Source organism: Mustela putorius, unplaced genomic scaffold (genome assembly GCF_011764305.1).
Source record: "Mustela putorius furo isolate JIRA1106 unplaced genomic scaffold, ASM1176430v1.1 tig00537350_pilon_pilon_pilon, whole genome shotgun sequence".
NCBI classification, from domain to species: domain Eukaryota; kingdom Metazoa; phylum Chordata; class Mammalia; order Carnivora; family Mustelidae; genus Mustela; species Mustela putorius.
This window is the reverse complement of record NW_025422471.1, coordinates 15,782,447-16,038,884: the sequence shown is the minus strand read 5'-3', so window position 1 is coordinate 16,038,884 and position 256,438 is coordinate 15,782,447. Positions and strand designations below refer to the sequence as shown.

Below are 256,438 nucleotides of genomic sequence, written 5' to 3'. Positions count from 1 at the left end.
CATGTACTCAAACACATCTGTGACTTGGCTATTTTTCTTTTACTTTTCCCTCCTTTTTCTCCACCTGTTAAAATCTTAGGCATCCTTCAACACCTGATTTAATACCACCTCCTCCGTGAAGCCTTGGCCTATCTGCAAATGCATTATTAGTGACTACTTCCCGTAGCACTTTTGCTGTACTTCTTAGAGAAATGAATCTAGTCTACCTTGTTCTAAAGACCATGTAACTGTCTTCCCTGATGGATTTAGATCTACTTGAGACCTAGGGAAAAACTTATCTTTATATGTGCTGGGGACATGGTAAGTACCAGGGATTCCAGAGTAAACATGGAAAAAGCCCTTAGCTTCAAGAAACTATCTAAAATCTAGCATGCAAATATAATTGAGGTTATATTCCCCTGTCGGAAAGCAGATCTTGACATAAGGATTTGAGTGCAAGTAGTATGTCTAAGTAGTGAGAGTGAGGAAATGAGATCGTAGAGGGAAGAATGGAAAAAAAAAAAAAAGAAGCATATTAATAATGAGAAGGTTTCCACAGAAATTAAAAAAAAAAAAAAAAATAGAGTGGTGGTTGCCAGGGCCTGAGGTGTGGGGGAAACTGGAGATGGAAGTCAAAAGGTACAAACTTTCCAGTGATCAGATGCATAATTATGGGGCAGCAAATGGACAATAGGGTAGCTACAGTAATGTTTGTACACTTGAAATTTGCTAAGAGTTGATCTTAAGCATTCTCATCACAACAACAATAAAAATGTAACTATATTCATCTGTTGATGGACATCTAGGTTCTTTCCATAGTTTGGCTATTGTGGACATTGCTGCTATAAACATTCGGGTGCATGTGTCCCTTTGGATCACTACATTTGTATCTTTAGGGTAAATACCCAATAGTGCAATTGCTGGGTCATAGGGCAGTTCTATTTTCAACATTTTGAGGAACCTCCATGCTGTTTTCCAGAGTGGCTGCACCAGCTTGCATTCCCACCAACAGTGTAGGAGGGTTCCCCTTTCTCCGCATCCTCGCCAGCATCTGTCATTTCCTGACTTGTTGATTTTAGCCATTCTGACTGGTGTGAGGTGATATCTCATTGTGGTTTTGATTTGTATTTCCCTGATGACGAGTGATATGGAGCACTTTTTCATGTGTCTGTTGGCCATCAACAGATGAATGGATCAAGAAGATGTGGTATATATACACAATGGAATACTATGCAGCCATCAAAAGAAATGAAATCTTGCCATTTGCAACAACATGGATGGAACTAGAGCGTATCATGCTTAGCGAAATAAGTCAAGCAGAGAAAGACAACTATCATATGATCTCCCTGATATGAGGAAGTGGTGATGCAACATGGAGGCTTAAGTGGGTAGAAGAATAAATGAAACAAGATGGGATTGGGAGGGAGACAAACCATAAGTGACTCTTAATCTCACAACAAACTGAGGGTTGCCGGGGGGAGGGGGTTTGGGAGAAGGGGGTGGGATTATGGACATTGGGGAGGGTATGTGATTTGGTGAGTGCTGTGAAGTGTGTAAACCTGGTGATTCACAGACCTGTACCCCTGGGGATAAAAATATATGTTTATAAAAAATAAAAAATTTAAAAAAAAAATAAATAAATAAATAAAAAAAAATGTAACTATATGAGGTTCTGAATGTGTTAATTAACTTGACTGTGGTAATCATTTCACAATGTATACATATATAAAATCACCACATTGTCCACTTCAGATATATACAGTTTTATATGTCAATTAGCCTCAATAAAACTGGAAGGGGAAAACATGAAAGGTTTCTACTGTGGGGCCCACCCTTGCTGAAGGCCCTCTGAGAAATATGTAGAAGGTGCCTCTGATCATGCTGAGCTAAGGGCACTGGGGTATAAATCCCTCAATTCCACTCTCCTTGTTTCAGGGTGGCTAATGAAAGGTTCATTCAAAGTCACTGCCAGCCAGTTCTCTTCTCTAAGTAGCCAGAAAAGGCCCTAATGCAGAGATAGAAGTACTTGGGGAAGGAAGCTGTTGGCAGGTCCAACAAGTGTCCACCATGGTTGGAGGTGACCTTCAGGAGGGCCAGGAGGATGTAGGCAGAGCAGGAACCCTTTCAGCTACAGGGTTATAAACGGTTACTGCTGGGTTTACTTAAACTCTTGAGTTTAAATAAGTCTAGTTGCTATCCTTAACAACATGTAAATGCTGAGAAAGGACTGACTTTATTCTTTTCTAAGGAAGCTGAGGGTGTTTTTTAAGTATGATTTCCTTACCAAACCAAAATGTATATTAGATTTGAATTCCTGTGAATTACTGAGTTACAAAAAAGAAAAAAAAAAACTTAACTTTATTAGAATAAATTAGAATTAGATTGTGCCTGATAGAGGCTACTCTCTGAGAGTAGGTTAGGAAGCTGCTTCTTGTCAGAAGTATACTCTTTATTTTCCTTGACATCTTTCTCATTTTTAAGAGTAATACAGCTAATTATAGAAACATTATAAAATATACAAGAGTAAAAGAAAAAGAAAATCGTACATTGTTTCCACCAAATACTTGCACAGAAAAACAACATGGAACCATCCTGACTACAGTGCCCGAGCTTTTCCGTTAATGAGATTACCTATCAATGTTCCCTCACCTATGTTAGATTACTGATAAACTGGTTATATTATGAAAGGATACACTTATTACCTACCATTATTAAAAGACTTAAATTCCTTAAGCAGAATCAGTAACCTGGAGAGAATCCTGCTGCTTATAATATGGACTTGCACAATTTTCAAAGGTATTTATTTGTTATTGATTTTTAATTATCCCACACTTTGGTAAGAGAATGTAGTCTACCGGATATTAATATTTGGAAACTGTGGAAGCTTCATCCCTGGCCTAGTACGTGACAATTTTTTGTGAATATGCTGTAGATTCTCAAAAAGGTTATGTAGTCTCAGCTTTTTGAAGGATGTGCCTGGTTTTCCCTTCTTCACACTGAAATCATGAGGATTTCTTAGGTGACCATGTTTCATGCCATTGTATATATACAGGTATTAATTAAACACATCAGTTGTGTCCTACAAGTACATTAGTTTGGCCAGCTGTAATGCCCAGAAGTCATAGGTAGACTCTGTTCTCCTGTTCATTATAAACTTGAAGGAATCAACTTCTCCAAATGTCACCTAAAGCATGTTCAGAGAGATTTTGCCAGGAGGACAATGGAAAAGAGGAAACGTCTGTACAGAGGGTATGTGTAGAAAACCTGTCCTCTGATCCTAGTGCAAACTATAAAGGACACAGAGAACACACCCAATCCATTAAAAAGTTGCATTACTGATAGTTTTCAGTAGGTTTTCTGTTGCATTCTCTGAAGAACCAAGAACTTACAAATCAAGAAATGTCCCTGTTACTGTAAGAAAAGAATACTAAAGAAGAATTTTTAAATGAAATAAACTTGGATCCTAGTGAAACACATCTTCTATGATACTAGTAGTGAGGTGAAACAGAGAGACCATGAATAGAATATGAACATGACCCTTTAAGGAGCAATGAAATTTAGCTCCCACAGTCAACTACTTTCTGTTCTTTCTAGGAGGAAAGTCTTTGTAAAACTTCACCTTGGTGGGGCTCTGTGAATTCAGCACTGAAGTCTTTGCTCAGGGCTTATAACCACACAATTGTCTTTTTTTTTTTTTTTTTAAGATTTTATTTACTTATTTAAAAGACAGAGATCACAAGTAGGCAGAAAGGCAGGCAGAGAGAGGAAGGGAATCAGGCTCCCTGCTGAGCAGAGAGCCCAATGCAGGACTCGATCCCAGGACTCTGGGATCATGACCTGAGCCGAAGGCAGAGGCGTTAACCCACTGAGCCACCCAGGCATCCCTGCATAATTGTCTTTGTGACAGAAAGTCCTGTAGGTAATGTTATTCTCTTGAATGCTTTAGCTTTCTGTCATTAAAGATCTCCAGTTTCACAGCACATACTCTACCGGTCTTAACATTAGAAAATTGTTTCTCTGAGAATATATGTTTGCTCCATGCTCAGACAGGAAACACAAACAAATTTTTGGATAGTAACCTATGGCTAAATTGAGAACTAACTACATTAATTTCGCCAGACAAATTTTTTCATTCAAGATAATGAGGAGTCATCAGATGACATTGCTTCATGGTTTAGGAAACTGGTACCCTGTCCTGAAAGAGTTTATTATTACACTCTACAAAAAAAATCCAAATTCCAAGGAAGAAGTTTATAGATTAGAATAGTCCTACCATTTTCTAATGTAAACTCTAAGATATACTGTCCAAGAGCTATGGAAGTTAGTGTCTATGGGTTTCAGTGGTATGAGGAATCATACTCACTAATTTCCTACATATATATGGAAATGCACAGTACACACACACACATACACACACACGTGCACACACATTGTCACAATGGAAAAATAATTTTTTTCTACTCAAGAAGAGCAGCTAAACTTTTTTTAATATCATGAGAGGCAGACAGAGAGACAGAGAGAACTGGTTATAACAACTTCCCCTCTTTTCCATAACATTTTACTATTAGCATGAATTTACAGAGACTATGCAGTTCTCTTACTTCAACAGCTGGTATTCCAAGCAATGTCACATTTAGGGAATAATTTCCTACACCTAGTTACCCAGAATATCCAAAGTTAATAGTTTGATTTAGATCTAAGGTATTTAAGGTTTAGAGTTGCAGAGGGAAAAAAAGCAAACAATCAAAAAAAAAGTGATTAATGCTGTCATTTACTTCAATCCAACTAGATAAATTAAGAACATCCTGAATGCCTTCACTTGTTCTAGCTAAGCTTTCAAGGGTTCTAGAATGCTATTCTTATAACAAAACAAACATACAAACAAATAAGAAATTTTATGTGAAAAGTATCTAAGTTTGTTCCCAAAAGCCAAGGTGAAAGAATGGTTAGGAGTATTTTCACTCATGAGGGGAAAATATGACTAAAAATAAGATGTATCAACAATTAAATCTTGCTATTAGTTATATTTCATAGTTTAGAATGACTAAATTGCTAATGGCTTTTAAAAATGATACCACTGAGTTGCTAGAGTAACATTTTTTAATTACTTATTTCGTCCTTAAAAATAAACTTATGAACCTACATTTCAGATCCTAGAAGCTAAAAATCAAGTGATTAGTAAATTATCCTAATATATCTATATTCCGGAATATTCTGCTGCAATTTGTCCTGTAATAATATCTGAGCTATGGTGTATTACCAGAATACATAAAATAATTCATATGCATTATAAACAAGCATATTAGAAATAATGTGTACACACGTGTAAGACATTTGATTAAATCAGGTTTTTAAGTCCAGAAATATTCATCAAGCATCTACCATATACCAGGCATAGTGACAGATTATCTTCAAAAAGAACACTTTGAAATTACTTATATTTTATTATTTTTCTGGAGAAAATCTATGTTGTTTTAATTTATTTCAGGTAGATAACGTTTTATTTTAAGAAATACTCAGTTTTCAATGATTTTTAAGTAATATCAAATTCACATATGTTGGTGGTGGTTTTTTTTTTTATTTTTTTAAAGATTTTTATTCATTTATTTGACAGACAGAGATCACAAGTAGACAGAGAGGCAGGCAGAGAGAGAGGAGGAAGCAGGCTCCCTGCTGAGCAGAGAGCCCAATGCCAGGCTCGGTCCCAGGACCCTGGGATCATGACCTGAGCCAAAGGCGGAGGCTTTAACCCACTGAGCCACCCAGGCACCCCGCTGGTGTTGTTTTAAGACACAAAAATTTAAAAGCAAAACATAAAAGAACTGCTTATTAATAGCATAGTAAATCAAAGCTCAGTTATTCAACAAGTATTTATTTGGTGCTTATTCTGTTCCAGGAATTGTTTTAAGGCCTGAGAATACAATTTTAACAGAACAGAGATCCTGCCTTCATGGGGCTTAGATGACACTGTTAGGCAATGCATATGAATCCATTTGCAGCTTTCCTTACTGTTTTTGTCATAAGCTCTTAAAATTTGATTATCACATTCTGCAGTCAGACCACATCCCATACTTCATGAGCTTTTAATAAATATCAGTCAAGGGACTAACATTTCCTAAATAGAGAAAGCCTGCTATTCTGCTTTTGCTTAACCATAGATGGTAATGCAGATGAACAACTGTGAGTCAGATGCATTATTAGAAGTTGTTAGTTGATCTTTATAGAAATAAAATTACATTATGGACCTTAAGAGTAAAAGAATGTGACCAGTGTAAGAAAATAGTTTTTGAAGGTGTTCCTATGTGGCTGATTTATTTTAGAAATAGATTTGTAATCTTTATAAATAACCATTACTAATTGTTCTACTTGCATAACATATAATTAAGAGAAAGGTTTATGCCTCCAACACTATTATGGTTGCAGAAAAAAAATGTCCAGCCATAGGGCTAGGAACTGGGAATTGGCTTTGGTATATTTACACAATGGCAATTATGCTACTAACATCTCGAAATAATACAGACCATACTCGTAACTTTCTCTTACTTAAGAGGAATCATTATAATGAATAACATTTTTTTAAAGACTTCATTTATTTATTTGACAGAGAGAGATCACAAGTAGGTAGAGAGGCAGGCAGAGGGAGAAGAGGAAGCAGGCTCCCTGCAGAGCAGAGAGCCTGATGTTGGCCTCAATCCCAGGACCCTGGGATCATGACCTGAGCTGAAGGCAGGGGCTTTAACCCACTGAGCCACCCAGGCCCCCCACGAATAACATTTTTAAACACCAACATTGCCATACACTATTTCAAAGACATCATCTTTAATCTTCACAGCAAGGCCATTATTCTTCCATTTTACTTGTGGCAACTGAGGCCAAGGGAGGTGAAAGTGACCTGTCCAAAACCGAGAGCAAAAACAGCATTCAGGATGAGCATCTTGAATCACTGCATTATTTGTCCCCAGGAGTACCCAACTCACTGGTCACTATTTAGCCTACCAGCCTCAGGCCTAGAGAGCAAAGTGTAATGTTTGTAGTACAGTATGTAATTCAGCTGATTAAAGAATCATAAGTAATTTGGTGGGAAAATTCAAGTATATTAGGGTCTGAGATATTTAGAGATTAGTTATTTCCTTGGCTTTCTACTTAATTTAACTTTTCTTCACATTCGTCCAAAGAAGGAATGAGATCGAAAGCACAGATAATAACAACTCTTAGTCATTGTTATTTTATTTTATATATATATACTGGAAGAAAACCTTCTCTTGAATTCTCTGAGTTAGGATTCTCAGACAATCCTTTGCTGTGACCAATGGGCTGAAATAAAGAATAATAATAAGAAGAATAACCATAAGCCAGACTTAAGAGTATCTTTTTTTTTTTTTAAGATTTTATTTATTTATTTGACAGAGAGAAATTACAAGTACACTGAGAGGCAGGCAGAGAGAGAGAGAGAAGGAAGCAGGCTCCATGCTGAGCAGAGAGCCCGATGCGGGACTCAATCCCAGGACCCTGAGATCATGACCTGAGCCGAAGGCAGTGGCTTAACCCACTGAGCCACCCAGGCGCCCCAGACTTAACAGTATCTTAAACAACAACTGAGTAAGAGTAACTAGTTCCATAAATTCCACTCTCGTCCCCCTGTAGTATCACACTTGCTCCCCTAGCCCAGCTGTATATGAAGAATAATTTACCCCGGAAGTGAAAATTTGCTCTTCAGAATGCATAAAAGGGAAAGAGACCACTTTTTCCATTGCCAGTGCTTTTTGGGGTGATCCTAATACAAAATGTTTGTTTTGGGTGGTTTATACTTATACTTTTTTTCTTAATTGTGAATGAAAATGCTCACACAAATAATGGAGAGTGCAGAAGTAGTTCTCAGTGAAGTCTTACAGTCTAGATTTTAGTAAATGGTGAACAGGCGGAATTTAGACTTACAAATAGACACTTAAGGTAATAAAAAATTTGGCAGTAGACTTTGCCATGGTATATATTCAAGACAGCAATTTCAAAATCCATTTGCCTTATTTTGTAAGCAGCCTTTGATGGAGCTGTTTCAAAATCAGTGAGATTCATTTAAATTATTTCCTCCACCCAAGGAACCTGACCTTGACAGACATGGACTAAACGAATCTAACCTGTTTTTCAGTCTCAGGATCTAGTGGGAAGCCAGCCAACCAAGAAGAAATAGCAAGTGTCTAGTGTAAGAGAAGCAAAATCACACATAGCAGAGCCAAGAGAAAGTATAGGTAAGGAGTCATGGGGATCTTAGTTGTAAGGAGGCTGAATTTGTAGGAATACTACGTCTAAAAGCAACCTTTGACTAAGGCTACAGAGAAGAGGACAGTGAAATATGTATCTGGAAAGAAAAAAAATGATCTTTCTTTAAGTTTTTTAGTAAGTCTTTTAGAGGTGTGGCCTGGCTGAATGCCAAAAGCAACAGGGAGAATTTCTGACAAATATTTTGCCATCCTGTACCTGAAGGCTGGTATGTCTGTGTGATGGGATTGCGTTGGGGTGACCTTGAGGAAGAAAGAATTCCTTCAAAAAGAAAAAAAAAAAAAAAAGGCTGAGACAGAGATAATGCCAGTCCTAGAAATTTGAGGCAAGAAGTAAGGCAAGAAGAAAAATTGTACTCTCATTTCCACTTTCTAATAAATACTCACTTATGGATCTTGATAATACACTTAAATGGAATCTTGCCATAAGCGTCCATGAGCCTCTGGAAAAAATAACTTTATATAAACTCTAAAACCATGAGAATAGAGCAGTTAACAAAAGAAAGATTCTCTGCCTTCACCTTGAAAAAGAAAAGCATTGTCTGAAGGAAAAGAGGATATATGTTCTACTATTCAGAACCCAAAATCTTTCTTCTCTTTAGAACCCGAGATCTTTTAGACTCTATTATTGATTTTCTCCTTGTCTTGCAATAAAATTAATTTGGATTTGTTATATGTAAACGACAGACTGTTGTCTAAATTTTTATTTAAGACGCATTAGAAAAGCCCCCCAGGGAGCCTGGGTAGATGAGTCGGTTAAGCGTCCAACTCTTGATTTCCGCTCAGGTTATGATCTCAGGGAGTGAGATCTGCTCCAGCATTGTCTGGCTCTCAGCTGGGCGTTGAACCTGTTTAAGATTCTCTCTTTCCCTCTACTCCTCCCCCAACGCTTATGCACAGGAGTTCTCCTACTCTTAGGAAAGGAAAGGAATGGAAAAGGGAAAGGGAAAGGAAAAGAAAAAACAAAAGCCTCTCAAAATTTCTCACATGGGCCTGGAATTCCATGGTTTATTGGACTGTTATTCCTAAGGGTGCACAAATTAAGACAACTAATATTCCAGAGGGGATAATTCATTACACTATTATGTAGCATAGCCTTTCATTGATAATGTATACTCAAGATTGCTTTCCAGAGTCGCAGCTTTCTGAGAGGAAATCCAATTGGTCATAAGGTACAGATGAATTTTTAGAAAGAAACGTAAGGAAGACAGAAGATGGACTTCAGTGATTTTATTGACAGGAGAGACTCCAAAATCAGAGATAAAAATACATATGCACAAAATCAAATAGGCCTGAAAATATATTACCAGCCAAAATACTTTTCTGAACTTTACCCTTAGCTTTACTAAAATTATAATTATGTTGCAAATTTTTATTGCTAAAAAAGGCCTCAGAGATTATCTAGCTCACACTGTTCAAAGACAGGATTTGGAAACTAAGACCCAGTCATGTTAAGTGATGTGCCCAATGTTACTAACAAGTTAGTAGCAGAATCCCCTCCAAACAGCCAGGTCGGCTTTCTTTTGTTCTCTACCAGTGTTTGCCAGTCTTCAGTCCTTTCCATTTCCTCTTCACCTTTTGCTTCATTGTAGTATCACCAGCATTATTGTACTTTTTTCCTGAAATGTATTTGCTGTTTTTATTTAATACATTTACATGAAAATGAAACTTTATATCATGTCTACAAATAGAAAACCAGAATCATTTGCCATAAATAGAAAGGAACAGTGAATAATATAATATAGTAAAAATAACAATATGTGGTAGATCATGTAGGCAGTTTCTTACTTGATGAAAACTCTCAGAAATGTGCTGTGCCTTGTCAAGTTGGAGGATTGGAGAAGTCTAGACATAGATTAACACTGAACTACAACTTCTTCCTTGATAAAATCACAAGGATTGAAAGGTACTTGCAAAAATAATAAAACAATCCCTTTTTGTGATTCAGTGTTAATTTGTGCCCTATTCATGAACCTCGTGTCATGTCTAGTGCCTCTTAGTATCACCTTGCATATTATCATTGTTAGATGTTGCATACTTCCAGAAAACACCCCTTAGTATTATTTTGGATTGATAAACTGAGTTATATAATACTTACATTCCATTGGATAATGCTGACTAAATTTCAGTTTCAAAAAACAGATTAATTACCTGATGTGGTGCTGACTTTTAACAAGTGATGACTTAAATACCACCAGAGAAAGACTTAGGAAATCAGAGCAGTCTGGCTTGGATGGACGATCAGCATCTTTTGGAATTGATTTGTGGCCCTCAAAATACCTAGCACGGGGGGTCCTGTTCCAGGGACCTCATCCTAGCATGGGGTCTTGGCTACCAACCAGGCTGTAGACTAATACAGAAACATGTTCACACCCACACTTTCAGGCCTCCATTTTCTATAGCTAGGAGAAGAGCAAGTTGGTAAGTGGATGAAATGGAGTAAAAACATATTTTGACAACTGAAACACCTAAATACCCAGAAAGATTTCATATGGAAAGTAGTTACTAAATCTAAAGGACGTTTGACTCCAGTGACTTATGGGATACTGAACTACTTGACATTATGGAGTACATACCCTAATACCAACTCTTGACTAATTACTAAGTTCTGGAAATCAGTTATTTGGTTCAGCAGTAAGAGCCAGCCCTAGAAGACATCACCCCCAACTTCAGGGCCAAACACTGGCCAGCCTTTCTTCCCTGAGAGTCAGCCTTCTACCCTTGTAGAGTGAGTACACACTTGGTTACAAATAAAGTGAAACTTTGTCTCCCCACCAAATAATGATGATGAGGATGATGATGATGATAATAACTGGCATAGTGAATGAAGGATATAGCAGCCTGATTATATTAATAAGGGCATTTACCCTCGAAATCAGAGATCCAAGTTTGAATAGTTACTTAGTTCTACTACTTAATAGCTATGAGAGCTGGGAGAAATCACTCAACATAGAATGTTTCCTCATTAAAAAATGACAGATAATTATACTTGACTCATAGATTGTTGAGAATTAACACTTTAGGTGAGTAGAAATTGACTAAATATTAGTTTAATTAATTCACATGCTCATTTACTAAAACTTCATAGTTCACTAAAGTTCTCTATTCTCCCACATAGTAGTGTGGATAGTTTTCCATACTTGAGCTCTAAAAAGTACTTTGCATTAGAAAAATTAAGCACGTAACAGATTTAAATATTTTGTATTTTAAATAGGGGAACTAAACTGATGAAACTACTCTTCAAAAATCTTACACTTAGGGGCGCCTGGGTGGCTCAGTGGGTTAAGGCCTCTGGCTCAGGTCATGATCCCAGGATCCTGGGATCGAGTCCCGCATCGGGCTCTCTGCTCAACAGGGAGCCTGCTTCCTCCTCTCTCTCTGCCTGCCTCTCTGCCTACTTGTGATCTCTGTCTGTCAAACAAATAAATAAAATCTTTTTTTAAAAATCTTATGCTTATTGTCAACATTCATCTCTTACTAAGTCTCATGGCCACTTCAAAAATTTTTAAAGTAATTTTTCTTGAGCTTTGATAAAATATGACCTGTGAGTAGCAGACCAATAAACAGTCTATGCAAAAAGTAGACAATGTTTCAAAATACTACTAAAATAGAATAAATTACACAACAAAAAAGCTGAATTCATCCTTATAAATAATATAACTCTCAATAAATCTGCTCTTCTCAATAATATACATTAAGGGATTAGAGACTCTTCCTAGCATAGTTACAGGTTTTAGGAGATAGGAAGAAATACTTCAGGAGGTCTCATATATGTCATATATATGGGGGATGTGGGAGTGTAAATAATGTGTATGTGGAAATAAGTTTGACCAATCAAAGCATAAATAACATTTAGTCAAATATAGTATTACACCTCAGTAAAGATTTCTTTTCACATCTTACATTATATTCTAGTTGTTTTCCTGGTATTTGATACCCAGGCTGTAAAATAATTTTTAAAGTTAATTCTACCCTGTAGCACCTTGGAATATAACCCCTACAAAAACCAAGTAATCTACCAACACCTCTGCCCCTTTTGTGAACAGTTCTTGCTGGATAACTATATGCTTATTCAGTCTGATTTAAATTTTCTCTTTGCATCTAATCTCTTGTTTAAACCAACTCTACTGCGTTTGTTTGAGTTTCAGAACTGGACAAATATACATGTTGTGCTTAAATATCTAGAGGAGTATTTCTCAGAGTGTGTTTTGACTGTTTTTATTAGAATCGGCTGGACTGATTGTTCAAAAGCCAGCCTCACCCCCAATCTGGGGCTTTCCCACCCCAACCTGTTGTGTTAGGCAGAATAATGGTCTCCTGAAGATGTTCACATGCTAATCCCCAGAACCTTGGACTATATTATGTTAACGTGGCAAGAGAGAATGAAAATTTTGGGTGGAACTAAGTTTGCTTGTCAACTGACCTTAAAATAGGAAGATTATCCTGGATTATCCAGGAGGCCCAAAATTACAAGGGCCCTTCAAAGTAGAGTAGGAGGCAGAAGAGAAGAATCAGCAGAGGAATACGTAACTATGGGAGAAAAGCAGAGAGATGCAGTGTTACTGGCTTTGAAAATGGATGAGGGAGCCATGAGCCAAAGAATGTGGACAGCCTCTAGATCCTAGAGAGGGTACGGAATAGATTTTCCTTTAGAGCAGCCAGAAAGAAATATAGCCTTGCTGACACCTCGATTTTAATCCAGTGAGACCAGTGTTAGACTTCTAACCTACAGAACTGTAAGATAAGTTTACATTGTTCAAGCCACTAAGTTTGTGGTAATTTGTTATAAAAGCAATAGGGAAATAATATATGTGCCCAATCAAAATTTCTGGAAGCGAGGTCCAGAGGAATTTGCTGCTGCTTCTTTTTTTTTTTAATCAGTCTCCCTTTGTACTCCAACATTCAAAAACCTAACACTAGCTTTGAGTTCTTTTTTTTTTTTTTAATTAAAGATTTTTTTAAAGGGTTCATTTGCTTCCTTAATCTTTTTTTTAAAAAGATTTTATTTATTTATTTATTTGTCAGAGAGAGAGAGAGAGAGCGCGCGCAAGGGCACACAAGCAGGCAGAGTGACAGGCAGAGAGAGAAGCAGGCTCCCTGCCAAGCAAGGAGCCCTAAGCAGGACTTGATCCCACGAACCTGGGATCATGACCTGAGCTGAAGGCAGTGGCTTAACCAGCTGTGCCACCCAGGCGTCTCCCTTCCTTTATCTTAAAGGCAAAAAAGAAAAAAAAAAGATTGATCAGATTTTTTTGGTCTACAAACTTGGAGAAGTTAAGAAATAATAAGCTAATCAGTGTGCTTCGTGTAAGATACTGAGCACTTCTTAGCAGGATTATTAAATATTTTTTTAAAAGATGAGACATTATGGATTCTCTCATCAAGTGCTCTAGGATTTAAAGAAGAGAGTTATTGATATTAGTTGGAATACATGTGAAGGATTAAAAGGATTTTCAGTAAGTGGGAATATGGACTGAACATATATGAAGTGTTAGGGATGAGAGTATTTAGAAATGCAAAGATGTAATGGTAAAGACTGAGGTGGTGCATATTGAGGGACCATGAAACTAGCTTGGTTAACATGTGTCGGGGGTTCTGGTGGAGCTGTGAGGAGACAGTGGCTCTACAGGGAATTCTGGAAAATAAACTCGGGTGGTTAGTGTGGATGCTGACTAAACAAAGCTTTTAGAGAGGCACCTGGGTGGCTCAGTCAGTTAAGCGTCTGTCTTTAGCTCTGGTCATGATCTCAGTGTCCTAGGGTTGAGCCTCACGTCTGGCTCCCTGCTCAGCAGGGAAGTCTGCTTCTCCCTCTGCCCACTGTTCTCCCTGCTTGTGCACGCGGAATCTCTCTGTGTCAAATAAATAAATAAAACCTTAAAAAAAAAAAAAAAGCTTTGTAGATTTTTGCCTAAATTGTGGACAAATTGTTCTTAGATGGAGTACTATTGGGTGTTTCTAAGCATGGTTCCTTGATAAAAGTGGTCCTTAAGGAAAATTGATCTGCTAGTGCTTTGTACAATAAATTAGACAAAGAGCCAAGGCAACCACCCAGTCAGGATGCTCTAGAGTAACTTATGTTTACAGTGTCTAAAGCTAGATTAAAAAAAAATGGCAGATGCTAGATTAGAATTGGATACATTGCTATGAACTCATGTTTCATTTAATATAGATGCAGAGGGACACACATAAAAATATTTATAGATACAAATATACATGAAAAAGCATGTATATACATATTTCCTTACTCTGTCAGCTGAGAGGGCCTAAAAGCAAAATACTCCAGCAGCAATGGGCGCATCCAGTGTCCAAATCCTGGTTTGGACCTAGGGATCCTTGGAGAAGTAGGGGTCCTTGGAGAAATGGTTGATTCTATAGGAAGAATAATAACTCCACCACCCAAAGATGTCCACATCCTAGAATTTCCAGAATCTGTGAATATGTTATTTTATTTATTTTTTAAAGATTTATTTATTTATTTTAGAAAGACAGAACACAAGCAGGGAGAAGGACAGAACTAGAGAGAGAGAGAGCATGTGACAAGAGAATTTTTAGCAGGCTCCCTGCTCCAGGGGAGCCTGACACAGGGTTTAGTTTCACAACTGAGATCATGACCTGAACCAAAATAAAGAGCAGATGTTTAACGGACTGAGCCACCCAGATGCCCCTGAATATGTTATTTTATTTTATTTATTTATTTTTTAAGATTTTATTTATTCATTTGACAGACAGATCACAAGTGGGCAGAGAGGCAGGCAGAGAGAAAGGGGGAAGCAGGTTCCCTGCTGAGCAGAGCGCCCGATGCAGGGCTCGATGCAGGGCTCGATCCCAGGACTCCAGAGTCATGACCTGAGCCAAAGGCAGAGGCTTTAACCCACTGAGCCACCCAGGAGCCCCTGAATATGTTATTTTAAATGACAAAAAGGGAATTAATGTAGGAGATGGGTTTAAGGCTGCTAATCAATTGACTCTAGTATAGGAAGATTATCACAGATTCTCCATGCAGGCCAAATCAATGTAATTAGAAGGATTCTTAAATGTGAAGGCGGGGGCAGAAGAGGAGAAGCAGAGAAATACAGCATGAAAAGGAACCAAGTTGCCATTGCTGGCTTTCAGGATGAAGGAATGGAGCTGTGAGTCAAGGATGCCCAGCAGACTCCAGAAGATGGAAAGAGGAAAATAAAAAAAATCTCCCCTAGATTCTCTAGAAGGAATGCAGGGCTGCCCATATCCCAATATTAGCTCTTGGAATTTTGACCTCCAAACTTATAAGGTGTTATAAGGTAATACATTTGTGTTGTTTAAAGCTACCAAGGTTGTGTTAAACTCTTGGAATTCTGATCTCCAGAATCATAAGGAACTATAAGCTAACAAATTTGTGTTGTTTAAAGCCACTCAGTTTGTATTAAGTTTTTAAGTAGTAATAGAAAACTATACAGACAGGAAATATACAAGATGACCCTAGGGCATCCTACAGTGCCAGAAATTAAGAAAGTGTTTATAAGACATACACAGGGGTGCCTGGGTGGCTCAGTGGGTTGGGTCTCCACCTTTGGCTCAGGTTGTGATTGGGGTCCTGGGATCAAGCCCTGCATCAAGCTCTCTGCTCAATAGGGAGACTGCCTACCACTCTCTCTCTCCCTGCCTGCCTCTCTGCCTGCTTTTGATCTCTGTCAAATAAATAATAAAAAATTAAAAAATAAAAATAAAAGACACACACACACGAAAGACGTATGCCAAAGGGACATGGGACCTAAGTGAAAGATTTCTCAGTGGTTAAAGCTGGAACATTTGAGCAACCAAATGACTAGCACAGTATTGGTATAGCCCTAAGTATAAAATAAATATCCATGGGTCTGTGTTGACTTAAATAAATATATACATATATACAAATCTCCATGCAAAATTCCAAATAATTCTATAGGTACTCTACCCAAGGAGAAGGAATATGACTACCCATGGGCTGCGTATAGTGACTTTCTTCCAAAGAATATAGCATGGAAAGGGGGAAAAGAGAGTAACTTCACAGCAGAGAAATTTGACAAACACAACCTCGGCCAGATGATCAAGGTTAACAATAACAGTGATAAGTCATTCTGACAGCATCCACTCTTGGTATGATGTGATGAGAATGGTACCTTCCCTCTGAATTCTTCCTCTTCAAAATTCAGTATCTTAATCTAATTATGAGAAAAACTTCAGACAAACCCCAGCTGAGGGGAATTCTACAGGATACCTGAATAATACTTCTTAAAACTGTCAAGGTCATCAACAATATGTAAATTCTGAGAAACTGTCAAAGCCAAAAGGAGCCTAATGAGATATGATTAAATGTAATATGGTACCCTGAATGAGATTTTGACACAGAAAAGACATTAGGCAAAACATTTAGAAGTCTGAATCAAGTATGGACTTCAGTTAATAATAATGCTTCAGTTTTGTTTCATTCCCTATGCCATATGTACATACCAATGTAAGATGCTAATAGTAGGCGAAGTGGGTATAGAGTACAATGGAATTCTCTACTATTTTGTAACTCTTCTGTAAATCTAAGGCTATCCTAAAATAAAAAGGTTATTTCTTAAATGACAGGAAGGGCGCCTGGGTGGCTCAGTGGGTTAAAGCCTCTGCCTTCGGCTCAGGTCATGATCCCAGGATCCTGGGATCGAGCCCCACTTCGGCCTCTCTGCTTAGAGGGGACCTTGCTTCCCTTCCTCTCTCTCTGTCTGCCTCTCTGCCTACTGGTGATCTCTGTCTGTCGAATAAATAAATAAAATCTTTTTAAAAAAATAAATGACAGGAAGATTTCAGAGGGAGAAATGCTTTATGCAAGATGTTAAAGGAGATATAATTGGTTTGGTGGCTAATTGGATAAAGTAGATGAAAACATAATGAATGAGTCATAGAGTGTAGTCAGAGTTTTAGGCTTGAGTGGTCAGGGCAATGTAATGCTGGTGACAAAGATGAGAAGAGGAAAAGTATAAAGAGAAAGCTTGCTGAATAGTTGAGCAAATGGTCAGTTTGGGACACAACAAATTTGAGACCAAAGTGGATAATTCAAGTATAAGTATAATGAGTAGCTAGAGATTAAAAAAAAAAAATGGTTTTAAGTGAAAGTTCATGAATGGGAATAGGTTTGTATTTTATCAGCTAAGCCACAAATATACATGGAATAAGTGTTGATAAGGTCATGGATGGAGAAGGGGAAGGGAATATATACCAAAATGGAATCACTGGAGAGTCAAGGTTTATGTCTAAATAGTGAAAACAACAGAAAACAACTGAACAGTGTTGAAAAACATTTAGCAAAAACATGAAGTGTAGTTCAGTACAGTGACCTGAGCATGCATTTTGTCAGTATAAATGAGATTGTCGAGGAAAGTGTTGTAAACCGAATGTTTGTGACCCCCTAAAATTCATCCGCTGCTGCCCTAATCTCCAGTGTGGCTGTATTTGGGGCCACTAAGCAAGTACCCGGAGTTAAGTGAAGTCGTAAGAGTGGAAACCTGATCCAATGGATCAGTGTCCTTATGAGAAACACCAGAGAACTTCTCTTCCTCCCCTTCTCTGACCATGCACTGAGGAAAGCCAGGGAAGGACATAATGAGAAATGAGCCATCTACAAGCAGGGAACAGAGCTCTCACCAGAAATCAAATCACCTGAAAACTTGATCTTAGACTTTGAGCCTCTGGAACTGTAAGAAAATAGATTTGTTGTTCAAGCCTGTAGATATTTTGTTATGGCAGCCTGAGCAGACTAATGCAGATGGTCCTAAGAAGGTAAATGAGGAAATGGGAATGGAAGAGTAATAAGATGAAAACCAAGGCAATGTAGCACCCAGGAAGCCAAGGAAAAAGAAGTCTTCATTTATTTTTTCATAAATATCGATTGAGAACTTATCTTGTGCCAGACATTGTATTAGATCCCAAAGGTACATAATAAATAAGACACACTCCATCTAAATAGAATGTACACTTGCAAACAAGAAATAATCAGACAGACAAGGAAGCCATACAGAGATCATGTTAAGTACTGTGAGAGGGGAGGTAGTCAAGAGTAACCACGTACAATGTAGGGATGTCTTGAACGGTCAAGGAAGAACTCTCTAGGGAGATGACATTTAAGCCGAGACCTACAGAATGAGAATGAGCTAGCTGTGCAAAATGTTGAGGTAAGAGTTTTGTGGGCAAAGAGAACAGGAAGTGCGAAAGCAGTGGTGTCAGAAAACACATAGGGCTTTTGAGAAACGGCAGTGAGGCTGCTGGGAAGGCTGAACATGACGTAGCAACTTTATAAAGGTAGGAAGAAGCCACGTGTGCAGTCTTGTACAGCCTAAGAAGTAGGAATCTATTTCTAAGACAGTGAGAAACTGTTGAATGAGTCTGAAAAACACATGACATGGCCTGATTCATGTTTTTAAATAACTCTGATTGCTATGTGAAAAAAATATTTTTGAATACAAACAAGGAGCAGGGCACAAAGACCAGTTGGGGAGCTATTTCAAATAGTACAGAAAAGAGATGATGGTGGTTTAATTTAGGACAGCCGTGTATAGATGGAGGGAAGTGACAAAATCAGATATTTTTTGGTGATAGAAACAGAAGTGGATGATGGGTTGGAGGTGGGGAACTGCAGAAAGAGAAGTGAAGTTTTATTTAAGAAAATGGATGAATGTTGGTGCCAAATACCGAGATGAGGAGGAGTAGCGGAAAACCAGATTTGTGAAGAATGTCAAAAGCTCTGTTTGGACAGTGGGCTAGAAATTTAATTTTGAGAACCATTAGCATATAGAAGGCTTTTAAATCTATGCCACTAAATGAGATCTCTTAAGGAGAAAGTTCTGGTAGAATTAAAAAGAGGACTAGCTCTGAGCCTTGGTGAGCAGCAGTGAGGTAAGAGGAAAACCAAGAGAGTGTGATGTCCCAAAGCCAAGAGAAAAAGGGAAGGTTTCAAAGAGCGTGTGTTTGAAACACGGTCAGGCAACAAGTGAGAGGACAGAGAAGATAGTTCTGGTAATGAAGAAACTGAGGGAGACTTGGCAAAAGGAGTTTCAGTACAGGAGTAGAAACGGGCTCTAGATTAGAATCTGGTGAAGAATTAATTGGAAGTAATTAAGAGCACTGACACTGTGTTCAACATGTTTAAGAGAAAGATGTGGAGAAATTGGGCAATATCTGCAAGAGAATGTGGGATCAACAGCCCTGTGGTTGCTTTTGTTAACAAGGTACCTGTTGGATATGCTGATTGGTGTGGTCCAACATAAAGGGTGAGAGGTAGAGGAGCTGTAGACCCAGGTCTGTGAGAAGGCAAGAGGGCAGTAAACCTAGAGAAAAGTGGAAGGATTTGCATTTGAGAAGAACAGGGTAGGGCCTTCCCTGTAGCCCCAGGGCACGAGTTAGGCATTCACTTTTGATGCCTTCTGTTTCTCAGTTAAGCCAAGGGAAGGGCTGTTAAGGATGAAGAGAGTATTTGCAACAGTCATCTAAGAAAGTGGAAAGCAAATTTACTAGAAGACATGTATGAGTTCTAGACAGCATTGAATTGGGCATCTGAAGTTTTGTCATGAATTTCAAGTATTATCAGTCTGCCTAGTTTTTTCCACCCATGGTCAGCTACTAAAGTGCAGACAAGGAGAGGGATAGGTATGCAGATTGCAGATTGGAGGTTACTATGTGGTTAAAGATCTGTAGCAGTGAAAGACCAGGATGAGTAAAATAGAATAGGAGGTGATGGTCGTAAAGTAGGATACTTTAAATAAAGGCTGGCTGCTTTCCCAGTGATAACACATTCCAGTGCTGTTGGGAGTGGGTGGCAAAGATGGAGCTGAAGAAGAGAGGGAAGAAGGAGAGAGGTCGAGGAACAGAGAAGCTTGAGTTTCGTGTATTTCATTCACATGGTTCTTGCAATCACTAAGAACAATGACAGGAATTAAGATGTACAGGAAGGCAGTGAGTCAGTGGTTAAGTCTTAAGTGAAAAAGGAAAAATGATCAGGAAGATAGCTAGGAATTACCACCAAGAAGGGGTCACAGATAGTAAAACTAGATGGGAACCCATATGAGGATATTGTCATAAAGAGAGGGCAGCATAGCTCTGTAAAGAATAATATATATATTATTATTTAATCAATGATATTTTCAATAATAACTGTCTTCATTTTTTAATCACATATTCCTATCAATCAAGAATTTTGAGCATATCCATATTTATTTATAAATTACATATATGCTACTCTAAAAATATTGTTACAAAAGAAATTTTAAAGGGTGAAAATTTAAATGAAATAAACTATGTTTATTTTAAACTATTTCATTTTATTGTTAATAATATAAAATCTTTTTTCTCACTAGAAAATTATTATTAAACACTTTACAATGGAAAACACTTTATTTTTTTAAAATCCTGGTTTAAATTTTGTAACTGAGTGATCTGAAGGTCTGGTACTAAGTTGAGTATATTTCAGTACATAATTTTAATGACTTCCTAACTGAATAAGAGACCTCATAAAAACAATTATATCTGAATGAAAGAAGTATATTGTTGACTATATTTACCAAATTCTGATTTCTAATTCCATCTACAAGTATACAAAGGTTTTCAGTAACTTATATATGGTAAAATTTAATTTACCCTCATGTCAATCAGCTTTCCTAAGCCAGTTGAAAGGTGTAATATTTTTATGTCTGTAACAAAATAATTTAAAACTCACTGAAATTCTTTATTTGGATAAGTTTGAATAAGTTGGAAAATTATCATTTTAAGTGCGCAGGTAAGGGAGTATTTATAGGTGCTGTACCTAATCACTTCCAGCGATGACATTGCAAAAAGCTGAAAAATTTGTAAATGTTTATATTCAAAATGTTTCCCCCATAACATAAATTGTGACTTTTTTTTTTAAGATTTTGCTTATTTACTTATTTATTTATTTAGAGCGCTTACAAGTGTGCTAGCCAGTAGAGGGACAGATGGAGAGGAGAGATCAGACTCCAAGCTGAGCACAGAGCCCCATGTGGGACTTGATCTCCCAATCCTGAGATCATGCTCTGAGCCAAACCAAGAGACTGAGTCACCCAGGCGCCCCCAAAAATGTTACTTTCTTACTACTAAAGTACCCTATTCTTTCTTTAAGGAATTGACTAAATATAAGCCTTCCCCCAAACTCCCCCCCCCCAAAAAAATGTGGCTAGGTAAAATACATAATGAAAACAACTGTTCTTTGTAATGGAAAATGGTTCACTTAGCTAGGCTTCACCAGCCTCTGGGGTCTCTATGCATTTTTTCTAGCAGCAACATACCCTATGGACTTCAAACAAATTCCTATGGGTACAATTTAACAGCCCTCTCCTCCAGCCCTGGGAATTCACTTTGGATGTTGAAGCATAAAATGCCACAGGACACACATGCACAAGTCGGAGCTCAAGAGAAAAGCCCCACAGGGTGAACCTTTATTTTAGAACAGGTTCTTCAGAGAAACAGAAAAATAATGTGTGTGTGTGTGTGTGTGTGTGTATGTACACGTATATATGTGTATATATGTATATATATAGAGAGAGAGATAGATATGTGTGTCAGTGTGTGTGTATAAAATTAGATTTACTGTAAGATAGTGGCTTACATGATGTGGAGGCTAGGAGTTTCCATAATCTGGCGTTCGCAAGATGAACACCCAGGAAAGCCAATAGTGTTGTTTGAAATCCTAAAAGCTGGAGAGACAAGGGTGTAGATGGCAGGCCAAGTCTGAAGGCCTAAGAACCAGGAGCACCAACAGCGGTAGATCCACGCCTCCGCTCAAGCACTCAGGGAACTCTCTGCCTTTTCCTCACCTTCAAGCCCTGCAGATTGCTCAGTGATCATCCAAGATGTGATTAATCGCTTTAATCATTCTACCCGTTCAAATGCTAATTTCTTCCAGAAACACCCACACCCAGATAATGTTTAACTAGATACCTGCGCATCTGGTGGCTCACTTGAGTTGACAGGTAAAATTGGCCAGCACAATCTTTGATTAACAGCTGGGGTCCAGAAGATTATTACTTCTCCATTTCTCTTCCCAACAGACAATCAAAGCAAGTTAAAATCCTTTATACATTCTCAGGGGAGAGGAGCCCATGAGACTAAGTTGAGGCATTTGATCCTTGTGGTGGCAAACTTGATAATGCAACTTGTATTTGCTCTCTCCCATTCCCTGCCATGGTCCCCTTTTCTATCACTTGCAGGCCCCGAAGTTTGCTTTGCCAGATGCTGCTGATGTAGCCCACAAGCCTTCCCTGCAGGCTCTAAACCCAAGATGAGAGAAGTATTTTTTCCTGATATGAAGTATAAACCCTCTTACTATATAAAATCTGTTCATAGTAATCCCTCCTCTAATTACATAATATTTAAGATAATGTAGGAGATGTAATCATACAACTTATTCAAGAACATGTGAACTGCATTGTGTGGTAATATGATTTTACACAAATGTGAGTGCCAATATAAAATCTTCCAACTCTGGGACACTTTCTCCAGTCATATATAGTATACTGTGTATGAAGTATGACTATCTGACAAAAGATCTGATTTTTGTCAGATCCATATATATAGATTTCTAATCAATCCATATTTCATTTATTTATTTTTTTTGTCAATCCATATTTTAAACATAATTAAAGTTTAATATCCTCATTTATCTGTTGAATTGAATTGATTGTATGCACCCCTTCTTGGGGACATACACCTAACTAACGAGACAAGTGTTCTAGAAGCTACAGTCAATGCCTACCTATATTGCAAGAATTCCCTCCAGGGTAGTAGTGAAGTTTTCAGATGTCTCTGCTCCACAAAGAAGGGGACAGTTATAGCTCAATAGATGGGAAAATAATCATAAATCATGAAAATTTTATTTGCCTCCTGAAAAGATAGAAGGCAATGCTTTAAGGCAGAGGATCCTTTGCGCAGAGTATTTAATTTCTTATTCAGCATTTAAAGATAAATTAATTGTTCATTTTGAGAAAAAGTATTCTATTAAGTGTTTGTGTATCATCTATCACTAATTTCACATTTTAAGTATAGGTATTAATTTAAACCTCAATTTAAAATATTTGCCATTACACACGTATTTCTTAGGGATTTACTTAAATTATATTTTGTCTATCAGATATGAGTTATCACCAGCAACTTTACATTTTAGCATTTAAAACTGCTATTTTTCTATTCTATGAGAAGTAATGTTATTCTGCAAATTTTAGTATTTATAATTATATATACAAATGTGTTTTTCTGTAAAACAGTAAAATTAATATAAATTGATATATATTTAATTCATAATAAGTTTCTCAAATATTTGGGGAAAGTTTACCTCAGAAAATGGGCAAAATTCTAATAGCAGCATATTGGCTAAAGGTCAGAAAAAAACACAGATTATGTAAAAATTGTTAGTTGAAGTTATAACTTAAATACCTGTTATAAGTAAGTACATTAAAAAGTTTGACGGGGGCACCTGGGTGGCTCAGTTGGGCCTCTGCCCTCAGCTCAGGTCATGATCCTCGGATCATGGGATCCAGCCCTGTATCAGGCTCTCTGCTCAGCAGAACTTTGCTTCTCCCTCTGCCCCTCCCGCTGCTCATACTCTTTCTCTCAAATAAATAAAATCTTTATTTATTTATTTATTAAGATTTTTATTTTTATTTATTTGACAGACAGATCACAAGTAGGCAGAGAGGCAGGCAGAGAGAGAGGAGGAAGCAGGCTCCCCACTGAGCAGAGAGCCCGAATGCAGGGCTTGATCCCAGGACTCTGGGATCTTGAACTGAGCCGAAGGCAGAGGCTTTAACCCACTGAGCCACCCAGGTGCCCCAATAAATAAAATCTTTAAAAATAAAGAAGTTTGAGGGACGCCTGGGTGGCTCAGTTGGTTAAGGGTGTGATTCTTGATTTCTGCTCAGGTCGTGATCTCAGGGGTGGGAGATAGAGCCCCATGTAGGTCTCTGCTCTCTGTGCTGGGCGCCCAGCCTGCTTGGGATTCTCCCTCTCCCTCTGCTCCTTCCTGACTCAACATGTGCTCGCTCTCTCTCTCAAAAAAATAAATAAATAAGTAAATAAAATAAAAAAGTTTCTGTCTAACTTGAAAATAATTGTATATGAACAGATATTTCACTCATAACCTTCAATTAGCAGGATTAGTGTAGTTCTTTAAAAAAAAAAAAGATTTTGTTCATTTTACATCCTTCCAGTCTAATATGACTCCCCTAATGCAGCCCGTTGTAGTAGTGTTTTGACTAGTAATATACTGTAACATTTATATTAACTCTTCAGGAAAGACGGTTCTAAATTAGGCCACTCTCTTGGCATGGGATCCCAAGAAAGCATAGCCTGGCAACATCTTATATGCCATTATTTCATCATAGATTCGAATTCCAGGAAAGCAAGAATGAGAAAGAAAGGGTATGAGGCAGAGGTGTATTAGGAAGAGAGCATAATCCAGTTGTCACTGTTTACTATCAAGCCAAACTGATTAATTGTCAAAGGACTGTTTTCTCAGAGGCTATATAAATTACCATTTCTCCAGACCGTCCATACAAGAAGAAGGGAGAATTTACGTGCCAGCTCTTACTTCCCATTGAAAAAAATTCTCTCCTATCACTCCCAGTTGGACATGGTTGGGTTCTGAGTGGGTTCTATAGCCTTTCATGATTCAGCTGCAACAAGGAAGCCCTGGGGAAGTTGAGAAGCAAATGACACAGCCGTGAGGAAATGTGCTGTTGCATTATAGCCCTAAGAAAATTGGTTACCTAGAGGTAGCAGAGCATAGCCTATGCAGTGTTAATTACAATAGTGGTGGGTGGGTTAAAATAAGAATGTCTGAGGAAGTACCTAAAAGTTGTCTGATATAGTCACCAATCATATATAATTTTTCCCCTCACCTAAAATTAATTGCAAAATTGACACAGACTTATTATAGAAAAGTTGAGTATTTTATAAAGGAAAATATAACCAAAAATTACTGTTTCTATTTTGTTGAATTCTTTTTGCAAAATTGTTGTTTGTTTCATTACTCACATAATGGATGTCTGATTTTTCCTAAAATTATTTACTTAATGTATATAAACACACAATCTCATTGTAAAATTTAAAAAAAAAGAAGAAGAAGAAATATATAGAATTATAGGTGAAGAATCAACCTTTACATCGCAAGCCTTCCTGACCCTGACCCAAACCCTTATCCTTGTCAGGAATAAGAGTTTGGTGTAAAATTCAACCAGATCATTTTCTGTATATACATGTGCAGTTTTATATATATGCATGTATAAATGTAAATATATATAGCATATAATTTATATATTTTTATTTTTACATTAGTAGGATTGCGTGTACAGTATTGTACTATGACCTGCATTACACACTTAATTAAGTCTTGGATCTATTTCCATGTGAGAATATACTGAAATATGCCAATCTTTTCAAGTTTTAAAGTATCTCATCATATGGATACACATGAGTTTCAGTCCCTTTTTAATGAATGTTTCAGTAGTTTTCATTTTCTCACCATTGTAAACAAATTTGAATAAACTTATACATGTATTTATATATAGTATTATTTAACTGTATGGGTTCTGGAGACAAATCTCCGGTGTTCTAATTCCAGCTGGGTCACTTCCTTATTGTGTGACCTTGGACAAGTAGAAAAACCTCTCTAATCATCAGTTTCTTCATTTGTAAAGTAATAATAGTATTCCCTTCATAGATTCTTGTTGTGAGGATTCAGTGTTGAGGATTCAGAAAATTCCCACATGCAGCAAGCAAACAATTCATGTTAGCCACTATTTATGTGCAGTATTTCTATAGATACATTTCTTAAACGGGATAAAGAGTTAAAGGGTATATGCATAATACATTCTGTATGGATACTGACAAGTTACCCTAAAAGAAGGCAATTTAACTGCCATTAACAGTGTATGAGACTGTCCATGTCCATATCCATATATCTAATCCACATTGGACTTTAGCAAACTTTAAATTTCTGTCAAATATAATCGGCAAAAAGATTTTTTATTTGCGTATCCCTGGTTACTAGTAAATGTGCTCTTATTTTCATAGTTATCAGTTTTTCGTAAAGTCATTGCTATTTCTTCTATGAACTGCTTGTTTGTATCCTTTGCTCATTTTCAAGTTGGGTCATCTCATTTATTTGTGGTACTTTTTATATGATATAGATATTAAAATTTGTTACATATGTAGTCAGTGCTTAAAGCTTTTTATGATTTCCTTTATTTTGAAAAAGTTTTAAATTTCATACACTCAGAATTACCAATATTTCCATTATCTGGTTTCTGTGAGCCTGACTTAGTAAGGATTTCCCTACATAAGGTTATGAAAAATATATTTTCTTCTAATATATTTAAATTCATTGGTTTCATTTAATGCTAGTTTGTCTTGAAATTTTACTGTGTATGGAGTAAAATAGCTTCAGGAGGTTTTTTTTTTTCCTGTTTCATTTATCTATTCATATATTCATGTAACAATTTCACATTCTGTTTTGTCTTCACTGTCTCTTTAATTTTTAAAATAATTCTTTTATTTTTTATTAAAATGACACATTCTCAATATAAAAAGTTTAAGTAATAAGGAAAGTAGAAATAAAAACATCACCCCAATTCCCACTGTTTAACAGATTTTCATTGACCACCTATTTTGTGCCAGGCACTGCTCTAGAAACTAAAGATCTAGCAGTGAACAAACCCAATAAATTTTCCTGCCCTAGTGCTTATATTTTAGAGGGTTATAAATCATATTTTACACTGGGGTAAATACCCACCCCAGACATCTCTTTACACAAATATACAGATGAAAAGATGGATACAGAAAATATATTACAATGGGATTACACAGGCTAATTCAAATAAAGTTAATTTTAGTGGCATTTAACAAAAATGAAAGGTCCTAATGTGGCAAAAAGAATAATCAATGTGTAAATGTTTCTTGATCCCCAAAGATATTAAAGGGTTTTTTTTTTAATTAACATATATGTATTATTAGCCCCAGGGGTACAGGTCTGTGAATTGCCAGGTTTACACACTTCACAGCACTCACCATAGAACATACCCTCCCTAATGTCCATAACCCCACTACCCTCTCCCTAACCACCTCCCCCCAGCAACCCTCAGTTTGTTTTGTGAGATTAAGTGTCTCTTATGGTTTGTGTCCCTCCTGATCCCATCTTGTTTCATTTATTCTTTTCTTACTCCCCAAACCCCCCACATTGCATCTCCAGTTCTAAATATGAGAAAGGGAGATCATATGATAATTATCTTTCTACAATTAACTTATTTTGCTGAGCCTAATACCCTCTAGTTGCATCCACATCATCGCAAATGGCAAGATTTCATTTCTTTTGATGGCTGCATAGTATTCTATTGTATATATATATATACTACCTCTTCTTGATCCATTCATCTGTTGATGGACATCTAGGTTCTTTCCATAAAGCTATGGAAAACTATGGCTATTGTGGACATTGCTGCTATAAACATTCAGGTGCATGTGCCCCTTCGGATCACTACATTTGTATCTTTAGGGTAAATACCCAGTAGTGCAATTGCTGGGTCATAGGGTAGCTCTATTTTCAACTTTTTGAGGAACCTCCATGCTGTTTTTCCAGAGTGGTTGCACCAGCTTCCATTCCCACCAACAGCATAGGAGGGTTCCTCTTTCTCCGCATCCTCGCCAACATCTGTCATTTCCTGACTTGTTAATTTTAGCCATTCTGACTGGCATGAGGTGGTATCTCATTGCAGTTTTGATTTGTATTTTCCTGATGCCAAGTGATGTGGAGCACTTTTTCATGTGTCTGTTGGCCATCTGGATGTCTTCTTTGCAGAAATGTCTGTTCATGTCTTCTGCCCATTTCTTGATTAGATTATTTGTTTTTTGGTTGTTGAGTTTGATAAGCTCTTTATAGATTTTGGATACTAGCCCTTTATCTGATAGGTCGTTTGCAAATATCTTCTCCCATTCTGTCAGTTGGTCTTTTGGTTTTGTTAACTGTTTCCTTTGCTGTGATCTTTTGATCTTGTTGCTTTTTATCTTGATGAAGTCCCAGTAGTTCATTTTTCCCCTTGCTTCTCTTGCTTGTGGCAATGTTCCTAGGAAGAAGTTGCTGTGGATGAGGTCGAAGAGGTTGTTGCCTGTGTTCTCCTCAAGGATTTTGATGGATTCCTGCCTCACATTGAGGTCCTTCATCCATTTTATGTCTATTTTCATGTATGGTGTAAGAAAATGGTCCAGTTTCATTTTACTGCATGTGGCTGTCCAATTTTCCCAACACCATTTGTTGAAGAGACTGTCTTTATTCCATTGGACATTCTTTCCTGCTTTGTTGAAGATTAGTTGACCATAGAGTTGAGGGTCTATTTCGTGGTTCTCTATTTTGTTCCATTGATCTATATGTCTGTTTTTGTGCCAGTACCATACTGTCGCAATGATGACAGCTTTGTAATAGAGCTTGAAGTCCGGAATTGTGATACCACCAACTTTGACTTTCTTTTTCAATATTCCTCTAGCTATTCCAGGTCTTTTCTGGTTCCATATAAATTTAAGGATTATTGTTCCATTTCTTTGAAAAAAAATGCATGGGACTTTGATAGGGATAGCATTAAATGTGTAGATTGCTTTAGGTAGCATAGACATTTTCACAATATTTGTTCTTCCAATCCATGAGCATGGAATTTTTCCATTTCTTTGTGTCTTTCTCAATTTCTTTCATGAGTACTTTATAGTTTTCTGAGTACAGATTCTTTGCGTCTTTGGTTAGGTTATTCCCAGGTTATCTTATGGTTTTGGGCTCAATTATAAATGGGATCAACTCCTTGATTTCTCGTTCTTCTGTCTTATTATTGGTGTAAAGAAATGCAACCTTTTTCTGTGCATTAATTTTATATCCTGACACTTTACCAAATTCCTGTACAAGTTCTAGCAGATTTGGAGTGGGGTCTTTTGGGTTTTCCACATATAGTATTGTATCATCTGCAAAGAGTGATAGTTTGACTTCTTCTTTGCCGGTTTGGATGTCTTTAATTTCTTTTTTGTTGTCTGATTGCTGAGGCTAGGACTTCTAGTACTATGTTGAATAGCAGTGGTGATAGTGGATAGCCCTGCCATGTTCCTGACCTTAGCGGAAAAGCTTTCAGTTTTTCTCCATTGGAAATGATATTTGTGGTGGGTTGTTCAAAGATGGCTTTGATAATATTGAGGTATGTGCCCTCTATCCCTACATTTTGAAGAGTTTTGATCAAGAAAGTATGGTGTACTTTGTCAAATGCTTTTTCAGCATCTATTGAGAGTGTCATATGGTTCTTGTTTTTTCTTTTATTAATGTGTTGTATCACATTGATTGATTTGCGGATGTTGAACCAAACTTGGTAGCCCTGGAATAAATCCCACTTGGTTGTGGTGAATAATCCTTTTAATGTACTGTTGGATCCTATTGGCTAGTATTTTGGTGAGAATTTTCACGTCGTGTTCATCAAGCATATTGGTCTATAATTCTCTTTTTTGATGGGATCCTTGTCTGGTTTTGGGATCAAAGTAATGCTGGCCTCTTAAAATGAGTTTGGGAGTTTTCCTTCCATTTCTATTTTTTGGAACAGTTTCAGGAGAATAGGAATTTGTTCTTCTTTAAATGTTTAGTAGAATTCTCCTGGGAAGCTGTCTGACCCTAGACTCTTGTTTGGAGATTTTTGATGACTGCTTCAGTCTCCTTACTGCTTATGGGTCTGTTCAGGTTTTCTATTTCTTCCTGGTTCAGTTGTGGTAGTTTATATGTCTCTTGGAATGCATCCATTTCTTCCAGATTGCCAAATTTGCTAGCGTGTAGTTGCTCATAATATGTTCTTATAATTGTTTGTATTTCTTTGGTGTTTGTTATTGATCTCTCCTCTTTCATTCATGATTTTATTTATTTGGGTCCTTTCTGTTTTCTTTTTGAGAAGTCTGGCCAGGGGTTTATCAATCTTATTAATTCTTTCAAAGAACCAGCTCCTAGTTTCATTGATTTGCTCTATATTTTTTTTGGTTTCTATTCCATTGATTTCTGCTATTATTTCTCTTCTGCTGGGTTCAGGTTTTCTTTGTTGTTCTTTCTCCAGCTCCTTTAGGTGTAGGGTTAGGTTGTATGTTTGAGACCTTTCTTGTTTCTTGAGAAAGGGTTGTATTGCTATATATTTTCCTCTCAGGACTGCCTTTGCTCTGTCCCACAGATTTTGAACCATTGTGTTTTCATTATCATTTGTTTCCATGAATTTTTTCAATTCTTCTTTAATTTCCTGGTTGACCCATTCATTTTTTAGAAGGATGCTCTTTAGTCTCCATGTATTTGGGTTCTTTCCAACTTTCCTCTTGTGATTGAGTTCTAGCTTTAGAGCATTGTGGTCTGAAAATAAGCAGGGAATGATCCAATCTTTTGATACCAGTTGAGAGTTGATTTATGAGTTAAGGCATTTTTTTTTAATCACTCTAGCTTGAGGAACTATTATTAAAATCATTGAGTTTGAGGTGACTGTGGGTTGTTTAAATTTCATGTGTCACTTTTAGACATTGTTGATTGACTCCCTAGTAATAAACAGAGGAAGCCAGCATGCTTAGAAGCTTCCTCCTTGTCTCCCTTTTATCACCTCCCAATTCCTATTGGTGTTTACTTCACTTCAGCAACTAAAATAATATCTATGATCTATCCTCAGACATAATATCCACAATGTTTAGTTTTCTCTCTGTGTTTAAATAGTTACTACATTCACTAGAGTTATTCAACCACAGTCTCCCCATCCCTGAGTTTTAGTTTTATTATTTTTGTTTGTTTATCTGTCTGGATTTAATTGAACTGCACATCTTTCCTGGATCTCCAGCTTACCAGCCTATCCTGCAGATCTGGACTTGCCAAGCCTTCTTACTAACATGAGCCAATTCCTTTCAAGTCTCGCTCTTTTATTCTACTGTAGAAATATACATAAATGTGTTATTCATTCACCCATTAAGGGCAATTAGATTGATTCCAGTGTTTCATGATTTATGGGACAGCAGGACCATGTGCATATCTCTCTGTGCACTTGGGCAAGATTTCCTACAGAACAGAGAAGTCGGTATGGAATTCCCAGTTTTTAGGATAAGAACATGTCCAGCTTTACTGTATATTGACAAATTGCTCACCAATGTGGTTTTGTCAAGGAGGATTGCATTCAGCAGCAAGTGTAAAAAGACCAGAACTACCATTGCTGATAACGTTTGCAATTCTTTTGTCTTCCCTCCATGGTAACAGGATAGCTGCTGCAGCTCCAGCTCAGCTCTTGAATATTCTGATTCTTTAGTGTATAAATCAGAAAGAAGGGTGGATGGGGAGAGAGACCGCAGAAGTTTTCACAGGAACACCGCTGGAGTATTTTGTGTCTCATTGGCCAGAAAAGTTTCATATGGAGCTCCTTTCTGCAAGCACAGCTGAGAGGGATGGAACGAGATAGCCATGTTTGAAGTAGAGTAATCATGAGCCATCATTTGGAACCCAGCTTTTGTTGTCCTGGACAGAATTGGACTTCTGTTCTTTAGGAAGAAAGCTGGATGGATATTGGAGAAGCAGCTAACAGTGTCTGCTGTAGCAGTTGTACACATTTATGATCCTATTAGCAAACTTTCTGTTTCTGTGCTTTGTGTTGTTGTCGTTGGTGTGTGCATGTCTCTGTGTGTGTGTTACATGTTAACATATTAAGAATTTGGTAGGTTTCTTTTTTCAATCATTTCGAATTTTATCTATCTGCTCTGTGTTATATGTAAACCCAGTTGTTCACATTGGCATTTTCCTGATAGTAAAATAGGCATTTTCACCTGTTTATTAACCATCTGGGTCTCCTCTTCTGTAAACTGTATTCATGTTTTGTCCTCTTTTGCTCTTTTCTATCTGTCTGAGGATCTCTTTATATGATCTAAATATGAAGCATTTTATTAGCTGTATGCATTGGTAAATATATTCTCCCCATCTGTGACTTCTCTTTTAATTTTATTTTGATGTCTTTTATAGAATATAAATTTTTAATATTAATGTTATCAAGTTGACAATATTTTTCTTTTGGGCCTGATTTATGAACCCCTCGCCTACCCTGAATTCCTAAATTCTTCTATATTGTTCTAAAAGTTTTAAAGTTTTTATCTTTTCATTTAAATTTCATTCATTTGGAATATATCCTTATAAATAGTCTGAGGCAGACATTTTGTTTTCCCATGTGCCTAACAATCGTTCCAGCATCAGTTTTTTGAGTTGTCTGGTCTTTTTGCACTGAATTGTAATGTCATGCCTGTCATATTCCAAGTTCTCACATATGTGTATTTGTTCCTGTCACTGCATTTTGTTTATTAGTCTATTAATTTATTCCTGAAATAACAGCATAGTCTTATTAATATATCTAGTATCAGTATCTAGAAGGGAAATATCAGTGACATTGATTAATGCATTGTTCGAATAATGTTAAGCACGTGTCAGTCTGATTAGCAGTGGCATACGATATTCTCTTGATATGGGTACTTGCTCTTCCATGCAGAAACTTAGCCTGACCCTCATATTAATTCCTGTTTTCTGGGTATAGACACTACTGGATTCCCTATGCAGATAATCTTCCAATAAGTATGTGAGTCTCCCTACTCTATACAACTGTTATTTCTTTCTTACTTTATTACATGGTTAGAAACTCCAGAGTAATGATGGTTATTGGTGGAATAAATGGGCAATATTTGCCTAATGCTAGTGAGAATTTTATAATGCTCAAATGTTATTCCTCAGATAAACCACCCTTGACCATTACATATATTTTTTTAAATGTTTGATTCAGATTGTCAACACTTTAAGACATTTGCGTGTAGATTGTCAACACTTTAAGACATTTGCGTGTATACTCAAAAGGGTGGTTAAACCAATAATTTTTCTTTCTCTTGGTTTTCTAGGTTTAGTATACAGAATATACTAACTTTATATCAGTGCTATGTAATTTCCTTTTTTCAATTTTTTAAATCATATTTTGTTGAAAAGAGGGATTTTTCTGTCATTTGAAATATTGGTAGAACCTGCTTCTAAGAGTGTATATGCTTGGTGTCTTTATTTTGGATAGCTTTTTGCCTGCTGATTCAATTTCTGTGATGACTGTATCCTCAGATACAGGTTTACTCTTCTCGAGTTAATTTAGGTCATTTAAATCTGTATAGAGAATTTTCCATTTGTGTTTTAAAATTTATTTTTATAAAATTTTAATAATTTTCTTATGATTTTTGATATTTTAATTTATACCATATCTAGAGTTATTTTATTTTCATTCCTGATACTATTTACCAGTGTCTTCTCCTTGCATTACTGATCAGCCTTTCAGAGGATTATCTATTTTATTATCAATCATCCTTCTTAGTGGCACTCAATCTTCTCCAAGATCACCTCAAGCTGGGAACAGAAAGTAGAGGATGGAACAAATAAGTGATTTATGTGTCCCAGGACTAGAGTGGCTTAGATCACTTTTGTCCACATGACTTCAACCCAACTGTAAGACTTCTGAGAAATGCATTTTACTGTTATTTCTACATGCAGACTATACTCATCTCCTCCCCAGAGAAGACAACTGAGAGTCCCTTCCAGTCAGTGCATTCAGCTCAAAGTTCAAGATATTCAATGAATGTGCAGTCTTCTCCAATATGTGAATAGTTGTCTTCTTCTGAAATGAGATCCTATGAACCGAAGACACAACTTATCTTTACCACCCATCACTGCCAAACATGCATACACACATCTAATGTACATTAATGGATCATGAACTGAATTAACTATAATAAAATGTCTGATCAGTAAGGGGGAAAATGGAAGGCATGTAGCAGTAGCTAGTTCATAACCATCTTCAGCAACAGGTTTCCAAAATCACTGCAGAATGGGTAGAAGGTCTAAAAAGTCACAAATCAAAAGATTTAACATACCAGACCTAGAAGTGGCAGATAGCTTTTGGACATATTCCAATGGCTAAAAGTCAACTCTGTGATACCAATAAAATTCTAAGAAGCCTATGAAAGTATTTTAGTTGTGTGTCCAAAAAGAAAAGGAGAAAATGGATATTGATCAGCTCTAGTAGTCCTAGTCATCATAGTGCACTGATCATTTTATTATTAAGTAATCACTTTTTTAATCCTAATAATGATCTTGCTATTACATGTTTTTTCTAATATCAGTATTACTTTGCCAGATTTATTTTGGTTAGGTATTTTGTGTAACTGTTTTTATCCCATTACTCTCATTCCATTACTTTCAATCTTTTGAGATTATTATATTTTAGGTGTGATTCTTTAAAAAAAGTATGGCTTAAACTTATATTCTAAATCCAATAAAATCCAATCTGAGAAGCTCTGTATTTTTCAGATTAACTTAATCCATTTTTATTTTTACAACTTTCATGCTGGGAAACAAGTATCTTCAAAAGATAAAACTATCATTCAAGATTTATTATGAAATAAAGACATTTTTTCAGAAAAAGAGAGAGGGTTTACTATTTGCAGATCTTCCTTAAGAGAACTGCCAAAGTATGTGGGATGCAAGAAGCAATGTCTGCGTGGAAAAAAAAAATTGGTAAATCTGATTAAACACTGTAAAAAAAATGACTAGTTTTGGGGTGCTTAAAAACAAGGAGGACCTAAACACAGTATAATTAAAGTATATCAAGCTTCAACTATTTCAAACTTGAATTTGGGGGGAGCTGAATAGAAATATTTGTGGAAAATATGGGCTGTGGACATAGATTTGGCAACTACTAATAAAGATGGAAGAAATCATAGGAGTATTATTGAATGAAGCACTTCCTCTAGTTGGACATGAATCTAACTCTGGTTAATACAACAAAGTAGAATACAGCTTTAATGAAAGGACTCAAAGTATACAATGGCTCAAACACAGTAACAGTTTATTTTTCTCACACATAAATAGCCCAAGAGAGCTGCAGGTTAGAGGCTAAAGGTGGAAAGGATTCTGCCTCCTGCAGTCATTCATGGACCCAGGCTGAAGAAATAACTTCTTCCACAAATAGCTTTCAGGGTCACCCTGATCACCAACATCTAGCCTGTGAAAAGGAAAGGACTATGTCTGAGTATGTTGTACTTTTTCAGTGCTTTATGGAGGCACATGTTGCTAATATGTCTCAACGTATCATCCATATGTATCGTCAATAATGAGGCATATCAACCTCATATGCATCGTGCCATGATTCACTGAGAAGGGCACACCACCACTTCTATGGCAATCTTGCCCAAAATGCCCAACCTCAATGTAATTATGAGAAACACAAAATGAGACTCATTCTTCAAAATACCCAACCAGCACTCTTCAAAAGTGCCAGGGTCATGAAAGATAAGGGAAGATTGAGGAATTCTCAGATTGAAGGAGACCAAGGAGACACGACAACTAAATGCAATGTGTGATCAGTTACTTTTGAGTAACATCTATAGGTTAGTAAATAGTATTTTCTCAACATAAATTTCCTGCTCTATAATGGTCTTGTGGTAAGATGTTAACATATGAATAGACAGGTGAAGTAAATACAAAAATTCTTTGTAACATTTAATAACTTTTATAATCTTGAATTTTTTTTTCAAAATACAAGATTTTAAAAAGAAATGAGTAAGTAAATAGTTTCATTTTGTTTCCATATAGATGGACAGCTGTTATCAGAGATAAAAAGGAAGGTGAAGACCAGGTAGGTACCACTACCCTTTTAGTTTTTTATCTTATACATTAAGTATCATTAGATTAGCTTCATCAGTGTAAATTTATTTATAACTAGAGTGTCCCCTACCCTTTTTGGAGGATGGTGAACATATACATTTGCTCTTGCATCAGATTACAGAGCCCCCTAAAGATGGTTCCTCTAAACCACCTTTTTCAAGTTTACCCTTCCTATCCTTCCCTAGCTAATTTACTCATTTGTGGAACTATCTTAAGCATCATGAAATCAATCAAAAGGACACTCCTTCTAAGGTCCATCAGATTCCCCTTGTTCCTTTTGATTTCCTTCATTTGAGACAAAGAAACTGATGCAAGGAAATTTCTGTGAGATAGTGCAAACCATTTGTAACTTTTGAAAAGAAAGTGAGTACAGGTTAGTGTTTCTTTCTTTCTTTTTTTTTTTAAATAATGATAATCCAAAAGCATTATCGTTATAAATATATCATGCTCTCCTAAGAATGCAGGCAAGCTATGGGCTGTCTGTATTATAATTAGGCTGCTACAGGGCATTTTCCTAACTCAGAGCCACTCTCTCCTGACTATTCCATTCATCAAAAGTGTATTGGATTTAAAAGACTGAGGTCTTGTTCCTGATCTGCCACTTAGTAACTAAGAATTTTAGAAAACTAATTTCTGTTTATATGTCTGTAAAATGTGGATAACAAGAACTGCTTTGCCCCACCAGCGTGTTATAAGGTAGAGATGAGATACAATATATAACAATTTCATAAAACCTTATATAGATTACATTTTTATGTGATCACTAATGGTCTTAGGGTCAGAATGATAAGGTCTGACCCAGGGTATTTTCTTATTTCTGACATTACCTCATGCTGTTGGCCATGGTTGTTGACCTTCAGGGCACTGTGCCAGAGATACCTTTCTGTGTTTTTATTCCGTTCCTGGTTTCCTGCTAGGATATATTTTTTTTTACTTTTGTTTTTTAGTAAAATTTCATTCTTTAGCAAATGCATTTCAGTTTATTGTGATTTTTTATTTTTTATGTAACAGATTTTGGTCATTTATAAATCTAAAAATTTGTAAGTCAATTCATTTCAAAATGATTGATTTAAAAGGCCTGTAGAAATGCTCAAAAGTTGCTTTTTCCTATGAAAAAAAAAACGAAGAAGAAGAAGAAAAAGAAAAGAAATTCATTGCTGCATCTCAGTTATTAAAAAGTGGCTTTTTTGGCAAAACTTTGTTAATATGAAGAGAAAACATTATAATGAAGGAAACAACCTAAATTTCAACATGTGATCCATGGTAATGAATAACAATATGTATAAAAGTCTAATGATTAAATGTAATGAAAAAATATATGAAAAACATTAAGTTTCCATGCTCACATATGTTCCTTTATTTTCAGATCACTACTGTAGAGTTACTGGTTTACTCAGACTTTCCCTAGGAAACAGTCACCATCTGCCTGATTAGTCTGTTTCCTTGGTATCCTGCCCATTCCAGCTATTTAAGTTTCTGCTCTATTTCAAGAAATGCACTCATTAGGATGGTCACATCTGTTATCATTTGAAAAGAAATACACGTATTCATAAGACATATAATAGAATCTTGATATTTTATTAGCTATAAACAGGAAAGCTCTCTTTTCAACTACCTTGACCTTAAATGCTAGTAAAGGATGGCATGTTCTTTAAGGTTCCTCCCTGAAATTCTACGAATCTAAAATAAAAAAGGAGTGCTGAAATGGCAAAACTATAACTTATACATTTTCATTATATACGTGTTAATGTGAAAAAATGCATCTGTTAAAAATAGTTAACTGAATACTAGAAGAGAATGATAAATATGAAACAGGTATATTAGCCTATTGTGGTAACTTTATATCTGGATATTTTCTAAAGCTCTTGAAACAATAGGATACTAATATCTTACATATTATTTTTTTCCCTAAACTTTCTAGAATTTTTGCTCTATATGGACTGGTATATATATATATAAAATATTCCCCCCCACACACTAATGTGTACAAGTAATGAGACACATAATAAATAGTTGACTCTTAAGTAGAATTCTAAGATGGTCCTCCAAGATTCCTGACCTTTGATGTAGGTATATCTTCTCTACTTATTCACTCAAATACTAATCTATGTATTACAATGAAGGGATTTTATGGATGCAATTAATGTCCCTAGTCTGTTGACCTTAAGATAGGGGGGCCATCCTGGTGGGCTTGACCTGATCATATGAGTCTTTAAAAACAGAGTTTTCTCTGCTGATCGTAGAAGAAGTCAGAGAGACATATCCTGACTGGTCTAGAAGAATGTAACATTCAGGTTGTGGATAAAGGCTGTGTGGCAAGGAACAATGGGCAGCCTCTAGGAGCTAAAAGGGCCCCCAGCTGAGGGCTAGCCAAAAACCAGGGACCTCAGGCTTGCAGTCACAAAGAACTGAATTCTTCCAACAACCCGGATGAGCTTGAATGAGAACCTGAGCCCTGTAAGAAGTGTATAACCAGCCAACACCTTGGTTTTAGCTCGATGACATTGAGCAGAGACTTCAATCATGTCGCGCCTGGACTCCTGACCTACAGAACTGTGAGTTAATAAGCTTGTATTATTTTAAGCTGCTACATTTGTGATAATTTGTGATACGGCCATAGAAAACTAATATATTGCTTTACAGTTGGAATTTAGTATTTGTGGAAGAAATGAATAAAATTTTGATATGCTACATAGTAAGAGTAAGATAATTTTATAAAAAGGGCAAAGCACAAGACTATGTAGGTAGTTAGTAGAGCGTGAAGCCAACTGAAGACTATGGAACAACTTCAGTGCCCTGCTCTGCTTTCATACTGCCACCTCTCTGTGTCACCCTTGCCCCTTAAGTTCTTTGTGCTATGGCAGCTGCTCACTCCAAGCAGTACCTAGGCTGGAGTCTGAGGAGATTGTAGCCAGAGCTGTAGCCAGCCAAGGCAGCATACTCGCCACAAAATTATTGTGCTTTTAGAACTAAGTTCTTGATATTTTTAATAACCACACATCTTGTCTTATTCCTATACACTTATGTGAAATGAATATGTCATCTTTAAATAGAAAATAAATCTAAAATTAAAATATTAATAACAATGCAGGAAAAAACATGTATAATAGTATCTCCATTAATATTTTAATTTTAAATGAAAGAAGCTTATAGTAAATAAGTCGAAAATCCCATCTCAAATTTATTTTGAATATAGTTCAACTAGAACTTTTATATATATTTGTAATATGTGAAACAAGATTTATTTCATTTAGAATAACTATACTATTAAATTGTTGAACTTGCAATCAGTATTCTGGAGGTTTACCCTACTTCCTTTTCAAATATGGCATGTCAAATTAGATAAGATTCAAGAAAATAGGCAATCCATGCTCTTAGAAATCAATAAAGTTTCAAAGAGCCATCAACAAAAGTTTGACCTTAAGTTGACAGAAAGAAACTAAATCAGTGTTGGCTGGCTTGATGTTACATATAAAATGAAGTTACATGATCAGAGTGGATTTTAAAAGATGATACATAGCAACTTTTTAAATATTCTTGGCTTCTGTAGTTATAGAAAGTTGATACCTGTTGGTCTGAACAGTATTTATTTATATACCACTGCTTTTCAAAAAAAGATTTGAGGGGAAAAGATAAGTCATTCATAAAGTAAAGGTGAATAAACATAAATAAAACCCATCATTAAGGATGACTAAAGAATAATTTTTATCTTGGTCTTCTCTGAATTTCTCTTTGTACATTTATACGTTAATTCACTTGTGGTTAATTCCTTAGCTTGATCTTATCTGTCATTATGCAAATATTCATACTGCTTTGATTTTATTAAAATAAGCTTAATAATTGAAAAAGAGTGTTTTGGCTGTAATCTGAGCTGTTATTCAGTCTAGATCTACCATTATGCCCTACTGAACAATATCTGTTTTGATTGGTTGTTACCCATGCGTCTCTAGTAGTCAAGTATATTGACTATAATCACCTAGATATTAGTATCTTCAAATAAGCCTAGCCTACAGAGACAGGTTATGAAAATAATATAGCAAATATGAAGGTGTTTTAAAATATCATTTAAAACAGGTATTATCAATATTGCATTTAAATGTATTTTGTTATCCCAAAGTACTGGAAAGCTTACCTTTTACGCTGAGGGAGGGAATCTAGCATTAAAGCAGCTTAAATCTAAGAGATCCTGAAAGGAAACCAAAACATTCTTAGGATAATATCAGAACAAAGTGAATATAAAAGCAAGAAGTATTGCTAGAGACAAAGAGGGAAATTTTATAACAATAAAGAGATTAACCCACCAGGAGAATATCATGATTCAAGATTTGAATTAACCTAATCATATAGCTTTAAAATATATAAAGGCAAAAAGTGGGGCACCTAAGTGGCTCAGTCCCTTAAGCACCTGACTCTTGATCTAGTTCAGCTCTTGATCTCAGGGTCATAAGTTCAAGTCCCACACTGGGCTCCGTGCTGGGTGTGGACCCTACTTGAAACAAAAATATATATAAAGCAAAAAGTCATTAATCTCAAAAGTGAAATATATAAAACCACAAGCATAATAGGGTACTTAAAAATCTTCTCTCAAAAACCAATAAAACTAGTAGACAAAATATCACTATGGGTGTAGAAAATTTAAACAAGACAATGAACAAACTTGAACCAACCAGCACTGATAGAACACCACATCTAATATTAGAATACAAATTCTTTTAAAGTGCCTGTGCAATAAAAATAAATAAAAGGCTCAAAGATCAGAAATAAAGCAATAAAACTGCTATTTGCAAGTAATATGATCATGTACATAGAATATCCAGAAGGCTACATATCAAAACAATCCCAGATGAATTGTAGAGCAAAATGTGAAAGGTAAATTATAAAGCTTCTAGAATAAAACATAGAAGAATATATTCATGTCTTTGGAGCAGGCAAAGTTTTCTTAAAAGGGACACAAAGAGCAATAAATGAAAAGGGAAAAAAAAGATATACTGACCTACGTTAAAGTTTACAATACCTATTTATCAGAAAACACCATTAAGAAAGTATAGGCAAGCTATAGGGTGAGAAAATATATTTGTTTATATATTTAATGAATAACTCATATCCATAATATATAAAGAGCTCAGACAAGTAAAAAAATAAATGATTGATAATCCTATGGATAAATGAACAGAAGACTTAAAAAGCCCTTCACAAAAGAAAGAGTATATCCAGGGGCACCTGGGTGGCTCAGTCATTAAGCAGCTGCCTTTGGCTCACGTCATGATCCCAGGGTCCTGGGATCGAGTCCCGCTTCGGACTCCTTGCTCAGAGGGAAGCCTGCTTCTCCCTCTTCTACTCCCCCTGCTTGTGTTCCCTCTCTCGCTCTGTCTCTCTCTGTCAAGTGAATAAATAAAATATTAATAAAAAAAAAAGAAAGAAAGATAGAGTATATCCAAATAGCCAGTAAATTATGAAGACAGTTATAACCAAATTATTTGTCAGGCTGATGTACATTAAAACCATAAAGCTATGGCACTCCTCTTCTCTAACACTGTTAAAGATTAAAAAGGGACAATATCAAGTGCTGGTGATGATGTGGAAGATCTGGAACATTTTCAGTTCACTGAGAGTGTAAATTGAAACAACCACTTCTCTAGGCATAAACCCAATGGAAATATGTGCATCTGCTCAACAAAAGACATGGGGAAAAATGTTCATAGCAGCACTGTTTGCTGTAGATGGAAACTGGAAACAAGCCAAATGTCCATCTACAGTGGAATAAATTATTCCATATTCATAGCAGAGAATACTGAATGGCAATAAAAATTAGTGAGCTATAATTGCCACAATGTAAATAAATCTCACAAACAAAGCTGAGTAAAAGAATCCAGATATTAAAGAGAAAACTGCATGAGTCCATTGACTTAGGTTGAAAACTGGTGAAATGAATCTGGGCTGTTGGAAGTCAGGTTAGTAGTTACTTCTGGGGACAGGAGTGTAGGAACTGGAAAGGGGCTTCTGAGATTCTGTTACTGTTCTATTTATCGATCTGGTTGCCGATCACTTGGGAGTGAAAAATCGACTGAGCAGTAGAGCTATGACTTATATATTTCTGTGCACCTATTATATGTCAGTATTACCTTGTTAAAAAACAAAACCTCACCAACAAAACCCTCAGAATAAGAGCACTTCACTGACCTGTTTCTGTACCTGAAAATGTAAATTGACTAAAAATTGACACTTAAAAAGATGGTTAAGGCTACTGCTAAAAGTTCAGATAAAACTACCTAAGCACCAAATATCCATTTGAAATTAAAAAGTATGCCAGTAATTTACAGATATCTCACTCACACCCACACATTAAGTGTCATTCCTTTTCTGCAGTACCAGAGATGATTATTTATAATTATTTAATATTTGCTGTCAGTTTGTATCTTAAACATAGGACTAAAAATATTGCTATTATTTTTTAAAGATTTTTAAATATTTTTAAAAATATTACTATTTTTTTTTAAAGATAAGATTTTTTTAAAGCTTATTTGTTATTTGAGAGAGAGTGAGAGCGTGAAGAGGGGAATGGAAAGAGGAAGAGGGAGAGCGAGAATCTCAAGCACTCCTCACTGACCACAGAGCCCAACCAAGGGGCTGGATCTCATGACCCTGAGATCATGACCTGAGCCAAAACCAAAAGTTGGATGCTTAACCATCTGAGCCATGCAGGCACCCTGTGAGTAAAAATATTACGAATCAAAGCTTATGATTAACAAATATTGAAGAGAAGGGTTATGATTTGTCAGTGATAATCTAATAAGATGTTCTAAAACAGTAAAATGATAATAATCTAGAAATGATTTAGCTACTGATCCATGACAGAGGCCATCAAAGTCTAATCTTCGGATAATTACAGACAAAGAAATATATAAACAAGGGTCATAGGTGTCTAAAAATTAAAAAATAAGATATGATACAAACATTTAATATTTAAGATAAAGAATCATGGTGGTTTATAATAAAGTTATAAGTGATGTGTTAGTTTTCCATTGCTGCATAAAAATTATAAATTGAGCAGCTTAAGAACAGCACAAATTTATTATGTCACAGTTTCCATGGGTTAGGAGTCCAGGTATAAGTTAACTGAGTCTTGAACTCAGGCTCTCTCAGGTTGGTAATTAAGGTGTCAGTTGGAGCTATAATCACTTCTGAAGATTTGGGGTCTTTCAAACTCACCGATTACTGGCAGAATTCATTTTCTTAACCTTTAAGACTGAATTCTTTGCTCTTTGCTGGCTGTCAACTGGGGACTGTTTGCAGCTTTCTAGAAGCTGCGCACCATTCTCTGACATGTGGCCCTCTCCACAATACAGCAATTCCGCAAGAACAGCAGAAGTATCTGTCCCTTAGTTGGCTTTGATGAAATTTTATATGACATAATCTAATCAAGGGAGTGACTATCCCATCATAATTATAGGTCCCACCCATATTCAAGGTGAGAAGATTCTACGGCTTGTACACAAAGGAATGGGGATTTGGGTGGTCATTTTTGAATCCCACTAACCCCCACATGTGTACGTTGGTCATATGTAAATTCCCAACATAAGGAACATATTTTGGTACTATAAAAATCCACTCTGCTATAATATGAAAATTAGAAAAAAATGTGAGAGAGAAATTATTTAAAGGAGAAAGAGGAAGAAAAATTGTGATGGCTCACTGTTAAAAATTACAGAGAGAAAACAATGTAAACAAAAACTACATACATTTAACATTATCATGTTAAAGTTCTGTGGGTGGCTCAGTCCCCCAGGGTCCGGGAATCAGTCCCCAGTCAGGCTCCCTGCTTGGTGGGGAACCTGCTTCTAGATCTCCCTCTTCTACTCCCCCTGCTTGCGCTCTCTTTGCCAAATAAAATAATAAAAATCTTAAAGAATTCATTAGAGATGGAGAAAAACCATGCGGGACCCTTAACTACAGGAAATAAACTGAGGGAGTTGGGGGGATGGGGTAATTGGGTGGCAGGCATTAAGAAGGGAACGTGACGTGGTGACCACTGGGTGCTACACACAACTGATGAATTAATTGAACTCTACATCTGAAGCTAATGATGTATAATATGTTGGCTAATTGAACTTTAGTAAAATAAAATATAATAAATAAAATATTTAAAATATAAAAATAGAAACTCATTTGGATTACCAACATTTTTATTTTTTACACTAAAATAGTTCATTTTAAGAGAACCCATGCAAGAATGTCACTGAATTTTTCTGGTATTTTAAAGAAAGGATAACTCTAGAAATCATTTGCCAGAAAATATGAAGAATTATATTATAGATAACTTACCTGCGAAACATAAGCTGTTATGGAACTTGTTGAGTAACTCTAAGCATGTGCATGTATCTTAGAGTTTAAACTGGATTCAACATTTCTAAAATAAAATGCAGCATTTTCTTCCCTGAAACAATTCTTCCTTCCTAGTTTGTCTATTTTTGTTCATGGCATCACCATCCTTCCAGTCACTAAGAATAAAAACTTCAAAGTCATCTTCCATGCCCTTCCCTACCGTATTCCTATAACAAATAGAGTCACAATGTTTAATATCATTCCCCTTGTTCATTAAATAAACATTTACCAGGGGGCCTGCTGTCTTTAGGCACTATGCCAGGCACCAAAACTGCCACAATGAGTAAGTCACCAGTGGTTTTACAATGTTTCCTGTAATTTCCATTCTCACTGCACCTGCTTTATCTCAAAAGCTTAACTTGTTGTCCTGTCTCAAAACTCTCCTTATACCTAGTTTGTTCTGCATACTACTGCCAGATGAATCATTCTTTCTTTCTTTCATGGGCACCCCTCTAAACTGTGATCTAAATGCTAGGATGACAGCAGTGAATAAGACAGCTGAAGCCCCTAGCTTCAGAAGTATATTTTCTGGGGCAAGAAGAAAGATACATATATAAAAAAAGCATTTTGTATAATATCTTGGAGTGGCAATTATCCTATAAAGTCTTTTTCCCCATGACACTGTCTCAATTTTCATTTGTTCTTAATAATTAAAATATAAGTCCTTGATGTTCAGAACCATCCTCAATGTGCTTTTTCCTCCTTTTGATGAAGGACCCTCTTGTTAGGCTAGCCTTCTTAGTTCTTCATTTTGCTGCTTCCATTCTCATGCCTATCTTTTTTCCCTCTCTTCTGGCTATCTTTTTCCCCCACTAACCGATTATACCTAGTTATTTTCACATTTGCTGTGAAGTCTTTCCTGACTAATTCAAACCAAAATGCTTGCCCTCTTCTGACCTTCCCATAATATTTCTTATCTGTAACCATTGCATTTTTTTAAACACATATTTTCTGGTAATACAGTCAGCTGCATTTTTGCAGGTATGTATGTGTATGTATTTCCACCAGATCCCCAGCTTTTTTAGGGCAAAACTATCTATTTTTTATCTCAGTATCTTCAATACTAGTTCAACAAAGATATGGATAAACTTTTCCTTCTCTAGAATTAATCTCTAACTAATTATTAGAACTAATTATTCAGTGTAGTTTTTTTTTTTTAAGATTTTATTTATTTATTTGACAGGCAGAGATCACAAGTAGGCAGAGAGGCAGGCAGAGAGGGAGGAGGAAGCAGGCTCCCCACTGAGTGGAGAACCTGATGTGGGTCTAGATACCAGGACCCTGGGATCATGACCTGAACTGAAGGCAGAGGCTTTAACCCACTGAGCCACCCAGGCACCCATGTAGTTTGTTTAGACAGTAGTTATTCTCAAATAATGAAACCATTTTGTATACTATTTTTTCCTCAGAAAGGGAAGAGTACTTCATGTAAAAAAATTATAATCATGAATACAAAAAAAAGTGAAAGGTTTTTGAAAAAAGTATTGATAAATTCCTACTGGAACTACAAAAATAACAAGACATCTGTCCAATCTATTTTTGTTCTCCAGAGCATACTCTTTCTAGAGTTTTGTAATCTTCAGAGCACCATGGCATTGACACCATGGTCTCTTACCCCATGATAACTATGTGTATCAAGCACTAACCATTCTCCAAGCCCTGTGTTGGGCATTTTATAAAAATATTAATCTTCAAATATTACCCTCATCCTGTGATAGACACTAATATCTCCATTTCACTTAGATGAAGACAGACTTTCATTACCAGCAATATGGCAACTTATCTCCAAAAAACCTCCAAAAAAGATACACAACAAATCCTGGTAAAATAAAACAAATATCCTTTACATGCATAGCTGAGCTTGCCAGAAAGGAAAGGAAATCCCCAGAGATAAAAAGTGAAGAAAAAACTAAAAATTAGAGCTAAAAGTGTGAACTGATGGTAGAGTTGTCTTAGGTTGGGGCATGGGAAGTATTCTTGTTTATTGTAAGCAGAGACGTACAGGGAGGCAAAGCTTGGATGAGGTAAAATGGGGGGTTAGACCTGAGACTCTTTGTAAACAGATGGACTCACACAAATCCAGCAAAAGGGAAGTAGAAAAAAACTAACCCTATAACACCAAAGACAGAAAAGCTCATAACACTGCATTCTGGGTCAGAAAATGAAGTCTCCTCAGAATTTGCCTTAGGACAACATTTAGATTTGAGATTAGTATGTCTCTCTAAGGTCTAGAAAACTTTAAGCCAAGAAATTCCCAGCTTTGGGAAAGCTTTTTTTTTTTTTTTTTTTTGCCAAATTCTTGCCTTTTATTTGGTTAAGGCCTACACTCTTCTCCCCATTGTCTGTTAATATCAAAGCCAATAATATTCATGGGAAGAAATGCAGAAGCAAACACCAAATCAGTCTAAAAAGTGATTCTCTTTATCCTTGGTAATATTCTTCTCCGTAAAGTCTATTTTGCCTGCAATTAATATAGCCCCACCAACATTCTTATGGTTAGCATTGGCATGGTATATATAATTTTCTGTACTTTATCTTTAGGTTTTATAATTTAAAGTGAGTGTTTTGATAGATAATGCATAGTTAGGTCTTACTTTTTGGTCCAACCTGTCCAATTTGCCTTTTAATTAGCACGTTAGATATGAGGAGACTGTCTACTGATCTCTGGAATTCTCTCTCTCTACAGCTCTCTTCCTGGATATTCTGATATGTAATCTTTTGCTTTCTTGGTCTTCCACATTACCAATTCCATTTTTTTCACGTCAAAAAAACGGCTGGGCCTTATCTGTGTGCCCTTTCCCTGGAAACCCTCCTAATCATGGATCTTACTTCATTATTTCTCATCTCTGAAAGAACATTGTCCTCATTGCTTACTGTGTGTTGTCTTTAAAAACTGTTGTTTCATATATTTTGTCCAGAATTTTAGTTGTTTCAGGCAGGAGGGTAAATATAGTCCCCATTACTCCATCTTGCCCAGATGTGAAAGCACGAAACATTCTAGAAGGACATCATGCAGCATTGCCACAAATAAAGCTCTGATTTAAATGCACTGACAATCCATGATTACAAATTACATGGGAAAATCATCCATCATCAGTTGTAATCAACAAACACAACAGCATGGTTAGAACCCAAGAACTTTAGAAAGTAGAATTATTAGATATTGACTTCAGCATAAGCATGTTCAAATGATTCAAGATTAAAACAATTTGGAAAAGCAAATGACATTCTCAAACAGTATGAGGCAATTTGGGGGGGAAAAAAAAACAAATGGAACTTCTGAACTAAAAAAAATGTAATCATTGAATTTACTATGAAGAAATAGAAGCTATTATGTTTGATTTGCCTAAAATCACCCGCCTTGTATGTGGTAGATCTGAAACACAAGTGTTCTAGGTAAAAACAACGTCTGTGATCTTTTTATCAATCCTGTGTCTGAATTTGGTGGAAAGATGAATGAGCAATGAAGGTTTCCACCACAGAGAGTCTTCTCCCAGTCTTTGATTTAACATCAGCTAATATTTGAGTCACTGATAATGAAATTAATTCAACTTCTTTTTAAATAGTGATCTTAAGAAGCAGCATCAACACACATAACTTTAGGCTAACATAAGTGAAGCTCATTTTATTAAACTGAAAGTTGAATAAAACTGGGTCTACTTTATTTCAACTTCAGATAGACTTATGTCAACTTAGAAACACATCCTAAATAAATACAGATATGACTCTAAAAGCATAGTATGCATATACCAATCACTCTTCAAAACTTCATAAAAACCTTCTTTATACATCTTCTTTTCCCCCAAAATTCCTTGTTCTCCCTGCCAGCCAAAACAATACAAATGAAAACAAAACACAATCCCCTTCCCCACCTTCTTACTGTTTTTTTTTCTCTTATCTATTCCTTCTGTTTGCCACTTCTTTGTTATTTAAAATGAGTCATTTTATTTTCCAGTTCTTTTCATTTACATCTTTGTGACATATTTGAAAATGATTTTGATTTTTTGATGTATCCTGGTCCCTCTCAGCCATTGTCTATTTTTACAAATTTTTTTCTTTTCTTTTCTTTCTTTTTTTGGGGTCTGGGGAGAGAAATGAAGACAATAAACATGATATAACATTTGGCTTCAATCACCTACCTACAAGAGGGATCTGGTTTGGGAAGAAACCATACCACATTCACCAACATTTTTCTCTTGTTCTTGTAATTACATTTTTGCAGAACTGAATATTGATTTAAAAAAATGAAGCTATAAGATTAGAACATTTTAAGTGAGAATTCAATACAAATGTAGCTTTAATGAAAATCAAGCTGTTTCATGTTTCATTCTTACTTCATTTCAAATCAAAGAATATTTGAATCTCAGATTTGAAATGGAAATCAAAGGATAGATATATGATATTGAATATTTTATATCCTTTATATAATATGGTATTTAATGTCTTTTATATTTGTTAATTACTTAATTTGGGTCCTTAATAATCTAAATGTCATACTGTTTATATTTTAGATTCTAAATTTGCCTGAACAGCTCAAAATATTAGTGAAGAGAAGGACCCTTTGTTCACAGAAGAAATAATAGCTACAAAACTATGACATAATGTCCTAAAAGTTGGGGTGTGATGTTGACTCATAACAACTAGTCAGCCACACTCATGGAGTGATGTAACACAACTTTAGTCTAATGGAAAGACATTGTTTTCAAGAACGTTTGATAGTTGTCTTCAGATTCATTCTCTATTACATTTTGAAGATTTTGTCCTGTTCTCTTTTCAGGCTTTTCATTCCTCTTGGGTAGACAAAGATTATTTCCAAATGCTTAGAAAATGATAACTTTATTTCCAGGTGTTAATTGATATGAATGCATCCTTCTGAAGTGAGCCCTCCTTATCTCTTGCTGGAAGCCTCTCTCCCATTGTTCTAAGAATCTTTGTACAAAGTAAGGCATAAATGACCAATAAATATTTAAAATTTCACTCTTTTTTGTTTTTTAAGATTTTATTTATTTATTTGTCAGAGAGACAGGCACAGCGGGAGAGGGAACACAAGCAAGGGGAGTGAGAGAGTTAGAGAAGCAGGCTTCCCACAGAACAAGCAGCCTGATGTGGGGCTGGATCCCAGGACGCTGGGACCATAACCTGAGCTGAAGGCAGACGCTTAACGACTGAGCCACCCAGGCGCCCCTAAAATTTCACTCTTTTCATTATGGAGCTTTTCAAATATACATAAAGAAGAATGAATTGGAGGATAAACCTCCAAGTACTATCATCACTCATCTTCAACAAGTATTCATGTTTGCCAGTTTTGTAAAAAATTATCTTTTCTCAAATCTATTAATAAGGGTTCATACTATTTTAAAGGGAGTCTCCCTGTAAACTTATGTTCCTAACCTAGATCATAACTATGAATGGTTGTATTCTATTTCTATCTGTAAAGAGAATCCATTCAGAGGGAAAGGGGATATATGAAGCATAGCTCCTCTCCAGAAAGCAAGAAGTGATTCCTTCCTTTGTTAAACACACAGAATTTAATTACAAGAGATCTCTGTGTAGCTTTTAAAAGTTGTAGTGCCAGAAGTCTCTTTGACACCCCAAAATTTTCGACAAAATTTTAGATAAATCATCATATTTCACATATATTTATGGAAGGTTCTTTTTTTTCTCTTTGGTATTTTCACTCTAAAGTGGATGTTTACATAAAGTGGAGGAAGGAAGAGGTATTTCTAGCAGGTTGTTCTTGATCTCCCATTATTCAAACTTTTAAGTATAATAGAAGCTTTCCCTGAATGCCAAAGATAATTAAAATATGAGAGTCCTAATGTTACTTCCTCCTTTTAATAATACCTCACCCTGAGAATCAAAAATGTTTTAAACCCGGGTAAGTGTGTAGTGGGAAAAAGAATGAAAACAATGACTAAGTGTATGAAAGGATGAAGTTATATTTAGAGAGAAAGAAAAAAAAAGGTGGATGACTATTTCACTCCTTATACCGAAATAAATTCCAAGTAAGTTAAAGATTTAAACAACCTAAAATTGGAAACCATAAAAACACCAGAAGATAATTGGAAGAATTTCTAAAATTGGTGCAATAACGAAGAAGGTCTTTTTAACTGACACGAATCCAGAAACCATAAAGGAACCCAAGTGGATCATAGGTCATGTTGAGTTGCACGGGTGTCTGGGAAAAAGGAGAACAGGATTGCTAAAGAGTGGCTTGGAGCGGGTGGGATTCATTGTTCAGGCTGGAATCATTGCCATCCTGAACAAAATCAAAATTCAGGTAGCAAGAAAGGAGGTAGGAGGAGGTTCATGGATAAACAAATACAAGCTCTGCCATAATCGTGGTGTTCTTTTCCTACAGCATCCATAAATCTTGTCCTAGCATTGCCTGGTTTTATCTTCTGATATATTTTTTTTAATTAAGGAGGTAAAAATAAATGCTGATATATCAAAAATTCTTTTACATAATTTATGAAATATTTTCTGTAACAGAACATAAGACTAATATAAAGTTTTTAGAAGTAAGTATTGTTGTTACAACATGTAACAACAGAACAGTTTTAAAGAAAATATTTATCTAGTCTATATTAAATGAAATAAAAGGGTAATTTTTTAAAGCAATTTAACAAAAAGAATATCTCAAATCAATTTTAAAAATAAAACTAATTACTAAAAGGGACAGCAAATTGTTTTAGATGAAAACGAATCACAAATTTTTAGCTCTTGAATAAATGTCAGAACTTTTCTTTACATCAGATGAATGATATAAAGCCTTTATAGTTATAGAATATAGAAAAAAAATAATACATACAATCACATAATCTTCCAAAACTCATTTAATTAGGTGAATTTATTCCTATAATATTATGATAATTGGTTTAGTAGAACATTTTAAAAAGCTGAACATACTATATCATCTAAGAATGAAGGTTATATAAGTAGCATATTGTCCATGATCTCAGTCAGAAAGCTCAGGAAATAAGATCATCAATACATAATGCATTTAAGAAACTTCAGGCCAAAATCATCTCATGCCTTGGTGAATGCCAAGTCTTAAAAGACTGAATATTTCACTTGAGTAAAGCACAATTTTAAATAAATCAAGCTATATGCGTTGGTCATAAATTTTTAACTGACCAGGAAAATAACATGGAACTGTATTTTTTTTAACCTACTATATTTGTTTTGGTTTTTCTAATTAAAAAAAGAAAATCCTTGATGTTGGTTCAAACATTTCCAAAGCATAGAAATTTAATGGATATCCTTTTTACTAGCCAAGATGTTAAAAAAAAAAAAAGTTTATACTAAATAATGAACTACAGATTCAGAAACCTGCATCAGCTTTAAGATTGTTAATAAGGCAATGAGGAATGTCAAAACTGAAAATAGAAAATCAATTCAAATACCTCAGTCCAAGAGAACAGAATCCCATCCCAAACTAAAACCTAGTTATCTATACTATTGTGATCGTCAAATTTTGTCTATCACTGAATGCATTTTGACCTAGCTATGGCTATGGAGACAGTTACTTAGATAATTCAAAATTTAAAGGCTTTTTTGTTCTTCAATAATCTTCATAAACTTATGGAAGATAGTTTTGGTTATTTCCAAATGGTAGCAAAAGTTTATTTATAATTCAGATTCTAGGCTATATAAACTTGTAGGATTTCTTTGATCTATTAATGTAATCCTAAATTACCATTACTTTTCATAGTATTTTATTTTGTTATAGACCCTTTGCCTTTATTAGTCAACTTTGCTTCAGTAACAAATGATCCCAGAAGTGTGTTACTTAAAATAACAATTCCTTGCTCACATTACATGTTTATCAACAAGTTTGCCTATGGTTTTGCTCCAGTGTATCTTCCTGTTCTGGGACCTTGACTGAAGGAATAGTCTTTGCATAGAACATTCTTTCCTTCCTTCCTTCCCCCTTCTCCTTTTCCTTTCTTCCTTCCTTCCTTCCCCCTTTCCTTCCTCTCTTTCTACCTTCCCTCCTTCCTTCAAGAGAGAGAGTACGTGCACACATATGAGCCTGGTGGGGGGTAGAGTGGGTGAGGAGCAGAGGCAGAAGGAGTATGACAAGCAGACTTTGCACTGAGTGCAGAGCCCAATGCAGGACCCTGAGATCAAGACCTGAATTGAAACCAAGAGTTGAGCACCCAACTGACTGAGCCACCCAGGCACCCCTACAACATTCTATTCTAACGGCAATGGGAAAGAGAAGATTATTGACAGAAATATCCAGTGGTGTAAGTCATTTCTGTTTATATATCATTGGGGAAAGCAAATCATGTAGCCAAACCCAACAATGGGGCTACAAAGTATACTCCATTGACAGATAGGCACTCCAAGTCACATGCTAATATGTAGGTATGTATAGTCTTACAGATAAGCAGAGAGCAACTCCTGATAAGTACAATCTACCAGTGCTATCTTAGGCTTACATATTGGAATCATTAAAAAGCAAAGAACCAAAAAAACCTCTGTCTTCTTTGCTTCTCATATCCAGTCAGTTACAAACCCCTTTCAGTTCCTAACTCTAGTTGACTCTGAGTATTGTTTGATCGGAAATCAATTTGAGAAGGACCTGTGATCCAAGATAAGTTAGGTTATACTAAAGGGGAACATGGTTGCTTTAAATGGGCTCCAATAAAAAGCTTCATAAAAATTTTGTCTTAGTCTTAGTCCCCTGAAAGAACTTACAGATGTGATAATGGATTCCCTGACAAGTCAGATGAATTATTGTAATAATTATAAGAGAAACCAGAAGGTAAATGTTGAATACATGTTCTGACTGGAAGAGTACTGTGATATGTAGTGTGACTTTGGCAAGTAGTTTAAACAGTCAGGGTTCTCCAGAGAAACACAGCCAATAGGCGATGATAGATAGATAGACCGACAGACCGACCTTTCTATCCATAATCTATCTATAGATCTCTCTCTCTCTCTCGATAGACAGACATAGGTACATATCTTGAGAGAGATTTTTATTTTAAGGAATTTGCTTATACAGTTGTAGAGCTGGCAAATCTGAAATCTGAAATCTGAAATGCAGGCCAGCAAACTGGAAATTTGGTAGGAAATTTGGTAGGAGTTGACACTGCAATCTTGAGGCAGAATGTCTTCTCCAGGAAATTTCAGTTTTTGCTCTTACAGCCTTTAACTGATTGGATGAGGCCTGTGCACTTTAGTGATGGTAATCCCCTTTACTTAGAGTTAACTATTAACCACATCTTCAAAATACCTTCACAGGCACACCTAGGAAGAATTTAATTAAATAACTGGCTAGTATAGCCTAGCCAAGCTGATACATAAAATTAACCATCACAAATACCAAAAAGGTAGAAGAGATAGTCAATATATTGTATTATATGATGTGGATTTTAAAAAAAAAAAGTCAAAACTTAAAGAATGGTTGTATAAATATGTTAGTGGGGAGACTTGACAAATATTCATAGGGAAATATTTCAGTGATAATTATTGTACATACAATGTTTTTCAACAGTGGGATATGAATTTCCAAAAATTCTAGCTCCTTCCTTCTTCCCTTTTTTATCTGTTCTTCTTTCCTTCCACAGAGATTTATTGAGCACTTAATATGTGGAAGATACTGCCCTAAGCAAGTAGAATACAGTAGTTAATACAGGCAGAAATCCTGTCCTCCTGACTTATAATCTACTTGTGGAGGAAGCTAATAAACAAGTAAACAAATAAAAGTATGCCATAACTTCAGGCACTGAAAAGCACTATGAAGAAAAATCAAACAGTGTAAGTGGAAGGATTTTGTTGTTGGAGTGGTTAGTGAAGAACTTTATGAGGACACGATATTTGAGCAGTTTTTGATGAGGGGAAAACATAAACCAGGCAAAACTCCATTGAAGAGTATTTCATACAGAGGGTATAATAAGTCTAAAGGTTCTGAGATATTGGGATTCTTGGTATATTCCGGAAACAGACAGACATTCAGTGTAACAAGACTAGAGTTGAGAGGTAGAAGTGTGAGGTAGGGTCTGAGGTTTAAGAGAGGCAGAGGCCAAGTCATGTGAGGCCTTATAGATTATGGGAAGAAGTTTGCATTTTATTGTGTGTGATGGGAGAATTTTAAAAAGCAATGTGAAGTGATTCGATTTGCATTTTAAAAAGGTAATTCTGGCTACTGTGTGTACGATAAAGAAGAGGAGGAAAAGTGGAAGCCAGAAGACCATTAGAGAAGTCGAGGTAAGAGATGATGGTGGCTTAGACTGGGATGGTCGCAATTAATATTGAAATGCAATGAAATAGAGGACATATTTTGAAGGCAGAGCTAGGAGGATGCACTGATAAAGTAAATGTGGGATGTGAGATAAAAAGGAATCCATATTATCTAGGTTTTGGACCACTAAGGGAATGTTGATACCATTTACTACTGGGAGAAGAAGTTTTATGTGTAGCAAATTCAAGACTTTTTTGTTGGAGATAAGATCTTCAGGTGGAGGGGCTCCTGGATGTCTCAGTCACTTAAGTGCCTGCCTTTGGCCCAGGTCATGATCTCAGGGTCCTGGGATCGAGCCCTACACTGGGCTCCCTGCTCAGTGGACAGTCTGCTTCTCTCTCTATCCCTCTCTTTCTCTGACCCTCCTTCTCGCTTGTCTGTTTTCCTAAAAAAAAAAAAAAAAAAAAAAAAAAAAAGACATTCAGATGGAGATGCCAAGGGACAGTTTGGGCTAAGAGGAGGGACTAGGGTTGGAGATATTAATTTTGGAGTCATCTTCATATATATGGTATTTAAAGTCATGAATCTGAATCAAATTATCTAGAAAGAGCAGTAGATAGGGAAGAAAGCCAAGGGTACTCCCAACATTTAAAGTTTAGGAAGATGGCTTGGAGGACTTATTAGTTATCTTCAAGTATTTTAAGGGCTCTGTGTTTAACATAAATATAGAAACATGAACTAGGACCATTTTGAGGATGTCACTAGGAGCACATTTCTGCTCAGTAAAGGGAACCACTTTCTAACACAGCTAATGCCATATCTTATGAACATCAAGTCACTGAAAATATTCACCTTTTACCAAGTCACAGACTGCTTTAGAAAGACCTTTTGTATTGGATAGGATGTATACTAGATGAACTCCAATGTCCCTTTCAAAATCTAAGACTTGATATTCATCCTTAGATTTTTGTTACCTTGATGGTATTTCTTATTCAGCTATCTTCATCAGCTGCCTATTTGCCTGAAGATGAAATCTAAATGCCTCTGATTAGCTTTTTAAAATTTCCATAACTTTGCCCTGACTTACAACTTAACCTTCATCTTGCTTTCTGGTTATGAATTTACCTCTCTAGTAAGGATGGTCACTTCCTTTTTTACCACAGGAAAAAATGTCCATCTTTTCTTCCCACCTTTCCTTATCTCCTTGAAATCCAGCCCTCTTTTATTACCAAAGGAGTTGATAAAGTTAAATAGAAGCTTAAAAAAAAAAAAAACTTTAACTTTTTTCTAGGGCACAAACTATTTGACTCTTCTGAACTACCACTGCAGTACTGTAACATGTTAACAATTATATTGAGTATATGTAATGTTAATATATGTTAACAATTATATATTGAATTTTACATTGTAATGTATTATTATGTTACGGTTTCATAAGTGCATATCTCATCCTCTCAACAAGAGTTTTATCTGTTGTAGTCCATACAATTTCTTGAGCTCCTATTTTGTTCCATTATCTCAGTATCTCAAATCCTCATATAAACCTCCTAAAGGTGGGTTTAAGAGCTGTCAGTACCCAAACCATGTTCCTTTGTCCCTTAGCATTCTAGTGCAAGGTCATGGAACTACCTGATGAGTAGGAACTCTCTCTCGCCTGTGAGCCTGGGACATCTCAGAAGTAGAGGGGGTTTAAAGAATCTCAGAGAAGCCTTCACTCGAGATGGAAGGGAGTTGAAGAATAAGTACTCCCAGTTTCTTGGGATCACCTTCCAAATAACTTACAATCCAGTTCTAATATTGGGATCAGCCTCTGGAGGAATCCACCTAAGCCAACAGATATTGCTATCCACACATATAATAGATGCAAAAACTGAGACTCAGAGAGGTTAAGTAACTTGACCAGGGTTGTAGCAGTGGCAGAGGAGAGATTTAAATCCAGTTTATCTGTCCCAGCATCCCAGTTTTGGGGCTGATATACTGTCTGCATTATTATACCGTAACTCTCTCTGAACACTCAACAAAGACTCTGTTGAATGACTGTAAGAACCATAAAGATTTCAAGCCATTTTAATTTTGCTTTCCCTAACAAAATTTATCTTACTGTTAGATGCTGCATTTATCTATGTGGCTAGTTGATGAAACGTCTGCCTCTCTCCTAAACATAGGCTCCATGAAAGCAAAGACCATGCCTATTTTGGCTCACCACTGTTTCCCTAGTGCTTAATAAATATTTTAAGTGGAAGCAAGGAAGTAGTGGAAGCCACAAATAAGTAGGAATTATGAGATAGTGAGGCATGAAGAAAGGTGACTGATATGGGAGGTATACTCAGAATCAGTAGAAGCAGTGGCTGTGTTGAACAGAGAAACAGAATACAGCAGTGACCATGACTGAGCACTTGAGTCATGGGAAAGATGCTGCCACTGAAGGTGATAATAACACGGTCCCCATTCTTCAGGCATTACTGCAAGCATTCCTGTTAGTTCCCTGGAGCTGCTGTTGGGTGCTGAACAATAAATATTACAGCTCCCTATGAGGCTAGACATGCTTTTTTTTTTTCTGAAGCTAGACATTTTTTTTTTTTTTAAGATTTCATCCATTTATTTGTCAGAGAGAGAGAGAGAGAGCAAGAGCAAGCACAGGCAGAGTGGCAGCAGAGTCAGAGGGAGAAGCAGGCTCCCCGCGGAGCAAGGAGCCCGATGCGGGACTCGATCCCAGGACGCTGGGATCATGACCTGAGCCGAAGGCAGCTGCCTAACCAACTGAGCCACCCAGGCGTCCCCGAAGCTAGACATTTTATTGTGGGACAGTTTTTTCATCCTACCATACTTCCCCAGGCATCCTTATAATAAATAGCCATTACTTGAGGTGAATTAACCATACTTTTGGAACTTAAAAGCTTACCGATCTGTCAACTGGGAATAACAGTATTACCATACTTTTTCAGAGTTGTGAAAAGGGCAATGCATGAGAAAGCACATGGATGACTTTAAAATTTTCTACAAATGCAAGGCCTGAATTTTGAACCACTTTTAATAAAGTAAAACGTATTAGGGGTGCCTGGGTGGCTCAGTCAGTTAAGCCTCTGCTCAGGTCATCATCCCAGGGTTCTGCAATCTAGCCCCGCATCGGGGTCCCTGCTCAGCAGAAGTGTGCTTCTCCCTCTCCCTCTTCTTCTCCTTCTTCCTGCAGCTTCACTTGCTTGTGCTCTATCAAATAAATAACTAAAATCTTAAAAAAAAAGTAAAACATACTATCAACTATCATATTATTTCCTCAAAAATGCTATTTTAATATGAATAATAGGATTTTTTTTTAGCTTTTTCCATTGGTTATCAAGAGACTATTTTATATCCAATGCATAATCACCTTTGCTTCTATTCTATAATCTAGATCAAAGTACATGTTTTAAAAAAGACAGGAAATAAGTTTGGTATCAAGCAATAAATGGTGAATCTTAGGAAACCACTCCCTCTGGGAGTGCTCCAGGGATAATACACATTACTGGGAAATGATGAGTTCTTGTTCCAGCTATACCATGATTAACACTGAAGAAGCCTCTTAGCCAGTTGTGCTAAATAAAGTTAGTAGGTCATAGAGTAGGATAAATTAAATAAAATGGCTTAAATGTAACAAATAACATCCCAGAATACCTTTATTTAACAGAAATAAGTTCTTCATCACAGAGGTTTTAAAACCCTGGGATAGTGGATACTGGCCTTACCAACTCCATACCCCTTTGACACTCACCTTTTCTGTGCATGTAATAGCGTTTCACTGCAAACACCAGTTAACTCTGTACTTGAGGGCTTTCTCTAGCCCTGGGAGACACTCAGCTTGCATAGAGGGCAGTGCAGAGGGATTGGAGAGGAGATACTCTAGAGTATCCCTCCATTGATGACAAATGGGATTTGATGAGTGAAAGCCAGTTTCTTTGTCCCTCAGGTATGACAACTCTCAGGTGCCTTCTGTGTTGTCTCCTAAGGCTCTCTAGTGGAATTTGAGCCCCAGTTCACAGCAGTAACCTCATTAACACATCTGGTATTAGCTTCCTTCCCTTCACTATTCTCTTTCTGAAATTTCCTGTGATCACCTCCCAAATAAATGATTTAGCACTCAAGTCTTGTTCAGATCTGCTTCTGGAAAAGAAGACTAAGATACTTGTCAGCAAACCAATGCCGATTTTTACTAAATCTGTGGGAAAATGAAAAAGGACATAATATTTGATGCACTTTTCATGAAGCTAAATTTATGTAATCAAAAGACTTATTGAAATTAATTCCAGCCCCTTTTTTTCTCTCTCCCTCCCCTCCTTTCTTTCTGCCTTGAAGTTTCCTTTCCTTTTATGAAATACAGTGGTAGGAAATAGTAGTTAATAACAATAAAACCATTAGTCAGCAACTTCATAACAATTTAATAGTCTTTCAATTTTTGTTAACCTTCACGGATCTGTAAAATTCAGAAATTTGGAAATCACTGCTATGTGTTTATATATGTGCTATATTTCATTGCTATCTTAACAATTAGATAAAGAATGAAGAGAAAATTAAAAAATAAAAAAGTGTTAATGGGTGTTGAAAATCTCTTTAAAGGCAATGAATTAAGAAATAATTATAGTCTATAATAATAAAAATAATAAAATAAAAATAAAAATAATCTATAGAAATATAGATATTTCTTATAGCTAAGAAAGATCATTTTAGTTTTGTAATGTTACATTACTCAAAACTTCTTCTAATGTACTTAAAATTCTCACCTTATTTTATCTATAATTAGATCAAGGCTGCACTTAACCCCTTCATTGTATAGTGAAGGAACTATGTGATTATAGGTATATAAGGTATAGTCAGGAAATACAGAAATGTTTCTGGTCAGAGGTAAATGGTAGACAAAGAAAAAAGGATTAAAAATAATAAAGGAGGAGAATTTCTGACAAAGAATAATGAAAAGTCAACAAAATAAGATAGTAGAATAAGAATAAACAATACAAAATAAAGACATTTGTCAACTCTTCTTTCAAGAGAAAGAACATTTAGATCCAACTGCTCTAAGCTCCTTTAGCCATCAGAAGAGAGCTTCTGGTAATTTGCTTTGAAGTTTATTTTACAGCTTCAGAGATCATAGTATTATTTAATTTCTTCACAGTGTTTATAATTTTTATAAATCTTATTTAGTTATTATATCACATATAGTAATCTCTGCAGAACCATTTACTTTTTCATTAAAATAATTTCCTTTAACCTGTATTTTCTCAACATTATTTTCTTAAAACCTCTCACTAATAAGAAAATGTGTACTCTTCAGGACTTCAAGATGAGGTCACCAAATGCAGTAGGAATATTATGGGTTAGGAGTAAAAGCTTCTTTTCAAGATTTTTTGGGTCACTGAAACCTTTTGATATTCTTTAGATGAACCTGGAAGCCCATTTGTATAGCTGAGTATGTACTAGCGCATGAAACATAATCTTGGGATTCTTCAAACACAGCTGTAAGCTCTTTATCACTTCTTGCTTAGTTTCCCCCTCAGAAACAACTCATATATTTACTCTAAGCCCCTTGAGATTCTCTAAAATTGTATTTTTTGCCTAAGAATTACTGTCTACCTTTTCATATACTGAGGTATCAAAACTGAAAAAATATGTTGGAATGTATTAAATTCATACTTAAGTTGCCAATAAAATCAGAATGAACCAAATTAATTTTTAAATTAAAAATGTTTAGATTCTTTTCACCCATAAGTCTTTGCCCAGAATTTTGATTATTTATTTTCATTAAATACTGTATTTAATTCAATATCTGGATAAATCCTCTAAAGTCATAGATATCAAGGATTGTTTTACTCAAGGTAAAGCCTATTTTGAATTTTTCTCTTTTTTTTGGTATATTGTTCTGTTTTTCAGTACCTCCTTGTTTAATATTATCTGTGAATTTAATTAACAGACTGTTTACTTCCCTTTGTTAACTGATGTTACATAACTCCACATCTTACACCAATTCCTGCAGAATCTCTGTAATGCCTCTCTCCACATAGATAGTTCATAGTTGTATTTTTTTTTAAACTGTTCTTCAGGTGTTTTTTTTTTCTTTTCAGTTTTTGACTCATGAAACTTTTTTTTTTTTTAAGATTTTATTTATTTGACACAGAGAGAGAGATTACAAGTAGGCAGAGAGGCAGGCAGAGTAGAGGGGGAAGCAGGCTCCCTGCCAAGCAGAGAGCCCAACGTGGGGCTTGATCCCAGGACCCTGAGATCATGACCTGAGCTGAAGGCAGAGGCTTTAAGCCACTGAGGCACCTAGGCGCCCCCTGACTCATGAAACTTTGAGAGTTTGACTCTTGAAAGTTCAAGGAGTCAGGAAATACAGGGCTTGGAAGAAGAGAAAAAGAAACATAGAAGTAAAAATTGAGAGAGAAAGTAGCAGGAGAAAAGAAACATGAGAATATAAATGAGAGAAAGCCAGAAGGTCAAGGTGAGTAGAAAAAGAAAAAAAAGGCAACAGACAAAAAATGAGGTATAAACATATAACCCTTTAAAAGAAAAAGTCACTGAAGAGAGAAGACGGACTTGAGATTCAGGAAGCACACAAGGAAGAGTAAAGATCAAAGTCTAGATCTGTCCAATAATAGGAGTATATAAGATATTTGGAAGTACCTCATGAAAGACTGTGGTAATCTCTTTGATATAAAGGACAGCACAACTCTAAGATTGAATATATGGTAAAGATATTGGTATTAGGTTGATACATAAACAGACATAGTAGGTTTTTTCCTACTAGTTGAGCAACTGATGTCCAAAGATGTGAGCTGATCTAATCCAGAATTTGTTAAAAGAATGAAGACCTGCTCAAAGCTGTTGGTATGGGTGCCTAACACTGGGCTAGGCAGTAGGATAGACCACACATTGTATATGCAGTGTAGGTTTGTAGATACATATACCTAAAAGGAATTAGAAAACAATATAACTTGGTACATAATTGGTGTTGGACTGCATTAAATATTGGCCTTTATTTGTAAAGAATTTTCAAGAGGGGAAAAAAGGCAATTCTGCATATTAGGCAGCATACAGATGATGTGTGAGCCCTCAGAGATCAGTGATAAGAGCTGGTGATAAGCTGCCAGGCCAGGATCCTACCAAGACTGATGGTCGTAATTGGGGTAGGGGTGTTGGAGGACTGGGATGCTAATGCAAAATTTTTTGGGAGTGGGGGGAATAGGTACTTTGAAGTTCTCTTCTTACTTTGAGGGTCTAAGTTTAAAAGAAAAACTGTTCCAGGCAGGCAACTGTAAGTAGGAGTGCATTATTCTCTTAAATATTATGAAATTACTTCATTATGTATTTTCTTATTTTCCAGCCTTTTCTCTAGAATAGTACAGGGCTTAGCAACACAATACTTCTCTTTTCCACATGCCTAATGAATGGCATTGAGTTGGCCTTCTCATTTCTTCTTTCTTTCAGAACCATTTTAGGTACTTCATACCTCCTTCTTGATTAGCATACTATAGCGTAGTGGTTCTTAAATGTGTAAACTTAGAGGGACTATTAAAAAAGATTCTGGTGATTCTGATTCAGAGGGTCTGGGATGGGGCCAAGAATTTGCACTCTTACAAGTTTGTAGGATAACATTGGTCTAAGACCATTCACATGAGTAATCCATCTTTGCTCTCTCAAGTGGTACAAGTAAGAGTAAGCACAATGGGGGTCCTGGGTGGGTTAGTGGGTTAAAGCCTCTGCCTTCCGCTCAGGTCATGATCCCACGGTCCTGGGATCAAGCCCCACATGGGGCTCTCTGCTTGGTGGGGAGCCTACTCCCCTTCCTCTCTCTCTCTGCCTGCCTCTCTGTCTACTTCTGATCTCTGTCGAATTAAAAAAATCTTAAAAAAAAAAAAAGAGTAAGCACAATGAAGGAGTCCTCAGGATTAATCAAGTTTGTCACTGATTTGGCAAATAGGTTTGTGCGAGCTTCTAAAGAAAAGGAAAATATCTTGTGTGCACCTCGCCACCTCTTTTAGTGTCCTTTTCATTTTTTCCCCCCGGGGCCTCTATTAGAGCTCCTACTCATCCCCTATGTGCTTCACTGTTGGTTTGATCATCCTTAGCAGAAAAAACGTTGATCTCAAAGACCAATATTTAAAGGTATTCAATGTGGGATTCCTCCTGGGAGAATTTAAAATAACAGTGTATGAATGCAAAGGGAAAATTACCCATACTATAATTTCAAACAATGAGAATGATTCCTCCACCTCTATGAATAGACACAATAGTTTATACATATTCTAGCATAAAAGACAAAACAAAACCCATCTCTCTGGCTATATTTAGTGTGAGATTTCAGTTTATTGGTCATTTTTGAAACTATGCACAATTTTATGTGGCACTTTGGAACCTTGACATTTGCCTTGTTCAAGGTTCTCTATGCTTCACATATGCATCCCCGAATATGACCCGCCTTCTGCTCACAAATGAGTGTTGCAACCCTCCTCTAGCCACCTTAGTAGTACCTAACAGACTTGCGATGACACTGGTTAAGTGTGTGTGTGGGGGGAGGGGAGGAAGAGACAGGACAGAGAGGAGGTAAGATGATGTGAATGAAGAAAACAATGTCTATACTCTTAGAAAACCGACTTTACAACCACTATTTCTACCAAAATTCTTAGCCCTCCCCTTAATGCTCCCCTATTTCGTTTACTTCTCTTGAGTTTCAGAACGTTGTTTAAAATCTCATTTTTTTTTTTTTACAAGTACGGTATAGTCATATAGTGATCGCTAGTACGCCACGAAAATAAAATAATAGTACTGCCTTTAAATTCGAAGCAATCTTCCTACCCCTGGGCCTTGGCCATCTGGGTTCTGCGCCACTGACTGAAGGTGTTTTTTCTACCAGTCAGGAAGCAGGAACTGGCTTCGCGGCATCTTCCTTTTTCCCTTTTTCCCTTTTTCTCCCCCTCCACCCCTCCGGGTCCCTCCCGTCTCTCCTGTTTCAGTGCCCAGCGGCCGCGTGCTCGGGGACCCACTCCTCCCAAAGCCCGTCAAACAAAACCCACGGAGGCAGACGCGCGCCACCGCCCGCGCCACCGACCGGAGAAGCGGCGACGCCACCACCAGCTCTAGCCCGACCGTAACAGTGAGCGCGGCCGCGCACAGCGCGCTCCCGCGGCTTCCTTCCCTCCTGACTCTTCCTTTTCCTCCCTCCAGGCCCAGCGTCCTCACCCCCGCGCTGGCAATGCGGCTGCGCACAGTTGCCCTCGCCCTCCTCCCCCGCCCTTCCTTTCCTCGGCTCCTCCTCTGGTGCCCCGCCTTCCTTTCTCTCTAGTCGGTTTTCAAGAGCGCTCCAGGTTGGAGCAGTTCAGTCGATTTCCCCACTACCCCGCCCCCCTTCCTCTTTTCTCCCCACCCCTCCCATCTCCAGTCCGGTGGAGAATGAAGCGGCTGCAGTGGCCCCAGCCCCAGCAGCGGCACCGGCGGTGGCTGCGGTGGGGGTGGCCGGAACTAGGGTGGTGAAGAAGCGGTGGCGGCGGCGGCGGTGGCTGAAGGAGCGGCAGCCGCCCCAGCCGCTTCCTCTGTGCTTCCCTTCCTCTTTAGTGCAGCCAGGAAGTTTTTTTACTTCTGTGCATGTGTGTGTGTGTGTGTGCGCGTGAGTGTGGGTGTGTAAGGTGAAGGTTTGGGGCGGTGTTTGTGCAAGCGTTGCAGGCGTTTTTTGCCCACTTCGCTTCCCGTAACCCGGGCAGCTCCGGAGCCTGGGCTGTGGCCCGAGGAGGGGGCGCGGCGGCGGGCTCTCTCCTTTTGTTGTTGTTTCCTCCGCCTGGGGAGCTGAAGGGGGGACGCGCCTGGGTGGGGCGGCTCGGAGCCCGGGCCTGGTGGCCCCCGGGGCTCCCGGGCGAGTAGGGTAGAGTAGAGTAGAGCGGGCTTCAACATGATGGCGGCCGAGGCCGGCAGTGAGGAGGGCGGCCCGGTGACCGCCGGGGCAGCTGGAGGCGGCGCAGCCGCGGGCTCGAGTGCCTATCAGGCAGTCTGTAGGGTGAAGATACCCCCGGCCCTGCCAGTGGCAGCCGTCCCCTATTCTGGGCTGACGGAGGCCGGAATGGCCGGGACTCTGGCTGGCGGAGCCGCTTTGGGGTCAGCGTTTCTAGGAGCCGGGTCTGTGTCGGGAGCAATGGGGGGAGCCGGACTGTCAGGGGGAGGTGCTGCTGCTGGCGTGGCTGGTGCTGCAGCTGCCGCCGGACCTGGAGGAGAGATGGTTCTCGCCAAGGGGACCACTTCGTTGCCTGCTGAGACCTTCGGGGCCGGCGGCGGATTCCCTCCTCTGCCGCCGCCGCCTCCTCAGCTGCCCCCTTTGGGCGCGGGCCTGGGAACAGTGGACGAAGGTGACTCTCTGGATGGACCAGAATACGAGGAAGAAGAGGTGGCCATCCCGCTGACTGCTCCTCCAACTAACCAGTAAGTCAGGACAGCTGTTCAGGAATTGGGGCAGCTGGCTCCTAGAAAGAAGTGGGAAAACTTGCCTCGTTCTTTCAGTTGAGATTTGTTCTGAAAAGTTTTGAAGCTTCGGGTTCCGCGCGTGGGGATTTAATTTGATCACTCATCCTCCCTACGGGCATACTCCCTGGCGTCTTAGTATATTTATTGTTACTCTGGGAAGATGTAAAGTTTTTGAGAGTGGGAAGCAAGTGAAAAATGTGTATCCATTGAGAACCGGATATAGTTCTGCCTCTTCCAAATTAAGGTTGCGTCCTGGGATTCAGCTGAGCTTGCAGCTACCAAGGCAGTCCTAGTCTCTTATAACCTCTGTGTACATTCCCTGTTGAAGCCAGGTTATTAGTAAGAAGCTTTGGAATATATAAGTGTTTGAATGAATATTGTATAGATACCATTTGAAACATGCACTCGTCAGAATGCTTTGTTTTTGTGGCACTGCAAATCCCAGCCCATGGCTTTGCAAGCATAGCGATGCTGAAGTCTTCGGATCACTTATGAAGATGTGGGTCAGCAAGAAAGGAAAGGAATTCTGTGAATTACAGGTGTGATTAAGGGCCCGTCCTCCAGTAGTATCTGTAATTTATGCTATAGAATTCCCATTTATTAATATCAGTGTAATCTTTTATGGTTGAGACTTTGTAAGTACAACACTCAAGTAAAACAAAATTAACACTAAAACACTCTGTTGGTGGCCAGTACAGTGTTCTATTTGACAATTAGTTTTGACAGCATATTACAGAATATATAGGGCAAATGGTTTTTTCATACGTACCTTCCCCGTATTTGTTCCCTTCATAAGTGAACATAGGTAATATATTTATAAAGGTGGACCTTGATGAGAGGAAAATTTTGATGGGGTGTGGTAATAGATTGCAAAACCGTTTTTGTAGATCCCTCACATCAGTATTATTTGACCTTTAGAATTTTGACAACCTTGGTGTGGTGTGTCAGAGGAAAAAATATTTGGTTCCTTTGTTGACAGTCACTCGGAACAATTGGAAGTTTTTGTTTGTTTGTTTTGGATAAGCTATGGAAGATTTAGAGAGGACTTACAAAATGAATTAGAAAAAGATTCTGTAATGATCCATTTTTGACTTAAGGCTACATCTTTTGATACTTAAGGTGGAAAAATAAAATTAACCTTATTTATGTCAGCCATGGTATAACAGTATTGCATTCCTTTGATATTGTTAATTAGGAGTTCAGTTTTTTTGTCTAATTTTATTCCAACTTACCATATTATGTTTTAGTGTTACAGACTTCTGAAGATGTTCTGGGAGTGTTAAAAATTTGCATTTTACAGCACTGTTTACATACCTTCAAGCCTTTTTGAAAGAATCAGTCAGTTAAATGTTTAAGTGCTCACTACATGCTCAGCACTGCAGTTATAATAAAGCGCAACTTTTTATACTGAAAGAAGATAGTCTTATGTCAGTGTTTGTGACTGAATTGTATTAGACATATTTGGCATATTGTGGTTCTAAATTTTTTTTAAGAAAAGTTTATTTCGTAGAATAGTTTTACGTTCACAGCAAAACTGGGCAGAATATATAGAGTGTTCCCATTAAATTTTCAATAATAAACATGAATGAGTACTCTGGAGAAATTGTGTTTGTGGGAAGTCCATCCTGTGAGATTTCCATCATTATTAATATGTATTTGGGAATAAAAATAATGTTGTATGACTGTATTTGAGAATTGTTCATGTTCTGAAAAGTACCCTCCGTTTCTAGTATATTCTTAAAATTTGTCACGAGAAGTACAAATTTCCCTCTTTTGTTTATCTTATATATCAACCCAGAGTCATTGGAGGCAATACAGTGTAGTGTTGAAGGGCAAATTCTGAAGTTAGACAAGATTTGGGCTGTAATTCTGACTCTGCCACTTATAGTTGTGTGATCTTGGAAAGGTCAGTTTCCCCATCTGTAAAATGGGGATAATAATGGTACCTCTGTCATAGGGTCGTTTTTGAAGGTTTAATGAGAGCCCGGAAGTACTCAGCACCGTACCTGGCACATAGTAAGTGTTCAGTACATGGTGTCCCAATGTAACAGTAATATAATCTTATTGTCAATAAATTGCCTACTGATTTTTTTGGTACAGGGACTCCCTCACTAGTAGTTATTTTAAAGAAATATTGGAACTCCAGAGGACTATCAGAAGTGATTAATTGTACTAAAAATTATGACTTAATAAAGGCTTCCAACCTGTTAAGTAGTGTAGAGATGAAGTTCAGATCTTTTCTGTAAATTCTTATTTTTAAAGGGCTTTAATGACTTGGTTAAATAATGTCAAATCTTTTGGGGTGCCTGGATGGCTCAGTGGGTTAAGCCTCTGCCTTCAGCTCAGGTCATAATCTCAGGGTCCTGAGATGGAGCCCTACATCCGGCTCTCTGCTCAGCGGGGAGCCTGCTCCCCCCCCCCTTTGCCTGCCTCTCTGTCTACTTGTGATCTCCCTCTCTGTCAAATAAACAGATAAAATCTTTTAAAAAAAACTCAAATCTTTTTAAAAGTATAGAAGAAATGTTCTTGGACTAACAGTATTTACTAGTGAATGGTTACCTTAGTTATTGGATAGCATATTAAGGAGGTTCGAGTCATAGGTTTGAGTCCACAGTGGTTTGTTACAGTAGAGTTCCCTTGTCATGGAGTTCAACCTTACATCCAGTGAGTTTGGTGCTGTTGGTCACAAGAGAGTCAAATGACAATATATAGACGAGAGCAAATACATTAATGCCATTAGTGTTTTGTACCTTGTTTTTCTGTGTGCATGGGGAGTCATTGTCTCATGTTTATTACTGAATGTTTTCATTAGTTTGGTTAAGGCCAGAAAAGTTTGTTTAATTTTAACTATTTATTTGAATATTTTCCTTTTCTCAAATTTTGAGGAAATACATTTAAAAAGCAAAAAATTCTCCCCTATGTACTTTTATGCTGTAGAAGATTCCGTATTTAAAACTAACAGATTTGATTTTCAAGAGAGAAAAAAGTTAAAGGAGTTTGTCACTGGTACACCTTCTAATTTTATGGACTTGCTTTTAGTGGTCCTGCTTTCTTTGCTTTAGAGGTGAGGCTAATAGTAAAGGAGCATGTTCACTTAGTCTACCTTCAGTTATATGTAGAGATTCTGAACTATCAGCCTGCAATAGCAGGATGCGCTTAGACTGGATCCACTCCACAGATACGTGTATTGCTTTTTCTTGGTGTATTTGGAACATTTAGTAATCAGTCTCCACCACTTAAAAATAGGAAGACTTCACATTTAAGAAGTCTCACTTTCTAGCATCACTTGCAAAATCACAGGATTTGGCTCTACCTGGTTGCTGTTCCAGTTTGATTGTAGCTTGCTAGAGCTGAGTAGTGGTTGCCCCATTTAGGTGAGTTCTGAGCTTTGGTTTGCTGTAGCCTCCACTAGGCTTGCTTTGCCTTTGATATTATTTGCCTGGCAGGTGGCATAGATCTTACCTTGGACACAATATGCAGGCTTCTCAAGCCTGAAACTTGAAGGAAAAGGAAATAAGGAACATAAAAGATGCCTTTCTTTTCCTCAAAAAACATGTGACTATCTCTACAAAAATAAAATCATTCTAATTAAGCCAAATAATTATTAGAGGTGAATGTTAGGACATGTAGTGTTCATTAACTTTGTCACTAATTGCATTATAACTATGGGTGAGTCATTATTTCTTAGTAAAATTGGGAGGAGGTGAGAATTGCAAGGATTAGTTAAGTACAGAGTGGTTGCTGACCAGGACCCAGATTTTTTTTTTTTTAAACCATATTTTGTGAATAGTAGAACAGTGTAGTGGGTGCTTAATTTAAGGATACAAAAATGAGTAAGATGCCCATTTTCTCAATTCTCTCAAGTCCATAAAATCTTCTGGGACAGTTATAGATCTAATAGGAAGTTAAGTAAACCAACTACTCTCACTCAGGCTAGATTAAGATCAATATCATGAGTGAAGTATGAACAAAAGGTCATGGGCTTTAAAGGAATAAGAAAATTATATAATTAGGATCAGTAAGTCTTTGAGGAAAGGTAGCAAGTATGTTATCCCTGTTGCTTAATTTCTAAATTTCTAAACAAGACCTTATTGGTCCCCACACCCTTTGCCTAATGATTCTGTCATGTGAAAAAGAATTACAAGTTAAAGGAGTATAAACTTTTGACCCTTAGTGAAGAGTCTGTCCTACTGAACTCTTAATTTTATTTACCCCTGGTCTGGAAGGAGGTTGAAGGAAGTTGAAGGAAGTGTCTGTAATTCCTGAGAATAAAGAGCACAGCCAAAGGGTAGAATTGGTTTGAATCGATGATTAGGCACTCCGGGGAAATCATGCAAGCATTATAGGTAGAGATAAAAAGAAAAAGGACAGGGGTACCTGGGTTTCTTAGTGGGTTCAGTGTCCCACTCTTAATCTTGGCTTAGGTCTTGATCTTACCATCTGTGTTGGAGTCCTTGGAGTCCTGCATTGGGCTCCACGCTGTGGGGGGTAGGTCGGGGGTGGGGTTTGTGTGTATGTGTGTGTGTAAGGACAGCTGTAAATTAGGTAGAAGAAAGGGAACGCAAAAAGTAGGCCTATCTGGTTGCTTTACTCCTGTCTATTTATTTATTTATAAAAAATGATTTTATTTTTTTATTTGATAGAGAGAAACACATTGAGAAAGGCAACACAAGCAGGGGCAATGGGAGAGTGAGAAGCAGGCCTCCTGCCCTGCAGGGAGCCCGATGTGGGGCTTGATCCCAGGACCCTGGGGTTCTGACCTGAGCTGAATGAAGGCAGACGCTTAATGACTGAGCCTCCCAGGTATCCCTACTCCTGTCTCTTTATTGGCCTATATTGCCAATATCTCTATATTGTCTCTATATTAAGAAAATGAGAGAATGTCTCTGAGAGCAACTTTAATACCCAAAACAATACATTGGTGGGGTGGGACTTATAATAATGATTAACAGTAACCGTTATTACCGCTGACATTTCTTGGTTGCTTACTACCAATCCAGAACTTTTCTAATTGGCTTATACGTGTTTAGTTACAACAAGATTTATTTGCTCTTAATTCTAAAAGTTAGGGCTTGATGGGGACTACTCCATGTGTCATCTGTTGGCTGTAACATCTAAGGTGGTTTCTTAATTCATAAATCTGATGCCGCAGCTGAGATGGCTGGAACAGCTGGTGGATACCTGGGAATATGACTGCCCTCTCCCTTCATCTGCCTCCAGGTAGCCTCCCCCCTTAATTAGCTTGAGTTTCTCCACAGCATGGAAGCTGGGTTTCATGTGGGAGCATTTCAAGAGGAGAAGCCTCACTGTGCCAACATTTATCAAGTGTCTGCATTCTTTGTGTTTGTTGAGGTACCGATGGCCAGTGCTAATAACATGACCCAGTTCAGATTTGATTTGGGTAGGGACTGTATAAGGGCATTGATACTGGCAGGTGAGATATGTTAAAGGCACTTAAGTAAAAACCTACCTCATGTGTTACTCATTATATGTAATACCAGGTAATACTAGGATAGGAGTGGTGAGGGACGAGGTAGGGGAAAGGGCAAGTACTTACAAGTTCTTCCCTTAGGCTTAACATGGTAAATTGTTTTTCGTTAAATGATTCAAATATCCTCACAGTAGATTTGCTTCTGACCATTATCTTAATTTTAAAGCACATTTATGGAGTATGGATGCTGGTTATGGCTCATTGTTTGAAATCCCATCTTGAAATCACCCACAATACATTTCAGTAGTGGGCTAAGTTAAAAACAGTTGTCAGGTACAATTTATTGGAAACCTCTCCATATGCCTAATCATATCTCAACAGGATTAGGGGTGTGATTTTAGGCATTTCAGTGATTAAGTGATTTTTGTGAGTAAAACAAACGTAGGGGAACAAAAATATAAGAGTATACAATCTACTTGGAAGATGAAGCATTAATGATAAAGAGAAGATGGTGAAATTAGCCTTACAGGTGTGTTGTACAGATAGATTTTTCACTTTGGAGGATAGCTGTGGAAGAGTTTAAAGAATGGAAGTATTTGGAAGAATAAATTGAAATTTCATACCATAATCCTCTTTTACTGGAATTTTATAAAAAGTTTGAATAGCGGGGTGCCTGGGTTGCTCAGTTGGTTGGACGTCTGCCTTCAGATCGGGTCATGATCCCAGGGTCCTGGGATTGAGCCCCACATCGGGCTTCCTGCTTAGTGGGGAGTCTGCTTCTCCCTCTCATTCTCCCTCTGTGCTCGCTCGCTCTCTCATATAAATAAATAAGACCTTTAGAAAAAAGTTTGATTAGCTTTTGTAGTATTGGCGTTTGATATTACAGTCATGAATGATACGCATAGATACATAGTATTTTAGTGATAGAGGAAACTCTCATTGCCCGGATGCAGAAGAGTGGTTTGGTTAAGGACACATAGCTAGGTAGTGGTAGAACTGGGACAGAATCTAGTTCCCATAATTTTTCAGATATGTTTAGATTTGAGTAAAATTTATAATTAATTTTGCGGGGGGAGGGGAAGAAAGGCAGAGGTCCAGGATTGACTAGTCCTTTACCATATGCTGGGCACTTTACATAGATTATTTCTTTTACTTCTCACAGCTATACAGTAAGAATAGATAATCTCATTTTTATTATTGGGAACACTAAGTGATAGAATTGGAATTGTAATGTACATACTATACTTTTTCCTTTGCCTTGCCCCCTTCGAGTAAGTATAGTATACATATATATATATATATATATATATATATATACTCATATAAAATATACTTCAGGGCCGGTTGGTCACTGGGTATTATGGACTGAATTTTGTCCCCCTAAAAGTCATAGATTGAAGCCCTAAGTCCCTATGTGGCTATATGTGTATAGGGCACATTTAAGATTAAATGAGGTCATGAGGGTGGGTCCATAATCATTTTGGACCTTAGAAGAAGAGAAAGAGACATGGGAGTGCACATGTGCAGAGAAAAGGCCATGTGAGTTCAGAGTGAGAAGGTGGCCATCTAAAGTCAAGGAGAGTGGCCTCACTAAAAAGCACCTCTGCTCACACTTTAATCTTGGACTCAGCTTCTAGAACTGTAAGAAAATAAGTTTCTTTGGTTTAAGCTATCCAGTGTGTTTTTTTTTTTTTTTTTTTTTTGTTATGGCAGTCTGAGCTGACCGATACACTGGATACCCTCTCTCTTTAAAAATGGCTTTGGGTGATTTTGATGTAGATCAGATGCACATTTACTACTTGAGAAACTGATTTTATTTCATGTCTTTCGCTGGAGGAAAGAAAAGCTTCCCTTATATTCTTCCTTCTTTCCTTATATGTTAGTGATTTATATCTTTTTTTTTGGCCATATGTATGTTGAAAGATGGAAAAATTATTTAAGTGCCTGTCTGATTCTTATAGAATGAAAAGATCCTACATATGACCATGGATGGTAGCCATGAACAGTCCTGTGGGGAGACATTACTCCAGCAAAATTTCTGTATTCACTCTGTGTTCATTATTGTAATACTCAGTATTACAATACGCACATTTTTGTGTGCGTGTGTATTTTTATTATTTTGTCTGGGTGTCAGTAAGATAAACACCTCATCAGACTTTATCAAGCTAGATTATCAGTTTATTACAAGAGCTATAACAACAACTAAAATGAAAGAGAAGCATTGGGCAAGGTATGTGGAAAAGGGCACACAGCTTCCATGCTTTCTCTGGGGATACCACTCTTCTAGCCACACTCCCACCTCCATGTATTCACCAACTAGAAGCTCTCTCTTTAGAAGTAACCTTTAAAAGATTACTTTTGAAATTCTTTTTCTCTTACATATCTGTCTGAAGCTTAGGGAAAGACCTAAAGATTCTTTTTAATCTGTTAAGGTTTCTTTGTAGGTATAAGCCATTAGACTGGGGGGTCACAGCTAAGACACTTATATCACCTATTGTGTAGGCAGAGAGGCATCCATGTCTATCTACCTAGCTAAATATTTATTTATTTCTTATTTTTTAATTGCATTTTATTTTGAGGTAACTGTAGATTAACATTAGTTGTAAGAAATAATACAGAGTATGTGTCCTTCACCCATTTTTTTCTCCTCAGTGGCAACATCTGGTATGACAGCCAGGAAATTGACTTTAATTAAATTAATTTAATTTAATTAAACCTTCAGTTTCATTGGGTCTGCATAAAATTGTGTGTCTGTGTGTTCAGCATGCATTTAGTTCTATGCAGTTTTATCACATGGGTAGATTTGTGTAATCATCACTATAGTAAAGATATAGAACAGTTTCATCACCACCGGTTTTCTTGTGCTGCCCTTTTATAATCAAACTCACCTCCTTTCACGTCTCCCTTATCTCTAACTCCTGGCAACCACTAATCTGTTTTTCATTTTGCCCTTTCAAAAACGTTACACAACCCCCCCCCCCCATTGTACAGATGGAATCACATAGTATGTAACCTTTTGGGGTTAGCCTTTGTTACTCAACATAATTCCTTCAAGATTCATCCGAGTCATTGCATGTATCAGTACTTTTGTCCCTTTTCATTTGCTAAGGAGTATTTCATGATACGGATATAGGACCGTTTAGCCATTCCCCCACTGGAGAACATTCGGATTATTTCCAGTTTTAACTATTAGGGGAAAAAAAGCTGCTCTGAACATTAGTGTTCATATTTTTGTGTGGATATAAATGGTCATTTTTGTCTGATAAATATCCAGGAGTGCAGTTGTAGGACTGTGTGGCAGTTGCATGTTCAGTTTTATAAGAAGCTGCCAATCTGTTTTTTAGAGTGACTGTATCCTTTTACATTCTTACCAGTAATGTATGAGCAGTTCAGATTCTCTCGATTCTCACAAGTGTTTGATATTGTCAGGTTTTTATTTAAGCTGTTCCCATAAGGTGTCTAGTGATCTTATTGAGGTTTTAATTTGTATTTCCCTAAATGGCTGATGATGTTGAAGATCTTTTCATTTGCTAATTTGCTATCTGTCTATCCTCTTTGGTAAAATGTTTGTTCATGTCTTTTGCCCATTTTCCAATAGGATTGTTTTATTGTTGAGTTTTGAGAATTCTAAATATTACTTCATTTTCTGCTACGTGCAGATACTTTCTCCCATTCTGTAGCTTTTCTTTTTTTCTTTTCCTTTTGACAAGGTCTTTCTGTGAGCAAAAGTTTTTAATTTTGTTGAGGCTTAATTTATTAATATTTACTTTTGGAGGCAAGTCTGAGAACTCTTTACCTAGCATAGGTCTCAAACATTTTCTACTGTGATAGCTTTATAAAAGTTCTATACTTTAATGGTTTGTAGTTAAGCCTATGACTTATTTTGATTTTTTTTTTAAAAGAATTTTAAATTAAATTTCATACTTTTGCCTATGGATATCTAGTTGCTCCAGCATCATTTGTTGAAAAAGTAAATTTCTTTCCTCTTTTTTTTTTTTTAAGATTTTATTTAATTATTTGACAGACAGAGATCACAAGTAGGCAGAGAGGAGGGTGGGAGGGTGGTGGCGCGTGGGAAGCAGGCTCCCTGTTGAATGGAGAGTCCTATGCGGGCTTGATCCCAGGACCCTGGGATCATGACCTGAGCCAAAGGCAGAGGCTTATCCACCTGAGCCATCTAGGCACCCCTTTCTTTCCTCTTTTGAATTGCTTTTGCACTTTCATAAAAAGTCAATTGGGCATTTATGTATGGGTTGACTGCTGGGTTCTCTCTTGAGTTCTCTTGGTTTATACGTTTCCATCTGCTGTGATACTCCTGATTATCTGTGTAGTCCTAAAATCAGGTAGAGTGGTTCCTCTCACTTTTCAAGATCGTTTGAGTTATTCAAAGCCTTGTGACTTTACATATAAACTTAGAACAAGCTTATCCATATCTACAAGTCCTGTTGTACGCCTTGTTAAATTTATACTTACTTTTTTTGTTCGTTTGTTTTCTGTGGAGGAATTTTGTGAATATTATCTTTTTTATTTCAGTTTCCATATGTTCATTATTAGTACATAGAAATGTGGTTGATTTTTGCATTGGTCCTGTATTTTTTGACCTTGCTAAAATTATATTTTAATTTTTAGAGACTTTTTACAATATTCTTTCTAATCTCTATGCCTTTTATTTCTTGTCTTGTTGCATTGGCTAGAACTTCTAGTACTGTATTGACTCAGAGTGGTAAGAGCAGACATCCTTGCTTTGTTCCTTGCTTTAGGTGGAAAGCATTTAGTATTTCAGCATTAAATATCATGTCAAGTGTACTTTTGTGGGGGTGGGTAGTTGGGTAGATACTCTTAGTGTAGGTAGATCACCTGTCCTCCTAGTTTACTGAGAGTTTTTATTATGAATGGTTGATGGATTTTGCCAAAATATTTTACTGAGTCAATTTATATGATAAGATTTTTTTTCTTTAGCTTGTTTATATTGTAGATAACACTTTTTTTTTTTTTAAATGTTGAACACTTCTTGCATATGTGGAATAAATCCCATGTGGTTATGGTATGTAATGTTTTTCAAATATTGCTGAATTTAGGTTGTTGATTTGTTGAGAATTTGTGTCAAATTCATTAGTGATATGGTGTGTATCTTTCTTGTGATATTTTTGTTTCGTTTCAGTATTTGGGTAATACTGGCCTCATAGAATGAGGCAGGTAACATTACCTCCTTTTCTACTCTTTGGAAGAGTTTTTGAAATTTTGGTATTCTTTAAATATTTGCTAGAATTCTCTGGTGAAACATTTCAGCATGGGATTTTTCTTTTCTTTTTTTTTTAAGAATTAAAATTATGAATTCATTTTTTTTAAATGGTTGTGGATTTATATTTATTTATTATTTATTTTGGTTGAATATTGGTAGCACAAACAGTCCCTGACTAAAGATTTTTTTGGCTTTACGATGGTGTGAAAGTGATACACATTCAGTAAAAACCGTACTTGGATTTTGAATTCTGATCTTTTCCTGGCCTAACAATATGTGGTAAGATTCTTACCATGCTGGGCTGCAGCAGCGAATCATAGCTCACAGTTTGCCATGCAATCACAAGTGTAAACAGCCGCAAACTCTAACACTTAAAAGGATTCTGTACCCTTACAACCATTGTGTTTTTCACTTTCAGTATTCAGTAAATTACTTGAGATATTCAACACTTTTTTTTTTTTTTTCAAGTAAATAGGCTTTGCATTAGGTGATTTTGCCCAACTGTAGACTAATGATGTAAGTTTTTTTTTTTTTTTTTTTTTTTTTTTTTTTTTTTTTATTTATTTTTTTTTTTTAAAGATTTTATTTATTTTTCAGAGACAGAGGGAGAGAGCGCGAGCGAGCACAGGCAGACAGAGAGGCAGGCAGAGGCAGAGGGAGAAGCAGGCTCCCTGCCGAGCAAGGAGCCCGATGTAGGACTCGATCCCAGGACGCTGGGATCATGACCTGAGCCGAAGGCAGCTGCTTAAGCAACTGAGCCACCCAGGCGTCCTAATGATGTAAGTTTTCTAAGGAGATTTAATGTAGGTGAGGGTAAGCTCTGATGTTTGGTAGCTTAGGTTCATTAAATGCATTTTTTAAAAAGATTTTATTTATTTATTTATTTGACAGAGACGGGGAGAGAGAGAGAGAGCGCGAGCACAAGTAGGCAGAGTGGTAGGGAGAGGGAGAAGCAGGCTCCTCACTGAGCAGGGAGCCTGATGCAGCGCTCGATCTCAGAATCCTGAGATCATGACCTGAGCCAAAGGCAGACTCTTAAGGGAATGAGCCACCCAGGCACCCCATTAAATGCATTTCTGATTTGTGATATTTTCAACTTAAAATGGGTTACTGGATGTAATCCTGTTGAAGGTAGAGGAAGATCTGTATGTGGTTGATTGAGGAACTGATTCATTTCTTCTAATTAATCTAGTTTAAGAGCAAAAACTTGTTTGTATTATTTCCTGATGACCCTTTTAATGGCTTGAGGGTGTTCAGTGATACTTTCTTTTATTGCTGATATTCATAATTTGTACCTTCTCTCCTTTTTGTTTTGCCAATTTTGCTAAAGATTTATCAATTTTGCTTTTTCAAAGGATTTCAAAGGTTTTCTTGTTTTCAGTTTTTTTTTTTTGATTTTTGCTTTTATTTTTTATTATTTCTGTTCTGATTGCTTTGGGTTCATTTTCTTAAGTAGAAATTTAAGATACTGATTTGGGACATTTTCTGTTTGCTAATGTAGCATTTCATCCTATACTTATTCCTCTTGGCACTTTTTTAGTTGTATCCCACATCTTTTGACGTTTTCTTTTCCGTGTTGTCTTTGCATTTTTACTCCATTCTGTTTCTTTTTTAACTTTACTTAGAGACTTGTTCTCTGATGCTTGGGTTGTTTAGAAGTGTGTTGTTTAATTTCCAAGTGTTTTGAGACTTACCAGTTGTCTTTCTCTTACTGATTTTTAGTTAGATTCTATTATGGTCAGAGAATATACTCTTATGATTTCAATACTTCTAAAATTGTTTTATGGCCTGAATATGGTCTGTTTTGGTGAGTGTTCTATGGATGAAAATAAAAGTGGATTTTTGGCTCTTTTTTTGATGAAGTCAGTTAGATCCTTTTGGCTGATTGTATTCTTTAGAACTTTTAAATCTTTGCTGATTTTCTGCTTAGTATTTCTATGAATCTCTGAGAAGGGAAGTCTTGAAGTTCCCAATCATAACTGAGAATTTGTCTGTTATTCTGTTTAGCTCTATCAGTTCTTCATGTATTTTGCTTTGTGTGTACCGCTTAGGATCGTTAGGTATTCCTGTTGGATCCATCCTTTATCATTATATAATGGTCCTCTTGTCTCTCTAGCAATTGTCTTTGCTCTAAAGTCTATCCAAAATTAATATAGCCACCCCTGCTTTTGTTTACATGCATCTTTTCTGGTACTTTTTCACCTCTTATTTTAAGTGAGTTAATTGTAAACAGCCTATAGTTGGGTCATTCTTTCCCTTAAGTCCACATTGCCAATATTTGTCTTTGTTTGGCATATTTTAACCGTTTATATTTATTTTAATTTTTTTGAAGATTTTATTTATTTATTTGACACAGAGAGAGAGATCCAAGTAAGCGGATAGGCAGACAGAGAGAGAGGGGGAAGCAGGCTCCCTGCTGATCAGAGAGCCCAATGACGGGCTCCATCCCAGGCCTGAGATCATGACCTGAGCTGAAGGCAGAGACTTAACCCACTGAGTCACCCAGGGACCCCTGTTTACATTTATTTTAATTATCGATATGTTAGAGCTTTTTTTAGAATTTTTTGTTTTAATTCCAGTTACCGTACAGTGTTATATTAATTCCAGTTCCAAAGTTACAATGGTTCAATAATTTCATATATCACCTGGTGCTTATCACTCCAAATGCACTCCTTAATCCTCCATCACCTATTTAATCCACCCTCCCCCCACCTCCTTCACCTCTGGTAACAATTAGTGTTTGGTATTTGTCTTTCTCTGACTTACTTCACTTAACATAATACTCTCTAGCTCCATCCATGTTGTTGCAAGTGGCAAGATTTCATTCTTTTTACGGCCAAATAATATTCCATTGTATATAAATACCACATTCATTCCTGAGTCATTGAACACTTGGGCTGCTTTCATATCTTGCCTATTGTAAATAATGCTGCCATAAACACATGGGTGCATGTATCCCATTGAATTAGTATTTTTGTATTCTTTGGGTTAATAGCCAGTAGTGCAGTTGCTGGATCATAGGATAGTTCTTTGTTTTAACCCTTTAAGGAACCTCTGTAGTGTTTTCCACAGTGGTTGCACCTGTTTGCATCAGCAGTGCGGAGTGTTCCTTTTTCCCACATCCTCACCAAGACTATTGTTTCTTGTGTTGCTGCTTTTAGCCTTCTGACAGGAGTGAGGTGCTATCTCCTTGTGGTTTTGATTTGCATTTCCCTGATGGTGATTATGAACATATTTCCATGTGTCTTTTGGCCATGTGGATGTCTTTTTTGGAGAGATCTCTGTTCCTCATGTCTTCTGCCCATTTTTAATTGGATTATTTGTCTTTTGGGTGTTGAGTTTTGTAAGTTCTGTATGTATTTTGAATACTAACCCCTTTATTGCATATGTCATTTGCTCTTAGGGCTTCTGCCATTTTGTTTTCATTTTCTATTTTTTCTCATTTCTGTTTCTCTTCTCCTTTTTTTAAAAAAGATTTTTTTTTTTTTTTTTTAATTTTTGGGAAAGAGAGCTTGCATGCGCTGGGGGGAGGAGAAGAGGGAGAGAGAGAGACAGACTCCTCAGTGAGTAGGATCCTGATCTGGGCTCAATCCCAAGACCCCAGGATCATGACCTGAGCTGGAGGCAGATGCTTAACCAACTGAACCACCCAGATGTCCCTTCTTTTTTCTTTCTGTGTGTTGGTTGAGCATTTGTTGGTATTTCATTCTGATTTATTTATAATATTTTTCAAATATACCACTTCATGGTATTTTCTTAATGGCTTCACTGGATATTAAAATATACATATGTAACTTACTGCAGTCTATCGGGAAACAGTTTATTGGTTTGGGTGAAGTGTTGAACCTACCCTTCCATTTTCACCCCTTTATTCTCTTACTTTGTAAATATCATTGTTTTGAATATTTCTTCTTTATATATATCAGATAGTGTTAATATATTTTCCTTTTGTGCTAAAATATACCTGATAAAAAATTTACCATTTTAACCAATTTTTTTTTAAAAGATTTTATTTACTTATTTGATAGAGGGAGACAAAGCATGAGAGGGAACAAAAGCAGGGGGAGTGGGAGAGGGAGCCTGATGAAGGGCTGAGCCAAAGGCAGATGTTTAACAACTGAGCCACTCAGGACCCCCCCCCCCCCCGCATTTTAACCATTTTTAAGTGTATAGTTCTGTGACATAAATTACATTCACATTGTTGTGCATCTGTTATCACCATCCATCCCCAGAACTTTTCCATCTTGCCCAACTGAAACTCTGTATGCATTAAACACAAACTCCCCATATCCCTTTCCCCTAGTTTCTGGCATCAGTTATTTTACTTCTGTTTTTATGAATTGGATTGCTGTAGTTACCTCATGTAAATGGAATCATAAAATACATGACTGATTTATTTCACTTAGCATAATGTCTACAAGGTTTGTGTTGTAGCATTTATTGAAATTTTACTTTTAAGACTGAATACTCTTCTAGTCTGCCCCACATTTTGATTATGCGTTTACCTACTGATGGAATCTTGGTTTGCTTCCACCTTTTAGGCTCTTGGGAGTGATGCTACTCAGACAGGTACACAAATGTTTCTTCAAGTCCCTGCTTTCATTTTAAGTATATACCTAGAAATGAAATTACTGGATCATATGGTGGTTCCGTATTTAAGTGTTTGAGGAATTGTCATACCATCCGTGATAGTGCCTCTACCATTTTACAGTCCCACTGGCAATGCACAAGGAATCTAATTGCTCCACATTTTCACCATTACTTGTGATTTTCTGTTCCTTCCTCTTCCTCCTCCTCCTCTTCATAATAGCTTTCCATATGAACTATCTCATTGTGATTTTGACTTGCGTTTCTCTTATGAATGAGCATCTTTTCATGTGATTATTGGCCATTTGTATATCTTACTTGGAGAAATGTCGAAGTCTCTTGTCTGTTTTTAAGTTGGTTTGTGTTCCTTTTGAATTATAGGAGTTCTTTATATATTCCTGTATCAGTCCTTTTTCAATTAAGTGGTTTGCAGATATTTTTTTACATTCTGTGCATTGCCTTTGCACTTTCTTGGTAGCGTTTTTTGATGTACAGATGTTTTAAAACTTTGGTGAACTGTAACTTTTTTTGGTTGCCTCTATAATTTTTATTTCATCCATCAATGATGATTTTAAAACTTCGTGCAAAGAAGGATAGTCTATTGAGTCTATAGTTTTTACCCATATTCTTGCTTTTTCCATTGTTCTTTCTTCTTTCCTAATGTTACAGCATTCCTTCATTTATCATCTGAAAGAACTTCTTAGCTATTTTTGAAGGATACATTTGCCAGTGATAGATTTTTAGGTTCCTTTGCCTGCTTATGTCTTTATTTCCCTTTTGTTCCTGAAAGATAGTTTTGTCAGATCTAGAATTCATGATTGACAGTACTTTTCTTTGAGCTTTAAAAAGATTTTTGTTACTTTTATCTTTTTACCTTTGTGGTTTCATATGAGAAATGTGTCATTTGAATTCATGTTCCCTTCTAGGTAATGCATCTTTTCTTTATGGTTGGTTTTAAGATTTTTCCTTTTTTTTTTTTTTTTTTTTAAGATCTGAAATGATGTGGCAAGGTATAATTTTTGTGGGTTTACCTGTGTGAAGTTCTCACTTGATTCTGTGGGTTTTTATCTTTCTCCCAAGTTTGGAAGTTTTCAGCTATTATTTTTATGAATACTCTTTCAATTTCATCCTCTTCTTTATGGGACTCCAGTGATACTGGGTTGAATCTTTTATTATTGCCCCATAGATCTTTGAGTCTTTGTTAGTTTCTTTTGAGTCCTGTTTCTCTTTTGTTCAGATTGGGTAAATTCTGTTGATAAGTCCTCAAATTGACTAATTTGTGCACTTCGTAATTTTTACTATTGAGCCCATCCATTAAGTTTTTCTTCTTACTATAGTTTTCAGTTCTGTAATTTCTAATTGGTTGCTTTTTTTAATAAAAGCTTTTATTTATTTATTTGAGAGAGAGAGAGAAAATGAGAGAGAGAGAAGCATGAGAAGGGGGAGGGTCAGAGGGAGAAGCAGACTCCCTACCAAGCACTGAGCCCGATGCGGTACTCAATCCTGGGACTCCGGGATCATGACCTGAGCTGAAGGCAGTCACTTAACCAACTGAGCCACCCAGGTGCCTTAATTGGTTGCTTTTCATAACTTGTTTCTTGGCTTGGATTTCTTATTTTATTTGTCTTTTTCACAGGAATTTGTAATTGATGAATTGTTATGGTGGCTGCTTTTACATCTTTGTTAGACAATTGCAATATGTAATTAATTTCAGTGTTGGCATTGTTGTCTTTTTACATTCAAGTAATTTTCTTGGTTCTTGGTATGATGGGTGATTTCTTTTATTGTATGTTGGACTTTTTGTCTAGTGCATAATTTTTTAACAATCACTTTTAAGATTGATGAGTATATTTTTATTATTGAAAATTTGGAGACTTGGAAAATATAAAGGAAAAAAGCATTCTTTTATTACCAAAGGTAGCTACAAATTTATTTGTAGATTATATATATATTATTTTTTACTTTTTTTACATATTATTTTTGAAAGGAGCTGTATATATATTTCCACCCTCTCCAACCCCTGTTAGTATAACTAACAGTTTTATGTATGAGGAAATTGAAGTAAGAAGAGTTTTAGGTAACTTTCTCAGTTCACAAAGCTACCAAATAATTCAAACCAAATTTTTGACCCCTAGGTTTCCGCTTTAAACCAGTATGGAGTTCTCTCTCTCTATTTTTAAACCATGTAAGATAAATTTTTCAGTAGAAGAATGAAATTCTTTACGGAAGAATCATCAGTAGATCAGTAATATTAAAATATTTTGAATAATGTTTTAGTACTTCACCATATATGTTTATAGATATTTGAGTTTGTTTAGATACATATGTATATATTTTGTTAGTAGAGAAAGGAGCTTTGATACCTTTATTTATGCATTCACATGGATATTTATTTATTTATTTATTTAATTTTTTTTTAAAGATTTTATTTATTTATTTGACAGAGAGAGATCACAAGTAGATGGAGAGGCAGACAGAGAGAGAGAGAGGGAAGCAGGCTCCCTGCTGAGCAGAGAGCCCGATGCGGGACTCGATCCCAGGACCCTGAGATCATGACCTGAGCCGAAGGCAGCGGCTTAACCCACTGAGCCACCCAGGCGCCCCTCACATGGATATTTAAATAAATGAATGTCTCCTTACATTTGAATAGAAAGTATAAATATATAAATAGGACTTTTTTTTTTCTTTATAGGTTTTTACCTCCTTTCAGGAGCAATAATTTTTTTTTTTAATATGTGTTTTTGTTTGTTTGTTTTTAAAGCAAATCCTTATTAATTTCCTTTTTTATTGAGCAACAGCTGTGTAAATATTCTTCCCCATATTATTTCACTTAAGGGACTATAATGTCACTCATTATATACATACAGTGAGTGAGCTTGTTTGTTTATCCATGTCAGTTGAGTTTCTGCATTTCTGCTTCAGCATGGATTTAGAGGCAGTTCCCAATCACCGGGTTACAGAGTGACTATATGAAGGTTTAGGAACATTTTACTGCCTTTTAGCTCTTAGCTGACTAAAGAAACTAATTCAGGTATCTAGAGTGGAATTGCTACCATACTTACTTACTTATGGGACTTTATAATGCTTGGTGGTAAGAGAAATAAGATTTAAGTTAGTTTTCACTACTATGACCCTTGAGCAATGTGGAAGTTAGGGCCACGAATGACCCTCTGCAAGGTCAAATCTGTGTATAACTTTGGACTCCCCTAAAACTTAATTACTGAGAACCTGCTTTTGACTGGAAGGCTGATAATGTTAACAGCACATTAATACGTATTTTGTATGTTATGTATATTTTGTACTGTGTTCTACAAGTAAAGTAAGCTGGAGAAAAGAAAATGTTACTAAGAAAATCGTAAGGAAGAGAAAGTACACTTATGGTACTATAAGTTTATATTTATTGAAAAGAATTTCTGTATAAATTGACCTGTGTAGTTCAAGCCTGTATTATTCAAGGGTCAACTGTATTTTTGGAATTCTATAAGTATTGTTTTAATTTGTCATTGCTGGCAATTAAAAAGAAGTTAACTGTGTGATTTGATGTTTGCTTTTAATTATTACATAAATTCTCATGAGATTCAGAATAAAGGAGCACAAATCTTAGACTGACAGGAGACTACACCCATTAGTTAATACTAAAATTTCTGAATACCATCCTCAGAATATTTTCATCATGAAACCGTTTTGTATACAATTTTAGGAGTGAATAGAAAATAATACTTTTATTCTGACTTCATTTTAGGGACCTGTTCTATGTGATGTGATAAAATAGCATATCACATTGTAGTGTCTGAAATCATACAAAGTCTTACAGTGCTATGGAATCATTAATACCTCATAAGAAAGTAGTATTAATATTTATGGAAATGGTATTGTCTAGTAATAAGGCCTGCGAGTGCAATGAAGAAAAGTTGAAATAAAATAGCTTACAGACTTGTCATGCTGTGGTTTAAATGCCACAGTGAGGAGTTTGTGCATTGTAGTGTAGAATCCAGATGGAAGTCCTTTACTACTTCTCAAATAGTTTTTATTTTTTTTAAGATTTTAGTCATGGGGGCTTTCTTTTTCTTCTTCTCCCACTCCAGTCTATAAACATTTACTAAGAATGTTTCCTACCTCCCAAACTACTTCCAAATCTAACATGTGTTTTCTTTTTCTTTCTTTTTTAAAACCTCTGAGGCTTCAGACCCTCATTTCTCTCTTTCCTCCTTTTGGAGTAGTTTGTTAATTTTCTCCCTTTCCCTGATCTCTTTTTCTGCCAATTAATCACTCTCCTTATCACTGACTTCCAAAAACTTTATTTCATCCATGTAAAAATTAAGAAGTTCATTGTGTCTTGTGATATAGAATTTATCTGGGTGTGTGTGTGAAACTGCAAAATAATGAAACCAACATGCATGAAATATACCCTTTTTAATTACTACTTACAGTTCTTTTTTCTTTTTAACACTGTTTTATCCTCCTTAAACATTATGGCAGAGAGTAAATTTAATTCAATACTTCCATTAGCTTGAAAAGCTGCTTTGTATTAACTGCCAGCACGATTTTGTAAAGACACATTTTACCATATTCTTTCTTGAAACCTTTCCTTCCATGAGTCTCCATCATGTGGAGAGTAGTGGCTTTCAAATCTCATTTTGACCATGAGCCCCAAAAGGAAATAGGTTTTACATCTGTGACCCAGTACACACATATAAACATACATTTGTAACAGAAACAAAAGTTTTTTTTTTTTTTTAATTTTATTTATTTATTTGACAAGAGAGTGAGCACAGGCAGATAGAGTGGCAGGCAAAGGCAGAGGGAGAAGCAGGCTCCCTGCTGAGCAAGGAGCCCGATGGTGGGTCTCGATCCCAGAAGGCTGGGATCATGACCTGAGCCGAAGGCAGCTGCTTAACCAACTGAGCCACCCAGGTGTCCCCAGAAACAAAAGTTTAATGAAAAAATTTGTCCTTACTGCATGTGATGTACTCTATGTGCTGTTCTGTTCTCATCTTCAGTTAATTAAAAAAAAAAATGCTGATTATGACCTACTAAATTGATTTCTTGACTCAGGGGCTTGAGACCTTCAGGTTGAGACAAAAACAAAAACAAAAAAATCAGAGCTTACTTTAGTATGACACACAGCATCATCTTACCATTTTCTCCATTATTATATATTTCATCAATGATATATATAAGGAATATACAAGTTTATTCCTTAAACTTGACATGGTATTTTGTTTCTCCAGTTTACTATTTCTTCTGTCTGGGGTATTGTATCTATCTCGATTGTGTGCCAAACTGTCATTCATTTTTCTAAATAGAGACATTACCCAAAGTAGTGTGTCATGATATTACCCAAAGTAGTGTATCATGATAAAAATGAAGGTTTTTTCCTTAAAACAGTGATTGCAATCATTTCATCAAACAGACTTGGAAATAAATTTTTTTTCAGAGAATTAAACCACCGTATCTCAGATTAACACAGGATGAATAAAAGATGTTTCTGGTTATGAAGATCTGACTATAATGTGATTGGTGCTGTTGCGATCTTAACAAATGACATAATGATAATGGGTTCATAGAAAATGGAGCCATATTAAGGGTAAGCTTGTCAGTAATCATCTGTGTTCAAAAGTGGACTTTTTTTAAGACCAAGGATGAAACTGTTTATTTCTGGTGAAGGTTTTTTTTTTTTATGATGTAAATACTTACATTAAATATATGAATTATCTGTATTCTGAAATTAAGAGGTCCATGCTACCACTAAGCCAGCCAACACATTCCTTTAATTATCTTTTTGTCCAGATTTTATGCTCAATGAGCAATCTCTTCTATAAGTTTTTATGTTGAAAAATTTCATATCTGCAAAAGGTTATAAGAATAGTGTACCGGGCGCCTGGGTGGCTCAGTGGTTTAAAGCCTCTGCCTTCAGCTCAGGTCATGATCTCAGGGTCCTGGGATCGAGGCCCGCATCGGGCTTTCTGCTCAGTGGGGAGCCTGCTTCCCCCTCTCTATCTGCCTCTCTGCCTACTTGTGATTTCTGTCTGTCAAATAAATAAATAAAATCTTAAAAAAAAAAAAAGAATAGTGTACCAAATAACCATACATTATTTACCTTTACATTTTGCCACATTGTATTTATCCCTTTGATTTTATACATCTATATTTCCACTCAATTATTTGTGAGTTACTTGCAGAGATCATAGCCCTTCACTCTCAAATACTTCATCATGTTTTCTAAGAATAACGACAGTAGCCTTCATAGCCAAATATAATGAATTTAACATTAATACTGTGGATACTTAGATATCCACAGTTATCTTATTTCCTTTATATCTGCTTATTTTATTTTAATTAATTGTATTATTAAAGGACACTCTGTAGTGTCCTTTAATCTAAAACTGTTCATCCACCTTTTTTTTTTTTTTTTTTTTAAATAACATTGACATTTTTGAAGAGTCCAGGACGGTTGCTTTACAGAATGTCTTTCAGTTTGTATTTGTTGCCTCATAATTAGATTCAGGTTAACTGTTCTTAGGAGAAATACTCCATAGGTCATGAGTTCTTCATACATCATATCCAGGGGCACAGTATGTCAGTTGTCCTCTGATGTATAGAAGTGTGACCTTGTTTAAGATGGATCCCACCAGATTTTGCTGTTAAAAAAAAAGTTATTGGGATGCCTGGGTGGCTCAGTTGGTTAAGCATCTGCCTTTGCTCAGGTCATGATCCCGGAGTCCTGGGATCCAGCCCTGTGTCAGACTCCCTCTCCCTCTGCCTGCTGCTTTCCTTGCTTGTGTGCGCTCTCTGTCTGTCAAATAAATAAAATCTTTTTTTTTTAAAGGTAATTAATAAGTAATGAATACTCATTGTTTTTAGTATTTGTTGATGATTTTTACCTGAATCAAATCAATCAGTTTATTCTGTGGCAATGGTATTGTAAAATGGTGATTTTTTTCTTATTTATTATTACTTTGAAATTTCTTAGTTTGCAGTCTTCATTATACAATCGTGTGATAACAGTTTGGCTTCCCACTTAACAGGCTTTCTGCAGGTGAGTAAGCTGGGGAGACATACATGCAGTTATTTTTGTTATTAATAGAAAAATTGTTGTGGTTCCTGTATTAGTCATCTGTGAATTCTGTTAGAATGGATCGACAACTTGAGTCTAGTTAACTCTTGAAACAGAACTAAATTGAATTTTGACTTGGAGACTGTAGAGAAGTCACCTTGCCTATTGTGATCTCTTGAGAGCCAGGAAGTTAATTCTTCCTAGCACCCTTTTATTTTACAATGACCATTTCAAAGTAGCAAGAGCCAGAGGGATGCATATCAGAAAGGGCATTGGATTTTATTAGTTAAAGGTGATGAATATTTAATAGAAGTGTCATTTGAGTAAAATGGTGAATGATTATGGATAAGCTTAAAGGAGTTACTCTTTTTTTTTTTTTTAAAGATTTTATTTATTTATTTGACAGACAGAGATCACAAGTAGAGAGGCAGGCAGAGAGAGAGAGAGAGAGGGAAGCAGGCTCCCTGCTGAGCAGAGAGCCCTATGCGGGATGCGATTCCAGGACCCTGAGATCATGACCTTAGCCGAAGGCAGCGGCTTAACCCACTGAGCCACTCAGGTGCCTTTAAAGGAGTTACTCTAACTCATTTTTTTAACTAATCAATTTATGTTTCAGAGAAGTTTAAAGTTTAGGGCAACATTGAATAGAAAGTAAAGATAATTTTCATATCCTTGTGTCCACAAACGTACACTGTCAACATCCTGCATCAGAGTGGTACATTTGTTACAACCAACGAACCTAAATTGACCTGTCATTATCATCCAAAGTTTGTGGTTTACATTAGAGATCACTCTTGGTGCTGTGCACTTGAAGGGTTTTAGCAAATGTAAAATGACATGTATCTACCCCTGTAGTATCACACAGAATAGTTCTACTGCCCTAAAAATCCTCTGTGCTCTGCCTTTTCATCTTTTCCTCCCCACCCCACCCCATGCCCCAAATCCTGGCAGTCTTTTTACTGTCTCCATAGTTTTGCTTTTTCCAGAATGTCATAGAGTTGGAATCATACAGTCTTTCAGTTTGGCTTCTTACACTTTGTAATAGGTAGTTAAGGTTCTGCTGTCTTCTCATTGTTTGACAGCTCATATATTTCTAATGTTGAATATTATTCTATTGTCTGGATATACCTCATTTTATTTATCCATTCACATACTAAAAGGGGTCTTTGTTATGCCCAGATTTTAGAATGAATAAAGCTGCTGTAAGCATCTTTTGCAGAATTTTATGTGGTCATAGTTATCAGTTCATTTGGGGAAATATCAAGGAGTACAGTTGGCTAGATTAAATGGTAAGAGTGTATTTAGTTATTAAGGAACTTCCAAAGTGTCTTCCAAAGTGCTGTACCATTTTGCTTTGCCATCAGCAATGAGTGGAGGTCTGTGCTGTTCTGTCTTCTCTCCAGTGTTTGGTGTCAGCATTTTGGATTTTGGCCATTCTAATAGGTGTCAGTCCTTTGGTTCCATTTGTCTTTTGCAAATACTTTCTCAGTTTTTGTCTAGTATTCTCATTTTCTTGACATTGTCTTTCACAGAGCAGAAATTCCAAATTTTAATGGAATCTAGCTTAAGTATTACTTCATTTCTGAATTACGTCTTTGGTGTTGTAGCTAAACAGTCATCACTATACCCAAGGTCAATCTAGGTTTTTTCCTTGCATTATCTTCTAGGAGTTCTATAGTTTGGCTTTTTACATTTGCATCTGAGATCTAATTTGAATAATTTTTGTTAAAGATTTGAGGTCTATTTGTAGGATTTTCTTTTCTTTGTTTTTATTTGGATATCCAGTTGTTCCAAAGACTGTTGTTTGTTGAAAGACTGTCTTTCCTCTGTGTATTGCCTTTACTTCTTTGTCCAAGACCTGTTCACTGTATTTATATGGGTCTGTTACTGGGCTCTCTGCCCTGTTCAGTTGATTTGTTCATCTGTTTTTTCACCAGTAGCACTCTGTCTTTATTACTGTGGCTTTACCATGAATCTTGAAGTCAAGTAATATCAGTCCTCCAACCTTCTTCATCTTTAATACTCAGTTGGCTATTCTGGGTCTTTGGCCTCTCCACATAAACTTTAGAATTAACTTCTTAGTTTTTACAAAGTAATTTGCTGGAGTTGTGATTTCAGTTGCCTAGATTGTAGATCAAGTTGGGAATATAGGGCATCTTGACAATATTGAGTCTTCCTGTCCATGGACATGGAGATAGTCTCTCCATATATTTAGGTCTTTGATTTTGTTGATCAGGGTTTTGTAGGTTTTTCCTCATATATATCTTGTACATATTTTTTTGCTTTATAACTGGGTCTCTCATTTCTTTGGGTGGTGGTGTGTTTTAATACTCAAATTCCAAGTGTTCATAGTCAGTAATAGGAAAGTTACTGGCTTTTGTGTATTAACCTTGTATCTTGCAACGGTGCTGTATAATCTCTTATTACAGGAGTTTGTTTTTTTTCCCCAGTTCTTTTTGATTTTCTCTACAGAAAATCATGTCATCTCTGAATGCTGACAGTTTTATTTCTTCTTTCCTAATTCTGTACCTCTTATTTCCTCTTGTCTAATGTGTTAAGACTTTACAGTGTGATGAAAGGGCATGATGAGAGAAGATATCCTTGCCTTATTCCTAGTCTGAGAGGGAAAAGTTTAAGTTTCTCACCATTTGTGATATCACTTGTAGGTTTTAGAAAATTGTTTAAAGTTTTAAGATATTATCTGTCAAGTTAAGGAAGCTCCCCACTGTTTTTAGATTTTTGAGAGGTTTTATCGTATCATTAAAGTGTTTGATTTTGTCAGATTTTTTTGGACATCTGTATGAATCATGTGATTTTCCTCTTTGACTTGTTGATGTGATAAATTACATTATTTGGTTTTCAGACGTTGAACTACTTGTGCATATCTGGGATAAATATTACTTAGTGATGATGTGTACATATTTTTGTACATTGTTGGACTTGATTTGCTAATATGTTGATGAGGAATTTTGCATCTGTGTTCATGAGTTCCTGGTCTGCAGTTTTCTTGTAATTCTTTGTCTGGTTTTGGTCTCATAGAACCGGTTAGGAATTATTCCCTCTACTTTTGCTTTTTGGAAGAGATTGTGGAGAATTGGTATAATTTCTTCATTAAAAATTTGGTAGAATTCACCAATGAACCCACCTGGGCCTAGTGCTCTTTGTTATGGAAGATTATTAATTATTGATTTCTTCAGAAAGTGCATTCTCTTCAGAACATCTGTTTCTTCTTGTATGAGTTTGAGCCAGTTGCGTTTTTCAAATAATTGGTTTTTGTTTCATCTAGGTTTTTAATTGGTGGGCATAGATTTGTTCACAGTGTTACTTTGTAGTCCTTTTAATGTCTATAGGATCTGTTTTGATGCCCCCTTTTTATTTTCTGATATTGGTAATTTGTGTCATCTTTCTTTTTTATCTTAGCCCATCTAGAAGCTTATCAAGTTTTTGATGTTTTCAAAGAATTAGCTGTTGGTTTCATTGATTTTTCTCTATTGATTTATTGTTTTCAATTTCAAAATACTTAGTTTGGTCTAATTTTTATTGCTTTTCTTGTGCTTTCTTTGGGTTTAACTTGCTCTTCTTTTCTAGTTTCTGAAGGTTGACCCTTAGGGTATTGATTTTAGATCCTTTCTAATTTGTGCATTCAGTGCCATAAATTTCTCTTTAAGGATGGTTTTTGCTGCATCCCATACATTTGTAATTTATATTTTCATTTTTATTTAGTTAAAAATATTTGAAAATTTCTCTTGAGATTTCTTCTTTGATACATATATCATTTAGAAATGTATTGTTAATCTCCAAGCATTTTGAAATTTTCAAACTACATTTGTTACTGATTTCTATTTTCATTCCATGGTTGTCTGAGACCAGATATTAGTATCTATTTTAAGTTTGTTACCTTTTTTTTTTTTATGGCCCATAATGTGGTTTATCTTGATAAATGTACTGTGTGAGCTTGAATAGAATGTTAACTGCTGTTGTTGGATGAAATAGTTCATAGATATCAATTATTTCCAGTTGATTAAAAGTGCTGAATTTAACTATGTCCTTTCTTTTTTCTTTTTAAGATTTTACTTTTATTATTTGTTTGAGAAAGAGAGAGAAAGCATAAGCTGGGGTGGGGTGGTACAGGGAGGGGAGGGAGAAACTCAGGCAGATTCCCATGCTGAGTGTGGAGCCCCGAGGAGGCCATCATGGAGCTTGATCCCCTGAACCTAAAATCATGACCTGAGCTGAAACCAAGAGTCGGTTGCTTAACCAGCTGTGCCATGGACATGACACCCCTAACTATTTCCTTTCTGATTTTCTGCCTCCTGCATCTGTTCATTTCTAATAGAGGATTGTTGTAGTTTCTACCTATAATTGTGAGTTCATGTATTTCACTTTGCAGTTCTATCAGTTTTTGCTTCACATATTTTGATACTTTCTTGTTAGGCACATACACACTAAGGATTGTCCTGTCTTCCTGGAGTACTCACTCATGTATCATCATGTAATGTTCTCTTTAACCCTGATAACTGTGCTCTGAAGCTGTTCTCTTGGAAATTACTATAGTTACTTCAGCTTCTTAAGGCATATTTTATTTTATTTGTTTTTTTAAAAGATTTTACTTATTTGAGAGGAAGAGCAAGCAGGAACACAAGCAGGGCAGGGAAGGGCAGAAGAGAGGGCAGAAGGAGACTCCCTGCTGAGCAGGGAGCCTGATTCAGGGCTTTATCCTAGGACCCAGAGATCATGACCTGAACTGAAAGCAGACACATAACCGACTGAGCCATGCAGGTGCCCCTAGAAATTATTTTTTAAATAGTATTTGCCTGGTGTATCTTTCTACATCTCTTTACTCTTTGTTGTTGTTGTAATATTTCTATATTGTAATATTTCTATATCTTGTAATATTTCTATATCTTTCTATTTAAATTTGATTTCTCGTAGACAACATTCAGTTGGGTCTTGCTATTTGATCCACTTTGGCAATCTCTGTCTTTTAATTAGTGCATTAGAACTTTGACCTTTAACGTGACTATTGATATAGTTGGACGAATAGCCACCTTATTTTTTACTGTGTTCCATTTGTTGCCCTTGTTCCTTGTTCCTGTTTTTGTCTAACACACTTGGCCTTTTGTGGTTTTGAGCATTTTATGCTTCCATTTTTTTCTTTGATTAGAGTATCAATTATACTTAACATTTTCCTTTTTTGACTTTTTTCCCTTAGAGTTTGCAAATGTACATTTACAACTAATCCAAGTCCATTTTCAAATACTATACTGCTTCACAGATGATGGAAGTACTTTATAATAAAAATATTCCCAATTCTTCTTTCTTGTCCCTTGTATCATTGCTGCCATTCATTTCACTTATGTCTATATAGATATATAGATATATGACATACAGGTAAGGATATGTAATCAAATATATTGTTGCTGTTACTATTTTGAAAAACCTTATATGTTTAGGTTGGTTGAGATTTAGACATATAAAACTTTATTTTACCTTCAGTTAATCATTCTCAAATGTTCTTTCTGTATGGCTGTTTGATTTTTTTAACTGTATCAATAGTTTTTCCTCCAAAGAACGTCTTTTAACTTTTCATGGAAAGTGCATATACTTTCAACCAATTCCCCTATCGTTTTGAAGGATAGTTTCACAGGGTATAGAATGCTAGGTTGGTGGTTTTTCTCAACACTTCAAATATTTCATTCCACTCTCTTCTTTCTTGCATGGTTTCCTGGGATAGGTTGGATTTAATTCTTATCTTTGCACCTCTATTAGTAAGGTGTTTTTTCTCCTCTGGCTTCTTACAAAATTTTTTCTTTCCAAAAAAATTTCTTTTTTAAATGTTTATTTGTGAGGTTTGAACATGATATGATATGCTTAGGTATATAGTTCTTTTGGCGTTTGTCTTGCTTGATATTTCTGAGTATCCAGGATATCTGACGTTGATTGGGAGAAATTTGTGGTCTTTATTGCTTAAATACTGCTTTTCTTCCTTTCTCTTTTTCTTCTCATTTGGTATTTCCATTACATTATTATATCTTTTTTAGTTGTCCCACAGTTCTTAGATGTTCTTTTCCATTTGTTTTCAACAATTTTTCTTTTTTGCTTTTCAATTATGGAAGTTTCTATTATTATATCAAGTTCATTAATTGTTTTCTATCATTTCCAGTTTATTAAGAGTCCATCAAAGGCAATCTTCATTTCTGTTACAGTGTTTTTTAATTTCTAACGTTTCTTTTTGATTATTTCATAGAATTTACATTTTTTTGTTTACATTGTCCTTTTGTTCTTATCTAAAATTTCCATTAAAACTTTTAGCATATTAATAACAGGTTAAAAAGAAAAGATTTCTGGTCTCATAATTCCATCATTCCTACCACATTGTCTTATGCTTACTCTGTCTTTTCAAGTTGTGTTTTTGCCTTTTAGCGTGTCTTGTAATTTTTTGTTGGAAGGTAGACATGATGTACTGGATAAAGGTAACTGTGGTAGATAGGCTTTTAACAGTGTAGTGCTAAAGTGTTGGGGGGAAGGAAGTGTTCTATAGTCCTGTGATTAGGTTTTAGTTCTTTGTTGATCCTGTGCCCCTGGACTGTGAAGTCAGTGTTTATCAGTTTGTTTATTTTTTATCCCTTTAGGTGGGAGAGGATGGCTATAGAGGGCTAGAATATTTCCCATTTTCTACGTGGTAGACCAGAGTTGGCTTGAGTTGGGTATTTTCCTTCCTTTAGGTAGTTTGGACTCTTGATAAGACCCCCCGTAGGTTAGGCATTGATAAATTAATTTCTTTTGGGTGCCGGCCTAGTTAAGAATAGATTGCTCTGGAGTATTTCAGAGTAGTTCATTTCCCTCCCCTCCAGAAGCACGAGATGACTTTTCTCAGATTCTTACTGTGAGGACCTGATGGAGGTCTTGAAAGTATAACTCACAAAGGTGTTGCTTCCTCCCCTCCCTTACTGGGTCCCCCATGGAGTTTTTAACTCTCAGAGTTGTTCACACCAAACATCCAGTAATTCGTTAATTGCCGTTTAGGTTTTCCTACTGTGGTGCTGTTTCCACAGGGATGTTTCTGCTCAGGTAAGTTAGGATTCTCATTAATCACCTGTTTTTCTCTCAATTTTGGGGGCAGTGGTTTGCCCTATGACCTCATTTCTGTGATGGATTCGAGAGGAATTGTTGACTTTTCAGTTTGTTCAGCTTTTTACTTGTTGAGAGAGAGTAGTAACTTCTAAATTCCTTATATACCTGACAAAATATTGCAAGTGGCTTAAAGAAGTTTTAAGTTAAGTTTTAAGGAGTTTAAAATAAGTTTGGTTTATGGGAATTTTGAGGCTACATTCTTCAAGAGAATGGGAGCAAAGGAGGAGAAGGCATAGCGAAGTGCAGCTTTTTCAGAATAGTAAAGAGAAGTAATTTAGATGAGAATATTTTTATTCCTAATAGTAAATGTTTAGGTCTATTTTTAAGCAGTCATTTAGCTTGGTATTCTTGTTTTTTACTTCAGTGTATTCAAAAGTAAGTTATGCTTTATTTTAAAATATTAATAATTATTTAATCAAAACCTTACAAAATTAAGGTAGAGATTTTATTATTAGAAGAAAGCAGTTAGAACAAGAGGGAATTACTAACTAACCAGTGTCCAATTAAGTGTTTCATTGTGTTTCCTAAATTGTGCACTGCATTGTTCAATAGTAAGAATTAGTGTTCTGTGACTTTTTCGATAGTTAAATAATTTGGATCCATGTTCTTAGAAATCCAGAATGCACATGGTACAAGATTCCTGTTTTTATTGTGATTAAAAAAAAACATTTTCATTTAACTCTGCTTTCCCTAAACTTAATTACACGTTTAGTAAACATTGTTTTTGAAACATGTTGAGAAACCATAATTTAAGTAGCTTGTCTTCTATCTGCCTAGTGCTTATAGGGGAAGTAGTACATGGAGGAAGAACCCATAGATTGGAGTTCAGAAAACCTTATCTTCTGTTTTTAATGGTTTTAGTGAATCACCATATTGGAAAACTTATTTAATTTCCTCTTGGTTCAGTTTTCCTTTTGTAAAATGTGGTAGCTTTTCTACTTTTCTAATTCCTGTGATATTGGTATTTCATAGTTATGAAAACAGCTTTTGTAAAGAACTTCTTTTTTTAAAATTTTTTTAATTATTTTAATTTTTTCCCATACATATGGTGCTACCTATTCAATTTATTAAAAATTTTAATAAACATAATAATCAAAACTAGTGCTCCAAACTTATGCTGTTCACATGGATGACACTACAAGAAGACACAGTAGAGACTGCCTGGCAATAAGAGGTACAAATTCCTTCTATAGAGATGGAGAAATAAAAGGACAAATCTAGTTGTCTAAAAGACAATTCACTGCACACATTTTATTTACAGTTTTGTACACTGTCTTAATATGAATGGGACCGCTGTTCTACTTGAGCCATTTTTTAACCAAAGCAAGATAACCTAAGTAATACAAAGTGTTAAAATACAGCATAAAGATACAAAAACAGACATACTAATTCTAATTAAGAGTGTAATTATGATGTTACATTTTTATAATCTACAATTATGTTTAGGAAATCACACAAACATAGATCACTGATTTGAATGAAATGCATAAATTTGTAGCAAAGCTTTGTAGTTATAAAAAAAAAACAAAAAAATTACCAAAGAATGCACAAAATTAATGTGAATTCCACCTTTGTGTCATATTCCTGGATCCTTCACCAGTGTTACATGAGGAAAAAACAAAAGCAAAACAAATGAAAAACTGAAATCAGAATCACTAATGTTAATCAAGTAGGGAAAAAATAAATTAAAATCTAGCAGCCATCAGCAAGAGTACAGCAAAGACAATGCTGTAAAAAGAAACAAAGAAAATTGCTAGAAAGCTGTATGCATCATACTCTTTCAAACCAGCAAAATATGCTCCTGCATACAATGGAACATAAACAAATTTTTTTTCCTGTAAGTTATAGAAATGCAAGTTCTTTTTTGAATATTGTGGATAGGTAAAATGTGTTTGTAATGGTAATTCTACTAAGCTATTACAGAGTGGGCCAGAAACACACTTATGGATTCTGGGGATGATGTGTACTGTAATTCTTTGATTGGGATAGTGGACACTCTAGCCAAAATTAAAAAAAAATACATATATATGAACACAGAAGTACAAGACAAAGGCAAATGAGACTTCTCTTATATCTTAGCAACATTTAGATGTAAATCAGATTTAATTGCAGTCCACTCTGCTTTTGAAGAGGCTTTGGTTCAGCTCCCAAATCTCGATTGCTTGACGCAGTCTCCTATGAGAATACTCAGAAGGTGTCTTCTTAAACTACAAACCTATTTTTAGTGGTGGAGCCGCTCTTAGTAGCTGTGTCTGCATGGGACTGATAACCAGTTACTATCTTTGGAGGAAGTTCTAACCTTTCCTTGTATACCCTCCTTATATGTGTAATAGCCTCTCTGTTTTCACATTCAGTAGTCCATATAGTCTTATTAACATTAACAACAGCTCCACATACATCATCACTGTAGTCATCAAAAGATTCTCCAAAAAGGTACAGCAGTGTCTCTAGCCAAAAGCAATCCAGGTCATTTCATCTCTGCTGCTTGTTCAATGTAATTAGCCATCATCCTCCTCGTTTGTTTTTCTCATCTTCCCACATAGACTCAATACCATCCTTAAAAAGTGAGTAGTCACAGCCAGGCATTAAATTACTAGACAACTGGATGTGGTTGTATAGAGCCCCAAAGTCTTCAACAGTATCAAACTTAGAGATCAGCAGAAGGTTTGCTTGCCAAGTTTCGCTTTTATCATTTTTAAAAAACCAGAGTGCCCATCTGTTCTGTAAAGGATGTTTAATATAGTGTTCTGGGTTAGCAACCTCCTGATTAGATTCTGTTTTCTCTTCTTCTGTAGGTGGGGGATTAGGAGTACGGGTGGTTTCCGGTTCCACAGTTGCCATCTTAGATCAATCTCAATTATTTTAATTTTTTATTATCTTTTCATTTATTATTATTTTTTTATAATGTTAGTCACCATACATCATTTGTTTTTGATGTAGTGTTCAATATTTCATTGTTTGCGTATAACACCTAGTGCTTCATGCAATCCGGGCCCTCCTTAATACCCATCACCAGGCTCACTCATCCCCCCACCTCTCTCCCTTCTAAAACCCTCAGTTTGTTTCCTGGAGTGGGTAGTTTCTCATGGTTCTTAAAGCACTTCTATATAAGGTTTGTATGTGGTTCTTAGAAAAGAAAGTGAATATTTGACACCTACCGTATGGAGGCAGGTGACATTGATGTGAATTGTCACAGAAATAAAAAACCTATATAAATATTGAAATAGTAAATGAATCAAGTATGTAAGTGAATTGCTTGTTAACTTTATGTATAGGCAGCAATGCTAATACTGGAGTTTTCATGGTTTGTTTTTTTTTCCCCCCCACACAAAATAACATGTGGCCAGGATGAGATAACAATAAAGCAAGAATAAATACATATTTTAGTGTTGCTTATTAAGTTTAGATATAAGAGGAAATTTCCCAGCAGAAAGCTTATCCAGCTTATGAATTACAGAGATATGATAGGAACATGACAGAAAATTTTTGGATAAAATCATATGCCGTTGTTTTTGAGATCATATCTGTATTTAGTTTAATTGCTTTAAGGAACTTAAAACTGTATGAGTTTTAGAATAATGCCTGTGGTAATTGGGGATGAAAAGACTTTATATGAAGAGAGACTAAAGTATTCTGATTTTTTTATTATTGAAAAGCTTAAAAATGATGTATACGACTAAAAAGTTTAACATAATAGAAAAAGTAAAAAATGGTGATAAAAACCTGAGATGTATAAAAATACACACACCAAAGAGGCAGAAGCATGAATTTCCAACAAATCTCTTACCTCAGTGGTCATGAGTTGTTAGTCACAGGAAGGCAGAACAAATGAGACAGAACTAGGTCCTGGGTCAGTCATCCATTGATGCAGGTGCTAGCAATGATCATAGAGTCTTAGGCTGTGGAGTGGAACATAACATAGCACAGTCTTGGCCTCTGCAAACATTTGGCAGTAATGGGGGTTAAGGGTTATTGAGTCTATGATGATGTAATGGATGAGGGGGAGGGCAACAGTTGGCAATATACCATTATGAGGTGTCTAATGTGGATATAACTTTGCGTAATATTGTCTGTGCGTGTGTATCAAAATACAATTAAGCATGTTCCCTTTTAATGATAAAATGAAAGTTTTAGTAAGAAGAGTTTTTCTGTGTTTGAATTACTTTTTTTAAGTATGCAATTAAAGATAACATATTGAAGTATAACATATATAAAGTTTAGCATCATAAGTCTTTATCCCAGTGAATTTTAACAAGTAGTACTGATGTATTAATAGTTACTATATTAATTGGTATTGTATATGTTTGGTACTGTGTGTGATAATACTATTAGTACATTATTACCATTACCATAATCCCTGTGTAATCCATCTTTATTTAATTTTTTTTTAAGATTTATTTTAGAAAATGAGGGTGTGTGAGGGGAGGGGCAAGGGGAGAGAAAGAATCTCAAGCAGATTCCTGAGCTGACTGATTGGTGAGAAGCCAGTTACGGGGTTCGATGACCCTGACATCATGACCTGAACTGAAACCAAGAGTTGGTCACTTAACAGACTGAGCCACCCAGGCACCCCTTTAAATTTGAGAACAGAATATTATTAGCATCCTAGAAGTCCTTTTACTATGCCAGTGTAATAATACCCATGCCACCTCTCCCAAAAATAAACATGATCCTTTTTATACCATAGATTATTTTTCAGTTTTTGATTATGTAAATTAGAGTTTATATAAATTGAGTAATATAGCATATATTCTTTTGTGTTTATAAACTTTTTACATTTGTGAGATTTATCCACGTTGTTGGATATAGCAGTATTTCACTCATCTCATTGCTTATACTGTTAAATTGTGACTGTACCATAGTTTATTTTTTTTCTGTTGATAGAGATGACATTTAGGTTGTTTCCAGTTCTGTTTTAGAAAGAGTACTACTATGAATTTTCTTGTAATGTCTTTTGATCAGTATATACAATTATATTAATTCCATACCTACAGTTAGAATTGTAGGATCATAAGGTGTTCGTATGGTAAGCTTGGTAGATACTGTTAAATAGTTTGCAAAGTGCCAGTACCAATTTACATTAGTAGCAGTGTATGGGAATTCCAGTTACTCCACATTCTTGCTAACAGTTGGTATTGTTTATCCTTTTCATTGTGGCTGTTTTTGTGGATGAGTGATGAAATAGCCCTTGCGGTTTTAATTTGTATTTTCCTGATGTGAGGAATAATGATGATGTGTATCTTTTCATATTTATTAACTATTTTGATAGCCTCTTAAATTGTCTATTCAAGTCTTGTCCTATTTTTCTATTGGCTTTTTTCTTTTTCTTAGTGATTTCTAGTTGTTCTTTGTCCTGGCTATGTTGGATGTATAGCTTACAGAAATCAATTTGTATCTTACCTTTTTACTATTGTAATGCTATCTTTAATGAACAGAAGTTCTTAATTTATATTAATTTATATGTGTCAGTATTTTTTTCCTTTTTGATTGGTGCTTTTCTTTTTTATTGGACATGTTTAAGGAATCTTTGCCTGTCCTAGGGGCATAAATACATTTGCTTATCTTTTTCTCCCAAAAGCTTTATTGTTACATCTTTCACTGTTACGTGTAACATACACATGGAATTGATTCTGTGTATGGAGCAAGGAAGAAGTAAACATCCCCCCTACTTTTTTTAAAAAATATGCATATCCTGTTGACACAACAGCATTTTAACCAAAAAACTACCTTTTTCAGGTTTTATCATTGTCATAAATTAACAGCAGTCTACGAGTGAGCCTTTTACATCTCAGTTCTTTAACTTTGGTTTACTTTAATTATCTTTGCAATAAATCTTTATAAATGATTGCATAAATAACTTTTCTGTAGGACCTATACAATTTCCTCCTTTTTAATTATTGAAATTGGTAGTTTGTGACTTTTTTTCTTCCAGCTTATCCTGTAGAATCTTGTTTACTGAGGATTACTTTCCAAAAATCAACTTTACTAATCTTTCCAAAAATCAACTTCTGATTCTTCTTCTGAAGTTTTATGATAGCACCTTTGTTTGTGATTTCATTAATTCTGGTTTTTTTTTTTTTTGTTTGTTTTTTGTTTTTTGCTTTTTGCCTTTTTTCATGTTTAACTTTTTGGTTTTTTGCTAGTTTTTTTTTTGAGATAGATACTTAATTATTGTCCCTCTTCTTAACATAAGCCTTTAAGGTCACATAACTCCTAAGTATAGCTTCAGCTGCATGTCATTTACAAGTTTTATATGTCTTTTCTTCATTATCATCCTTTCGAATACTTTGTTTTCCACTGTAATTTCTACTTTAATTCAAGAGTTAATGTCCTTATAGTTGCCTAATTTTCACATAGTTGTTAATAGGTTTGGTTTAGTGAGTACTTGGTTAATTCCACTGAGGCCAGAGAACATAGTCTGAATGATTTCAATCCTTTGAAATCAGGATTTTTTTTTTTTTTTTTTTTTTTTTAAATTCAGCATATAGTAGTTTTGGTAAATGTGCCATGTTCAGTTGAAATGAATATATATACATATACACAAACACACACACACACAATACTCTTGTTATTGGATGCAGTTCTCTTTTTTATTTAAGATTTTTATCTATTCATGAGGGGGAGAGATATGGGAGTGTGAGAGAGAGAATGAGAGAGGGCACAAGCGGTGGGGAGGGGTAGAGGGAGAAGCAGGGAACCCTCTCCAGTACTTAATCCTAGGACTTGGAAATCATGACCTATTTTGAAGGCAGATACTTAACCGACTGAACCACCCAGGTGCCCTGGCTGCAGTTTTCTGTATAGGTCATTATCCTAAAATTTATGCATCTTGGTCATATCTTTTTATTTTTGCTAATTTTTTCCTTTGTTTACTTTTTTAATCAGTTATTAAAATAGAGAAGTATGTACAAATTTGCCAACCTGCATGGTTTATATTTTGATGTTATGTTATTGGGTGTATGCATTGTTAGCTTTAATTCCTGGTGAATTGGTCCCTTTATTATTATGAAATGCCCTGAATGTGTCTAATAATATTTCTTGTCTAAAAATGTAGTTTGGCTGACATCATTTCTCTTTTGATTAATGCTAGCATGGTACAATCTTTTTCTATCCTTTTACTTTTGACCTTTCTTGTGTTTTTTTATTTAAGATGTGTTTCTCATAAGTGTGTTTATTTATTCATTCATTCTGACAATCTTGATCTTTTAGTGGTTGCCTTAGAGATTACAACACATACTGACTTACTGCAGTCTACTGAAAATATTTTCTTTTACCACCTCCCTAACAATGCTGAGGACTCAGAACACTTGAACTCTCCTTACACTTCTCCTGCTTTTTAAGTCTTGTCCTGAATTTTCATTGTACATACACTTTAATGCTCAGTAGATATTGTTATTGGTTTATATGGTCAGTGTTTGCTTAGATTTACCCATATATTTACCTGCTTTACTTATACTGCATTTTTATATTTTCCTGTGAGAACTCCCCCTTTTTTTTGGCCTACAGAACTTCTTTTAGTGTTTCTTTTGGTAAACAGCTGTCAACAGCTTTACTGTCTGCTTATCTGAAAATATGCTTGTTTTTGATTCTGAAGAATATTACATTTGAGCATAAAATTCTAGGTTTGATGTTCTTTTCCCAGGTGAAGATAATTTTATCCTCTCAGACTTCCATTTCTGTTGCAAAGTCAGCAAAGGTTTTTTTGTTACTTCTTTGAAGATAATGCATTTTTGTTCTGACAAAAATGTCTTTCTTGTCTGTTTTTTTGTATCTTTATTATGGTGGGCCTGTTCTTTTTTTCCTTTCTTTTTTTCTTACTGTGCTGGGGGTATATTGAGCTTCTGGAATCTTTGGATCCGTATCTTTCCTTGGGTTTTTAAAATTCTTGGTTATCTTCTCTTTAGATTTTGCTTTTGTCACATTCTCTCTTTTTCCTCCGAGACTCCAAATATATGGTAATCACTTAAAAAAAAATGCCCTTTTCATTTCTATGCTCTTTTCTGTATTTCTATTTCTATATTCTTTCTGTGATTCTGTAAGGATATTTTCTGTGAGACCTACTTATTTATTAGCTTCTTAAAAATATGCCTAATCAATACTAACCTCATACTTATTTTGTAGTTTGGTAAATTTGCTTTTTAATCATACCAATTTCATGGTTGAATTCCACCTTTTTTTTTTTTTTAAAGATTTTTTCTTTATTTATCTGACAGCACTCACAAGTAGGCAGAGAGGCAGGCAGAGAGAGAGGAGGAAGCAGGCTCCCTGCAGCGCAGAGAGCCCGATGTGGGGCTCGATCCCAGGACCCCGGGATCTTGACCCAAGCCGAAGGCAGAGGCCCAACCCACTGAGCCACCCAGATGCCCCTGAATTCCACCTTTTTATTTATTTTATCCTTTCCTATATTTTCTTGAATCACCACAGTTTCTGTTGATTTCAGATTTATTCCCCTGTGGGTCTGAAATTGGTAATTTGTGGCCTTTTTTCTTTTTTTTTTTCTTTTGAACAGTTTTGCTAGAGTCTGTTGACCTTACTAGTCTAAGAAACAACTTTGTTTTTCTTCCTGCAGTTTTATATTATACCTTTTTGTTGTTGTTGTTTTTTGCTTGTTTGTTTGTTGTTTTCTTGATTGAGTATTGTCTCATTATGTGCTCTTAATTTTTAATTCAATGCCAGACATTGTGTTTAACAGTTTTTAGGGGATCTGAATGATAATTTGCTATAGAGGATCGCTTACCCTTTCCTCTGGTAAGTAGATAGAATGCAGTCAAATCACTTTACTTTTAAAATTTTTAAAAAGATTTTATTATTCATTTATTAGAAAGCATATATGGCGGGGGTTGGAGGGTGGGGAAGAGCAGAGGGAGAGGGGCAAGCAGATTCCGCACTGAGTGTGGAGCCTTGGGCTCCATTCATGACCTTGAGTTCATGACTGACCTGAAATCAAGAATCTGATGCTCAGCTCACTGAGCCACCCAGATGCCTTGCAGTCAATCACTTTAGTCATAAAATTTTCAAATGCTGCATTTTGCTATGCAGTCTTTGCTAAGTTTCATATCCTTATAGCTTCAGAATTTAGTAGATCTCTTGAGAGGGGAACTAGTTCAACTTACCATTCACTTCCTCTGTCTCTCCTTTATGACTAGAAGCCTCTTCTCATACATGTTTTACCAGCTTTTTGAGACTATTAAAAGCTCCACTGGATTCTTTTCCTACTAGGAGCCAGGCAGAAGACCTGGGTCATTTGCTTGTTTTCTCATTTTCTTTGTGACCACTTTTGGGAAATACTCTAAAGGGAAACATGGCAGTATGGCTGCTGATGGCACTCTGCTTCCTATGAAATTTGGGTCCTCAGATTGTGAATGCCTCGGTAACTCTGGGATGACTTCTAATGGACAGATTTCGTTTTTTTTCTTTGTATTTTGTTTGCTTTTTAAAGTTATTCTTGGAGGAAGAATTATTCTACTGTAAACAGTGTTACAAGTATTAGATGAATACTTCTTATAAAATAAGCAAAAACCAAACACTTTCTACTCCTTTATACCTCCTTAATCTCATTATCTTACTGTTAGCCATTGCTATTATTTATAGATAGGTTTGTTCATAAATATATATGTGTAGCACATATATAAGCATATATATATATGTTACGAGTGTTAAGATTAAATTTTCAAAGAGGCAGTTTCTGTTTGCATGTGGGGAAAATGCAGTGTGTATAAGAGAACTATGTATAGAGAAAGACTTTTGATTTTACTGGTAAGTGGGATCTAAATACCAAAACACATGAACAAACAAATTAAAAGTTAGAAGCATACCCATAAATACAGAGAACAAAATGATAGTTGTCAGAGGGGCAGTGAATGGGAGTCTATGCAAAATGAGTGAAGGGAAGTTTGAAAATACAGGATTTCAGTTACAGAATTAATAAGTGACAGAGATGAGAGGCACAGCATAGGGAGCATAGTGGTATTGTAATGACTGTATGGTGACAGGTAGTGGGTACATTAGTGGTGAGCAGTGTAATGTATAGTGTTGTCAAATCACTATGCTGTACACCTCAGGTGTATCAACTATACTTCAGTAAAAACAAATGTAAGTAAATCAGGGATGAAGTTACTCTACTACAAGCTTTTGGTTCCCTAATTACGCTTCCTAAGGTCAACTATTTACTGCTTTTTTTTGGTATGTTTATTTAACTGATAAATTTTTTCAGAACCTGACTTATACAAACACCGTTCTAGATGATTTAAGATAAATAGATGAAGATAGCTTCCCCTTTGGGGGTTTTAATTTGCTGGAAGTAGAAAGACAATACATGTAATAAATAAATTGTACAAAATGCTAGAGGTAGTAAGTGCTAAGACAAAAAAAAAGAAAGGAAAAGTTGTTCATGGTAAAGAAGTATTGGTGGTGTCAGAAGGGAAGGTGTGATTTTAAATATGGTGGTTTGGAAGATGGTAGAGAAGTAGCAGGCTGAGACTGCATCAGGTAGCAGGAGATCGGCTAGATAGCTTATCTAAAGATTGCAAACACCTACAAATCCAATGGGAGATCGAAGAGAAGAAGAACAGCAATTCTAGAAACAGAAAATCAAACACTTTCTTAAAGGTAGGACTGGCGGAGAAGTGAATCCAAAGTGATGGGAAGATAGACCCCGGGAGGAGGGGCCGGCTCCCGGCAAGCAGCGGAGCAACGGAGCACAAAATCAGGACTTTTAAAAAAGTCTGTTCCACTGAGGGACATCACTCCAGAGGCTAAACGTGGTGAAGCCCATGTGGGGTCAGCGTGGCCTCAGGTCCTGCAGGGTCACAGAAGGATCGGGGATGTCTGAATGTCGCAGAGCTTGCAGGTATTAGAACGGGGAAGCCGGCTACAGAGACAGAGCCGAGGAGTGAGCTCTCAGCTTGGGGTTACCTTGAACTGGTCGCAGGCTCGGTGAGCTCGGAGGGTGGCCGGAGGCCAGGGAGACGGGAATAAATGGGCATGGTTCTGTGAGGGCGCACTGAGGAGTGGGGCCCCGAGCTCTCGCCTCCTCCCAGCCGGAGACTTGGAGGCTGCCATTTTCATTCCCATCCTCCGGAACTCTACCCGAAGCATTCAGGGAACAAAAGCTCCTGAAAGCAAACCTGAGTGAATTACTCAGCCCAGCCCCTGGTAAGGGCAGTGCAATTCCGCCTGGGGCAAAGACACTTGAGAATCACTACACCAGGCCCCTCCCACAGAAGATCAACAAGAAATCCAGCCAAGACCCAAGTTCACCTACCAAGGATTACAGGTCCCATACCAAGGAGAGCAGCGGAATTCCAGAGGAGGAGAAAGCAAAGCACGGAACTCATGGCTTTCTCCCCATGATTCTTTAGTCTTGCAGTTAATTTTTTTTCAGTTGTTTTTCTAATTCTGCTAAATATTTTTTTAACATTAACCCTTTTTTAACGTTTTAAAACTAATTTATCTAATATATATATTTTTTCTTTATTCGTTTTCTTTTTTAAATTGTTTCTTTTTTTTTTTTTCTTGAACCTCTTTTTATCCCCTTTCTTCCCCCCACGAATTGGGATCTCTTCTGATTTTCTGATTTGGTTAAAGCGTATTTTCCTGGGGTCTCTGCCACCCTTTTAGTATTTTACTTGCTCCTTCATATACTCTTACCTGGACAAAATGACAAGGCGGAAAAATTCACCACAAAAAAAAAGAACAAGAGGCAGTACCAAAGGCTAGGGACCTAATCAATACAGACATTGGTAATATGTCAGATCTAGAGTTCAGAATGACATTCTCCAGAAAAAGGCTCGAAAAAGGCATGGTAGATATTAGAAAAACCCTCTCGGGAGATATAAAATAGCTCTTTCTGGAGAAATAAAAGAACTAAAATCTAACCAAGTTGAAATAAAAAATGCTATTAATGAGGTGCAATAAAAAATGGAGGCTCCCACTGCTAGGATAAATGAGGTAGAAGAAAGAGCGATATAGAAGACCAAATGACAGTGAATAAAAAAGCTGAGCAAAAGAGGGACAAACAGCTACGGGACCACGAGGGGAGAATTCGAGAGATAAGATGAAACATAAGTTGAAATAACATTAGAATAATTGGGATTCCAGGGCACCTGGGTGGCTCAGTGGGTTAAGCCGCTGCCTTCTGCTCGGGTCATGGTCTCGGGGTCCTGGGATTGAGTCCCACGTCGGGCTCTCTGCTCAGCAGGGAGCCTGCTTCCCTCTCTCTCTCTCTGCCTGACTCTCCGTCTACTTATGATTTCTCTCTGTCAAATAAATAAATAAAATCTTAAAAAAAAAAAAAGAATAATTGGGATTCCAGAAGAAGAAGAAAGAGGGGAGCAGAAGGTATATTGGAGAGAATTATTGGAGAGAATTTCCCTAATATGGCAAAGGTAACAAGCATCAAAATCCAGAAGGTGCAGAGAACCCCCCTCAAAATCAACAAGAATAGGTCCACACCCCATCACCTAATAATAAAATTTACAAGTCTTAGTGACAAGGAGAAAATCCTGAAAGCAGCCCAGGAAAAGAAGTCTGTAACATACAATGCTAAAAATATTAGATTGGCAGCAGACTTATCCACAGAGACCTGGCAGGCCAGAAAGAGTTGGCATGATATATTCAGAGCACTAAACGAGAAAAACATGCAGCCAAGAATAGTATATCGAGCGAGGCTATCATTGAAAATAGAAGGAGAGATTAAAAGCTTCCAGGACAAACAAAAACTGAAAGAATTTGCAAACACCAAACCAGCTCTACAGGAAATATTGAAAGGGGTCCTCTAAGCAAAGAGAGAGCCCACAAGTGGTAGATCAGAAAGGAACAGAGACAATTTACAGTAACAGTCACCTTACAGGCAAAACAATGGCACTAAATTCATATCTCTCAATAGTTACCCTGAATGTTAATGGGCTAAATGCCCCAATCAAAAGACACAGGGTATCAGAGTGGATAAAAAACCAAAACCTATCTATATGTTGCCTACAAGAAATTCATTTTAGATCGGAAGACACCTCCAGATTTAAAGTGAGGGGGTAGAAAACAATTCACCATGCTAATGGACATCAGAAGAAAGCAGGAGTGGCAATCCTTATATCAGATCAATTAGATTTTAAGCCAAAGACTATAATAAGAGATGAGGAAGGACATTATATCATACTCAAAGGATCTGTCCAACAAGAAGATCTAACAATTTTAAATATCTATACCCCTAACTTGAGAGCAGCCAACTGTATAAACCAATTAATAACAAAATCAAAGATACACATCAACAATAATACAATAATAGTAGGGGGCTTTAACACTTCCCTCACTGAAATGGACAGATCATCCAAGCAGAAGATCCACAAGGAAATAAAGGCCTTAAATGACACCCTGGACCAGATGGACATCACAGATATATTCAGAACATTTCATCCCAAAACAACAGAATACACATTCTTCTCTAGTGCACATGGAACATTCTCCAGAATAGATTACATCCTGGGTCCTAATTCAGGTCTCAACTGGCATCAAAAGTTTGGTATCATTCCCTGCTTATTTTCAGACCACAATGCTCTGAAGTTAGAACTCAATCACAAGAGGAAATTTGGAAAGAACCCAAATACATGGAGACTAAACAGCATCCTTTTAAAGAATGAATGGGTCAACCAGGAAATTACAGAAGATTTGAAAAAATTCATGGAAACAAATGATAGTGAAAACACTATGGTTCAAAATCTGTGGGACACAGCAAAGGCAGTTCTGAGAGGAAAATATGTAGCGGTACAAGCCTTTCTCAAGAAACAACAAAGGTCTCAAGTACACAACCTAACCCTACACCTAAAGGAGCTGGAGAAAGAACAAGAAAGCAAGCCTAAACCCAGCAGGAGAAGAGAAATCATAAAGATCAGAGCAGAAATCAATGAAAATATATAGCGGTACAAGCCTTTCTCAAGAAACAACAAAGGTCTCAAGGACACAACCTAACCCTACACCTAAAGGAGCTGGAGAAAGAACAAGAAAGCAAGCCTAAACCCAGCAGGAGAAGAGAAATCATAAAGATCAGAGCAGAAATCAATGAAATAGAAACTAAAAAAACAATAGAGCAAATCAATGAAACTAGGAGCTGGGTCTTAAACCCCTGGCCAGACTTATCAAAAAGAAAAGAGAAAGGACCCAAATAAATAAAATCATGAATGAAAGAGGAGGGATCACAACTAACACCAAAGAAATACAAACTATTATAAGAACATACTATGACCAACTCTATGCCAACAAATTTGACAATCTGGAAGAAATGGATGCATTCTTAGAGACATATAAACTACCACAACTGAACCAGGGAGAAGTAGAAAACCTGAACAGACCCATAAGCAGTAAGGAGATTGAAACAGTCATCAAAAATCGCCAAACAAACAAAAGCCCAGGGGAATTCTACCAAACACTTAAAGAAGAATAAATTCCTATTCTCCTGAAACTGCTCCAAAAAATTGAAATGGAAGGAAAACTTCCAAACTCATTTTATGAGGCCAGCATCACCTTAATCCCAAAACCAGACAAGGATCCCATCAAAAAAGATAACTACAGACCCAGTATCCTTGATGAACACAGATGCGAAAATTCTCACCAAAATACTAGCCAATAGGATTCAACAGTACATTAAAAGGATTATTCACCATGACCAAGTGGGATTTATTTCAGGGCTGCAAGGTTGGTTCAACATCCACAAATCAATCAGTGTGATACAACACATTAATAAAAGACAGAACAAGAGCCATATGATTCTCTCAATAGATGCTGAAAAAGCGTTTGACAAAGTACAGCATCCCTTCCTGATCAAAACTCTTCAAAGTGTAGGGATGGAGGGCATGTATATCAATATCATCAAAGCCATCTATGAAAAACCCACCGCAAATATCATTCTCAATGGAGAAAAATGAAAGCTTTTCCCCTAAGGTCAGGAACATGGCAGGGATGTCCATTATCACCACTGCTATTCAACATGGTACTAGAAGTCCTAGCCTCAGCAAACAGACAACAAAAGGAAATTAAAGGCATCCAAATTGGCAAAGAAGAAGTTAGACTATCACTCTTTGCAGATGATGTGATACTATATGTGGAAAACCCAAAAGACTCCACTCCAAAACTACTAGAACTTGTACAGGAATTCAGTAACGTGTCAGGATATAAAATCCATGCACAGAAGTCAGTTGCATTTCTCCACACCAACAACAGGACAGAAGAAAGAAATTAAGAAGTCAATCCCATTTACAATTGCATCCAAAACTATAAGATACCTAGGAATAAACCTAACCAAAGAGGCTGAGAATCTGTACTCAGAAAACTCTAAAGTACTCATAAAAGAAATTGAGGAAGGCACAAAGAAATGGAAAAATGTTCCATGCTCCTGGATTGGAAGAACAAATATTGTGAAAATGTCTGTGCTACCTAAAGCAATCTACACATTTAATGCAATTCCTATCAAAATATCATCCATTTTTTTTCAAAGAAATGGAACAAATAATTTTAAAATTTATATGGAACCAGAAAAGACCTTGAAGAGCCAAAGGAATATTGAAAAAGAAAGCCAGAGTTGGTGGCATCACAATTCTGGACTTCAAGCTCTATTGCAAAGCTGTCGTCATCAGACAGCATGGTACTGGCACAAAAACTGACACATAAATCAGTAGAACAGAATAGAAAGCCCAGAAATAGACCCTCAACTCTATGGTCAACTAATCTTCAACAAAGCAGGAAAGAATGTTCAATGGAAAAAATGAAAAAAAGACAACCTCTTCAATAAATGGTGTTGGAAAAATTGGACAGCCACATGCAGAAAAATGAAATTGGACCATTTCCTTACACCACACGAAAATAGATGTTTATATACAGGTATATATACATATATATAAAATAGGTATATATACAAAATGGATGAAGGACCTCAATGTGAGAAAGGAATCCATCCAAATCCTTGAGGAGAACACAGGCAGCAACCTCTTCAACCTCAGCCGCAGCAACATCTTCCTAGGAACATCGCCAAAGACAAGGGAAGCAAGGGCAAAAATGAACTATTGGGATTTCATCAAGATCAAAAGCTTTTGCACAGCAAAGGAAACAGTTAACAAAACCAAAAGACAACTGACAGAATGGCAGAAGGTATTTGCAAACGACATATCAGATAAAGGGCTAGTGTCCAAAATCTTTAAAGAACTTTGCAAACTCAATACCCAGAGAACAAATAATCCAATGAAGAAATGGGCAGAAGACATCAACAGACATTTCTGCAAAGAAGACATCCAGATGGCCAACAGACACATGAAAAAGTGCTCCACATCACTTGGCATCAGGGAAATACAAATCAAAACCACAAGGAGATATCACCTCACACCAGTCAGAATGGCTAAAATCAACAAGTCGAAATGACAGATGCTGGCAAGGATGCAGAAAAAGGGGAACCCTTCTACACTGCTGGTGGGAATGCAAGCTGGTGCAGCCACTCTGGAAAACAGCATGGAGGTTTCTCAAAAGTTGAAAATAGAACTACCCTATGACCCAGCAATTGCACTACTGGGTATTTACCCTAAAGATACAAACGTAGTGATCCGAAAGGGGCACATGCACCCGAAGGTTTATAGCAGCAATGTCCACAATAGCCAAACTATAGAAAGAACCTAGATGTCGATCAACAGGTGAATGGATAAAGAAGAAGTGGTATATATACACAATGGGATACTATGCAGCCATCAAAAGAAATGAAATCTTCCCATTTGCGACGACGTGGATGGAACTAGAGGGTATCATGCTTAGTGAAATAAGTCAATCGGAGAAAGACAACTATCATATGATCTCCCTGTTATGAAAAAGTGGAGGTGCAACATGGGTGATTAAGGGAGTAGGAGAAGAAAAAATGAAACAAGATGGGATTGGGAGAGAGACAAACCATAAGTGACTCTTCATCTCACTAAACAAACTGAGGGTTGCTGGGGGGAGGGGGGTTGGGAGAGGGGGTGGGTTTATGGACATTGGGGAGCATATGTGCTATGGTGAGTGCTGTGAAGTGTGTAAACCTGGCGATTCACAGACCTGTACCCCTGGGAATAAAAATATATTATATGTTTATAAAAAATAAAAATTAAAAAAAATGTAGAGCAAAAAAAAATGGTGGTTTGAATGGGGCTCAATTGAAGAGACTTTTTGTGCATTCTTTTAATGCACAATATTCTTAAAATTCTTTTAAGTAGCAGCATAGTTTGCTGTTCGATATATCCAGTTTATTTATTCAGTTCTCTAGTTATGAAATCATTTGGTTTTATCTAATCCTGATATTGTACGTATGTACCATGATGATCCTTGTGGTGATGTGAGCATATATGTACATTTAATACTTTTTTTTACTTTTATTTTGACATATCATTTTTTGTGGTGTAAGATCTCTCAGTCTTGATTGTGTGGATTTTATTTTCTATTTTGACTTTTAAGCATAGACTGTCATGTATCTAGAATTACATATAAAACTATAGTTTTTATAGTTTCATTTTCAAAATAGTTTATCTGACATTTATTTTATTACTTTTGGGAATCTAAGTTGATTATTTCCAAATGTCTGATTCATTATTGTAGAACTCTTGACTGAATACTTTTTGTGCTGTGCCTCCCATTATTACATTTCATATGTGATAGAGGCCTTCTCTTCATATGTGTGCATAGTAGTTGAAAGATGTGTTGCTAGTTTGGTACCTGCAGGGAAAGCTTTTCGGTGGGAGGGAAGAAGAAGAAGCAGGTATATATAATGTTTTGACTAGCTGTGAGTGTAACAGCTTTTTGGTATTTTAGTGTACATTAATGCAGTGGCCCAGTCTATGCTAGTAGTCATTGCATTTGTCACTGCTGTACACTGGCAGAAAAAAAGAAAACCTGTTTCAATTAAGAATGGTAATAATGTGGCAGTAAGAATTCTTTTAAGTCGCAGTCCTTGAGTGTTTGTCTTTTTAATATTCTGTGTGATGAAATGGAAAATATACATAATACTGTATTCCTGAGTACACACATAATAGTGTATTTCTAAGTACATTGTCTTGAGGAAAAGCAGTTGTGTGATTGACTTGAGAACAAAACTATGTGTTGCTTTTATGGCACACTATTTTGGCTATAAAGAATGACAGGCAAAGTGTGATAATTCAGAATTCAGTATTTAACAGACATTGCCTTGGAAAAGAACAAAGTGAGCCTGCCATTTTAAGGAAAAAAACTGACAGTTTTTGGTGCTTTCAAAGAAAATTTGAGCTTGAAGTAAAAATTAGAATTTTCAGAACCTTATATCTTTGAATTTGAGAACTTCCCAAATATTTAATGACTTTTCTGATGAGATTGATGGTTGTTATTTTAGGTCCTGAAAACCCCCCTCAGGTTCAAGGATTTTCTAGGACTAACAGAACTCAGCAAAGCTGTTACACTCACAGTAACCATTTATTATACAAAAGGATGTGGGTTAAAATCTGCAAAGGAAGAAAGTGCATACAGCCGACTCAAGATGCAGGCTTCTAGTTTCCTCTCCCACTGGAGTCATACAGACAGTGCTTAATTCTCCACAAACAGCAGTGTGTGATAACACCGGTAAAGTATTGCCAATCAAGAAAGTTCACCTGAGTCTTGGTGTCCAGAGTTTTGGCCCTGTAGGTCTGGAGCCCCCTGTGGATGACCTTAGTTACTCCATCAGTTTGATTCTAGGGTCCCCACCATAAATCACTTTGTTATGATAAATAATCTGGTGTGGCCCAAGGTTCTTAGTAAATGAAGACACTCTTGGGGCAGGGTATTTCAGAGGCTTAGAGGTTATCTCTTAGGAGCCAGGCAAGGGCCAGATGTGCATAATTTGGACAACCCCCTGGTGTGTTTTATGATGTTTTGATATTATAAAATGCTAAAACTTCAAAGATTGTCATAGCCCCATGAACCAGTGTTGCCAAATAACTATTGCATGATACTACAAAATATGCACGAGTAAATGATGGAGCAGTGGATTTTAATGGAGCAGAGTATGGAACATTTAAAGGTATGGTTAGATACTATATTCATCTAAATTTGAAATAACCGCATTAACAGTCTGCTTATACCATGAATGAAAATAGCAGCAACTACTTAAATTCAGAAACAGATGAGTATCCAAATAATGTTCTCAGATTTCTTTCTTTCTTTTTTTTTTTTTTTTAAGATTTTATTTATTTATTTGACAGAGATCACAAGTAGGTGGCAGGGGGCAAGGGGGGAAAGCAGGCTCCCTGCTGAGCAGAGAGCCCAATGTGGGGCTCAGTCCCAGGACCCTGAGATCATGACATGAGCTGAAGGCAGAGGCTTTAACCCACTGAGCCACCCAGGCGCTCCCCAGTTTTATTTCTACTACTGCTAATATTGATATATATAACCCACATAAACAAATTTCTGTTGGATCCTGTAGTTTTTTAAACGTGTGAAAGGACCTAGAGACCAAAAATCTGGCCTAGAGATAATAAAAGGATGAGATGAACAATTAAACAGAGGGAAGGTTAGGATTGTTAGTGGGATCTCAGAACTGGAGTCAGGCACTTGAATGCAATCATGAGTCTAGTCCCCCCCCTCCCTTTTCTTTTTTCCTTTCTTTTCTTCTCTTTTTAAAGAGAGGGGGAGAAAGGGAAAATCTTATGCTGCCTCCATGCCCAACATAGAGCCTAATGTGGGGTTCCATTTCACAACCCTGAGATTATGACCTGAGCCAAAAATCAAGAGTAGGACATTTAACTGACTGAGCCATCTAGATACCCCATTACTCTGCATTTCTACCTCTGTATTTGTTTGCCCCTGTCAGCTTCATTCTTTCTTATCATAGACTTGCTCTTCCAAGTGATGGGAAGTTTAGTGAACACACAAAACTCTCCTTTATTTATTTATTTATTTATTTATTTTTTGGGACTGGGTATCCTAAAGTGTGATGCTATCAGAGAATGACTCTGTAATTCCATGGTGAACAGAGTATTTGAAAAGACAGTATGATTCTGCTTGGTTCAGGTACTCACCTTGGAATAATGAATTTTGACTAGGCCAAGTTCTTCAGAGAAAACGAAAGCTTCCTCAGAAACCATGTTGTTGAAATTGAGGATGAAAGACCTCCCAGAGAGGGCGTGTGAGTATTTTCCTTGAGTGGAATGGCTGCTGAGCAGGCAACTCCCAAATCAGCATCTTTGAGTTTCAGCAAGTTGTATGGGTTGCAGACATTATGGGAATTCAGAGTAAGGGTGGTTGGGGTGTCCAGGTGAGGGAACACCATGTTCATAAATAAGTACAGAATGATGTTGCAGCTCTTACTAATGGCCAATAAGCAAAAGCTTCCTTTTAGAAATTTAGTGTTTTAAAAGGATTATGCATTCTTCTGGGGTTTTCAGAGGACATCTCAATCTGGAATAAGTATATCTTGACCCTTGAACAATGCAGGGTTGAGCTCCACTAACATATGCATTCTTTTCAGTAAATACAGTATAGTACTGTAAATGTCTTTTCTGTTTCCTATGATTTTTTTTTTTAAGATTTTATTTATTTGACAGAGATACCATGAGTAGGCAGAGAGGCAGAGAGAGAGAGGGAGAGAGAATGAGGAGGAAGCAGGCTTCCTGCCGAGCAGAGAGCCTGACTCGGGGCTTGGGAATCCTAACTTGGGAATCCCAGGACCCTGAGATCATGACCTGAGCTGTAGGCAGAGGCTTAACCCCCTGAGTCACCCAGGTACCCCTTCCCTATGATTTTGTTTGTTTGTTTGTTTTTTAAGATTTTTTTTTTAAAGATTTTATTTATTTATTTGATAGAGAGAAATCACAAGTAGATGGAGAGGCAGACAGAGAGAGAGAGGGGAAGCAGGCTCCCCGCTGAGCAGAGAGCCCGATGCGGGACTCGACCCCAGGATCCTGAGATCATGACCTGAGCCGAAGGCAGTGGCTTAACCCACTGAGCCACCCAGGTGCCCCTGTTTTTTAAGATTTTATTTATTTATTTGACAGACAGAAATCACAAGTAGGCAGAGAGGCAGGCAGAGAGAGAGAGAAGGAAGCAGGCTTCCCCCCCGAGCAGAGAGCCTGATGTGGGACTGGATCCCAGGACTCTGGGATCATGACCTTGAGCCAAAGGCAGAGGCTTTAACCCACTGAGCCACCCAAGCGCCGCCCCCCCTCCATGATTTTCTTAATAACATTTTTTAATTATAAGAATATAATATAGAATACAGAAACATACACAGTATTTTTTAATTGGCTGTTTATGTTATCAGTAGGGTTTCCCAGTTAAAAATAGACTATTAGTAGTTAAGTATTGAGGGAATCAAAAGTTAATGCAGATTTTACACTGTGTGCAATTGGTTCTCCTCTAACCCCTGCATTGCTTGGGGGCCAGCTGTATAGAGTACTGTTTAATATCTCATGTTAAGATGCTTCGTATAGGAGAGGATTGAACAATTGTTCCTGACATTTTTGTATTTTATGTACTAGTAAATAAAAAGCAACTTGAGAGGGTGCCTGGGTGGCTCACTTGGTTAAGGGTTTGCTTTCTGCTCAGGTCTTGATGGAACTCTGCATCAGACCCCCTGTTCAGCAGGGGGTCTGCTTCTCCCTCTGCCCTTCACCCCACTCCTGCTCTTTCTCTCATTCTCTTTCTTTTTCAAATAAATATAAATTTCAAATAAATAAAATCTTTTTTTTTTAAACAAGGAACCTGAGAATAACATTCTTGTTTTCCATAGTTTTTATATATTAGTAATGAAGCAGATTAAATACTTCCTAGCAGTTACGGTTATTTGTTTTGCTTAAGAAACAATGTTGATATTAAATAGAATACACCCTAGGTTAAAAACCCTCCTAATTTTAATAAATCAGTATATGTAGGTTGATCTTTTCTGTTAATGAACGTTCAGAATTTTAATCAAAAGTTTCTGTGGCTTTTTAGGCAATTTATTTGTAATTCATTAAAATTTAGCAAAAATTGGGATAGTAGGTGTTCAAGTCTATCAAAGTAATAAATTTTATTTATTTTTTTAAAATTTATTTCTTTTGAAGATCTTTACTTGTCAGAGAGTGAGAGACAAGAGTGCACACAAGCAGGCAAGAGTGCAGAGGGAGAGGGAGAAACAGGCTCCCTGCTGAGCAAGGACCTTGGGATCATGACCTGTTCTGGGATCATGACCTGAGCCAAGGGCAGACAGATGCTCAACCAATGGATCCACCCAGGCATCCCCAAAGTAATAAATTTTAAACGAATGTTATTGTGGATAGATTTCAGGGAGCCATTAATGTTTAATTTCTTTGTGATAGAATGCCTCGAGACCAGATCTATTTATTTGAAGAGACAAGCTAGAAGGGTATAAAGTTAAAGCCAATATAAGGAATAATTATTAGCCTGTGCCATGGCTCTTCTGCCTTTAACAAATGCTTCTAAGGTATCATTGTTCTGGCCGTGGTACCTGGAAAACAGTTCTTTCTTTAGACAGTGATTATGGTCATGCTACTGAGGACCTTTTTGTTTCATAATGCATTTGAAGCTATGTAAAATATAGTTGTAGGAAAAAATTTTAAAAGTCAATGGATAGCTTATTCTCATTTGTAGGTAAGCAGTAGATAAATGTTAAGTTTGATAATGACAAACATACTTCAAATCTTAAACCTTTTTCTTTTTGTCTTTTTCTTCTCTAAATTCTGTACCCCAACCCTCCCCCCCTGCAAAGTGAGACTGGAGCCTTTTGTGGTAGCCTTTGAATGGCAGGTCGAAGTTCATACCTCATTTGGTATGAACTTTTAAGTTGTTAGAGGGAAATGCTTGAGCCTGTGGTTTAGGAAGAGCCTGTTGGGAAGATGAATCTTTCCACAGTTGTGGGAAGTGTGAGAAGAAAAGAGGGCTTGAACTAGAGTAATTGAAGAGGGAATGAACAACTGGAGAATAATTTGTATATTGCAACTCCGGTGATGTTGGAGATGCAGCATACAGGTTGGCACTAGTACTATGGCTAGAGAGATAGGAAGGAATCAGTTGCGAGTCTGAAGAGTCTAAACAGGTACTTGTTAATTTAGGAGGAAAGTCTGGTTTAGCGAAAAGATTTGGGGAATCATTCTCATAGAAGTTACAGTTTGAACTGATACTAAAGAATTGGTATTTCCATGAGTAAGAATGAATAGGGAATAGAAAATTCTGAGGGGGGGAAAAAACCTCACAGGAACTGCTTTAATTTTAGGATGATATTTGGCTAAATTGCATTATCTTTCCACCTTTTTTTTTTTTTAAGTCATATTAGAAAAACACTTTGAGAAAGTGCAGAGGGGAGTGCCTAAAACATAGTAGGCATAGTAGGTGCTTAAAAAATACTTGTTGAATGAATAAATGTAATTAGTCTGGATATAAGAGCTTATAGGGGAATAAATGGGCACATCGTGGAGAATTTTGAGCAATGGTATAATGTCCCCCCGCCGGCCACGGGGTTATGGCTGGGACCAGATTAGAGAAAAGAACTTAGAGTATCTTGAACTTTTTAAAATGTTCTGTGAGATATATTTCTGAGGAAGTGAAAGAACTTCATCAAGTAATATAAGTTTCTAGTCTAATTTGAAAGCATATATTCTTATTTTCTGCTAAGAAGTTAATGTGTAAGGAGTATTTTGAATAAGTTGATGTGTAAGGAGTATTTTTATATCTGTTTGTAAACTTTTTTTGCCTGTACTTTTTCCTTTGCCTGATGACCTCTTTCGCACTTTCTCAGTCCCTTTCTTTCTGTGAATCAGTTGCTACTCATCTTGAAGTTTCCATTTAGCCATCACTTTTTTTTTTTAGGAAGTTTATTCTAAAATCCTAAGACTGATTTTTTTTTTTTTTTTTTTTTATGCTCCCACATTCTGGTACTTACTGGACTAGATTGCAATTTTCTGTTTTGTCTGTATTCTCCACTAGATCATAAATTCTGTGTCAGGATGGTGTTCTTTGGTGTTAACTTATTTTCTATCCTGTAGCACGATGCTTGGCCATTGTTTGTTGGAGATAGCTAAATAAAAGGCAATTTTAGACTAAAGTGTGCTTTTAACCTACAGATTCAGTGTTTTAAACATCTGTCTTAAAATACAGGTTAAGAAATGTTTTCGGAGCCGTAGGTAGCCACTAACTGACTATTACCTCCAAAGTTTTAGAATGAGCATTGTGAAATTAAACAGTGTTTCTTTTTTACATAAAGGATTGCTTCAAGGTGGTTTACAACTATGTTGCAGCAAGATAGCCACAAGTCATTTCCTCCTGTTGTTTTTCATGAGCTCAGTTACTGTTATGACATTCTAATTGTTGAGGTTCTAAGAAAAACTCAACCATAAGAATTGGGAGTTTCTGAGGAATGAAATTACACAAAAGTGATTGACCATGGAGGTAGAAATTTGTTAGCCTCCTGCTAGTAGGTATTATGCTTTTTCTTTCTTTTCTTCCTCCTTTCTTTTCCTCATTTTTCCTTCTGCCCCTTTTTAAAAATTTTTTTGAAAGTGTTTGATTAGTGCATAACATTTTTGGAGAGGGTGTGGCTTTTTCTACTCTTCCCTATCTGTTATCTAGGGTAAAGGGAGTTAAGGGTAGTAAGAATGAGGCTATCTTAGTCGAGTGCCTTTTGATATAAACTTTTGCCCATGTAAGCATTGTGCTGGTTCCCATCTTTCCTGTATTAGTCTTTCAGCAGACTGAATTTTTGGTGGGTAGGTCACATAGCAGTGCTTTTCTTAAGAAACACTCTCAGGATTAAAACCTCTTTTGGACTTTGTAAATATGCACTTTGAACAAAAGGAAATAGAATATCTACTCTTGGTTTGAGTTACTTTGATCTGAGATTTATAACTAAACACACACAATATTTTCCTGAACACCTAAATATATTCAAGATACCTAACACATACACATAAGCACTACATATACCTACCATTTACATAAGCAGTTTTTCTTCAGGTTTAAGTGGTTTAGTTGGTCTAGGATAGAGGACATTTGAGGAGTCTTACAGGGGTATATTAAACCTGTTGGGCTTATTAGTCTAGTGGTTGTTCGAATGAATTTACTAGTGACCAAATTTTAATCTCTCTGCTTTCACTTTTCTTAACCATCAGCTCAGACTGGGTGACTGTAAGAACTCTGTTGAAAGGAAATTTGGGGGCTTTAAGGGATGTATGCTGGTTTTAGCAAAACTTTTGTGTCTGTCATACCACCTTGAAATAACCTGTTCAATTTCAGAAAGGACAAACATGTATAAGAAAATCTGATTAGCATCTTTGAGAATTACAAAAACACTTAAAGAGTTTGTGGTATGGTCAGACACAGAATCCCAGGTGATTTAGGTGTCAGAAGAGGTTTCTTGGCAAGTGTATATCCGCATACACATTTCTCCGTAAGAACTCTGGTGCCTGTCAGTGACTGAATTAAGAGGAAGAGCATAGTGGAAAGTAAAAGTGAACTGGGAACTTCAGTTTAGTTTCCTTTTCAAAAGGAAGTATGTTGATGGTGACACTTTTAATTGTTTTCTACTGTAGTAGACAGTTTCCATTTAGGAATGTCAGGATAGTTTTAAGTAATTGTATAGTTTGAATGAAGTGTCTGTCTGTATTCACCGCCAGCTGGTTTTCTCATTACATAGATTTCTGTATTATTTTTCCTGTCAGGAGAGACAAACTAAGGAGCACAAAAGCCTCCATAAGACCCCTCAAAAGTCTTTTACCAATATACAATATGAGGTTATAAATATAAACAATTCATGTTATTTCAAGTTTAAAAGTAAAATGATTTCTGCAACTTGTCCAACTTGTCTCTTTTATTGTTGACTTTTTAAATATATAACATCATTTTGGATGATATCTTAGATAAACTGATTATGTAGTTTCTATTGAAATCAAGGGACTCTGTATCTGCCTGTAAGTTTTCTCAACTTGAAGAAACAAAAACAAAGAACATTGTGGGGGGTGGGGGGAAGCGAGGAAAACTGAGAAACAGAATGTTAGCTATGGAGAACAAACTGATGATTGCCAGAGGTGAGGTGGGCCAGGGAATGAGTGGGATGGGTGAAATAGGTGATGGGGATTAAGGAGTTCCTAGTGATGAGCACCAGGTGATGTATGAAATATTGAATCACAATATTGTATACCTGAAACTAATAGTACACTGTATGTAAGTAACTGGAATTTAAATGAAAACTGAGGGAAAATTAAAAAAAATAAAACTGGGGGAAAAATTACGAGGCTAGCTGAGAAAAATACATTATACTTATTATACTTATTATACATATTATACTTACCTCCTTAAAAGAAAAAGACAGGGGTACTTTACTTTTAAATAGGAGAATATTAGATACTTAATTATTAAAGTACTATATTTGCAACATTTAAGTCACAGTATCTCAAATGCATACTTTCTTCCTCATTCCTCCAAAGAATATATCCACTGGAGAAAGAATGGGGTTCTCAGAGAGTTTTCTTCTGGAGTTGCGAGGAGAAAGGGAAGAATTTCTAGTGTGTGAATACAATGGCATCACCAGTCCCACTTAATATGTGTGATCTGTAATGTTCAAAAGAATTTTGGGGAAAGAAATTTTCTCTTCAAAACAAGGATTTTGGGGCACCTGGTGGTTCAGCGGGTTGAGCCTCTACCTTTGGCTCAGGTCATGATCTCAGGGTTCCTGGGATCGAGCTCCGCATAGGGCTCTCTGCTCAGCAGGGACCCTGCTTCCCCCACCCTCTCTCTGTCTGCCTACTATGTGATCTCTTTCTGTGTGTCTGTCACAGAAATAAATAAAATCTTAAAAAACAAAAACAAGGATTTCACAGATACAAAGATTGGTTTCTCGGGTTGTCTTTCCAAAGTTTGCTGGAAGGTGAAACAAGACTGGGAAATGGAAGATCATTGGAGCTTAGGTGATCTACAAATTAATCATCCATTAGGCCACAGTCATAAAATTTAGGATTTTCATTGATGAAATTGTATTAATCTGTCATGTAGTCTTTCATATGTATATATGTTTATATGTATTATTTAATCTAATAATAATATCAAGCCAGCTTCTATGAGGTAGATACTGTCATTATATGCCTTTAATAGAGGAGAAAACAGGCTCAGAAATTAAGTCATTGCCCCCATTTGTACAGCGAGGTGGCAGAGCTATAATTCAGACAGAAGCAGGGTGCCTCCAGAGTCTTTACTTAGTCATTATGCAATTATAGCCTATGTAGTAGTTTTTCATTTTTATATTTTTCTTTGAAGGAGTTTAGGACAATATGTAATTTATTCGGAGGTTGAGCTGGAGATTGTTTCCCATATTTCATAAGTGATGATGGTAAGGTGACAAAATGTAGAGGCTTGACCAGAGTCATGGAGGTTTCTTGTTAAGTCTTCATCTTACCAGTTGGTTGAGCCTCTTCTGAAGATGTTTGGGAGTTGTGAGTGTAGCCATCCTTCTTTGAGCTCTGTCAATCTCAGTTATTTTCATATCTTTTTTAGACCTGGCTAGCAGTCCTCAAAGATTAGAACTTGTTTATTACTGACATTGAAGAAGAATTTTTTTTAATTTTTTTACATTGGTAGGGAGTTTGAACTAGACTTCTAAAGTTTTTTCCAGCATTATACTTTTTGATTTGACACTTCTTCCTTCATTCAGCAAATGCTTTTAAGATTAATATTACTATGTGCCAAGTACATCCTGAGAAGTTAAAATTGCCATATATGTAATAAGCAGAGTAACAGATTTACTTTAGGTAATGCTGACATTACCTAGATATTAGGTAGATATTCGGTAGTCTCATGTTGCACTCAGAATATCCTCATACCCCAAAATAATACCAGTTATTCTGTGTTCCTTAGAGGTATTCTAGATTCAGTTGCATTTCTTCTTGTTGTTTTTTAACTTAGTTGAAAACTGTCACCAGTGAAACTACTCTTAACGAGAGATAATAGAACTTTGATTGTAAAGATTGTCAAGAAATAGTGGGAATGATTAGATTTTTTTTCATTTCCTTGTTCTTTTGCTACTGTACTATGTGTACAAAGTGTAGCATTTTTGTTAAATGAATCTTAAACTGATAATCCACTAGGGGTACATCTACTCTAGGTGAGTTCACATCTTTGGTATGAGGGTATGTTTTGAGAAGCCATATTACACATTATTTTTTTAAATATAAAATGAATTTTATTACAAATTTCAGAAAGTTAAAGTGGTTTATTTATTTGGTCCCTGGGGTTAAGTAGAATCTGCAATGATTTTCAGTGACAAATTGGCAGCTTAAGTATTCTGAATTTCCTTGTAGATGAAATTTTAGGTTTACCAAAAAGTTCATGGGTTAAAAAAGGGTTGAGGGACATTGTTTTAAAGACCCAAGGACTAGTGCTCAGTGGATATAGGGCGTAGGTTCTATAAATCTGTGAAGTACTTTAACCAAATCCTATCACATTGGAATTGTGATCTACTTATAAAATACTCATTCTAGCTGTATATCATGATGCTATGTGCATTTATAATAAAATTATTATTTTGTTTGAAGTGGTTGGGGGATGGGAGGTTGGGGGAACCAGGAGGTGGGTATTAGAGAGGGTACAGATTGCATGGAGCACTGGGTGTGGTACAAAAACAATGAATACTGTTATGCTGAAAATAAATAAATAAAAAATATTTAAAACAAAAGAGTTAACAAACTTGAATATCATTCAGACATGCAAATTTTATTGTACTTTGGCTTATTAGTCAAATAGTTCATTCTATCTGTTACAGATTTTGTCATCAAGGAAAATAAATTTAAAGGGTAATTTAAACATAATTATAAGAATAAAGAAATAAAATAAATATAATAGAAAAAAATATTATTTTGCCAAACATGTTGCTGATATTTTTTATTTCCACATTTTAAATGGGGTAAAGAATTGCATATTGTAACATCTTACTTGAAGTGCTTTTCATGCTTTAAAAGTACATTTAAAATAGCTGTACAGATATATTAAAAATATTATTGTTAGTATAATTCACCTTAATTTCAAATTAACAGTAAAGATAATTCAGGAAAGTCTGAGTTTTGATTAAGACAATTTAGTTTTATTGTTTGTTTTATTTTGTTTTTGGAAGAACAGCCAGTGACTTTTAACAGTGGAATTCTAACATTTAGAGGATCTGACTCAACTATATCTGTGCTCATCCAGTCTATTACTGGATAACTTAAAGTCAATTTATAATCATAATAAATAATTGACTTTTTTTTTTTACTGTAGTTGACATACAGTGTTACATTACTTTTAGGTATACAGCACGGTGATTTGACAGATTTATACAGTATGCTGTATTCACCACAAGTGTATCTACCATCTTTCACCATAGATTTCTAGTACAGTATCATTGATTGTATTAATTATGCTGTGCCTTTTTTCCCATGACTTACTCATTTCATAACCGGAAGCTTGTATCTCCCACTCCCTTTCACCTGTTTTGCCTATCCTTGACCCGCCTCACCCCTTTGGCAGTCTTAGTTCTCTGTATTTATAGGTCTGATTCTCTGTTTTGTTTTGTTTTGTTTTTAACTTAATTAAAAAACAAAAATAAAAAATGATGAATTGACATGTTTGCATTGTTGTTTGAAGCTTAATGAGCTTTTGACATAAAGGGAATTACTAGTATTCAAGAAGCAAAGTTTAAAATCTGTCTTAGGGGCGCCTCTGTGGCTGTCCTCAAGCATCTGCTTTCAACTTGGGTCATGATCCCAGAGTCCTGGGATCAAGCCCTGAATCTCATCAGGCTCCCTGCTGAGTGGGAAGCCTGCTTCTCTCTCTCCGGCTCTTGTGTTCCCTCCCTTGTTGTGTCTGTCAAATAAATCAAGTCTTTAAAAAAAAAAAAAAAAGTCTCTCTGAAACTGAATACTTGTATTAAAGCCAGAATCTTACAGAAAATACAGAACTAAAACCTAAAAAATCACAAATACATCTTTTACATATCAGTAAAAGTTTTTAGTCAAGTATTTTTAATAAATGAGTAATAGTGTAACACCTCATGGCCTTTTATATCATCTCATGGTGGGTTCACAAGATGGTGATTAAATGAAATTTTTGAATCTTGACATTTGGGTAAAACAGCAGAAATTTAGCAGATAGAAAGTACACAAAAATAGCAGTTTTGCTTATAATTGTTTTTAATTTTTGTCTCTTCACGTGTAAATCTGCTCTGCGGCATAGCTTCATTACTTTAGGTAATAAATAATATACCAATTTTGTATTCTAAGGACATGTTCCATGTATTTTCACAACTAAGTAAATTTCTAAATAAATATTTTTAATTTTTTTTAAAATGGAGTCTTTTTAAATCTCTTTTTATTATTTTTTTAAAGATTTTACTTACTTATTTGAGACAGTGAACATGAGCTGGGGGGGATTGGCAGAGGGAAAGAGAGAAGCAGATTCTGCACTGAGCAGGGAACAACAATACAGGGCTCCATACCAGGACCCTGAGATCATGACCTGCGCTGAAGGGAAACACTTAACCTACTGAGCTACCTCGGTGCCCCTCTAAGTAAACTTTGTCCTGATCATATATGCTTCAATTTTACCTCATCAAAGAACTTTTAATCATGATAAGTCTAAACTTTTGCTTTCACATTTAAGAAAAGAGAAAACAGTTCTTGAAAGTTAAATTTGTCAGTAGCCTTAAATACAATGTTTGAACTGAAATTAGAATTTTAGAAGAATGCAGTGTTGATTGTTCTTTGCCTTCTTCCTCTAATACTAACAGCTTATAATTATGTTTTTCCTATTAAATTAAGATGAAGCTTTGTGATTTTTTCATTATTTCATTTCAGTCTTACACATAGATTTCAAATAAGTGAAAATTCTTTTGATAACTTATCTTTTTTTAAAAAAATAAACTAATGAGTCAAGAATAGTTAGCTTTCCTTACAGCAAGCTTAAAAAAATAGGAGATTTATAAAAATAGACACAAGACTTTAATAGTTTTGACTATTGACTTATGGCTAGATATTAATATATCAATGCAATATGAATGTTTTATTGTTTTTCTGTGAGTGTTTCAAGAAAGACTACAAGTATCAAGGATGAGTTGGGATGACTAACATATTGAAGGTGTAAAAATAGTTCATAACAATTACTTTGTAGAACTATTACCATGGCCATGTGAAAGTTCCAGTATATTTCTAATTATGCTTCTGTTAATCCATGAGTCTTTTATAGGCATAAATTGGTAGCATGGGTGATGCTAAAATTATAACCAGTCATTTAAGCAGATTATCTCATAGTGTGGTAGGTAGAACATATTTACAGTGAGAGTAAGAAAGGGACAAAGTTAAAGGGATATTATTTATTTCCACATGTTTGTTAAATAAATTTGAAGAATTAAGATCAGATATGTGGTTATGGAGTAAATAATCTTACGATCAAATGGACTAATCAGCTTTATGTTGAAATAGGAAATTAGAACACTAGGCTTTTCAGAGTGTTATTCTATTTTCCTGTTCTAGGGCACAGATACTGAAATGGAATAAAGTTTTATTTCTCTTATAGGTATCAATTTCCCTTGAGTGTTATGTCAAGTGATATACTTAGGATCTTTAGCATAGAGAGAGGTAGTAATTGTTTCCATTTGTCCATCATATTTTTTTCTAAATAAAGATTTGATTGTAATAAATCTTATATCTTGACCAGGTAGACAATCCTGGAGGGAGAAGATGGACAGAAATGGAGAGGTTCATATGTGAGATGATTAGCCCTGAGTTTATAGAAAAAATTAAAAACTGAGTAAATGATTTTTTTTTTTTTGAGAGACTGAGAAGTTAAAACCAATTGAGTTAAAATTGGAATAATCTACCAAGAGTAAAAGCTAAATGTTTAAGTTATACTTAGGTATTTGAAACCTCTAGTAGTAAGTTTTTCAGCTACCACTATTAATTTTATAGTTGCTATTTGTATTTTAATCACAACTCTTTTTTCCCTTAGGTGGTATCATGGAAAACTTGATAGAACTATAGCCGAAGAACGCCTAAGGCAAGCAGGGAAGTCTGGCAGTTACCTTATAAGAGAGAGTGATCGGAGACCAGGGTCCTTTGTACTTTCATTTCTTAGCCAGACAAATGTTGTCAACCATTTTAGGTAAGTCTTTATTTCTAATATGAGGCTAAATAATATAGTGACTTTGCTATAGTGTTCTTAAATATACCTGCTTTAATTAGGATGAATGTTTCATTGATATTTAAATGATGGGGAAAGTGATTTGTTCTCAATTATGTGATTTAATCAGAAGATTATAGAGTAGATATTATTGAATGATTGCTTTTTTGTTTAAAAACAGTATCATTGGGCACTGCTGTGCTAATCTCAAATATAATTACCACTTTTAAAGTATAAAGAATTATGAAGAAACTTTGAGTGGTAAAGCAGAAATAAAGGAAATGTGTATTTTTAGACTACAGAGTAACAAAATATAGGAAACAAAGAGTCAAGATATGTGCCCTCTAACTCATTTTGCTTCACTGTTCTGAAATTCTTTGCAAACATTCATGTCAAAGGTATGTAGATTTTCAAGTACAGATGCCTAAGTCTGCATAAATATACATACCTATATTACTGTCTTCTGTTTCATTTTTAAGGGAGACATTGAAAAAAAAAATCATATATTGCCTATCATGGTAACTGATAAATGTTTATATGCCATTGACTTTAAGATTTTAAGAGAAGTTGTGAGAGCACTTTATACCGCACATAGAATGTGAAATTATTATAATACTCTAAATATTTTGAGATCTGTAAACTACTTTTAGCCAGAGAAACTTATTAAAATTGCTGTTTAGTCTTAAATATGAAAAGTGAGCAGAGGTATCTGAAGATAGATTTATAAATATTGCAGTGAATTATGAAATGGGGTTTATAAGTCAGATACGTATTTCATATCTATCACATGTATGCATATGTATTTTTAGAAGAAGTAACCTTAGGTAAATTTGCATTGGCAGATATTAGTAAGTGGTATTTTAATATTAGGATATAGTTTAAGGAAGAGTATGACAATTAGGGATGTATAATTTCTTTAGAAACTGGTCTTTAAAATTGGCTCTGAAGGTTTTTGTTATATTGTATTTTTTTCCTGTACAAATAGGATTATTGCTATGTGTGGAGATTACTACATTGGTGGAAGACGTTTTTCTTCACTGTCAGACTTAATAGGTTATTACAGTCATGTTTCCTGTTTGCTTAAAGGAGAAAAATTGCTTTATCCAGTTGCACCACCAGAGGCAAGTAAAACTTAAATACTGTATTTTTCAAAAATTTATAATTTCACTTTACTAATGAGGTTAGCTCTCATTCAGTTTCTTATGGTATTTATTAAAATTTAAGAAATATGTGTTGTTTTAAATTTTAATTCTGGTTGTACTGTCAGCAAAACTGATATCCTTTTCAAAAAAAGAAAATTTTTCAGTAAGTTGGTGTTTAAATTGCTAATACTTTTTTTAAAATTAATACTGTATGGTGATAGCTTAACAAATGTTTTTAAGTGAATGAGCAGTAATGACTGGTAACATAGTGCTAATCCTGCAGTTGCTGCAAGATTCTGAAACACCTTTTAAATAATCAGAGAAAAGTTAATTTGTATGTTCCATGTAGTTCATTTAAAATTAAATGGCTACTCATATTACTTGATAAAATCATTGGTTATGCAGTTAAAAGAATTTCTATTAAAAAAAAACAAAACCTAGAAATAAGACAAGTATTTCTAGGCTTTGAGTATTTAGAACCTTACTAAAAACAATTTGAATGATCCTGTGTTCATAATATGGATTTTGGTTGTTTTAAATTTTATGTGGATATACCTAATTTGACTTTGACATAAAAAGGTTATCTTTTATAAATCTTCTTTTTCTTATTCCTAGCCAGTAGAAGATAGAAGGCGTGTTCGAGCCATTCTGCCTTACACAAAGGTTCCAGACACTGATGAAATAAGGTATTTTAGATTGTATTCTCATTTATAAGGCATTTGAAATAGGCATTTGACAGATTTTGAAAACTTAACTACTCTTTGGCTGGGAAGGTCTTGGACTTTGAGGAAAGAGCATGTAGCAGGCTAGCAAGTGCCTTTAGTATTGAGTTCATCATTCCTGTACTCCTGTGTTGGGCTTGTTCAGAATATGGATTTGGATCAGAGTGGCCACAGTGAAGATGACAGGTGAAATAAATTCAGATTTTATTAGACTGTCTTTGACAACATAAGGATAATTGTTATATTCTGTACTCTAATTTATATTACTCCATGGCATTTATGTCTCAACTGTAATTTGTACATAAATGATGACTACTATTTTACATGATGAGTGAATGGTTTAAGTGTGGCATAGAACTACAGAACATGATTAAAAATTATTTTTATATTATTTGATTTATATATAACTTATTATTATTATTGTAAAGATTTTATTTATTTATTTGAGAGACAGAGATCACAAGTAGGCAGAGAGAGAGGGGAAAGCAGGCTCCCTTGTGAGCAGAGAGCCCGATGCAGGGTTCCATCGCAGGACCCTGGGATCATGATCTGAGCCAAAGGTAGAGGCTTTAACCCACTGAGCCACCCAGTTTTTATCGGCATACCTTTATTTGTGATCTAAGCAGGAAAAGCCAGTGAAAGAAAGGGACGGAATGAATTATATACAATAAAGAACAACAGTGGTGAACTACCAGTTCAGGAATTTTGAATAACTTGTGAATTCCCAGTGTATCCTCTAGGACAGCAGTGCTCAAAGTGTGATCCATGTAACTTTGGGGATCCTTGAGATCCATTTAGAGAATTCAAGAGAGCAGAGCTGTTCTCTTGATAAGACTAAAATAAAATTTGCCCTTTTCACTGTGACATTTACACTGGTGGTACAAAAGCAACAACCAGTGAAAGTATTAGTGTCTTAGCACAAATAAAGGCAGTGGTAGCAAAGTGTACTGTTCTTCATGCCACACACTTGGAAGTAAACAATACAAAAATTTCCCCTCAGATTTCTCGATGAGACCATAAAAGGTATTTTTCTAAATTTCAATTATTTTAGTATTCTGTGTGGTAAATATCTTTTTTAATCTTCTGGGAGATGAAGAAAACTGGTGCCTCTTTTTAATATTCTGTGTGATGAAATGGGAAATATGCACAAAACATCTTGGCTGAGCACCACAGGTCCTTGTCTTGAGAGCAGGGAGTTGAGAGCCGAGCTAGCTTCTGCTTCTGTATATACGATTTGTGCTTAAGACTCAAAGGCAAACTATCCAACAATGGTTGTTCAGACTAGAGTATTTGACCTTTTTTTTTTTTAAAGGAGTGAGTCTGTTACTTCAGGGCAAGTGAGTGAGTGGCAGTATTTGTTGCCAGTGACAAAATTTGAGCTTGCAAGCAAAAATGAAAATTTTGGAAACTGCAGTTAGGAGTTTCACAGTTTCCCACATAGTCCCTGATTTTTCTGATGAAATTGGTGGTGATATTAAAGAATGTGACATTTTGATTGTGTAAAATGTACCTACATCTGGGTGATCTGCATAGCTCAGTGAACCAGTATCTTCTAAATGATCAATGCATGCTGTTAAAGAATTATGCCAGGGTAAAGGTCCATTCAAAGTGCAAGATGGACAAATAGATATTACTGAAATGGGGTACAGAAAGCTCATTGAAGCAGTTTTCGATTCCTTAATACAACTAACCTTCAGGTACCAATTGTTGAGTTTTTCATAGCATATCTATAATTATCTGAGAGGCTATTAAAATACTCATTCCTTTCACAGCTGCAAATTTTTGTGAAGTCAGATTTTTCTTCATGTACTTCAAACAAAGAAAGAAACAAAAACCTGAAACAACAGATTGAATGTAGAAACAAAAGAATCTGGCTGTTTACAATTAAGCCAGATGTTGAGAGATTTGCAAAAATGTAAAACAATATTCTCACAAAACATGTAAAAAATAATAATTTTTAATATTCTTTATGTTACAGTGTGATGGGGTAGATTATTTTTAAAAACACTTATATTTTAAATTCCAATATGGTAAGTATTAATAGATATATAAATAAAGGTTTTTTAGGGTATCAATTTTTAAGTATAAAAAGAAGTCCTGAGAGACCTTCAGAACTGACTACTACCAGTTTAGGAAGATGAAAATTTAAATAAGTATAGGAATATATAAGTTTTACTTTGATCATATAAATATATGTGAATATATGAGTCCTTAAAAATTTGTATGTATCTGTGAAGTTTTTGTTTTGTTTTGTTTTAGGTAAAAACATCTGAAGATTAATGAGACTTAAGGCATTTTAACTTTTTTTTTGGAAAAATGCAAAATAAAGAATGTTATGATTATATTGTTAAAACCTTTTTATTTTATTTTTTTAAAATATTTTATTTATTTATTTGACAGAGATCACAAATATGCAGAGAGGCAGGCAGAGAGAGAGGGGAAAGCAGGCTCCCTGCTGAGCAGGAGAGCCTGATGTGGGGCTCGATCCCAGGACCCTGGGATCATGACCTGAGCTGAAGGCAGAGGCTTTAACCCACTGAGCTACCCAGGTGCCCCTAACCTTTTTATTTTAAATTTTTTTCGTTTTGCATCACATATTTAGTGTTCTAGCAACAACATAAGTCAAATTTAAAAAAATTCTCTTTTGACAGTTTTTGATCAAGAAATGAAGCTATATTCTGTATTTTTGTCCATACATATTCTTCTTTTACTCATAATTACTATTTTTTATTTTTTTATTTTATTTCTTTTCATAATTATTATTTTTTTTAATGTAGTTATTTAGGAGAGTGTTTCTAGAAAGGAGTAGTTTATTTGGTTAAGTAGTAATGTCTCCTGCCAGTCAGCTAATGAAATATTGGTCACTGTTAACAGGGTTGTAGAACCAAGATAGAATGCAGTATTACGTGCTCATCCAAATAGAAATCATCTGAAGTGTATAAGTTTTTAGTCTTGAACCTGTCCAGGAAACAGTGAAGCTTGTGATATTCTGGTGGAAAACAGTTTTCAGAAGTATGAGAAGAGATTACTTAATGGAACTTTGGTTTGTGAAATTTAGACTGAGGAAACTTGTTTAAAAAATATGCGATGTGAATATAGATAGAGGGTTAATAGCAGCAGCCAGACAATCTTGGAACTTTGAATGCTGGGAGGCATTCATTCAGGCCTAAAATGAAGCGTTCAGCGAATTACTGATGTTGAAAAATGGCATCAGTATAAACCTTACTCCTCCTGCAATTTTGTGGAGGTTGAAAATGTATAGGTTCCAAGGAAAAGAAACTAGTTTGTATATGCATCTCTCTACTCAGAAATTGTTAACAAAAAAAAGCATGCATGCATTTTCCTATCCTTTGATACCACTTTCAGAGAAAGAATGCTTGCTATATCATAGATGTGTTAAGTGAATTAAATAAACATTAATGATTTTTATGAGAAAAATGTTAATTCTCATAAATATCTGCTGGAAAGTCTAATTGTGCTTACTTGAAGTTTTTCTAAAATAGCTGTATCTTGTGTAAATGTAATGAGCAAATTATAGTATGATTTTATATCTAACCTACATCTGAAAGAGTAATTACATGAAAGCTTAAATTTTTAAATTCAGTCTTCTTGGAGTTATAGCCTAAAGCCTATAATACATATATAATTACTGTTTACACAAATTTGAATTTGAATTTAAGAGTAATCCAATAATGTAGATAGTGCAGATACCATTATTAAATCCATTTTACAACGTGAGAGAATAAGATTCAGATTGTTAAGTGTCTTCAGAGCTTTATATTTAGGTGATGCCAAAAAACCGGACAAAAATCCAGGGTATTTGACTTTAATTTCTTGCATTCCCAATATCATATTATTTCTGTAGTATGGCACATGATTACTCAAATTTCCATGTTTAAATTTTTAATTCAATTTTAATAACTTCACAATTGCTATTTTCAGTTTCCTAAAAGGAGATATGTTTATTGTTCATAATGAATTAGAAGATGGATGGATGTGGGTTACAAATCTACGAACAGATGAACAGGGTCTTATTGTTGAAGACCTAGTGGAAGAGGTGGTAAGTTTTTTTCTTCTCCTATCACTCTCAGTTTTAAATATTCTGTACACTTCTGGAACTTATCCGTAATCAGGAGAAATTAGTAATGAAACTTTTTAAAATTAAAAATGTCAATTCCCAAAAAAAAAAAAAAAGTCAATTCCCTAGAACAAAGAATTTCTCATTAAAATATATTTACTGTAGTAAAGGTTATTTATTTGTAAAGAGGATAACTAATCTAGCATGTTTGAATCTTTAACTGTTAATTTTCTGAAAGTCTTTTTTTTCCAGAAAGTTTTTATGAGTTTCTAAGAATTAAAAAAAATTACCATTTGTGCCTATTTGTATCTCCTTTTGTCGTCTTAGTGGTTTTCCTCATAAATGAGGCTATGAAAAAATGATCATGGACTCTGAATCAAATAGGGTTGCACATGTTTGCTTTCAGAATCTTTATCTCCCAAATATATGTATAATTTTCTAGTAACCTTAGCAAAACTTAGTTTTAACACCTTTCTACATTTCCAGTATTCCCATTTTTATTGTCGCCACATAATTCAACATCAGTAGTCTTGTCACTGTGTTGATAATTGTTGTGTTTTTTGATAGCAGGTCTGCTTTCAAGTAGCATTTGCATTTCAGATGTATCAGTATCACTTGAATCTTTTTTTTTTTTTTTTAAGTGTCACTGAATCTTATCAAACATATTACAGTTTTGGAGTTCATCCTTTTTGGATTTGGATTTGTTTAGTGTGATGGAATGGTTTCTTTTTATCTTTCACAACCCTCAGAGCTACTGTTTTAAAATTATGTCATGAACTTGATAATACTCTGAAACCTGTGCTTTGATTATTTTCCGGGAAGATTGCAGTGGAGAACATTTTTCTTTGTTATTAATTCCCTTAATTAATAGATCTTGATATGTAGAAGTAAAACATAACTGAGGAAAAGTGGAGGGCAGTTGAGGAAATGGTACGTACGATACATTGCATACAAATAGTTACTTAGTGGAAGAGCTGGGATTGGAACTCTTAATTCCTAGGTTAGTATTTGATAATTTACAGTAGGGAGAGATATTTTTTTTCATTGTAGGCCAGAAATGTTCAAACAGAAGAATCTTACTGTGTTGGTTTTACTACAAAATTTCTTAGTTAAAACTTTTTTATGTTGGATTTTTTTTCTCCTGCTGTCATACCCCATCCCTATTTTTATGATTATTTAAAGAATTCAGAGTATAGTTTAACTTTCTCCAGCTCTTGGGATTCTGGATCAGATTTAATAAGATAAATCTTAAGAAGAATAAGTGAAAGTTATTCAATGAGTACAGGGGGAAAAAAGCCCAATTTAACATAAGGATACATAACATAAATAAAAGGAAAAAAATAAAAGAACAAATTAACAAGTAAGTATGAATGAACAATGTTCTGCTAAAAAGGGCTGCTAAAAAGGAATATAGTCATACTTTGAATTAATAGTAGATAATTCCAAGTTAGAATTAATGAACAATTTTTACTCTAATACTTAAAATAAGTTTTCATAATGGTCTTCATTGGAGCCTAGTGATTCCTTGTAGCTTTAAAAGCCATTTGCAGATTGTCTAGATTTCAGACATTAGGTTGGTGGTTGGATTTTAAGAATTTTCCCACTCTGAAATTCTAATTACTGTTCTTCAAGTACATGTCTGCTTTTATGCTTTTAATCTGGAATGTAAGCTTTGTGAGGATTTTTGTCTCTGATTCAGTGGTGTATCCCCATAGTATAGAATAGTGTGTCTGGCATTAGTATGCATTCAGCAAATATTTGTTGAATGAATTTCTTTATGCCTGCACTTTTTCTGACACTCCTTCCCTGCTAGACTACTACCACGTAAAATTTGATTCATCTTTTTATCTCAGAGGCTTCCTAGTTTTCACAGAGGATTTATGCCTTTCTTAGGCTAAATTGTTTTCTCTTGTGTGTCTATAGCACCTTGTTAATCTTTATTTTATTACACTGTATAAAATTAATTTAGTGTCAACCTATTCTTTAGAAATTAGCTCCTTTTGGGTAATGATCATGCAGTGTGTGTGTGTGTGTGTGTGTGTGTGTGTTAAGCATACTGCTTTGTTTTATAATAGACATTCAGTGGGTGTTTTAGTTCGCTTAGGTATTTGATGGGTAAGGAACAAATTGAGAGAGGTGAATGCCTGTATAGATAGACCATTTTTTCTTTATTATTAAGTGAAAACCTGGTGTCAGGTACCCAGTTTTGCTGGGTACTAGGAGTACAGGTCAGTAAGTATTCAGTGAAAATTATATGCCCAATATTGTGCTAGTGGTTACGGGGTGGTTGGGATTAATAAAGAAGAGTTAAGATCTTACGCTGCTTACTGCCATTATTAAGGAATGAATAACACTAGTGTATCTTAAATAATAGGCAGGCCAAATAGAGTAAGGTCAAGTTCAAAAGATGATAAAAGAATGATGTCTTTCTATTCAAAGTAGAAGTTTATGTTTTAGGGACTCCGTATTTTATACTGAAAACTAGTATTTGAAGAAGATACTGTCTGAATAGTTGAGGTGAACAAACAGGTAGGAAGCAGTGAGTGGAAAGGACATTCTAAGTTAAAAAGAGCAAGCCAGTGGTGTTGAGAATACAGATAAGCAAATGGGTAGTTATGTGGGTCCATTGTATAGATACCTAAAGAGAATTGGTACTAGGAGATAGGAAATGTAGGCTTGAGTGATAAGATAAAGGATTTTGGTTTTATCAAAGGAGGAATTTGTAGAGAGCAGAGAGGTATTAAGGGTCTGGTTTTTAAATTTTGTTTCTTTTTGTTTGGTTTGGTGTTTCTTAGTGCAGGGGAAAGTTGCATTTGAAACTGATGAGTCCAAATTGGAGAGGTGAGATAATGGGATTGAACAGGGCACAGAGGTAATTAAACTCTTTGGGCTGTGGTAATAGTTTGAGAAAAGGGAGGAAAAAGGCCTGAATTCCAGTAACCACAAGAGGAGAAGAGTAGTAACAATAAGGGAGAGAGTTTTAGAAAGACTTTTTCTTGAACTGATAGGTCTTTTCTTGTATATGCAAAAGTAAATATGAGGGACAGGGTAGAGATGTGTTTGAAGATATGATTTTTATTAATTTTAATAAAAATAGATTAATAGTTAAAATTATATAAAATACTATCTTAATGTCTTATCCTTTAGGGCCGGGAAGAAGATCCACATGAAGGCAAAATGTGAGTTTGTGTTAATTACTAAAAGAAAAAAGAAAATATGTTATAAACCTACAAATTGGAAAACTTAGGCCAAAATATATTTTAAAACTGCTACTTTTGAAGCTGTCTTAAAAATTGTTTTTATTTGGCTCAGAACTGATATGTTAATATTTTCTTTAGGATCTACTGATAGTCTTATTTTTTTAATAATGATGGTGTCTTTTATACCTGAATGTAACTCTTCTGTCGCTAAAGGCTTTTCTATAAACATTAATAGCAGTATGAATGTCACGATTCCTCATATTTTTTTTTACTTTCTTACTGTTAATGCATTTTTTGTTTTTGTAACCACATCTTTTATGTATTTTACATTTCAGTTTTTCATTTTTTTTGTTTGTTGTGTTGCCTGTGTATGAGAAAGAGAGCTGGTCTCCAACAACAGGGCTTTTTTTTTTTTTTTTAGGATTTTATGTATTCATTTGACAGAAATAGAGCATAAGCAGGAGGAGTGGCAGGGAGAGGGAGAAGCAGACTCCCTGCTGAGCAGGGAGCCTGATGTGGGGCTCCATCCCAGAACACTGGGATCATGACATAGGTCGAAGGAAGATGCTTAACCAACTGAACCACCCAGGCGCCCCCAACATTAGGGTTCTTCACTATATTTATAAGATTCTGTAAGGCCTTTCTTTTCATAATCTTTTCAAGCTGATTTTAAGTATCTTCTAAGGGCTAATTCAAAGACCAAGGTATTACTATATGTAGTATTTGCCACAAAATCTTCTCATATTTCATAAGTTACTAGCTATTAACAATAATTTCCTATGGGAAATTTACAATGATTTTGTTTTTGTCCTTACAGATCTTTTCTAGTGTCCTGTTCATCCCTCATTTGCTTATTTATTTATTTTTAAAAATGTATTCATTTGAGAGAGAGAGAGAGCAAGAGCAGTGGGGAGGGGCAGAGAGAGAGAGAAAGGGAGACGCAGAACTCTCTGCTGAGCAGGGAGCCTGATGCGGGGCTTGATCCCAGGATCCTGAGATATGACCTGAGCCAAAGGCAGACACTTAACCATCTGGGCCACCTTGGCACCCCCTCATTTATTTGTATATGAATTTTCTTCTGAAGATATTAACTCTCAATCCCAAGTCTATTTCAGTCATATGATTTTAATAGAAACTGTTCATCTTCTGATCTCTTTTCACAGGAACATTTTTTTTCTTCCCTTCCTGTCAGAATTTTCTAATGGAATTTAAGGCCTTCCTTTCAAGTGGTTGCTTATTCTGTTTTCTAACCATTAGAAGACAAAACATTAAGCTGGATACTCTGCTTGCAGTAAACCTCCTTTAGTTTCCCACCCTTCCTTAGGTGGAACATATGAGATGTTTTCGGAGTCCATTTTCCTTTTTGTTTTATGTAGCTGTTTAACTGTAAAATAGTTTCCATGAAGGAGACTGTACCTTGTTGATTTTAGTAATGTGAGGTCTTCTGCTACCTACATTTAGATTATGAATTCTGATGAATGTGTGGAGGAGGTATACCAATAATGTAAGCAAATGAAGTGGGTCAGGTGTAAATGCTGTTTCTCTCAAATTATAGTAATCTTGATCTTCCTAATTTTACCTCTCTGAGGGAGATTAAGGTACATGGAACTAATTTCCTGTAGTACAAACAACAGTGCAAAGTGTTGGGATAAATGGCAACTAATATTCTCTCTTTGTATTAGAGAGTAGGACGCCAAAAATGAGGTGTTTGCCTGCAGTGAGGGGACTGCTGTAATTGATGTGTGCAAAAATGGGGGTCCAGTGTTGTGAAAGCCTCCAGATTTATAAGATACACTGCAAATCTGTATATTTCCCTACTTAAAGTAATACCACAGATTTCTTTTTAAAAGGAAAGAAAAAAAATGTAGGTCAAATGCCAGTAATACTTCAAATGCATAATACTGTTTTTTGCCTTTGCCCAAACTACTTTGTAGGCCAGAATTCATCCTGCATTATGTTTGGTTAATTTCTGTTCTTAATAACCTGACTCATTTATCACTTGCCAAGAAGTATTCCTGTATCTTTTCCCTCACGTGTTCCACAGAACTGGTACCCTTTTCTCTTATTCAAAAAAAGCCCTCTGTGCATATCTATCAGTGCACTTTATTATATTTTTGACATTGATTTTGTGGTTATGTGTGTCCCTTTTTCTTGTTGGAGTAGGGACTTCATAAGAGCAGATACTCCCCTTTGGGTCACTGGTATACACTATGTGTTTGAAGAAACACTTTGGCTATTCAGGTGTTAGGTGGTTCCATAAAAACTCTAGGATTGTTCTAGCTCTGTGAAAAATGCTAATGGTATTTTGATGTGGGTTGCATTGAATCTGTAGATTACTTTGGGTAGTATGGACATTTTAACATTTGCTCTTCCAGTCCATGAACATGGAATATCTTTCAGTTTGTTTGTCTCATCTTCAGTTTCTTTTATTGTTTTTTAATGCATTTTGGAATACAGGTCTTTTACCTCTTTCATTAAGTTTATTCATAGGTATTTTATTAATTTTGGTACAGTTGTAAATGGGATTGTTTTATTAATTACTCTTTATCCTACTTTTTATTGGTGTATAGACATGCAGTTGATTTCTCTATATTGATATTGTATTCTGTGACATTACTGAATTCATTTGTCAGTTCTGTAGTTTTTTTGGTGGAGTCTTTAGGGTTTTTCATATAGTAGCATGCCATCTGCAAATACAGTGAGTTTTACTTCTTCCTTACCAATTTGGATGCCTTTTATTTATTTTTCTTGTCTGATTGCTACAGTTAGGACATCCGGTACTCTGTTGAATAAAAGTGGTAAGAGTAGACATCCTTGCGTTTTTACTGATCTTAAGGTAAAAGCTTTTAGTTTGTCACTATTGAGTATGATATTTCCATGTATGGCCTTTATTATGTTGAGGTGCATCCCCTCCTGAACCTACTTTGTTGAGTGTTTTTATCATGTATGGATGTTGTAGTTTGTGAAATGCTTTTTATGTATTTATTAAGATGACCATATGGTTTTTATTGTTTCTCTTATTACTCTGATGTATCATGTTGATTGATTTGCAAATATTGAACCATACTGGCATTCCTGGAATAAATCCAACTTAGGGTGAATGATTTTTTGATATATTGTTGAATTTGGTTTGCTAGTGTTATGTTAAGGATTTTTACATCTCTCTCTCTTTTTTTAAGATTTTATTTATTTATCAGAGAGAGAGAGGGAGAGAGAGCGAGCACAGGCAGACAGAATGGCAGGCAGAGGCAGAGGGAGAAGCAGGCTCCCTGCTGAGCAAGGAGCCTGATGTGGGACTCGATCCCAGGACGCTGGGATCATGACCTGAGCCGAAGGCAGCTGCTTAACCAACTGAGCCACCCAGGCGTCCCTTTACATCTCTCTTTATGAGGGATATTGGCCTGTAGTTTTGGGGGGTTTTTCGTAGTGTTTTTGTCTGGTTTTCTTACCAAGGTAATCCTGGACTTACAGAGTGAATTTGGAAGTTTTCCTTCCTCATTAGTTTTTTGGAATAGTTTGAGAAGAATTAACAGTATTAACAGTTAATTAATTTAAATTAAAGGTATTAAAGGTATTTACATTCTCTTTAAATGTTTGGTAGACAGGGGCACTTGGGTGGCTCAGTCAGTTAAGTGTCTGCCTTCAGCTCAGGTCATGATCCTAGGGTCCTGGCATCAGGCCCTACATCCTACTCCCTGCTGAGGGAGTGTCCCGTCTCCCCCCTGCCCCCCGCCATCCCCACCCAGTGCACACGTGTTCTCTGTCTCTCTCTCAAATAAATAAATAAAATCTTTAAAAAAAAATGTTTAGTAGACAGAATTCACCTGTGAAGCCATCTGGTCCTGAACTTCTTGTTTGTTGGGAGTTCATTGCTTACTGATTCAGTTTCATTTCTTTCTTTCTTTTTTTTTTTTTTTTAATTTTTTTATTTGAGAGAGAGACAGAGTGAGAGAGCATGAGAGGGGAGGTCAGAGGGAGAAGCAGACTCCCCATGGAGCTCGGAGCCCAATGTGGAATTTGATCCCAGGACTTCAGATCATGACCTGAGCTGAAGGCAGTCGCTTAACCAACTGAGCCACCCAGGCACCCTTCAGTGTCATTTCTGATAATCAGTCTATTCAAATTTTCTGCTTTTCCTGATTCAGTTTTGGAAGGTTGCATGTTTCTAGGAGTTCATCCATTTCTTCAGGGTTGTCTAATTTGTTGCCATAGAATTTTTCATAGTATTCTCTTAAAATCTTTTGTACTTCTGTAATGTTGGTTGTTACTTCTCGTCCTTCATTTCCGAGTGTATTTATTTGAGTCCTGTGTTTGTTTTTTCCCTATGAATCTGTCTAAGAACCAGTTCCTGGTTTCATTGATCTTTTCTACTGTTTTTTCTTTTTTTTCTTTTTAAGTTTCTATTTCATTTACTTATGCTGTAATCTTACTATTTCTTTCTACTGGCTTTGGGCTTTGTTTATTCTTCTGTTCTAGCTCCTTTGGGTGTTAAGATTTGGTTGTTATTTGAGATTTTTCTTATTTCTTGAGGTAGGCCTGTATTGCTCTAAAGTTCCCTCTAGAGCATCTTTTGCTTCATCCCAAAGATTTGGACTGTTTTCATTCGTCTCATGTATTTTTTTATTTCCTCTTTGAATCTTGGTTGACCCATTCACTGTTTAGTAGCATGTTTTTTGGTCTCCATGTATTTGTGTTCTTCCCAGACGTTTTCTCAGGATTGATTTCTAGTTTCATACTGTTGTGGGCAGAAAAGGTGCATGATATGATTTCAGTCTTTTTGAATGTCTTAAGTTTTTTTGTGGGCTAATGTAATTTTTCCTGGGAGATGTTCCAGGTGCACTTGAAAGAATGTGTATTCATGGTTCTGGGATGCAGTGTTCTGAATATATATCTATCTGTCCCATCTAGTGTAATGTGTCATTCAAAATCACTTTTTCCTTGTTGACTTTCTGTCTGGATGATCCATCCATTGATGTAAGTGGGATGTTTAAGTCTCCTACTGTTACTGTATTTCTGTCAATTTCTCCCATTGTGTCTGTTAGTAGGTGCTCTGTGCATTTAGGTGCTCCCATGTTGGATACATAGATATTTGTAATTCTATATCCTCTTCTTGGATTGTTCCTCTTATCATTTTATAATATCCGTCTTTTCTCTTGTCACAGTCTTTGTTTTAAAGCTATTTGTCTGATATAAGTACTGCTACTCTAGCTTTCTTTTCACTTCCGTTTGCCTGGTAAATGTTTTCTTGTGCCTTCACTTTCAGTCTGCATGTGTCTTTAGATCTGAAGTGGCATATAGCTGGGTCTTGCTTTTTTGTTTGTTTGTTTAGTTTTGGTCTTGTAGTATTTTTACTTTCTAAGTTGTTTTTTAAGCTGCGATCAAAACCAAGAATAGATTCCAGGAATTTGTGGCGAAGTGATAGAGGGATGATCTGGAATTACCAGCTTGGCATTAAAAGGTGTTAATCAACAGGATAGATAATAGTCCTTCACATAATGAGAGGAGATTTTAAGAAATTTAATTACTAATAATTTATAAAATCAGGTGTGTCATTTTATTCTAAGGTAAAATTTAAATACTTTAGTTATTATATGTAGTGGATCTTGAATATATGCCACTAATAATAATTTCTGAATGCTTATTTTAAGTATATAGAAACTAAAACATATATAGCCATCTAATTCGTTATGGCAGTAGCTCAAATATAATTAGGAATACTAAGTCATTCTTTTATTTCAGTCCTTGATGCTGACATTTACTCTCTGTCATCACTCAATCTCACTTTCTGACTTTAAGGAAAGTATTAATCAGCCATGTCTATTTTCTTTCAAGAGAGAACTTAACCTCCTGTTTTAGGGAAAGTTCACTCGGAGGGTGATGTGAGGAAAATTCATTTACTAATTTTTTTTGGGGGGGGGGATAATTCTGGGTTCTACCAGTACCATCTCTCCCTCCTAATGCAAAGAAAAGAGAACACTAACTATGGTGGTGTAAGCATGTAACAGTTTCTCATTATCAGAATTAAAATTATTACTGGTACTGTTCATTACTATGGAAATTATGGTTCATATTAGACCCTTATTTTACTATATTTTGTTGAAATTATGTATGTTTACAAATATAATAACAAATGTAAAAGGAATGAGATAACTTGATCAGTTGTATTTGTTTTTATTTCATTGTATCAGTGTGAATTAAACTTGTGCTGGTTGTTTAGTTTTGATTGTATAACAGCAAAAAGGACTTCAGATTTACATATTTAATTTGTTCTCTTTTTAAGATGGTTCCATGGGAAAATTTCCAAACAAGAAGCTTATAATTTACTAATGACAGGTACTTGTACATTCACTCTTTGTTTTAAAACTGGCCATTTATCATCCATTTTGTCTTTAGCACTCATTTGATACTTAAACATACACAGAGGAAAGACAAAACATTTTGGTGTTAAGAGTCATTGCCAGTTGAAGATACTTAAAAGCCTTCTTTAAAATTAGTTTGAAAATCTTTAATACATGATAATTTGATCTTATATGACTTTTCAGGTTCTTACCAACTAAATGGAAAGTAGTATACATATATTGATTTTGATAAGATGAACACATATTTCATTTTTTGAATCTACCTTTATAAGCATTGGTCCTATTTTATTACAGTTATTTAATGTTTAATTAGAAGCATTGGTTAACTGCAGAGTACTCCTAAAAAAAATTTACTTTAACTTTTTTAGACTCTTCTTCTTAAGAGGATTTACAAATAGAATGTACCCATTTAGCCAATGTCCTCTACCTGTGGTTAGGTTATTCTTTTGAAGTCATGACAGGTATAACATTATTAACCAGAAATCACTGCTGTAGACTTATTTTTATGTAATACACACATGCAACGTTTGGGTGGTTGTGACTCATAAACTAGAAAATATAAAAATGTATTAAAATTGTCTTTTTTATAAAACAAGTTCCTGGTGAAAATTTATATATGTTTATAACTTCCAAATGTACTTTATAATTATGTTACTTAACACAACTTTTTTTATTTGGTAATTAGGAAATAAAACTAATAGCTTAATTTTTACAGTTGGCCAAGTATGCAGTTTTCTTGTGAGGCCCTCAGATAATACTCCTGGTGACTATTCGCTTTACTTTCGGACCAATGAAAATATTCAGCGATTTAAAATTTGTCCAACACCAAATAATCAGTTTATGATGGGAGGCCGATATTATAACAGGTAAGTTGTGAGAAATTTTAGTTATCTTTTACTTTTAGCAAAAATAATTGAAATTTCAATAACAGTGTTATCAGATTCAAAACTGTATAAAAGTGTCTGACTTTTTAGAATTTAAAATAAGGCCTTTAATGTAATTTAGTAGTAGTCATGTCCAAGGATTCTTCAAACAGTGTCAAAAATGAATATAAATTAAAAACTTATAATTTGTTTTCGTTCAAGATAATTTATATGTTTGCTGATTATGTATGGACTGTTTTTATACCAAATTGCTAAGTCCTTAACTGTAGGGTAGCAAAACATTTGTTCTAAGAAAAGGAATATATTACATTCCTTTATTAGTGAGACATTTTACTTTATTTTTTTTAAAGATTTTATTTATTTGACATAGAGAGTACAAGAAGAGGGAGACTGGGGAGCCCAATGTGGGGCTCAATCCCAGAACCGTTAAGCCAGCATGCTTAACGGCCTGAGACACCCAGGTGCCCCAGGATATTTTAATAGGAAGAAAAAGTTCTTAAAGATTAAAGAGAGACTTTACTACAAATGTTACCCATGCAACTGGGTTGTTCTCAAGTTGCTATTTCTTGGTTCTAATTATTGGTTCCTACTTCTCATTTTAAAAATTACAGAAAATTCATTGTTTATCCCAAAACTCAGAATGAATTTTAGTCACTGGAGCAGGAAAATGAGTCAATAGAGAAACCATATGATAGAATTTCAGCCCCCCCCCCCCCCAATATATTAGAAAGGAATCTTGCATTTTTGTTTTTCCTAATGTAAAGTATTTCCCGTATTAGCTAACTCTGGAGTGGCCTTGTCTTCCTCTTTTGGAGGCTTTCATAAACTAAAATGATGGCATTTTCCTAGTTTAATTCCTTAATACCACAGCAGTATTCTCCATCCCATTTAGTATTTCTCTTAATTCCAGCTTGACTTTTGAGGGTATAGAGATCCAGCAGCTGTTTTATCTTAGAAAACCAACAAAAAAACAAGTTGTAGTTGCTTGCCAGAATGCCCATGAACAGTTAAGAGACATCAAGTGGCAGATGTGAGTCTCTGACATTTGGATCCTTTTGCACACGTATAGAGAAAAGCTGCTTGAGTGGTTTCTACATTAATAGTCCAATCTAGACATCTTCACTGAAAATCTAGCTAGCTGCAATTTAAGCTCTTTGTGAAGGTAAATTACTTTTTCCCATTTTCCAGTGGTTTGGAATATATAAAATTGTAAATTGAAAACGTATATTCTTAACTGAATTGATAAATGTCTTCTCTGGAAACTTTTAAAAATATAAAATAATTTACATAGATTTATTTTCAGTGAAGTTTGTTTACTGACTTAAACTTCCTTATGATATGCATTCTGCAAGATGAAAATTCTTTCTACATAATGGCAGCAGTCTGTAAAATATGTAAAGGTTGGCTTTTTTATTGATAAAGACCAGAATGAAGCAAGAAGAAAGAAGTATTTGAAATATATTCCTTTCTAAATTATTAGTCTGTTTACAAAATGATGACTTAAAAAAATTTAGTGATAATTTAGTGATAATTTAGTTTAATTTAGTGACTGTGATCAATAACCCTAACCTCCCAATCTTTTCTTTAAAAAAAAAAAAATTATTTTTTTATTTTAGGGAGGAAGTGATTGAGAGAGAAGCATGTGTGAGTTGGGGGAGGAGCACAGGGAGAGAATCTTTCAAGTAGACTCCCCACTGAGTGTGAGGACCGATGTGGAGCTTGATCTCACAACCCATGAGATCATAACTTGAGCTGAAACCAAGAGTCTGCTGAGCCACCCACATGGTTCCCCACCCACAAATTTTCTTTATAGATATGTTCATTTGATAAAGTTCAGGAGTATTGTTATTCCTAGCATATAATACTAATTTTTTTTCCCCAAAGAAAGCTAGAATTGTGCAAATCTGATGCCTGAAAAAAGGCAGGTTTACAGTTTGGGAATATATATTTCAGCATGGAAATATATTCTTTTACAGCATTAGTGTCAGTAATAAAGTAAATCTTAGAAGATAAACTTTTGTGGGGTGTTGGGCTGAGTCAGTTAAGAAGAGCATGCGACTCTTGATCTCAGGGTTGTGAGTTGAAGCCTCATGTTGAGTGTAGAGATTACTAAGAAAAAATAAATGGACTTAAAAAGATACACCTTTGTGCTTATCACTTACTGTTTAGATATTTAAATGTTAAGTTGGATTATCCAATAAATGTATGTACAGAGACATACTCTGCTGTGTTTTCTTCTCATTAATTCTACATTAGTCTTTTGGTAAAGAGAGGTAGCACTCAAGTCTGTTCATTTAGAAACTGCTTTTTTGAGACATAACTTTAACATTCCTATATTAAAACTTTTATAAAAAGCAGGAGAAGCATTTATCAGCAAGTATAATTCAGCAAACATTTATTACCTAATTTACTTATTGAAATACATTGTACAGACCCCATGCATATACATTTAAGAGAAAGGTCTATGAGGTACAGGTCTATGAGAACAGATGGTTAGCTGACCTTGATGATTTCAGGACTGTATACGTGGACATAGGAGACTCAGTGGAAAGAGAGCAGTTGAGGTAGTGATGAGAAGGGAGAGGGAGGAAGGATTTTGGTCAGACCTTGAAGATTACTAACATTTATCTAGGAGGTTCAAGGAGAGACATGGTTTTATTTATTAAGTAAATTACTAAAATGAAAGTGTAGTATGAACACGTTTTAGTTTTCTGAGACGTAAATTTGTCATTTCATACCTAAAACTTGCATAGAATATCTAGGAAATTCTGGGTTGTTGTGTCTCCCTTGACTGTTTCTTTAGGTGTATTTGGGTAGAATATGAACTAAAGTAATTTAAAAAAAAAAAGGTATCTTGAAAGTCCAGCTCATTGGTAAAAATATATTTGATTGGTTGTCACAGACTTTTTAAATTTGTTCTTGGGCAGTCTGAACTGTGTATTCTTTCAGCTCATGGAGAAGAATTATATTGTAATGTTGAGATGCTCCACAAGATCAATTGCATTTTATAGTTACTGAGTCATAAACCTTTGGTATTTACTGTTTTTTATGGATTTGATGCTTTTTGCTTTAAAACAGGTAGTCATCTCTGTGACGGTCTCTGTCTTCAAATGTCTTTTCTGATTTTCTTTTTTCCTTTAACATTTTTGGATTTATATGTGGCATTACCTTATTCCTTTAAACATGTATACCCGCCTTGTCTTTTTTGATGTGAATATCTTTTTACTTGTGTCATTTTGCCCCCTTGTGTAAAATGCTGCCTTTAGTATTCAGTTCATACCCATTCATACTTATTTTTTCATTAATCTTTTCAAGTCTCCTGTTTTGCTATTTTTAACATTATATTTGCTTTAAATTAATTTTGTAGTATGGCAAAGACATTTTATCTTTGGAGACATACATATGTGCATATATATGTGTGTATCTTTGGAGAGGGAGTGTGCATATGTATATATACAGATATGTATATCTAGAGATAAAATATATATTTCAATTCCATTAGTTGAAGAACTGTGGAAAAAATCAAGTGGAAGATAAAACAGGATCTGTTTTGAGAAATGTTTTCTCTCTGTCCTTAAAATAGCCATTCCTCCAGTATATTAAAGGAAGTTTAAAAGTGCAAGATTTAAATATTCAGGACAATAAAATGGCCTACTGATTATACAGAAGCACTTTTACATTGGAAAATTCATTATGCCGTGCTAAAATACATGTTAAATTACATTATATAATGTCATTTTATTTTCTGTTTTACTAGTAACATTTCCCAGATAGTAAGAATATTTTAATAGCATTGCCTTTCAGAATCATCAATAAGCCCTTCCCTGTGGTAGCTATAATCTTACATGTAAAATTAGCTCCGGTCCGTTTGTTTCTCCTTTTACTTGCTGTTAATGTTTTATGATCTAACTTCATCTGATTGTTATGAAAGCAGAATGTGTGTTTTGATGATTAAAAATTCTTAAAATCTACCTGAATGTGCTATATAAATGCCATTTTTCTTTCAGTTCTTTCTCAGTTCCTCAGAAATACTCTTAAAAAAATAAAGGTAGACTTTTATTCTTTTCTTACTTATACTGACTCTTTGGGTATGTGTATACAAAATTGTAGTCTCTGACTCAGGTATTCTGATCTGTAAATGAATTCTTGCTTTTCTAAAATAATGAGACTGTTGTAATCATACATGCTATTGCTATATTTAGGTTATATGCTTTGGAAAACACTTGCAAATACATAATCCTTGCTAACAGGGTCCTTGTATATTTTCAAGATTTACATTTTTTATGAGACAAATTATATCAATGTTAGTAATTTTTATTTTAACAGCATTGGGGACATCATAGATCACTATCGAAAAGAACAAATTGTTGAAGGGTATTATCTTAAGGAACCTGTACCAATGCAGGTCAGTGTTGTTTTTCTTTTTGCAGTAATAAGCATTTTATTTTAAAATGCATTTTTGATGGTATGTTTTACGCACACATTCATGCATTTAAAATTGGATAAAATTTAAAACTGCCATTACTCAGATTCTTTCAGAAAGTAAATTGTAAGAGAAACACTTAGTTTTTATTTATGTTGCTTCTAGTCTCTGTGGCTTTTTGAGAATAGAAGGAGTGGTGGGGCAGAAGCCATGTTACTTTGGGTCAGGGAGTGAGCTTGTTGGAGGCAAAAATGGAGACAGCAAGGATCAGTCACAGCTGGACTTACATAGGTGGGCTTGGTAGATAAGATAAAAATGAAATCCAGAAGAAGATACAGGGCTGAGGGGGTTTAAACTTTTTATTTCATTGTTTATTTGGCTATAGGTTTATGGTTGAGAGAGTTTTGTGCATGTCTGTATATTCTGCATTAAGCCACTAGTAGCGAGCAGAGTGACAGTGGTGGGTGAGATGGGGTAGTGGCAGTACTTGATGTACGTGGCCCTAGGGAAGGCAAGAGTAGTTAAAATCCCCAATACATGAAAAAGGATGGGTCTTGAGCAAGGGGGCCTCTTGAATCTTAGCTGCTTAATGCACAGTGTGATTGCTTATTCTCTGTATTTCTTATACTTTCTGAAGAGTGGTGGGCAACATTTGTAGCCGAGGTTAGGAACAGGTGTTTCAAAAGAGTGATAAAGAATTTTCTATGTGGGAAATGGAGGTATTGATAGTCCAAGGACATAAAGAAGGTTTTGGGTGCCCAGCTACACTTCCATAGTTATGTCTGTAGCTTCTCAGTTTTTCCTCCTTCTAACAAGTTAATTTCAGATGGTTGTACCTGCTATTCATAGCAGTTTCAGAGGTGGGGGATCATTATTCTGATGGTTAATATCAATTGAAGAATCTTGTCACACTGAATACAGCTTCATTTCCTCATACTTGCTAGTAGAATGTGTGGTCCCAGATAGCAGGGGTGTTGTGTTGTATTCCCAGGGCCTGGAGTGGGTCTGTGTTACGGAATCAATGACTGTCGGCTCTCCAGCGGGAAGCACCTACTTCAACCCCTTTGTATTCTCACTGTGCCTGTTGCTCTCTCCATGTCCACCCTTTCCTCTAGGCAAGCACTGCTAGTTTAAGAAATCCTAATAACCATAGTCAGCCCTGAAGTCTTGCTTTTGTTGGCAGTTCTGGCAGACATTGTTCACTATTCTTAGTGCATATTAGAATGAACTTTTTATTTAAAAATATTTTATTTTTTTATTTGACAGTGGTGGTGGGGAGCATAAGCAGGGGGAGTGGCAGCCAGAGGGAGAGGGAGAAACAGACTCCCCGCTGAACAGGAAGCCTGATGCAGGGCTTGATCCCAGGATGCTGGGATCATGTATTTGCCCCGCCCCCCCCACCCGCCCCGGGCTTTTTTCTTTTAATCACATAGTGTGGTATTCGTCTTCTTCTTCTTCTTTTTTTTTTTTTTTTTTAAAGATTTTTATTTATTTATTTGACAGAGAGAGATCACAAGTAGGCAGAGAGGCAGGCAGACAGAGAGAGAGGGAAGCAGGCTCCCTGCAGAGCAGAGAGCCTGATGCGGGACTGGATCCCAGGACTCTGAGATCATGACCTGAGCCAAAGGCAGCGGCTTAACCCACTGAGTCTTCTAGAAGCACTGCTCAGGGTCATTTTATTAGGGGTCGGAGGTACCTTTACCCACTGTGTCCTACTGCTGTATCCTGAATTCTAATTCATATTGGCTTTTGTTGATTTTGTTTCAGAAGTCTACACATTTTATTTGTCTACAAATTAAGTCCTACATTTTCCCATCTTGAAATTGTGCTTAGAATTTTTAATTTAAGGTTTTTAAGAAAAACTTACTTTTTAGAATAAAAACTCTTAGCACAGTAAGTGGTATTTGACATTTAAACTTTCATACTTAAGTTATAAGATTGTTTTAAGAAGTACTTCAAATACATAGTCTGCTGCACTCCCGTGTTGCAGTCTCATAATTCAGCAAACCCCAAATTGTTGTCATTTGCAAAAGTGCCAACTAATGCCTTAAATACTTCAGAAATACTGATGCCAATTAGAAAGCAATTTGATTACTACATAAAAACCATTAAATCTATTTCAAGTCTATTAATTAGGGCCTGGCATAAAAAAGTAGGTTACCATAGGAGTTTGGGAATCCTGATACTTACCTATCCTTCCCAGCAGGATACTAGGACAGAAAAGAAAGTATAATAATAACCTTTTATTAATGGAAAAACTTATTAGCTCACTCCCCCTGGGGTGACTCTGCATACCTTCACTCAGAGTAGGATTCTGGAATGGAAAGAGCAGTCTTAGGTACTTCCTTTGTCCTAGGTGCTTACTTTGTAGAGCTAATCCTTCTCAAGACAGACATTAGAAGAGAAGGAGCCTTTTGAAACAATGCAGCCCACAATAAAATAGGCAACATTTTTTAAGCAGTGTGCTTTAGGCACTGTTCTTACTAGTTTATTTAATTTTCAACAACTTGATGAGGTTTCTACTGTATGATAGGGAAATTGAGAGTGGAGGGGGTAAGGACTTAGGGCATCGAGTCGTCCTTGACTCTTCTTTCTCTCCTATGCTTTGTATCCATACTGTTGGGAATGTCATACTGCCTCTGCTTTCCAAACAAATGTAGCACGTGACCACCGTCAGAATCTGACTTTGGTCTACCTCTTTCCACCTTTGCCCCTTATGCTGCACAACAGCAGTCTGAGAGATCCATTTAAAATGTAAGTCACATCATTTCACTCCTCTCTTTAATACTTGTACCTGTTCTACATTTCATTCAGAGTGAAAGCCAAAGTCCTTACAGTGGCCTCTCAAACCATAGATGTCATCTCATTGGTCCTCTGAACTCCTCTTTCTACCATCCTTCTCTTTGATTTGTCTCCACTCATAACTGCTTTTGGTTTTTTTTTTTTTCTTTTTTTTTTTTTTAATGTGCTAGTTTCTCTCATGCTTTAGGATCTTTGTTTTACCTGTTGACTCTGCCCAAAATGATTTTTTTCTCCAATATCCACTTGTCTCATTCTCTTACTTCTTTTGCTCAGAAACTAGCTTCACAATGAGATTGATCCATATACCTTATTTAATACTTCTACTTGCCCTACCATTGGTAAAGCACTTACCATTTCTTAATATACAGTGTGATTTATGTATTATGTTTATTATCTTTCCCTCATTAGAATGTAAGTTCTTTGAGGATACGGATCTTTGATTTGCACATTGATGTTATCTCCAGAACTAGTACAGACCCTGGCACTCAACACATTATTGAGTTAAATGGGTAGAGAGTAGGCCCTAAAGCCTTCCCTTTGTCATCCAGTGATTTAGTGGAGTTTGGAAAGTGAAGTTCTGTCCTTGGTCATAGTTTCTTCTAATATATTGGAATCCTTTAGAGGTTGTAGGTAAGTATATCAGCCCTACTCTAATATAATCTAGAAAAGAGCTTTGGAGATCATCCTGAAATCAGATATTTAAATCCACATATTAGTCTAGTTGTATCTTAAAGAGCAAACCACAAATATGCCCCGTTCTGTAGCTAATACTAAATATTATCATCATTATTATTAATTTTGAAGATTTTATTTATTTGAGAGAGAGAGAGAGAGAGAGAGAGCATGAGCTGGGGGAAGACGGAAGGAGAGGGAGAGGCGGACTCCCTGCTGAGCAGAGAGCCCAGTATGGGATTATGACCTGAGCTGAAGGGAGAAGCTTAACTGAGCTACCCAGGTGCCCCTAAAAATTATCATCATTGAATAAAAGACTGTTAAGTACAAATCTATGTAACCAGGAAAGCAGTCATTACTGTTTATCATCTGGGTCCAGTGTATCCTTTTAAATTTTTTATTCTTCAGTCTTTTTATGAATAATCCTTAGAAGTAGGAATAACGGTATAGTCCAAAAAGGCCATTAGAAAATTTAATAAGAATTTAAACATAGGAAACTGAAATGTTTTCCCATATTCCTTGGTTATAAAGGCTTGAAATAAGCAGTTGTTAATCCACTGTCATACATGATACCATTTTGTAAATCCTAATTCCAGATTTCTGATACATCTCTAATTAATTCTTGCTGTATAATTACTCTGGTTATTCTTCCCACATTTTCATTATCAGAATACAGTAGTGATTCCAGATGTAAATATCTCTCCACTGGGTTTTAGTTTATGATTCTTGCTTTTTGTTCATGTACTTGAATTATCGAATGGAATAATTTTGGAAACTTGGATGGCTTATTATTTTTTTAGGAGGGTACTGTCTTCTTTGCTTCATAAGGGTAAAATATTTTTCTGTGTAGATTTTTAAACATCAGTTACAGTGATAAATGTGGTGAATTTTGAAATTTCTATGTTTCTTTCTACAGCCTTTGAATACAAAGTACCTTTTGTCCACTTACAGATCATATTAAGTGAATCTTGGTACACAAACATAAAAATTTAAAGAACCCTTATTTCTTTTTAGCAAAACAGGACAGCCTAGATTCTTATCACAAAATATCACATGATGACATCCTTGCTGTTAAATGACTGACTAGACAGAAACACAATACATATTCCCCTCCTCTCCCTCCCTGCTAGAAATACATCGTTTACTCAGTGTTTCTTGAGTTTGAGGGAACTCTAAGGATACTGTCATTTGAAGAATTGTAGTCTGAGATTTTTGCTTATCAAAAATGAATTTTACCATCACAGTAGATCACAAAGTGCTGTTGCCTCTTTGTATTCATCTTTTGATTCTTTTAATAATTGTCAAACATCTTCTATGTCAATTTTTTTCTCTTTGATATTAGTGGAAAATCAAAGGTTCTGGGCTGTGCTCAATGAAAACTAATAAAAAGATAACAGGTGGGCTTTTTACACTCTTTTGAAAGATGCTGCAACACTTGGTAACACAGTTAAAAAAAACAAACACAAACCAACAAAGTATGATGCAATGGAGATAGTGTATTTCATTCTTGCATCATCCTGTAACGGTTGGCAAACTTTTCTTTTAAGGGCAAGATAATAAATATTTTAGGGTTTGCAGGCCTTCAGTCTCCATCTCAGCTGCTGAGCTCTGCCTTTGTACTGAGAAAGCAACCATAGACAAAATATAAAGCAACGAGTGTGGGTTTTCGATTAAATTTTATGTCCAACAGCAGTCAGTAGGCTGGATTTGGCACCTGCACCATGGCTTGCCTATCCCTGCTCTTTAGCATACTTGAGAAGTAATTGTTGAATAATGATGAAAATTGTTCCTAGGATGATGAAATAACAGAATGTTTTAAGATAGAGGAAAAAATACAATTTTTGAAAATCTCATATCTTAGATTTATAAGAGGATCAGATGGACCTATGAAGTCTCTAAGAAAACAGTCATAAAATATTAATCCTAGCAAAGAGTAAGAACTGCTCAAAAAAGAAACTAGGAAACTGAAATTGAATCCAGTGGATCCCCGTGGTAATACTGATGACTGATTTATTTTGAAAAGATCATTATTAAGATACTCTTCTCTGTAGATTCTTCCTGACATCAGAATTCTTTTTGTTACTTGGGAGGATTTAGCAGTTAAGAGACACGCTTCCATTCCTAAAGTCAGAGTTACATAAAACCATGGAATAAAGACCACAATGTTACGGGAAGGTAAGGTTAGGGGTACAACACTCAAGAACTGCATCAGTAACATATAAAGATAAGAACCTAATAAAATGTAGGCTAGTTTTTATATGTGTTAAATGGTTAAGAAATCTTTAACTACTACAATAAATATGGGCCTTGACCTTGTAAAAGACCTGAAGTTTACCTGTCAAAGAGGCTGTCAGAAGGGTTGTGATTATTGTAAAGTGGTAGAAAGATTATTTGAAATCAGATGGTATTGTAATACCCTGTGTGGATGGATGGGTGGGTGTGGCATATAACACTTAGTGGGTGGAGAGGGTTGTGAGGTACAAGAGATGTGTTTTGTATATTCTTATGCATCTCATATCAGCTGCGTGCAATTTTCTGCATTCACCTAGTGCTTCTCACAGACACAACTGTGCCTAAGCAAATAGGAATTGGTTTTATGTTTGAACTGGTTCCCAGTTTATCAGTTCTCTTGGGACCAATTCATGTTGTCCATGTTATTTGCTATAACACAAGGCAACATAACAAAACTGTATTTTTGAGACTTTCTTTGAGAAGCAAAGGATCTCTTAACATACGTATTTTAGAATTTAGCCTTAAAAACTTTATTTAAATGTTCTAGACAGACACACAACCTGGCTTTTAATTGGTAATTTAGATTTTATTTCCATCAAGAATTCATGAAATAATTTTAATATTTTTAAAAATTCAGGATCAAGAACAAGTACTCAATGATACAGTGGATGGCAAGGAAATTTATAATACAATTCGTCGAAAAACAAAGGATGCATTTTATAAAAATATTGTTAAAAAAGGTTATCTTCTAAAAAAGGGTAAGTATTATCTTGAAAGATTCAATTTCAGTATTTTCCACTAATATTTAGTAACTGACCCTTGTTTAAAGCTTTTGTAGCTAAGCATCCTTCAAAATCTATTCTAGGATAAAGAAAGAAGATGTGTGTACACACACACACACACACACACACACACATGCGTACACATATACACACACAACAGTGGAATACTGCTCAGCCATCAGAAAATGAAATCCTGCCATTTGAAACAATATGGATAGAACTAGAGGGTATTATACTAAGCAAAATATATCAAAGATAATTATATATGATCTATTTCATGTGTGGAATTTAAGGAACAAAACAGGATCATAGAAGAAGAAAGGAAAAAACAAAGCAAGATGAAATCAGAGAGGGAGACAAACCGTAAGAGACTCTTACTCATAGGAAACAAACTGAGGGTTGCTGGGAAGGAGAGACGCCAGGGGGATGGGGTAACTGGGTGATGGACATTAAGGAGGGCACGTGATAAAATGAGCACTGGGTATTATATAAGATTGATGAGTCAATAACCTCTGCCTCTGAAACTAATAATACATGTTAATGAATTGAGTTTAAATTTTTAAAAATGTGGAGTCTGGGTATATTAAGCCCACATTTTCAAGCAGAGTTTAATGACACAAGCTTACATATTTCCAGTTTCTCTTTCATTCTTGAGGTCAGGTTATTTCATTCTTTGCCCACTCTCTCCCTGATACTTCATTATTACTATTTTTTTTAAAAGAGAGACTTCTAATGACACTTGTCACATTATTGTTTAGATGTTTCTGTTTTATAGATTTGCCTCAGATTAACATTAAGAAATGATAGGAGGTTGGTTGGTAGGGTGTGGGGTAGAAGAGTATTTTCTTAAAATTAAAAAAAAATTACTCCTAAGCAGGAATTTTAAAGATTTTTATCTTGATGAAACTTGGAAAGATACAGTTATGGTACTGTTGTCAATTTACTCTGTGATTCATTAAAATAAGCAGTGTAAGAAAAGGCACGTTTTTACAGATAAATATTATAGGCATTTTCTCATTTTGTATGGACTGGTATGTTACTGACTATGTGTGTGTATACACACGCAGACATGGCTTTATAATTTATTATTTGGCTAATGGAAAGCACCCTTTTTTATTTTTTAACAGGCAAAGGAAAACGGTGGAAAAACTTATATTTTATCTTAGAGGGCAGTGATGCCCAACTTATTTATTTTGAAAGTGAAAAACGAGCTACCAAACCAAAAGGATTAATAGATCTCAGTGTATGTTCTGTCTATGTTGTTCATGATAGTCTCTTTGGCAGGTAAGAAATTGGTTTCCTATTTCTTTTGGGATTGTTTTAATAATAAAATAGTATGGATGTGTTCAGATAATTTTTAAAGCATCGCCACTGGATTTTTGAGAGTCCTAAAACCATCTGAAAATGTCAGATTTACTTTCTAGGGTAATATCTGTCTTCCTTATTTATTTTACACTAACCAGTGCGTGAAATTCCACTTTGGTATTATGTAGAAATCTTTGGAATGACATTTCTTGTAGTGAAACATGACCTATATATCGCATGTTTCCTCTCTCCTTTACCAGCAATCTTTTGAGTGACTGACTTTGAGTCTTGTCCTCTTTCCCATTTTATCACATTCTCTCTTAATTCATTGCATCTCATAGTACTGAGTTCACTCAGTTGTATTACTAATTTGATAGGTCGTTTCCTCAAAACATTTGACCTTAAGAATTCTAATGTAAAAAATAATTGCTTCAGTAGGAAAAGGGGAGTGTTTCAGATTTGGAGTTGAAACATTTTTCTTACATTAATTTCAAAGTTTTTCAAAAAATAAATATAAATATATAAGCTAAAGGGGAATCCTGACTGTCACAAGACACACCCAACTCTTGATTACTTCTCATTTTGTGATCAGAAACAAGGCCTTTCTTTACCTTTCACTATTAGTATTATTAATAATCCATTCTAGAGTCCTTTTAGATAAATTGACCATTTTTATTACATACTGGTATTAATAAAACACAGATTTTTTTTTTTTTTACAACTGTTTCTCTGCTGCAGGATGGCATTTCTGCTAAGCAAATTCAGCTTTATCCTGTTTAAGTTCGGGAAAGTTTAAAACAAATAGCTGTAGGAACATACTACAACCTTGTCATTTCTTTTCTCCAGACTGTGTTTAGGATATCGCATTAGTGTCACTCGTAATTTTAATAGTCAGTTTTTTAAATGGTTATGGTTTGAGAAATGCTGAATTGAACACATAATTTATCCTTAAAGCATGACTTTTTGAATTTCTGCCAGTGTTTATATTCTGAATCACTAAGAGGGAATTATTATATGAAGTATTTCATGAATCTTTGACCTTGATAACTCTCCCCATCCCCCCCTTTTTTTTTTTCAAACACTTCCTAATATCTCATAAAAACAGCTGTTCCAAAAAACAAGCAAAAATTTTTTGGATAATATAGGATTTCCTAAATTTTGTTTTTCCTTCCTTAACAATATGAGACTCTTGGCCTTCGGGTGTGGTTTGATCAGACCTCTGGCTGCTTTTCATTTCATCTTTCTGCTCTACCTGCCTTTGTGTTTACTGAATTATTCCTCACAAAACAGCTTCTTTCATGGTAGCAAAGTGGCATAAATACCCAGAGAAGGAAAAAGTAAGCATTGCCTCCAGTAATGATTAAAAATCCTGAGAATGCACTATTGAGCCACCTCTCAATCAATGTGTAGTTGTAGTTTCCCTCAAGTAGCAAAGGTGGGGTTCCCTTCATAAATGGAGGCCATTGGGTGCCCAAGCCCTTTTGAAGATGATCCCACTGAAATAGTAAGGCTGCTTTGTACCCTCTGTACGAGAGGGAAGTGGATGCTGGGGAGACAACCACACTGTTCACCACCAAACATGGTTTATTTGTACTTTGAATAGCTGTACGGGGAAGAGATTTTTGGGAACAAGCTTATTGAATTAAGTAGTATGAAATAGGTGGTTCTTAAGTTGAATCTTGGAAGATGGGTCTAAATTCATTTAGATAACTGTATCAGAGCTTTCCCACCGCGTGCCATGAATAGGTTATGGGTGTCTGTTGAGAGATTGGTGGTTATAAAAATGTTAGTATAATAAAAATATTAAATGTTTGAGATTTCAACATTTCATATTATAAAATATGTAAGGGAGATCTTCAAAAAATGTAACTTCAGATTTTTTTAAGATATTTAGATTTTTTTCTTCCATTGTTACTTCGTTGATTGGCTTTAATGTATAGTTATTTCCCCACCATCAAGGACAATTTGGTGATTAAAGCTGGAAAGTCACTAAAATGACAAGATAAAAACAGTAACCTTCATTTAAAAAATTCAACCTATTAGGCCACTTAAGAACTGTATTGGGATAACTAAATCCAGTAAATCTTCTTTTCCTCAGCCTAAATATTTTGCATAGAAGTTGAATAAATCAGTGATGCCAGGCACATTGTGTTGGCACCATATTACTGAAGAACTAAGTTTTAAATAAAAGTCCCTCCACCCCGTATTCCCCTCCCAATCCCCTCCTTTCCATAGATCTGTTCTACAGTGTCAGATTCTACTTGGGAAGTTTGCTAGGAGATCTTGGAATTAATAGCTAAAGCTAAAGCCAGGATGCTTCACACAGAGTTGGAGAATTTGCTTGTTTAATCAGTCTGCATGGAAATTGCCAATTGTATGTTTGAAGCCAAAAAGCAAAAGAAAGAGAAGAGGTACTATTTTCAAAGAGTATTAGATTGTGTTCAGATAGTACTATGAGTAAATGCATTGGTGAAACAAATGATAGGCTATGTACAGAGCCAGAGATTACATTTTCACTGTATATCGATGAGTCTGCAAACATTAGAGAAGTGCTTGGAAGTAAATTGTTGGTCATTCAAAGAAGTACCAAAGGAAATTATTAAAGTATTCAAAGCAGTAAATGAATCCTTTGAAACAAAGAAGATACTGTAGAAATAGTATTTAAGTTGATGATGAATGAAGAAGCTTCATGATAGAAAATTTAAAGGTTTTACGTCAGAAATTCATTCTGGAAAATAAAGCAATACAGAGAGACCTTTACATGTAAAAGTCTGTAGACCAGAATTCCACGTGAAATATTACAAAATAGATTCTACTAAACTGCAAGCTGCTTCAGCTGCTCGTTTTCAGTTTTATGGGAGAAAATGGGATCAGAATGCCCCTGTACTGTTCTGTGATACCAGAGTCTGTAAGTCGTCCAGAAGCAGAGTTTTGCCGAAGTTTACAATCTAAATGAAACAATACTGCTTGGTGATTGATTCATGCTTTGCAGATTAAAGAATGGGTGAACTTCTCCGAATTAGAATGCAAAAATAGATTAATGTGCTCTGATAGTTTATGGATTCAAAGCAGAAATTCAGCTTTGAAAAATCAGGTTAAAAATGATTCCCTGGTGATATGTAAAATTTGAATAACAAGAATCTTAAAAGCATTATTAGGACTAATAAAAGTACATCTGGGTAAATTTGGGTGGGGGAAAAAGCTATAACATTATTTATGACATACTTTCTATGAATAGGCATGAGTGGACCAAAAATCAGTTTGCAGTATCACAAAGAAAGGTCACTGTTACCCTAGCCAATGAAAGAAAATGACTGCTAGAGTTAAAGGTCAGGTCTTTTAATGCAGTTTAAAGAGATCAAATTATTCCTATTATGGTTAACATCAAGAAAGGAGTTTCAGGCAGCAGAAAAGCAGTAAATGCACATTTACCATTTGCTATGGGAACACAGTTTGCTTCTTGGGCAGTTTCTTGTTGAGGGTGGCTTTTAAGACTCTGGTATTGTATTTAATGATACCAAGTCTAAACCTGGTATGAAAAAGTTGTGTTCATGGGAACTAAGGTACAAGTCTTTCATTTTAAAGAACTGAGTGTTTTCCAAAGTATACTAGTTTACTGTCATCAGCTGTGTTTTTGAGAGCCTTACTATGAAAAAGAGTTGGGGAGTACAAAGAAAGAGTGGATCCCAAGAAAAACAGCATCAGCAAAGTATGTTTCAAGGAAATGAACAGACACCTGTACCAGATAGGACTGGTGAAAAATAGGATGGGATTAAATTATGTATCATAGAATGCAAATATCACAGTACTAATGGTGAAATTGTGGATGAATGCAGTTATCTTTTTCTTTGAAATATATGACTGGCGCTGAATATTTATTGCTTTGTATATGCATAGAACCCAATACACTGACTGACCTGCATTTGAATGAAATGTTATGTGAAAGTTAGCAACTCCTTGCAACAGAGGTGAATAGCATGCTTGCTCTGGCCACGGTGAACAAACGTTTGGATAGCTTTGCTCATTTGCCTGTGTTCTTTAAGGCTTTAGTTGCGCAGCTATGCAGTTTCTCCAAATTTTCAGTATTGAGGTCGCTAAGCACTTTATTTCTTTATACTAAACTTATGACTTTTAATATTGCTTTACTTTAAATATATTAATTTCAGAAGCACAGGTTGAAAGATATTTCAGTGATAGGAGTTACTGTAGTGAGTATTTATGTGGGAATGTTTACATCTTTTCATGGGCTGAATCTTTCATTGTGGCAATATTTATTATTTTCATTTAGAACTGTTTTCACTGGGAATTAAATTTTAGGTTGGCAATTATTTTCTTCCAGTGTTTCAAGATTGATATATTTATGAGCAAGAGACTGAGAAATTGAGTAGAGGGAGGGGCAGAGGAAGAAGCAGGCTTTCTGCTGAGCAGGGAGCCCGGTTCAGGGCTCCATCCCAGGACCATGGATCATGACCCGAGTCTAAGGCAGATGCTTAACCGGCTGAGCCACCCAGGCACCCTTCTTCAGCATTTTAAAGAACGTTCTCTGCCTTCCAGTCTTTTGTTTTGGATTATTCTCTTTTACAGATAATACATCTTTTTTTCTCTTTGAGGTGTATTGTATTTCATCTTTCTCTGGTTGCTTTGAGATTTTTCTTTAGATTTTCAGCAGTTAAACAAAAATATGCCTACAGTAAATTTTCTTTAAAAACTTTATCCTAATATTTGCAGAGCTGCTTCAGTTTGATACTCGATGTTGTTTGTGAGTTTCAGAGAAGTCTTGGTTACTATCTCTTTAAACAGTAGTTCTGCCACATTTTCTTTCATCTTCTGTGATTCATGTTACCTGTTATATCTTTTTTAAAGATTCACTTAGAGCGCGGGTAGGGGCAGAAGGAGAGCGAGATAGAGAATCTCAAGCAGATTTCCTGGCTGAGTGCAGAGCACGGCACAGGGCTTGATATCATGACCTGAGCCAGGATCCAGAGTTGGGTGCTTCACCAACTGAGCACCCAGGTACCCCAGCATGTTATCTCTTTTACTAGGCCCCATGTGCCTATTATATAGCTTTCTATGTTTTTTATATATTTTTTTCCCTTTATGTGGGAAAGAGCTTTATGTGCTCTAGGCTAGATACTCTGATTTGTCTTCCATTCCATCCAGTCAAATGCATTTCTTGAAGCCTTAATTGTATTAATTACATTTTTCAATTTAGAGTTTCCATTTGGTTCTTCTATAGATACAGTTAGCTGGCTTCAAAATTCACTAGTTTACCTGTTTTCTTAAGCCTTTTAATTACAGTTATTTGAAAGTTGTTCCTAATGATACAGCTGTATCTGGATTATATATAAGTCTTTCCTTTTCCTCTGTTTTCCTTGATTGGCTTTTCAGTCATTTGAGTATGATTCCTGTTGTATCTACTTTAGTTTGAATGGTGGACGTTGTGTATGAAAAACTGTAGAAGCTATGGATAATGTTATTGCTTCCAAAAAGGACTGTTCTTCTGCCAGATAAGTCCCTCAGGGATCAAATGGACATATTGGTGAAGGCTGTTCTATTTATCTGGTTTGCTCTTATTTTGAAGGCATGGGTAGGGGTCTCAGATGAAAGCCTTCTCTTTTAAAGGCCCTAAAGTCATTTGTCTCTCCTCTGGGTATGAAACTGCTGAATGTGATGGTTGGTTTTTGGACCTCTTAGATGCTGTTTCCTTCTGCTAAGATTTCTCAGCTTCCTGCCCTGCGCAGTTTAGGAATTGGCAAGTGCCTTGAAAGAAAAAGCTGTGAAGTTCAGGCTCATTTACTCTGATCTTGACCTCCCAAATCTGAGTTGCTCTCGTTTTCCAGTGATTTTGAACAGTTGTTTTTTTGTTTTATTTATATTTTATGGAGCTGGGAAGGCCAGTCTGATTCAAGCCACTTTCAGAAGCTGAAGTTTCCAATTTGTACTTGTATTCTTTTATAGCATTCTCAAAGCATGAAAGGGTAGATTTTTTTTTTTTTAATAAACATATAATATATTTTTATCCCCAGGGGTACAGGTCTGTGAATTGCCAGGTTTACACACTTCACAGCACTCACCATAGCACATACCCTCCCCAATGTCCATAACCCCACTCCCCTTCTCCCAACCCCCCTCCCCCCAGCAACCCTCAGTCTGTTTTGTGAGATTAAGAGTCACTTATGGTTTGTCTCCCTCCCAATCCTATCTTGTTTCATTTATTCTTTTCCTATGCCCTTAACCCCCCATGTTGCATGTCCACTTCCTCATATCAGGGAGATCATATGATAGTTGTCTTTCTCTGATTGACTTATTTTGCTAAGCATGATACCCTCTAGTTCCATCCACATCATCGCAAATAGCAAGATTTCATTTCTTTTGATGGCTGCATAGTAGTCCATTGTGTATATATACCACCTCTTTATCCATTCATCTGTTGATGGACATCTAGGTTCTTTCCATAGTTTGGCTCTTGCAGACATTGCTGCTATAAACATTCGGGTGCACGTGCCTCTTTGGATCACTACGTTTGTATCTTTAGGGTAAATACCCAGTAGTGCAATTGCTGGGTCATAGGGTAGTTCTATTTTCAACATTTTGAAGAACCTCCATGCTGTTTTCCAGAGTGGTTGCACCAGCTTGCATTCCCACCAACAGTGTAGGAGGGTTCCCTGAAAGGGTAGTTTTTTAAAATAAATATTAAGCTTGTACTCTGGGTATTTTGTTGTGGCCTCCTAACACTGAAGTAAAAGATAATCTGGTTAATGCCAGAAATAGGAATATCATTATTTGAGTTTTGAGTTTCAAAAGCATGAAGGCCCTTATTGATTTATTTATTTATATTATTTTGCAAAGATTTTGTTTGAGAGAGAGCACGAGTAGGGTGAAGGGTGAGCCTGATCTGGGACTTAATTCTGGGACTCCAGGATCATGACCTGAGCTGAAGGCAGACGCTCAACCGGCTGAGCTGCCCAGCCCTTACTTATTTGTTTTTTATTATGTTCAATTAGCCAACACCATTAGTTTTGTTTTTTTTTTTTTTAAGATTTTATTTATTTATTTGACAGACAGAGATCACAAGTAGGCAGAGAGGCAGGCAGAGAGAGAGAGAGCGAGAGAGAATAGGAAGCAGGCTTCCTGCAGAGCAGAGAGCCCGATGCGGGGCTCCATGACGCTGGGATCATGACCTGAGCCAAAGGCCACCCAGGCGCCCCCCCCATTAGTTTTGATTAGTAGTGTTTAATGACTCATTAGTTGCATGTAACACCCAGTGCTCATAACAACACGTACCCTCCTTAACACATGGCTGCCCCATCACCCAGCTACCCATCCCTTCACCTCCCCTTCTTTCTGAAACCCTGTTTGTTTCTGGGCATCCAGAGTCTCTGATGGTTTGTCTTGCTGATTTCTTTCCCTTCAGTTTTCTCTTCCTTCCCCTATGGTCCTCTGTGCTGTTCCTTATGTTCTACATATGACATAAACTATATGATAATTGTCTGTCTCTGTTTGACTTATTTCACTCATCATAATCCCCTCTAGTTCCATCCATGTCGATGCAAATGGTGGGTATTCATCCTTTTTGATGGCTGAGTAATATTCCATTGTATATAGGTGCCACATCTTCTTCATCCATTCATCTGTTGATGAACAGTTAGGCTATTGTGGACATTGCTGCTATGAACATTGGGGTAGCATTTATTTAACATTTTAAAATCATTTTCAAGTCTAATTGGAAAGATAACAAACCTGTTTTCAAAAAAAGATAAACTAATGTACTTCCACATCAGATGAATTCTAATATGGTGCATACTATGGGAGGACAAGAACTAATTTGTACTGTATGCCACTGTTCAGTTGTTTAATCATCAGAACAGGAATATATGTGAGCAGATGTTGTTTCCATTTTAACAGATGAAAAATGATCAGTTGTAAAAAAAAAAGAAGAAAATACATAAAAGTGCATTTTAAAGAGTCACCCACAATCCACCTGTGAGAGATAACCACTAAGAACATTTTTGGTCTAAGAACAGATCTAAAAAAAAGGAACATATTTAGTCTTTTTCCAGCACTTATAAATGTATAATATATGTTACTATGAAGTAAAGAGTTAAGTAACATTTTGCTTTAGAAAGTTTAGATTAGGTATATGCAATTCTAGGATAAGACAATTTTAAAGTTTGAAGGGTTGATTAAATTTCAGTGGTGCTGACAAGAAGTTTTTAAGAATATATGCAGCTGATGTTTTCTTTTCAGTAATGATCTGGGCAGTGGAGTATTGGTTCTCTAAATTAAGAATTATGTCAGTTGATATACATCATATAATTATATGTTGTGATTTTTTTAAGTTAGTGTGTTTTAATGCTTTCTGTTAAGCTTCCTAATAACTTTTCTGTTTATATTTTAAAGGCCAAACTGTTTTCAGATAGTGGTTCAGCACTTTAGTGAAGAACATTACATTTTTTACTTTGCAGGAGAAACTCCAGAACAAGCAGAGGTAAGTTAATTGTTTTCTCAGCACACTTTTATTTAGCTCATGTTTTCTTTTTAATTAAGAAACTACTGCATGTGTGATAAAGTAATAAAAAGGAAGACTGAAATCTAATTTTTTTTATTTCAAGGAATAAGAACTCTGTAATTACAATTTTTTTTTTTAAAGAAATGCAGAAAAAATCTCAGTGAAGGGCTATTAGGAATGAAAACTCCATTTTAAATTGACCTTTAAATGCTCTATGATGTTGAGTCCAACTGAGAATCCTCATTTAAAATCCTCTCTGCAGAAAGGTTATAGATATTCTCAGTACAGTTGAAAGGTAAGCCAGTTAGTTTTGCTGACAAGCATTGTTATTCTTGACTGGTTGAACTTCATATGTAAAAACAGAAGTTCAGTCATCAAAAATAAAATTATTTTAGGAATTTTTTTCTTTTTCTCTAAGTCTACATATGAAGTCTGCTTTCAGCACTATGCATTGATCCATGTGCAATGCCCTTATTAAAGCTTTTATTAAATTTCAAGCGTTGCTGTGATGAGAGAATGTTTTCCAAAAATTGTTTTTAATAATACTTTGATTTCTTTGAACCATAAGATTTCAGGGGTGTTTATTGGTATTTTGTACAATATTTCTTCTGCTTATACTCTGTGAGAAGAATCTGAAGGTGGTTAAGAGGTCAAAGAAAACAACTTTGTTGTAAGTAGAAGATAATTTGCCAACTCTGGATATGAGGCAGAGAAGCTCTTAAAACTGGATCCTGGCATGCATCCCTGATTCATAAATTATTGAAAATATCTTGGACTCTTAGAATTGATGAATGAGCTACATTAAGTTTTATGGTTCACAATTGAATGTCATGTTTCAAATCTTTACAAAATATTTCAAATATTATATTAACATGTAACACACAAAAACCCTTTGTTTTGTGGGTTTTATCCCTAATATTTAGATGCAGGAAGTAGAGTTCAAAACATTTATATAACAGATAGACATATATATATAATTTTTTATGCTAGAAATTGAGTTAGGAAAGAAATTTAAACTTGTTTCCTATCCTCCAAATTATTTCGCTATGTTCCCTTTCTAAATAAAGATATTTGGTGATGTTTCAGTATAAATAGAATATTTTCTTGTTGTATTTATATATAAACTTTACGTATTCTTTATTTCCATAACCACTTAAAGTCCAAAAATACCACTGATATTTCCAATTTTCGTTACTTTGGTAGCCTTTTGGATCTGTCGTTACTCTCTTCTATTTCTAAAAGTTATGGTAATTGATTAGGTCTTAATGTGTTCTGTAAAGATGTCCTGTGAACATTCAGAGTTTAAACTGAAATAGTCAACAAGTTAAAGATATAACTGACTCAAACAGTAGTGCAGAACTTTGTGGAAATAAGTAAGCCAAAGTGAAATGTTTGGATTTATTTTTGATAAACCTAAGACTGTTCTCTCCTTTCTCCAGACCACTAGGTAAACATTTGAATATTAGCCTGAAAATTACTTTGAATCTAATGTTGTGTTTTAAAGGCTTATAAATAACCCAGATCCCCTTACACATTTCTACCTGTGTTGTGGTCTAAGGTAAGATTAGATGCTTGTCATCAAGGTAGTCATCACATGATCAGTTGGTTTTGCTGTCAGCCCTCTTTTCACAAAACATAACAACTGTTTAATAACTTCAGTGGATTTTATTTTTTGGCTAATTAATGGTCACTTATGGCATACTTAACATTAATTTAGGGATTCAACAGAAATACAGTTTCAAAGATGATTATAATTGTTTTGGTCATTGTTTTATTTTTTTGGGACCCCCAATTTAAAGAGCAGCATACTCTGAGTATAGAAATGGCAGTCTGGAGAAGGAAAGAACTGCTGAATTTGGGGGGGAAATAACCTTATGAGTGGAAACTGAATAAACTATTGTATATTTCTTTGACGTGCTGTTATTTTTTGTAGGACTGGATGAAAGGTCTGCAGGCATTTTGCAATTTACGGAAAAGTAGTCCAGGGACATCTAATAAACGCTTGCGTCAGGTGAAAACTTAATTTTCTTTGATGTTGGCACGTTTCTCTTTATAACTTTGCTCTTTATTTCTGTCAGAACTGGTTTGGGCTACATTTCAAACCCTTCTGAGCACCGCCTCCCCCCAAATCCATACATCCATCCATCTGTTTATTTATATTATGTTCAGTTGGCCAACATAGAGTACATCATTAGTTTTTGTACATATATTCAGTGGACTATTTATTACTCAGCCATCTGAAAGTATGAATACCACTATTTGTATCGATGTGAATGGAACTGGAGGGGATTATGCTAAGTGACATAAGTCAAGCAGAGAAAGACAATTATCATATGGTTTCATTTATATGTGGAACATAAGGAATGACACTTCTGAGTTAAGTTTATCTTTTCAGGCATTTTAAAGCTGTGCTTCCACTTGGTTCAACAGCAGGAGAAATATTTATGAAAAAGAAATGTTCCTTATCTACTTGCCAGGTAGTTAGTCCATAATGCCATCTTTGGATTCCATACCAAGGATTCTTTTCTTCTACTTAAAATAGCAATACCAAACCAACAACCATTTTGTTAGGCACTTTGATTCATTTTTTTCTTGAAAGAATCATTTTGGCTTATATCAAAAAAGTGCAACTAAAGATAATTATTGAAAAGATCATCTGAATTTAAGTATTAATCCAAATTGCTCTGAAGTCAAGTCTATTATGTATCTGTTAGGTAGCATCTTATTTGAACCATAACATGTCATACATGCTGATTTTATAGAGAGTTAAGTTGGACTTTTTCTTTCTTTCTAGGTATGTAAAGTCAACTCCATACCCTGCGTATCTTTGCTTTTTTTTTTTTTCCTGTATTGTTATCCCTAGATAGCTGGAAAAGTTAAGTAATTTTTGTATTCTTGGAGTATTGAGGAAAATTTAGTACAGTATTTATTGACCAAAGTGATTCTTTATTAATGGAAGTTTCCAACAAGCTTTGTGAACTTAATACAGTGTTCTATTGCAAGTCAATAAATGGTTAATATTTAAATGAGTATAAATTATATTTCCTGTAACCAAAAATCTAAGCCTTTCCCCAAGGACATTTTAATTATACACATAGTTGTATTCTCAAATCATATTTTAACATTTTGTAAGCTATGACAAATCAGACTGAGGGGCGCCTGGGTGGCTCAGTGGGTTAAGCCGCTGCTTTCAGCTCAGGTCATGATCTCAGGGTCCTGGGATCGAGTCCCGCATCGGGCTCTCTGCTCAGCAGGGAGCCTGCTTCTTCCTCTCTCTCTGTCTGCCTCTCTGCCTACTTGTGATCTCTCTCTGTCAAATAAATAAATAAAATCTTTAAAAAAAAAATCAGACTGAGTTTTTGCAGATTGTGTCTTGTGTGAAACTTTTGCTATGAAGTTATTTTTAGCTGTAAGACAATAGAATAAAAAATGATATAATAAAGTCATAGCTAACATCTCTTAAGCCCTTTTGCAGGTACTCTCCTATGTGCTTTTACTGTATTATTTTGAGTCTTTATAATAACGTGCAGTATAGAATTTATCCTAATTTTATATCTGAGAAGTTGAGGCTCAGAGAGGCCGAATTGTCCTACGCCATTCAAGTAGTATGTAGCAAGAGGGAAAGAGAACCTGATATAGACAGTGAATGCTCTAAGTTTTGGCATCAGAACTGACAAAAATAACTTAGCTTCTTTGGATTTGTATCTTTTTATGTAAAAGGAGAAGGCAGAATCAGTGCTGTAAAAATACTTTCTAGCTGTGGAAGTTTATAGATAAATCTTCCAGATGAGCTTTATATATTTAACCTACCGGGTTTTGATTTGGGTGGTGACAGTTTTTTACTTATGCTAAAATAAAAAAAATCCCCTATTTCCATTTTCTCTGAACTGTTTTTTAGTAGAAAGGTATGTTTCATTAAATTGCTATGAGAATATAATTGGAGATTTAAGAATTATTTTAAATGCTTGAATGTTGTATTTTATACATCATATAAAAAGGAAAATATAATTATAGGTCGTAATGTCTAAAGAAAGGGGAAAAATAAATCAGTTTTGGGGTTTTATTTCTTAAATAGTAATTGCTTTTGAAACCTAATGCATAATTCTTAAATCTGGTTAACAATTTCTGTGTTTTCTTTAGGTCAGCAGTCTTGTTTTACACATTGAAGAAGCCCATAAACTCCCTGTAAAACATTTTACTAATCCATATTGTAACATCTACCTGAATAGTGTCCAGGTAGCAAAAACTCATGCAAGGGAAGGGCAAAACCCTGTATGGTCAGAAGAGTTTGTCTTTGAGTAAGTCTTATTTCATCACTACATTAAATCTTTTTCTTTTACCCTATTGCATTTTCTCTGTTTTTGTTTGTTTGTTTTTGTTTTTTGGTTTCTGTCTCTGAACTACCAGAACAAGGTGCCAGATCCAGGCATTTTAGTAGTACTTACATTTTTTTCCCCTGCTTTTATTAGTGAAGTGCTATGTCCTTGGTTTTTCACTTAGTCATTAATAGGAATAAGTGTTACTGACACGTTCAAAAGCATTTACCAAGACACACATACAAAATGTTCACAGTAGTTCCCAGGATTTACTTGAGGAGGTTAAAGATGGTGGGAAAAGTATGATTTGCTTGTCTGCATTCCTGTATTCCAACTAATAACACATTTGAATCCAGCATGCATATTAATAGGAGAAATAAGGGACTTATTTGATAACTAGAAGTAAAAGAATTAGAATTTGATGCCAGGATATTTTGTTAATACTTTTTCTTTTTGCTCCTCTAGTGATCTTCCTCCTGACATCAATAGATTTGAGATAACTCTTAGTAATAAAACAAAGAAGAGCAAAGATCCTGATATCTGTAAGTTGATACAGAAATTTCTCTCTGTAGTAAAACATGTTTTATATACTTTTTAAAATTCATAATGAAATCTAGTCTAAAAGTGCCAGTAGTATTATTTGACATAGTTTTTTTTGTACTTCTAAAAGTTTTGATTGTTGAGGAAGAGTTTCTCTAATAAGAAAAAAAGATCAAAATGGCTAAATTGTGCATACTGTAAACTTAAGCCCTTGATATTAAATTATCTTTCATCTCTTCTTCCTTCCCCAGTGGACAGGAACAAGAGAACAGTAAGAGTGGCCATCTTTCTGTGGTGCTTCCACTATCCCTTCTTTGTACTTTCTAGGTTTTTCCTGTTTTCATACAGTTTTATGTAAGTGGGGAAAAGTACTTTTTTTTTTTTTTTTTTTTTTTTAATTAGTCCACTGTTTATTCCTTTCTGGTGAACCTTTTCCATTCTTTTTCCACAGTGGCATACCTTCTCCCAGCCTGTTGCTGACAGGTGGCAGTGGGATTTAACAGTTCATATCAGAGTTAATTAGGTTAATACCGTCTTAAAAGTCAGGCTTAGGGAAAGAAGTGATCAGCATTAACAGGAATTCAGAGCCTGAATTTTCCTCTACAAAATATTTATTCTGTCATTTCTGTACTATTTAAATGCGCAATTTTTATTTTAGTGGTTCCCCATTACTTTGAAGATAAAATCCAAACCTGTAGTAAACACAGAAGAAAGGCCCTGTTCTGATCCCTTCCTCCTGCACCCTGCGGCTCTCCTAGTGTGTCTTTGGTATATCCTCTCTAGATAGAGCAGCTTGCTTAGAGCTTTTAAGCAGTCCATGGATTTTAAAACTGCCCACCATACCTTCTACTGGGACGGTGCTCTTTTTCTTTTTCTCTGCCTTTCTACCTAGCTACACCTCCATATCCTGTTAAATGTCAGCTTAAGGTTTACTTGTTTGGATTGGATTTTTCCACCAGCTGAATTACATATTATTTCTCTATACTTGAGTAGTAGGAACCACTGGTAATGACGCTTACCACACTGTACCATGATTGATTTCTTGCCTTACTGTGACCTCCATGCAAGTCAGAGATCATGTCTTAATCTTGTCTGTATCCCGTGTCCCTGCCTACCATAGTCTGGTGCAAAATAGGCATTGAGTAAATGAATGAAGTAAGTATTGAGGATGTGTTCCTACTGAAAACACCTTAAAAGCATTTAACACTACAGAGAAGACAAAATGTCAGGAAAATTTACTGGTATGATGAATTACAGTGTCCTCTTTTCAGACAGTAATCATTTGATGTTTTTCTATCAAAGTATTTATGCGCTGCCAGTTGAGCCGGTTACAGAAAGGGCATGCCACAGATGAATGGTTTTTGCTCAGCTCCCATATACCATTAAAAGGTATTGAACCAGGATCCCTGCGTGTCCGAGCACGATATTCTATGGAAAAAATCATGCCAGAAGAAGAGTACAGTGAATTTAAAGAGGTATTAAGTTATTTCTCAATCTAATTATTTTAGATGGAATTAACATTAAACATTTAAACAAAAAGATACATTAAGTTAAACATAGTAATGTCATAGCTTAGTGCACCAGTGATGGGCATAAAGGTTGAAAAGCCTTGCGGTAGTATGATGTTGGTCTTAAGAGTCTGTAAATATGTAGGCTATAAACTCGTCCTGTTTTTAATAAATGTATTCTATAGAACATATTTCTAAATAGAAGAAAATAAGAGAATTCCTGTTAATCTCATTGAGCATGTTTAATGCTGTGTACTTTCAATAATCTTTCTTGATATCATTTTTAGCTTATACTGCTAAAGGAGCTTCATGTAGTCTATGCTTTATCACATGTGTGTGGACAGGACCGAACACTACTGGCTAGCATCCTACTAAGGATTTTTCTTCATGAAAAGCTTGAATCGTTGTTGTTATGTACACTAAATGACAGAGAAATAAGCATGGAAGGTAAAGTATGGATGTCTTGGTGTGATACTTAAAAAAAAAAAATCATTTCGCAAAATAAGTTACCCTATTTTTCCTTCATTAAAAATTAAAGTTGGAATGTCAGTTCTGATCCTTGTGCTGACTAACATTTGGCAGTTTCCGTCATGGTAAATTATTCCATTAGAAGCCATAAGAAAACGACCTCTTTATCCTTATTAATGGCTCATGGTGCTTGATCATTAAGAATAGTTTGGTGTACCGACCATATTCTCTCTCACTTATATTTTACTTACTAATTCACTGCACAAAAGTTGGGTGACAGCCGCATTTTATTTCTAGCTTCTATAGATAGGTAGTCCCCAGGCAATGGAGTTGGACACACAGTGCTTTGTAACAGCTTAAAAGTTTGTCACACTTAACCCCTTTCTGGCTAGCACTTTGGCTTAATAATAGTGCTTGCTTTTAGGTTTCCCAGTAAACTATAAAAGCTAAAACTATTTCCTCCTAATCATAGAAAATGTAAAAGACATCTATTTGTCAGGAAAGATAAAGTGATAGTCAAGATGTTACATTGGGATTGTCTTTTTTGGGCAATATTTGTGTTTTTTAGGTCATTAATAGCCATTTTTTAAGGTAATAATTTATACTGGGATTTTGTGGGTTTTTTCTTTCCATTTTCTGCATTTAAAAAAATTGGAAGTATAATTGGCATACAATATCCTATTAGTTTCAGGTATATATCATAGTGATTTGGTATTTTTATACATTATAGAGTGATCTCCATCATAATTCTAATTATTTATACCACTACATTATATTCTTATTTGGAGAGAACTCAGAATTTCCAAAGTGTGGGCTCATTGGATAACAAAGCTGAATTCTGATCTTATTTTAATCACTCCTTGGCTCTGTGGTCTTAACAAGTCATATAACCATTTGTTTTTTCTTATGAATATGCCAGTGTCAGCACCTCCTGCTGATTTAATGAATAAAGTCCTTTGAAGGGTTAAGTTTATAGAAATATAGGATGTCATTGTAATCAGTACTTCAGTGCTGCATGCAAATAAGCATACTTAAATGGCTGTGATGGTTGAGGGGAAAAATGAATTCACTTTATTTCTAATCTGGTTTCACATTAGTGCAATCTTTTGTATGAATAATCTTTTAATATAAATATTTATGTAGATGAAGCCACTACTCTATTTCGAGCCACAACACTTGCAAGCACCTTGATGGAGCAGTATATGAAAGCCACTGCTACACAGTTTGTTCATCATGCTTTGAAAGACTCTATTTTAAAGATAATGGAAAGCAAGCAGTCTTGCGAGGTACGAACTTCATGTTTTAAGTATTTCAGCAAAGAACATATTTTAATAGGTGATGCTTTATAGCTAATGACATTATAAGGAAAATACATTAGCTTTCTAAAATTACTCATCAGGGCATTTACATGTTCTGTAATACGTTTAAAAAAATGTTGGCGTAGACTTTAAAAAAAAAAATTAAAAATGTACTTTGAAATTAAAAAACTCAGATTGCACCAGAAATTACTTTCTCATTTACCTGCTATACTAATAATACAGTGTATGCTGCTTTCAGAAGGCATATGTAACATAAATTGAAGTTTTTGCTAGAGACTTAAGTCGTATAATCCAGGTAAGGTCTATGAAGCACTTCCTAATAACAGCCAGGGGGTATCCTTGCAGGTTTTGGTAAAGAAGTACAACAAATGCATTCAAAAGCAAATAGAAAAACCCTTTAGATTATTAAGGTTTCAGTGTAAATTCATAGTAAACCATTAAGAGAAAGAGTGGAATCTCACATGGCTCTTTTCTCATTTTGAAGGTAGAACAACTACAGAAGGAAGATATTAAACACATTTTTTCAGTCTGATACAAAATAAAACAAAGAATTGCTTTTGATAATGTACACTGGGAGCTGTCAAATGTTAATTTTGCACTACAGATGTCCGTTTTTACTAATTAACCTAAAGGAAAGAAATTGAGGATTTAGTGTTGAAAACCGGGGTAATGCAGGTAATATCAGAAATTGAGCAAGTGTGCAGTGAGCTGTAATCACTAGATCAGGTTAGGGTATTAGGACTTAGACAGATGAATCTACTCCACTGATTCTAGATCAGATTTCTTAAAATTCCAAGGGTTACTGGCAAAATTTTGAGAAAGGTTCATTATTCTGTCTATGGCATTCAGAAAAGCCTTTCTATTTTAATCAGTATTTTTTTTTCTCAAATAAATACAACTAGAGATTGATTTTACAATAGATGGTGATCATTATTCTCATTTAAATACTCCTAGTATATTTGTGTATATGTGATCACCAAAGCTGGGTTTTAGTCTTCTCGTTTAGAGAATACTATTTTAAAAATAAAGTCTAATCCATTTTTGTGACTGTAAAAATCTATGGTAAAGCGTAGTAAATGAATAAAAGAGAACTTTAACACCCCTATTAATCTCAGAGCAAATAAAATGTGCTGAATAATCACTGCTTATTGTACAGTTGAATAATTGGAAATTAATGGTAAATGAGTTCTATATAGCAAACTACTTAAAAATTCCCATTTCTATCTACCCCCCCAAGACTAAAACAGATTGAAACATGGAAAAACAGAACCTTGAAAACAGTGGTTTGATTACCTTGATTCATTTGCATTTATCATTGTCAAGATGCATTTATATTAATTTATTCCTTCTCTTAGTTAAGTCCATCAAAGTTAGAAAAAAATGAAGATGTGAACACTAATTTAGCACACCTATTGAACATACTTTCAGAGCTTGTGGAGAAAATATTCATGGCTTCAGAAATACTTCCACCGTAAGTGATGAAATTTTAATTTGACAAGAAACTGTGTATCTGCATTTTGAAAAATTTGTATTTCTAAAATGGATAAGCTTTTCCACTCTCCTAACGAATGTTTTTATACTCTGCAAAAGAGTTTTTCAATCTTCCAAGGTGAATTTTGTTTAAGGCAAGAGTAAATTGAGGAAACTGCAGTAGTATAATATTTACATTATAATAAAAACAAAAGTATGTTTTTACACAGACTAACATGTCTGGTTTATACGGTAACTTGGGTAATGAATAGAGACTTTTGAGATCATAAATATCTTGGTCTTTTTTTATGTGTTTTTGTTTTAATTTGAGTATAGTTAACATAGACTGTTACATTAGTTTCCGGTGTACGATGTAGTGATTCAGCACTTCCATACACCACCCAGTGCTTGTTACAACAAGTGCCCTCCCTCATCCCCATCGCCTATTTCCCCAATCCTTCCGCTCACTCTCCTTTTGGTAACCATCAGTTTGTTCTCTGTAGTTAAGAGGCTGAAAAATATTCCATTGTGTGTATATATTTACCACATTTTCTGTATTCCTTCATCTACTGTTGGACAGTTGGGCTGCTTCTATCCTTTGGTTATTGTAAATATGCTGCTATAAACATAGGGGTGTGTATATCCCTTTGAATTTGTGTTTTTGTATTTCGAGGGGTAAATAATTACTGGATTATTTACCCCTCAAATTGGATCATAGGACAGTTCGATTTTTAACTTCTTGAGGAAACTCCATATGCTTTTCCACAGTGGCTGCACCTTAAAGTACAACAGCCAGTCAGTACCTGCTTAACAGCTTTTAGTATAAGTGAACTCACTCAGGTAGAAGTTATCATAAGTTAAAATCCATCTCCAGGAATCTGAACTTAGTATTTCCTTTGTATTGTCATTCCAGTACTTTTTTCTTTCTTTTCATTAATACAGAAGCATTGTAAAAATGGTAAGATTTCTTCCAAAGTAAATGTAAAGAATTGACTAAATGAATTGATGATGAATACTATTTGTTTTCCTTATCCCTTTACCACATATGTCCTGCACTACTTGTAGCAGAGTACTGTTTTGAGGGTAAGGGCCAGTCACATTAAGAAATGTATTTGGCAAATTAAGCTTTTGGATGCAATGAGATAAGCACTTTTTCCCTTGCTTTATATATTGAGATGACTGTGTTGTTTTGGCAGGACACTGAGATATATTTATGGCTGTTTACAGAAGTCTGTCCAGCACAAATGGCCTACAAATACCACCATGAGAACAAGAGTTGTTAGGTAAGGTTCATCAATCCATCTGTTAAGTCATTGTGGATGGCGTGCACTGATAGTTAAGCGGGTAACTGAAAATTTGAAGAATAACAGTATATAATTCAAGACTTTTTTCTTTTATGTCAGAACCCTGTTGAATATTTTCTGAGTTCAGATGGCTACTGAACTTTAACTGTACTGGATTATTTTTGAAAGTTATTGAGAGGTATTTAGCTACCTTGTGCATTTTCTAAAAACCTGATCACTCATGTATAATCAGTTAACTATGGGAGTTTTTATGTCATTGAAAAAATGGGGTTAAAAAAGTTATATAAGCAGTAACATCTGTAACTTTATATAGTACATCATATACACAGTGCATTACCTACATGCATACTTGCATATACATACAGATAAAGAAGAGGGAAGGTGGGGACGGCAGGGAGGATTGTGGCGCTAAGGAGGAAGAGGAATAATGGACTGATGGGTTAGTAGCAGTCTGGGACTCCGGGCTAATCTTCAGCCAGAGCCTCCAGTTCTGAAGCTGTGTTTCGGTATGCTTGTTGTGCAGTAGTTAGGAGAAATTGCTTTGGCAAGTCACAGAATGCTGTAACCTGTATACAGGAGGACTTCGTTATCACTACTCTAACTTATTTTTCCAATGAGGGAGCAGAGCTGTAGAGGTTGAAATTGTTCACTTAAGGTTATATAGAAAGGTTGTGTTAAGGTAGAACTAAAGGCCAGCCTTCTAAGATCCAGTCAGATCTCTAACACTACTGTAGGCTTCATTAAGTACACCCCCCACTGAAGACAACTGGAAGTTAAATGCAAAAGCATCAGAGAATATAGCATTCTGCTAATAATATTTTATGTAGAATGCACACTACCAGTCATGTTATATCCCATTAAAACAACCATTGAAGACACTAATATCATACAGTAAGTTGTGAAAAATGTGTGTCAGTTGTGCCCACAACCTGAGTTTGGTAAAGAGGCTTCTACTCTTTTTGTAGATAAAATTTCTCTTGGTTAGTAATGATGAGACATAAGTATTAAAGAATTGTAGATTCTGTATTTCTTCGCCTTAGTTGTGATTGAGAGGAATTAGAATTAGCAGTGTAAGTTTCAGCATAGTTTTGTGTGTGATGTCAATTAAAGCCTCATACACTCTGTTTCAAATGAGTTTAACTGTTAAGCAAATACAGCCGGAATTTCTGCTGTGTTAATTGTCTGACACTACATGGTTTTTAGGGGGCATTTATGCCCAAAGTGATGATTTCTGTCCCTACTAGTGAGCTTTTAAACATATGTGTAGGCACCTAGTATCCTTTTTACATTTAAAATCACTTCTACAAATTAACAGAAAGAAGATTTGCACACTGAAATTCTTTCATGATTAAATGCCGGTAGGTTATAGTTCAGATTCAAACACGTAGCAAAATGTTTTCAAGCAAAACTTATGCAAGATTCTTCAGAAATTCATTTAAGAGATATTTAAAGAGCTGATAACTGTGCATTATAATTGCAGTAAATGCTATCTGTGAAGTTACAATCATTTTCTAAGAGTCCAAAAAGTAGTAAACTGTCATTAGGTTAGAAAGTAAATGCTGAGGGTCTTTTTCTTTATTGCCATAATAGCTTTATAGCATTCAGTTGTGTACATTTTCATTTATCAAGAAGCCACTTTTCTCCAGCAAGATGGATTCTTATTTTTAGGATTCATCAGCAAAATCAGTTTAATCAACTAGATTTATAACAGATATTATTGCGTTACTCAATTTAAATAAGGAAAGAAAGAAATGAGAGAATGCAACTTTAGGACCACACAATCCTGTGTGTCTCTAAAAAGGTTGTTTAATACTCCTGAAGTATTTCAGAAATTCTTAGTGTTATAATGCCACTGCTTCCTCAAAGTAAGTATATTGGAATAAATAAAGAGTTGCCAAGACCATAAATGTTACAGATACAACTTAAATCTTCCCAAGATAAACTGAAAATTGCAGAATTTGGGCTTCTTAACATCAGTTCAAAGTTCATGGTTCTACAAGTATTAATATTTTTGTTTATTATTTTTATGTAACCTATATAGTAGTTTTCTAAAAAAAAAAATTTCCCTCCCATTCAGTGGTTTTGTTTTTCTTCGACTTATCTGTCCTGCCATCCTGAATCCACGGATGTTTAATATCATCTCAGGTAATCAGCTTTTGATAAAATTTTGGAATTAAAAAATTAGAGTAAAATTTGATATTTGGTAAGGTTATTCATTTTTTCTTTTACATGTGTTTTTTTATTACCCAGTTCTAAGACTTGTTATAAAACAGAGCACCCTTTTCTTCTTTCCTTTTCCCTACTTTTTTACCTTCTCTATTTTGCTTCTTTTCTTTCCATCTAGTATCTGAAGCCTGACATGGCATGATTACAGACAAGTATCACTCTTCCCCAATCCCTACCTGTGTCTCAGACTCTCACTGTGATGACTTCTTCCAATGTACAACCTGTTTGTTTCACTTGGCAAGAGTTTCTGTGTGCTTTTAGCCCATGCTAGACCCTATCACTACGACTGCAAGTTGTTATTTTAAGACCAAATTAAAATGGTAACTACAGTTGCAGTAGTGCTCTGTGAATACCTTGACTGTGGCCCTTTAGTGATGGAGAGGTTTGTTACCAGTTGGATAATGTTAATTGGCCAGTTTAAACTCCCAACAAACCAGATTTAGTTTTACTTGATGCCCATATATCTATCCATCATGCAAGGACTTTTAGGTGTCATAGGCATCTTTTAAAGAAAGGAGAACAGTGATATTTGTGACTACAAATGCAATAATGAGCCATTATTTATTTATTTATTTTTAAAGATTTTATTTATTTATTGGACAGACAGAGATCACAAGTGGGCAGAAAGGCAGGCAGAGAGAGAGAGAGGAGGAAGCAGGCTCCCTGCTGAGCAGAGAGCCCGACGCGGGGCTCGATCCCAGGACCCTGAGATCATGACCTGAGCCGAAGGCAGAGGCTTAACCCACTGAGCCACCCAGGAGCCCCAATAATGAGCCATTATTAACAGAAGGAACTGGAACCATTTTTCCTTTAATAATTAGAAGCTTAAAGTTGTATTTAAAAATACTTTGGACTAAATCTTAAGTTTTACTTTATTGTATTTATATTTACCACATCTCTGTCATTATCTTCTAAAGCTACCAAAATGGTTAGATCTTTGGTTCTATTAAGAATTAAGGGTTCAGAATTCTGGAGAGATTGGTTTATCTCAATGTTGGCCTCTGAACCACTAGGCCGTACTCATTTACAGTTCAGCAGCTTAAGATACACAGAGTACAGTCTAAAATGAGGCAGTCAGATAGAAATACTTACACAGTTTTACTGTTAAATAATTCTTTTTTAATTCTTTTTTAAGGCTTATATGTTAAATAATTATAATAAATATATGTTAAATAATTCTTTTTTAAGGCTTCTATGTAATAGCATAATTGCATATGGTTTTCATTTACACCCTACTATGCATATTCTATAGGGAAATGTTTCCTGACCAGTCTTTTATTATAGTTTATTCTATAATATTCTAAGTTTATTAAATTGATTTTCCCTCAATATAAGGGCAGAAATCCCAGACTTTATCTTTGTTATTGAGCTTCAAAGTGATTTTTGTAGTCATTGGAGGTTGGGAGTAGGAAATTGCTCAGATTGCAAATTGCTAACCTGAGGGGATGAAATTAGCTTTGTGAACTGTCACGAAGCAGGTGTGTGGAGTGACAGTCATTTTAGTGATAAAGCTTAAAGCATTGTGAAATATCAACCAGTTGAGAATTGCTGAGTCTTGCAGCAGCACCCTTTTCACAAACTAGAAGTGTTGATAAGTGTATTTAACTTTCCCCCCTTTAACTCAAGTTTTCTTGAATTACACAGGTCATACCATTTCCAAGAATGTCAGTATTTTTGCAGTAAAGAAATATTAAAGTGCTAACTTTATACGGCTTTATCTGAAAATGCCTTTGGAGTCGGTATCATTACCTGTGCCCAATTCTCTCTTACAGATTCCCCATCTCCTATTGCGGCAAGAACACTGATATTAGTGGCTAAATCTGTGCAGAATTTAGCAAATCTTGTGGAATTTGGAGCTAAGGTAAAAACATTTTGATACTTTAAAATGTCATTTACAAAGGAAACCTTGAGATGATAAAACCATAGAATATAAAGTTATCAGTAGTGGCTGTTTCATAGTTATATTTTTGTTGGTATGTCTGTCTTTTAAAAATATTTTTAGATTTTACATTTTTTTTTTTTTTTAAAGATTTTATTTATTTATTTGACAGACAGAGATCACAAGTAGGCAGAGACGCAGGCAGAGAGAGAGAGAGGAGGAAGCAGGCTCCCTGCTGAGCAGAGAGCCCGATGCGGGACTCGGTCCCAGGACCCTGAGATCATGACCTGAGCCGAAGGCAGCGGCTTAACCCACTGAGCCACCCAGGCGCCCCTAGATTTTACATTTTAATAATGAAATTTTTAAAACCACTGTTTAGCCAGTACAGAAAACTATACTTTCTTTTTCCAATATACTCAAACTCTCCTACTCTTAAATATAAAAATTAATATTTTTAAATGTACTCAAGCCCATTTTATTATTTATTTCACCGTAAATATTTACTGCAAATAACTTGGACAAGTTCTTAAAACACCCATATGTGATCCCACTACCTAATGATAAGGATTGTTAATATTCTAGTAGTGATCATACTGTGTTGCCTGATTTTTTCAATATTGAACAAACTTCTTGCCTGGAAAAGTAACTATTTTACTGTTCTTAACAAGTGTTGTTATGTCATCATGTAGCTGTTAAGTACTCTTCTCCTCAACATTTAGATGGCTGCCAACCTACCACTATTACAAATACTGCTATAACAAGTATCCATATATCCTTTCAAAAATGTCCACTTATTTCCTTAAACTAGTTTTGGAAGTAAACTCCTAAGTCAGACTTTTTGATTCCCAGAGCCTTGCCAAAACTCAATGAATATTACTCTGTTTAATTTTTGCCAAACTGCTAGGCATGTTACTTTGATTTTTCGTGTCTGTTACTTTGGGATAGACTGATGAGGTCTTTATCATCTTTTATTTATTGACTTTAAAAGAGCTTGTGTTAACACTAAACATTTTCTGTTTTACAACATACCACATTTTTATTTTTATTTTCATTTAAAAAATTTTTATTTCTTTTTTTAAAAGTATTTTATTTATTTATTTGACAGATATCACAAGTAGGCAGAGAGAGGAAGGAAGCAGGCTCCCCGCTGATCAGAGAGCTAGGCGCAGGGCTCAGTCCCACGGCCCTGGGATCATGACCTGAGCTGAAGGCAGAGGCTTTAACCCACTGAGCCACCCAGGCGCCCCACAACATACCACATTTTTAAATAGGCCTAATATTTTAGTATGAAGAGCAGTTTACAGTAAGGCTTAGCTTTAGAATTTATCTGAATAGTGAGGCAGGTTGATGTATTCCTATTGCAGTCTTTAGCACACTGTATTTTAATTACTTACATTCTCTGCTAGAGTCTAACCTCTGGTCTGGACCCATGTTTATCTTGGTAGGTGGCAAATAAGTTTCTCAGTAATTATTTTTGAATGAGTAACAGCTGACCCTTGATGCACAGGTTCAAACTGCACGGGTCCACTTACTCATGGTTTTTACAGTACTGTAAATATATTTTCTCTTATGGTTTTAATAATTCCTTTTCTCTAGCTTACTCTATTGTAATAATACATGAATATATGTAATACATATATATATTATATATGCATATATATGCATATAAATATATGTGTATTATGTACTCTATTGTAATAATACATGAATATATGTAACATACAAAATATGTATCAGTCAACTGTGTATGTTATAAGCCACATTTTTTTGGGGGGGGGCAAGTTATTCATGGATTTTCAACCACTTGGGGTTGGTGCTCTTTTTTTTATCTCCATGCAGAATTTCTTACTCTTTCATGAGAATATTCCAGTTCTTCAGTATAGCTGTTTGTTTTCATTAGAAGGAAAATTTATATGACTAATTCTTGTGAACATTTATTGCTGTTGATGGACATAATTAGATTTATAGGAATCCTTGCTACATATGTGGTAGTTATAGATTAGTGTTTGTTTTTATTATTTTTAGGAGCCCTATATGGAAGGTGTCAATCCATTTATCAAAAGTAACAAACATCGCATGATCATGTTTCTGGATGAACTTGGGGTATGTATATAATTTTTCAAATACTTTCTCGAGACCTAAATTTAATACTTAGGTCTCTTAATATTGAGAATTGTTAACTTATTTAATCAACAGCTTAGATTTTTATCCAGAACTTAAAAATAAAAAACAAAAACAGGCATCTGGCTGACAGTTGCTTAAGCCTCCTACTCTTGATCTCAGGCTATTGAGTTCAGGCCCTGCACTGGGCTCCACTTAACACAAAAAGAGGCTTTTTTCTTTTTTTAAATCATTATAAACATTTATTCTTAAACTAAATGGTTTACTACCAAGAACTCACTGTTATGGTTTTGTACTTCTTGTGCTATTTTTTAGTTTCTGTTTTGTGTTTCACTATCCTTTTAGCTGTTCCATCTCCTTATTGTGATACCCTGTTGCTGCTTATACTGAGCTGCTAGTGTATGGAACTTGAAACAAGATAACCCAGATCTGACCAGGTTAAATAATGGACTGGAGAGTGTTCTTGGGGGCTTTACTAGGAATAAAATACATGGATTTAGAATGCTACTTCATTCAGTGGGACTACTGATATCTTATTTGGACCTTTATAAATTGTGATTATAAGATTAATAGAAATGGCAAATAAATAAATAAATAAATAAATTTCCTAAGACCCTGTAAAGTTGAATTTTCTTGTTACAGATTTACAGATAATGGATTAAAAAATAAAATATGTTCGTAATTCAGTTCATATATAAAAACAAAAGGTTATCAGTTTAGTATGTTTGGCATTAGGCAATGCTAGGGTTGGAGACTGAAGTGCCCATGTTTTGCCATAATGTATTCAGATCCAGTTTTAAAAACACCCCGCCAGTGTTCAATGAAACTAACCAGCAGTTCCTGAGGGCCCCTGCTTTGCTACCTGAGGGTAAAACCAGGGTGGAAGAAGTTATTTGTAACATAGGTCCATAATTAGCATAAAATTGAGAAGTAACAGGGCAAATGCTAAATGTCTATGTTTTTTATATATGAACTCAGGGAAGTTTAGGAGATAAAAATACTCATTACCAAAAAACACAGTTGGGTCAGCGATTGAAAAGTTCTTACTGTAGTATTGTTTAAAGACTAAAAACTGTCCAGTATCTAAAGCTACCGAGCTTTAACTTACGCTGTATCTCTAGGTTTTTAGATTCTTCAGATTCATGGTTAGGATTCTCATTTATTTTCCATAATCACAGCTGTCTATAGTCCAGCTCTTTTACCACTTTCCTAGTTATGCCTCACAATGTAGTCTTAAACTGCTTAGAATTCCCAGTATTCTTCTACGCTTCTTGCCTTCTCCATGTTCTTGTATTCCTTTACTACCTGTATAAATCAGATTCTTCTTTCAAGACTCACTTTCAGAAGGGCTTTTTGATGAGCACTAAATCTGAGTCAAATACCTTTTCCTCTGCTTCCTAAGTATCTGCCTATCTTTCATATCTGTGGTCAGCTTTTTAAACATCTCGGTCTTCTAGAGAGGCTGCAAGCTCTCTGAAGGCAAATACTATATAGTCTTTTAACTCTGTAATCCTTCATTCACTTTATGAATGGATAACTGAATGTTAATTAACAAGAATGAACTATATTTCAGTTCATGCTACAGAACACAATGTAGTTTTTAGGAAGGTACAGCAATTGAGTTATCACCGTTAGGAAGAGCAGTAGATTTTTTCAGAACAGCCATCTGAGCCCATGTTGAATTTTATTCTATGGCTCAAAATAATACTGGTCTTTAGTGCTAATAAAGTACGAAGTTTTTAGGCATAGTCCACAGATAATTATCAGCCTGACAGGTTCTCCTCACACTTCTATAGTGTAACTCTAAACTTATGTATACTGATAAATTTGGGCAAACTATAACAGTTAAATAATGAAACTGTTGTCAATGGAGGAATTGAAAGTCTAGCTTGCATTTAATCCAGATTAGCAGTTGCAGTGTTTATGGTTGTTTTTTGGTGTATGTGCCAGATCAAAAAAACCCCAAAACTCTTAAGAATGTAGGAAGCCCACTTATTTAGATTAACAGTAATACTGTATGATATTCTGCCATGTTTTGTAAAGCAAATTGGACCCTGCGTTTGATGTGAATATTGAGGTCATAGGACCTTTATCAGAAGTACCACTGATGTGGGGCGCCTGGGTGGCTCAGTGGGTTAAGCCGCTGCCTTCGGCTTGGGTCATGATCTCGGGGTCCTGGGATCGAGTCCCACATCGGGCTCTGTGCTCAGCAGGGAGCCTGCTTCCTCCTCTCTCTCTCTGCCTGCCTCTCTGCCTACTTGTGGTCTCTCTCTGTCAAATAAATAAATAAAATCTTAAAAAAAAAAAAAAAAAAAAAAAGTACCACTGATGTTACATAGCATCTTAGACTTTTAAATTTAAGAGAACATGATGTTAAGAATTCAGTTTACTATAAGCAGTTAGGATCTTTTCAGAAGTGACTATAAAAATTTGTATTGCTAAATGCAGTTTTATCATTCTCTTAAAGAATGTACCTGAACTTCCGGACACTACAGAGCACTCTAGAACTGACCTGTCTCGTGATTTAGCGGCACTGCATGAGATCTGTGTGGCTCATTCAGATGAACTGCGAACGCTCAGCAATGAACGTGGTGCCCAGCAGGTAGGTTTTTGCCAGCCTTCATTATCAGTGATATTGGTTTAGCACTTAAGCAGAATGTCAGCATAAGACTCTGAAAGGTAACAAGCTGAATTATGGTCAGCTTTTTAACATAAAATATATTATTTGCCCCAGGGGTACAGGTCTGTGAATCATCAGGCTTGCACATTTCACACACTCACAATGTCTACGCTCTCTCCCGGCCCACCCCTGCACCAACCCTCACTTTGTTTTGTAAGCTTAAGAGTCTCTTATGGTTTGTCTTATCAGTTATATTTTTAAGAATTGGAATCTTCCTCCGCAAAGATCTTGGCAGAGCAGTAATGGACCCAGACTAAAATTCTGTATGTTTGACATGGCACAGTGTGAACTAGACTGAAAAACAGTGGTGTTACACACTTCAGTGATGTGAAAATGTCAAGTGAATTATAAAGTCAGTAGTGATATGGCTTATCTCCCATACACCGTGCACGACCAAGTTCCAGGTTCAGAGATTCTGGAGTGTGGCCTTGAAAACTGTTATTTCTAATAAGCTCTTCCTGAGGACTGTCACTGCACTGGCCAACCATTTGGTAGGAGCCTTGTAGAAGAGATTAAAATTAAAGCATTGTGTTTGTGGATTTGAGGATTCTAAAATCCTCAAGTTTAGATAACCTCCTCTGGCTCACAAAGATTTCAGTCACTTTAGCAGCTTAGGCAGAGAATGTGCCACTGGCCTACTTAGTGTCTGTGATATATATAATGCCTTCCAGCTACACTGGGGCTGAGTTTGTTATGATATGCCTTAAATAAAAGTAAAATTCTTGGAGAAGTTAGCCTAATTAATTTTAGGCCCAGTGTAGTCCTGTTTCTTACATGATACTTGATAGTGTTCACTGGGCTGCAAGCTGATTGCTCCTCCATGATCTTATGGATATTACGATGATTTGTAATGATCAGTCTGTCTTGCTGGCAAGATGTTCTGTCCTGAGTAGATAGGAAAATGGCAAATAAATGAAATTCTATTTAGTGTACAAAGATCTTATCTTGACCAAATATACTGAGTCAAGGACTGAATAATTAATAGAAACGTTCACAATTGTATGCTTTGAGTAGAATGGTTAGTATTATTTTATGAGTTCCTTTGAATTGATGTGGCTTTTTCCAAAATCCAGGTTCCCTGAAATTTCTGACTGAACTTTCATTTATTTACTAATTACTTTCATACTATTTTTCCTTGTTTAGCATGTACTGAAAAAGCTTCTGGCTATAACAGAACTGCTTCAACAAAAACAAAACCAGTATACAAAAACTAATGATGTCAGGTAGCAGATTTCGCCCAAGTGTTCTGCTTGGATTCAGCATGCCCAACACGGTAATTCACATCAGTATAATGTCTCCTTTGCTCTTGCCAAAAAAATAGCACACCTTTCCACATTCCAGTGATGCGTGAGCTATGCAAACAAAATCCAAGATTCTGCTGGTGAGTAAATGTGCCAGCAGCTTTGTAAGCTATCTGTGCAGGAAATTTGCACTTTTTCCACATATGGAATCAATCTTTACCAACTTCTGAGCCTTGGTGTACAGATCACCTTTCACATAACAAAATGCTGACTGAACTTGAAAAATATATTTTCAATACATCCGATTGCCAAAGTTTTGCTGTCTTGGAAAAAGAACTATGAAATCAACTGACAAGAAAAAGGATTTTCTTGACAACTGAGCATAACTGGACTGCTCACTGTTCTTACTGTAATTTCCTCCTTATTAGGAATACGACCGTTTGACTGTTCAATGACTATTTGTATTTACAGTTTCCAGAGTCTGCCACTATAATAGGAACAATCTTTGCTGTATACTTTTTTTAAAATACTGTGCTATTTCTCTTGCTGGAACTGTTAAGAGAAAAATATATAGAATGGACCTATTGCTCATCAGCTTTATTTTTTAAACATACCACTTATTTTGTTGGAATTGTCAAAGACTATTTAGAGCTCATGATGCTTTCATTAAATGTTTACAACAGTAAATAGTTTGAATCCAGTAAATATTATTGGTTGTTGTACTGATCAATGCATGTTACTCATTCATCCGTTCTATAGATTACCAATTTATGTGTCAAAATATCTGGAATGCTTTTGTTGAAAGTACTCATTTCTAAATTGATTTTTTTACAGAGCTATCCATCTTTGAACTTCTGACTACTTGTTCTATCTGCTGCATATATAGTTTGTATAGTTTTATTTGCTTCTGTATATGTATTTTTGTGAAGTATTCACAAGGGTTTAAGTTAAAATAAAACCAAGGGATATCTTGAGTAACTGATTACTTCTGTCTAAATACAGGTAAGCATGCAGTTTAATTATTTCCCTCCTCCTTTAGGGGCAGTTCAAATTTAGTACCAGAGCAAGGGCCAGGGAGGAAACAAGCAAGAATTCCTTCCCTCCCATAACTGTGCGGGAAAGAGAAGGCATACAAAGAAGTACGTGGCAGAAAAGCATTTTCAAGAAAAAAAATTTTTTTCTTAAAGGCCTGGATTCTAAGAGCAACACTTTAATACAGGAAAAAATAATCAAGGATTTAAAAGATTGATGCATAGCACAATTTTAAGCTATGAGAAGTTATTACTTCTGTAGAGGCAGGTGAACAGTGATGTTCAAAACCCAGACAACCCAGTCTGCTCTCCTGTGCAACTTTTCCTTCGTGTCAGCTCAATTACTTTTCCCTCACTTCTGCTTTTTTTTTTTTTTTTTAAGATTTATTTATTTATTTATTAGAGAGAGATCACAAGTAGGCAGAGAGAGAGAGGAAGCAGGCTCCCTGCTGAGCACAGAGCCCGATGCGAGACTCGATCCCAGGACCCTGAGATCATGACCTGAGCCGAAGGCAGCGGCTTAACCCACTGAACCACCCAGGCACCCCCCTCACTTCTGCTTTACAGCTGGACTACCATGGCAGTAGTATGGGTTACAGGATAAAGCCGAAGGGATATAGACCAGTGACATCTCCAAGAACATTTCACCAAATGTGGAGGAGGTCCAAAATCTAGTGCTGGGCAACTTAGTCCTCCCCACTAATCACCCCTCAGTCTCTAGCCATACTGACCTATCCTCTGCCATTCCCCCAGGCTGAAAAGTCCTCTTCTGCCATTTATATTTTAATGCCATCTTTATCTCTTGAGGTGGAATAGAAGACGTGTCATTTACCTTTGTACTCCTTATAGTAACTATTTGGGTCAAAGATGAAATAAAACCTCAGACTTTTTTAATGGGGTTGGCTAGGAGACTTTCCGGAAATAAATGTGGACCTTGCTCTGATACTAAAGCTTAGGGACTTAAAAGGGAAACAAGATCAAGTATGAACACTTCACAATGCTGTCTAGAGGCTAGCAGCACTGCTACTTAACTTGGATAGCTCTGGAAGATTGTTAACTTTGGCTTCTTCCAGTCCATGTTTGTAAAATCACACTTCATGAATTTCATTCCTCATCCCACAATGAGAAGAAACTAAAACCAAAAATTTCAAACATAAAGAATTATTAGAAGGTGCATACAGTAAATATTGCCCTCACATAGTGAGATGGAATTAAAATGGTACCTACACTCTAACGGCAAGTGCAGCCTGGGATGAACAGACACTGAGGACAGCTGTGTATCCATCAAACTCAGATTTACAGGGCTACAGAATTTCACAGAATTCCTGTAACCCAGTTTTCTAGAAAAAATTGAACAATCACAATTTGGTTGCAACTTAGAAACCAAGTAAGATCACAGTTAAATACCTGGACAAATGCTACAATGTGCAACACTTAGTATATGCAAGCACTATTCCCATTAGACCAGGGAAAAGTAGGCATTATTTGCCCCATTTGTACCTCGGGAAATGGACACAGAGAGCTTTAGAACTTGACCAGAATCATGAAATGAAATAGATAACCAAGATTAAGTACCAGTCTGCAGTTATTTTTTTTTTATCAACTCACTTCCATCTGAATTCAGTGTCTTGAACATATTTCACTTGATAGGTTAATAACCATAACACCTATTTATATCGATTCACCTGAGGGTATGTGTTAGTTTTGACACCGAATGTACAATTCTCGACTATCTGCAGACCTACAGCAACTTAATTTTTTATCTAGACCACTACTCAAGACTGTGTGTTTATTTGATTTCTTCTTTAGAACTTACTTGGTAGTGTTTTCAGGTAACTGAGGACAACAAATACTGATTATTACTACCCTGAGTAACTAGCTTTTAGTTTCAGTTGAAGCATTTGACAGGTGAGGTACAGGAGTATATATAAGAAAGCTAAGTATACTATGATGACATCTGAGAAGGCATTTATAAAGGTTTCTAGACATTTCCTAGCAGGTTTAAAGGTGATTACTTGGTTTAATTTTTTTGTGACCTTTTTTGGTGCTTTTCCTTAAAAAAAAAAAAAAGTTTGCTGCTTTTATTTTGTTTAAAACACTAAAGGCAAATAAATTACAGCTTTGGCTACTGCAAAAAGACTGATTTGGTATTAGTCATGATGGGGCAAGACTATCTAAACCAGGTGCTATTCTGGCTCTTTTCAGGGGTTTTATTTCACATAAAGCTAGCCTGAGAGAAAGGAAAAAAAATTAAATAACAAATAGAAAAGTTTAATATATTTGATGCTTTCACATTATTTCTTTTTTCAACAAAGTTAAATGCCAGATGCTTCATCCTTCTGTTGATTAGTTAGCACTGGAAAGTCTATTTCAAATGGTTAGAGAGAATCTACCAGGTCATCGTCAGTCCATTCTTCCTAAGAAGGAAAGAAAACGTAGTAAGAATAACATTATACTAAAGAGTAACAGCACTATTTAGCTCCTTACCTTTCAGGAAAATCTTCTTTTACTGTGATTATAGGAAGGTAATAAGCCAGGAAAATTTGTAGTAGTTCAATCTTACAGTACTATGGTTTGGTCTCATGAGACTACACTGACAGGAGTAAAGGTTACAACTGTGACCTTCTGCCTCTTATTATTAATATATATCGACAAAGTACAAGTTTCTGAAAAGGGTATGAGAAGAATCCTTGGAAGTCAAAAACAGAGCAGAAATTTAGCATGTTATATCTATTTCTGTTGCCTTCCATAATTCTTCATCAATTTACCATTACACTGCTTCAGAACAGGGTAAGAAAGAAGTGAGAAAAATCCCATGATAAGAAGAATATACATAAAAAAAGGATGCAAAAAAAAAAAAATGAAAGCTTCAAAGCCCACGCCTCTGTAATACTTGCATTCTGGAAAAAAAAAAATCTTAACAGTATGGTCAGACTAGATTATACAATAAAATTAATTTTAAAAATTTACCTTTGGAGAACATACCTCTTCATGTTTGGGTTTCTTAGAGACATAATCATCATCTTCATAGCCTTTCCTCTTCTTCCTGTAATTAAGCAGCCATCAATAAGTAATCTAAAACTGGCAATAGAAACTATAAACTAGCAAGGATATATATATATATATCTGTATAATTATATATATGTACATATATAATACATATATCTGAAATAATATATATTAATATTATTATATATATATAATAATATTAATATATATATATTCTAGCAAGGCTATATGAAATACTGTGTGTGTGTGTGTGTGTGTGTATATATCTACTGAAGAACAAAGGTGTGGAAGAGGTAAAGAGATGCATTATGGAAAGGAAGACATTATCTTTCTAATTAATTTCTATGTTCAATGCAGTTCTAACTAAAATTCTAATAAAATTTCTTATTGAAACTGTCAAGTATAACTGATGTGCAAGACTATGCAAAAAAAGCAAAAGAATCTGAAAGAATAAAGTGTGGGGCCCTTGTCCCAGTTATCATCAAAACACTATGTATGAAAGATAAAGTAATTTATGGTGTGGTATTAGCAAGAATTAACTGGATCAATGATCGAGCAGATAGGCAAAAAACAACGATGCATATATGTGAATTTATAAGGAATATGTAAGTGGGGAAAACTATGGCTTTTTAAAAAAACAGCTAGGTAACAGACTTTTTAAAAAAAAATTAGTGTTATGACACGTGTACCTCACATCATTCATAAATAATTCTAAATAGTTTTAACAGATGAACACAAAGCAAAATAAAGATTAGCTTTAGGGTTAGAAATGGTATTCAAATGTAAAAGCATAAAGCAGAACGTACATCTCCTAGATACCATCAAGTTGAAAGACACAATAAAACAGCTGTAGGATATAGGAAAAGACAAATATATAAAGAACTACGGATCAGGAAGTAACATCAAAAAATGCACAAGGGTTGTAAGCAGGCAATATCAAAGAACTACAAATGGCTTTTAAACTAAAAACAGCAATGCCTCATAGTAATAGGGAAAATACAAATTAAAATACCAATGTGATTCTGTTTTCTCACCCAGCCTGACAAAAGTTAAAGACTGACACTCCAACAGTTGTACAATATGTATGAAAGCATTCATAGAGAAAAAACCACTTATTTCATACACTCATGCAGAGAAAAGACTGGCAAAGGTATAAACCAACTAGATACTACCTCTGAGGTCACAACTGGATTTGGGTTTTGGTCAAAGAGAACTTTGGTTTACCTGTACTGACTTCAGTAATGACAACAGAGTTAACTGTTTGTGTCATGAAAAAGAAAAAGAATTTTAAAGACCGGGAAAACATTATTTTGTCCTGAAGTAATGCTTGTCACTATGGTCCACAGACCAGTCATGAACCATTTTCAGTTTGCAGTAAGGTGAAGTAAAGAAACAGACTGTTTAGAAAATTTTACAATAATTCCATCGATTAATTTTATGACTACTAAAATCTAATAAAATTTCAACTTGTGTTTTGTGTATTTCATTCTAGTAATTTATTTATTGCATTTTATCTTGATTATTTTAAAGTCCTTTTTTGATAGTCCGAAAAGCAGCCCCCGCCAAGTACTCACAAAAATGCAGAATTTGCTTGATATAGTAAAAAAAGCACATAGCAACTTGGAGTAAGAGGTACTCTGGCAGTTAGCAATTTTGGATTATAGACCATTCATAGTTAACCCAGCTAGAAGGATAAATCAGTAGTCGGTGGTATGATCCAGAGGGTGATAAATTTCTTTATATGGTCAATATAAATATTTCACACCTTGTAGGCTGTACAGTTCACTTGTGTCACAACTACTTGACTCCTGCTGCAGCATGAAAAGACCCACAGACAGTACACAAACTAATGGGCATGTCTCTGTTCCAGTACAAGTCTTTGTAAAAACAGGTAGTAGTTCACATTTGGCCTCTGGGCCAGTTTGCCAACCTTTGGTCTAAGCCGACTTCAAAATCAATGTGAAAAGAATACAGTCGGTTCTGCAATACTTTGATTTATTCAAGTTGACATTTCTTTACTTCTCTGTAACCACTCTTCATTCCTGAGTTACCACTGAAGCCCACAAGTGAGATCTACCAATTTTAAGTTCTATGCTGAGCCATGCCTTGCAGTGACAGCTACGATACAATAAAGTAGTCCCACATTTTGCATGTTTCATAAATCCTTGGATAGTCTCCTGTGACTCTGTAAAGAATCTGAGCCACATGTACCTGGATCTGAAGGCCACAGAATACTGTCCTGGTTTCTCAGACATTATGAAGTACAGTATATTCACCAATAACAGATCAAAAACTTCTCAGATGCATCTTCACTGTAAGATGGCAGTGTTAACTCCCACTAAATATTAATAAGGTAGAACTTTGGAATCAGGATGTATTCCATAGGAAAAAAAAAACGGTTTTCTCATTCCTATTCCGCACCCCTACCTTAAATTCCTAAAAGATGAGATTTGAGTAGATCCTTCAATTTGCAAAGCACAAAGTACCCCAATTCTGTGATTTCCACATTCAGCCTACAAATCAGTGAGAGACCTTATTGGTGTTCCTTATGGCTGCCAAGAAAATACCCAAGAGCAGCACATTTTCCTACTTAATCTGTCTTCAATTTAAAGTTCATCCCTGAAGGAAAACAGGCCAACTTTCCCTGCTGTAGCTAACAGAAGTAAATCTGAAACAGTATGCTTTTTCTCTCAGAAAAGGTACCAGACCTCCAAAGAACCCAAATATTAAGACAGTAGGAGGTTTGGAGATTCCCTAGGAAGACTCTAGAGGTCCCTTGAGAAGTAACAGACAGGGCCTGTAAGCCAAAGAATACATTAGTCATATAAGGAGAAAACCAAACTTCTGTCTGGTGTTTAATCCTGTTAGAAATATCCACTCGATTAAAGACAACCCAACTTAATGGGTAGTCATTTTTCTCCACAAAAGCAAACATTCACCAATTAATGACTTTTTAGGATGAGCTAGCCTCAAGAACAATTCTACCCAAACTTAACACCCCTACCTACTTACGTAATTACATTAAGGGCAAGCTCAGCAGAGTGACATCTTTCCAGCTTCTGTTTCAGAACAGCAACTTCTTCAGGTCTGGGTGGCTCATATTTTTTTACCAAGTTTCTCATACCTATGTGGAGATAAAAAAGATTTATACTAGATAATAAAAAGTCCTGTTCCTATAAGGGAGCTAAGTATTTTCCCAACTTACTCTGGGAACAATAACAAAACTCTTGAAATGTGATTATTACCAGCATTTGCAATGTTCTGCATTAAAATCCAGTAAATACCATACTTGCAGTAATTATAGTGGTCTCCTGCTTAGCCCATATCATATACAGACAGCATAAAAAGAAGCATGTTCGTCAACCTAGTCAGTACTTTTTCCAAATCCCACCATGGTCACTTTTTCAGATTTAAGGGTTTCAAAATCCATGATTCAGTGAACATCCTTTGTTCTCTGCCAGCTGTATTTATAACATTCTGTGCTACAGATGGTGGCCCAAAGACTGTATTTACAATGGAAACCATTAGGTGACATGTAATAAAGGGAGGACACTTAGTAAAAATGTGTCAATGATCCTTTGTTTCAAAAAAATACAGCACCTAGACAATAAAGCATCACCAAGAAAACAAAAATGTCCTCCTTAGGCTAAAAGTGAACTACTGTGTCAGTGACTTTCAACTGCCAAAATGTCCTCTCCCCTGGTCTGTTTGTATTATTCAACTGCAATAAACCAAAGAATGTTAAGTCTCAGGAATTTTTAGGGGAATGGTGAGAGATCCAGGGCTTATTAGCCAGCCACATGTGCCAAACAGGCAGAGCTTGCTGGACTGTAAACAAAGCAGTGTTTTCAACTGAATTAATACTTGTGGCCTGATTATCTTTGTTCCGAAAACTTAGGAATAAGATACCTTAATATTGTTACAGCGCTGAGTGTTCTGTCAAAAGCTATAAAACAAGTGGAGTAAAACGAAGGAACTGAGAAGAAATCAGTCAAAAGCTGTTAGCTGTATGATGAGCACAGTGGGTTATCTTTTTAAGGCTCCTTTTACCTACTAAATCCTTGATCCTAAGATCTCTGGCTGAATCACAGCGTTGGAAGTGCACCCTCTAGTGGTTAAACTGAAGACCTACAGTTTTATGATTCGTAAATCACAAATCCATCACTCCCAATTGAAGGAAGCCCTCAAGATCATTTCAAGCAGAGAATCAAGAAATGTTATTTACATGCCCTGAAACAGCTTACCTTCTGAAATATAAAACATATAAAACACATTTACTACCCTCATCCAAGATCATGATTTTTAATCTCATACTTATTGGCTTACCCAGTATTTCAGCTACATATTTAGTTAACAAGGACAAGTAGCACAAACACAAGGGAGACAAACACAGATGACTTTTAACTCTAATGCTTAGTAGCTATGAGCCTTCAGTGATACGCAGGCAAGAATGAAGGAAGGAGAGGGGTGGGTAGTCTCTACTCACCCATTAAGACAGGGTTTCTCAACACGGGCACTGCCAACAGTTTGGGCTGGAAAAATTCTTCATTGTGAGAGGCTATATTTGTTTTCTGAGTCAGCTATTAAAAATTACTCTAAGCTCAGTAAGTCCTGAAACAACAGAAATGGATTCTCCTTTCACAGTTCTGAAGCCCCGGAGTCTGAAATCAGTTTCACTGGGCCAATATCAAAATGTTAGCAGAGCCCCATTCCCTCTGGAGGCTCTAGGGGGGAAATCCATTTCTTCCTGTTCCAGCTTCTGGCTCCCAGCATCCCCTTGCTTGTGGCCATATCACTCCCAATTTTTAAGGTTTGCATCTTCAAATCCTTCTCTGTGTTTTGTCTTCTCTGTCAAACCTTCCACTGCCTTTCTTTAATAAAGACTCCTGTGACCTGGATATCCAGGATATCCATCTCAAGATCTTCAAACTGTAACAGCTTTCTAAGGTAACATTCATGGTTTCTAGGGATTAGGACATGGGTATCTTCGGGGAGTCATTCTTCAGCTTATCAAGGGACTACACTGAATTATAAGATGTTTAGGAATATTCTTCTACCAGCTAGATTTGAGTACTAGCCACTCCCCCACCCCCTAAGTTCTGACAGCCAAAAGTGTCCCAGACATTGCAAAAATCACACCTAGAGAACCACGACTTTTGTAATACCAACATGACTAGCAAATAATGGGAACTAATTAAAGCTGATTACAAAACAACCCCAAATTTAAGTATTATCTTTAATTTGGTTCCCCTTAGATCTTCTCCTGTGCCTGTCATATATCTGTGTATACTTCAAAAGGACTGTTTTAAACCTTAACCCTTTCTGAATCTTCTATTTTCACTTTCCTAATTTCTCTATGTGTACAAACTACTTCCTTTCATGATCGCTCTACCTGTTCTCCATCGATGAATGTATCCTTAATGCCTCCATGACCCAGTAAATCAATGAAAGTAAATCTAAACAACAATCTATATGATTGATACCTGAAGTTAAATATCAAGATGATATTTAGAAAGTAGCTTCGTAATAGAACATTTTATAAAGTGTCCTGTTTTACTTACTTTTCATTATATCTAGTAACTGTGACAAGCCAGTTCTGTTCTCTTTCAGCATCAGACTTTCTGACAAATAACTGGTAGAAAAAGGAAAAACATTTTAATCTACTGAATACATACCACATCTTGAGAAACATGACATCATAAAATAGTTTCCCCCACGTTCGTTTCACAAGGACAATTTTAAAATTAATTTACATTAAAAGTATTAAATAGCAATACTTCGAACTCCACAAAACTATATACTCTAACTATTATAGTCTTAAGGATTTAATACAACTTAGTTTAAAAGACGTTTAATATCCAAATTATTTTGCCTAAATTTTGTAATATGTAAACTTTCAGAGGGAAAATGGTTATGAATACAACATATCGAGGATTGACTGTTACTACTGTTAAATGTTTTAATATATAAACTCTACGAATCTAACTTCATTTTACAATCTGAATAATTTGAGTAATTGAGCAATTTGAGCAATGTGAGTCACAGGCACAGACAAGTCATGATCTTGTCCCCTGCCCAAAGTCATAAAGCTAGGAAGTAGCAGAGCTGGAACATGGTACTAGTAAGGATTCTCTCTTCCCTTAATAGCAAGTTAACTATAAGTGCTCTTCTTGGGACTAACAGGTATTCAAACCAGTTAAGAATATCCTCATGCTTTGGGGTGCCTGTTTGGCTCAGTCATTAAGCATCTCCCTTTGGCTCGGGTCATGATCCCAGAGTCCTGGGACAGACTCCTGCATCAGTCTCCCTGCTCAGTGGGGAGCCTGCTTCTCCCTCTGCTTGTGTTCCCTCTCTGGTTGTCTGTCAAATAAATAAATCTTTTGGAAAAAAAAAAAAAAATCCTCATGTTTTGCAAATCTATTACATCTATAAATCAAAGTGTAATACTTTTCCATAAATGGATGTAAAGCCTCATTATCATTTTTCTGGCAACCAATGATAGCAGCATGAAAATAATTTCTATATTTAAATATTTAGCTACTCTGAACTTGATATATAATTGATAAAAGCCCAAGTGAACAGACTGTGAAGGCATAAGTAATCTTTCAAACACAAGTAGAAAGAAATTATTAATTTCTCTGGAAAACGGCAAAATGAGTAAAATGGTGAAATACAGTTAAAACAGACAATTTTTTAGGAAATTTTGTTGCCTTCTTTTAAACTATCCAGATCATTTAAATGATCCTGCATAAGTTTTGATAGCTAAGTTTGATTTAACAACTTCATCATCTATGATGGGAATTAATTTTAGATATAAGAATCAACAACTCCCTTAATAATATACATTTGTGGTTATCAGTAATTCAAAATGACTATTAGTCTTTTCCTTTCTTTTTTCTCCCAAGCCCTCACACTTGAGGCATTTTCTTTTGTTTCCTTTTTACTCTTTCTTTTTCATTTCTTAAACATAAGAGCAAAACATTTAGTTCTAAGAGTTAGCCGACTAGACTCTGCCTCAACGAACTTATAAGTCAGCAACTCAATCTCAATACTGAATTAGAATTTTAATATTTTGATTAAAAAAATCCATAAGCAAGCAGGAATATTTAAGAAGTCAAGCTAGGAGATGAAACATAAATCGAAATCCAGTAAAAGAGAAGACAACTCAGAACTAACAAAAGAACATCCTATGAGTATTAATCTAAAGCGTTACCCAGAATATAATAGCACAAGGGCTTTCCCTTTCTGAAACCAGCAATAAATGTAAAGGCAATTTCAATGTGTCCCCGGAGTTTGCAAAGTAAATCAGAAGTTAATGATTTACAAATACTTCCTCAAAAGGAAAAGAAATGCCCAACTCTTCACAGTCCCTGGGAAATTCAAAAGTGTATTTAATTATTTAATTTGTCACGAGCCCAAGTTACCACAGTTTCAGCTATCTGAGATTGTAACGACACCTCCAAGGTGACATAAGCTTCATCCCTCTCCGTAAGAATCTCACCACTGGAGAATCTGCATACACACGGCATCGGATATGATGCTTCTATTCAGACATCTGGCTATCTAACTTGCGGAAAAGAGGCTTTCTTCTCTTAAGAGAATGGAAGCCTCACATCTAAACTCCACAGATATCAATAATCTGCTGTCTTTCCTAACTAGAACAAGGACTGATAGCTTTGTTCATTCTAACCGTACAGTGCATGGTACATAGAAGGCACTTGATAAAAGTTTTGTTTAGTCAAATAAATGGAGGTATAGATCACTTAGGGATTAAAAGTATATATTTATGTACATTTGGTGAGCTGTGTTTGTGGAGAAGAGGCATACCATGAATTAAAAACAAGCCCACAATCCCTTATCTTGCATTTGTTTTTAAATTCATCAACTGTTCAAGTTTTGGAAAGGGAACCTAGGGAAAGTACCAAGAAATGTGCAACAATGCAGTGATGTCAGGGGATGTAGCCTGTTACCGGTACATTCGTATTTCTGTAAGGAAACACAGAAATACTCCTGTTAAGCTGAATAAAGACTAATCACATCTGTTCATGTTTGCTACCACCATTATCCATGGACTTTGAAATTTTGGATGAGGGGATTACAAACACGGAGAACAGCGTAAGTTTAGAAAATCTTACCTTTCTCAAGATTTTTCTAGGACTAAGATCAGGCAGAACTTCAAAGGTCACAAAGAAATTATAAAAATTTACAAAATCTAATTTGCTACTGGCCTGTGCTTCAGTTACAAACCAGTATAAAAACAGTATTTAATTAATCTGTGCACAAGATACTGCAGAGAGTCAAGGTTAATTCAGGTAAAGGGCTCGTCACAAAGCCCGGTTCTCACTGTGCATTATGCATCAGCTGTAGGTGTCTACAGCTCAGGTGCAATTCATATGGACATCCCCTGAAGCATTACTCATTCTACAGATCTTTACTGAATGCCACATGCCACAGAGGTTCCACAGCAGGAGAAGAACAATAAATCAGGCAGACATATTTGCCGAGCATGTGTTGGTTAAAGTTCACAAAACTACTCTGTTCACTCTTTACAGACGGCTCTATTAGTCTTTGCAGGATCACTTGATTTACTTCTACATTGGTCTTAAAATGGATCCTCTCAGCTCAAAGACACTCAATTTTTAAAGACTTCTTTAAAAAGATGACAGGGCACCTGGGTGGCTCAGTCCCTTAAGCATCTGCCTTTGGCTCAGCTCATGATTGCAGGGTCCTGGAATCAAGCCCCACATTGGCTCTCCCTTTCCCCTGCCCCTTTCCCCCTACTTGTGCACTCTTGCTCTCTTTCTCAAATCAATAAATCTTAAAAAACAAATAAAAATTAAAAAGAAAATAATCTTAAAAAATATATAAAAGGTCATTTCATTTTTTCTGTTGCCCTCGCCAACCCTCTGAAACACAGTACATATAAAGGACTAAGTCACAAACTGAATAGCACTTAAAAATTCACTCTCTAGAAAGGGAAAAACTGAGTCTGATCAAAGCTAAAACACAGATTAATACCTTTCCATAGTAATTCCTGCTCGAGAGGCACTAGATAAAATGGCAGTCAGGGCAATCTGGGAAGGTGTGTATAAAAGGTAAGCATCCGTCAATGCAATTCTATTAAGAAAGTCATCAGCTGTTTTCCTCAACATCTCTGGATTCTCCATCATGGGATAGCGAGTCTAGAAAGAAAGTTGCAAATGAAATCACTTCTGAGAGTTAATGCAATAATAATAGTTCAAAAATATTTATATTAACAAGAAAATGCTTAATACAGGATTCTTTTGTTTACAAAAGTAACACCCAGGGGTGCCTGGCTGTCTGCACTGGTTAAACACCTACTATTGATTTCGGCTCAGGTCACGTTCTCAGGGTCCTGAGACTGAGTCCCCTGTGGAGCCCAGTGCTCACTCAGCAAGGAGTCTGCCTGAGATTATTTCCCTTTGACTCTGCTCATGTATGTTCTAATACATAAATTTTTTTCTTTTTTTTTTTAAGATTTTTTTTTATCTATTGACAGACACAGATCATAAGTAGGCAGAAAGGCAGGCAGAGAGAGAGAGAGGAGAGCAGGCTCCCCACTGAGCAGAGAGCCCAATGCAGGGCTTGATCCCAGGATCCTGGATCATCCCTGAGCTGAAGGTAGATGCTCAATGACTGTGGCACCCAGGCGCCCCAACTAATAAATAAATCTTAAAAAAAAAAAAAAAGTAATATCTCAGCTTAATCTTTCCATCTAAGATTGTTTTCTATTCAGCATCAGAATGTATCAAAAGTGTAATCATTAAATTCTGCATGTTTGAAGGATTTGTTTTTCCTTAGTGACTTTCAAACTTTCCTTTTTTTAAGATTTTATGTATTTATTTGGCAGACAGAGAGATCACAAGCAGACAGAGAGGCAGGCATGGGAGGGGGGGTGGGAAGCAGGCTCCCTGCTGAGCAGAGAGCCCAATGCAGGGCTTGATTCCGGGATCCTGAGATCATGACCTGAGCCGAAGGCAGAGTCTTAACCCACTGAGCCACACAGGCTCCCTTAAACTTTCCTAATCACAACTCATAATAAGAAATATATGCTTTAAGATAATTTATCTGAAGCTCCCAGTATAGGACTTGGCACTGTTCTAATTTACATTAATCCCTCTCTTTGTCCTTTTCAACCTGAGGAGGAAGGGGAAGAGAGGTTTGAAGCAGACCTAAGAAAGGCACATCCCAAGGTAAAGGCTTCCCAGGCAATCCACCTTGGATTCAGCTGGAATTCAGCCATTTAGGAATCAAGGCACCACCTCATCTACATTTGAAATTTCTGCTACTTAAAGTTTACTTTTGGGAAGTAAATGGAGATGGGGCTGGTTTGTTTTGATTACAGAATTATTTTTAAAATATGCCCAAGAAATACAGATGAGCCCATATTCTCTGAAAACTCTTCCTACACTGAACTCTAAATCCTAAACCCTTAGATGTATTTCAGATATCCACATTCAAGTCCCAAGGCACTAAAAAAATCTCTTCTACACTCAACAGAATACTGAGTCAACTGTACAGTTACACCCGTGTCATATTATCCAGAAATGCCTGACCTCTGTTATGAGAAATTCAGACATTCCACTATGACCACAGTACTCCTTTCCCCCAATATATTTGCTCAGTTACTTCACAGCTATTCCCCAAGTTCCTCCTCAGATCCTTTGGTCCTTTATCCCTTTATCTGTCTACTTGCTCCCTCTCATCAGCGTCCGCTGATCCTCACTTCCCTCCAGAATTCCCTGACCCATTATGCTGCCAACATATTTCAGACAAAACTTTAACAACGGCTGAATTCAAGTAGTTTTCTGCTTTGTAACTATATCCACATTTCTGGGTGCTGCAACAGAAAACAATACCACCAAGGAGTCTAGTATTATTACTATAAATTCAAGTTCACGGACTTCAGGAGGGCTCTCAACCTGCCTAACTATGATAATATTCCATAGAAAATTTGTTCTCCCATGTGTCACTGTGTTCAACATTTTCCACCTGTCTCAATGTCTCGTAATTTTCAGAAACTCCATCACTCTTCTGCCTTTAATGAAGAAAGACACTCCCATTTCCTGTCAGCACCAATCCCCAGGCATAATACGGTCCTCAACCCATGCTTACCTCTATCCCTCTGTTCAAAGAGCTATTATTCTCTCAAGGCCAATTATACTTTGCTTTCAATCCCATGCCAGTCCCTTCCACCTTACTCCAGAGACAAACTTGAGCTACTTCTTTTTCTTCACTTCTTCCTTTAAGCTTTCTCTCATTACTAGCTCTCCACATCAGTTTCTTCCACAAAATAAAACACGAAAACCATCTCTCATCTATTTCTAGGAGTTCCCCTATCTTCTTAATCAATCATCTTTTCCTACTTCAAAAATCAAGCTGTTTAATCCAGGTTATAAATACTTGTTTTCTCACCTGCTATCTATTCCCCAACTGGCTCCAATCAGCTTCCTTCCACCACAATCAATGGAGACTAATTTCACAAAAATCACAGATGACCCTTCTGGCACTAAATCTAGCAAACATTATCCTTTTGCTTCTATTTTGCCTGAATTCTGGACAGGATTAGAGAGTGACGCATACTCGTAAAAGTATTCTACTTCACTTTTCCAGAAAAGTCCTACCTCTCTGGATATTCTTCAGTCTCCTTAATAGCTTCTTATATTTCTCTTAACTACCGTTTACTTATTGAAAATAATTTATTTTTTGGCGTGAGTGTGAGAACATGGGTGAGGCAGAGGTGGAGGGAGAGAATCTTGAGCAGACTCCATGCTCGCTGAGGACAGTGCAGCTTGATCTCATGACGGTGAACATCACCTGATCCGAAACCAAGAGGTGGACGCTTACCTGACTGAGCCCCCAGGTCCCCTTCTCTACCCTTTAAATGGTCCGTTGGGCAGTCCACTTTAAATTTTCTGGGAGCAACAACACCCAAATCTATACCTATAGCTTTGCCACCTTCTCCCACCTCGTGACACCCTTGATGCTTGAAGGAATTGGAAATTATGTCTCAAACCAGATTCATCAACCCTGAACCCTCCACTATCAACAAATCTGTGCTATGCCAGTGTTTTCTGTATCAGGGAGTGAACGAACCACCATTACCTATATGCTTAGGCCAGAAACCTGGGAGTTCTTCCTCTGTTTTCAATCTCTTTATGAAATCAATCATCAGACTCTAGTGATTCTGACTAGTATCTCTTAAGTCCAGGTAGCTCTCTCTGTACTCACAGCCACTATAAGTCAAACCAACCACCATCTTTTGCCTAGACTACTATTTTTTTATTTTATTTTTTCAGTGTTCCAAGACTTATTGTTTACGCACCACACCCAGTGCTCCCTGCGATACGTGCCCTCCTTAAATACCCACTGCCAGGCTCACCACCCTCCACCCCTCCCCTCCAAAACCTTTAGTTTGTTTCTCAGAGTCTATAGTCTCTCATGGTTCGTCTCCCACTCTGATTTCCCCCAACTACTTCTCTCCTTCACCCAATGTCCTGAGTTATTCCTTATGCTCCACAAGTAAGTGAAACCATATGATACTTGACTCTCTCTGCTTGACTTATTTCACTCAGCATAATCTCTTCCAGTCCCGTCCATGTTGATACAAAAGTTGGGTATTCATCCTTTCTGATGGAGGCATAATACTCCATTGTATATATGGACCATATCTTCTTTATCCATTTGTGCCTGGACTACTCTTAACAGCATCTTACTGTATCCGTTCATTGATTCTAATCCATTCTCCATATTATGCCTGACACATACATACGTGCAATAAATAGCTGCTGCAGATTTTAAACTGCAAACTACAGCGCTGCCCAGACTTAAGCCTTATGCAGGTCCTGTTGCTCTATTCAAAATCCTCCACAGTCCAGGACTCTACCTTCCACTCAGGCAGCACTCCGTGGCAGTCTTCCTCCTCTATCTCTAAGCTCCATTTAGGTTCTTTAGTGCATCACAGTTTCTTCAATCTGGACCTTTGACCAAAGAAGTCTCTCTAATTGGGATGTTCTTCTACTACCGAATTCCTCCTCTTACTCTGATTTTCACTCTAAATGACCCTTTCTCACAACTATCTTTTTCCTCTCAATCTGCCATCCTGTTCTAAAATATCCCTTCCTCCTATGGCACTTAGCACACTGGATATATGATTATCATTCCCATTAGACTGTAAGACCTATGAAAGTTGGAGATGTTCTAAATCCTTAAGCACAATGTTTTGGCATATGGTACATACCCAAATCTGGCCACTCAACTGACATGAATGAACCAGTTTGTGACTTCCACTTTGACTTCAGTCACACTATCCAAGTCCCCTTTCAGGGGCCAAACAAAACAACCTGAGTTGCTTTTGTCAATGCTTATTTCCTTTTATTTTTGATACCTCCCTATTGATTCAAGTTTGCAATGCACTAAAAATGTTAATCACTTAGCAATATTCTAGTTAAAATTTATGTGGTTCTTTAAATGAGACCCATGGCAGTATACTTTAGAGTTAGAAGAATAAACTTAAGTCTTCAAAAGCATTACTCCAAACTGACAGTGGTTCTCATTAGAGTTCTTAGACAAGTATCTGCAGATCTACTAAATGAGCAGCTCTGGAACTGCAGCCCAACAATCTGAGTTAACAAACCTTCCAGGTAGCACTGAAATTTGAGAGCTATAGCACCAGAGGTCCAAGCTGAACTCACATTTCAGATGAGCTTATGTTTTAACAACTAGGATGATTACAAGTGATAATAAAATTTTGATTTTTCTGGCTAAAGAACTAGCAAAGGGGTATAATCTAATAGTTAATTTTTTCTATCAACAAGATTACCTTTAAATCAATGAGAAAGCCCTCAAACGGTCTATATGGATTGTGGACAATAAGGTGGAAATTAAGTTGCTGTATAAGTAGTAGTTCATATTCCAAAATCTGTTCAAGTGCTTTTTCTTGTCCAAGAGGACTCTCCCGCAGATTTCCAACGAACTGTGGACTAGATACATTGAATTCATCTACTTTGCAGGCCAAAAATGCACAAGTGAGCCTAGAGGAAAAAAAATAAAGGGATGGGAATGGGATCGCTACATACTTTAAGAAGTATCTGAATATTTTATTAATAAAAATAAGTTCTAAAAATGCCTAATATTAACAAGTGACTATGCCAGACATTGCAGGAAATTTATTAAAAAAAAAAAAGAAGAGTTTTCTGTTCAAGCTTTTATCCATTAGAAGACTGTAATAGGATGAACTGTATAACCTTGTCACAGCATTCAACCATTATTGACTTAATGGCAGTTTCATATAGTTCAACATAAACATCTGGAAAAATAACTGCAGAATAAGAGTACTTTGAATCATGAAATGTAGGTGGAAGAACACAATGGTATACACAGATGGAAGAAAGCAGGGGAAGCCAAGGAAGACAGGTAGGTTAAAGGAAGACTGTGGAAGGCCATCAGTAAAATCTCTGAAGGCATTTCATTAGAGATTATTACCTCGGCAACCTATGAAACTCTCACGGCTACTACCATAAATTTCAGAGAGAGCATCTAGTAATAAAATTACCACAAAAATCAAGATTGGAAGTAACAAGGACCTGACCTAGACTAGTAGAAAAGAAAATGAAAAAGGGAGAAAATAAACAGGGACAATGTGATTGAGAGCAAGCTCTTTGATGAGTCTCATACTAGCTTCATATTTATTTCCAATGGACCTTTGTTCAATTGAAATGAATCTGGAGCTACAAAAATTGTAAACCAATTGATACAGAAAGAGAGGAGGTACCACAAATGATTCTTGGAGCAACAAAGAGAAGAACGGTACCACTAACAGAAAGAGGTATTAGGGAATTTAGTTTTAGAAAAACACAATTTGAATATGGACAAGTTGAAGTTCAGATGCCATCAGTATTACAGGGAGGGTAGTACTATAGATGTATAAGGAGTATAAGGATAGTATAAGTTCAAAACAGAATGCAACTCTATTTACCCTTTATTAAGAAGTCATTTAATCCACACAAATAAAGGTTTTCTTAAATGAAAATCAATAAGTTAGAATTATACTCACATTATTATCCGGGGGTGATATTCCATTACTGAGTTATTAAGATAGAAACGCTTGAAATACATACAAGCTGTACCCTAAGATTAAAAATAATACATTATCAGAATCTAGTCTCACATACATGTTAAATTTTATTCAAAACATTTTTTAAACTAACTCATGCAGAGATTTCTTTGAAAAAGTTACCCATACAAAATACCAAAACTTAATTCTTTTTTAATAAAATAAATTGTGATGAATTACCATGGAAATGTTATAGCCAAAAGACCCTTTGTTGTCCTTCCTCACTCACCCTGGTTACCCTTCCTATGGTCACTGAATGACTTAAAAAGTTTGTGTGTGTGTTTGTTTCAGACTTCAGAGTAACAAACACCAGCTAGATTAGAAAAAAAATCGAGAAACAGACAAATATTCACAGCTTAACCCATCAATCTGGTGGAAAAAACTGACAGAATTAACACAGTTGGGCAGTAAGCCTTCTCTCTAAATCCACTTTGGATCTGTGCAACAGAACTATGATCATGTTGCCAAACTAAACAATAGAAACAGCACCTACCATTTTACTGACTGAATCCCATGGGCAAGACTCTGCGTCAAGCATCAAGCTATCATCTTGCTTTAATCCTTACAACAGCTTGGTGAGGTATGGCTATCTCCACTTCACAGAAAAGGAAACTGACCATCAGTAAGGTTAACTGTCTTGTTTGGGGTCACACATATAATAAGGAACAGGGATGGATTCAACTAAGACCTGCCTGTACTTTTAACCATCATGTCATTTGGCTAGAACCAATGAACAGATGTTTATCTATTTTAAGTTAGAAAAAGTTTCCTTTTAAATATTTTAAAAGTTTAGCTTTGTCATTCTTTGTGAAACAAAACAAAAGAAAACTTCATCAGTTTTAAATAAGCATGTTATATGAAGACAAATTCCACAAAGAAGTTCATGCAAGAATTCAGTTTCTTCGTCTGAAAAAACTCAGTAATAAATTATTATTATGTTATAGTTCTTCTATCAGAAAAACATGGAACCAAATCTAGAGACAAATAGTTAAGTCCATCTAAAATTCTTTATAAATCTTTCATCTCTCAGATGAAGGTCAGGTAAACTAAAAAAATCAAAAAATAAAAACAAAACAAAACAAAAAACAAACAAAAAAATACTGTATTTTTGAACTTGGTAATTTTTTTTTTTAAAGATTTTATTTATTTATTTGACAGAGAGAGATCACAAGTAGGCAGAGAGGCAGGTAGAGAGAGAGGGGGAAGCAGGCTCCCTGCTGAGCAAAGAGCCCTATGTGGGGCTCCATCCCAGGACCCTGGGATCATGACCTGAGCTGAAGGCAGAGGCTTTAAACCATTGAGCCACCCAGGCGCCCCTGAACTTGGTATTTTCAATATACCTCAATTTTTTTCAACTTTAAAAATGGAGATTATTTCCTGAGGTGTTATTCTCTATTGAGTCACAAGTTATTCACTCCATACAACTTTAAAAGTTAAGATAGACTTTCACTTAAGACAGACCTTCATATTTGATATTCACAGCAAACCTGTAAGATAATTATGAAAAAATGTTTTATAATCCTCCTCTTTTATCTTTCAGCTTTTCAACCTCAGTCTATGTTCAATAAATAAGAATACACACTAAAGGAACAATTTCAAGGACAGTGCTTTAAGTCCCTATAGCCACAAAACTCTAACTACCTGTTTCTCCTCACCACTGCCACAACACAGTAACCACACCCACACAAATGAAGTCCTCAGAACCATACATCTGAAACAAACACAAGACAATTTTTTACCCAAAGATAAATCTCCAGGTTTATCTCCTAATCAAGGTTTAAAAAATTCTATGGCATGAGTTTTAGCTGGGGCATCTGACTGCAAAAGATGATTGAATGACTTATTTCAAACGTGTTTGTCAGATTTGAAAAGACACTAGTTTATGCTCTACTCCCCGTTCATTAGTCATTAGTTGGGAACCTAGAGAGAAAGTAGTATTTTCTTTCTCTGTAAAATGAGGATGTTATGACCTGTCTAGCAGACCTCAAAATTCTTTTGACAGTGAAATGAGAATGAAAATACTTTGTAAGAAATGATACAGGAATTCTTAAGTTAAGGAATTTATCAAAAAAAATACACAAAGTGACAAAAACGTGAATACATAAATTTGCCTAAAGTGGGCAGAGAACTGAGTTACATGTTCAGAAGAGTTCGGATTTCAGAGGTCAGCTAAAGGACATTATACTTGATTACTATCGTAACTTACCACAACAGATCTTGGCATTGCTGGCTTAAACACCGAACAGAATTCTAATAATCTCTTCTCGTAGTATTTGCAAAGCACCATTTCTTCATGAGGCTCAAGAAAGACTGGATCATTTGGAAGAACCTTTAGACCAAAAGTTACAACAAAAGTTCAATGAAATGCTCTTAAAATACTTTTCTCTGTCCAGGTTAAGTTTAGTTTGTATCTCCAACCAAAGGGAAATATGCCATATATCATTTTCTCTTTATAGAGCTGCTAATTATTATACAAAATAGTTTTAGTGAAATATTTGCTAAACTAAAACTATAACATCATTTCATAATTTCTTAGACTGTCAGCTGGACATCTGCTACATTAGGGTAAAAAGAATCATGACAGAGAGTGTGCACACTCACTAATTTGATGTCAGTTATAAATAAAAAATAAGATACATACTGTCATTGACTGGAAAGCTTTCAACATCCCTTTCTCAGTCACTAAGTGACACAGGTTGAGGTAAAAATCGACAAGTGTCTCAAGGATGATTAGGACACTTAAAATACTCCCATTTGTCTTTTAAACTCTCCACAGAATACATTAGATGATTAATATTACAACAATTTTACAATAAATATCTACTAGGCAGGTTTTTTTTAAAGATTTTGTTTATTTATTTGAGAGAGAGAGTGAGCATGAGAGGGAGAAGGTCAGAGGGAGAAGCAGACTGCCCGCTGAGCAGGGAGCCTGACACAGGACCTAATCCCGGGACTCCGGGATCATGACCCGGGCCGAAGGCAGTTGCTTAATCAACTGAGCCACCCAGGCGCCCCTTAGGTAGTGTTATTATTGAATTAATTATGACTACCAAAAACAAAGTATACTGAAGTCCTGACCCCCAGTACCTCAGAATATGACCTTATCTGGAAATGAGAGTTTCTACAAATGTGATTAGTTAAGATGAGGTCACACTGGAGTACAATGGGCTCCTAATCCAATATGACTGGTATCCTTATAAGAAGAACATGGGAAGATAAAAACACAGAGAGAACACTATGTAAAGAGGAAGAAGCAAAGGAATACCTAGGGTTACCAGAAGCTGAAAGAGGAAAAGATTCTCCCCTAAAAACTGCAGAATATTCTGACAACAACTTTATGCTACACTTCCAGTCTCCAGAACTGTGAAACAATAAATTTCTGATGTTTTAAACCACCCAATTTATGCTATTATTTTTAATGTTAGGCCAAGGAAAGTAATACTAATACAAACCTATTTTATAGAGACAGCACGGGATTACGATTCAGAACAGAAATGGGTTCAAAATCCTGGGTCTGCCGCTTACCAGCAATGTAGTCCTGAAAAGTTATTCAACCACTCTATATCTCAGTCTCCTCAGCTGTAAAGCAAGGACATTAACAGCATCTACCTCATGGGATAGTTGTGAGGATTAAATGAGCTAGCACTTACTAAATGCTTAGAATACTGCCTGGTACACAGTACAGTCCTTACTACTTCCTGCAGCACAAGAATCAGGGGGTATGAAACAGACATGAGTTAAATGTAAAAAGTAGCTCAATACCAACAGGTCTGAAACATGGAATCCTTGCTAGAGGGAAGCTTGTACTACAATGGATGGTGGAACTTGTGAAAGAAGAATAAAACGGTGGGGGGATGGGGGGGTGGAGCTCCTGGGTGGCTCAGTGGTTAAAAGTCCGCCTTTGCCTCAGGTCGTGATCCCAGGGTCCTGTGATCAAGTCTCACATCAGGCTCCATGCTCAGCGGAAAGCCTGCCTCTCCCTCTCTCCCACTCCCTCTGCTGTGTCCCCCCCCCCCTGTCAAGTAAATAATTTTTTTTAATCACTTTTTTTTGGTTTGTTTTTGTTTGCGTCCGAGCTATAACAGAAAGGACTTGGCTGGCTGAACCAAAGTCTAAACCATGTTCAGTCAATAGGTAATGACGGTCTCCTACCCTCTCCAATCCATTCACCACCAGGCTTCCTGAGATCTCTTTCTAAAACAGCATCTGAAAGGCTAATTCCCACTTAAAATCTTTCAAAGATTCCCCATTTCCTCATCATAAATTCAAATTCCTTACTTCCGCTTACAAACTCCTGGTCTATAGCTTCTCCAGCCTTTCAAGCTCCTCTATTTGAGCTTCTGCCACACAATCCGGAGCATTCGACCGAGCCGCCCTCATCCCTGCAAGTTCCGACCTCCCACTTTGCCCCTGTGGCTCTGTCAGCCGGGACCGTCCTCTCTCCCCCTCTCCATCAACTCCCGGGAAAAGCCTTCCCCTACGTATCCTCTTAACTAATAAAAAGCTCTAGTCCCGCACTACGATATCAAGTCTTTTCTTCGCCATGTTACTGATTACTCCTCTGCCATTTGACTACGTCAATGGCGCTGTCGGTCTCAGTATCCACAACACCTGGCAAAGTACTCGCCTGTTTATTAAATAACACGCCCCGCACTCCGCAGAGGCACGGGCAGCGGAGATGAAGGAGTGTGGAAGCCCCAGGGAAGGCAGGATAGAGAATGGGGTGCGCAGCAGCTGCTCAAGAGTTTAGAGGCCGCCAGACTCCTCACCTTCCCGTTGGCCACCGCTTTGCATTTGAATTTGCGGTTGGCGTCCGCCCGCAGTCGCGCCAGCTGCTCCTCACTGGCGAAAGTCCAGTGCCGCTTCTGGCTACTGTTGTGGTACATCGCGAAAGCCCAGACCAGGCCCCGGGAGTCTGGAAAAAAAGACCCCACACGCCACAACACCGTGAGGGGGAAAAGGCACCTAAGGCATAAACGCGAGCCCACGGAAACCAAGGGCGTGCTTTCGGCCGGCGCGGACGCGTTGACGTTGAGATCATGTGATATTTCCGTCCGCAGTCGCGTTTCCGGAGCGGACTACGAGGAGAACAACCCGTGGGTCCGCCCAGCCGGCATGTGGGCGGAGCCTACGGGTATACGCCCCCTTTCCGTGAGGCTAGGCCCTAGCTCCGCCCCTTCCCGACAAAATTTAAAGGAGAAGCGCCAGGCAGGGATGTCCAAAAGAGGGGGAAGGTGTGGTTACACGGACGTCGACGTGAACAATTTACGCGGAGTAACCAGAAGTGGGCAAAGGACCTGGGAAATTGTCAGCTTTCAAGTAGGGTGTTTAGAGTACGCCTCACTGAAAAGGTGACTTTTGAGAGAAGGCTTTAAAGGTATGAGGGAGTAGGCCTATCAGGTAAAGGGGGGGGTGGGGAAGGGAGGAGATTTGGGGGCAGACAGACCACTTAAGGTCCCTAAGGCAGAAGCATTCCTGGAAATTTTACGGAAGAATGTGCTTGGAACATTACAAAAAACTCATTTCAAAAGACCCTATCCTTTTCCCCCTGACCTTTTTCTTCCCCTCTGTTGATTACTAGCTAATCTTACTCCATTTCCATATCTGAAGCACTATGTATGGTAGTTTTAGGATTTTCTTGAATTCCCATTTTCGTTATTGCCCCAAGGGAGACTTGCAATAACCCATTGTTAATACTGAAGAGATTCACAATTTTTACTACTAGTATTTTCAAAGCTGCATTTGTGATACAAAATTTATATTGATTCCAAAATGCTTTACTGGCTTTGTTATTTGTCCCATTTGGGCAGACCTTATTCTGTGCATCATACATGGGGTTATAAAGATGGACTGACCTACAGCAAATTGTTTTTCTCAAAACAAAAAGCAGATAAAAACGAAATGAAGAGAGTTTAGGTATTTACATACGTAAAACTTTTGTAGGTAAAAAGAGGTGGCAGGGTATCTCTGTGTTCTATGAAAATGTTTTTAGAGGTTTAAGGAAGAGTTTTTGTTTGTTTCATGTTGGTAGGTATAGTTGAGGGTAGAGTTTGCCAGAGTTATTTGAATTCCTCAAACTTGTATATTTGTAGTTTATAACTTTGGAACTCCAGACACTCCTACAACATATGTTGGTAATTCTGGACTAGTAAATTGGCTAAAAAAAAAAGAGAGGAGAAAATGTGATGATGTCGAGGAAGGACATGGCAAGTTATGAGTCCAGTGGATTGTAAGCACCCTAAAATATTGTGTAATGGAGAAGAATAATTTTGAAGGAAAAACAAAGTTTTCAGAAGATAGGCAGGAAATGAGGTGATTTAGATAAATTAGTATGTACATTAGATGTTGACCCATAGCAGTTATGTACACTGAGTCCATTCTTTTTATTTTGTTTTTCTGAAAGGCATTGGACAACTCCTTTAGTTTTGTGTAAAGGGGAATCAAAAGGTAGGCATTTGGGAGAGATGGCTGAATAGGATTTCCACAGGGTTAACAGTAGAATTGCTCAGTGTCAGAGTTCATTTAGAAAGAAAAATATGAAAAAGGTGGTGTTGATGATGTAACTGTTTTTAAAACCTGTAACAAAGCTTAGCCTATAAAAATTAACATTGGCAAAAAAATGAACATTGACCGTATTTGGGGGATAGATAAAGAATTGTATTTAAATTAACCAGCTACAGAATAAAGTTGTTACTGATGCCCTAACATTAAGGCTCACATATGATTTCTTCGAAATGAAGGTGAGCAGGCTGGATGCTACATTAGTCACTATGTCTGAGTGATATTTCCCTGTTGGGCTTATTGAGCACAAGTTTATTCCTTGTGCTATTTCTAAAGTAGAAGGCAGACTGTGGATTTAGAACAGGGTGCCTTTACTTAGTTCCATTTCCAATTCCAGCTGAAAAGTAGCAAGTGCTTCTCTCCATGCTTTTTATTTTATTTATGTAAAAGTTCAAAGAGTAGGGAGAAATGAATTGCAAAATTATCAATGCATGGACAATTCCCCTCTACTTCCCACTCCAGTTAAAATAACAATTTCCCTGATACTAGATGGAGATGTTTCAAATAAACTAAACAAACTGACAGAGTCTGTACTTTCTAGAAAATAGAAAGATTCAAAACTTGAAAATAAAGATTATTTCATTAGACACTAACCAGAAAGTGAATGTTAACAGGAAGGATTACAGTGAGTTTTCAGGTAAACACAATCCTTTACTGTGCTGCTGTTGTTAAATTGTGTTACAGTGTATAATTATAGACAAACTCTAAATATTTTGACTGCATGCATTACCTCAAAACCAAGGACTATGAATCTGAGATCAGGCAACGCATAACAGGTCATCTGAAGTCATGGTGCAGTCTCTATACTTACCCATGCGTGATACCCAGGTTTCTCTTGACAATACTTGGAATTTCACCCCTCTCACTTGCTATAAGGTACTTTTCCCTCTTGTTTAGGCTCTGCCCTAGGGATCATAATGTTTTGAGAAAAATAAAGACTATCAGACTGCTGAATAAAAGGAGAAAAAGGAAATTATAGACAGGTGAGGGAGTGACCAATAAATATATATGTGGAACTTGGAATAATTTTGTAGTCCAGTACATTTTACGGAGTGGCCTGTGTAGTTTATAGTTATTCCCTAAACATAACAGTATACTCACATCCACAAAGTTTCTGATTTGGGGGCCATAAAGGCAATAAATAAATAAATAAATAAAAAACCAGAAAGTGGGAGGGAAAATAAAGTACATCTCACAAAATGCCCACAAAACCACACAATATCTTTGTTGCTTTAAAATCTGATATGCAGTTGTACCACTTCAGCTACTGACATGAGTATGTGACATTCCAAATATAGCTGGCAATGATATTCAAAAATAAGCTCTTTGCGAATCTTTTTGATATATGCAATTAGCATTGGTTCCAAAACCCTTTCTTACTCCCCCCACCCCGCAGTTTTCATGTTATGACTAAAAGAAAGGCAGTTGCATATAGCAAATACCTAGTTTCTCAAAACTGAGTAATACTAAAGGAAAAGAAAAAGAAGAAAGAGCACCTAAAAAATATGCTTGATCTAAGTGTAACCCCCCCAAACTGAAACACTTTTTCTTTCCTTTTAGGACTATTTAAAATTTAAGTGTAAAGAACACTTGACAACACACTGAGGAACAAATTCTATAAATTCATAGCCAATTCTGCATCTTATTAAATCACCACTGTACTCAAATCTAGTGCTAATTGTTAGGTAGTGGTATTGATGGTGATGGAGACATAAAAATGGACTATTTTATAGTCCCTATATCAGGGACTGTCATAGAATGACTATGACATGCACAAATACAGTCCCCTTCAATGACAGTAACCTTGGGGAGGGCCCAAAAGGGAGTGGAGTAATAAGATTTCTTTTCTTTTTCTTCTTTTTTTTAAATTGTGTTACATTAGTCCCCATACAGTAGTACATCATAAGTTTTTGATGTAGTGTTCCAAAATTCATTGTTTGTGTCTAACACCCAGTGCTCCATGCAATCCGTGCCTCCTTAATACCCACCACCACTTTTCTTAAGTGCTGATACCTGGTATTAATGTTAGACAAGACCTTTTTGTGATTTGAAAACAGTGGAAAACCCAGAGCCTAGTTCATTCAATTCCTACTAGCTATGGTTCAATCCAAAGTCTTCCTGTCTGTCTCTTCAGATAGAGTTAGGTGGTCAACATGGAGGTAATTTCTATGTGGTGGTGGTAATGTTGTTTTAATCACTGTTAACTGCCACCCCCGCAAAAAGAAAAAGCTTTGAATTTAGTTCTCTTGCAACCGTGATTGGAAGTGATCTGTTTATCACCTTATCCTCCTAATCCAACTAATCAATTGTGAATGTATCTCTTGTATAGAATACCACATAATCATTTCCAACACAATTTTATAGCAGTTTAACAGGGTGGAAAGATTTCATTTGTGACTCAGTAAATCTAGTATTTCAGAGCTTAGGATATGAAATCAGAATCACAGCTTTACTATTTGCTACTGAGTATTCTTGGGAAAATCACTTCAGTCTATGTACCCTGGGTTTCCTTTTTTGAACAGTGAAGGAAATAGTTCTAGCTACCTAATAAAGTATTCACAAAAATTAACTTAGTTAATGCATGTGAGGACCTAGCAGAGGGACTGGCTTCTACAAACTATTCAATAAATGTTAGTGATTATTTAATAGACACCTAGAACAGGATAACTGGAGGATATAACACTAATGTGAATTTGGTTTTGTTATTGATATTGAGGGAGACAGCACTCCAGGAGCATGGGATCTGCTTGGGCAAAGTAGAGGGGCACAAAGGAAATGTGTATCTACAGACAGAAAAGAACATAGGTTGGTTGGAGAATAAGGTGAGTTAAGGGAGATATGAATTAGTTAGAAGATTAGCAGAAGGTGTTGAATGTGAAGCCAAGTAATCTGTATGTAATAATGTCAAAAATTTTGAGTGGAAGAAAAAATGTTCAGAATTGCAGTACTTTAATCTGGAAATTATTTTTGATTGTTTTAAAAATGATGACTTTTTAAGAGGTCCACATTAACATAGAACAAGGAGGTCAATTCTAATGAGGTCCAAATGTTTACTTTTGGAGTAGCTATGTCAGGTTGAGAAATAGAAAGATGAACTCACTATGCTCCCAGACAGATATATGTTTCATACATATCATATAACACAAGATATATGCCATATGAAATGTAACACATTTATATACTATGTTTTTGGGTGTAATTCTGGAGCAGAGCCTGAGAGTCTGGTTTTTTGTGTGTGTGTTTTTTGTGTTTGTTTTTTTTGTTTTTGTTTTTAAATCTTAGGTTTTTCTAAAGATTAGTATTAGGTTTGGAAGCTTTTTTGCCAATATAAAATATATAGAACTTGGCAAAGCCCTACAGGTTGGATGGGGTGGCGGGATGAAAGAAAAGCAGCCAACTTTGAAATATGAAAGAATCTGACTGTCATCGGGTAGCTTGCTCAATGCAAACCAGAGGTTTCCATTCAATACACCTAGAGTGGAGCCCCAAGAATCTGGACTCTAAAGTTGAGTTCTCTCAAATTCATTGGTTTTCAAATTTCAATGTTCAACAGCTGGAGAGCTTGTTAAAAATATAAATTTGGGGGCCCCACTCCCCAGTCCTAGGTAGGCCCAAGAATGAGCATTTCTTACTAGCTCCCAGGTGATGCTGGGAACTTGAATTACACTCTGAGAACTACTATTCCAGTTGCATCAATGCTGTTGGTTTTTAAAGCCCAGATAATGAGGAGGATGACAATGTACCTTGTAATAGAGAGTCTCCACCTTTTCTGTTGGGTTGAGTGAAGAAAACCATAGTTTTGTTCCAGGTTACCTTTGTGAGAGAAAAATAATGGGAGAAGCTTATTCATTTGTTGGCCTTATGTGTATACACATGCAACATGACCATGGTGAAATTTAATACCCATTTGAAAAAAAATTATTAATAACCACATTCCCACTGGCTAAAAAAGGTGTGGAAAAATTCATTCTCTCACAATTGGAATGGATTTATCCTTTGGTTAAAGAGTAATAAAACTTATCAACCTCTTTAGATATTATTCTTCTATTGCTGTAGAATTTAGAATTTAGATGATAAAAATAACTGAAGGGCTAATATGTTTTCAGGATCTGTGTTGGCTGCTCAGTGTTCTAAGACAGGAGTTGGCAAACTTACAGCTCACAGAAAAAATCTAGCCAATGTCTATTTTTGTATGACCTGAAAACTAAGAATAGTTTTTAAATTTTTAAGTGGTTAAAAGAAATAAAAAGAAGAGTAGTACTTCATGACACATGAAGATTTTATGAAATTCAAATTCTAATGTCCATAACTGTATAACTGTATTAGGGCTCTCTAGAGAAACAGAACCAATAGGAAGAGGACCGATGTATACATACCCTATAAATACATATGTTTATTTATAATTACATTTATATTTATGTATATATTTTTATCTTATAATTTACTATAAGGGATTAGCTTATGCAATTATGGGGGCTGAGAAGGTCCATGATTCAGTTTATATAAAACTGGAGACCCAGTAGAACCAATGGTGTAAGTTCCAGTCCAAGTGCAGGAGAACATCAAATGCCACAGTTAGAAAAAATTCAGTCAGAGAGAGCAAATTCACCTTTAACCCTCCTTTCATTCCACTCAGGCCTCCAACAGATTGGGTAAGGCCCACCTACACTACAGAGGGCAATTTGCTTCACTCAGTCTGCCAATCTAAAAGTTATCTTATCCAGAAACATTGTCAATCTCACCCAGAAGAATTTCAGCCAACAATGTTCTAGGCCCCCCTGTCCTAGTCAAATTGACATATAAAACTCGCTGTCACAGTATTAAAGTTTTACTGGAACACAATCATGCTTGTTCATTTACACATTGTCACCTCTGGTTGCTTTCATACTAAGTAGCAGAGCTGAGTTGCTGCCTTATAAAGCCAAAAATATTTGTTACCTGACCCTTTACAGAAAAAAGTCTGCTGACTTTTTCTACAGGTGCTTTAAAATTCTTAATGTAAGTGAAATCATCTAGGGTTCTTGGTAAAATGCAGAATCTGATTAATAGGCCAAGACCAAGGGTCTCCATTTCGACCAGGCTCCTGTTAAGACCAGTGTTGCTAGGCTACACACTGTGATCTATTCCTTAGCTAATGCTCTTGTCACTGTCCCTTCCTACACTGCCCCAAGCTCCTTCAAAATCTACTGAAGCCGTTTACATTTTTAGGACTTTTTTTTTTTTTTTTTTTGCTTCAGTAGATTTTGAAACATTTCAGTTGGTAAGCATTATGTTTCTTCCAGAACAAAGATAGTTTTGAGGTAAAATATAAACCTTCAGATTGATATATTCAATGAGATTATGGAATTGAAATTTAAACTTGGCTTAAACCTGGAGAAGAAAAGTACAACTTAATTATGAACTGAAAAAGTGCTTATTGAGCACCCTGTCTGGAGACTGGAGAATTAGAAATGCAATGTTAATTTCACTAGTTTAATATAATCTCATTTTCAGAATTTACTTGAAGAGGTATTGATAAATTACCATAGCCAATCATGTATGAAAGTTTACAGACTATGAAGATGTTTTATTTTGCCATTAAGAATCACACATTCCAAGCTTTTAAAGAGAATTATGTGAGTAGTTAAATAAGATGAGAAACTTCTATAGTCATAAAAATTAATCAACTTATTTTGCTTTTCTTCTAATCAATTTAAAATTTCTACCTGAATTATTTCAGTATAGCCCAAGAATAAGTGTGCTGTGATTATGAAGCTACTTCCAAGGAATCCTAGAGAGATAAAAAGCAATTATGAATGTTTGGCATTTCAAGTCCTCAAAGCAACACTCTTAGTATCTTTTGCCCCAAACAGATGTGTTAATTTCACTACTTAATAGACTTTAGACTTAATAAATGTAAATAAAATACCTTTTTCATAAAAGTTGTACCCAAGGAAAAATTTTAAAGAAATTTCCTATGTAAACCATTTTATCAGTTTTGAATAAAATATTTGAGTTCTAAATCTTTTCAAGTATCAATACATATTCTTCTTCTAATCAACACACAATTTTTGGCTTTCTATTTCTACTAATACTCTCATGTTAACAATCAGGATCAGAAGGAAAAAAGCTATCAGCTAACTTGATACATCACAGTTTATCCACATGGTGGAGCCATGCGGCTAGATCCCGGAGACACCAGTTTTATTGTACTCATTTTGAAATCACTCGTGGTAAATCCAACCAAACAAATTTCTTGTTCCTGTATGCTGTTAGTTCCCGTGTGTTCCTCTGGTGCTCTTAGTTTGGTTCTTTATGATCTCTCTCAGTATAGAGCAGTCTTGTTCCATCCCAGTCTTCCAGAGCAGTGGGTCTCCAACCTTCACTGCACATTACAATTACTTGGGAAGTTTTTAAAAACCCTTATGGTTGGAGCCTTATATGAGGCTAAGTGAATGGGTATCTTTGGTGGGTGGGGTCTGAGCATTGGCAAGGTTCAAGGCTCTACAGGTGATTCTATCCTGAAACCCATGCTCCTTACTACAACTATAAACATGTTTCTAAATTATAATCATGCCATTCCTCAGTTAAAATCATTCATTGGCTCCTCACAATTTTAGGATAAAATAAATCCTTCAACATAGCAAACTATCCCTACCACATTGCCTTGTACCCTGCCCCTTCCACAACACACCAGGTGTTTTCAGCGCCAGGCTTGGGCTCAGATTCCTGGCATCTAATACATCAGGCAGTAATTAATATTTATTGAGTGATTAAATGAATAATGTGAAATGGCTTCATCTTATTTAGGACAGAGATGTTTATTTCTGTCAAACGACTCCCAAGTGTCTGCTTACCTTTCTGGGGCTTAGAGTGCAGAATGTGGCATGATATTAACCAACAAATGTTAAATGTATTATTCTAAAGCTGACACTGTGTTCTGCCGGCTTACTTCATTCAAAGGGAACATTTGAAAGCTTCCTTAAGAGCAGTTGCTTCAGCACTGTATTTCTTTTTGATCTAAAATTTTCAACTCTAACATTTGTGTTTGAGTCAACAGAGAATGAACTGTTTTCCTGTGGGTGATGATGCTCGTTAGTTACTCTTTTTAAATGAGTGGATACTTGGACTCACTGGCTACCCATCTAACATCTTTGATCTTAAAATTGTTCTCACCTAGAAGTGTCAAGAACCTACCTGAACTAGATTTCCTAGATTGGATATTCCTGAGGTGTGGTTTCAGTTGGGACCACCTTATCTACTGGGCACAGTAGGCACAGTGCCTGGTGACCACAGTGCTTCCAGAGGTCCATGAACATGTTTTAATATCCTTTACATCAGAATTAAAAGTAGAGTTTTAGATCAAAGAAAGTGTTATAAAAGGGAAATATATTTCTCTTTATGCCAATACGATGATAAATACAATTTGTAATTATGTTTTTGGAGGAAGGGGTCTATGAAGACAAAAGTGTCTTAGGCATAGCAATGCCACGTGGCTGTGATTTCAGGAAAACTAGCCAAGAAGCCTACAGCCCTAAAAAAGAATTCTACCCCTCCATGCCTGCTGCAGGATATAAATGCTGATAGAGTCTATCATGTTATCCTGGTCTTTATTTTCAGGCCATCAATATCTATCACAGTACATTTTCCTCCCCCTCAGGAGAGGAAGTAATTTCTGGCACTCCTATGTCACTAACAAAAACCTGTCCCTCTAATCATCCCCTTAACCTGCTTTTTTCACTATGGCATGCACCTAGTAAGTCTTTTGGTATGTAAAATCCACCTTTTTTTAAACAGACACATCTTGATATTGTTCTACTAAAAAGGTGCCAATACTAGAAATGAGTGCGAACATTCATAAAAATAATTCAGTTCTATCATGTACACTCAGTTTTCAGAAGCAGTTCTCTAAAATGCCCTCTAGTGAAGGAGGTTGCAGGAGTTTGCAAGTTTATGAAAATAAATGTTTCAGCAAGTGTTAATTATTGCAAAGAGCTCACATTTAGCTGAGCACCTTTGACGTCAAAATCCATGATTAGAATATGGATGGTATTTTTGTGCAATACTAAACAAGTGGTTTTGCTTTTCTAATGTAAATTCAAACATGCTGCTGAATCAATTAACTAGTGTTTCTGTGACACTGGATAGTCTCAATCTAGTTCTTTATTAAAGATAAATAATCAACTCCACTGCCTCTATTGGCTGTACTAGGCAATCCCTTTTTGGTGACAAGAGTATTTCAAGGTTGATGATCTTTTATAACTATAATGTGTTTAGAATATATTTCTTGGCTATATAGAGCATTATTTTAACCTGAGTGCCAGGCTTATATATAGTAGGAAGCTCTTGGCTTTGTGGATTCTGACTCCTTAGGCATTTAAGTTGCATACTTGAATAATAATTGATCTTTTTTTGCAAAAAATAAACCAATGACATTGATAAGGCTAGTTCATAATCTTAAAGTAAAGGTAGATCCATAATTGTCTAATGTATGTTTATAGATAGTTCTTTGCTTAGTTTGCGTGGCATCTTTCCCTTCTGGGATTTAAACTTGATACTTAGTAAAGGTTGCTAATCATAGTGCATTGTGCCCACAGTGATTAATCCAAGGAGTGAACACAAGCTGTGTATTGTACCCATCAAACTCCTTCCTAGAAACTTAAACTTAAGTTAGAGGGATGAGCCCTTTACTCTCAAGTGGTAAAGATTTAAGGATATGCATCCAGGAGTTGCCGGGGGTGGATGGTGATTCCGCCTTGCACTCTGAATTCTTAACAGACAGAAAAATTAAAAAATAAAAAATTTTAAAAAAGAAGGAAAGAAATAGAGTCCTGAGGAGGACATTCACATCCTTAGTTACAATTCCCAAGGTCCTTGAAAATCTTAGTTTTCATAGTTCTTAATGTCTGTTGTTCTTACCGAATCTATAAGCTAATCTGGTGTGTCTTCTGAATATATTTGGTGAAACACCCACCCTGGCCTTAACACTCTGCTTAGCCTAAACTTTTCTCTATCCATTCCTTTAAGTAGAGTATTTTAAAATATTAACTAGGGATGAAATTTCAGACATGTTAGTTGGTTGAAAAAAATTGAGGATTGTAGGATTTTAGGATTATGTGAGATAGTTTATATCAAATATCTGATCAGGGTTTGGCATACGATAATTCAATAAAAATGTTCTTTTTAAATATTATCTTTCTTGGTTACTCACAGAACACATACTTTGAGGACTATAATAATTAGCACATACAATTATGGATTTTCCCATGCCATCCAAAAGTACATGAAGCTTTTCTAAGCTGAAATGGCATAGAGCTAAGGAGCTATTGCCATTAAATTTATATGGAAAGTTTCTTGAGCATCCCCAGAACCCCAAAATAACCTCTTAGGCTTTTCAGATACCTTAGGACATATGTTGCTAACAGTTTCATAAAATAAATTGAGAAAAAGCACAGTTGCTCATGGACATAGCTGAACGCTATGGTAGTCAGATGCTGAGTGTAGTTCCCAGGGTAGGAGCTTGGCCGCGCTGCCCATATAATGACTCACCTCAAAACAAACTCTGAATGCTATTTTTACTGTAAGCCTTTTATCGTAGAAGTGAAACTTTTATGGAAACCTGGATGGTGTCTGACTCTTGATTTAGTCTCAGGTCATGATCTCAGGATGGTGAGATTGAGCCCAGTGGTGGTCACTGTGCTGAGAGTGGAACCTACTTAAGATTCTCTCCTTCTTCAATAAGTGGAGCTGAGAAAATTAGACAGCTGTGTATGAAAGAATGAAACTCAGCCATTCTCTTGCACCATACACAAAGATAAACTCGAAGTGGATAAAACACCTCAACGTGAGGCATGAATCTATCAAAATCCTAGAGGAGAACATAGGCAGTGACCTCTTTGACATCAGCCACAGCAACTTCTTTCAAGACATGTCTCCAAAGGCAAAGGAAACAAAAGTGAAAATGAACTCTTGGGACTTCAGCAAGATCAGAAGTTTCTGCACAGTAAAAGAAACAGTCAACAAAACAAAGAGGCAACCCATGGAATGGGAGAAGATATTCGCATATGACACTACAGACAAAGGGCTGGTAAGATTTTTAAAGAACCCCTCAAACTGATAAGATTTATAAAGATAAGATTTATAAAGAACCCCTCAAACTCAACACACACAGAACAGATAACCACGTCAAAAAATGGGCAGAAGACATGAACAGACGCTTTTCTAATGAAGATATACAAATGGCTAACACATGAAAAAATGTTCATCATCACTAGCCATCAGGGAGATTCAAATCAAAACCACATTGAGATACCACCCTACACCAGTCAGAATGACCAAAATCAACAAGACAGTAAACAACAAATGTTGGAGAGGATGTGGAGAAAGGGGAACCCTCTTGGCTGTTGGTGGGAATGCAAGTTGGTGCAGCCACTTTGGAAAACAGTGTGGAGATTCCTTAAGAAATTAAAAATAGAGCTACCTATGACCCTGCAATTGCACTACTGGGTATTTACCCCAAAGATACAGACGTAGTAAAAAGAAGAGCCATCTATACTCCAATGTTCATAGCAGCAATGGCCACAGTCGCCAAAATGTGGAAAGAGCCAAGATGCCCTTCAACTAATGAATGGATAAAGATGTGGTCCATACACACTATGGAGCATTATGCCTCCATCAGAAAGGATGAATACCCAACTTTTGTATCAACATGGACAGGACTGGAGGAGATTATGCTGAGTGAAATAAGTCAAGCAAAGAGAGTTAATTACCATATGGTTTCACTTACTAGTGGAGCATAAGGAATAACATGGAGGACATCGGGAGATGGAGAGGAGGAGTTGGTGGAAATCGGAGGGGGAGACAAAACATGAGAGAGTGTGAACTCTGAGAAACAAACTGAGGGTTTTGGAGGGGAGGGTGGTGGGGGATTGGGTGAGCCTGGTGTTGGGTATTAAAGAGGGCACGTATTACATGGAGCACTGGGTGTGGTGCATAAACTTGAATTTTGGAACACTGAAAAAAAAATTTAAAAGAAAGATTCTCTCCCTCGCCCTCTGCCTCTCCCACCATTTCTTTTTCTCTCCATCTCTTAAAAAAGAAAATGAAACTTCTCTTTAGATATCTTTTGGTTTGCAAAGACAGGTACCAGTGTAGGTCTTTTGTAAATGTGAAGTGTCATAATGTGAACTTTCAAAAAGCAGAGGGTATCTGTGTACTATTTTAGAACTTTCAGTTTCAGAGACAAAAAGCCAACTTGGGTACACTTGCTGCTTAACAGCCTAGGCAGCCATTCAGATCATGGAAACCTACCTAGTGCCATCCCTACCTAGAGCACATTACTGTACAGAGTCCAGGACAATTATTTTTTTGTCTGGTTCCTGTGCATGTGACTGATTTTATTTTAAAATGTATTACCAAATTCACAGGCCCATGTGAGTTATAGTGCTATACTGATGAAAATTAAGAATGGTCAGAAATTCTTATGTATTTGTTTACTGTCCAATCAATGCACCTGAAAATTCTGTGTAGTATCTGCCCAGAAGGGTGAAGGCTGTGAGCGTTTATTACTTGCAGTCTAACAAGTAAGTTTGTTTCCATGCTAGCTCAAGACAGTAGAGTTCACAGGATAGAAAACAGCAGGATCATCAGCGTATTTGCTGATGGTGATGCCGTGGGCCCAGATGAAACTTGCTCATGCAGTTAGGTTATCTTACAGGAAATGGCCCATAGGCCAGGAGGGCAGAACTTTGAGCAAGTTTTACAACTTGTTCAATGCCTGTTTTATAACTTGTTCAAATCTATGAATATCCTACAGCCCATGATTTTAATGCATCTAATATATCAATTCTAACTTTCTAAGTTTCTAAACTTTTAGACTTGAACATTGTAGCAAACTGTAAACCAGCCTCATCTACCCCTCTCCCCTCCTGCTGTAGTCACCTTGACCTACTAAGTATTTTTGTGGCCAGTTCTAGAAACTGATCAGTATCAGGAGCTAGAGTAACCTTGTAATCTGGCACACAAAGCAACAACCCAGGATGGCTCATGGTCCATGGAAGACAGCCTTTCCCACAGTGGTATCCATGCACAATCTCTTCCAGTTCAGGAACCATCTCTTCATGTCCTGTTTTGTCAAATACATCATTCCTGGCTAACTGCATATGTCTTGTTTTGAAAAAAGGGCATTCACATTGTTGTTACAAGGTTAAAGTTCTTTGGAGCCTGTGAACATTGAAAAATATGGATTCTGCTTCTGCAATTCCCTAATACCATTTACTTAATCCTGTTCACATGATTCTGTTCACAATCCTGTTCACACTCATAAATACATCATCCATAGTTATTCCCATGATCACTGTCTTCCAAGGATTTTCTCAGATATTCTCGCTGAGCTTCTTTGATGATGACCACATATATAAGCCTTACTCAGGCTATGCAGGAAAATGTGACCAATTCATTTGCCATTCATATGAAATTTTATACCATCTAAAATTTTATACCATAAACATGCAACATGTCTTCCAACCATGTCCTCCCTTGAACCATTTAGGCCACTGGATTTCTAGCATGTGATCTCATTTACTGGTAACTACCTGTCTTTCTTCCAAACACTGCCATCAGCAGAGACTAGGATAGATGAGAGATTCGAAGGGAGCAGAACCCCCCCAAATAGTACAATGTGTGCAAGGAAATCATTTCAGAAGAACGTTAACATTACCACAATGATCAAAGGCAAGAGCCAGTATCAATCAAAGCCCTTGGATAAATACATATAGCCACACCCAGAGAGCTGGTAGACATGTGGCATAGAGTTAGCAGAGGTCACAGGTGACTGTGCTAAGAGCTAGTAGCCATGAGTGCATAGAGTAAAGCACACCCTTTGATGCTAGACCAGAGGTGGCACTGTGGTCAGAACAGAACTAAGAGCTCTCTCACAAGCCCACACACATAGCTCAAGCCCAGGTTCGGCAATGAATTCTCAGTAGCCCAGTCCTGAACTTTACATATAATAATAGAGTCAACTGACATCTGCTGCTTGTAGGTGCCTTCATGGCAACCCCGAAACTCATAAGATCCTGCAAAAAGAAATGTTGTCCTGACCATTGGGAGTTTTCCACCCAACAGCCTGCCCTCCCAGAACAGGGACCAACTCCGGAGTGCAGGACAACTCCATCGGCATGAATCCCATAGCTTCTCAGAGCATTCGGTTGATTTTATTCCCTGAGAAGAGGATTGGACTACTCCCCAAAGTGGGAAAGAGGAGACTCAAGCCCTGTGGTTCAAGACTCAGAGTATACTGGATGGCACAGCCAACCTTGGTCAGCACCAGGGACCAAAAGAACCTTTAGGGAAGGCAGTCCAAAATGTGGGGCCCTTCTGGAAGTGGAAATATGTAAATCTATGTATATCCTCCAGCCCACTATTTTAGTGCATCTAATATGTCAATTCTAACTTTCTAAGTTTCTAGGCTTTTAGACTTGAAAATCAATTTATATTTGTTTCTTCTTTGCAACAGTTCTTTAAAAACATTGCGCTACTAAGAATTTAATGTTCATTGAAATATTTCTTTTAAATAGTAATTTTCAAGGAGTTTGATATGATTTGTCTGTGAAAAGAACAGATATTCTGTATCAAGGGGATGAAAAATGATTTAGGGCCTGAAGCTACTCTTAATACTGTTTCAATGTTTCTCTCACTTCTATTCAAATATTCATATTAATATTTAGATTATCTAACTTTATATGGATGGCTTGGCTGATCTGTAGGTGCTAATTAAAATAATTCTATGGTTAATGAATTTTGCCTATACTAGATATGTTATATCGCTAAACCATTAAACTAACTTGTGTATTTATAAAATTTTGCAGTGATCATGCCCATTATCTTATTTATTTCTCACACTATCTGCATATGATTACCTGCCTTGGACAGATAAAGAAACTAAGGAGAGTGACTTACGGTTATTGTCCAAGTTTATATATTTGGTATCACAGCCATGAGTAGAAGTAGGCTTTCTGGACTCTTCATCTGATGCTGTAGTGCTTGTAGTAACTATCATGTGCTTTCCCCAGGCACGCCTGTCATGATTAAGTTAGTATTTATTCTGAGTCTTCTTCCAATGTTCACTATGTCAAAAGAGATAACATGTCATTTTTCTTTCTTGATGCCTCTCTTGCTTCAAGGGAATATAGTTTTAATATTCAATGGTGAATATTAAATACATCTATTAAACATGATATATGACAAGAAATCTATATCCCGCATTCAGAATTTCACTGTTCCCTAACATTCTGATATGTGTGTCAATGTAGCGAACACAATGGATCCTCCTGCCAGTCACCTTTTAACTACCTAAATATCACAGCTTCTCAGGGCTACAGGCAGGAGGATCTTGGTGCATGTCAGATTTGAAGCCCCCATGTCCCTTTCTTGATTTGGAATAAAGAACAGAAGATATTAGTATCCTTATATGGTTAGTAACCGATGAGCAGAACTCTGCTCTACATTTTCAAAGAAGTGAGGCTGTCACAACCTGCCCTCAGGGATCCAGCAGAATTTTTGTCACTCCACAAGATCCCGGGAACTTATAGGTTCATTATGATCTCTCAGGTGTGCAGGCCAACTTTATACAGTCGGGGGGCGGGTACAGCCAAGTGAGGTACAGTGAGAATTCTGGAGTTGACAAAACGGAGTCGGTTCATTTATTGATTGTGGGTTTTGGTCAATCTATGTGCTTAACGTCCATTTATACTCACATTGATGTGTATTTTTTCCTAAATGAACTTCACAAGTGAAAACCATTTCCTATTCCTCTCGAAATGACTTAAAACCTTGCCTTCTTTGACATGATACTTTTACTATCAAAATGTCAAAGGTCTGAACAGTGATTTTATCCTATATTCATCTGTAGAGGTTGTGGGGTAAGTTTAGTGAAATTCTGGGAACAGAAGCTCAACATTCTACACTATTGCTTTCCAATTCTTTTTTCCCTTTCATTTTTGACAAAAAAGGTTCAATTTTAAAAGCTATTTCCCCCCCAATATCAAATGTATATAGAAAGAAGAGATATAGCAAGATGACCGACAATGGCATACATTAGGAAAAACAGATGCAAGACTTTACTTTTTTTTTTTTTCCTATTCATGCACATCAGGTCCCTTCAGGAAAATAGTGCTACTTGCCAAAATCCTCCACAGAAGATATGCTTAATAAAAATGGTGCAGCCCCAATACACCTTATTGGCTCTGTTCCTTACTTCTACCTCACAACCACTACAAACAGGTTATACATGAATTTATTAAAGGACTGGAGAAAACCAGAAGTCATGTGGAAAGAATTGTAAATGAGTGTGTTAGATTTGGCTTTTTCATTGTCCAACAGAAAAGCACTCAAAGATTTTCACATTTCAGTTCCAAACTTCATTTAATCCCCAAATTTCTAAGAGTTTCTCCTTGGCAATCTCATCAACTAGTGTTAGAAACTCTATACCTTAACCACAAAAGTTAATTTCACTCCAGAATCTATTCCTTATCCCCACAGAAGTATATTCTTCCAAGTGTGACAGAATAATCCCACATAAGTTCAAGAAGGACAGTTCATATCTATCACACACATTCCAAATCTCATAGAAAGGTCTAGAGTGAGTGTAGCCTTTCCAAGCTTAGCCTCTAAAAGTCTCCCAAATAGTGTGAGTTGTAGGTGGGAGTCTATTCTTAATGTTCATTGAGTAGCTGTGAAACACACACACACACACACACACACACACACACACACGGCAAAAATTAATGTTCAGGGCCAGGAAAGACTAGACCAATAAGGAAGAAATTTCCTTCCCTATGATTTTCAAGTCCATCATTATCTAAAACTTTGCCTAGTATTCATTCTGTTCATTTCCTCCATTTTCAAATTTTGTCTCCTAACGCTGATAGGTATAAGTAAATAACTAATTCATATATCAAATTCACATGGCAGCTTCCTTAGCTATATATGACCAAAAAAGACATGGACATTATTGTTCTTAAATAATGCATCATTCTTCTCTCTGGCTGTGGGGAGCAGATGGCAGTGAAGAAGCAAGGAGCAGGATAAGAATTTCATTTTTTAAGTTAAGAATGATAGAGCTGAATTGCTTTGGCTAGTGTACATTTGGGGATAATATCTGAAGTAATAGTTAAATAAAATTTGTTTTTTAGGAATATTAAAAGATAAAAAAAATTCATTCCATGCTCATCAGTACAATTGACCCTTGAACAACATGAGTGTTAGGGATGGTGACCTTATGTGTGGTTGAAAATCCCTGTAGAGGGGCGCCTGGGTGGCTCAATGAGTTAAAGCCTCTGCCTTTGGCTCAGGTCATGATCCCAGGGTCCTGGGATTGAGCTCCACATAGGGCGCTCTGCTCACAGGAAGCCTGCTTCTCCCTCTCTCTCTCTGCCGGCCTCTCTGCTTACTTGTGATCTCTGTCTGTCAAATTAAAAAAAAAAAAAAAAAAGAAAAGAAAGAAAATCCCTGTAGAACTTTTCACTCCCCAGAAACTTAACTACTGGTAGTCTACTGTGGACTGAAAGCCTTACTAATTACTTAAACAGTCAATTATCACATATTTTGTATGTTATATGCATTCTATACATATCCTTATCATAAAAAAGCTAGAAGTAAACACAGTTATTAGGAAAAATCATCAGGAAGAAAAAAAATGCATGTACAATACTGTACGCACAGAAAAAAATTTCAAGTATAATTGGACCTGTGTCACTCAAACCCATGTCATTCAAGGGTCAACTGTGTAAGGTAAGCTCTAAACTTATTGCTGAATTTAAGCTGTGTGACTAGAACTCTTAACACATGTAGTAAAGGGGTAGAACCAATTATTTACATTTTATTAAAGGATAATATTGTATTTAATGATAAATGTAATTATGTAGGAACAATAAAGAAGTAATATATTCTTTGAGACAATGATTCAGAGTTTGCAAATCTGTTATATTGAAGAGTATTTTATATTTTTTGTAGAAATAATACTGTTTATTTAATTTTTGCCATATAAAAACATGGGAAGGCCAAGAATTGACTAGGCAAATACACATTGCCTAGTTAGCACCCCCCCAAAAAGATATAATTATAGCTCCAGATGATGTCTGATTTTTCCCTTGCAAGTAACATGAAATCAGGGCCAAACAAAACCTTAATTGTAAATTTGGCCAGAGATATATAAAGTTCCTTTGATATCAGCTCACCAATTAAACCTTTTATTAAAATGTAACATAAAATAATAACTGACTTGAAATCTTCACTTTAACTCTCTTATTCTGGGTAAAAGTCAGATAAAAAGTTTGATTTTTTTACTAAGTTATTGATTTTCAAAATTTATATTTCTGTCACTATCTCAGTGTTTGGGTTAACTGTGTACATATTTTATCATTTATTTTCTTGCATTAATACATTTTTGTATGGAAAAAAATCGTGCCCTTTCACTGATATATATCATAACCACATATTATTTTGAGTGTTTTCCACATAAACTCTCAAATTTTAACTCTCTGGCCTGGTAGTTTACATATTCCAAGCAGATGCACTTTTAAATGGTTTAGTTTTATTTATGGGATGAAATGGTTTGAGTTTCTGGTGAAAAGTAAATCACTCACAGTTATATCTTGTAAAAATAAATTACAGACTAAAATAAAATATTTATCCAGGCCTATTCCCTGTGCTACATATCAATGTAGCCAATTAATACATCTTAAGTACTTACAAAGGTGCAGTGCATATACTCAAAGCTTAAAAACTGCTAGGCTCAAGGACTTGTGATATTTACCAGCCCCTGCCTCTGTAATTGTGAAATAATAATTCTGAACAACTACAGTGGTTTTCCACTTAAGTATTATCTGGGAGCTTCAAAAAGTCCATGGTTATGCTTCTGACCAATTAAATCAGAAATTTTGGGGGTGGGATCAGGCATCAATTCTTCTCTAACATTTTATTTGGAAAAACTGTCAAGCCTACAGAATATCCACTAGAATAGTAAATCAACATCCATATATCTGGGCAACATTTGTTTTAGCTATTTATACAAGTTTAACATTTTTTTATTCTTAAAACATTTGAGTAACTTACTCTGAAATTATGAAATTTTACTTCCAAACATTTCTGCATGTAACTTGAAGAATAAGGACATTTTTCTGTATGAGCACAACATAAAGAGCACACTCAGGATATTTAATAATTATATATTATTATCTAACATATGGTCCATATTCAAAATTCTCCACTTACCCCAATTAGGTCCTTTAAATCGCTATTTTTTTTCTTTTTAAATCAAAATTCAGTCAAAGATTTCATATTATATCAATTTGCCTTGCTTCTTTTTGTTTTTCTTAAAGATTTTATTTATTTATTTGACAGAGATCACAAGTAGGCAGAAAGAGAGGGGGAGAAGCAGGTTCCCTGCTGAGCAGAGAGCCCTATGCGGGGCTCAATCCCAGGACCCTGAGATCATGACCTGAACAGAAGGCAGAGGCTTAACCCACTAAGCCACCCAGGCACCACTGCCTTGCTTCTTCTTTCTCCCTTAATCTAGAACGGCTTTCCAGTTTGTCATTGACCTTCCCAAAACTTGGTTTGTCCTTCAACTTTGACTTGTATGATACTTCTTCATGATTAGATTAGGCTAAACATTTTTGGCTGGAAGCCTATCTGAGGGCTTACAATGTTATTTGCCTAATTACTGGTGATACTAGCTCTGATCACTTGATTGACAATTTTTATAATAAAAATGTACCCTTGTTACTTTGTGACTGCTAATGCTATGATACTTCGGGAAATGTCAAAGTGAAAAAATAGTAAATGACTGGGTAGGGCTGGAGCTTCTTTTCTTAAGAAACAGGCAAGACCCTCAGGACTGGAGGTGGAAGTCATGAAGGAGGATGATTTTTTTCCCCCTAATGATTTGAGTTTTTTCTCTTCTCACATCAGTTTTTGTCTCTTCTTCAAATCTCAATTTTGGGTGTTTGGAAAAAATTTGTTCTTGGAGAATCTATACTAGAAAGAGTACCTTTCAAATTTCTTGCATTAAAATTAAAAGAATAAAAAATTCCCCTGACATTATTATTATTTTTAAAAACAGAAACCTGATTATGTGCCTATATGATATATTGGTCCTCTATCACCTTGAAGGTATAGGAATAACCCTTTGACACAGGGTAATAGGCCTACTTGTCTCTTTTGCTTTAGTGTCCAGCCCCTACTATCTTGCACCCCATGCTCCAGCCATTTGGGATTACTTCCTGTTGTAGATGTCACTCTGACTTGAAATGATGGGTTGCCTTCACCCGAAATAATGACACCTCACTTGTTTGCCTGGTGAACTTCAACCTGGATTCCCAAATGAAGTACCTGTATTAACCCCTTTTTCTCGTGTGATACCCTCTTCACCCAGCTGAACTGATCATTCTTACCTTTTTCCTCCTCTACAACGGACCCTTTAATAAATGTCCTCTGTTAAGGCATTCACACTGGGTGTATTATTTTTTTTCCCAATGGTGACATCCCCTTGAGGGAAGACATATTCTTAATAATTCTACTCCTCTAGTTTTGAGCTCAGTGTTTTAACAACATATATATATGTATATGCAATGTTCCATAAATATCTGATGAATGAAAGCTATTAAACTGAATTACTGATTCAATAGTGGTAAGAACCTAGGTTTCATTAATGAGTTAGACTAACATTTCAGTTATCTAAAATAATGTTTCTCAAGGTTCAGTCATGGATTTGGGTGTATCTCATAGCACATATTATTTTAATATTTTTATTTAAAATTACTTTGACCTCATCTGTAGCAACTTCTTACTAGACACATCTCTTGAGGTAAGGGAAACACAGGCAAAATGAACTATTGGGACTTCATCAAGTTAAAAAGCTTCTGCATAATGAAAGAAACAATGGACAAAACTAAAAGTCAACCTAAGGAGTAGGAGAATATATTTGCAAAAGATATATCTTAAAAAAGGTTAATATTCAAAATCTATAAGATTTTATCAAAATCAACACTCAAATAACAAATAATCCAATCAAGAATGGACAGAAGATATGGACAGACATTTCTCCAAAGAAGACATAAATGGCCGACAGACACATGAAAAAAATGGTCAAAAATCACTTGACATCAGGGAAATATAAATCAAGACCACAAAGAGATACTATGTCACACTGGTCATAATAGCTAAAATTTACAACTCAGGAAACAACAGATACTTGTGAGGATGTAGAGAAAGAGGAACACTTTTCCCTGGTGGTGGGAATGCAAACTGGTGAAGCCATTCTGGAAAACAGTATGGAGGTTCCTCAAAAAGTTAAAAATAGAGCTACCCTGTGATCTAGCAATTGCATTACTAGGTATTTATCCAAAGGATACAAAATAGTGATTCAAAGGGGCACATGCACCCCAATGTTTATAGCAGCAATGTCCACAACAGCCAAACTATGGAAAAACTCCAGATGTCCATTGGCAGATAAATAGATAAAGAAGAGGTGGAACATTTATAAAATGGAATATTATTCAGCTATCAAAAAGAATGAAACCTTGCCATTTGCAATGATGTGGATGGAACTAGACAGCATTATGGTAAGTGAAATAAGTAAGCCAGAGAAAGACAAATACCATATGATTTCACTCATATGTTGGATTTAAGAAACAAAACAGATGAACAGGGAAGGAAAAATAAAGTAAGATAAATGCAGAGAGGGAGGCAAACCATAAGACTCTTAACTAGGGAGAACAAACTGAGGGTTGCTGGAGGGGAGGTGAGTGGAGGAATGGATTAAATGGGTGATGGGTATTAGGAAGGCACTTGTGATGAGCATTGTGTGTCATATGTAAGTGATGAATCACTAAATTCTACTCCTGAAACCAATAAAAAATATAAAGTTTTCTCATCAATCTTAATAAAAAATAAAAAATAAAATTACTTTTAACATTTAAATGCTTGTTTCTTAATCCCATCCAAAGCAGTATTAGTTATGATATTCATGGTTTCGATGTGGGAGTTTATTTTTTCTAATGTACATCAATATATATTCAAATCAATTAAAGATTTTTAAACACCCTGCCTCTATAGCATCTAAGATCAACTCTTCGGTCTTTGACAGTACCCACAATTCTTTTGGAAAATCTCTCTATTATCAAGCTTGGGCAATTCTCACAAACACACAACCACTGCACATTTTGTAGCTATGAAGTAGATTTTATGACATTCGAGTTTAGAAAACCAACAAAAATTTATAGGCCAAATGACTCTCCTATTCTTGATACTTAAAGTTAGGTTCAAGAGATATATTGCCTAACCAACATTTTTACTGGGCCATCACATTTTTATTAGCCTCATCCACTCTTTCTAATATCACCACAGTTGCTCTAGTGGCAGGCAAAATCACCCAGATTTGCTATCTCAGTCAAACAAATCATTCAATCAAGTAAAGCACATACATTTATACACATATGTGTATGTTAGGTGACACGCAGAACACTTAAATGCATAAATTCAACACAAGTCTTTGATGAATGAGGAGTTTAATTGGATATATTACTTATATTAAAGATATTTAATCAAATGATTAGGTATAGTACATAAGAATATAGGATTTTATAAGAGAGTACCTAACTATTTTCAACTAGTAAGTCAAGTAAACCTTCTTAATGGAGTTGATATTTAGGCTGAAAGTTAAATGATGGATAAGATTGAGATAGGCATCCCTGAGACTAAATACCACCAAAACCAAAAACACACACACACAAAATGTGTCCAGTGGATTGAGAATAGACTCAATCAACTGGTTCCTTTATTTACCCAATCATTTAATTATGTATTAAACAACTATACATTGAACACCTGGTGTCTGCCAGGTGTTCAAGCAGACTCTGAGATAAGATGGTAAATAAAATGGGCACAGTCCCTGCCATCAAGGAGTTGGAATATGGCAGGGTAAGGGGAAAAAGAAGTGAGGCTGAACCTTGAACACAGGAACTTGCTGTCCTGAAGACTTTTGTTTTATCATAAGAGCAATAGGAAACAGCAGGAGGATTTTAAACTGGATGGTGACATGATCAGATTTGTGTCTGGAAAAATAATCCTGACTGTAGTATGGAGAATGGTAGATTGGCTGGTGATGATAGTGGATGCATGTCTTTGGAGGCTAGTATAAAATAAATCAAGAGATGATGGTATCCTAGACCAGGACTGTTGGTGTTGGAGCTAGAGAGAAATAGAAAAAGGAGCATATTTAGGACATAAGACCAGCATGACTGCTGATGACTCAGATATGCACTATCGGCAAGAATGAATGCCAAGGATCGCTCCCAGTTTCCTGAATTGCACAGCCAAAGGGATGCTAAGACTATCCAGTAAAGCAGAATGGAAAAAAAGTTTAGGAGAAGATTATGAGTTCAGTTTGGTCTAGTTCCACGTAAGCTACTTTGAGACATCCAGGAGATGTCTTTAAATATATATACACACACACAAACACACACACACACATATACATACATACATACATATATATAATTATAGGTGTGAAACTTCAAGGAGATAGAAATGTGTGAGTTACCTAATATGTCACTTTGGGTTCTCTGAGAGATGCTGATTTGAGTTAGAAGTACAAGAGGTTTACTGATCAGAAATGTAGAAGGGGTGGGGGGTTGGGGGAACCAGGTGGTGGGTATTGGAGAGGGCATGGACTGCATGGAGCACTGGGTGTGGTACAAAGACAATGAATACTGTTACGCTGCAAATAAATTTAAAAAATTAAAAAAAAAAAAGAAAAAAGAAATGTAGAGGGTTGATAATGCCTATGAAAGGTAAAGAAACAACACCAGCAACCATAACAACAAAAAGATCGGTCATGGGAATGGTTTGACTCTAATACCTGGTAGGAAAGAAGCAGAACTGGGCAGTGAGATTCTTAGACTGGGATGCAGGTACGACAAAGCCATGGCCAACTCAAGGGTGAGCCCCTGATCAAAGATAGCCTGTTGTGAGAGTCCCTCACATTACAGAATTGGGCAGACCCTAGGACACCCTCTGTGCTCCGTGACTGGCTGGGTCCTTCCCAGGAAAAGCAAAGCCTTGGCTCAAATACTGTGGTGAGTTTGGAAAGAACTATCATTGGCCTCTCCACTGCTGAGCAACAGATTCTTTTGCAAAGGGAGAGATCTGAGCGGCACACCTCTCCGGTGGTCACATCTGGCATAGGTGCTAGCCAAAGACATACAGGTGGATGAGATACCCTAGCAAGAAAATTAACAGAGAAGACTGAAAAGGATTTATTAAAGAATGATAGAGGTAAAAAGCAGAAAACTTAGGTAAAAATCACATTCTGATGTGTCACAATTACCAATAAGAGGTTTGATTGGTGCAGGTATATATTTATGTATTTTCTAAATTGTTCAGGAGTAATTAAGTCTGTTTATACAAATGTGTTTTGTATAACAAAATTCAAAGTGTAATGAATAAAATGGGACCAAGAATGGTACAGCAGGGTTATGTTGTTTAAAATATCGTGTCATAAAGCCACATACACTGAGTAGAAGCACGTGCAGACATGGCTCTGATCTATCTAGGTGCCACTGAAAGAGGAAAAGATAATCATTTATATTGATTCACCATGTCCATAGGCCAAAAATAAATCCATCTTTACAATAAGTACAGGGAGGAGTTACGCAACTCTGATACTTAAATTTCCATCTAGGTTGATTAATATGATTTTATGTGGGGAGCTCATGGTTAATTTGGTGAGAGAGTGAAGAGAATTTAGAAGAAAAAAAAATAGACTGAATGTCCTATCTACAACCCCAAATGGATTAGGATTGAAATCATCTTACAAAATCTGAGGACCCCGATCAGAAGTATAAGATACCCTAAGTCCCATAGAATTGGACTGAGGAGCTATCAGTGAACCAAACCAAGAATCTACTCAAGAAATAGATTTTGTTTCTGAGAGTACACACACAAGAGCTTCTTGCCCTAAATATTCTATACCTTTGACCATGACTGCAGAAATTTCAACACTAAAAATGATTTAAAACAGACAGTAAACTGAATATTTATGTTTTAAAATATTTAAAAAGAAAATCCTGAATATCATAATCTTTGTAGGACATTTAACCTATAGTATTTTGAGCTTTACCTCATGAAATCCTCAAATAAAATCTATATTGAAGATTTTCTGTGGAGTGTTTTTTGTTTTGTTTTGTTTTGTTGCATGGTGTTTTTAAATTATGTCAACAAATTCTTTGATTCTCCCCTCATCGGGGGGAGCTTAATTCTCTCCTTATGTAGTTCATCCTTCTAATGAATAGAATAAAGCCCACATGATGGTTTGTTTTAGGGAATTTTCTTCTTAAATATATTTTGTAAATATGAATATATTCTTTAAATTTTAGTCCATGGATATAACTTTTGGCAGTATTTAAAAAAACATTCAAACTTGTGAAAGCAAGTTTGATCTCCTTGTATTTTAAGTGTTTCAACTTTTTATTAAAATTCTAGTTAACTTGTGGGGTGCCTGGGTGGCTCAGTGGGTTAAAGCCTCTGCCTTCAGCTCTGGTCATGATCCCAGGATCCTGGGATCAAGCCCTGAATCGGGCTCCCTGCTCAGTGGGGAGCCTGCTTCCTCCTCTCTCTCTCTCCGCCTGCCTCTCTGCCTACTTGTGACCTCTATCTGTCAAATAAATAAATAAAATATTTTTTAAAATTCTAGTTAACATATAATGTAATATTAGTTTCAGGAGTACAGTTTAGTGAGTCATCACTTATACATAACAACCAAGGCTCAACACAATTGCCCTCCTTAATGCCCATCACCCATTCAGCCCATCCCACTGCCCACCTCCTCTCCAGCAACCTTTAGTATGTTCTCTATAGTTAAGAGTCTCTTTTGTGGTTTACCTCCTTTTTAAAAAAAATTTCCCCTATGTTCATCAGCTTTGTTTCTCAAATTCCCCATATGAGTGAAATCTTATATCACAGAGTATACAATATACACAATACACAAAATGTGTATTTTGACGCTTTAAGATAAAATATTCTGCATATACTTGTCAAAACCATCTGGTCCAGTGTGTCATTCAAAGCCATTGTTGCCTTGTTGATTTTTGCTTAGACGATCTGCCCATTAATGTTAACAGGGTGCTAATGTCTCCTGCTATTATTATATTATCAATAAGTTCCTTTAGGTTTGCTATTAATTGTTTTATATATTTGGTACTTCCAAGGTGGAGGCATAAATATTTACAATTTTTATGACTTTTTGTTGGATAATCTCTTTATTATGACATTGCCTTGCTTCATCTTTTGTTACCTCCTTTGGTTTAAAACCCACTTTGTCTAATAGAATTATGGTTCCTCTAGCTTTCTTTTGACATCTATTGCATGGCAAATATTTCTTTATTCACTCATTTTCAAGCTGCACATGTCTTTAGGTCTAAAATAAGTCGCTTGTAAGCAGCATATAGATGGATCTTTTTTTAAAAATCGATTCTGATACCCTACATCTTTTGATTAGAGTATAGTGCACCTACATTCAGAGTGATTACTGATAGATATGAATTTAGTGCCACTGTGTTACCTCTAAAGCTGGTGTTTCTGGTGATGTTCTCTGGTCCTTTTTATTTTGAATGACAGCCTTGCTGGACAGAGTATTCTTGGCTACAGATTTTCCCATTCAGCATGTTGAATGTATCATGCCACTCTCTTCCGGCCTGTCTAGTTTCTGTGGATAAATATGCTTTTAATTTGTCTTTTTAAGACCTCCTTTGTCTTTGTAAGTTAGGAAAGTGGTAAGTGGTTGGTGTGTGTGGTAAGTGACTTGCTGGTATATTCTATGCTTTTCTCAAGCCCAGCTGGTATCCTTATGAATGTTGCTTTAAATTCTGGATCAGGCATATTACTTATATCTGTTTTGATTAGATCTCTGGGCATGACCTTTTCCTCTTTTCTCTTTAGGATGAATTCCTCCATCTTGGCATTTTGTCTTGGTCTCTGTCTTCTTCTGTGTGTTGGGAAAGCCTGTTATGTTTCTTGTTCCCAAGAGTAATGGCTTTAGTAAGAAGAGTCCATATACTGCCCAGTTCCTAGTGCTTCAGGAAGTGTTCCTGGTATGTGCTGTGTACATTCTGCTGTTTTGTTTTGGCTCCTCTATCCCTCAGGTCTGTCCTCTGCACATTTCTCCTCACCCGTAGTGGGGAGTGTTTGTACCTTGTCAAGAGTGTGGGAAGTTTTAGGTAGGAGGGCTCTGGTCTGCTTGTTAGAACAGATCCGATTCTATTTTCACTAACCTGAAATTTTGCAATACTCTATGGTCAGTAAACTCAGTGCATGCAGGAAGTTTGTGCTGGTCCTTTTGGGGAGGAGCACACTGCTCTGGTTCTCAGGCACATTTCCCTAGTAAGGAAGTGCAGGGGGGAGGGGCTTGGTGAAAGTGGCTCAGGCCTCCACTGCTGGCCCTGTGCTGCTCATTGAAGTCCTTCTGTGCTTATGATAGGGGGAGAAAAAAGGTGCCAGCCCTCTCTCTAGTCTCTGAAGAGGGGAGTTCATGCCGGCCACTGTCCAGGAAGCCCTCAAAGAAGAGTGAACAATTTCCCTTTGTATGTCCTAGTCATCCCTCAGATATCTGCCTTCACCTGATCCAGGCCATCTGCCTTCCGCTCAGGTCATGATCCCAAGGACCTGGGATCAAGCCCCACATCGGGCTCTCTGCTCTGCAGGGAGCCTGCTTCCTCCTCTCTCTCTCTGCCTGCCTCTTTGCCTACTTGTGATCTCTCTCTCTCTGTCAAATAAATAAATAAAATCTTAAAAAAAAAACTCATTTTCACTAGGTATATTCTAAAAGATATTTCTTAAAATAAATTGCTGGTAAATTTGATCAATTGAACAGTTTTGTCATTCAGAAACTGGTTATTAAGCAAACTGATTTTAGTAGATTTTCTGTTAATTTCTATGTTCTCTATTAATGATGATTTGTATTTATTGCAATGATGTATATTTATTGCAATTGTGCCTTAAATTTTTATTTCTTCAAAAATCATGCTCTAGATGCCATACATGATTAAATATGCAATTACTATTCTGATAAGCAGTGATTAGCATAAGAGGGAATTGAAAATTTCAAAAAATGCTATTCAGTGCACATGATTAGAAATCTGATTCACTGACCAGCCAAAAATATTGGATATTTTATATCTCCAACTGAGAAATGAAATATTAAGAGCAGGTTACTATACTGTTTTCAAACTTTTTGACAAAGTTACAGAAATCAGGTGTGAGGAAGGTATGAGTTATAACAAAGTACAATAATTCAATGGAGGATAAACACAAACCCAGAGTCTGCTACATGACAATTAATCCAGAGTTGTGAAAGATATCTTTGGCTTTTTAGTACTGTATAATATTTTCCAATTTTGTTTAATGGAAATTGTTTTTTATCAGATCATTATTTAGGGTAGGGGACTGAGAGTACAGACCTCTGCCTTGTTTGGTTTTGTTGTTAGACCAGCAAAGACTGGACATTGATTAATAGTTAATAGCTGAACAATTCAAGCAGCCTGTTTTGGATTCAAAAATATTCTTAAAGATGGGAGGGCCATATTAACTGCAGTAAGCTGTAATATCCAGCTGGTTCTGCTGATCCCAAATCACAGGATTTTTGCTTTGCAAGGGACTCTGTAAATCATCCAGCCTGAACCTTCAATTGAGGCTATTTAAGGGAAGTTTTTAGAGACTTCAAAGGGTTCATAAGACCGTATATTTGCTAGGACTACTTATTACAGCTAAATCCTCCAAGGCTTTTGAATGTACCCAGGTACTGAAGAAATTATTCAGCTTGTTGAAGGTCACTTATTAAAATGTGGCTCTGGGCTAGCTGGTGAGAAAGAAAAGTGTAAAAGGCAAGGAGAGGCTGGAGAAAGCTGCGCTGTTAGGGAGACTTGGCTGCTGTCCTGGCTCTGGCTTGGTTGTGCAAGGACAATTTTATATACATTAAGTAAGGGGCCAGCTATCAGGAGATAAGGCACATTTGATCGTCGCACGTGAACATGATGCTACTGTATTCTTCCGGGCTACGGATTTGTTCATATGGACTTTGTTTTGTGATTTTCTGCAGCCTTTTTTTCCCCCAGAGGAAACATTAGGTTTGAGAATTTCATCGTACAACAAATGTATGACCTGAATATTATAGGTATTTACTATTATGTGCAATGTTACAAAACTGAGACCCAAAGGGTCTAGTCTTGCACAGGTGTAGCATTTCAAGAATACCCCAACAGGGGTTCCAGTTCTCTCACATATTCTCTTTTTCCTCTAGCCTCTAGTTCTCCCTAAGTCCATGCTCCATCCTGCCATGCTTTCGCATGTGGAGCCCCGCAGACACTTCACCACCTCCCCCTACATGCAGCCTCCTGTGTGAAAGGGAGTTTGTCTCTGACTTTTCCTGTCTTCCTCAAGACTTGCCTGAGTGGTTTTGACCCCTCTCCAACTCAGAAGCTAAATGGGACATACCCAAATGCACTTTCACTGGTGGGGTTGGGGTGCAGCATGAGACGGTGAAGGAGAGGGTACAAATTTCACAAAAATTCTTGTTCCATTTGGAGATTATGAAAACATCAGAAATTACTTCACTATATATGCAGTCTCTTCAAAGAGCTCTTTTGTTTCTATATATCAGTGACTAAGATGTGAACTAATCAAACAGACTGTAATCCAAGTTAGCCATTTTCAGCTTGTAAATGGCCCAGTTGGTCAAACACAGACTGGATGGTTCATGACGACTAATGAAAACTATTACTACATTGTATTTGTGGTTCATGCCTAACAATGAAGTGTTAATATTATATTTAAATCAGAAACATTATAGGTAGAAGGGAGACAACATCACAAAGGGCTATATCCTTGCATCAGATTATGGAGTAAAATAAAAGCAGACAACTTCGGGAGAATGTAACTCATATTTGACTTTGTCCTTTATGCTGTGGTGTTAAAACTACATTCTGGAGAGAAGTAACGGGTCACACTTGGGCAGTTTTGAATGTTACCTACCTCTTTCCTCTCTCCACTAGCATGAATAAGTAGCTCCTATACTACATGGAGATTAAGAATTCATAACATCTGCAACTAATTTTCCAAACTGTCAAGAAAGGAATCCTATAGTGGGTCTTTGTGGGATGATAGTCTTTATCTAGGGAAAAAAAACGGGAGTCACAATTAATGTGATCAATAGCAAATTATCGTTTTTGTCTTCGTAGCTCTTTAAAAATGGATTTGAATTTCCCTCTTACAGATCTCGATATGGGTAAGATTTTCAAAGCTGGTGATATCAACATGTAAAAAGGGAGTTTCAGAAGACAATTTGGATATGTCTACAGGAGGAAAATTTGAAGGCATCTGTCTGTAAGACTGGCTATAGAAGCCGTCAAGAAGCTGATGGATGAACTCTGATTGGACAGAGATTTTGAGACAATTTGCTTCTGTTTTCAAATATTCAATAGGTTGCTATTACATTTTTAGTGGTGTTTTGGTAACTGTATTGTGGAATTGCACAGAATGTCACTCTTGGGAGCCTAGAAAAACAAGCTTTAAATTAGCATGGTTATCTGAGGATGTCTTCAAAGATGCTCTGTAAGTAGCAATGTTAGGGAACCAGCTATCATTTGAAAGGACACAAGAATGTGTATGTGTGTGTGTGTGTGTGTGTGTGTGTGTGTGTGTGTGTGTATAAGCTGTGCCCACGAGTATATCTGGTTCATTATTAGTAACTATAAATATAGCTTATAGTTAATATATAAATAAATATAGTTATTTCAGATTAAATTTTTTGGCAGTTTTTCCTATCTGAATTAGCTACATAATTATCTACTATGGCTGCAGCTTTTTATATCACCAACTGACTTCAGATTTTGATGGACACTGCCCACCCTTTGTCATACATGTGCACTCAGTTTAAACAATGTCTATAGAACACATGCAGTGAATATTAGAAAAACCAAAGTTAAACAAAGAAAACATTATTTGATGTCTTATAGAGGCACAGATGAGAGAACTGTGCTTTTGACTGTATTCATTAAAATCAGTTGCTGTGTATTATTGCTTTTTGGAGGGTTTATTTGTTTGTTTGAGAGTCAGTTTGGGTCTTTGAGTGGGTTGCTAAGATGTCCAGGAGAAAGCCAATATTGGGTTGGTAACAACAGTTACCTTTGTGACCTATGGTTCTTTTACCAGCACATGTCAGCTTTCTTTTTATTTACTTGTGATTTTATTTAGCTCACTCTCTGTTTTGTACCTCAGCCTCGCTCCAGGACCTACGGGGTCTCGGTCTCTGCACTGGTTGTGAGGATCTATTCCTAATAAGTCACTTCACTGATCACACTGGCTGCCAGTGACTCTGCCTCTCTGGAAGCATCAGAGGCTTCCATACTGACCCAGCAAGCCCTGAGACTCTGAGGTGCCAAGCCCTGTCCTGTCCGGGCCTGACATACTACATTCTCTTGTGCAATCACAAGTGTGACTTGAAAATTGGTGTTTTTGCATACTTGTATGTGTGAATGTGGTACCTTGTAGCCACTAGCACATGAGCATATAGCAGTTTTAGGGGGCTGGTTCTGCTATTCGTTTCCCAGAAGCCACTACCATGCAGATTTTCTGAGAAATGTTTGTGTGTAGCAGGATAATGTTCTGGTTTTTGTCCTTTTTGTTTCCTGTTCTTATTCCATGCTGTGATGTTGCCCTTCTTAAGAGGCAATGATGCCAGAGAGTAGGATGGACAGGCTGAACACAAGGATTAGAAGGAAGTGGTTTCCCTAGCAACAAAAACCATGCAAGGAAAGCCACACTACTTATCCACTATTCACGTCTCTTTTCCTCTGGTTTAAATAATACTGAGGATCTGAATGCTAAGTACATATCTGATTCTGAATCATTTCTAGTAGATGGAATTATAGCTAACTGACACTGTTCTAAAAAAAAAACTGGAAATTTAATGAGTGTGCAATATACTTTTATATGTGAATAGACACCTCTGAAATTGTCTCTTTCCTACTAGTATACCATGGATTTTGCACCTTTCATGACATGGAGCCACAAATTAGTTTGCTCTCTCAAAAATGAAGCAGGGAAAAATTTTGCAAAAGCCACATTTTAAAAATTGTAAGAAAACTCCCATTATACCTTTACTTTGCAAATTATTGTTTTTATCCCAGTGGCCAAAAAAAACCAAAACCAAAACCAAAACCAAACCAAAACAAACAAAAAAACTTGTAGATTAAGTGATATGATAAGAAATTCATTCTAATTTAATAACTTCTTTTTAGTTCTTGGTAGTGCATTATAATTTTTTTAAAGATTTTTATTTATTTATTTGACAGAGAAATATAACAAGTAGGCAGAGAGACAGGCAGAGAGAGAGAGGGAAGCAGGCTCCCTGCTGAGCAAAGAGCCCAATGCAGGACTCAATCCCAGGACCCTGAGATCATGACCTGAGCCAAAGGCAGAGGCTTAACCCACTGAGCCACCCAGGCGCCCTTGGTAGTGCATTATTTTAAGATCTTTAAACTATTCTTAATTCTGCACTTATTTTATTAGTATCGTGACATTAGAGTATTAACATTTGGATGTGGTTATTAGTCATTAAATGGGAACTGGCATGCTGAACGTAGCTCTCTCTTATTTGCTGACCAGCATTTTAATATGTATCTCACACCACACAAACACACATTTAGTATCCAAGTATTGTGTCAGCCTTACTCAAAAAACTGGCATTATATCTGAAAACAACTATTGATGGAAGATCACTTGCCCAACTATTACTTCTCAAACACTGATTCATCTTTGAAACACAAGTTATTACTCATCATTTTCTTAAATTTTCAGACTTATTAGTAATTGGTATAATCTACAGTAATGAAGATAGTCATGTATTCCTGAAAAAATATTTCTACTTTGAGCAATACGGGTGAAGAGTATAGAACAATGCTGTCCAATACAGACATGTGAATTAAATGTGAATGTGAATTAATGTGAATTAAAAAAACAAGCCATGTATGTAGATTAAAATTTTCTTAAAAACAGTTTTTATAAAAGGAAAACAAAGTAAATTACTATTTTATGTAAACAAATACATAAAATATTATTTTTACATATGACCACTCTAAGATTATTAATGAGATTTTTACATTTTTCATACTGAGTCTTCAACACCTGACTTCTACTTTCCATATACTCTCTCAGTTTGTACTAGCTGTATTTCTAGTGCTCAACAGCCACGTGTGGTTCATGGTTACCATATTGGACAGCACAAGTCTAGAACATAAAATAGCACCATAGGCACTTGAGTTTTAGCTCCTTAAAAGGGTGTCGACGCTGTAGAAATACTATTTTTCTTAGTAAGATTAAAAAAATCCATCTGTTGGGGGTGCCTGGGGGCTCAGTGGATTAAGCTGCTGCCTTCAGCTCAGGTCATGATCTCAGGGTCCTGGGATCGATCCCTGCATTGGGCTCTTTGCTCAGCAGGAAGCCTGCTTCTCTCTCTCTCTGCCTGCCTCTCTGCCTACTTGTGATCTTTCCCTGTCAAATAAATAAATAAAATCTTTAAAAAATATATTTAAAAAATCCATCTGTTGAGGTGTTTGGAAAAGTTAACAAATTGGCAATGTTTTCTGAATTTAATATTAGGTGCTCCTAAAAAGTGTTTCAATGCTCCTAAGAACTTTCCCAACATTCTTCCCGGAGACTGTAATTAAGTTGATGGTAATGCACTTAGAGAGATTAAGAAGCCAGTGGCAAATTTAGTTAATTCTGTTGGTCCATGAAATATTCTTGGAAAAAAGTTCCTTGTAGATTTAGTATCTTGGGTTGTTATATTAGCATAATAGAATTGGGGCTATCTTACAGAAACCAGCTCTGCTGAATTTCTTTATAACCACTATTTTTAGAATGTGAATGTATACTGTGTGGATCCAGAATGACTGAACAGAGGAAATCATAAATCTTCTAAAGGAGGTTGCATTCCTGCCTCCTCGATTACAGAGAGATACTTGCTTTCTCAGAATGATATTCCTTCCAGAGAAGAAAAAGAGAAAGGAAGGATAGGAGTAGGTTTATCTCTGCCAGCTGGCCTAGTCAAAAAAATTTCTTTTTCTCCCAATTTCCTGTGATAGAAACCATTTTCAGAAAAACTAGCTAGCAAGGACACACCTATGTTTTGAATAATTTCCATGGGTGAAGATATCATAAAGCTATTTAGAATAAAGAAGGAATGATTATGTGAGCTCACAAACTAATTTAGAAGCTTTCTGTTTTCAAAGAAATTACAGGCAAGTGTCTCATTTGGAGATCCTGCCCCTTATCATTTATTAATATTGTCAAAGGCCCAACTATATTTCTGAGAGTATACTGTCACGACAACATGAACAAGCCCAAACTGTCAATAATTTACAACCACTGATTTGCAAAGTAAAGTGAGCAATTATCTATTACAAAATGGATCAGACTAATGGGAGGACTAGACTTCTACATGTAAGGGTCAAAATGGTTTTTAGGATATAGAAGCAAGCAGTAACAACTAATTTATGGTACGTTACCAATGTACAATCTTTCAAATTACTCAGCCAGTAAATATCTCTAGAACTACTGTATGCAAATTTCTTATCTTAGATGCAATAGGAACTCAAAGATGAATCAGATGTGAATTCTACATTTAAGGATTTATAATTGTGGATAAGAAAACATCATAAAGGGCGCCTGGGTGGCTCAGTGGGTTGAGCCGCTGCCTTCGGCTCAGGTCATGATCTCAGGGTCCTGGGATCGAGTCCCGCATCGGGCTCTCTGCTCAGCAGGGAGCCTGCTTCCCTCTCTCTCTCTCTGCCTGCCTCTCCATCTACTTGTGATTTCTCTCTGTCAAATAAATAAATAAATAAATAATCTTTAAAAAGAAAAGAAAAGAAAAGAAAACATCATAAAAAGCTCTAACGGAGGCTTAGGATTCCTGAGATTCAAAGAAGACAGACAGGATTCAAGGGTAAGGGGTGGTATTGTTAGGAAAGGAGTTAGAGCAGCTTCCTACAGGAAGCAGACTTGAGCTGGCTCCTAATGGATGGGAAGGATTTAGTCTCACAAAGCCAGGGCACTGAGGGGAAGAGAATACCAGCAAAGGGAAGGTTCTTGGGGGAACACAAGAAAAACGGGATTCAGAAGTGATAATATATGTATGCATTTCTCAAGGATTACGTTCCGCATGGAAAGAAATGTTACCATATTAATGATAGTGATTCCATGCACTTTTTCAGCATCAGTTCAGACTTTTTAACTAAGAAGTCACTTTTGATCATAGCTCCCAGCAAAAGAAATTCTATGTGTAAATCACAAGCATGTGCCTGTTTCTCAAGTTTGGCACTATGTCAGGGACTCAGATTCACTAATTAATTCACTGCCTTTGTCCATGTTGATTGATGTTAGTGGCATTAAGATTTACCCAGCATAAAGAAAAATTATTTGTATCAAATGGGAAAGATTAGTAAAATAATATGAATTATAATTGGATGCTATCAGTAAAAAATATAGGCAATTTCTTAGTAAATTTTGGTTTTATATATTTTTTTCTGATATTTTATTACATGTTGTGAATAGCAGATCTATAGACACTTTTCTTAGTGATTTCTTATACTACATACAAATTTAGCCTAACCTCTTAACTGTTTGCTCAAATTTGATAAGTATTCAGTTGCTTTTATTCTAATTATTCTATGGCTTGATTTTATCTATTGATAACACAAACTTTTTGTACCTTTACTGCATCAGTAAAGGTATTGATTTCTTTTTAATTTATCTTCCTTGCTGATATCATGGCTCTAATATTCAGGCTCCTTTTTTATTCCCTCAGTAATGTAATTTTCCCTGTAATAAGCCAACGTCTTCAATAAGACTTTGGCCTTATTCTTGCCACTGTGGACAGCATGGACACTGATTTTAGAATGGTGAAATATATATGGGTAGCAGGTGCCTTTTGTGCCCCAAGTGACATCTCCTCTGCCTCCCTCTGACTTGAACAACAAGTAAAGTGAATGGTTTCTATATAGGACAACAACCCCACCACAAGTGCCTACCAGGCGTCTCTGCTTTTATACTCTAGGATTTTTGCAAATTAGTATCATTCAGCCAGGGGCAGCGCAGTGTAAAATGGCAGGACTAACTTCTCTGGGAGCAAAACTCAACTAGTAGAGGACTGGGTTTCATGGAGATGCCCCAGCCTCCTACATATTGAGGGATAGTTCTAAGATTATGATTTGTTAGAGTCCCCAGCTGGACAGAGCCCTACTGGTTACAACACTAACCAGTTCCCTAACACACCCCTTGTTTGCTTCTTCTTTTCCCTGGCTCTCTACTCTCTCACTCCCAAATAAACCACCTGTACTCAAGTCAAGTCTCAAGCAGTACTCAAGTCTGCTTTGTGAAGGAACCAAATATCACCATTCTTAAAAAGAATTAGACACTTAAAGAAAAAATGTCAAGATTGAGTAACCCAGTGACTAAAGAATTTACATCAGGGCCCCTGGATAGAAAGCTGAGAAAATCTGTGCCTTGTGTATGTAAATGGATTATAATAAAAATATTAACTTATATGTCATTGGTTTTAAAACTGAAATATATTTCCTAACAAAAACTCATCACAATATTGGCTAAGTTCCCAATTAACAGAAAGGAATTAAGCTCCCAAATAACTAAAAAATAAAATTAAGCAATAAATGCAATTTATCCTCTTTTATGAAGTCACATAACATTAATTTGCAGGTGCTGTCATAATGAAAACTAGAGTGGATGCCTTCAACAAGAGAAATGGATTTTCTTACAGTTTTGGGTGCCAGAACTCGGAAACCAAGGGGTGGGCATGGTTGGTGTCTTCTGAGGCTTCTGTCCTTGGCTTTTAAATGATTATCTTCTCCCTGTGTCTTCATAGGTTCTTCCCTCTGTACACATCTGAGTCCTAATCCCTTCCTGTAAGAACACAAGTCAGGTTGGGTTAGGTTCCACCCTAATGATTTTAACTTAATTTCCTCTTTTAAGACTATATCTCCAAATATACACACATATTCTGAAGGAGTTAGGACTTCAACATATGAATTTGGAGAGAGGGACAAAATTCAGCCCTTTCAATTTTTAATTATTAATTCTTTGATACAGATAAATAATCAATAAAATAAATACCAATAAAATCACAATTCAACTTAAGAATTAGAATGCTGGGGGCACCTGGGTGGCTCAGTGGGTTAAGCCTCTGCCTTTGGCTCAGTTCATGATCTCAGGGTCCTGGGATCGAGCCCCACATCGGGCTCTCTACTCAGCGGAGAGCCTGCTTCCCCCTCCTCACTCTCTCTACCTGCCTCTCTGCCTCCTTGTGATCTCTGTGTGTCAAATAAATAAATAAAATCTTAAAAAAAAAAAAGAATTAGAATGCTGTAAATACCTTTGAAACCACTTGTGGTCTCCCCCACTGTCTTATCCCTAATCCCTTCCACCCAAGAAGTAAATACTGTGCTGAATTTTATCAATTACTTGCTTTTTTATAATCACATATGAACATATCTTAAGCAATGCATTGTGTTTTTGAACTTTATAAAAATAGCACCACTTTTATATAGTTTTATGTAACTTGCTTTTCCCTCTCAGTGTCTAAGATTCTTCCACACTGAAGTAGTGGTTCATTCATCTCACTATTGTATAAGATTCCATTAGGTGATTACACACATATGTATGTATTCATTCTCCTGTTTGTAGAATCTAACTTTCCAGGCTTTCAGCTATTAATTATACTGCTGTTGTTGTACATATCTTTCACATATGTAAGAGAGATGCTCTATACCCAGGAGTGCAATTGCCAAATTGTAGGTAATGTGATTATTCACTTTTCCAGGATAGTACTTAATTGTTTTTCAAAGTGATAATGCCAATTTACATTCCCAACTAGCATCTCAGATTCTTCAATGATGTGTATTGTGGCCAGTACAGGGTATTTTCAGGTTTGTAAATTTATGCCAATGTAGATGTCAAATGATAGCAAACTATGTTTCTAATTTACATTTTTCTGACAACTATTAATTATTATGAATCTATTATGTTTATGAGCTATTCATATTTTCTCTTCTATGAAATGCTTGTTTTCTTTTTCTTTTTTGCACCATTTTTCTACTGAACCTTTTTTTTTTGGGCCTTTTTGATTATCATTTTTTTTTTATACCTAGATACATGCCCTTTTCTGTCTATATTTGTTGCAACTTTCTTGCATTTGCCATATACTTTTTACTTTCTGTATGTGTATTTTGAACAAAAATTCTTAATTTTAATGTAGAAGAACTTAGCAGTTTTTTCTTTTGTAATTATTTTTTGTATTGTTCAAAATTTCTTCCCTATTCTGTGTTTGTATTTTTCTCCTAAACTTCTATTTCATGTATATTGCTTTTCATATCTTATTTTCCAATCTTGATGTTAAAAATGTATTTCCTTTAAAATGTTTATGGTTTATTCTACACATTTATAGTTTTGTTTCTTAGGTAATGGACTTTTGGATATGGTATGAGGTAGGGACCAAATTCCATTTTCCTTCTACATAAATAACCTATTGTTCTTTCAATGTTCTTTCAACAATGTTTCAATGTTCTTTCAAAGTCACCACTTTGCTGTTATACCTATTGCTAAATATTCCAAATGAAACTAAAACTTTATAAAGAGAAGGAAGTAGATAAGCTGTCATAAGAATGTAAATATATAAATAATCAGTAGCCAGTCAGCCATTTTGCAAGCTGAACAGACAGCAGAGGCTATAAAGGAAAAGGAAGAGCGATTTCTATTGTAAATAGAAACTTACCGTGTAAATAGAAATTTACAATAGAAATTTAAATTAAATTTAAATTTAAATTAAATTAAAATTAAATAATAAAAATTTAAATAGAAATTTACAAATCCGTCAATGCTGTACTGAAAGAAAGATGGTAGAAGAAAAGAAAAGTAAAGGTGCATCTAGTTAGGGTGAAGACAGCGAGATGTATCCTGTACTGGAATCATTTCTAATATACAGGACATTCACAAGCATGAATATGGAATCAGAAACCAACTGACCTTAAAAACCTATGGGATGGGGCGCCTGGGTGGCTCAGTGGGTTTAGCCGCTGCCTTCGGCTTGGGTCATGATCTCAGGGTCCTGGGATCGAGTCCCACATCGGGTTCTCTGCTTGGCAGGGAACCTGCTTCTCTCTCTCTCTCTATCTCTGCCTGCCTCTCCATCTACTTTGATCTCTCTGTCAAATAAAGAAATAAAAATCTTAAAAAAAAAAAACTATGGGTTTTTTAAAAAAACCTTTATCTACTGTATAATTTGATTCCTTTATCTCATCAGATATACATATTTTCATACAGAGAGAAACTGAGTAATTTTCCAAAAGACATATGGGGGCAAAGCTGTGAGTATAGTTCATGTCAGACTTGTAAGAGTAGTAGATCTACAACAACAACAACAAAATATAGGAACACACTAAAAAAAACTCATCAAAAAAAAATTTATCAACACAGTTTGAAGACTTTTTTGGACTATTCTTTACTTGCTCATTGTGTAGAAATGTAAACTGCTAGCCTGATGCCAAAAAAAAAAAAATCTATTTTGAAAATTTTATTCTTTATGCCTATCTCAAGAAAGGAGGTTAACCCTAAAGATAATTTCTTCTATCATATTCCTAGCATGAGTGAAGGTCCTTTTTTTTTTTTTTTTTTAAGATTGAAGCACTACATCTTTAATGGAAAACAAGGTCTCACTCTTTCTGGTACTTGGAAAATTTGCCACTATTTCAAAGTAAAGCAGCTATTTTATTTTATTTTTTCAGTGTTCCAAGCGGATTTCCTCTTTTAAAGCTTATCAGTTTGCTCCTCTGTGGAAAACATAAGCAATAAAATATTCCTCTCTTGATAAACAAGATGAACTTTTTCACTTCTAGTTAGCATGAATAGTCTTGTTTAGTTACTAACAGTTAATAGTTTGAGGATAGCATAAATGAATAACCAAAACACATACAGGTTTAGCTTCACTAGACTTCTTTTACAGATGATAAAAGTTAAAAAAAAACCTCACAAGCTATGATCCATGTATTTATGACTTGAGGTTCTTTAGTTTTATTTTCCCTTGCAGAAGAAAAGAAGACAAAAGCTATAATAATTTATATTACAGATAGAATTTTCATTCATTTACAACAATATTGTCTGGTATATGGTATAGCACTTGGCTTCCAGGAAATTATTTCTCAGAATATCTGAAAAAATAACTTTGCATCAGGAGCTTGGAACTCTGAAGAAAGATTCTCCTTTTCTTTGAAAGAAACTTATGGTGCCAATAGCTAATGAGTCATTAACTCAAATTTTTGAAGTTGTGTTCAAACAATTTCTTAATTTTTTACATCCTCAAAACTTGATTCTATCTTAACATTGATGCTGTATTAGGTAATAGACTAACCACAGAGTGAGGACAGATATTTTTATGGAAAAGAACAAGGTGGAGCAAAAGGGAATGTCACTGGTAAGAATTTATCTTTAAATAAAAATCATAATAAGAGCATTAAATAAAAAATTATATAGTCTTATAATCCCACTTGAAGAATTTCTCTCATTCTCATTGATAAAGAAGTTCCCAAATTTACTGAAGTGCAATTTATATACAATAAACGTATTCATTTAAAGTAAACAATTCAAGGAGTTTTCACAAATGTATACATCCGCATAACCACCATAATCAAGATACAGAACATTTCAGAATCCCAAAAGATTCCCTTGTATTTATCCTTAACTAGACCCTCCCCTGCTCTCTGACCCCAGATAACCAGTGTTCTTCCTATCACTATAGATTAAATTTGCCCTTTTTAGAGCCTCATATGAATGAATCAAAAGGTACATACTTTTTTGGTATGTAAAGTCTTCACTCAGACTATTATTTTTGTATTTATTCAGGTTGTTAAACATATCAGAAGTTTATTCCTTTTTATTGCTAAGTAGTATTCTATTGTGTGGATATCATAAGTTATTTGCCCACTGATGGACAGCAGTCTGTTCTGACTTAGGGCTATTATGAATAAATCTTTAAAATTTCATAAGCAACACTTTCTGAGAACCTGTTCTCACTGCTTCTGGGTAAATGCCCAAGAGTAAAATTGCTGGGTGAGTATGTAAGTAGATGTTTAATTTTATAAGAAACTGCCCAACTGTTTCCCACAGGGATTGTACCACTCTATATCTCTACTAAGATGTATGAGAATCCTTACTCCATATTCTTGCTTATATGTTATCAGTTTTAAAATATTTTACCTATTCTAATGGGTTTGTGGCTATATTTCATTGTGGTTTTAATGTGCATTTCACTAATGACTGAGAGCATCTTTTCAATTCCTTATTTATAATCCATTTTCTTTTGTGAAAATTCTGTTAAAATCTTTGCTTGATTTTAACTAGATTGTTTCTGTTCTTACTACTAAATTTTGAGATTTCTTTGCATACTCTGGATCTAGTCCTTAAATATTTTCTCTCCATGTGTGGTATTTTATTTTCTTAGTGCCGTTGTTGAGTAGAAATTTTAAGTTTTGATAATATCCAATACACATTTTTTGGTCTTTTATGGTTTATATTTTTTCATCCTAAGATATTTTCACCAACCTTAAGGTTCCCAAGATTTCCTTCTGTTTTCTTCCAGAAGTTTTATGGAGTTTATATTTATGTCTATGGTCCATTTCAAATTAATCATTGTGTATCACATGGGACAAGGATCAAGATTCATTTTTCTTTCTTTTTTTTTTTATATAAATTTTAATTTTTTTATAAACATATATTTTTATCCCCAGGGGTACAGGTCTGTGAATCACCAGGTTTACACACTTCACAGCACTCACCAAAACACATACCCTCCCCAATGTCCATAATACCACCCCCTTCTCCCAAACCCCCTCCCCCCAACAACCCTCAGTTTGTTTTGTGAGATTAAGAGTCACTTATGGTTTGTCTCCCTCCCAATCCCATCTTGTTTCATTTATTCTTCTCCTACCCACTTAAGCCCCCATGTTGCATCACCACTTCCTCATATCAGGGAGATCATATGATAGTTGTCTTTCTCTGCTTGACTTATTTCGCTAAGCATGATACGCTCTAGTTCCATCCATGTTGTCGCAAATGGCAAGATTTCATTTATTTTGATGGCTGCATAGTATTCCATTGTGTATATATACCACATCTTCTTGATCCATTCATCTGTTGATGGACATCTAGGTTCTTTCCATAGTTTGGCTATTGTGGACATTGCTGCTATAAACATTCGAGTACACGTGCCCCTTTGGATCACTACGTTTGTATCTTTAGGGTAAATGCCCAATAGTGCAATTGCTGGGTCATAGGGCAGTTCTATTTTCAACATTTTGAGGAACCTCCATGCTGTTTTCCAGAGAGGTTGCACCAGCTTGCATTCCCACCAACAGTGTAGGAGGGTTCCCCTTTCTCCGCATCCTCGCCAGCATCTGTCATTTCCTGACTTGTTTATTTTAGCCATTCTGACTGGTGTGAGGTGATATCTCATTGTGGTTTTGATTTGTATTTCCCTGATGCCGAGTGATATGGAGCACTTTTTCCTGTGTCTGTTGGCCATCTGGATGTCTTCTTTGCAGAAATGTCTGCTCATGTCCTCTGCCCATTTCTTGATTGGATTATTTGTTCTTTGGGTGTTGAGTTTGCTAAGTTCTTTATAGATTCTGGACACTAGTCCTTTATCTGATATGTCATTTGCAAATATTTTCTCCCATTCTGTCAGTTGTCTTTTGATTTTGTGAACTGTTTCCTTTGCTGTGCAAAAGCTTTTGATCTTGATGAAATCCCAATAGTTCATTTTTGCCCTTGCTTCGCTTGCCTTTGGCGTTGTTCCTAGGAAGATGTTGCTGCGGCTGAGGTCAAAGAGGTTGCTGCCTGTGTTCTCCTCAAGGATTTTGATGGATTCCTTTCGCACATTGAGGTCCTTCATCCATTTTGAGTCTATTTTTGTGTGTGGTGTAAGGAAATGGTCCAATTTCATTTTTCTGCATGTGGCTGTCCAATTGTCCCAGCACCATTTATTGAAGAGGCTGTCTTTTTTCCATTGGACATTCTTTCCTGCTTTGTCAAAGATTAGTTGACCATAGAGTTGAGAGTCTATTTCTGGGCTCTCTTCTGTTCCATTGATCTATGGGTCTGTTTTTGTGTCAGTACCATGCTGTCTTGATGATGACAGCTTTGTAATAGAGCTTGAAGTCCGGGATTGTGATGCCACCAACGTTGGCTTTCTTTTTCAATATCCCTTTAGCTATTCGAGGTCTTTTCTGGTTCCATATAAATTTTAGAATTATTTGTTCCATTTCTTTGAAAAAGATGGATGGTACTTTGATAGGAATTGCATTAAATGTGTAGATTGCTTTAGGTAGCATAGACATTTTCACAATATTTATTCTTCCAATCCAGGAGCATGGAACATTTTTCCATTTCTTTGTGTCTTCCTCAATTTCTTTCATGAGTACTTTATAGTTTTCTGAGTATAGATTCTGTGTCTCTTTGGTTAGGTTTATTCCTAGGTATCTTATGGTTTTGGGTGCAATTGTAAATGGGATTGACTCCTTAATTTCCCTTTCTTCTCTTGCTGTTGCTGTTGGTGTAGAGAAATGCAACTGATTTCTGTGCATTGATTTTATATCCTGACACTTCACTGAATTCCTGTATAAGTTCTAGCAGTTTTGGAGTGGAGTCTTTTGGGTTTTCCATATATAGTATCATATCATCTGCGAAGAGTTATAATTTGACTTCTTCTTTGCCGATTTGGATGCCTTTAATTTCCTTTTGTTGTCTGATTGCTGAGGCTAGGACCTCTAGTACTATGTTGAATAGCAGTGGTGATAATGGACATCCCTGCCGTGTTCCTGACCTTAGTGGAAAAGCTTTCAGTTTTTCTCCATTGAGAATGATATTTGCGGTGGGTTTTTCATAGATGGCTTTGATGATATTGAGGTATGTGCCCTCTATCCCTACACTTTGAAGAGTTTTGATCAGGAAGGGATGCTGTACTTTGTCAAATGCTTTTTCAGCATCTATTGAGAGTATCATATGGTTCTTGTTCTTACTTTTATTGATGTGTTGTATCACATTGACTGATTTGCAGATGTTGAACCAACCTTGCAGCCCTGGAATAAATCCCACTTGGTCGTGGTGAATAATCTTTTTAATGTACTGTTGAATCCTATTGGCTAGTATTTTGTTGAGTATTTTCGCATCTGTGTTCATCAAGGATATTGGTCTATAGCTCTCTTTTTTGGTGGGATCCTTGTCTGGTTTTGGGATCAAGGTGATGCTGGCCTCATAAAATGAGTTTGGAAGTTTTCCTTCCATTTCTATTTTTTGGAACAGTTCTAGGAGAATAGGAATTAGTTCTTCTTTAAATGTTTGGTAGAATTCCCCTGGGAAGCCGTCTGGCCCTGGGCTTTTGTTTGTTTGGAGATTTTTAATGACTGTTTCAATCTCCTTACTGGTTATGGGTCTGTTCAGGCTTTCTATTTCTTCCTGGTTCAGTTGTGGTAGTTTATATGTTTCTAGGAATGCATCCATTTCTTCCAGATTGTCAAATTTATTGCCGTAGAGTTGCTCATAGTATGTTCTTATAATAGTTTGTATTTCTTTGGTGTTAGTTGTGATCTCTCCTCTTTCATTCATGATTTTATTTATTTGGGTCCTTTCTCTTTTCTTTTTGATAAGTCTGGCCAGGGGTTTATCAATTTTATTAATTCTTTCAAAGAACCAGCTCCTACTTTCGTTGATTTGTTCTATTGTTTTTTTGGTTTCTATTTCATTGATTTCTGCTCTGATCTTTATGATTTCTCTTCTCCTGCTAGGCTTAGGGTTTCTTTCTTGTTCTTTCTCCAGCTCCTTTAGGTGTAGGGTTAGATTGTGTACCTGAGACCTTTCTTGTTTCTTGAGAAAGGCTTGTACCGCTATATATTTTCCTCTCAGGACTGCCTTTGTTGTGTCCCACAGATTTTGAACCATTGTATTTTCATTTATCATTTGTTTCCATGATTTTTTTCAATTCTTCTTTAATTTCCCGGTTGACCCATTCATTCTTTAGAAGGATACTGTTTAGTCTCCATGTATTTTGGTTCTTTTCAAACTTCCTTTTGTGGTTGAGTTCTAGCTTTAGAGCATTGTGGTCTGAAAATATGCAGGGAATGATCCCAATCTTTTGATACCGGTTGAGTCCTGATTTAGGACCCAGGATGTGATCTATTCTGGAGAATGTTCCATGCGCACTAGAGAAGAATGTGTATTCTGTTGCTTTGGGATGAAATGTTCTGAATATATCTGTAATGTCCATCTGGTCCAGTGTGTCGTTTAAGGCCTTTATTTCCTTGCTGATCTTTTGCTTTGATGATCTGTCCATTTCAGTGAGGGGAGTGTTAAAGTCCCCTACTATTATTGTATTATTGTTGATGTGTTTCTTTGATTTTGTTATTAATTGGTTTATATAGTTGGCTGCTCCCACGTTGGGGGCATAGATATTAAAATTGTTAAATCTTCTTGTTGGACAGACCCTTTGAGTATGATATAGTGTCCTTCCTCATCTCTTATTATAGTCTTTGGCTTAAAATCTAATTGATCTGATATAAGGATTGCCACTCCTGCTTTCTTCTGATGTCCATTAGCATGGTAAATTCTTTTCCACCCCCTCACTTTAAATCTGGAGGTGTCTTCGGGTTTAAAATGAGTTTCTTGGAGGCAACATATAGATGGGTTTTGTTTTTTTATCCATTCTGATACCCTGTGTCTTTTGACAGGGGCATTTAGCCCATTAACATTCAGGGTAACTATTGAGAGATATGAATTTAGTGCCATTGTTTTGCCTGTAAGGTGACTGTTACTGTATATGGTCTCTGTTCCTTTCTGATCTACCACTTGTAGGCTCTCTCTTTGCTTAGAGGACCCCTTTCAAGATTTCCTGTAGAGCTGGTTTGGTGTTTGCAAATTCTTTCAGTTGTTGTTTGTCCTGAAAGCTTTTAATCTCTCCTTCTATTTTCAATGATAGCCTAGCTGGTTATAGTATTCTGGGCTGCATGTTTTTCTCATTTAGTGCTCTGAAAATATCATGCCAGCTCTTTCTGGCCTGCCAGGTCTCTGTGGATAAGTCAGCTGCCAATCTAATATTTTTACCATTGTATGTTACAGACTTCTTTTCCCGGGCTGCTTTCGGGATTTTCTCTTTGTCACTGAGACTTGTAAATTTTACTATTAGGTAACGGGGTGTGGGCCTATTCTTATTGATTTTGAGGGGTGTTCTCTGAACCTCCTGAATTGATGCTCATTCCCTTTGCCATATTGGGGAAATTCTCCCCAATAATTCTCTCTAGTATACCTTCTGCTCCCCTCTCTCTTTCTTCTTCTTCTGGAATCCCAATTATTCTAATGTTGTTTCGTCTTATGGTGTCACTTATTTCTTGAATTCTCCCCTCGTGGTCCAGTATCTGTTTGTCCCTCTTTTGCTCAGCTTCTTTATTCTCTGTCATTTGGTCTTCTATATCACTAATTCTTTCTTCTGCCTCATTTATCCTAGCAGTGAGAGCCTCCATTTTTGATTGCACCTCATTAATAGCTTTTTTGATTTCAACTTGGTTAGATTTTAGTTCTTTTATTTCTCCAGAAAGGGCTTTTATATCTCTCGAGAGGGTTTCTCTAATATCTTCCATGCCTTTTTCGAGCCCGGCTAGAACCTTGAGAATTGTCATTCTGAACTCTAGATCTGACATATTACCAATGTCTGTATTGATTAGGTCC

The 256,438-nt window shown here is 36.1% G+C and overlaps 2 protein-coding genes and 1 pseudogene across 4 annotated transcripts; 1 reads left to right on the top strand and 2 right to left on the bottom strand.

The window, feature by feature from the left end:
* The first annotated feature begins 63,723 nt into the window (after nt 1-63,723).
* On the top strand, nt 63,724-185,805 carry RASA1 (RAS p21 protein activator 1). Of its 2 annotated transcripts, none has more exons than XM_045074441.1 (25): nt 63,724-65,020; nt 126,479-126,631; nt 127,635-127,770; nt 128,407-128,477; nt 132,456-132,573; nt 135,739-135,770; nt 142,072-142,124; nt 142,866-143,016; nt 147,361-147,439; nt 153,801-153,921; nt 155,073-155,229; nt 163,651-163,738; nt 165,693-165,770; nt 167,900-168,057; nt 168,541-168,617; nt 169,918-170,090; nt 170,468-170,570; nt 171,735-171,877; nt 173,266-173,381; nt 174,577-174,663; nt 176,762-176,829; nt 178,683-178,771; nt 180,815-180,892; nt 183,378-183,512; nt 184,734-185,805. In XM_045074441.1, the coding sequence occupies exons 1-25, from the start codon at nt 64,497-64,499 to the stop codon at nt 184,815-184,817; spliced, it is 3,072 nt and encodes a 1,023-aa protein (XP_044930376.1). In that variant the 5' UTR covers nt 63,724-64,496; the 3' UTR covers nt 184,818-185,805. The 2 variants fall into 2 exon arrangements, with proteins under 2 accessions (XP_044930376.1, XP_004759176.1); XM_004759119.3 differs by having other exon boundaries at nt 63,730-65,020; nt 170,411-170,570.
* Nucleotides 96,615-97,357, bottom strand: LOC101692171 (annotated as a pseudogene).
* A 2,307-nt stretch (nt 185,806-188,112) lies between the features above and the next one.
* CCNH (cyclin H) lies at nt 188,113-209,080 on the bottom strand. 2 transcript variants are annotated; one of them, XM_004759117.3, is made up of 9 exons: nt 208,777-209,080; nt 206,214-206,336; nt 203,948-204,021; nt 202,715-202,925; nt 197,890-198,053; nt 194,433-194,503; nt 191,884-191,995; nt 188,833-188,908; nt 188,113-188,279 (listed from the first exon to the last, which is right to left on the bottom strand). In XM_004759117.3, the coding sequence occupies exons 1-9, from the start codon at nt 208,891-208,893 to the stop codon at nt 188,241-188,243; spliced, it is 987 nt and encodes a 328-aa protein (XP_004759174.1). In that variant the 5' UTR covers nt 208,894-209,080; the 3' UTR covers nt 188,113-188,240. The 2 variants fall into 2 exon arrangements, with proteins under 2 accessions (XP_004759174.1, XP_004759175.1); XM_004759118.3 differs by having other exon boundaries at nt 188,848-188,908; nt 208,777-209,079.
* Nucleotides 209,081-256,438: the final 47,358 nt, after the last annotated feature.

Excerpts from the sequence above, each read along its gene's own strand:
- RASA1 (XM_004759119.3), top strand. The coding sequence starts at position 64,497 with ATGATGGCGGCCGAGGCCGGCAGTGAGGAGGGCGGCCCGGTGACCGCC. Across the intron at positions 170,571-171,734 it reads CAGAGAAATAAGCATGGAAG|ATGAAGCCACTACTCTATTT; the intron begins GTAAAGTATGGA and ends ATATTTATGTAG. Across the intron at positions 173,382-174,576 it reads GCTTCAGAAATACTTCCACC|GACACTGAGATATATTTATG; the intron begins GTAAGTGATGAA and ends TTGTTTTGGCAG.
- CCNH (XM_004759117.3), bottom strand. The coding sequence starts at position 208,893 with ATGTACCACAACAGTAGCCAGAAGCGGCACTGGACTTTCGCCAGTGAG. Across the intron at positions 202,926-203,947 it reads TATCACCCCCGGATAATAAT|GCTCACTTGTGCATTTTTGG; the intron begins GTGAGTATAATT and ends TTTTTCCTCTAG. Across the intron at positions 191,996-194,432 it reads GTTACTAGATATAATGAAAA|GTATGAGAAACTTGGTAAAA; the intron begins GTAAGTAAAACA and ends ATCTCCACATAG.